This window comes from Epinephelus lanceolatus, chromosome 1 (assembly GCF_041903045.1).
Source record: "Epinephelus lanceolatus isolate andai-2023 chromosome 1, ASM4190304v1, whole genome shotgun sequence".
Classification (NCBI taxonomy): Eukaryota; Metazoa; Chordata; class Actinopteri; order Perciformes; family Serranidae; genus Epinephelus; species Epinephelus lanceolatus.
The window spans coordinates 16,797,116-17,035,068 of record NC_135734.1 but is presented as its reverse complement, the minus strand read 5'-3'; the positions used below and the strand labels follow the sequence as shown (position 1 = coordinate 17,035,068).

At 40.6% G+C, this 237,953-nt stretch overlaps 2 protein-coding genes across 3 annotated transcripts; both read left to right on the top strand.

The window, feature by feature from the left end:
• Positions 1-21,045: 21,045 nt before the first annotated feature.
• Positions 21,046-206,074, top strand: cpne5b (copine Vb). 2 transcript variants are annotated; one of them, XM_033627403.2, is made up of 20 exons: positions 21,046-21,554; positions 64,563-64,603; positions 64,957-65,003; positions 78,986-79,089; positions 81,610-81,649; positions 84,791-84,867; positions 142,063-142,126; positions 159,322-159,425; positions 160,856-160,960; positions 176,379-176,420; positions 176,584-176,659; positions 178,652-178,705; positions 180,427-180,488; positions 184,255-184,301; positions 187,225-187,406; positions 187,680-187,807; positions 189,061-189,163; positions 198,132-198,189; positions 198,833-198,906; positions 201,079-206,074. In XM_033627403.2, exons 1-20 carry the CDS (start codon positions 21,436-21,438, stop codon positions 201,271-201,273), a joined length of 1,722 nt encoding a protein of 573 aa, XP_033483294.1. In that variant the 5' UTR covers positions 21,046-21,435; the 3' UTR covers positions 201,274-206,074. The 2 variants fall into 2 exon arrangements, with proteins under 2 accessions (XP_033483294.1, XP_078022472.1); XM_078166346.1 differs by lacking the exons at positions 21,046-21,554; positions 64,563-64,603; positions 64,957-65,003; positions 78,986-79,089; positions 81,610-81,649 and adding an exon at positions 82,515-82,523.
• Positions 206,075-229,852: 23,778 nt separating this feature from the next.
• LOC144462485 (bcl-2-like protein 15) lies at positions 229,853-235,899 on the top strand. The gene is made up of 4 exons (XM_078166343.1): positions 229,853-230,020; positions 230,422-230,537; positions 232,809-233,030; positions 234,552-235,899. Exons 1-4 carry the CDS (start codon positions 229,885-229,887, stop codon positions 234,570-234,572), a joined length of 495 nt encoding a protein of 164 aa, XP_078022469.1. The 5' UTR covers positions 229,853-229,884; the 3' UTR covers positions 234,573-235,899.
• Positions 235,900-237,953: the final 2,054 nt, after the last annotated feature.

Sequence of the window (237,953 nt, the reverse complement as noted above, 5' to 3'; positions counted from 1 at the left end):
GTAAGCAGTCTGTCCGGTATTAGATTTTGGACCATGGGACAGATACAGTAAGAGAGCTGCCAGTCAAACTGATTGTGTGATTACCGCCTGAAGCAATTCCAGCACAGCCCTGCCCAACCATCTTATGACCACTAGGAAATAAAACCCAAGTAGTCAGCTCAGCTACAGCCTCGTGCCTCAGCCAACAGGCCTTACTGCCTTAAAGAAACAGAATGTGTATGTAGGACATTGATAATCATTCACTTAATATCCCGAATCTGTAACAGACATATTTTGAAGATTGTAGATTGTCCTACAGATTGTGAAATTCTGTTCTAAGCCAGACGACGTCTCAGCTCGCTCTATCAGTACGGCTGAAAAGACTTTCAACTCTGCCTCAGGCTGCTGAGGGGATGGGATCGCATTTAGACACAATCAAGAGGGCACTTTACTGCTTTGCTGCTCGGCGGCGAATCGCTATCACACACCAACACAGGCAGCTGCTCGAGTAATCTTTCTCAAGGCGTGTGTTGTCATCTTTAGGATATGGTAATACAATGTGTGGCAGTGTCTGTGAAATATGTACTCATGGGACATAAATGCAGGGTCAAAGGTCATTTGTGCCTTTTATTGCACAGACTACTCCCTCTTAAATGAGTGTAAATGTGTGTACAGTTTTTTTTACATAACAATGTGCATGTGACCAAGCCATGTAAAATATCTGACTGTAAATAATGTAAGTAAATATTTAATGAAGGATCCAACATTCGCTCAAGAAAATAAATAAGTTAAAAACTGTCCTTTGTGTCACCTGTTGTAAATATTATTTGTAGTTTGGATTGTGAAATAATTATGAGATTACACTTCTGTAATTATCTTACAAGAATTTGTTTTTTAATCAGATTAATTGGGGTTTTTATAATAGTTACCCAGCTCTCTGCAGATTGCAACATTTAGCCTCTGATCTTCTCATCAGCAGAGAAAGAAAAGTGATCCTTTACACTGCAGATTGATGAGGAGCTAATTTATCACTCAGAATAAGCAGGCAAACGTGCCTTCACATGATAAGAAATTAGCTCTTTGCTCAATGAGAGATAGGGTGCAAAATATTGGAAAAGTGAAGTGCAGGTGTATGTCACTGAGGCAACAACAGTTGCAGGCGCAGACCTCTTTGTGTGGGTTAAATCCCAAAAGAAGCAGAGACAGATGACTTTATTGTGTACGATGGATTTGAGTTTATGTCAAAAGAAAGCCCTGGCAATTACCATTCAGATCAGATGCTTGTGATATGAACAAGCCGCAACCTAAATCACTGGAAAAGTAAGCCAACACGAAGCACCAAATACTGCAGTTCCTTGAATGGCCAATTCAGTCAATCCCAATTGACCCACATTTTGTCAAATCCACCCCCTCACTTCTAAAGCTCCACCCTGACCACTCCACCCCTTATATGGTCACCTCTGTCACCAAAAAGCAAGCTGGCGACGGCTGAAATGCCGAACTCGAAGCTTCAAAACGAGAGTCAACAAACCAATGGGTGCCTTTACAGTAGCTAGGTCCATTATTTCACACAGTGTATGGCTAAAAAGCATAGCCCCTGTCACATAAACAGCTAAGCTAACTTCGCATTAGATTTACCTAAGTTCTTAAACTATGTGCCTATTCTCAAACCTGTTAGCTTCATCTCAGTGGTGGCTGCTGGTCTTTCAAACAGGGGAAGCTCACTTTAAGTTTACATCATAAAATTTGTCATATTGTAGTGAGGCAGTAACTTATAAAAGGAACATTTAATTGAAGCCATTTTCAACCACACACATGCCATAGAACCACAGCAAAACACACCTCAAAGATTTTATGGGTTTAAACACCTGAACTGTGTACAAACGGTGAAAATGAGCTATAAGGCTTATGGGAATATGGAACTCCGGACGGCACTCCACTCACAAATATCCCCATGGGACTGAGCTCGAAATGCGACGATGTCGGTGTGTATTTCCAAAGCACTGTCAATCACAAAGGGGTTCAGCCTTTTAGACAATTCCTCCAATCATCATGCAGACACTGAGCGTCCTCTCCCACCTACCGCCCCATTAGGTCCCAGGGAAGCTGAGCCTCCCTGGAAGTGACGATTTTGTCGCATTTATCCAATGACCGTCTCGCTTTGCTGCATGAAAAAAATCTGCTCAGCACTGTCTCATAGGAATGCTTGGAAACTCTGCGTCCACCGTGCTGACACAAGAATGTATGACAGGAAGGTCACGTTTGAAAACTGGTGATAAACAGCTGATGTTTGAACATCATAGTCATGATGTTAAATGCATCCTAGCGCATGTTTAATGCAATGTAAATTATTATTTCAATGTAAATTCAGTAGTACATATTTGACCATTCCCTCTATGAAATTTTAGGGGAAGTTCAGCCTCCCTTGTCGTCGCAGAGCAATCGCCCCTGCTCCATCTACATTTCGCCATGCATTACTTTTCCTGGTGAGGTCTCTACCTCTCCTGCTTCTGGCTACGTCACAAAGCTCTGTTATGTCAATGGTTGCACTTAAAAATGTCAGTGACAACTGAGGACAAAATTGAAATAATCTGAACTTTGAGCACAGTGCTCAGTGGCGATTTTTGAGCAGAGCACCACCAGGTCTCCAGGAACTGTTCCGGGCTTTGAAACCAATTTGACATAGTGGACAAACTGCAGAATTACAACTTCCAAGTTCATCACGTAATACCATGGGGCCCGAAAAGACTTCCCAAAGACTTGCGCTGTGACATGTCTGTAAGTCAATGTATGCATTTTTTTTAACACCACAACCCCCGTGAAATGACTTGTTTCACAATCACAATTTGATCCATTGGGTTCAATATCATTTCTTAAAGAGGCAACAGATAGGATTTGTTTTTGTTTTTTTTTTAGCTTGTCGCCACCTAGTGTCAGTGGTGTTGCTTGCACTGTCGCAAAGACCAAATTGACCGTGGGGATCAGAGATAATCAATAAAATGTAGGCTGTAAAGCCACCAGTATACCTCTATGTATATGTAGAATGAGAAGGTGTGTGGACACTATACTAAATAAATGAGTAAAGAGACTGAGCAACAATTATCAGATTTATCTGAAGGAAAAAACAATTAGTAATGCAAATAATTATACCAGAATGTACAGTACCAGTACAAACAGCTCACAGTAAATTATACCAATATGTACAGTATCAGTACAAACAACAGTAGACACGTAAGGGATAATGTATAGTGAGCCGGTGACCGATGAAAAATAACTCCCAACGGGAATGGAACCCCGACGCACAGCAGAGTTATTTTTCAACAGTCAACGGCTCACTATACATTATCCCGCTTAGAACATGGCTTACTACTGAAACATTCAAATGTTACAACTGGCATCAATATTATTAAATTGCTGGCAGAGTGTGTTGACAGAGGAGAGGCAAACGGGAGCGGAGGAGAGGATTATACTCCACTTCTCCCGGTCGGAGATGCTGGGTGCCCAGTAGCTGCGAAGGCTGCCCTCACATTTATGGCCAGTGACCGACATGATCTCCCTGCTCTCCAGGCCAGCTTAGGAGAGCTGTGTGGACTAACATTAACTGATTTTGATGCTCCTCAGTCTAAGGCCGTTGCAGTGAAAAGTCCGGTGTTCACAGCTGGGCATAACTTAGCTGGGCGATGTCTGTCGATAGCTGCCTCCATGAAAAGAGAACCAAAGGAAGGGAGGGGGGGTATCACTGTCCGAGGGCTGCCATAGAATGGCAACAAGGATGTCAGCCGACCAACACTCGCTACTCGGTCCCTGGTTGCAACCAGTACAGTACAGTCCTCTCTCGTCTAGCTAACATTTAGCCGTGCTACTTACTGATCCATTAGAAATAAAGCTAGCTGGACATCGTTTTTGAAGCCTCTTTCCTTTTTGCTCTTCTTTGCCTCCTCAGACAGAGGAGCTTGTTTTCTTTTGCTAGGCCGTTTTTCACTTGTTTCCAAACTTTGTCCATCTGCCATTGTGCTCGTGACTCAACTATCTCACGCCCAACTAAAAAAAAAACTCCTCGTAAGGACCAGCTCCAGTCCCTGATTGGCTGACCGACCAGTTTGGCAATACATGACGCGTTTCCTGCTGTAAAGCAGATTTTTTCCACAAAATTTCAACACCGGTGGCAGAAGCTTATTGCAAAGATTGTAAAGCCACTAAGTAACCTATGTAAACGCTGATAGTCTGATTTTACTGTGGCCACTACCCTGTGCAACCCACATTATTTTCATAATGATATATTTAGGAAAAATGCTGTCTGTTGCCTCTTTAAGTCTAAAAGAGCTAAATATTTTTTTTAAAGGTTTGTTTTTGGGCTTTTACTGCATTTATTTCACAGCAGCTAGGAAGTATCAGGAAAAGGGGGGAGAAAGAGAGGGAACGACACACAGCAAAGGGCCACGGGTGGAAATCGAATTGGCCGGCTGCCACGGCCTCCACTTTCATGGGGCACATGCTCCACCAGGTGAGCTAAAGGTCACCTCCAGAAGAGCCACATGATAAACCATTTTATCCCAATTTAAGTTAGCAGAGGGCTAAAATGAAAGTTGGCTGGCCGAAGTCTCTAGTGTGCTTGCACTACAGGCCTTGTGATGCTGAAGATTTGGATTATTTTATACCCAGAAAGATGAACTTTTATAGCCTCATGTGCCACTGAGCAACTTTCATAAGAATGATGGAGGCCTCGCCTCCGATGCTATATCCAATTCTCTTTTTACATCCATGAGCACCATGCCAAGGGTAACGCTTTCGCCCAGATGAGCGTCACTACTCTCCCCATAGGAAAACAATGGCACAGCCAGCGCAGAACGGTTTTACCGCTCATAATGTGTGGGCAGCGTAAGGGATGAGATGCAGGCATGGGGAGATGTTTTCATCCAGATGCATTTCTTTCTCCTCCAGGGCTAGAGATACAGACTCAAAAGCCATACATCTTCATTTCCTTTGCAAACTCTGATCATTAACTTGTGTCGGGCTGAGCTTGTCCCAGCCGCGACGGGAGACACAAGCACTGTGATGTACGACGGCCATTAACGCCTCCGAGGAGGCAAAAACCATTTGAAGATGCCAGTCACAAACAAATAAACATCCATACACAAACCCTGTCACGTCCCAGCTGTATGTGCTCCATCTGCTCTCTCTATATAATAAACTCCTGAAATTTCATTTGAATGTCTTCGTCTGTTTCATTACACTACAACGCTCCAGTAAGTCTGTTCTTACTCGCTGAGCCATCAATCTCTGTCCTACTCTATCAATCACCCTGTAACTATGAAAATCAATCTGAAATTCAGCCAAACACCCTGAGAGCATAGTATACATATACTGATCTTGCTTACTAGTCAGTAAAGTAAAATTGATTTAACTACAGTATTTCAACTAAAAATACAATAATTTACTAGGAACACCAATGAAAGTGGGTCAGTTGGTCTGTCCACCACTTCCCACAGTCCACAGACAGAAATATCTCAACAAATTTCGTGCAGACATTCATGATCCCCAGAGGATCAATACATCAATACTTTAGTTTATGACCAAATGCCTGCAAAGCTACAGGCCTCCATCAGCCTTAGCTGTATGTTTTGCTTGCAAGCAAATGCTAACACAAGGAGGAAGTGAACAGTACTGCAACCCCCCCCCAACTCTCTGGAGAGTTTCAGCACCTTCCAGGTTATTGTTTGAGTTTTATGGCCTGCATCTTTATTATTTTGGTTCACCTCCATCACTGTCATTTCCAGACAAAGGCAGCCATTTTCAGTGAAAAAGCTCTGATAAACCTGCTGTAAGCTCCATACCCAGCACCAAACAGCAAAGTTAGTGACTAGCTAAAGAACCAAACATCAAAACAAAGCAATGATAAAAGAAGAGTAAGTTTTGCTCCTGCATTTATCAGGTAGATACAAAGATGACTCCAAGTAAATGCTGATGCTGTTCTGTATCTGCTGGATGTGTAAATAAATAAACCATTGTCTGCTAACATGTTTACCATGTCAACTTTATAAGGTGATAATATACCATTATTCATGTTGTGCTTGCAAGTTGTTCCTGCTGCCGCCATGTGGCCACAAAATCTGTTGATGCTGGTTTACAAATAATATTGCAATTGCTTAGTGAACCTTACTTATGAATATTCTCTTTCAGTTCTCTTTGAATTTAGTAAAAGGAAGTGCAGGTAATCAACCACAGTAGTAAGGTAGATAGCAAAACATTTATTTTTTAGATATTATATTAATATTGTGATATGAGACTAGATATCGTCTTAGATTTTGGTATGATGATATTGTATATGTTGTCTCTGGTTTTTAAAGGCTGCATTACAATAAAGTGATGTAATATTTTGAACTTATTAGTGGCCTATTTAGGCCCACTTAGTCTCACTGTGTAAATATTTTGTGAAAGTATTAGTAGTCAGCCCTACAGTATCTCCAACAGTATCTACAATATCAATATTGAGGTAATTGGTAAAAATGTTCATGATACTTGATTTTCTCCACATCACCCAGCCCTACTTTCTATTATAGTATTAGTATAGTATGTAGTAGCTATTACATCTTCAGTTCTGAAGTGCTCAAGTGAATAAACAGTGCTTAAAAACTTTTCTTTAACAGAGTGGAAAATTAATCACTTCAGCCCAAAATCTCATTTTTGAATGTTGTTTCAGTCATTTCCTTGTATAACTTGCATAATCACAGTGATGTAGTGGTCCTAAAAAGACAATGACAGAAATAATCCAGTAACAAATTCTAGGTTGTAACTTGAAGGGTGTAGAAGTCTTTTCTGTTGATTGGTAAATACAGCTCCTGTCTACGATAATGGGAGTGCAACAAGATAATACAAAGAAACAAAAACAGGCAAATGAATTTAGTAGACCGATAATTAGCAGCATTGTGGAAACAAAGTTGAATGTAGAGGATTGAGATGGACAACAATGGGAAGTAATTCAGCTAAGAGGACTGGCTGGGGAATATGCTCTAAAGAAGGTAATAAATGAGCAGCAGACTGAGATATTTTTAAATAATAGAGGCTGCAGTACGTGGGAACATTCTGCACATATACAGCTTGTATAGGAGATGAAATAAACATTTTCTCATGGACTGGTATATCCTTGAAAGAAGATGTTGAAGCTGCTAACAACAGAAATGCAGCCTTTGTAGCGAATGTGTGACACTATAGGATATCACCTTACTTACCCTACATAAATTCACACTTATAAGAGGAGAAATAAGGGAGAGACACTGTGCAAGCCTGGAAAATGGCTTCAAATCACATGACGTCAAGGAGGAATTTAATGCTGTGGGAGGTCATGAACATCTTCAATAAAAATTCCAACTGTTTCTCAGATCCACACAGCGAGCATCTGCGGGACCACTGAACAAAGCCTCAGACTGTCAACTAAATAGCACGATCTAATCCCATTATACACTCTCTCTTTGAGCCCAGTTTTACACACACACACACACACACACACACACACTCTCCACACTAGCAGGTTTAGGCACATCAGAGGAACACACAGTCATTCATGAACACGAGTGGATAATTAAAAAATCACAATGCTGATTTGTGTTGGTAATAATTGTTTTTGTGGGTGAAATTTGCAGGCAGTACTCATGAATGTGCATGATGTCATTTTAAATTTTCAGTCATTCAGCAATCAATGACAATCAATGTTCAGTTCCATTAAGTTATAATGATGTTTAGCAGAAATGACTCATACTTCCTCACTTAAAGGAATAGTTTCACATTTTGGGAGATGTCTATCTTATGTAGGACATAAACTTTTCGTCTTAATTAGGTTGTTTTGAGAGTGAGTAAGCTGAGCAGAATGAAGTGTTCAGTGCAAGATAGAAAGGGCAATGAAAGTTCAGCTAAATGCAGCATAAACAAAAGGTTTTACCTCAGTTAACCAACTTAATGTCCACTGTAAAACACAATGGAACTGTGCAGTGGCGCCGGCAGGATTTTATTTCAAATGCACAAGAACCACCCACCCACAATGTCTAGTTTCCCACACATGGACATCTGCAGTCTATTTAATAAGTGTGTGAGTAAGCAAGAGAAAGAGAGATTGATTCATGTTTTTTTTGCACTAATATTACCGATACACCACCATGAAACTGATAGGCTACTGCATGCAGTTCTAATATCAGCCAGTGGGTGGGGTTTTGCTTAGTTGTTGTTTCAGCACCATGGTTGGTGACCTTGGCGAGACATCTGCCAAGCTGCAGACCAAAAGACAACAAAAGCGGCTGTTTTTTAGTGACCCATCACTGTGTTTCCAGCGGCTTCTTAGCCACCAAACACAGTTGTCTTTTAACAACCCGGCACTGTGTTTCCATCTGGAATTTTGCCACCAAAACTGGGCATTTTAAGTCAAAACATGATCTTTTCTTAACGATGCAAAGTGTATTTTGTGCCTAAAAATAACCACACGTTACCTACAGCCTTGTTGCAACATAAAGTTTCAACGTATCCTCTACATGATTACACGCTAACATAACGTAACATAACTGTGGTAGCCTTGTGTTGTTGTTTGTTTAGCTTTACTGAGATTATTGCATGATTAAATCAATGCATTTTATTTTAAGAAAAACAAAAAAGATTGATACAAAAACAACATTAGGCTACTGTTTCAAAATCAAAGATCACATTTGTTAATTGGAACCTAGCATGAGCACAGCAATGCTATTTCCTGCATAAAAGATAACATCGTATACATAGAAGATAACATCTTGTACGCAGGAGATAATATATCATATTTGGGAGATAAGCGTACGTTTTGGCTCACTTTCTTTCTTTTTTTTTTTTCACCTCACCAATTAGGGCTTTCCTAAAAATGTATTTATGATGCACACACAAATATAATACAAATAATTACCACTGAAAATACATGATAAAAAATGTAACAACATCCAAATATGTTTTGGATATTATTTTTAAATGCATACATTTGTGGATTTCTATTGCATTGCATTGTTAAATAATACATTTCTTTGTGTGCAGTGACAAAAAAAATTGTTGAGGCATTTATATATAAATCACATACATTTGTGCATCTCTCTGTGAGGATTCATTAATATCAAGCCTTCTTTCATTTTATAGATTTTGAGTTTTTCTGTATTTGTTGCCCTTCTGTTCTTCAGTCCCCTCATTATGGCTGTTATGTCTTATGGGAACGACAAAGTTATCTGTCCATTTTTGTCTAAAATAAACCCTGTTGCTGCATCAGGAATTATAGAATGAGTCACTTCCTCTGCAGAAGAGAACTCAATGTCCCTGGATAAAGTGCTTTCTCACAGATGTGCACAAAAACACTTTTGTTGAAAGAGGTTAAAGAAGTGCTGCATGGTCGAGCAAGGTAGCAACACATTAATTTATTCATGTAAAAAAGATTTTCACACTGAATGCTTATTCCTCATATAAATTATTTTCCCTTTCACAACCTGTTTGAATTGACTGTCTCTCTATCGCCATACAGTGCACGTTCCTTGTTCTCACTTTTTCTTCTTCTTCTTTGATTCTTTTTCCTTCACAGGCTGTTTTGTCTCCCTCCAAGGCAGAAAGTTGTAGGAAACCAGAGCTGTGAGGAGGTATGTAGCCATGCCAGTGTATCCTCCCAGCACCAGACACAGCGGCTGTGCCAACACAAACAGACAGAACACGTTCATCGACGCCCGGTCATCCAGCTCCACCCGATCGTCCTGTGTGGCTTTCATCACTCCGAAAAAATATATCAGTGCCACTGCTGGGTAGAAGGCCAGTTCCACCATGATGCTGAAGACAGGATGCTCCCACACACCAGAAAACCTTTGGATTTAACATGTGCACATGTGTTGGAAAGTAGTTTGTAAACTCCACTGAAGTATTAAGAGAGTATTTTCAGAGACACACTCACCCAGATCAGATTTACACTCGGGCGCTGACAGAAACCACTCTTAAGTGTGAAGGTGGATCAGACAGGAAAACAAACGTGGACCTTTGATCAGTCGTCCTGTCAAAGATTATCCAGCTTCTGCGCTCCTTATCAGGACACTTGGCAGTTGTTACCTTCAAACACAATCTCTTATTTCTAAATAAAGCACCCCTTAACAAAAACAAAACTATTTAAATACTATTAAAACCAATTATACTGTCCTTTCATGTGCATCATGTAGAGGCCATAGACTGCATTCCTCAATGAAACTGCTCTCATAATATGTCTAAGTGACCTTGTGTGAACTGAATAACATGTCATAAATTTATTATGCTGTAAAAACCTGAACTACGCATTTACATAGCCTTTCTCGCAAAGATTGTGGTTATTATTTTGCAACCTTTTTTCTTATATCTTACATGCCAGAAGTATTTCTTAGTTGAGCCAGAAATTCACTGTGCCTGGCCTAAAACTTTGAACAGAGCAAGGTTAGTAGTTTGCCCCTGCTTCCAGTCTTCATGCTAAGCTAAGCTAACTGGCTGTAGTTTCATGTTCACAGACAAGAGCACGGTGTTGCTCTCCTTGTCTAACTGTTGGCAAGAAATCAGATGAGTGTATTTCCCCAAATGTGTAACTACTCCTTTAAAGAGGGATAACGTAACTAAAGCACAACCCTGCATGCACTGGGTAAAAGGTAGCGTGCGCAATGGGCAAGTTTTCAGTCTGTCTTTTCAGCAGTATATTACAAATATAATTGTGTTAACTGTTGTTTTTGGAGACGTACAAACAGGATGTACACTTTAAGTCGAACAAAATATGTGCTAATTAAAATAAACAGTAAATCAGAAATATTTGCACTAATGTACTAATTATATTTTAGCAATACTCACAGTTTAATCTAATACGGATACCACAGTCTCAGAGATGGTTGGCCGTAAGAGGCAAAAATAACTGAGTGGACGTTCTTTGCTGCTCAGTCTGGTATCATTTTCACTCCATTTTCAACATTTAAACTCAGCCACATCAAACACTTATTAGCAAGGAGCTAAACTGTCTCAACAAATGCTTCATTGGTAAAAATAGAGAGCAGAGGCGCCCAGGCAGCATCCCTGGAGGACTAAGCAGTGAACTTTTCCTGCAGCAGAGAAACTACTGCACCATTCAAACTTTTGGATGAGGTGGTACTCATCTGATTGAGGGCAACAGCAAGTGTTAAATCAAGGAGTTCATAATTAGTTTGAGCACCCGTCTATCGACTGCAGACCTGCTTGGTAAAAGTGTGGCTATATTTATTATTATTGTTTTGGAGCTGTAATCCAAAATTCAGCTCTTTGAATCCCCACTGCTGCAGCCTGAGGGAGTGCTGGGCCATTAGCCAGTCAATCAGCCACCTAGGCTGCTGTAGCCTTCCATAAATAGCGTATGCGGGCGCGTGTGTCGTTCCATGGGTCCATCTGTCTGTTTGTTTGTCGATCTCAGAGCAATCATTCATAAAAGGCCTCTCTGTGATGTTTGCCACCTCATGATTCAGGATTAAACCACCAGGCCACAGAGCAGGATTACACTCTGGGAGGGAACATGTGGCCCTTTTGAACCAGGGTTTATCCAAACCCCTGCATTTCTACAGGGAACAAGTGTGGTACCCACTTGCTTCTACAGCATGTAGAGAGGAAGACAAAGCCTCAGCGGTCACATTAAATCCAGCTCAATTATAAATCATCAGTTGGCTGGTGTTCGCTTAAGATGCACCAAATGGGTGTTACTGAAATAATTAACTTCTACATGAGGAAGTCTGCACCGTTATGAGCACACTAACATCACTCAGTCATTTTGAAATATAAATCTTTCAGAACACCATCTACTTTTTCATAGGCTGTTTTGTATTCCAAAAGATTTACTGTATTAGCTGAAGTGAAGTGTTAGATTTGGATATGGTTACTGGTAAAAGTCTTGTATGCACCAGAAGTGATTGGGCTTAATGAAAAGGCTTCCAACACATTCTAATTTCTTTAGCCTTTGCACGTCATAATATTTCAAGCCTGTTTCTTTTCTTTTCAGTTTTTTGTTCTCTTTTCTTCAACCTTGCTTTCTTCAGTCGGCAAATTCTTACATCTCACAGACAGACCTCTGACAACACCAGCTGAATATCTGACATAAGGTTCAAGCATAAAGCAGTCAGAGCTTTTCAAGTCGAGAAAAAGGTAGTTGAATCCTTTGTTTTAAATGCAACAATACAGTTCCTCTAATCTCTATAAACACATATGTTTTAGGGCTGGGTGACATAGAAAAAAACAATTCACAATATTTTTTACAAAATCTTTTGATATAAATATTGTAATGATGTTGCAGAGCTGACTATTGGTGCTTTCACTAAATATTTACACAGTGATATTTTTGATGAATAATCATCAGTAATGTGGATATGACTCAGTGGGTAAAGGCAAATAATAGAACAACAACAACAACAACAGTCTGATAACTTCAGACATCACTTCAGACATCACTTCACTGCAATGCAGCCTTTAAAACCAGGTGAAGGCAATACTTGTGACATTACAATATTCTATCTAGTCCACATGCGGCTCTTTAGCCCCTCTCCAGTTGCTCTCTGTGGCCTTGACAGAAATTATATAGAAATTTAAATTTTCATTTATTATTGTAGGCCTAAAGTGTTTCTTACATTCTTCAACTGTAAAAATGTGTAGCCTATATACCGATTTAAAAAAAACCAACACATTTTCTCAACTAAAATGTGCATCATATGTCTGTGGCCTGGTGCCATTTGCTCTAAAAACATCACTAGTGATGGCTACAGTAGTCTTGAGTCTCCCTAGCTGGGCGAGCTGTGGATTCCAAATCCAAAATGGGAAAGGTCTCAGGGGAAAACAATAATAGAATTAATAAATGGTAAATGGACTGCACATGTATGACACCTTTCTAGTTCTAGCTTTTTACACTACTGAGTCACATTCACCCATTCACACACTAGTGGCCAAGGCTACTACTCAGTAACCATTCACACGCTCTCACACACCGATGGAACAGCCATCAGAAGCAATTTGGGGTTCAGTAACTTGCCCAAGGATACTTCGACATGCAGACTGGTGGAGCCGAGGATCAAACCGCCGATCTTTCGATTGGTGGACAACCTGCTCTGCCTCTGAGCCACAGCCATGTAGTGTGTGGAAAATTTTTTGTTGGCTTTTATCTGCAACGCTGCAACGTTTAAGTACCAAATAACCAAAATTAGCCCACTGCAAAGCAGCCATCTTGTGCTAAAACATATTAAGGAATGCTCATTTAAATCTGTTAGTTAAGCTGATAGGCTGTATTTGACTGAAAAGGCTGTGTTACCTTTATTATGAGGCTCACATTTGTTTTGCAGATCCAGGCAATTTTTTTTGGCCAGAAAATGGCTATTTTGATAGTAAAGGTTGCTGACCCCTCATCTAGTCTCATATCACGATATCAGTATAATACTGATATATTGCCCAACCCTAACATGAATGCAGGACCTGTAGGGAACAGGACAAGAATGCGGTATAGGAAGCGCTCTGGTTTCCGTTGGTAGTCTGAGTGGCATTAACCAATCCTGTCTGAGCGGGCTTGAGTTGCATGCAGGTACAAAGTCCATCTGGAGAGCAAAAGAGGCGGAACACATCAGCTAAAATGTAATCTAAAGAGTAAAGGATTTTATTACCTTTTTTTTAAAAAAAAAAAGTTATCTGCAATCAAATGCAGATTTGTGTTTATAAATCATCATCAGACTAACAGCCAGTGGGTTCCGAGATTGCTAATCTGACTGTAAACAATGGTGCACGTCAGCAGACCTGGATATCCATTGTCCCAATATCTGGGTCCCCAGAGGCTATACTGTCATCAGATCGATAGCCAGTGGTTTCCAAGATTGCAGTTCTTCAGACTGCAGCACTGTTATGGACTAGTGTTAAAGAGGCAACAGGTAGGATTCGTTTTATTTTTTTTTTAGCTTGGCGCCACCTAGCGTCAGTGGTGTTGCATCGCACTGTCGCAACGACCAAATTGACTGTGGGGATCAGAGATAATCAATAATATGACTCTATTAGACTCTCTATTATTAAATAAAATGTAGGCTGTGAAGCCACCAGTATACCTCTATGTATATGTAGAATGAGAAGGTGTGTGGACACTATACTAAATAAATGAGTAAAGAGACTGAGCAACAATTATCAGATTTATCTGAAGGAAAAAACAATTAGTAATGCAAATAATTATACCAGAATGGACAGGACCAGTACAAACAGCTCACAGTAAATTATACCAATATGTACAGTATCAGTATAAACAACAGTAGACACAGTGGAATTATACCAATATGCACATGGAAACAGTCCCGATTCTAGACTAAACGGTACCGTATGGAAACGATGCGGCCGATTGGAGCTCAAATTGAATGGGAAACAAAGTCCAGTATCCACTTAGCTGGGCGATGTCCGTCGATAGCTGCCTCCGTGAGAAGAGAACAGAAGGAAGGGAGGGGGTTCTCTTGAACGCCTGACTGTGGCAGAAGCTTATTACAAAGATTGCAAAGCCACTAAGTAACCTATGTAAATGCTGATAGTCTGATTTTACTGTGGCCACTACCCTGTGCAACCCACATTATTTTCATAATGATATATTTAGGAAAAGATGCTATCTGGTGCCTCTTTAAGTAAAATTTTCTTCCTCCATTGTCAGTGTTCATTATGAGAAAAGCCTTTGCTCTCTGACTGTGAGGTAACGACTCCAAAACCTGAAGTTTACTGTAATATTTTAGATGAAGTCTTTGCAGTGTTGTTAGTGAAACACCTCAGCATGATATCACATCATCTTCATTTGGCCAGTTACACATAAGAATAAAAACTATTTTTCACCAAATAACAAAATAGGCTCCAGGAATGAAAAAGTCTTGTGCTGTGGGAGATTTTTCCTTAAGAAATGAAATACAACACAATTTCCTACACAGCAGAAGGCATACTGTCTATCAAGAGAAAACTGCACTACCATCGACCGCTGACTCCTTTCATTACCTCCTCCAGCAGCCACAATATAAGGTTTGACAAAGACATACTGTAGTTAGCTGGTGTCAAATCTGAAGCAGAAGACTGGGTTTTAAAAGTGTGCGTCAGAGGCTGGCTGAAAATACCAGCACATTCCTTGATTAACCACTATTTGCTGACCACTTCCTGTGTTTAAGAAAAGGCCTTTGTCACCCAACACTTGTTAATTAATGAACACTTCTTTTTGAAATAATGTTAAAACAATTGAGGAATGAGATAAACACAGTAAACAACTGTATTTATTTTCCAGGTTGTGGGGGGGATCACATATTTTATTGTAAGACGGTTCACTTGCTTGACAGGGCATTTGTCTGTTTTTGCATAATTGCTTCCAGAAAGGCGATATTTTTGGACAGCATGACGCAAGTAAGCATAAACACAGTAATTAGTGCTTAGAAACCAGCAGGAAGCCCAGAGAACAGGACGGAGAAGGAGGAAAAGGGACATTTGAATCCCCTATGGTGTTATTAATGTGACCGGCTGTACAAAGCATTGACCACCTCCTGGTTCTTTACAATTGGATGGCAATGGCATTTAAAGGAGATATCCAGTGTTTTGTAAGTCTTGCTATTGATCACCCAACAAGCTGACTCCTTAAGACATTTAAGAATAGGCATGACAGGGTTTTTGTTTCTTAGGAACTGGCAGCAGCAACTCTTCCAACTCCTTTTGGTGCTGTTATTTGTTCTTAGTAATACTGCCACAGATAAATATAGAATAGTCAGCTGGCAGTTTTTGGAGGAAAAATACGCTTGATGTGTTAATTATTTTGGATTGCCAACTGTTGATTGGAGCACAGCTTGTTACAGAGCTGATCTGATTATAGGGGTGCTCAAAACTAATGGTACGTTGACTGTGATATTAATGTTAACTGTTAAATCTTGCTTTGATTGATGACTGTAACAGATTGTGCACAAGTGACATGAAGAATGTGCTGCATGAAAAGTAAGGCTTGACCCAAGTATTTCACTATTTGGATATTTGTTCTTTAGGTAGCTACTGTATTTGGTTTTCAATTTTGGGATTATCTTAATTTAAAAAAAAAAAAGAAAAAAAAAGAAAAAACATTTAAGGAATAACTAGTCCATACCCATTGAGTGCACAGTTGCCCACGTACAGTTTCACATGGTGTGTTTGGGATACAGGTCATAGAAAATTGCAGATTAAATAGTCAACTGAACCCATTAAGAAGAGCAATGTATTCAGACAGAGTTTTTGTGAATTTGATAGTACGATTGCTTTATTGAAAGTACAGTAGTACCATTGCCAATAGTGGGATAGTTAGTGGGTTAAAACTGTACATTAGTAGTTGAGGTAGCACGTTGAAAGGCAGATAGTTAAAGTCATTGGCTTACAGAAGCTCACTTTTAGTAAGTTTTCCAACTTTTGCCAAGAGGGAACTTTAGATATTGGTCCCTAGATTATGTTCACCGAGTTTCATGCAGATCAGTCAAACTTCCTAGGAAGAGATCGATTTTACGTGTTTTTCAAAAAATTCAAAATGGCGGAAAATCTATATAACTGGAAGTTATGGATTCTTGAGGCAAATTTGTTCCTCGTGAGGAGAGGCATCTCTGTGCAAAGTTTCATGTCTCTACGAGATACGGGGCATGAGATATGCCCATTCAAGGATTGCAATTTCAATCGGTTGCTATAGCGCCCCCCTTTGGCCAATTGATGTAATATTGCTTCATTTGCATCCTCCCATGACCCTCTACCACTGTGCCAAATTTCACATGGATTGACCAAGTCAGTGAGGAGAAAAACGTGGAACAGACACACACACAGACACACAGACAGAGTTTTCATCATTATACAGTAAGATAAGATATAATAAGATAAGATCGATAAATATAAATTCATTGTTCCCCATACATTGATTTATTTTTTGGCAGTCCACCGTAATATCAACACTGACTGCCACATATTAATCTTCTTGTTTTTTTTTCTCCTTACTATTCAAATTGGGTAAAATCTTCTTTCATTGTAGAACTGTGTACAGCATATTCGCTGAGCCACTCCTCCCCTTGCTTTGTCAGGCATTGTCTCAGCCCTAAAGCCTATAATTATGGCCATTTATGTAGTTTATAGCTTATTCATCATAAGAAATATGTCACAAAAAGCGCATAGATAGGACTGCGTTCAACCAAACCCCTTCGGATTACAAAAATGCATAAACACATCAAACCTTTTGCTGACAAACAACACCGCTGAAGCTTTAATGTTCGGTTTTGATTACTACCGAAGCTCCTGAGCCCCCCAAAAGTTAATCAGGACACCCCTAATAAAGAGATAGCACAGATCTACAATATTACATAATTTAAAAAAGTGCTTTTATAAATATCCAGGGGGAAAATATGACTGAATTTTAACACCAATCCCTGTAGAGCGCCCTTTGCTTTAAGATCAAAGCAGATGGATGGAAATTTGTTTTTATGAATTCAACTAAATCACAGTTTGTGTGCATATGCAATGCACAAGGTTTCTATTCGAGGCAAATCACTGTTGTGAAGGTCTTGACCTTTGATTGTTTTGTTTTTTTTGCCATCCTCTGGCCTTGCTCTTGCCAGCCCACTCCTTGGAACATGGGCAATAATCACCCACACTAAACAGCGGGCTCTTAAAATACATGAATTATCCTAGCAGAGAAAAGGGTGTGTATGCAGATGTGGGTGCCTCTTTAGCTCCGTTTATGGGTCGTTAACTGACATGTGAGAATATAATTTGTCTTTATTTGTGCATATTGATGTGTGCATCTGAAAGAATGATTGTGTGTGTGTGTACATGTGTGTTACTGATCTTGAGCTGGAGGGCTGTGTGGGCAGAAGCGTCCCATGTCGGTATAAATTGATTTCCAGAATCCAGATGCTAGGTGCTCTATGCAGGAAAGAGCTGTGTGCTTCTGCACCCATTTACGAGAGGAAAAAAAATGTTTATAGCTGTGTGTGTTTGTGTAAGCGGTGCGTTTGAGAATGAGTAAGAGGGTAAGAGAGAGACAGAGAGATAGATGATAAAGGAACGATGACACTGGAAATCTGATGTCTCTGTTTCCATAATTGACCAAAAAGTGAAAATTGTAGTTTCCAAGTTAGTCAAAAGTGATTTGTTTCCTGATGCAACCAGCAACCTGTTTGAAACAGCTGGTTGTTTGGTTATTCATGACAACCAGAGTTTCCGTGCATTTCATATGTGTGTAAGTTCTTTGTTTATGCATGAAAAGAGAGAGAGAGATGCAGCGTGTCAGAACAAGTGTGATAAACAGTGAGGCAGTGGAGACACACACACACACACACACACACACACACACACACACACACACACACACACACATACACACACACACACACAGCCTGCATTTAGAAACTGTAGTCACCCAGAAATGACAAACCCATCACTTTTTTGGCAGGCAGTTGCACCAGTTTAGCATATTCATTACAATGTGGTTTACAGGGCAGGTCTTAGCTGCATACAACAGGCTAATGATGGATGGTGGCCATTAAATCTCTATGTAATTCCCTCCTTGTAATTAATATTGATTTTAAATCAGCCAGCATGAACACATTTTAATTGGTAACTGCATTTTTAAAAATGTCATGCACATGACTCCTTCCACCACTGAAAAATACTAATTTCAGCACAGCAGGAAGGAAAATGGTCACCGATTTGACCCATTTCCAGATTTCACTCCAACTCAGGATTCATTTGGATTCATTGGTTTAATGTGCAGTTATTTCCCAGTGAGTATTAAAGGCTAAAGAAGTTTCTGAATACTTAACCGCTGGTTTTTCACCATTGTTAAGTTGCACAGTTTGTTCTGGGAGCTGTCCGTTGCTATGGTGCTGAAATTTTTTCCCCCTCCAAAGCACATCCTCTAATACAAAGACGTGTCTACTTGAGACCACTTGTAATTGGCTGAGAGCAGTTCAAGTGATCCCTCCCTCTAAGACTGATTTACATGAATACTTTTTGGGCTCAGGAGATAGAAATGATACAATAATCCCCATGAAAAAAACTAAGATTAAAAGAAATAAACCAAAGCAATATATTCCTTTCGCGGTGTTGGGGAAGCTACTTTAAAACGTCTAATTACTTCACACTGTTGAACTACAGCAAAACTAGCCTAGGGAGAAATCTATGTTTGGTTAACTAAAACTATACTGAGGAAAAGTACGGTAAACTATTAATAACTAGTCGTTTCTTAGCATGCATATCAGTAGCATACTGACTCTTTATTAGTCATTATAAAGCAGAATATGTTTGTAAATCTCTTAAGTGGTCCATTAATAAAGAAGATATTTGTGCTGACTTTGTTCTTCTGCCACTGACTGGGACTAAAACCTGTGCATCTCAATAAACCTCCATAAGGTGTAACTCATCACTTTAAAATAGGATCTGTTAATTGCAGTAGTTGAGTGCTATAATGGATTTCCTGAGTATGAAGTGGAGGCAGCCTCAGAATAGGAAAACAGTGTGGGTTAATATCAGTAAGTGTCAAACTATTAGTGAAGTAGTTATGAGCAAACCCTCATTTTAGATTTGGGAACATATCAAAAGACAGAATTTAAAGTTTTCTGGACAACATTAACCCTTGTAGTTTTGTTAATAAAGTACCTATCTATCTATCTATCTATCTACATAAGAATAGACCATATTTATTAAGTGTTATTAAGGGACGGGACTACAGGGCTGGAGCCTATCCCAGCTGACATCGGGCGAGAGGCAGGGTACACCCTGGACAGGTCACCAGACTATCGCAGGGCTGACACATAGAGACAAACAACCATTCACACTCACATTCACACTTACAGACAATTTAGAGTCACCATTAACCTGCATGTCTTTGGACTGTGGGAGGAAGCCGGAGTACCCCGAGAAAACCCACGCTGACATGGAGAGAACATGCAAACTCTACACAGGGGCTCTCCCAACCGGCATTCAAAACAGGAACCCTCTTGCTGTGAGACGACAATGCTAACCACTGCACCACCGTGCCGCCCAGTCACATGCCAGCAAAACAATGCCACTCAGTTGAATTTATTACAAAAAGGGTCCATTGTGCACCAATCATAAATAATACAGAAAAATTAAATAACCCTCTACTACTGGGAAAGTGCAGTCACCTTTAGTTTGGTATACAATGTCCATCAGTCAGACCTGTGTTCAGAAACTAGAGTCCAGGTGGTGGTATAGCACCAAGCAGGATTACTCAGTTCACCAACCACTCAGCAAGAGGGTTCCTGGTTCAAACCCAGGGTTGGGGGGGGGGGGCTTCTGTGTCGAGTTTGCATGTTCTCTCCATGTCTGCTTGGGTTTGCTTGTGGTACTCCAGCTCCCTCCCACAGTCCAAAATCATGCAGATTAGGTTAAATGGTGACTCTAAATTGCCTGTAGGTTTGAATGTGAGTGTGAATGGTTGTCTGTCTCTTTATGTCAGCCCTGTGATAGTCTGGAGACCTGTCCAGGGTGTACCCTACGTAGGCTCCAACCCTCCGTGACCCATAGCAGGATAGGCTGTAATGGAAAATGAATGTATGAAGGATAATTATCATTACTTATCACTAATTGTGTACAAACTGGGTTCAATTATAGAAGAGAAGCAATGGTAAAATGATAAAAAGAAAAAAAAAAACATTATTTGCTTTCATGGCCCTAACTTGTAGTTTCAGTAGCTAACTACACAAAAAATGACAAATAGTATTTCAACTACTTGAACCACTATGAAAATATGAATTTAGCTTAACTACCAACAACCTACTGCAAAATGTAAAACTAATGGTTTATTAGGCTACTGTAGTTTAATGGTTTTGACGTTTTTTACACTACATTCTGCCCACCAAGCCTCACATAAAGTCTTAAATACGAAATATAATAGGTGCGTAATGAAAAGACCATGACACGCTCTCACACACTGTCAGTGAGCAGCACAGAGGCTGTTGCAGGGCGACAGCAGCAGCAGCACCGGGGCATGGGCAGGGTTGCCAGCACTTGAGTGTAATTCCGTGTGGGAGGAGGATGGGTGTGTTTGAGTGTATCTAGCCCTTTTCTCATCACACGCTCTGCTGTGCGCACAGACTGAAGACAAAGCGCAGAGAGGAGTCCACCTCTCCATGTGATGTGCAGCGGCTCGGTGAGGGCGCAACAGTAATCTCAGATACTGTCCCCGCATTTTTTTTTCTCCAAAAGATTTTATTTACGCTGCATGGAGAGTTAACCAAGTGCGCCTCTGCCATTTTTTGCGGGTGTCCACTCACTTAGTGCTCCCTCCACTCCAGTTTCAACATTTGTGAAGTGGCTGCCTCACCCGCTCGGACCGGGGGCCGTCTGGTCTCTGATCTGGTCTCTGGAGTCCCCGGAGACTCGACGCGCTCCGTCAGAGCCAGGCTGTGCGGCTCCAGGATCAGACCCGAGCCACCCCGAGCTCTAGCGATGGAGATGATGGAGGGAGACGTTATGGACAAACTCGAGGACATGTCATCGGTGTACGACTTCGATCCGATCACCGGCAACATCCCCGCCACCAAAGTAGAAATCACCGTCTCCTGCAGGTGAGTTGCGGACGCGGGGAGCGCACGCGACGGACAGGAAAGTTCGGTGCGGTGTGGTGGAAAAGTTATGACAACGCCCCACCCTTCCTGTGGGGTTTAGTGAGAGGATGATCCGTAATACATAGATACAACTTCTCCTATACGCTGGTAAAACGCATAATGAGCTGCAGGTTTTTGGGTGGGGAGACAGCCTGCAGTCTGCATGGGTTAGTTCACTTATCAGGAAAGTTGTTAAGCCAATCTGTCTACCAAGACTATTTAAAGTAAGCGTTTTTAAAAATTATTATTCAGTTGATTTGTTTGCAATTCCGTGAGAAAAAACTTCTCACCTCTCACTGAAGGCGTTTCCGACCTGTGCCATCAAAAGGAGGTCTGGAGATGTGCAGAGCATCACAATAACTCATGCATGCTGATGTTTAAATGGAAAGGAAAAGGAAAGTAGAGGTGTGTGCACCACTGGCTATGCATGGTCCTACTGGAAAGCCAGTTAAGGAGACAAACTATGGTTTTAATGTTGGGTGACACAAGCAGAATGCCCTTATATGCTCCATCAAAAGTCCCAAAATTTTTAAATCTAGGACTCTGTGCACCTGGTTGAGGCTGGTTTGTCTCCATAGTGGTGCTTATAATAAAATGTTGGCATTGTACATTCCTGCAAACCATTGGTATGCTACACTTGTACATTTCAAATGTATCATATCAACATTTCTACAGTGGTTCTCATAGGAGTTAAGTGTCTCATGATGAGGAGGAGGGGACTGTGGATGGCGTGACACCTTAGCGAGATGGCTGCCACATAGCAGACAGCAGCAGACCACTGTTGAAGACAAATTTGGGCATTTTTTGACAAGGGTTTGGGACATTTCCAGCCATGTTTGTGCAATAAAATCAGGGTATTTTAAGCCAAAACATGATGTTTTACTAACCCTAACCAAGTGGTTTTTGTGCTTAAACATAACCACAGCACTGTCATATCATAAAATTGAAAATAGAAACATGAAGAAATATAAAGTTTTAACATATCCACACAAGATGTACAAATGCAACTCATCCATGGTTTGCAGAATTGTACAACGCCAGTGGCTATGCTGGTGACTGGGTTGAAGATCCTGTCAGACAGAAGCCTCCTTCATACTGAAGCTCATGCTGTGCCCATTGTAACCACTGGCAGAGCACTGAAAACGTCTTGCCTTCCTTTTCTGCATTCTTTACAAAGTACTGGATGTTAAAGACTTAAAAGTTTTCTGACATTCACACAGTGCCTGTGTCCCTGACTTCAATCTTTGTCACATTTTATAAATTTTCAGTACAAAGGTATTTTTCTTTCTCAGAAAGTACTTCAGGAGGAAAAAAATAAAAAATAAAAAAAAAATCCCCCTGCGCCAAATGAATCTCCCCACATCGCCTGTTCCATGAGAATAAACAGTCATTCCTCTTCCCATTAGAAAAGGTTTTAAAGTCAAGGCTTTCAACGCCTTTTGCCTCTCAGACACTCCAGTGCTGGCATGTCTTCACATTCTTCACACACGCTTGCACACACACATTCACTCTGAGAGACATCTCTCTGGTCTTTGATGCTGGGTTTTAGGTTGGTGAGCCATCGAAGCAGAGTGAGTTTGAGCTATAACAAGCTGTGTGTGCATTATTGATGGGCTTTCTGACGTTCAGAGAAGCTCACTGCCACATCTCTCTGCTCAGAGTGAAAAAAACCCCAGAAAAAAACAGACCCTGGCAAGAAATGAGTGTTTCATTTGACTGAATGAACAACCGTTTATTTATTTATTTTTTTATATTCTGCTCGTTTGTGTTGTGTAGAAAATGGTGGGCGATAGTGGAGAATCAGTTTAGTTTCAAGCAGAGAGGACGGCTAGCAAAGTGTTGCGTAGGCTACCAGTCAAAGCCCAGCATGGTTTCGGATTTTGTGTTTTTCTGCTTGTAACGATGAGGCGATTGGGATTACATGCCTCAGTGATGCGCAATTAAGCACCATTCAGGTAAATCATGAGTCCTATTCTGATAACTCCCTGCATTTATGCAAATGATTTCTCAGACGTGTGTGTGTGTGTGTGTGTGATTATGTGCTGATGTGTTGGAAAAAGAAGGAGACAGGCAGAGTAGTGGTGCAGATGCCTCCTACCAGAGAGAAGAGGAGTTTGGGAAGAAGAAATCATTAATCGAAAGGGGGAGGGTTGATGCTTTCCCCTGCTGCTTCACTGCCGCTTTGTGTGTGTGTGTGTGTGTGTGTGTGTATGACAGAGAGTGCAAATGAGTGAGAATAAGAGCAAGACAGGCTGAGAGAGTTCATCTCAGAAAACATTTGATGCATGCAAGGTTCAAACTACAGGCGAAATGTATGTAATCGGTTGGAATATACAGCTACACACTCTGTTGCAAACATGTCTGATGTTGGGTGGTGGCCTATTGAGCTTTAAAGACATCTCAAATATGTACAAGGTTGTTCCCGTAGGCTACTGTATGGGGCACTCCTGAAGCAGAAATCAACAGCTAAATCTCTCTGTCACATTCAAACACTTCTAATAACAGGTCAAGGCCTCTCAAATCCTCTAAATCCTTTGTACAGATGTTGTGTGAGTCAGAATCCTATTCAAGAAGAGAGGCTCCCCGTTGGGTCTTCTTCTTCGCTATTCTCCCTTTGTCATCATGTACATGCACTCGCTTAAATCTCCAAACCATGATGATAGCTGTTCCCTCCGGGGTTAATACCCCTTATTACAGGCTACACTCCCTGCTTTTGACAACGGATTATTATCAGGGCCAGTGACAAATGGTGAGGGGGTGGGTGGGTGCTGGATCTGTAAAAAAAAGGGTGGGGTGGAGGGGGGTAAAAGAATGAAGGATTTAATGTTACTATGCATAAGCAATCTGTTCAGTGTTAACGCAGGAAATCATATTTTGTCATGATCAGAGCCTTTATCAAGTGGTTTTAGTTGCCCAACCTCAAAAATGCTTTAAGTCCCTAGGATACGTCTGTCACCATGTTCACATCTCTCACTATGTTTGATGTGTCGTTTTCAGCACGTTTGGTAGGAAAGCTTGGCCTTCAGGAGCTACAGTTGTGTCAGAACTGGAAAACTGCTGAAACAGTTTGACACAAAAAAATAAAAGGGGAAAGAGGAGTATGTGGGGTCTGAATCCAACATGTGTTTTTTTTTCTTAAAGTAGTGTTTACACTCCCACGGGGCTTGTCAGTCAATGGTCTGCTTCCTGGAGAGAAATGAAAAGAGAAGGGTACAATTGGCGTGTGGACAGGAAAGCACAGGTTTAAACCTACAGCCACCGAGCCGAGGCACAGCCTTCATGTTCAGCCCTTTGTTCAATCCCTCCGTTTCACAAGCAAGTCAAAGTCTGCTCTCCCACCCCTGCTCCACTGTCTAGTCAATTCAAACATTATAAAGAAATACTTATGTGTCTAATGTGGCCCACAGCCATTTACCAGTCTCCCCAGTCAGCTGAGTAGAGACCGTCTGGCTTGTGTATTGAAGAGTAGGTCAGTCAATGGAGGAGCACCAGCTGCTGAGAGTGATATTGATAAGCAATGAGCTCGCCTGGCATTACTGTGTGCTGGAGCCTGCACAGCCAATGCAAGAAATCCACATAATCAAGCAACCACATTTCTTACTTTCCTAAAGCCCACTTATATTTCACCAAAACTGTCAGCCCTGTGTCCTGGAGATTGCCTTCATGTGCAGCTAATTTGAAACGGCAAATTTTTGAGGGAAATGCAATGCCAAGCAAATCATGTTTTCTATTAATTTAATGAGGAAATGTTGCTGATTAACAGATCTGGAAAGACACAAAGATGTTGATACCTAATGTATCAGCATTATTTTCACATATTTCAACATATTTTATTTGATTTCTACCATTTGTTTTATTAACATCTGACCAAAATCACAATCTTTCACTAACCATAACCAGAGTGTCTTTGTTGCAAAACCTCACCACAAATAGGAGTCTGGACACAAACGCGGGGTTCTGATGTCACAGTCCTGGACCCTGTATGTCCAACAGGGACCACCTCTTTGCAAATCCATCTTGGTACGTAACCTGCAGTGTTTCAGGAACTCAAGGAAATATCTCTGAATATAATCTAAGCAGCGGACCCGATGAGGATGTTATCAGCCCATTAAATGGCTGTTGTGTGTGGTAATAGGAAACATAGATATGGGTCAGTAGGGTGCCTATTACACCCATTGGTAGGTTCAGAAGGCTGTTATAAGCCCATTCAATGGTCATTAAAAGACTGTAAGGTTTTCACTTTCCCTATCTTAGGTTTAGCCACTTAAGCAATGTAATTGCAAAAAGATCATGGTTGGGCATAAATATTGGTTTCACATGTCACGCAAACCCTGGGCTCCTGGGTGCAAGTCCTATGTTTGAACCATCCATCACCACTTCCCACATGCACAATGGAGAAAGTCTCATTAAAGACCTTTAATTTTCTTCCACTTAAAACTGTGGGTGCTGTAGGCCCCTACTAACCCATATCCACGAAAGTTATCACCGCTGATATCGGCCATTTAATGGCCTGATAACAGCCAAATCAGCTGATCACTACAACGTAATAATGAATGCAATTCAGTAAATGTAATTTCTCGAAGCCTGGGTTGCAACTGCAGACGCAAAGTCCAGCGATCTCTGAACTACCCAGAATGCAGTTTAAGAGCACTTAACTGCCGTTTTGAAGGTATTCTCACTGGTTACATTAACACACTGAAACTGAGACTTGAACCCAGCCTATACCTGTGTCTCTCAGATCTTACCTGATTGAACCCATGTAGTACTGCAGACTTTAAGACCTGAAGACAAAGCTATATATCTCCTGGTTGTATAAGAATGTTACTGAATGCATTTTGGCCTTTGTAGGTATGTGCAAGGTGCTGATGAGAAACAAATAGGGATCAGCAAGGGTGAGGTGTGATTGGCAACAAGCACTGGGTCAAAGTTCACATCGACTACATTCAGAGCAGAGAGAACCAATTAAACCATTAATGGATTGTCCTTTTCTTGCGTGTGACACTTAATCTAAGATCTTTAATAGGGTGAAGATGAATCTTGTAGCTGCTGAATTTAACGCTAATTGGTGGCTTGTGGTAGTGATACAATGTTTCTATACCTGTAGTTAATATATGGCTCCTTAAAAGTGGGGAATTCTCATCTTGTTTCCTGAGTGCAGCGCATTGCATCGCATGCTTTGCTATGATTAAATTCCTCTGCTAAACGTCTGGATGGTCTGCATTTGCATACGCTTTTGTGCTTATGAGGACCCTGGTTTCAACATCTGATAGGTTCCTTTACGGATCTGGGACAGATATGAAAGCATCTCACACAGTGTGGAAAAGCCCTGGGGAGATCTGACGCCACGACTTATCATCACTCTGATTTCCTATGCTCTTTCACATCACATCTCTCTAGGTTTGAGCACTTTTGGTATGAATATGTACCGCACTGCAAGCATCATCGAAGTTAATTAACCATATGAAGAACGTGGTGTATAAAACACGAGCTCAGCTTTGCAAACTGCAATATAATTATCCTGCACATGACCCAACACCATCACAAGTAACATGAACCTCTCTGTCCCTTTCTCTCTCTCACACTCACACGCTGGCAGTAATTTTGTGGCACAACAGACTGGGCACGCTGCCTGTTGCCACACAGCCTAACTGACTTAAGCTGGTTAGAGAAAATTAGTTGTGGAGAGAGAGATGGAGTCAGCGAGAGAGGAAAAATAGTGCGGATGGTGAAGAGCAGATAAACAAAGACAGACTGAGATGAGAAACATATGGAGGTGGGCATGTTTGTCATTGCACAGTAACTGGAGGACAGGGAAGTGAATTCATTAAGAAATGCAAATGAGAGGGAGGCATGTTTGGAGAGGAACCTACAGTCAAAGTGATAAACGTTAAATTTCTGCTTGTGGCAGGTGATTCAGTTTTATTATCACCAAGAGCACACGAGCTGCAGGTGAGTCTCAGTCATTTATGTGATGCAACATTTCTGTGAAATGTGAGCATAAGCAGTAAAGGAGAAGAATGAGGATCTTTCAAAAATATACCCAAGTGTTGGAGGGAGAGCACAAGTTAAATGAAATGACTCTTTCAGCTACGCACACTGGGGCTCATGAAAATTATAGTATGTAAAGGAGCAATAAGCGAAATTCATCATTTCTAGATTGAAGGAATTAAAAAATTGCTATGTGAAGAACCAGAGGTGTAATTTCATCTGGAGTATAGCATGACCTCACACACCCTCTCTCTTTTTCGAAATGAAATGGCAGAGAGCGGAACATCCACCTGAAGATAACCAGAGTTGGAATGTTAGCATGGCAGCCGACTAGTGCTAACGCTAACGTCCCCACGCTTAAGCAGGCTCCCGGAACGGGGAACTGCCCATTGGTTTGACCATATTAAACTCATTGTTCCGAAGTCCGTTCAGAAATCATCATGATGCCCTGTGGTTAAGGTCTGGTTAGGTTTAGGCAGAAAAAACACTTGGTTAGGGTCAGGAAAAGATCATGGTGTGGGTTAAAATGAAAAAGAAAGTGACAAACACATAAGCCGTGAGCCTGCTCCGCCTCAAGCTGGTCGCGGCGCACCATACGCCCGCCGCGAGCCATTCAGCACCGTGGACAGTCAGACTAATGGGATGTCAAACCAATGGGCTGTCGGACCAATGACATGGACTTCCCGGAACGTTAGCATGGCAGCCGACTAGTGCTAACGCTAATGTCCCCACGCTTCTGGCGTGGGGACGTTAGCGTTAGCGTTGGCGGAGAAGCGTAGGGATGTTAGCACTAGTCAGCTGCCATGCTAACATTCCAACTCTTCTCCGTGAGATCGTGAGCCCGGCTCCTGGCTCAGTTGGAGTTGGAGCGTTAGCGTGGCAGCCGAGTAACTTAGTGCTAACGCTAAAAGGAAAGCAGGGAAATAGCTAAACACAGCAGAGACCGAGAGTGAGTGAAAGACATCGCTAACTTCTAAACTAATCCAAACTAAGTTGGCTGTTTAGGTTTTATTTCCTCGCCCCTGTGGCGAGTGAATCTGCCTGCAGTGAAAGCGGGGCTAACCGGTGCTTCCTCCTCATGCTCCACTTCACTCATCTGCTAACACAGCCAGTTAGCCTCCGCTAACCGAGCCCTGGTTTGTTATTCAGGTTAATGTGGGAAGAAGCAGCGGGTATATCGGGCAGCTGAGTGAAGCTGAGTGAAGCTGAGTGAAGCGGAGCCTGCAGAAGAACACCGGGACCGTCTGGATGTGATAGTCCGTGGAGATGCTGTGCAGCGCTCGGCGGCACAGACAAGGCGAATGGGGGGGGGTTGTTGGAGAGCAGAGGTAGAGGGAGGAGTGGCTACATTACACTGAAGGTTCTTTTAAATTATGCAGTACTTTTTAATAATACAAGATACATACAGAATACTAGCAGACGTAAGCTTACATGTCCTTTCACAGCTGCAACATCGTGAACAGGAGGCAGGCTAAGACTCATTAACTCTCCCTTTATGTATGAAAATAGATCTGTTAATTTCATATGTTGTAATGTCACTGCCTGCACACTTTCATGTGTTCTTTATGTTGACATAGATACATCAACTAGCACTATGGGAAAGAATAAAAGTTTCTGACAGCAACAAGAATGGCAGGTCGTAATAATATACCTTTTAACAGATGCAGCGTTGTAGACAGCGGCGGTCTGTGAGGCCATAGAATACATCTCAATATGTGGATAGAGAGTACTGTATTACCATTTTTTTCTGTTCCACCATTTAAAAAAATGTCTTCATCTTGTCCTGAAGTCATGTCTCGCTTGAACTACGCTACACTTCCCCCAAGATTTTCGGTGGTACTGCTACATTTAGCCCATGTCTATGTGCAGTACAAAATGTGCACAAATATGGACAAAATCAACGCAGAGTACAGACAAGAGGCTCTGTCTGTGTATACGTATCTAACTTGGACCATACATGAGCCTCAAGAGAACCCTGCAAAGGGTCTCAGATATTGATGAGAAAGATTAAATTTTACAAGCTCCAATTAAAAAGTCATTCATTAACAGGGCTGCCCCCAATAGTCGACCGAACGTTAGTCAACCAGCCAGAAAGGTCATTGGTCTGCAAGATTTCATTGGTCGCTTAGTCGCAGGAAAAAACACACACACACACACACACACACACACAAAATAGATACTCAATTAGGAGCTGTGCTTTGTCAAAATAAATCAGAACCTAGCTGACTGGACCATGTAGGAATTTAATTTGAAAGGACAGACACATTAACATGAAAGTTAATTTACCATTAACTGTACAATGATGTTTTGCTTACAAGAGACAAAAAACAGTCTGAATGTATAGGATGGGCTCCCATACAGTGGATTTGTGAGTGTTGAACCAGGCTTTTTCTAATGTAACCTGAAGCAAGGGCAGCACAATATCGTTTTTTAAAAAGTGTTGCGCGATAAACATATAGCGAAAGACCATGATATTGATTTGAGTTAGTAGAAAGAGCCTTTCAGGAGAAAACTGCACTTAAAGTGTTACAATTTTTTGTTAATGGTGCCTTTTATGTTCAGTTCAGTGTTCAATTTGTTCAATAAAAGAATGATGGAAAGAATGTTGATTAATTTTTTAAATTCAACAAGCAGTTTGCAGCAGAGAGGTAGAACTGAGCACACTTAAGCTCAGCTCAGACCAAAGATTCACGAGACAAAACTGTTTTAGAACATTGCAGAGAAAACTTGCAGTGGTGTGAACTGGCTGTCTGAGCTCCACTTAAGCTGGCTGATGATGTCACCTGCAGCTCAGCTGGTCAAATCGTCGGCAACACATCACCTGCTTCAACAGCCAGTCGGCTTGTGGTGAAGTCCGCTGGTCAAGTCAAAATGACTTGACCAGAATGCTGATCAATGATCAGAATGCTCTATCCCCGCCAAGCCCTGTGTTTCCGTACTCATGGTGTTCTGGTGTCGGATGGTGGGTCACTGCTGCTGCTTGCTGGTTATTTCTATGATTGTGCCGTATTTATTATGAATACAGTCCATGTGATGCTCATTTTGTTCTTCTTTTACACTGTTTCATCACTACTACAACTGCAGCTGTAACCAGTCTCACTATCGCTATCCTCACTCATGTTTTAAGAAGCTATAAATTATATTCAGCTACAAAATAAGCCTGAAAAACTGGGAATCAGAACAGAGGTACAGAGAGTTGTTGCATAGAGATGATACACCATCTCATCTAGCTGCATAGGTGTGAATCAGCAGGTTTTTAGAACATTGCAAGTGGTTGCATGTTTCAACTCGTCTCGCCACAAATCTTTGGTCTAAACTGGGCGTTAGATATCTGTTTATTCATCTCAAGTAATATTGCAATATTCAATGCTATTGCATATCGCATATTTTCCTCCTATCGTGTAGACCTACTTGAAGCCCCACAAAATGATGTAAGCTAATCATTTGCTACTCTTTGGACTTGGAAGTAATGCTGGGTTACTATTGTAGTAGTAAGCGAGTTAGCTAGCTAATACTAGCAGCTCACTTTGGAACAAACATGCTCTGAAATCTACTCCTAACTCTTTTCCTCTTATATTTTTGCTTTTGGAAAAGAAAAAGGGACAAAGACAAACTTTAAACTCTGATGCTGCTGCCACACCTAATCATGGTTGCTAAGCTAGGATTTGATCAGCACTTCTCAGAGGAGGTTAGACAGTCAACTGGATAATACTGGCTTCCAAAACCTCTGAAATTAATGCACAAGTTATAGAACATTTTACAGCACAACTTCCAAGGCATTAATATTCCATTAATACTTAACTATGCTAGTTAAGCCATCCTCAGCATGGGCAAGTTTATGAGAGCCAGAAAAAGAAAGACCAAAGAATAGAGAAAAGCACCAGAGAGAGTTGTGAAATTCGAATGACTTAAATAAGCAAGACGGAAAAGCAAAAAGCTGATTAATTAAGACGACTATCTGAAAGATAATAATACAGCAACAACCCTGAATTACCCAGAGAGAGACAGAGGCGATGGGCTGTCTGGCCTCAAGCTTTGTGCAATCATGAGGGACATCACACTACCACCTCTACCTACTGGCACCTCACACTCTGCGCACAGACAGACAGACAGACAGACACACACACACACACACACACACACACACACACACAGCATTTTTGTTCAGCAATAGGAACCATCTGCTTATAGGCAGTTTATGCTTTGAATTTTTAGTGGAACAGTCTTCACTTTAAAGGATTTTTTTCTCGTTGAGGCCACACAGATCTTGTTCCTTTTATTCCTCAAGGTTCAGTCTGTATGATCTGCAGTGTTATAAAGCTGGAGCAGCACCAGCAACCATTGCGCTCCAACACCTGCAACACTGATGAGTCTGCCTCTCTGACTCCAACCCTCTCCTACACAGACCTGGCCTCTTGGGGGCCATTACACTAAATCTAGTGACAGCAGCTCACAACTTTCCTATTCCACCTCTTCTGCTTTGCTGGTAGCTCTGTTTTGCAGATTTCCAATAGACAGTCACAATGGTGTGGTCATCAATGAGTGTGTGTGTGTGTGTGTGTGTGTGTGTGTGTGCGTGTGTGTGTGTAAAGGCTGTTTTGTAACAGCAACATGGGAAAAAACCTCACTCTAAATGGGTGGGCTTTGTTATCGCTACGTTTATGGAAAGTTACGCCCACAAATCACAGGCTGGGGGGGGGGGGGGAGTGGCGATAAACTAACTAGCTAGCTACCTGTTGGTTCCCGATGGAATGAGAGTAACGTTACTGCTGGTAAGGAGGGAATCAGTGTGCAAAATTTAGTATCCAATCGGTTTTCAAGACTAACTTCTAATGAAAAGGTGGAGTTTGTTTTCCAGTAATAAAATTGAGCCCCTAAAGTCCTGGAAAGTGATACTTTTTCATCCTGTGCACACAAAATAATAACTTGCATACACAAAAACAAAAAAATGTCACCTTTCAGGACTTTAGGGGCTCTGTAGTAATGCGATCATCAAATCAAATAGGCCATTGCACTGACTAATTTTTTTCTTAACTGTTTTGTAATTTTTTTTTTTTGAGAAAATGGTCATCAAGCAGAATTTCCAATCAATCTGTAAATTTACCAACATAATACACATTTACCGCAATTTTGCAAAATGACTATTTTCCTAAAAAACTGTACAAGATCAGCCAAGACATTAAAACTACTGGTGGGTAAAGTGAAAAACAGTGATCATCTTGTCACAATACAATATTCTGCTTGGAAACCTTTGGTCCTGACATCCATTTGGATGCCACTTGACATGCACCACCTCCCCAAACACCGTTGTAGACCAAGTATACCCCTTCACTCTATGACAGCAGTGGGCTCATCAACAGGATAATGCACCATGCCACATGGCAAAAACTGCTTAGGAATTTCTAGAGAAACCTGACAAAGACCTCAAGACGTCAACCTGGCCTCTAAATTCCCCAATCTGATCAAGTATGGGATGTGCCGGTACCTCAGAGGTATCCCTGATCCAGGGTGGGGCACTCTTGGATCGGACCTGGCTCTGACTTGTTGAGGCATGGCCACAATACCTCTGGGGGTGTCTTGTGATGTCTGGCACCAAGGTGTTGACAACAGATCCTTGGAGTCCTGTGGGTTGCAAGGTGGCGTACTGGCATATCCCATGGATGCTTGATCAGATTGGGATCTGGCTAATTTGAAGGCCAGGTCAACATCTGAAGCTCTTTGTCATGCTCCTTGTACCATTTCTAAACAGTTTTTGTGGTGCAACATGGTACGTTGTCCTGCTAGTGTGGCCACTGCCACTGGGGAGAACCATTGTCATAAGAGGGGGCACTTGGTCTTGGACGGTGTCTGGGTGGGGTGGTGCATATCAAGTGTCATCCACATGAAGGCCAGGACTCAAGGTTTGCCAGCAGAACATTGCATTTTAACAAAATGATCAATGTTACTCACTTCACTTCAGCTAATCAGTGTATATTTAATAGTTCTCTGAGCCAATCTAATTTATAACATTATAACAATACTCTGTTTGTAGTGGTGGGTTCCAAAATGCCATGATCACTGTTCACTATTAATGTTTTTTTAAAGTGTCTGTCACTAACGGTTGCTTGGCTGTGTTTGCACTGTGATGATGGAGGCTTACATAATTTTTTTGCTTTGTTTGTTTTGTTTTGTGTGGCGGGAGGGGTTGGCTATCATGCGTTTTGCATGCCAGTTCATTGTCACTGTATTCCACTGAAGTGCAGACACAGCTTCTGTGATGATGTGATTATCCGTAAGGACGATTTGCATTAGGAAATCAGCTGTTTATTTGTTTTGGTGACAACTCTCTCCCATCCTGCTGTTTGCTCATTGCATTACAAAGGCTGGACTAGCATATTCATTTTTGTTTCAGAGTTGGAATTGTCATAAGTAACTTTTGCAATACTACAAGAGAGGACACAGTAAGCTATGCTTTTCTTCACGACGAGGGAATGGGGGTCAGATGGCCAAGTTTCAAGAGCCATCTTCATACCACTTAAGACCCACAGTGCAGGAATAGATCGATACTCTGTTTGATTTTGGTCCGTACGCATCTTTTTGTTTATTGGACATGTGATACATTGAGGTACATGTGTGGGGTTATAAAATGGCTTGGTTGAATACTCAATTCTGACTGGTCCAAGGTTATAGCCTGAGTGTCAGACTGAAGCTCCCAGAACTTTGATTTTTCCCTAACCAATCAGTAGAGATCAATGACTCACCCAGAATCTGACGTCATTAGTATCCATGCATCGGGGGTGCCGAAAACAAGCGAGCATTGCCCGTTTAAAATGCCTTAAAATGTTCATTGGTCGGTCCATCGCTTGGACAAGATAAATCGCAAATTCATTGCAGTATGCCAGACCAGAGATGCAAGCCTACTCAGTTGAGTGGGCGGGTTCTATGGTCTGGAACCAGGCTACCAAGGTTAGGAACTAATTCTCAGTAAAAAGACACCTCCTCCATCTGTCTGGCCAAACTCAAATGCAATAACAAAAAACCAAAATGAAACAAACAAATAAAAAAACATCTGGGGCCCTATTTAGATGGTCTAAAACGCAAAGCGTCAGGCATGCGGCGCATGGGCGTGTCCCAGTAACTTGCTAGTTAAACAGCGCGTTTTCAGACTGTGCGCCATGGCGGAGAGTCTAAAATGGTTGGACTTACTCTGTGAATTAGTCATGGGTGTGTTTTGGGCGTATCATTCAATAAGCCAATCAGAGTGTCACCTCTCATTCCCTTTAAAAGAGGAGCGATTGGAGCGCACGGTGGAGAGCTAGTTAGATGGCGGACCTACCAACTGGAAAGAGTGAGCGTTTTACAGCTGAGGAGACGGATCTCCTCGTGTGGGAGGTGAAGGCCCGTCAGAACCAGATCTACGGGGACAGCAGACAAGCACCCAAGCTCCCCGAGGTAAAGCGGGTGTGGGATCACTAATACAAGAAAGATCTTACTAAATATCTGTGAAATATTATTCAAACCTGTTTTCATCATATAACAGAGCACAGCTGTCAGGACTGCCACGGAGCTCCCCAAGGTGCTGTCCTGCAGCTAGGACCTGTTCAGCGTTTCCCCCCCCACCCACGTTTGTTAATTGTTTTCACATGTTTCATAGAGCTGTGTTCTGCCTCTTATTTGCATGTGTGTCCTAGATAACGATATGATAATATAATATAATGTAGCCTAGTATATAATGTAGCCCAGTATAAAATGTTAAAATAAATGCAATGTGTGGGCTTTGGTTTTCAATCAAAAAAATGATTGATTGTTCAGATAATTTCACAATTTCATTTGTCATTATTACAAATTATGATGGTCATTATTACTGCGATTAGATCATTCTGATTAATGACTGACCATTAAGACGTGTTTCTGATAAATATTTTAATGTGCACAATAATAACCTTTCACATTGTAATCATATTTTTATTTGTTATCTTTTGCATATGTGTGGTTGCTCCGTGTGTGTCTGAGCAGAGAGCACGCGCATTGTGCACCCGCCTAGAGACGCATATTACTAACTTGTTTAACAGCGAAATACTGCGCCGTTGACTTTAGACCAGGTTTTCATTGGTCACTGGCGCATTTGCTTTTTACGTCATCTAACTAGCAACGCGCCATGACTGCACCTGACCACTCCTGACCACTCCTCATTTTTAGACCAACACACCCAGAGAAGTGCAAGTTCATTTGCTAGTTAGACGATGAGGGCGCAGGGTGTGAAAATGACAACTGCGCCTGCATCTAAATAGCAATGACACTTGCGACATGGATTATGCGCCCTCCGCCGTCCGCTTTAGACCATCTAAATAGGGCCCCTGATCTCTGACCAAGTAAAAAGAAGGCCCACCCATGAAACTCTGTGTCCCCTTGCTGATAATTGTCTGGCGCCAGCATTGTTGGAAGCAGTACATATTAAATATGCATCAGACTTGTTTTATTTTCTGTTTCTGCCTCCACGACAGCATTGATCTACAGACAACATATTGTATGTTGCCATTTCTGTGTGGAAGTGTTTGCATAAAGACATTTGGATGCTTTTACAGCATGAAACACTCTCTTCTCTTGACCTGGCAGAACCAATCAATTATTGTCTACCCCCTTACTTACTTACTAACACTTTGGGTGAGTGCATTGCAGACAGCAAACATAATTTCAGAGGCCCATTTACTATCTTTCACAGTTCAGCGCCGTTTTTTTGCCTCTTTAAATGCCTTTCTTTCAGCGCCCTCTGTACACTGATGGACGGACTGTGACTAATGCTTCCACTAAATCAATAAAGTGGACTGTGGGCATGTTAAAAAGATTGTAAATGTCAAGATCACATATCCACACTTTAAAAGCAATATTTCCCTTTACTTTCTTGTTTTATATGAATAAAAAAAAATGTCCCCATCTTTTCCTTATTATTTTCATCTCATTACCATGATATTATAAAGACGCTGATTTTTATCCGTCACTTCTCACCCAACACCCAATAATTCCCTCAGGCCCTGACAGCAGCACTGTTCAGCTGTCAGCGTCTTAACACAGCCGTGGCTATAATCAGCTCTGTCAGCTCTGCTGCTGAGAATTAACTGTCTCATTGCTGTACCCATCAAATTCTTCCATCCTGCACACTTTTGTATCAAGCTCATATCTTTTGGCTCTTATGCCTGGGTGGCAGACTCTCCCTGAATACAAACGAGCCCTGGTGAGGCGGTCGACAGTGGCAGAACATTAGTGACGTTAAGTCCAAAAGGAAGAGGAGTAACGCTCTCTGCGCGTGTTAATGATGGTTCACTGTCATGCTGGCTTTAGTGGCTGAGTGGCTGAAACAGGGCTTTGATCTGTGCTCTCTAACTGACAGGCTTGCTGGCCGACTGGCATGAGCAGAGGAGTCATGGGAAGACAAAGTCAAATTTATCGGTGAAGGACTGGGGAAATGGAGGGCCACCTAAACACACACACACTCGTTCTCTCTGTGTCCCAAATACTAAAAAAAGACTGTGACCAGTAAACATGTTAGAAGGTTAAAATGAATTTCAGTTTGGGGATGGAGTCTGTGGCCTCTAAGAGCCATGAAATGTAACTTCTGTTGTGAAGCAGACGTCTCAGATTGCCAAGCAAACCACTGACAGTCAAGCACAGTTTTATCTGAAGGACATAGATACAAAGCCATGTTCATTTTCACAACAACAACAATCGACAAGAAAACAAAACATGCATGCTCCCTCAAATTATTCTCCACTCCAGCAAAGATTTTTGGTGTACTAGATTTTCTAAAAAAAAAAAAGTAATCTTCTCACTATGGTCCAGAATTTATTAGATATTTGGCTACCACGTTTCATTTTTTACATCCTGAAAGGCCAACTTTCAAAGTAGATTTCCTGTTTGTGAAAGTGAGCCAGGCATTTTCCATTTCATTTTTGTTATCATTTCAGTGCGACATCAAAACTTTTATCAGCACTCTTTTCAAGCCCGATGCTATCAGTGATGTTACAGCCAGCTTTATTTTGACGGGTTGAAAGCTCCAAAGTTGATAGCTACACCGTCACCACAGGAGTGTACTGATATGTCCATGGTGGCAAAGGTGTTAAAAAAATACTAAAATGCATATGATATAGTATCAAGTTCCTAATCATGATCAGAAGACCAGGATTATAAAATCTGCGTTAGCAGCAATATGTTGGAGTAACCCAGACTGCAAATGTGTTTGCATTTAAAACACATTAAAACCAAGCATTTGCCCATTTGCATACACATTGCTCCTGCTGACAAACTTTGTGTCTCAGTCTTCCCTCAAGTCAGGATCGGGGATTGATGAGTGTTTACGCTTGTTTGATGTGCATGTGGGGAATCCTGGGTCACCAGAGTCATCTGTCTAATTGGTGGAGCTGTTATTAACATCTGACCGGGGTCTGTGACTTGCTTGTTTGGCTCCCTGATTAGCATTTTATCAAAGTTACTCTGGACTGAGGGATCGCTATCTCATGAGTTTTGTGTTTTTTATTGGGTAATTGGATTCATTTAGCTTTTCGGCTGGAGTATCTGACATCCCAACAAAATTAAGATAATTCAGATAATAAGATATAATTCATAGAGCTCACAGCAAATAAATGCAGTCTGTGGAGGAGATGGATGTAGTATTTATAGAACATGACGTGACAACTGTCTATGCTGAAAAGAAAACCAAATTTTGAAGATGGTTAAAGGATGTGGCTGGGGGAATGTCACAGTCTTCTCAGACACAATAAATTGCATATTGTCACATCTTAAGTTAGCAAAATGCTGGCTAACTAGCTACGGTATTGCTACACCAAGAGGAGTCAATCTAATGTCACATTATCAACGTCATTTTGCTTCCTCTGTTTTTGTGGTAACATTAAAGAGATTGGGAAAAGGACAGATAGGTTGATTTCTAACCATAAGTGCTATAGCGTAGGCAACTGGACTTGCTTGCGTTTCTTGAAGACGTTTCACCTCTCATCCAAGAATCTTCTTCAGTTCTAACTGACTGGTGCAGACTCTCAGGCTTTAAACTCTGTGTGGGTGTGAACCCTTACAGAGTCTTTGAGGTCATATGTGAGTTGTTGACCCACCTGGCCATCGTGTGCATCATTAGATGGCGTGAAAGAAGCCATCTACATCAAACTGGAACAACCATCGTCAAACAGAGGAGGTGGCCTATGACACTACTTATCACCCACCTTCAATGCAGTCTTGGGATCCCTCCCCAGAAGACTTCACACCCATTCACACCTGGTCCCATCTAACCCTAACGACACACGTGGTAGCCAGGTGGGTCAACGACCAACATGTGCCCTCAACGACTCTGTAAGGGTTCACACCCACACAGAGTTTAAAGCCTGTGTTTCCACACCAGTCATTTAGAACTGTAGAAGCTTCTTGGATGAGAGGCAAAATGTCTTCAAGAGACGCAAGCAAGTCCAGTTGCCTACGATATAGCACTTATGTTTACCATGACCTGGATGACTGAGAATCTTCACCGACATGTTGGTTTCTAACATATTTTACAGATGACATGAATTATCGTTTGCCAGATCAAGGGTAACATTCCTTTGTTTATATTATCACTGTAAGGCTATGTGCAGCCTTGAAGCAATTAACATAACTTTCTACATTAAAGAGAAACTAACATCAGGTCAGCACCATGCTCTCTTTTCAGTAATTAATGCAGTTCTTTAGAATACTAGACTGATGGGAAAAGGGGACACATACCCAGCAGCACAGGAGTAATGTTGACTGATCTCATGTCTTCTCATCTTTGGTCTCTACTTCTGCCTTTTTCATTGAACCCTGAAGCCTTGATTCATGTCAGTTTCCCTTGTACATAAAAGTTAACATCGTGACTACATCCCTTTCATAGCATACTGTAGTCCTTGCTGTTGGCTTTGTGAAGCTATACTGCCTGACAGGCAGCATAAATAAGTAAGTAAAATTAATTTATATAGTGCTTTTCACAGACATAGATCACAAAGTGCTTTACAAGGGGAATACAACATACAACAACAGTAACTAAGGGGGGCGGGACTTAAGATCAGTCAAACTGACCATTGAGTGATCACCAACAGCCGAAGAGTAATTTGCCATTTCTCTCACTTTTCTCATAAAGGATGAGGAGACACACATAGCATCCACTGGGACCATTATTGTCACTCATGAGACCAGATGCATGCACTGTAGGTAAGGAAGCACAGGGCACAAGCCAATGTGGGGTCAATTGTAACATGGACTTTAAAAGTGGTTACACAGGGTCATTCCTTTTGTGCTTCTGGCCCGTTGACCACAATAACGGCAAACAGTGACCCGCAAAATTCCACAGAGATTGGACGTGTTTCAGCAGACATAAGTAAATTTCTTTGTCATGCTTGTTTTTCGATTACTGAGCTGTCAATGTAAGTCACCGTATCCAACCATGTACAGTATTACCTTAATAACTGTCTCGTTGCCTAAAACATAGCACTGTTTTTGAATAATGTACCCAACGCCCAGCAAGTGTTAGCAAGACTTGATGAAATTTCCACACAGTGGGGTTAGTTGTAACCTGATGTTAGAGCTAAGCCTCCTATAGTGTATTTTCTCCATTTTTGCACTTCACACTTATGTTGAGTTTAAATTAATGTCTTAATTAAATGAGATATACCCTGTATTTTCAATTTGGCAGATATCTAAGTGACACTCAGTTTCACAGTCTTGTCAATATTCATTCATTCAAAACTCATATTTTGACATGTGGATATAGGTTACCCATTCCTTGTACATCTATGGGTCCAACCACTGAATATCACTGACAGATGGATGGATACCTGTGCGGATACCTATCTTTCCCCTGATGTAGATGGAGACCTATTGTATACAGATAGAACTGTATTGAATTAATTGTGTTAAGCAGACTTTCCAGCAGTTACCACTAACCCTTTGCCTGTTACAACTAACCCCACCAACTGTTCTTTAGTAACAGGGATGTGCATGTTGTTTGAATAAGACAAAAAAAAATCATCTCAAACTGTTTTAATGACATTCATCCCAAACTAAAATGTGTTTACCCTGAAAGAATGCATACTCACACATATACTTATTTTGGAAATGCAAGGTTAGAAAAAAAGTCATCAATGTGAAAAACAAGAAATGTCATTAAAGTCTTTAAATCACAGATTTACTGCAATAAATCAGTTAGTATAAGACTGATATGAGTAAAATTGCATATGCAAAAAGAACTTTTCCAGCAGCGGTATCACAGCTCCACTTTTTAAAAAAAATAAATATCTTGTAAGTTTCCAAAGTCATCTCAAAGACACACCGACTAAATATTTCGTTCTTTTTTTGCCTGAAATCTTAAGAAGAAACATAAAAAGTACAAAACTCTGAGCATCAAAACCTTCTGATAAACAAGACAGGTGCACGAACAGTCATTTAGCTGCGTGAATTGCACCCGTTGTGCAGCAGCAGAAGCAGCTGTCCTCGGCATATGTGATGGAGTAATGGGAGCTTAATGGCTCTCCATCAGAGTTATTGAGGGAGGTGAGTCACAGCTGTGGACAGCTACCATCACCTGGCAATTAGAAAGATTGGGCTTTTTTTCATCCTCACCAGGACCACATACACTGCAAGTGGTGCATCCTAATGGAATACAATGAATCAATTTGTTTTGAATGGCATAGGCAGACTCAGGTGATTGGACGCTTCCACTCCTTGGTGGAGCGACTGCAAGAATGCTTATTGGTGTCAAGACTTTCCAGAGTTGTATCAGTCACCCAGGGTATAATGAATTTTATGTGCATTCTGACATTTTCCAATAATAATATGGTGCTTATTTGAACAAATTTTTCCTGACAAGGTGATGGTAATTTGAGTCTGCGGTGCTTAAAATTAGAAACAAAAGCTGGTACGCTTCAGCTAATGAGCTCAGCTCGCTACCAGGTATGTGGCCTCAGGTCTGGATCTGCCAGTTTCTCTCTATTGGCATCTGATATAGAAACATTGCAGTACCATTGCAGTTAACCACCAAAGTGCCTGAGCTCTTTACCAACACGTGTATCATGTGTCCAGTTTAACTTCAACATATAAGATGTTTTATGTTGACAGGATGTTTGGTCCAGCACACTGAGCATTATGTTCAGACTGAAAGCACAAAGTTCATAAAGGGCATCCCTGCAGCAGCTACGGCTTTATTTGTCAAAACACAGTGTGGGTTTCGTTAATTTGAGATGACAGCTAATTTGCAAATCCTTCACACTTTGTACCTGTGGAATCTTGACAGACACACCACAAATAAATCAACATGTATCCAGGTGTGACTAAAAAATAAAATGGTTGAACGATTTCATGCTGTCATCGTTTGTATAGCCAGTTTTATAATCTGTGGGCCAGTCAGCAACTTGTAGTGAGTACGCTTGATTGAGGTTACTCTCAGGAGCAGATGTGAGATTGTTTGCCTATTCTCTGCCTGCGGCACTATTTCAGCTCTGGCTCTGTGCCCCCCAGTGCAGGATGGGATGATTGGGCAAGATGGTCCTGTGTGGTACAGCAGGGCTGGAGATGTATGAAAAGTGTGTGGGTGAGATAACTAGATTTGATTATGGAGCTACCAACGCCCTGAGGGAAAATAGATAACGGATGTGTGTGTGTGTGTCAGCGCATAACTTGTTCTCCTGGCTGCATTCATAAGGATGTGATTGCATTTGTGATGGGTTAGGACAGTTATTGTTGAAGATTTGGATTCAAACTAATGACTGTAAATAAAGCTGTGTGTACAGTTTTCTGTCAGCTCTCAACACAACACTGTCATCAAGGTATTACTGTGATGCAGCATTGTCTAATCTTGATAGTCCTGGCTATTGCTTTTTTCTTTTCTTGCATATAAACAGCCTTATGTTTTTAGCCTCTGGCGTTTAATTGGTGATTTCTGCAGTTTTTAGCCATGGTAACAGCTCCAGGGATGGCACTGCTGGTCCGCCACTTTAGTCCAGACTGAAATATGTTAACAATAATTGGATAGATTGAAATTTGGTACAGACAGATCATGTTCCCCACATAAGGATTTGTAACAGCTACTTGTAATTGTAGTAACTGCCTTTTCACAGTGCCACCATCGGTCAACATCTCAGGCTGTCCAATAAAAAAATACAAAATATGAGTAACTATATTCCATTATAGTCACACTGTAAATCGGTGGTATTCTGAATACACTCACTGTCTTAACAAATAGATGACTTTATTTGCTCTAACACCATGTCCTTACTGAATGCAACACATGCGAGCATCAGCAACAAAATCGATGTCCAAGTTGGGACGAGTGATGCAGGGCTGCTGTTTTGACCTGAACTTTTGAGCGACCTGTTTCTATTTATTCCTGTATATTCTCTGGTCTGTACACTGCGAAATCTTTTGTGAGCTTCGGTTTCTCATCCTTTCTGGTTAGTGTCACGACCTTAAGTTACATTTTGATTGAAGAATATTGAGGCCAACATGGCGTTCAATCATTCTAAAGCCCTTTCATGTGATTCTAAGGCAAGATATGACAGAAAACTCAAACTGATCCACCTTGAATCATGCCCATACAAATTTTACATAATAAAAAATGAGTGCGAGTCTGAGTAAAGTTCTTTAAACTGGCCAAGAATGGGCCTATAAAGACCACTTACATGCAAGGCCAAACACAGGGGCTTGGGCACTATTATATCATTATTATATGCTTTAGCAGTAAGACATTTGTCTGTTATTCTTACCCATTATGAAAGAGGTAGAGCAGACACAAGTGTGATTTGACTTGGGGGACCAGGGTCTATTTTGGTTGACACATTTGTGGGTGTTAACATGAGCTCACTTAATGGCTGCCACTCCAGCCACTCCTTACTTAGCAATTCCTTCACGATTATAACAATGGGGACTTTGATTTTTGCTCTTGTTAGTTGTACAACCAGTCACACAGCAGCTCTTGAGCTTGTTGGCACATTGAAGTCACAAAGAAAACAATCTTTGCTTGCCATTTTTCTGAGCAGTTAACTGTACTCCCGCCAAAGTTGTGCTGCAACAACTGGGACCAGATGCATCAACAATGTGTACAAAGAAAAACCATGGGTTAGACTTTTCCCACACATAACTGGTATTTGTAAAGGAAGAATGTGTGCACCTCACACATTCTTAAGACCAGGGAACAGGCACACACACAGTTTTAACTTAAATAGCAGGGGGTGAACTGATAAGACAAAATTTATTATAAGTTGAGAGATGGTTAACATCGCTTTCAGGTTGTTTGCCAATTTCACTGACTGTGTCATTATTGTTGCAGGCTGCACAGCCTTCTGTCAATCAAAGGCACATTTATTAACTTCATTTTAAATTATTTATGACTGATGAATTTCATCACTTTTTACTTACATTAATCTCCCTGTCAATGATTGTTTTATTTTATCCTGTGAAGCATTTTGTAAAGTCAGTCTCCACATGAGTGTTATGACTGAATCACTGATCGTCCATCTGACATTTAATAATAATGATGATTGAGATTTTACCACTATGATGGTTTGCAGAAACTTGATAAATTAGTGGTATGGTTGCTCCAAATATCCACAGCTGCGCTCAACGACAGCTGCTTTGTTACCATTGGAGTACGATGGGACACAGTAGGTGAAATTGCACTTTCTTTATTGTATTTCTCGTTGACAGATCTAAAGAATGGTGGAGGGGCACAAGTATCAATATGCAAACGGATGTTTAAGAGTGTTCTTACATCCATTTATAGCAAACTGTGGGTGTGGAAATGAGGTTTGCGTCAGTGTACTCAGCACCACAATGACTGAGGTTTATAAAACAGAACCAGGTGTACACACGGCTTTATAAATATGATGAAAAGAATGTAGGCTATATGCATATTTCTGCCTTTGTGCGTATGTACACAGCATTGATCGTGAATGTACACAGAGTTAAATGCAGAAGTTGACTTTGCAAATGCCAGCATGTTAGCATTACTATTGTGTGGTAGTGTGTTGGTGTACGCATTTAGCTCAAAACACTACTGTGGATAGACCCATTTAGGGCCAACATCACGATGACATCAGTTTGTAAGCTGGAGGCAACACCACTCGGCACCACAGGGCTGTAGGCTACATAGGAATTTTAAAATGTCATCTTGTTGTGTTATTGGGTGCTAGCAGGAGTCACGGCCCAAAACCTAAATTTGAACACATACCAGCTGCCACTGCCTGTCAGCAAAAACAAAGACAAGTAGGGTTAAATGCGATAAGACGAAAGGATTGTGCGGAGACGATCATAAAAAATGTCGGGATGTAGGGATGAATAACGTTATGTGTATTAAGGGTTATCATGTCATCCTAATCAGAAATTAAGCAGGTATTATGAAGAATATTGGATTTCTCCGTACCGCTAACTTTTTAGTGCATTAGCTAACATTAGCTTTGATAACAAAACATTCCGACAGCACTACGAATTTACGAATGGTCCAGTTTGTGCCAGAGTTTTTCAAAATGCACCCCTTGTATCATATTCCTCCATTTTTTATAACAAACTAAAAGAACTTGCTAGCTAGTGCTGACTAATGTCTATGGAGAATTGTTTACCTCCAGCTAAGCCCTGCCCACCAAAAAACCTCATACTGTTTACAAACAGTAAAAGGGTCTATAAGCACAGTGTCAAGGAGCTGCTAGCATGACTGTAAACTCTCAGTCTCAATATTATTCCAGACTGCTGCATGTAAATGATTTGATTTTTAACAGTCGTTGTGAGAGCTAGTACCTCATTAGCTAAATGTCTTAGCGGCAGGCAAGAGGGACATCCAACGATGAGATCCTCTCTCTACAGTGACCCACTTCACTGAAACAATCATACATTTCAAACTGACCTACTTTAAAGCAGTTTAGAAACTTTTTCTCTGAGGGTATTATCTGTACAGTACGGGCTCACTTTCATTTCCATGTTGCTTTTCATCTCAAGAATCTCGCTGCATTTCACTTGCAGCATAAATTTAAGGCAGAGAGCTGGAAATTTCTTCACACTCTTTCAATCTAGGAGGGGCACACAGGCTACGACACTGTTTCCTGTTTTATCTGCAAAATACAAGCTTGATTTCTGTTGTGTGACAGCATCAGTCACTTTTACCCGACAACTCTGAAAACAAAAAGCGGTACATCACATTCTGCAGTTCACAGAAAAAATGGGTGACGCAGACTATAAATTATCAATGAACCGCAGTTTGTCAGGGTCCTAACCATGCAGTTTGCAATGCTGGCTTTTATCTGACCTCTGTTGATTCGGGGCTGCGGCACAATCCCCGCTGTTGGGAATTTTGTGATGATCCCGAGCTGGCCTGCCAGGCTGCAAAGCTTGCTGTGTCTGTCTGGCGGGCTGAGTAGGAATCTCCCCAGAGGAAGTCCTGGCCTGAATAATTCAACAGCTGGTGGGAAAAACGATCCTGCTTGGTTCTGCCATCGATCCGACACTAAAGCAATGCCAGCGCTATAGTTTGGACTCAGATAATTGAGGCTATGAAGAGAGCTTTATTTATGAATTGCTGCTGCTTGTTTTGTTGTAGGAAGACAGATTACCGAACATCATTTCAGAGGAGGTCTTCCCAGTTATAAACTTTACATGATGCAAATGTTTATGTCCTTATTAAAGCACGTTCATAATTATTAAATGTTGCTATCAGCAAAATAATAAGGTGGCCAATAAGAAATGACAGGACAGTGATAAGATGAGAGACAGTGATGAAGGGCCAGTGAAAGCTTTAATAACACTGTGCTGCATAATGGCTTACCCAGCACTCCTCTCCCACTCATATAAACAGATTACCCTCCCTCCTCCACCTCCACACTTTTCTCTATTGCTTCCTTTATGTTACCTCTTTTCTCCCATCCCCATCTGTTTCCTCCTTCCTGTTTCATCTCCAGCTAAAACTCCTCTCTCTAAGCTCACCTCTCTCTTTTCTACCTTGTTCTTCCCTCCTCATTTGTCATTAACTCCTCCCTTCCTCTGTCATCCACCGCCACTGTTCACCCGTCCCTTTCATTTTGTCTCACCGGCAATGCTTTTTCATTCACTCAGAGTGTAAGGATAGCCTTCCTCTTACAATCCCTCCTAGCATAAACGCCCTTGAGGAAAACACTCAGCCTCTTTCTGCATTTCTTTAGTGACAAATCTTCATCGCTGGCTTATATTTTCGAAACATCAGGCTTTTAGGGGATAAAAAACATTACTTTTTTAGCTTCACTGACATTCATCTTTTTTAACCAAAATTAATTTGAAAGGGGTTGGAAAGCCTGGAATTTGTTAAATATACAGAAATATAATCTACAATACTGCAGCTTCAACGTTTATGGATATTTCCTGCAGTGCCATTTAGACTTATATTAAAACCATTAGTTAAGTCGTACATAAAGCTGTCTTCTTTTTCCCATATCAGGACACTACTACAGGAAAAGTAGCTGACTGCAATGGCCTTACAGTTATATAAACATTTGTAAGTGCAGTTTTGATGAATGATTATTGTCATTGCCAAGGTGACAAAAAGATTGTGTTTCCTTTGACTGCCTTACATAAAAGCCACTCACCTTGTTTTTTTTTTGCCACTTCTTTAGATGTAAACCAGCAATATGAAATGTTCAATTTGTACTTGCAGCAAATTAATACAGCTCGGATATGGCATTAGAACAACAGTAAACAGTGAGGCTAATATCATTTAGCTAATTACACATAGTAACTCTTAATTACATGCATGTTTCTTATGAATACCTTTTGTGTAGTGCAACAATGTCACTCTGTGGAAATGGCGGACTCCGCCACCAACACTGAAATCTACTGTATAGAGAGGTGATTACAGAAAAATGCAAATACACTGAATGACCATTGCTTAAATAATGCAGATAGTAAATGGTATCAGAAACAGGATTTGATTCGATGGAATGTCAAATGTTACATCTTTAAACCTGTAATAACAGTTTTTTGGGGGGCAAACACCTCTAAAAAGTAGTAGTAGTCGTCTTTTAAATTCTTTAAATTTTACAGTAGTATACTATGAACTTCTTAGACCCAATATCATGACCGCAGGTGGAGGTGATAAAGTAGGTCGTTTTTGGCCACTTGTGACACTACATCTGCAAACATTAGCTTATTCACACATCCGTTACAGAACAACATTATCATCATTTGTTGTGTTTCTGGCCACCAGATGAATGTAAGCTGAACGTTCGCTCTGTGTTGGCTTGGGTTTCGGTCTCCACCAACTCCTGAGGGAAATACGCAGCTCTTTTGCTGTTGAATGCACCACTATGTTCGCCAGATAGTCTCTTATTTTGTCTGTCTGCTGTTAAAAAAAAGTTTTATCTGCATAGGCTCAAACTTGCAGTACTTTTTGCAAAATCTGTTTATCTCCATTTTAGTTGTGCCTTTTGTTATCTATTCAGTTCTGCAGGTGATAAATATACAGTGCTCTTTCCTTATTTTCTACAGAAACACACACATACACACACATACACACACAGACACACACACACGCCTTCCCCCAGTCCCGAGTTGTGCTGCATTGTGGGCAAGCACGAGGTCAAACACAGAGCCTGGGCTGTATGTATAGCTCCATTCTACACCCACAGGCTGTCCTCCATACACCAGGAAAATACACCGTCGATGGGGACCTTTCACCCTCAGTGTACACATGCATATCACAGTCTTTTCTTGGATATAAATTTCCAGGGAATACTGTGTTGTAAACATTATTTAAATACATGCCATAGGGTGATATGTTGGCTGTAGGCACTTCATCAGACTTGGGTTCAGACTCTACACCAGCCATGGCAGTTTCACTAACACTGCATAACAGATGCAATACAGTGTAAATGAATGCATCTGGACTCATTTTACAAGTGAGAAGTAATAGTGAGGAGTCCTCAGATAAGCTCCCAGATTTTTACTTATTAGCATGTGGCAGTCTGATTGTGCTGACTCGATTCCAAGTCAAGAACCTCATCAGCTCAATTGTCACGTCTTGAATCGCCTCTTCAAAAAGAACTACTCATCCCTGGATATTTATCACACTTTTCTCAGCCGACACTTAGAGCAGGAGAGCTGAGGAACCTCCTACAGGTTAGAGGAAAGGAGCTGTCTAATTATGATGATTTGTGTCAGATCTCTGTAAATAAAGTCAGCTATGTCTGTGGGTCTGTCTAACAGGGTTTTGTTTCTTCTCCCTGTGCAAGAGGAACTCCGTTGTACTCAGTCTATTTCTGATCTAACCTCTAAGGACTTCATTTTTCTCCCTTACACTCTCTCTTTCCAACTCCCTCTCACACACATATTCTCTCTTTTTTCTTGTTCTTACATTTGATTTTCTCAAACATTCCTGCTCTCTTGATTTCACAAATTCCCATGTGCACCGAGACATACATACCCAAAACCCTGCCCCCGCTGCCTCCGCGCATCTCAGATCTTTTCATAACCTCATTTACATAAGGGAAGTTGTGTTTCAGGAAGTTAGTTTGAAACCCCTTTAGTATTGCCATTCCCTTTGAAATAGATTATGTAACACCTAATGCAAATCTGGTGACACATTTTAAATATTTCATGTCATGGTGGTAGCTGTTATGATGCTCTGGTGAAAAGTTTACTCTTGTTCTTACAAGCAGATTTAAGTTTAAATTGCATCTAATTGAAAAAGGGCTTTTTTTCATCATCCTGGTAAAAAGTTGAAGCGCTTTTGATCAAACGGTTTCTGAGCTTCTATGTGTCTATTTTCTCTCTACCTCACATATGAAACTTTTTTTTTCAAGCTACATCCCCTGTTCGCCGCTTTGTTGAAAAGGATCAAGAGATTTCACTGTTATATATTATATAATAGAAAAGGATGACTGTATTTTACAGTAATTACCGCAACCTGCAACCCTAAAGACACTCAGACTCTGACATGTCTGTGGGTTGTTGTCTAGGTGAACACATCATCTGATGAAATATTGAGTGAGGCTTACTTGGAAATTTAGGGCAGGACCATTGTTGACTTGGGGCTGGTGTGTAGGAAGACATGAGCTGTGAGGGTTGAACTTGACACAGGGTAATAAAAGAATCGCTTTGATGAGATTTTGTTTCAGCAGATTTGAATACATCCAGTTGAGCTCCTGCTGGCTGGGTGTTGGTGTTTAAAGCTTCAGATAATGCAGCCTTTTCTCAAACTTTTGTCCCACTTTCTGGTGAAGTGTCTTCATTATGCATCTCTGTGTTTATGCGTGTATTGTACATGTATGGTTGTCATGAGGATCAAATTGGTGCATCCTCTATCAGTCCTTTCCTTTCTTTCTTTATTTGGATCCCCACAGGCATCAGCATTAGCCTAATCTTCCTTGGGTCCACACCCATACAGTCATACACACTTATTACAATATCACTGTTAAACACAACAAACAAAACAGCTGATCTTGTTGCAATAACATTAAGTACGGAACAGAAACAAAACTGTCATCCTCTCAAGAAAAATCAAGCCAAACACAAAATTATAATGCAACTACATTTTCTTACAATTCATAACAGACTTTTTGAATATCATACAAATAGATTGTAATTCTTAAAGGAGAAGTCCGGTATTTTGCACTGTGAGCCCCATTTCTGGGTTGTTTATGATGAAATAGAGTGGCTAAGACCAAAATAGTGACGATTGCTCATTTTCGGAGAATTTGTCTTTCCCCTGCCTGGCTTAACACTGCTGCCTATGGCCATGTGTGCACCTGTCCTAAAACCACCCTAAACATTCGTTTTCAAAGCCATGAAACTCACCGAGTGGTCAGTGGTGTTCGTTGATGTTCTGACATAAATATCAAAGCAAACTGTGGTTTCCATCCATGTTTTTGCTATTCATCTCAATTGTGGAACTATTTTTTCAGCTGCCTCACCCCCGTGTGTAAACTTCCGCTTGATCGTCCGTTTGACCCTGAAGTGTTATTCACTCCAGCCCACTTGATGGCGATAATGCTCCTTTATGTGGGTGTCACCAACCGGCAAGAAACTATTGCAATGTAATGGGACACAGAAAAAAAGCAGAAGAAGAAGGCCGGTGTTGTGTTCAAAGGCATCGTACTGCGAAGGTTGTTTACAAGCAAGTAATCCATTGTGCAGTTGTTTAAACTTATTACAAAACTTTTTTGTTCGTTCTCGTTCTTCCTCCAGGAGCGCACACAGCACTGTCGAGCCGACACTTTCACTGAGCTAAAAGACTACAATGACTACAACCTTGTCGTAAACAACCCCCTTTCCATTTTCGGTGGATTAATACCAACGGTCAATGACGCTTCCATAGAAAGTCAGTGTATTACACAAAATGTGTAATAAATCATCACAGAAACCACAGTTTGCTATGATTTTTGTGTCAGAACATCAACGAACACCACTGACCACTGGGTGAGTTTCATGGCTTTGAAAACGAACATTTAGGGTGGTTTTTAGGACAGATTCACACATGGCCATAGGCAGCATTGTTAAGCCAGGCAGGGGAAAGCCAAATTCTCCAAAAATGAGCAGTCATCACTATTTTGGTCTTAGCCACTCCATTTCATTTTAAACAACCCAAAAATGGGGCTCAAAGTGCAAAATACCGGATCTCTCCTTTAATAAACGATAACTTTAAAAACCTCGGCTGTAAATTTATTGGTTTGTTAAATTTTTGCTCAAGTTTCAAGTACCTCAAGATCCCATATACAAGCTGGCATTCAAGTAATGGCCAAGTTTAAAACAATTGCGCCGCTGCCAGTAAGAACAAATAAAGGCCAAGTAGAAAAACACATTGAGGTGAGTGAAATTAGCTGCAGCCCACTAAAACAGCTCACATTGTAAATTCAGTTTAATGTTAATTTCCATGGCAATAATTGCATCAGTACAGTAAGAGTCGTGTCAGGCGCTCCACTTTGCCCTTTTCCCAGAACGATGTTAATTTCACATGAATTAAATTCAACACTTCCTCCAGAATTTTCACATATTAAGTGCTGCAGCCCTCCTTTAGCTTAACATTGATAAGACGTACAGCAAGGTAGAAATGCCTGGGACTGAGTATGCTAGTATATAACCAATTTTTCTGTTAACAAATAGAAACTCTGAGTGGCAGAGTGGTGAGTTTAACATGACCCTGTTGTGCTGATGGAATAAGTGCTGTGGAAATGAACATCACACTGAATTTATGGAGGAAGTTTTGACTTTGCAATAACTGGGGAACAGGTGTGATAGGGAATAAAGGCTGTCCAAAATAAAAGCCATTTTGTCATATACAGATCTGCTGGGGAATTTAACAGAAAGGCTTTTATAGTAATAATGCAGATGAAAGCAAAAAGGTAAAAACACATGATGAACAATGTGAACAAAAATATTAAACTTATGCTTGTTGCAGGCCTACTGATATACAACAGATTTCTAAGGTAGTGAAAGCATCTTTATTTAGACACGATGTGAATTTGGAACCTTGACGACTCTGACATCAAGGTTACTTTCTTTCAGTAGCAAAGCAATGTCTTGTTATGTCTGACCTTTTTCCATTATATGCAGGGATACTCCGAATATTTGGGCCTGACAAATGGCTGCATATCCTGCAGTTCATCCTCCTTTCATATTTTTAGACAGAGCAGAAAGTTGGCTAAGTTCACACTTCATACATCAGCTTCATCTATGACAATGTTTCAGCCCTCCGTCTTATTTATACTACACAAATAACAAAAGACAGTTATCATTTATATATATTTATATGTCCAGAGTGCAATTATGCACCTGAGATTAAGTGTGCTGACGTGAAATTGGTTTAGTCTGAGGTCTAGAGCGCAGGTTTTAAAGTGTACTTGTCAGAAAGTAGAAGCTTTTAATTATTTAATGGCACTAAATGCTTTTAATTATTCATCTGCAGCACAGACTGACCCCCTCATAGTAAATAAGTTAAAATATATTCACTTTTTTGATGCTGCTGTAATTACAATGATGTGTAATTAAGATGTAATTATGTAGGGTTTTTTTTTTATTTTCTTTTGCATTGTTTGCTAATGGACAGAAACAAAGGGGCTCTCATTTTGATGTTTGTTGTTATGAATATGTAAAAGCTTTTCATTGTGAAGATAGATGGGCCTAGCTTGTCTTTGATGAAGACAGACATGCAGTATATGCAGCATGTGTCAGTGACACAATAAAATGCACCAAATGAACCAAAAACAAACAGACAAAAACAGGAGCTTTGACTACACAATTTAAGACAATATCCAAAAACCACATTGTGTTTAATAAGATCCATCTCACAAAGTTACTTTAGAAGCTTACTGTGAACCTACAGGCTTAAATCTGGTTGCTCCCCTTGTTAAGCCTGATTTATGGTAAGGCGCTTGACACTTTTGATTAGTGTCCCTTGACAGAAATTTAATAGTCATGCGTCATTTTCAATTTATGCTTCAGTGAAAGGTTTTAAGTCATTTCAATGTTAACCAGAGACCCCCTGCGTTTTTTTACAGTCAGATTCTATTTCTGTTGCATTTAGTGAAGCATTATCTGCACAGAGAGCTGTTTAAATTACACAGATATCCCACTGTATGGGTCTTTAACCTATTTACCATGTATTCTTTGATTGATCCACTCCCACTCTGTCTGTGAGTGGCAGATTTCCCTTATTCACTATGGGGGGCGGGGAAATAAAATCAACGTATCAATGAACACAAGCACTGTTCATTTCTTCCCATGGAGCTGACATGTAAAATATTTTGGTTCAATCACTGTCCAGTCAGCCTGGTGAAGGCAGTTTGACCGGCCACTGTCCTCTCAGAAGTGGCGATCCTGGACTCTGGGGGGACCTCTGGCAAAGAAGCCCATTGAGGCTAATTTTGCTTACTAACTGGTCGCCACATCCTCACTGTCACTGTCACTCTGTCCTGGTCTCTGACGCTTACACTCTCTCTAAGAGCCCACTTAGGGTTTTTTTGTGGCAGCAGTGTTGCCTTTATGGGAGATTTAAGGGGGTTTTTAGTTGCCACTGGAAAATGTCCAAATAGGAGTGGGGGGCAAGCATTTGCCTGTTTTGACCCTCCCAACAGTGCACCTCTGCCTCTCAGCTCCCCAGGTGCTGCTGCTGACAGATGGCTGTATCTATGGACAGAGTACTGAATTCAGGTTAGAGTTAATGTAGATTGGGTGCCCAGTAGTTTAGAAGATAGAGCGGGCATCCCATGTACAAAGGCATTGTCCTTGCCTCAACAGCCATTGGTTTGATTCCAACCTGCAGCCCCTTGCTGTCCTTTCTAATAAAGGCAAAAGCCAAAAAAAAAAAAACCCCTTAAAAAAAGAGTTAATGTAGATTGAAAACTACAATCTCTTCTCCAGGCACGCGACATGAAAGAAAAATGTTAAGCACACTTTGTTCTGTTGAAAATATATAATTTCTGTCAAGTAACACTCATAAAAAGTGTTGAGTGCCATGCCTTAAATCAGACTTTAGGAAAGACTGAATTTTAAGGAAGCACTTTACCACTGGAAAGATGGCCTTTTAATAAAGCTAGGATGTCTCAGTAGTAAAAAGATGCAAAACTATTGAAACTGGTGCCACAGAACCAAAGAAAACAGAGAAAAATGGCGCTTTTACTCAAGACCAATAAATGCTCCTGCTGTTGGGTCACATATTGCGAACACATCCATATGAAATAATAGCAGCTGCCTGGCATGAAAAGATATATTGTATTACAGTTAAACAGTAAGCTAAAAATTGTTTCTAAAAAACATTTAGCGTGAGAAACACATTCTTGGTTTATATTTGATCAGTGCTGCCTAGTTCTACCTTTCGACCTCCATTTTCACGATGTAGGAATCAGTATGGCGTCCACTTCCTGTTCAGTTAGAACAGAGAGAGAGGGGTGCGGGTCTGTCTTAATGTGCTTCTATACTCTTTGTGTATGCAGTGGTGGCATGGCTGGCAGGCAATACGATAATGCGGAAGTACACACTTTAGTTTGAGCAACAACCTGAAAGCCAGTAAAACTCTGCCAGATGATGTAAATTACATCATCATGATGTAAATTACATCATCTGGGGGAACTGCACCAGGGGGCGAGGAGGGATATCTAGGCACTGGCTAAATGGATGGAAGTTTACCACAGTTCATTAACACATACTACCCACATGTTCTGATACAAAGCTGGTTGAAAGTTGGCAAAGCATACCTTTAAGCACATCACCTAAGTACCATAGGCTGCTCGTTTATCATGTTCTACAGAAAAATCATGTTTAGGTTATTGCGTCCAAAGTCAATCTTCCTCACCAAATAGCTTTTGTCTAAAATAATGACGTGCACCCTCAGCACATGAAGAGGATGTACTGTGATTAATTCACAGTGTAACATCTGCTATATGCCCAGCAAAGTTGTTCACAGAGTGGAAGATTCAGTTAACTCTACATCACACTCCATTAGATTAGACACACTTTATGTACTTCATGTGGGCGTATGCTAGCCACCTTCACACTTGGGACACTCTGACTTTAAAAGATTACTTCTGATAAAAAGATTACATGAGCTTACATCATCACAATGATTTTAGGCCAGTAGTATAGCTACTGCTGGCCTGAATAGGACAGCTAGAGCCATTGAACCACATCGACATTGCCTTAGCTGCAGCATGGGAGCGACTTTGTTTCCAGAAAATCTTTTATCACATCAGTGCAACACTATTAATCATAAGTGAAAGTGGTTGCTTCAATAATGCAGAACAGGCAGAGATAAAACTGTTTTCATCACACATTTACACTTGCAGTGTTTTGAGATTTGCACCTGTGACCTCCGGCACGTAATTGTTAAGATAGGGTGATTCAAACTGGCAGCTGGTCACATCTGAATAAAACTATATATGCAGACTGTATGATGGTTGGAAAATAAAGAGCAGTGGCAGAGGGATGAAAGCTATTTGATGCTATGTTTAACATAAGAGAGACTAGAGAGAGCATTAGAGGGATAATAAACAGTCGACAAATAAACAGGAGAGGGAGATGACAGAGATAGACGATAGAGAGGAGGAAGCTGTGGATGATATATGGGCTGGCTCATTTTGAGGCAGTGTGCAGGAAAACCATGACATACAATTAGGACAGGGAGGATGAAAGGAAGGGAATACTACTGTTATTAGTTAGATGTTTGCAGGCTTCAGCGATAAAGTCTCGCGCACACATGTATAATACAAACAACATTTCTACAATGTTATGACAGAATTAGTCAGTATCTTATGGTTGTATGCCTCTGTGAACCAGTCAAGCTGCAGTTTACATCCCTGTCTAGACTCAGTTGCAGCCATGATAGTTGACAATGCTTTGAATATGGATGTTGCTGAGAGGAGGTGCAAATTCTGGTACAAATTCCGTACAGAAGGTGTATACAGGGGTCCATGTCATTGGTTCAACAGCCCATTAGTCCGACTGTCCGCGGTGCTGAACGGCTCGCGGTGGGCATATGGTGCGCCGCGACCGGCTTGAGGCGGAGCAGGCTCACGGCTTATGTGTTTGTCACTTTCTCTTTCTCTTTTTCATTTTAACCCACACCATGATCTTTTCCTGACCCTAACCAAGTGGTTTTTGTGCCTAAACCTAACCAGACCTTAACCACAGGGCATCATGATGATTTCGGAACGGACCTCGGAACAATGGGTTTAATATGGTTGGAACAATGGGATGTCGAACCAATGGGCTGTCGAACCAATGGGCAGTTCCCATTGGTTCGACAGCCCAACCAATGGGCAGTTCCCGTATACAGTCAGTACAGTTTCAAGGTGGACACCCAAGATTAGTGTCACCAATTCAGTTTCCGACCAAATGTTTCCCCTTCTGTTCCTGAGTTATGCCGTTAAATAATGGCCAGGGAAGTGTTTTTGCAGAACATTGTGATCACAGTGAAGTTGAACTTTGACCTTTTGGATGTAAAATGTCATCACTTCATCATTTTATCCCTTTTTTTTCCCCTTTTTTTCAAATTTTGTCATAGTCAGCGAATGATTTCTTGAGTTACGGCCAGAAACATGTTTTGTTAGGTCACAGTGACCTTGACCTTTAACCCTTGACCACCACTTCCCATCAGTTCATTCTTGAGTCCAAGTTTGTGCCAAATTTGTGGAAATTCCCTAAAGACCTTCTTAAGATATTGTGGTCACGAGAATGAGACAGATGCAAGGTCACACTGACCTTGACCTTTGACCAACAAATTCTAATCAGTTCTTTCTTGAGTTCAAGTGAATGTTTGTGCCATATTTGCAAAAAAAAAAATCCTTGAAAGTGTTCTTGAGATAACATGTTCATGAGAATGTGATGGACGGATGGAAAGACAGACAACACGAAAACATTATGCCTCTGCAACAGCTATTGCCAATGCAGAGGCATAAAAATTAAATTGTTAAAATAACTTTGTTAAAATTTGTATATTGATTAGTCACCCCTTGTATTTGTGAAGAAAACTTTTTTTTCTCGCAGAACAAAGAATCTAAAAACAGAAAATTTTTGATGAATTGAGGTAAAGGGGGACAACGTTTAACAACAGCAAAACTATAGCAAAAACCTTTTGCTTAAACCGCGTACTAATAGCGTGCCTGGGCAAGCGCGACTATTTGAAATCTGGTCAGTAGAATGCACTAGCAGAGTTCAAATGCTTATACTCACACAGGCACGCTATTTGTATGTAGTTTTAGCAAAAATGAATGTGTTTGGGAAGTACCGAGCATACAAGACTTGGATCATACTTCATGAGTTATTTCAGACTTTGTAAAAGGATGTTTTGAAATAGTTTTGCCGTTGTTAAATGTGGACCCCTTTTACTGCAATTCATCAAAAGTTTTCTCTGTTTTTGGATTCTTCGTGCTTGAAAAAAAATCTTTTCTTAAAAATTCAAGGTATCATGGGGTGAAAAATTGATATACAAATGGTCATTTTGGGTGTGAAGTATTCCTTTGACTGTCCTCTATGAATATAGCTGTTGTTGTACTGAGCAAGGCAACTAACCAGTGTCATGATTCACTTTCACAGATGCAAATGTTGACTGGGAATAATGTTAGAATACACTTGAAGTTTTTAGTTTCAGATGAGCAGCGCAAAAAATACATCACTATAATATTCCTTTTGTACTAAAAGAATAGGAAAAGACTTGAAACTAATTCACGACTCCTTAAATTTACTGGGTTAAGAATTTTCCCAAAATATTCAACATTAAAGTATTAGATCAAACATTAATAAGCCCTCCAATGGCACCTTTAAACCTCCTATGGCTACTTGTAATGTCATGATAACTGTAGGTTCCTGAAAGATAATAAGTAAGAGATCTCCTACATTAATTCAGATGTAGCACACATTTACATATCTTTAGATACTCAACAAGTCTCTTTTTTTTGGTAGCATTTACTCAGGAGACAATCCAAGACTTAATTAGCTTCTCCAACACAGACACATACAAGATTTTCAGTTGACTCCTATACAGTAAAAATGTCCCTGACATTTACCTACTGCTGTGATTTTTCTATAGACACAGGGAAAATGTAACGGCACGTGGTGTCATCCTTTAATCACACTGGCTTCTGGTTTCTTCTCATGGGTGGTGACAGGCTATAGGAAACACAATCCAATGCTCTCAGAGCTAACAGCTCTTAAAATAGAAATAGAATAAATGAAAGGTCATGTAGACTCCCACGCTATCTTTATTAGGAGGCATGTATCTTTTTTAGATGAAGTGAGAAAAATAGCAACCTCCTCCACAGCCTTCACGGTTCTCTCCTTCTAAAGACAAAAAAGAGAAAATTAATCTTCCATGGACACTGATTTTTGGAGGAAAAGTCTGTTTTGCTATATTATATAACTGATCGCTGACATGAATGAAACTGATTTTGATCAAATCCGACTGGTTAATTCTTTAAAACTAAAAACCCTCAAAACCAGTGACTTATTGGTCTCATAGTTTTAGAGATCATGATACTGGATGGCAGTTTACAATATTTCTAATGAGTCCCATTGTATTTACTTGAGACTTCACACTCAGACTAAAACAATGGAGCAGAAATAAATAGAGACTGCTGCATTGTTTGCTAATGTACCCTTTGAGGGCTGTTAGGATGGGGTGGTGGATGGAAATGGTCCAAATGTAACTGAATGTGTAATTGGAGTAGGGCTGAATAAATTGAAGCGAACAAAGCATCCAATTATTAGAAACAATATGTTCGTGAAACATTTTGCATACAAGCATGATAAACTGAAAACAGCGAGATGTGATTTTTTTTTTCCCAAACCATCTTTCTTCTACAGGAGTTGTAGCTGTGCAGTATTTCACTGATTAGGATGAGTCAGTGCAGTATGTGCTCCAATTTACTTATTTAATTATCCCGCTTTAGTAGTGCCAGATTTATTCTTCTTTTCAATTTAGATCAAACTGTAATGAAAGGCAGTTTTCCCTGAAACCTTGGACTCTGCAGCTGCAGCGCTTCAATCACAAAACATCAGCAAGTATCGTGTCTGTAACTTTGAACGTGAGATGAAAAACGAGATTTGGTGTTTTTCTTTTTTATCAGTAATTGTCTTCTCAACTCGCTCTTGAAAGCCATAAAAGGGAGGGAAGAAGAAATACAGAAGCAGAGAAAAGATCAAAATAGATTGAGGCCGATGAAAGAACACAGCTGAAGATTTATGACAAGACAGATTGCAGAGAAAAATGAAACAAGAAAGAAACCGAGACAAGAATCAAGTGCCCTCGAGTGTGGGCCTTCGTGTCACTGTAGCGACTGAGCGAGCAAAAGAAAACAAGGAGGGTTATAGTGTTGGGTACACAGTAGCCTCTGGCTGGCATAATGAAAAGGTCAAGCGAGCGTGATGGAGGTGTAATACGGACAATCGAAATGTGGGTGGAGGTTGACAGATTAAGTTGGAGATAGAAAGAGATAGATTTGTAGAAAATGTATGAAAATAATGAAGGGACCAGGAAAGACTGAGAGGTGAGAAGAAGAGGGGAGTGCTTGAAAAAATAAATCTAGAATAAAGTAGAGTGTTTGTTGAACAATGTGATATGAATGAATTGGGTATGTGTGCGTACAATTCTTGTAATACATTCATGGCTGTTTCCTGTGCACTGGCTCTGGTAGGAACAGACTTTATTTGCATTGTCAGTAAGATATGATGATAAGGATACACAATATGGATCTTTTTAAGCTGATACCGATAACTGCCTGCTTCTTATATTGATATTGATAAGAGAACAGAGATTTTCACAGTTTTGTATGTAAAAAAGAAGTTGATAATCTGTATATTATGCACACCTGAGGGTGAGAAAGACAAAGCTGTAGTGAGCAAAGATGGATGATTTCATATTCCATAGCTGTGACCTACCCACATCTAACTGATTGGGTTAGCACAACGAAACCAAGAACAGTGCTTATGTCACTTAAATTAGTGTCAATCAGGCTATGAATGTGTGGCCACCTCATCATACAGGGCAGGTAGGGATACGTCTGCAAAGTAGCAGTGGCCTCTGAGAATATAATGGGGTTCCAAATGTGCTGTTACTTGGCAAAATCCTTGGTCTTCTACCACAGAAAAAGGCTGTTCATCAAATACCATTGTCATTAATTGCTTTAGCCTTTCAGCTTTCTCTATAAACTTCCTCCAGTTTTCGAATGCCTGTTGAATTGGCACTGCAAACCTTTTTTTGTTAACTCTGGCTGCTGCTGCTTCGTATCCCTTCAATAAATCTTCACTGCAATGATGGTTTTTCCGGTGACTTATCAGTTAAGTTGTGTTTCAGCTTGTAGACTTTTTTCCTCCTCTCGTAATCTGTACAAAGCATGTATTGGAAATTGCAATCATGTTGTCTTCCACTCAAGCTATGTAGAACGTCCACACAGCTGATGACATGTTTGGCCCTAGTCAGAGTGCTTTGCTTGTTCTTCACAAACCAACGTTAAAGGTGCATGCTGCCACCTTTAATACTGCAGTGTGTAGATGCTTCCCTCGTTAAGTTAATGAAAGCTATTTGGCTTTGTGTTGTCTACTCTATGAATTAACTATAATTTCATTATCAGAATAACACATAATGATATATATATAGTATATCGTCATGTAGATTCATTCATTTAGATCCAGATTACTGAGTCATTTTCACCCATTTGCAGCCTTAAAACAAGGTTAACATTATTACTACATAAATAAAGTAAGATGAACCTGCCTTCCCTCTGGTTTCCTGGTATTTTATTCAATAATGAATGGTCCAACTGATAACGAAAATAGCTTTTTAACCTTTCTTATAACTATTATGAACTCTAAGTACATTTATATGTAACCCTTGACTTCAAAGAACATCTTCATTTGCCATGTTTTTTTTTTTTTAGCTGTTCATAAAAAGTCAAACTCAAGGTAATATTGTAGTCACTGTATAAAACTGGAGTCATGGGTCATCAAAAATATGTGTAAATGTTATCGCTGCTCTACACAAAGAAGGATTTAATGGGTCATTGTAGGTTGTAAAAGTTCGCACAGAAGTCAGCGTGCACACCTCTCAAATCTTTACGCGTTGTGTGGATGTATAAGGCAGGCAGGCTGACTGGTAAATCCAACTCCTGTTGAGAGAAAAGTTTACATGAATCACGTCTATATTAGTATAGACGTATACAGAATATAGTATAGTAGTAAAGTATTATGCTTTAAATCCATAGAGGTATAAAAGAAATAGTTCTAAGAATTTCTCTGAATGACAGTCACTCATGTTTGCTTCTGTGCAGCCCAGAAAAGCTTGTAAATATGTCAAATGAATGATTGAAAAATGCACTTACAGATGAGGATATTCTTCTAACCATGTAACTATATGGCATAATGATATAAAGATATATGGATAATGTGGTTGGGATGATTTGCCTTGTTGTGTCCATTCACTATTTTCTAGATAGGAGCACATTCACAGAACAGGTGACAGAGACCGGATGCAGGAGTGAGACAGATGGGCGGAGAAGCACACCATTTGAAAGAGATCCTTGACAATGACCTTTTTGGTCTTTCTCCTCGCATTACACAAGCCTGTAATTTTCTGTCTCCAACCTTTGCAGTGAATCAATGCTGCAGGCACTAATCAAGCCTCCGGTTCAGAGGACTCATTAAAAATGTGGTCTGTGTGATCTACCAAATGATGACTCCTGGCATTAGATATTACCAGTTAGTAATAAATACCATTAGTCTGGGAATTAATGATACTAATTACCATTTAGGCTAACTTGCATATTTTTTTTTTTAAACAACTTTGCTTCTAAAATCCAAAACATAAAAATATTCTAATTCACAGTACAAATCTCACACAAAGGTTTGTTATCCTGCAACTTTTTTTTTAAACTTTAATATGAAGAGTGTGAGGTTACACACTGAATGCAATCACAAAGAGGGAGGCGTGGTGGGCGTTTGGAGGGCAGAGATAAAGATGAGCATTCAGTAAACACAACAGACGTGCTGGTAATCAAGCAGCTATTGTATGAGATGCCAAACCCGACAATTTTCTGTCCTGATATGCCTGCTAACTGGCTGAATTTGTAGTCAGTGAATGTATAAATGAGCACGTTTGTGTACACTACAAAGACCATTGTAAATGTACCACAGGCACTTTACAGCTGTGGTTTTGTGTTTTAGTGCTCTTTTATCTCTTAGACATGCAGAACTTTATGTAGGCCATTATCCAGCCACATAGTAAAAATACCTTTAGGTAGCACATACAGATATATTGATCAAAATGAGACCCAAATGGGTATATTGATTTGAACTTGCTTTGAAAGTGCATCAACACTGTAGGGTAATCGTCATAATATTACATTTTAGTTGACCTTTTTTCTTTACCGGACTGTACGAAGGGTTACTTAAACTTAAACTGTACTTAAACACAGGATAATTCTGACAGTTGTGTCACACCCACATGGTGGTTTCACGTATTTTGTCTGATGAGTCCTGTTCCTAGAGACCCATTTTGAATGTTATTACTTGATTAAATGGCAGTTATCAGTAGTTATCAGCCTCACAGATATGGGGAAGGAACTTGATAAATTACTAATTAGAAATTTTCTTAGGCTTTGTAAACAAAATAACAACTTACCACTCAAAGTGAGTTGTTTTTTTTTTTTTGGTGGTGGTGGTGGTGGTGGTGGTGGGGGCGGGGGGGGGGTTATTTAATTTAATTGATTTAAAAAAAAAATTGCCTTTATTAAGGACCTCATTGGTCAAAGAAGGACTTTTGGACCACTAGAAGTAGCTGCCAATAAACACGGCCATTTGATGAAATGATGTCAGCCTTCTGAATCTACCAGCAGGTGTAGTAGGCCCCTTCTAAACCATATCTATGAGGCTGATAACTACTAACAATGTCCACTGAATCAAGTGATAACATTCAAAGTGGGTTTGAAGCTGTTTTAGTGCCTAAACCTAACCAAACTTTAACCATACTGTTGTCACATTACAAATGATTTATATTTCAACAGTGCTTTGTAACAGTTTAGGAGGACACAGACTAATTATGTTGTCCTGTGGATAGAGGCATCAGATCAAGGAACACCTCCATGTGTTGTCTAGAGACACAGGAACAAACAGTCTACTTTGGCTTTTAATTTGAGGAATTTGTTGTATCATTCCAAACATATCTCCGCCCAACTTCAACCACAGCACCAGCCAAAATGATTACAAACACCTGAGAGGGTGTGCAGCGTCTTTAAAATGGAGGTGAAAATATCTTTGAAGTATTTTAACACCCTGTTTGGGAATCAATCATTGCTTGAGAACCCCCCCTAAAAACACAATTCTTAACTTGAACAAATGACCTGAAGCTGACAGCAGAACAGCACTATTAAAGATTCATGTTGAGGGGTGTTGAGGGGTGGAGGGCTATCATTTGTCTTCCTCTTGTGTTTAATTTAAAGTTACACTGCCATCTACTACTGTGTTTTTGTCTATTTCCTTGAGCTATTTGCAAAGTGTTATGGGTACTTTTTGATGCCAAGTGTGGTGGGGAAAAGTCTCTGAAAGGGAGATGGGCGAGGGTTCGATAGTCACTTAACAGAGTAAACTTTTGTTTGTTCTATGTGAATCTACAATCAGAGTAGTAGCAGTGGAGACTGAGAAAGAAACAAGAAATGTGATGTGACAAAACGTCCACAGGGAGTAACCAAAACAGTAAGACAATAGTTTAATAGACTCATTATAACAATAAATAAATATTATATTAAGAGTAATGTATGAAAGGTAAAGTCAAAACCGAGAACATAGAATAGGGATGTCAGTTTTGATTAATTTTGCTTTTAATAACCACTCACCCTTTAACAGTAACTAACCAGTTAGTTTTTGAGGAAGAGAACAAGAGGCCTTTCTTTTTAGTCTGGCGGTCTATTGACTCAATGAGCTTTAGCACTGCATTTTTAAGCGCTAACTTTGAGGTGGTGAAATTGTAATGTTTTGTCATATAAATGTCTTGCCTTTTATTTTATATTGTGTTGGCTTTGCTGACAGACAGCCGGATAGCCGTGTTAATATTGTGGCCACCTGCCGGTTTCCCCCCAGGTAGCCCCAGTGAGTAAGCAGCTTCCTTTTTAGCATGCTTAACTATGTTAGCACTAGCTGTGTTGACACTGCTAACGGTGCTAACAGAGCCAACAGTGATAATATAGTAGTTAACTATGCTAAAGGGGGTGCTAAAATTGAGCCGCTTATTCACAGGGGCAACCTCAGAGGGGACTGGAGCGTGGGAAATGTTTCCACAGCAATGCTTGAGTAGGGACAGTGTTACCGATGGTGATGGCTGAATGAGTGGCGCTGCTAGCTCCCACCAAACCTGGTTGGTGCCCAGTTGACATCCCTCACGTAGAAAAAAATGCAGTTTTACTAAAATGTGATTTTGGATTGACCTCCATAATGACAACATATGGTCAACAGGCTGTTTTTCACAGAGTAACAACTGTGTCTCTTCTCTCTTTCCTTATTTTTCAGAAATCTGCTGGATAAAGACACATTCTCCAAGTCAGATCCATGTGAGTATGTCTTAGAGACTGTGTGTTTGAATGTTTGTGCTCTGCTGTCATCCCTGTGCAGGCACTCCAACCTTTTTTTTTTTTTAAAGCTTTCTATCCTGCTCCAATTTTTTTCCTTCTGGTTTTTGTGAATATGTTGCCCTGTGATTTGGGAAATCTTTGTTTTGCTCGGAGTGCCATGGCTATTTGTTCACTGTACTGGAGCTAAAACCCTCACATTGATTTCCCATTTGGAATCTGCCTGCATTTCTCTGACTATCTTTCTTTCTTTTTCTCTCTCTTTACCCCTCATTTTCTTTTTCTTCAACAACATTTCATCCCTCCCTGTCTCTATCTGGTACTTTTTTTCACAGTGTGCGTGCTCTATACGCAAGGTGTTGAAACCAAACAGTGGAGAGAGGTGAGTGTACACACACACATACACATGAAAAAAAGAAAGGAAATGACTTATGTCCAATTAAGTTCTCGCTGTGCTCACTGTGTGTTTGTCGTAATTGTGTTTGTGTGTCGAGAGAGGTTCTCGTTAAGACATTTCAGTGTTTCTATTTTTCTTGTCACTGTGAGCATGCAGTAGTTGGTTTGAACACTTCATTAAAGCTTTTCAGCCATCAGTTGTCTGAAAATGCCAGGGAAATATTCTCTAATTGGATGCTTCAGCCGACAAAGAAAACCCCTCACAATGTAGTAGTGATCAATATGTTGACACTTTGGGGACTAAACAACATGCTGAGAAGGCTTTAAGCCAGCAAACACTGTGGCTTTATGCAGTCAATGCAGCGTTACTGTTCACCCTCTCTGCTTATCATCTGTCTGTTTGTCCATTCATTATTTAATGATAGCCAATGTGTTAATGAACCTAATATTGAACTGAGACACTAATTAACTCACAGTCACTACTAAAGCTGAAATTTGTACATTTTCTTTACATCACTGCCTTCTCCAGCAGGGAGGGGTATCTGAAGTCATGTTAGAACTACAACTAAACATTTGTTTTTAAGGGTCATGATTTACTTGAACAAGCTTCTGCAAACATTGCCAGATGGGTCACTCTTAAGAATAAAACTGACAGTATTCCACGTTTTTCTCATAGCCCACAAATCTCATGAAAAGACCAAAACCACAAATAACTGATCCATAGAGCTCCATTGTTTTTGGAAAACTATTAAAAACACACCAGTGAGCCACACGTGTTTGACTGGCATTTTCTTTTGTTATGATGAACATACAAAATTATGTTGTTTATTTCAAGTCAATCCCACAAATACCATACGCTGCTGTAAATACTATAGATAGAGCCAATCCGCCCTGCCCAACTCAGAAACATGTGTTAACAAGTGACCCGAAAACCAGCCCGTAAACCTGCAAAACCAGAGCTGAGGGTTTCTGGTAAATCACCATTGCTAATACCAACCTACTTATTGTTGGTGTGTTAATTTAAGTTTAAACATAGAAAGACAGCAAGTACTCCTCCATCTTTTGAGTGGTTACATCTTAATTAAATATGATCTTGGGCGCAAAGCTGATGGGTATTGTGGTTTGTTTACTCACCCCCATGCCGGCATCAGCTACCACCACACAAAGATTCCAATTCTGTGGGAAACACTGGAAAAACAAATCCATGGTTGAAAATAGTCCCCAACAAATGCACAGCTTACTCTTGTTTGAGTAATGTTTGCTACAAACTACAGTAGCCAGCTGTTTTATGAAATTACTTTCCTTTTTAGAAAAATTGAACTATATATTTGAAGGATTTACGTAGAAGAAGGGAAGTATTGAGAGATGGACTGACTCACTGTTTAAGTCTGTTCATGGAGAAAGTTAAGAGAAATATAGAACATCACCAGTGTTAAGTTTTGGAAAGCTGAGCTACAAAGCGACTAAAAAGGCAGAATCAAGGTGAAGAAAGTGACAAAACATTGGACAAGATTAGAGCTGCAATGATTAATTGAAAAGTTGTCAACTATTTCAATTAATCACCAATTTGATAATCGTTGAATCAGTTTGTGCATTTTTTTTTAAAGGAAAAAAAGTCAAAATTCTTTAATTCCAGGTTCTTAAATGTGAATATTTTCTGGTTTCTTTACTCCTCTATGACAGTAAACTGAATATCCTTGGGTTGTGATAAAAATCAAGATATTTGAGGACATCATCTTGGGCTTTGGAAAATACTGATAGAAATTTTTCACTATTTTATACACCAAAGAAATATAAAATGATTAACGATGACTGTGGAAATATGTTTGAGTGCAATGTAAGGGATTCGAGCAGTAAGTGGAATTTCCTGTGTGTGTTTTTTCAGCGTTTTTAAGTGTCATATTCTTTACTGTTTTACTTTTACTTTTTACTATGTAGGTTGTTATTGTTCCTACAAGCTCTTTTTTACTTAAATTTGCACTGAGGAGGCTGCATTCAATTTCTGACATCTGACTTCCTTCTTTGCTCCTGTCATAATAAGTGTTGGGTAAGGGTTACTTTAAAAGTAATCAAAGTACGTTACTGCGTTACTTTTTAAAAAAGTAGCCAGTTACTTTACTGCGTTACTCCCTGAGTAAAGTAACTCAATTACTTTAAAAGTACTTCCAACGTTACTCCCTTAGAAAAGTAACTCAAGCACTTTTAAAGTACTTTTGAGTATTCTACATTTCCTATTGGGCAATGGACCACAGGGCGCTAAGCCTACATTATTTGTCTCCAAAATTAAAATTATGGATCACTTGCCCTTCACTGAGATCCAATTCTCCCATCACAGCCGTCACTTTGACCAGTAGAGACACAGAACGATCTGCTGCCGTAGACAACTGTATGACAACAACACCCCGGCGTTTTTAATATTTCCTCTAGGGATGTTACCACACAGAGTAAAAGGGGGAAATGATGGTGTGAAACAGCAGAGGCACTTTGTCAACCCACTGAGTTACTGTCATTAGTATCAAGCTAGCAAACAATGGTACATCCTCACCGTCGGACATAAAGTAATAACATTAACAAATAGCGGCCGGGCTTTTACTCACCACAACTGCAGAGGCTCCCAGCTTCATTTGAAACAGACTACATTATAGACGGTCCGTTATTTATTAATCCCTCTGTGTGTTTATATATTTACTTTTTATCCGCTCCTGTTGTCTTCATAAAGTTAACATATCGCACCGTCATTTCAAACTCAACACTTGTTTCAAATTAAAAGCCCCTTATAACCTCGGCTGAGAGAATCTCTCCATTTTCTAAATAGGCTTTTATTCTGAAACATTTGTCAGAACTTCCTGTGGAAGATACAGTAGCTTGATATTTTACGTATGGTGCTTCAAATGTAGCTCCTGCCATCTGCTGATGCTTTTAGGTGACTACTACTACTAGATGATGTATTATTTCATGACTCAAATAATAGTTAAAGTAATAAAAATAGGACAAGAATAACCCGATGACATCACACACGCCGTGAAAGACGACCGGGGATAATTGGTGAGTACCAGCTTGTAGCGTGTACCAGGCATAATGCAAGTCCTGAGTCTGAAATATGTCTGTCAGCAAGTCCTCCTCCACCTATGTAGACAACGGCAGCATTTCTCCGACCACGTAGCAAGCCACAAGCTCCGTGGCTTCTTTCAGACTGATAGGTTTAACGTTACCTCCGTTATTAGAACCAAACAACAGCCGTTGCTGTTTCGGAGCTGAAGGACCAGCGTTCTAAAAGTAATGGAAGTAACTGATGTCTTGTTTGAAAATGTACTTAAGTATGTGATTACTCAAACAGCAAACTAACGCGTTAGGTTACTCATTACTGCAAAGTAATCAAAGTACTCTAACGCGTTACAAAGTAACGTGTTATACCCAACTCTGGTCATAATTACCACGGCCACAAGAGGTGGCGACCTAACAATAAACACTCCCATTTAATGGGCTGATAACAGCCTTCTGAACCTACTAGTCTGTTTAGCAGGCCCCATCCTAACCTATAGACCCTCAGATCAATTGACAATGAAAATAATCATTACTTACAGAAAGATACAGACGTAACAGTTGGGATAAAAGTTTAGGACAGAAAAAAATATAAAACCATATAAAATCACACTGGAACACTCTTCCACCTTTATGATTAAATAAGTGTTGGTAAGTTTTGCAAAGCAAGTCTGAAAGTCTCAAGCGATTTGGAGGTTATTAGTGACCTCTCTGGCTTGATAAAAAGCAAAGAGGTGACACAACTACTTTGGTAGGTTTGGACCTTGACTTCAGTGCTTGGTAAACAAACATGGAGTCATATACTTTCAGTGCGTTTGACAGTTGACACATCAGTTTTACTCACTAGCAAAGAATGGATGATAAAAACCTTGGAAATGATCATTGCTTTGTTTATGTTGAATGTTTTTTAAGTTAATATTTCCAAGTTTACACCTAGTTGTGCATAGGACCCTTTGTGCATCTTTGAATAGCTGCAACTCTGAACTACAGTTTTTGTTCTGTGTATTCCTGCAAATTTCACACAATCTTTGATGTCAGCCCCCATATTTGACATCCTCACTCACCCCACGATGCAAATTGTGAATGCATTGAAGTGGCCACAGATACAATGTTTACAGATCTGCTCCCCTCTGAATGTATAAAGGATCATAATTTAATGGAATTCATATTTATTTATACAGCAGGATGACCCTCATGTCCTGCTTGTGTGTTTACCCGGTCAGAGCAGATGGCTGTGTGGGCTTTTATGGGACTCTGTTGTGTGTGTGTGAAAATGCCCATGCATATGTGTATATACTTAAAGCACAGGCATACGAATAAAGGTTCTTCCATCATAAAATCTCTTTCGCACTCCTCACAAAAGACACTTTCTTTTAGCTGACAACTAAGACAGGCTGTTAATCCAATCAAGTACACAAAACATAATTAATATAACGACTGTCTCACTGGGGTTTGTTTTCAAGTCAAATTTTACTTTAGTTTCTGCCATGTGCGCTGACTTTGTTATAAAAATAGAAACATTTAAAGCAGTTGTTCCCCTCACGGAGATAAACCATCACATCCATAATCATGTCATTAAGAGGTGGTGGGCGTTGATGCGGCTCCAGGTAATGTTGCGTGAGCCTGAACGCTCCCAAACCTTTAGATTGAACAAGCGATGCCAAACAGGTGACTCACTGGGGACTTTTAAATAACATTTTCTGACAGGACCCTCTAGCATGCCGGCAGACCTGGGTCACATTTGATGATGATTTCTACCTCCCCCAGTGTTTGTCGTGTGTCATGTTTAATGCAGGTGGTGCTCCCTATGAAGATCTCAATTAGATGAAGAATGTCTCCATCATTTTTGCTGTAACTACACAAGATCACAAAACTAAGTCATCTGTGTGCTTTAAAGTGCTTCACCCTAGATTTGGTGGGAAAAAATTTAAGGGTGATTTTACACTTGGGCTGATCGCAGGGGTTTTTCCTTGTCCAGAGGCTGTTTTCCCTCAGACTTCAATACGTTCGGTGAAGTGTGAAAGCTGTTATGTAACTCAGACACAGTGTAGTAAACTGGCCTCAATCTCAACATGATTGTTCTATGTAACATATGAACTGTGTTATCATGTGTAATACTCCATCTGTGGATCAATTTATTCAATATCAGAAAATGACCCACAGTAATGACTTTGGTATGGATTCAAATATCTAGACCATAGACTGTAAAAATATAGCTACTGTGGCATCACCCATTGGTCCGTGGACTCCCATTTTAAAATTCAATCTGGCCGTTGCCATCTCGACCTTTTGGAGCCAGAAGTGACAATATGTAGGCGAGAGGCTGGCGCTGTGGAGGAGCGAGTGTTGGATCTGAGAAGCTGAGGACAGTGGTCGTCTGTCACTCAAAGCCTGTCGTTAGTTATAGCTAAATTTAAGCCTTGATAAACTGTAAATGGGTGAGCCGCTTGAAAATTCCCCTCACGTCCAGCTGTCATGAACAGGGAAGTTAGCTATAGAGACCAAAACCTTTTTTTTTGTACCAGCCTGTAAACATGTTTATTTCTGCTGTAAAGTTGGGCATTTCAACATGGGGGTTTATGGGGATTGTCTGGCTTCTGGAGCCAGCCTCATGTGGCCCATTAAGGAACTGCGGTTTTTGGCATTTGCATGTTGGCTTCGCTTTTCGGCTCTGGAGGTTGCAGCTTGATCTAGTTTGAAAACACTCTTAGGTCATAGGAGATGTTTATCAGGTGCAAGGTAAGACTGCTCTCTTGACAAAGACAATCTCAGCGGAGCACTGAGGGAACTGTCAGAGATACATTTTGACAAGCAAAGAGATCTCTCCTCAAACACGTTATGTAAACATAACTGTCTTTCTACATTGCTGGCTGTCAAATAAAGACAAAACGTCGAAAAATTATTTTAAAAAGGAAGCACACTACATGACAATTCTCCTCTCCTTAATATAACTGCCTCCAAAGCTTTAGCACCTCATTATTGTTGTGGGGTTTTTTTTTAAGTCAGTGAGACATGGAATCAAGCAAAGCCCTGTAATCCTGGAAGTCAGTTATAACACATGTACATATTAGCGTGATAACTCTACACCCTGAAAATCTTGTTTTGCTGATGTTCAGTGGTGCAACTTCTCACCTTGCTGCAGTGATGATGTACAGCTGCAACAGAGCACACCTCTGAACACACCCAGACTGATGCTGGTGAACTGATTTTTACAAAGGCTTACAGTAGAGGCCACAATATAAATGTTGTGAGCAGTTTTTCAGTTACTACAGATGTTTTTAGTTTGGGGTCTGCCCATTGGTCCGACAGCCCATTATTCCGACAGCCCATTGGTCCGACAACCCATTGTTCCGACCATATTAAACCCATTGTTCTGAAGTCCCGTTGTTCTGAAATTATCATGATGCCCTTTGTTGCGTTTGCTGATCCTCTATGGTACACAAATAAAGTATAGCCTAGTATAATCACATATCGGAACAACGGGACGTCACACTAATGGGATGTCGGACCAATGGGCTGTTGGACCAATGACATAGAGCCTTTAGTTTACTCTTGAAAGAGTAACCACTCCTTAAAATTTGTCTGGGACCCACCCTCTCAGTAAATTTAAAAACATGCAGTAGAGGGGTGAGGTGGCAAACGAAGGTAGGGGGCGTGGCCTCGTGGCTGCACACAGTGTGGCACGAGACATGGTGAAGTGAAGAATTTTGTTCCCATGCAACGTCACCTCAATCTGGCTGAATTGAACTTTCAAATCCAAGCTAACAGGCTAATTTGAGCAGAAAAATCAGTTTTACACATAATGGGTCTCATTCATGAAACATGAGCAGACAAATTTCTGTGTAAACTGTTCACAGAAGGAAATTTGTGTATTTTGGCATTCATCAATATTTTAGTAGCTCAGATCTTTTCATAGTTACCAATAAAATGTGTGTCTTCTTCTGACTGCTTGTAGTGCTTGTATGCATAAGGAATGCACATAAATGTTGCTTGTCATTATTAGAAATTACAATTTTTGTTATGTTCACAATGTGCAGATGCCTTTGAAACATGTAAGTTAAACATGACAAGAGATTAGAAATATAACACATTTAGCTAAATTAGTTGGCATTTAGCAGATTTAAGCGTCAGATTAGGTTTCATAAAAATGAGAATTAGTTGTTTAAAACGACTTGTGTTTTCTACATTTCTTGCTTCCCATTCCCACTGTGAGACCCACGTTACTGACCAAACACTAAGCTATTAGTGATGGCTGTCAGAATGTAGAGCAAATTAACACTGAATATAACACGTACATCACCGTACCTCCTGAGTTTGCTGTTGACTGTTCCAGTGGGGGCACTTTGCTGTCTCCCCTGACAGAGAGATCTCTCCGATGATGCAAGCAATGCACTTGTCTGTGGCAGAGAGCTGTGACTGGTGAGAGCCTCCTCCTATAGCTGTTGTGCTTTTTATTGTGCGTACTTGCGCGTTATTTGCATCAAGTTTCATATGGAACCATTGTCGTTTAACTTTCGGGATGGTTCTTGCAACAGAGGGCATGGAGTTAACTGCACCTGTGACCTACATCCAGGCCTTTGATTTACCTGTCCCTGTCACACCACTAATAACAGAAGAAAATAAAATGTTTTTCTCAGCCTCACTTCAGTTTCAGCATTGGCAAAGTTTTTCTGTCTCTCTTTTCTTCTTTCTTTGCTCCATGGTCGCAGGTCGACAGGATGCACCTATCCATAGTAATTATCATCTCCATATATGGTCGTCACTGGCTATTCATAGGCGAGGATGTACGCTAATTGCTGACTAGCAGGAGCGTGCTGTCAATATAATTTTGATTTGCATTCATGAACATACACACATGCCTACAATCAAATCACAGTCTCCCCCGGGGTTAATGAATCCAGTGTAGGTTTTTAGTACCAAGGCTTTTTGTGTGCAAATCTACTCACAGATCTATTAACATTTCATGAATTAGAGCCGATATGTGTATTGTTGGGAAAATCACATAATATGCCACATAAGGATGCGATTCATGATGTGAATCATATCATAGTGTGATAATGATCATAATCATAGTGAATAGTGATGTCATTTCATAGTTTAGGAAATTCAGAAAACACACCATGGATGCATTTATAGAACCTGATATTGTGTCGTTAAAATAACTGCTCACCAGGTGGATCAATCAAAAAAGTTTTACTGGCCTCCTCTGGCTCTTTGAGGCCCGTAAAGCCTCCACATTAAAGTAGTTTTTTGGCTTCCTGCTGGCTCCCTACACACATGAATGGCACAAAAATAATTCACCGACACTGTTGTTTGAAAATTCTTAGCTTTTATTGGGCCTTAGAGATTAAGTACTGATATTTATGGCTGAACAGCTGTTTTATTTTCTTTTTAATTGCATATGGAGAAAGTCTTTTTGGGCCAGTGGCCGTCACTCACCTGCAGTTCCTCACAGGCCAGGGCTGGTCATGGGAGCTCGAAACAAATCTACTTAATTTGTCCTTGTTTGAAGTCCTAAAAAGTACAACTGTTTGTGCACGTCAGTCCGTGTAGCACCCTGCACACATCAATGCAGCAGCACAGGATTGTTGTAAGGAAAGAAAATACACCGCACTTACACAGTAGGACTTTAGAGACAGAGTGAGAGAGAAGGTGAATGGTGCTAACAGGAGCTTATTAAAGTTGTGACATGACTGACCTTTTCTGTGTTTCCCACTGTCTAATTTGTTTGTGACATCACACATTACTAAACACTTAGTGCTCTATGTGAGTGTGTGAAGCTGCACCACTGTATGCATGTGTCTATTTCAGTGTAGCATCTATATGTACATGTGTCCCATTCTCATATACAGCTATCACAGCTCTAGGTCAAAGCTCTGACAAACTTTGTGATGCATTTCCCCAATGAAGCCACCTTTTATGGGGGAAAATTATGAGGGAGAAATGATTTTCAGCTGGTTGTTTGGCTCTTTCTCCTCCCTCAACAACTGAAGTACCCTAAACTCACCATCATACCTGGGGGGCTGTTCAATATTCTGTATATTTCTCTCTGTCTTGAGGATTTCAAAGCACACCAGTGCTTTTCACTGAAGGCCAAACAGAAAAAAAGCTACGCTACACACAGTCTGCAGTGATTCACACCAGCGTCATTTACCTCTCTAGTCTGTGAGAACACAAGAATCCACCAAGCTCATTATATCAGCACTATGTTACTGTCTGCTGAACATGGTGTGAGGAGAATAAAAATCCATGTTGGCTAAAGAACAACAGGACATTTATACAGCACAAATCCCCAGGTGTGGGTCATGTGTGCTCCAGGGAGGAAGATAATGAAATCAGGTTTGGAAGAAAAAAACAACGACACAAAAATAAGAAAGATTAGATTTATGTCCTGCTATCATTTTCCTTTGCTGAGGCCTTTGTTCTACACCTCTCACTCACAGTGTGTGTGTGTGTGTGTGTGTGTGTGTATGTGTGTGTGACATTTTTCCTGTCTGTGTTTCAGAGACATGTTCGCATTTCAATATCGGACACTGCAGGTCTCTACAGTCGCTGTTGCAAGCCTGAAGAGTTCAATTTGCCATATGTGTGCTAGCTGCTCTGCATCTGTGTGTGTGTGTGTGTGTGTGTGTGTGTGTGTGTACATGTCGAGGGTGCGGGTCAGGGACTTCATGCCAGATTCTCATTAGCTTGCTCCAGCAGCCCAGCAGTATCTAATGAACTCTGCAGCTCAGTATTGTCTCTTCCACTCAGCTGGGAAATCACATTATGAAGCTCATCTTTGCCATCACCCGCCTCTTTACTAACATGCGCTCATCAACACCTCGGGGTCTCTTAGAAAGTATGGGTGGCTCACGGATGTAACATCAGTGTCCTTTTCTCTTCTTCTCACCCTCCCTGGTGTTAAATTTAGATGCTGAGTGAGTGAGTTCAACAGAGAAAAATATAACCTTAAAAACAGAGTTCAAAGAGGCGTTATACATTGTGTAACAATATAGAAGTGTATGGGCTTATAGTGGTTGTGTTGTCCTAATTGCCCACATTGTATTGTGTTTGTTGTTTTCACTGTATTGATTGAAAAGGTGAGGTTAACTCACGCATCCACCTACAGTACCTCCCGTCCATATTATGGAAAACAACATCAGCTCCTACTTGCAAATAGCTTCCTTTGACATTGATTGAAATTGTAGAGTTTGGCAGCCTCCCAATAAAAATGGGGCATGTGTTGGCTCCAACACAGTCGTATGTTTACAAAGGGTGATGGAGCCTTCGTAGTCCTGGCTCCTCCGCTCCGGAACAGCCTTCCACTGAGAATCAGATCAGCTGACTCTGTTGTTACTTTTAAAACTTGACTCAAAATGTGCAAATGTGTATCCATGTATGTGTGTATGAGTTTGTACAGGATGTGTATGAATATGCATATGTCTCGTTATTTATATTTCTTATTACATTGCTTATATTTTTGGAAATCACTTTTGCTTATGATACAAAACATCAGATTTAGCATCCATATTGTACACTGCAGGCAAGAAACATGAAACAGCAATACTCTGATTCCAGCTGAGTGCCTGAGCTGAATTACCCCTCCAGTAGTTGAAACCAAATTAATGAAGGGTCGAGATAAAGATTAATTCATTAAAATTAATCTGATTAAGATAATTATTGAAGAAAAAACAACGAAATCTAATTAGAGAAACAGTGATCGTTGAGTCACTGGAATCAAGAGGTTGTCTTTCTTCCTTTTCTTTGTTAGATAAAAATGAAACTAAATGTCATGTTAAAGAAGCTATATTTAACCTGGAGATTATATTTTTGTAAGCAATCAAAGATTGTTTACCAACCTGGCAAAAAGAGCTACTGCCCCTCTCAAAAGCTCGATGTTCACTGTGTATAAAGGCTGGGTCATACCGTAAAACTTCAATTAGTAGCCCAGGCTATTAATTGGTTAAATCACTGAACTCAACAGGCTTATTGTGTGTCAGACTGAAGCTCCCAGAACCTTCAGTCTGACACTGCCTCCATTGAAGGCGATTTACAAGGGGGAGGGAATTTGATTTTTTCCCTAACCAATCAGTAGAGATCAACGACTCACCCAGGATCTGACGTCATTAGTATCCATGCCTCAGGGGTGCCGAAAACAAGCGTGCATTGCCTGTTTAAAATGTCTCCGTCGTGCATGCCCAGCTGCATCGCTGTTAAATCCAGTTTAGCAGCTTCCTTAATTTGGTCCTCCATTAACGCGAGCAGTGGCGAAATACCTCGATAGCATCGTTAATGTGGTCTGTAGGATCTGTAGCGGTCGCCATTGTTGCTATCCTCACCAGTTACCCACCGGCGTACAGCTTGACTTCAGCGTGGCGCTGATTGGCTAATCGCTAGACCCCCGGCGCTCATTGGTCCGTCCATCGTTTGGACGAGATAAATCACAAATTCATTGAAGTATGCCAGACCAGAGATGCAAGCCTACTCAGTTGAGTGGGCGGGGTCTATGGTCTGGAACCAGGCTACAGGCTTATATCAGGGACAGGCGTCTTTGTGGGACAAGCCTTTAATTCCTTTTAGACAAATTGTTGCTCAGCAAAGACAGGAAATGCAATCAGAGATTCTTTTGATTGGTGGGCAGCTTCAGCAGAAGGGGGTCACCACTTGGTTTTTTTGTCATGCAGGTAAATCTGAATGACTTTTTTCTACAAAAGTTTATAGGCTACATTTATAATGGTATGCACGATCTTAACAGCAAACTAATGTTAGCCCAAGCGGGTAGTCAACAATCCAATTTTATATATCCAAAGAACTTGTATAAAAATGAACTTTTTGGCAGCCAGACCAGGCGTTTAATTGAGACACCTTATTTGTCAAAATGTGTAGCCACACCAGGCTAGTAAAAGGGACTGGGCATTTAGTTGGGACTAGGCTTTTAATTTAAGTTTTACGGTACATTGATATTATGTCGATATCCTGATACGAGAAATCGTCTTTGATTTGGATATCGTGAAAAGTGTCTTTTCCTGGTTTTAAAAGCTGCATTACAGTAACTTGATGTTATTTTCTGTATTGCCGTAGCTGTTCTATTATTTGCCTTCACTCATTTAGTCATTACATCCACATTACTGATGATTGATGTATCAAAAACCTCATTGTGTAAATATTTTGTGAAAGCACCAATAGTCAACTCTACATATTTTCACAATATCAATTGAGGTATTTGTTAAAAAATATCATATTCCGTTTTCTCCATGTCATCCAGCCCTACTGTGTTGGATAGGACAGGGTATTGTATAAAATAATAATGTATTAGAATACCAGTAACAATAGCAGTACAGCACCCTTAAAGTGATACCGATATCAGTAGAGTGCTTTATTTCATACCGTTTGCTACTCCTTCATTTAACACCCATCATGTGATTGGAAGCATTTAGTTGCGTGAAATGCAACCAGACACCACAGGTATTTTCTACAGCCATACTTTCGACCCTTTTGGTTGCATCTCAGCAAGTTGAACCACCATATCCAGAGTGTATGGGTTGTAGCTGCTGTGGTAGTGGGCCAATCACATATTGCATTCAATGAAAAAATGGTTGTGGTGATCGGCTGTGAGCAAAACCATACAGTTTTTTTCTAGATGTGGTAAAGGGATCAAATGCAAGTATTGTGTGTCTGCTTGTTATTGGGTGTTGGTCGATACCTTAAAGGTATTGAGCACCAATTCCCAGTTTTAGTTGTACGTATTTTCAGTAACTGCATATTTCATCAAAGTTAAATATAAACTGACCATCCCATGTTAAAATAAACACCTTATTATTTTGGTATATGGTATGCTCAGATAGTTCATAATCCTAACAGACTGACATACAGAATACCTTGAGGTACTTGTTAATCTCTCTGCGCACTACACTTGATGGAACTCCAAGTGGACAGGGTACATATACGAAACAACAGCGTAGGGTGGGTGTAATAGGGGCCAAAGAACAACCATTTGGCCCGGGGCATTCTAACAACTTAACTCCAGTCATGGCTAAGATGACATTTACAATAAGCCACTCAAAGTCTTGAGTAGTTGCCAGGAATAGAGCAAGCATATTAACGCCTTAAGTAAATGTCCCTCAATAACACCATAAATTGTGGCGTGCTATATAGTCGATCACAATGTAGACTTGCTCCTTTTCATTCACCAACTGCTACCATCTGAAATCTTCACAGTTGGAGTATTTGATTGAATAGGGGAATTTCAGCAGGCTTTAAATGATTTATGTACATACTGTTTCTCATATTTGAAACTCTTCATCAGCTTTTTGTACAGTATATGCATGCATGTGGTGTTGCTGGGTCTTTGCCAGCCATTTCTCTGGCATATTTCCCCGCATTTGGCACTTTGGGAGTGAGAATCCCACTAATTAGAAGGCCTTAATTACTGCCTTTCTCCCCCACTCTCTTCCCACTCTTTTCCCACTCCCCCTGTCTCTCCTCCTCTCCACTTTTGCCCGTTTTTCTTCACACATGCTCAGCTGTTTTTCTTACCCTCTCTTTTTCTCTCACAGTGTGCCTATGTTGTTTCTCTGTGTTTCTCTCTACCCATTTTCCTCACCTATTCTTTATCTCTTTCTCTCTGTGGGGTTCATGAGTGAGTTATCCTGCTGTAATTAATGTGGGAGAGGAGCGAGGATCAAGGAACCAGGAAACACATCGTTCCTCTGCACAGCAGCAGCGTGTGAAAGCACCTCCATTAATCAGGCCTCTGTAAATGTATGTGTATACATATGTGATAAACGAGAGTCTAAGGAAGAGAAGAAAAGGGCGGGGCGGGAAAAAGAAATTGCAAGGCGACAACAGCACTAACTGTATTTGTTTATCAAAGTGTTTTGTTGTCTTGCTTTCCCTTTCATCACTTCTCTCTCCTGACCTCCAGCTGTCTTTCTCCTTCCACAGTTTGGCAGAACGGAGGTGATAGACAACACCCTAAATCCAGACTTTGTTCGAAAGTACATCTTGGACTACTTTTTTGAGGAGAAGCAGAACCTTCGCTTCGACTTGTGAGTGATTTCCTTTGAAGTCGTATCAGCATTGTATCTTCTCTCCTGCCCTCTGTCCTCCTTTGCTGTGATGTATTTTTCTCTTCCTCCGCTCTGTGCCTGTTGAAATCCCTGCAAATACAGTCGTGAGAACTGACTGTTTGGTAAACCCTGCCCCCAAACAGCAATTGCCCAATCATAGATTAGCAACCGTAACTAGGCACTGAAGAACTGTCGAGCTTTGGATTTCTCCACATGCCTGTAATGGTGTGCATGGGGCTCTATTAAGAGCAATATATCAAGAGGTTGGAGGATGAGTTCTCTCTCAAAACCAAAAACACAAGTGCAAAAGTGTATGGAATGGATTATTGTCTGCTCTAAAGTACGCTACAAGCATTAGCATGCCTGGCTAACTAGCTTAATATCTACACCTACAGAAGTAAGTTGTTATTTCCAAAAGGCGAAGGGGCATGTCATCAGCCAAGAATACAGTTTTTTGGGATCACACGATTCGTTGTGGTGCTATATCAGAAGTTAAAGCAACAATTGTGGCTGGTTTCTGCTCTTCACTCTGTTTGGGGGAGTTTCCACTTATGCAACTTGTCGCAAAATTTTTGTTAGAGTTACATTGAACAAACTCACCAGTTATTCTATCTCATGAAATCCTTTTTTATTGCAAAATGAAGCATACAATACAAATATGAAAGCGTAACTCTAACCTCTGTGTTGCCTGTCCAAGCATATTTTTCTATGATACGAATCCAACAAAGGTTATGTTAGATGATCAGCATTTTAATTACAGTCTTTGGTAATAATATTGCACTGTAATACTGAGAGAAACTAGCTCTACCCTGCAAAAGATGAGCAATACTGCCACTTAATTTTATGTCTTCCACATGGATTATTAACAGGTGTTTATGACTCATTGCCTGGGACCTGTATTTTATCCTCTTATAGCACATAGATGTATGTAGCCATCAAGTGCATAGTTGCAGTTACAATTTACATCCATGTCTGTCCAGACTCATGCGAACACATGAGAGTTGACAATATGAATGTTGCTTCACAAACATCTTCAACGAGACGACACAGAAATTCTATACAATCACCACGGCTTTAAGGTGGGCACCTAAGATGTTTTTTTTTTTTTTTTTTTTTTTTTTAAGGTTACAATGACCTTCATCGTTGATCACCTAAAATCTAATCAGGTCATCACTGAGTCCAAGTGGACGTTTGTGCCAAATTTAAAGAAATTTCCTTAAGTCGTTCTTGAGATATGGCTTTCACGAACAAAACATAATCCTTTAGCAAAGGATTTACAGAATTTCATGTTAGAAATCTGCCAAAGTTATTGCTGTGAACTGTATATATACTGTGTGAAAACTGAAAGCTTGACAGGCTTGACAGTAGCCTAATGAAGGAGGGGGAGGGGGCGGTCAAGGAAACAAGACATTTGACCTTGTGATGCATCTTGTGACATATGTGTGATTTTCATGTTCGTTACAACCATTCAGTTTTGTCTTTTTCTCTGTCTCTCATTAAATGTCTTTCTGACACAAGAGTGGTCATTATCCTTGCATATATAGTGTGACAATGGGTAGCTTTAACAGTTAACTGTAAGCTTTTTATAGGATTGACACACAAGGAATGCTTCCTCAGCACTTGCTGTGGTTTTACATGGATACAAAAAATTAACAGAATGAAAGCCCATCTTAGCGCAGCCCATCTATATGTCCTAGCTATACCACCACACAACATAAACATAGATGCATATTGGCAACTCTGCAGTATATCATTTGATTTTTTATTTCAATTAATGCTAATAGAAACTCATAAGCACTGTAGCGAGTGCAACCTGAATAATCTCCACGCAAACAGGATCTATCGTTTCATCTGATGTTTCATTTTGGAACATCACATATGCTCTACTTCCTTCACTTTCATAGCTTTATATTCAGATGCAAATCAGCCCAGGTCCACCACTCATTATTATGGAAGATGCAAAAAGGTCTTGTTGAACCCTTCTCCAATTACTCTGCTCCACATATAGTAACATCTGAAAAGACACTAAGATCCCATCCTCTTTTTATCTTGGCTAAATTTGAATTGTAGTGTGTGATGTGTAATGTGATGATCTTTGTCTTTTTTGATCTCCCATGAGTCCACCCACCTCTTTACATACTGTGGTTTTCAATTTGGTAAATTAAAATGTTATCTTATTTTCTTTCATCCTGTTCTGCTTCTTTCCTCTGTTCTTTTAATTCATACCCTTCCTCAAATACAATCATACTGTACCCTTTCTCCTCCCTGAGACGTTGTGCCCTTAAACCTACAAATAAACAAAAAGAACATCTGAGAAGCCATGATGAGATTAGCGCTGCGAGAGCATTTCTTTTCTGCTCCCAGTGATGACAGATCACCAGGGCTCGCTTTAAATCTTGCCTTTAAGAGCGTATCATTCAAAATGTCTCCACTTAGATAAAAGTCCCCTCTGTAGTTTTTTAAGTAAATTGGCTTTGCTGTTTTTTTTTTTCCTCTCAGGTATGATGTCGACTCTAAGAGCCCAGACCTGTCCAAACATGTGAGTGCACATATTTTAACCTTGAACCACAGATAAATGGAGGCCAGTCTTGAGTAAAATCTGAATTATTGGCTTGAATGACTTGAAAGTCAATATTGTCTGATGGAATATGGTGTTCAAAGTGATCTGCGTTTGGCCAAGCTCTTTTTTATCTGTGGTCTAATTTTTCGTTTTGCTTTAATTGGGTGTTGCCTGCTGCATGGTTCCTTCTTGATGAAATAAAGCAAACCCTTTTTTATTGCCTGATCTTGGAAGTATCCAAATACGCGTTCGTTTTTCTCCTTATTCACTCTTTGTTTTCAGACTTTCACCGAGGTTATCCGTGCAGTAATTGTGTTATAAATATGCTAATTCTCTTTCTATACAGGCTTTTATCCTCTTATTTCTGATTTTGTTCTAATGGTACTGCAGTGATAGGCATTGTGGATTAAACCTACTATTCTGTCATGTAGAAAAACTTAGATTATGCAATGCTTTTAACCATTAGTTTCCATTTCAAGTAATGTATTATTTCATATGATAATTTTAGATTCAGGAGAAAAAGATTAGTGGAAACTATGGTGACAGAAAGCATTGACAAGAGTTCAAAATAATCAGTATTGATGATTATTTGACGTATTTGGATGACCGGGATTTGCATTTTTTCATCACAAGCTTTGGTTCCTCTTGTCTGCTTTGGATTTTAGTTCTGACACAGCATGTTGTCTCTACAATCTCACTTTCACCATCTTGAGCAGTGCTAGGAGTGCTAGGTATTTGGTAGAGTATTGTGTCCTGGTATATGATGTGCTCTGTTGTTGTTGTTGTTGTTGTTGTCATTGCTGTTGATGTTGCTGCTGCTGCTCAACTTTTCTGGAAGCCCGCAGAACTCAACGTAGGTCCCAGCATCTCTCTCACTTCTGACACTGCATGGCTGCTGCCTCACATTAATGATCCTTTTCTCGGGAAGAAGGATGACGTCACTGATCAGAACAAAAAGCTGAGAGCCAACCCATCTGTGCAGCTCTTAACCATCACTGCGGTCACGTAGGGCTCCACAGCGGCCACACTATGAAAATAAATACTCGGTCATTTTGTCTTTCAGAAGCTTTTGCAGCATGTTTTTGTAACATGATGAAGATGGTGAGATATTCCAGGCTCCTCCTTGGAACAGTGACTGGAATCAGTGGGCATCCCAGACCATCAAAATGAAACACACTATAGCCTGGTGTTGAATTATTTAGTGTGCGCCTGTCTGCCAAAGCCAAACTTAAGGAGTCTTTGGTTAGATTGTCCCACATCCTTGCTGTGATCAGCTCAAAAAAAAACTTTGTTGAAACCAAACACACAGCACTGGTCTAATTTAAAGACCTGCTCCCGAACCAGCACTGTGATGTGCAATACCGCACCGTCTACATCCGTCAACACAAGATCTCCTGCCTGACCCAAACCTGCAGATCCTAAAATAACCATGCACTGTTCACATAATTTGGTTAAGCAGCATGTTCAAAGTCATCATTTTGGGACATTTCATACATGTAAAACTAAGATAATTTATTTTAAAATGAAGGTAATTCAGAGAATACAATTTGAATGAATATATTTTAGGTTATTCTTTTAATATTGAGCAGCATATCTCCACAGTTAGCATGCCTGTTAGTAACGCGCCTGATTGAAGAGGCTCTCATATTCCAGCTGGCTCAGAAGACAGAGCCGACACACGTAGTCAACAGTCAGAGGATTAAAATGTCAAAACATTAAATTTAATTATAATTTGAATCTAAATTTAATATATTTGTTATCCAACTCCTGCGGTCCGACCTGCATGCTCCTTGTTTCACTCAGAAACAAGCCTGAAAATAAAATTAAGACAAAATACCATCCGTGAATCACCTTTTTTGCGGGTCATCCGCCAGGTGCCCATGGGTACCCAACCTTATGTAGGACACACAGTATGATTTTTTTGTCTTTTTGAGAGGGTGATACTGAGACTTTGTCTGGTTAAAGACATGATTATAAAACTATGTCACTCTGTCTCTACATCAGTGTCCCACACTGTTGTGACTCATGTTTCTTGTCATAGTTCATGGTGCTGTGAATCCCTCCATCTTCTCCCATTTGTCTGTTATCCTTCACAATTCATTGAACCAGTGGTTCCTAACAGGTGGGTTAGAGTCCACAAGGGGCTTCTGTTCTGGGTGGGTCACAATTAATACTGGTCAACTCCGTCAATTAAACAAAACCCACTTTACTTTGGAATTTTACTTGCATTTTTGAAGTACTACTACCTGCTTCCTTGTGAGTAAAGGCACTACAGCATGCAATTTCACAGTAAAAGTAGCCTATGGATGCTGGCGTTGTGCCTAAATTAGTTGTAACTGCTACTGCAATGCCTTTATTTATTTTAAATGTTTGTTTTTATTACACTCTCTGACTCTCTCTGAGCCTTAAGTCCCAGTTGTAATGAGGTTATTTTAATTTATGAAGTAAAATGTAAGGCTAGCAGAGTTGTTAGCTCTGTCTCCTCACAGCAAAAATCTCCTGGGTTTGAATCCATGCACAGGTGGAATGGATGGATGAAGATATGCTAAATGGGTGTTAAGTTGGTCTTTCATACCTGTGACCAGATGTCTAAAGGCAAATGTAGACCCTCAGGCCAGACCAGTTGGGAACCACTGCATTAAACCATGCTTACCATGCATATATAGCCTCCATGGTTGAGGCAGCATTTGATTTCACCTCAACAAACTTTATATTTGACAACCAAACTGGATATTATGTGTTATTGAGCACAGCAATTACGATAATCGCATCTTTGAGCATAAAATAAATAACATGTGTTCACGTGACATCAATACATTCATTGACTTATGACTTAGGATGTTCTCCAACAAAACCACAGTTTCTTCTGGTTAAACATATGGATGCACGGGCCAGATTTGAATTCTGACCAAATTTGAAGGAGCATGAATGAACAAGCTTCTCTGGCAGAAAAAAAAAATCTTGTATTCTCATTTGCATGGTTTCCAGTGGTAGCAAAATATTTTTTAGATAACAAGTCTGACTATACTCTGATTTCTTGTCTTTCCACTTCACATATGCCAACCTGCTCCCCCCTCCTTCCTCCCTTTCCTCCTTCTTTCTTTCCTTCCTTCCCTCTAGGACTTTTTGGGTCAGATGTTCTGTACTCTTGGGGAGATTGTTGGATCACCAGCCAGTCGACTGGAGAAACCACTGGGGTGAGTAAAAGCTTCAAGCAATTTTCTTGCTGCCTAAATACCCCTGACTCCAAATGTGATGGAGGAACACCATACTGTGCTAAGAGGGGAGTTAAGACAGAAGAAAAATGCTTTGAACCCAAATACAATGACCCTTCTCAAGTTTACGGTTTATAAACTTAGTTTCATTTGTACTGAGAGGAAGTGTGTTAGAGGCACAGAGACAGTGTGCGTAAAATGTCAGCATGACAAGGAGGAGGAGGAATAATAGGAAACACATTGGTGATTTAGCAAGACATTGATCAGACAAAGAAGGAGAGGAAGGGAGGAGGAGACAACACATCCTACAGATGTTTTCCTCAGATAATTATTGTCATTAAAGGAAAGGGTGAAGCGCGGAGCAAAATTACCCAAATTACAGTTCGTCTCTTCGGCTTGTGCTTTTACGCAGGCTGAGAAAAATGTGGTGTTAATGGGAGTATCCTGTTATCCATCTTTATACTTCTATCATCCATCATCATTGTCATCAGTGTGCCCGGCTCTTGTGTAACTCAGGTGAAGTCATTTAAATGTCCCATTCAGTGAGATATGCTGGTTCTCAGATCTGGATACTTTGGAGCACATTAAGAGGAGATATTATTACTTTGAACTGTATAACATCTTATTGCCATGTACTACTCTTGAACGTATGACACTCATCTAAAGTTACAAACCTGTTTACTAAGCTGATTTTGGAGCAAAGAGTACAATCCCTCTGTAACAGATTTACTCGCTGATCTATTCATGATTTGTCAAATTGTATATTAAGTACTTCAAATGTCTAACATACTGTAGTACTGACAGTTCAGAGAGCACGTTCACTCAAATATATATATTTACATTAGCACTGCATATGAGAAAGGACACAGAGAGGCAATATTAGGCTTGGACACAAATTCATTTGTCTGGCTAAAAGAAATGGTTTCTGGGTGACTGCTGCAGGTCACAGAGGCTGGCAGAGGAGCGAGAATGCACCACTTAATGCATCTCTAAAATCTCAACTACACCATCTGCACTCCTGTGTGAAAACATTGTATCTCCAAAACATAATCAACTGCATGAGCTCAGGAAAACAGTCTTGTTTTCACCTTCGTGACAAGGCAGTTTTCGCTATTCCAAAAGGGTTTTTAAATTGTTTATGCGGCTTAGAAGTTGGAGAATTTTCTCAGTACATTAAGAGACATTTAAGTCTTCGCTTTTTCCTGAAAAATTCAAAATTACCCAATTTGAAGATACATAATTTTCTCTGGACAAAATGTTGATTACTGAAAAAAATCTTGCAATCGGAATGGGCCATGTTTTTAATAATGTAAACAAGGACTGAATGATAACTACAGTACCAGCAGTTACAGTGGGGCTGGTATTCACCTTTTGAGTGTGTGTGTGTGTGTGTGTGTGTGTGTGTGTGTGTGTGTGTGTGTGTGTGTGTTCCTGGAGACACCTATTGTAGCAAAACAATCACAGAAGCTGTTTTGTCTTGTCACTGTGATACCTTCAGAACTGTGGAAGATGCAGCCACAAAGCTTTACAAAGGACTGAGTTCAAAGGTGGGTGTGGTCCAAGCAAATGCGCTGGAAGTGGGGTGGCAGGACATAGAGAAGGGGCCAAGGGGCCAAGGCCCCCCCCACATTAGCTTTAAGTCAGGAGTCGCATCTGTAGTAATCACATTGAAAGATGCTCCCCAGTTTATGCATCTACTGATTCTTGCTTATTTTATTAACTCCACTAAGGAGGTGATGTTTGTGGTTTGGTTCGTGTCTTGGCTTGTATTTCTTCTTTTCTCGCAGGATTACGGAACAATAGTCTAGTAGGAAGGGGGGGTCCCCATGGTCACGGTGGATTTCTAAATGAAACCTATATTTTTGGAATCATGAAGGTCTGTAGATAATGAATTTTGATGTTCCCATCGCGAAAAAAGGGTAGTCCTCGGAATTCCGGCGGAATTTCGAATTCCATCAATCGGAATATATGGAAAAAATTAAAAATTAAATGTATCCACAACTTTTGAACCATATATTGTACAGAGACAAATAAACCATCTTTTTGCATAAATTAAGCATGAGAAATCAATTAAAATGGTTATTTTAATGATTTAAAATGTATGTCTATGCATAATTGGCTTTTCTTTGCAAAATTTAGCAGAAAAAATATGAAAAAAGCTATGACCTATAGGAAATCTTCCCAATTTGTCGCTATTTGGTGAGAAACATCAGGTTTTTAATAGCTATAGAAAACTGCCCAGCACTCTAAGCTTTCATTTGATTGGTTACATGTTGCTGTGACTAAAAAAATAAAGTCTGGGAGACTGTTAGAGCTATGTCTACTCCCAAATTTGTGATAGACAGGTCAAAATGAGGGATAACCATAACTCTTGAATCATACATCATACATATATAAATGAACCAATTTTTTAATGTAATTTTTTATTTTACAAATTGATTATGGTGTTCTCTTGATGACTGAAGTAGTTTTTATGTATTTAGTCCAAATAGTATTTCTGTGGGCTGAAATATGTGCCACCAGAAACTGAATTTGAATCATTTATATTTGAAATTGAATCATTTATATTTGAAATTGAATCATTTATATTTGAATTTGAATTTCTAAACTTGAATAATTGCATTGAACAACTGAATATGAATCACATAATTTGAAATTGTATTGTTAATTTGAATCATTGCATTGAAAAACTGAATCTGAACAGTACAATTTGAAATTGAATTTATTTCTATATCTTTACATTCAGTTCTCACAATTCAAATTCAGTTCTCAAAATTCACTTTCAATTTACTGTGACAGATATCCGGGTAATTTAAGGATGAAGGAAGAGCAATCGAGCACAGATACACAGGACTCCTCTTCGGCCAATCTGCACCTATGATTTTGAGCGCGTAGGAAGAAGCGCTCGCCTTGATCCATAGACCACAGACAATAGGCTTGTTCGAGAAGAACTGTGCCTCGCCTGAAAAGTAGACGAGAGCAGGCGGCCGCAGCGGGGGGTGGTGACAAAAAGCTGCGGTGAAATCGGACAGTTTCCCAACAGTTTCCAGCAGCCTTCAGTCCGTACAGGAAGTCACAGACACACATCAAACATCCTGTCTGGAATGATGTCAGTTCATTAAAAAAGTGATCAGACCCATATATCAGTTTGTTTTCAGTCTCCAGTTGTTTTAATTATGATAGATTAATTTATTAAAATGCTTTACAGGTGATCTGTAGTTTATCTCGTCTCATCTCATCTCGTCGTCCTCTGCTTATCGGGGTCCGGGTCGCGGGGGCAGCAGCCTCAGCAAAGAGGCCCAGACAGTCCTCTCCCCAGCCACTTCCGTCAGCTCTTCCGCAGGAACCCCGAGGCGTTCCCAGGCCAGCCGGGTGATGTAGTCCCTCCAGCGTGTCCTGGGGCGGCCCTGAGGTCTCCTCCCGGTTGGACATGCCCGAAACACCTCCCAAGGGAGGCGTCCAGAAGGCATCCTTACCAGATGCCCGGACCACCTCAACTGGCTCCTCTCGATGTGGAGGAGCAGCGGCTCTACTCCGAGTCCCTCCCGGATGTCTGAGCTTTTCACCCTATCCCTAAGGCTGAGCCCAGCCACCCTGCGGAGGAAACTCATTTCGGCCGCTTGTACTCGCGATCTCGTTCTTTCGGTCACTATCAGAGCTTGTGACCATAGGTGAGGGTTGGAACGTAGATCGACTGGGAAATCGAGAGCTTCACTTTTTGGCTAAGCTCCCTTTTCACCACAAAGGACCGGTTAAGCGCCTGCATCACTGCTGACGTTGCCCCAATCCGCCTGTCAATCTCCCGCTCCATCCTACCCTCACTCGTGAACAAGATCCTGAGATACTTAAACTCCTCCACCTGAGGCAGGACCTCCCCCCCGACCTGGAGTGGGCAATCCACCCTTTTCCGGCTGAGGACCATGGCCTCAGACTTGGAGGTGCTGATTCTCATCCCAGCCACTTCACACTCGGCTGTGAACGTCCCAGCAAGAGCCGGAGGTCACTGTTCGATGGAGCTAGGAGGACCACGTCATCTGCAAAAAGCAGGGACGAGATCCTCCCGTCACCGAACATGCTCCTTCGGTACAGGGACTGGATGGCCCTTAGCAAGGGGCCACCAACCCCATACTCCCGGAGTACCCCCCACAGGATGCCCCTGGGGACACGGTCGTAAGCCTTCTCCAAATCCACAAAACACATGTGGACTGGTTGGGCGAACTCCCATGCCCCCTCCAGCACCCTGGCGAGGGTAAAGAGCTGGTCCACGGTTCCGCGTCCAGGACGAAAACCACATTGCTCCTCCTCAATCTGAGGTTCAAGTATCGACCAGACCCTCTTCTCCAGCACCCTGGAGTAGACCTTACCAGGTAGACTGAGGAGTGTGATCCCCCTGTAGTTGGAACACACCCTCTGGTCCCCTTTCTTGAAAATGGGGACCACCACCCCGGTCTGCCACTCCAGAGGCACTGCTCCCGATGTCCACGCAGTGTTGCAGAAGCCTGTCAGCCAGGACAGCCCTACAACATCCAGAGCCTTGAGATATCCAGGGCGAATCTCATCCACCCCCGGGGCTCCGCCACCTCGGAGTTGCTTCACTACCTCAGCGACTTCTGCCCCAGAATTTGGACGACCCGCCCCCGAGACCCCCGTCTCTGTTTTCTCACTGGAATACATGTTGGTGGGATTGAGGAGCTCCTCAAAGTATTCCTTCCACCGCCCGACAATGTCCCCAGTTGACATCAGCAGCTCCCCGCCCCCACTGTAAACAGTGTGAGCAAGTTGCTGCCTTCCCCCCCTGAGGCGCCGGACGGTTTCCCAGAACCTCTTTGGAGCCGATCAATAGTCTACGTCCTCCAATGCCCGAGTTTTTGCCTCCACGACTGCTGCTGCTGCGCTCCGCTTGGCCCGCCGGTACCCATCAGCTGCTTCCGGAGACCCACAGACCAACCATGCCCTGTAGGCCTCCTTCTTCAGCCTGACAGCTCCCCTCACTTCTGGTGTCCACCAGCGGGCTCGGGGATTACCGCCGCGACTGGCCACAGCTCGCAGCCGCTGCTTCGACAATGGCAGAGCGGAACAAGGCCCATTCGAACTCAATGTCCCCCTCTGCCCTCGGGACGCAGTCAAAGCTCTCCCGGAGGTGGGAGTTGAAGATCATCTGGACAGGTTCTTCCGCCAGGCGTTCCCAGCAGACCCTCACTGTTCGTTTGGGCCTGCCAGGTCTGCGCGGCGACCTCCCCTGCCATCTGATCCAACTCACCACCAGGTGGTGATCAGTTGACAGCTTTGCTCCTCTTTTCACCCGAGTGTCCAGAACATATGGCCACAGGTCAAATGATACAACTACAAAGTCAATCATTCACCTGCGATCTAGGCTGTCCTGGTGCCACGTGCACTGATGGACATCCTTATGTTTGAACATGGTGTTAGTTATGGCCAAACTGCGACCCGCACAGAAGTCCAATAACTGAACACCACTCGGGTTCAGGTCGGGCAGGCCATTCCCCCCAATCACACCCCTCCAGGTCCTGCTGTCATTGCCCACGTGAGCGTTGAAGTCCCCCAGCAGAACAATGGAGTCCCCGGTCGGGGCACTGTCCAGCACCCGCCCCAGGGACTCCAAAAAGGGCGGGTACTCTGAACTGTTGTTCGGCGCATAAGCGCAGACAACAGTCAGGACCCGTTCCCCGACCCGAAGGCGCAGGGAAGCAACCCTTTCATCTACCGGGGTGAACCCCAGTGTACAGGCAGAGAGTCTGGGGGCTATCAGAAAGCCCACCCCGGCCCTCCGTCTCTCACCCGGAGCAACTCCAGCAAAGGAGAGAGTCCAACCCCTCTCAAGGACTTGGGTTCCAGAGCCGGAACTATGTGTCGAGGTGAGGCCGACTATATCTAACCGATTCCACAAGCTCCTGCTCCTTCCCTGCCAGAGAGGTGACATTCCATGTCCCAAGAGCCAACTTCTGTAGCCGAGGATCGGACCACCAAGGCCCCCGCCTTGGTCTGCTGCCCAATCCACATAGCACCGATCCCTTCTGGATCCCTCTGCGGGTGGTGGGCCTGCAGGGGGACGAGTCCATGTAGCCGGTTCGGGCTGGGCCTGGCCGGACCCCATGGGCGAAGGCCCGGCCACCAGGCACTCGCCCACGGGCCCCAACCCCAGGCCTTGCTCCAGGGCAAGGTAACCTGGTAACCCTCTGGGCCGGGTACAGGAGTCCATGCTTTTGTCCATCATGAAGGGTCTTTTGAACCGTTCTTCGTCTGACCCTTCGCCCAGAACCAATCTGCCATGGGAAACCCTACCAGGGGCAAAATGCCCCCGACAGCATAGCTCCTAGGGTCATTAGGGCACTCAAACTCCTCCACCACGATAAGGTGACGGTTCTTGGAGGAGCTGTAGTTTATGTTCATGGTTTATCCTCCATTTGATATGAATTCTCCTGTAAATCAGCATCATATCAGTTTGACCTGTCCCCTCAACTACGCAGGCTGAATAAACTGTGTTTGACTACAAGGTTAATATTTTCAGAGGAAAAAAAATACAAGACAACAGCTTTCATTAAGACTCAGTCAGATACGGTCAGAGCTTCACATCTGATGTTATTTTAAGAATCCTCACATCCCACTGACCACAAGTCTCTGTGTTGCTAAATACTTCAATAATTAAACAGTCCAATATTAATATAGTACAGTCGACTCTGTATAGTTCATGATGAATGTATTCAGTCTCTGACAACTAAACTTCACCATCAGTCACACAACATGTTTTCTGTTCACAGAATAAACCTTCAGATCAGACAAATACAGTCTTAATCTCTAAAATTCAACAAAAATGAGTAGTTTATCTAAAACGTCATATTGTTGAGTCGACATCTTAACCAATCAGCTGTTAGATCAGGTGAGAGCCAGGCGGTGCAGTTGGTGGAGAGCAACTGCAGTGCCTGGCTCTAAAAATTGCGGCCGCCTCGTTCTCGTGGTTTTACCGCCGTCCACTTTTGTAATACGTCAGAGCAAGTCGGGATGAAGTCGGACACAAAACTAACCGGCATGCATTGTGCCCCGATTGCCGGTTATGGTTATGGTTAACTGGAGTTATGGTTATCCCTCATTTTGACCTGTCTATCACAAATTTGGGAGTAGACATAGCTCTAACAGTCTCCCAGACTTTATTTTTTTAGTTACAGCAACATGTAACCAATCAAATGAAAGCTTAGAGTGCTGGGCAGTTTTCTATAGCTATTAAAAAGCTGATGTTTCTCACCAAATAGCGACAAATTGGGAAGATTTCCTATAGGTCATAGCTTTTTTCATATTTTTTCTGCTAAATTTTGCAAAGAAAAGCCAATTACGCATCGACATACATTTTAAATCATTAAAATAACCATTTTAATTGATTTCTCATGCTTAATTTATGCAAAAAAGATGGTTTATTTGTCTCTGTACAATATATGGTTCAAAAGTTGTGGATACATTTAATTTTTAATTTTTTCCATATATTCCGATTGACGGAATTCGAAATTCTGCTGGAATTCCAAGGACTACCCTTTTTTGCGATGGGAACATCAAAATTCATTATCTACAGACCTTAACGATTCCAAAAATATAGGTTTCATTTAGAAATCCACCGTGACCATGGGGACCCCCCCTTCCTATTAGACTACAACCTCAGGCTTGATTTTCATGAAACTTGGAGGGGTGTCGCATGGGTCAAGGAAGAACCCATGAATTATTTGAATTCTCGTTAACATTGCGAGAAAGGACACTTGGCCTTGGTGGAGGCCTGCACTCTACATGTGCCTGTCTTATTTATTAGAGTATGATCCAGCAACTTTCCTTTTCTGAGCTTTTTCCCTGTTTGAGGTACATGCTGTTTTGACACCACTGCATAGAATGCATATTAATGCTTCATGATTCAGGCATCACATCTTGTGTTTTGACTCGGTCATCATCAGGGATGTGCAACCAGATGCCTCAGATGTACGCATTAAGAATAATGTATATCATATTGGCAAAGTGCACAGGAGCATACCAAAATTGTCTGCCTCTCCCTTGAGCACACCCCTGATGATGACACAGTTGCAGAACTGTTGCAAAAACATTTTGTGACACTGTGTGTGTGTGTGTATGTGTGTGTGTTTTCCCCACAGTGCACGGACTATTAATGTTGCTGAAGGGGACATTAGCAGTGCAGATATAAAAGCGCCTTGAGCCGCTATATTGAGAGCATAAACCTTAATAATGTTATTATAAGTTTAATATCAAACCGTTTCCCTCTGAGCTGAGACTTTATATGGCATGGTTAGAAAAGGAAATAGAACGGCTGCCAAATTATTCATTTTTAATTTGAGACACTCTGCAGCTGAGAGATAACCCAACTGGTTGCCAAATTTTATTCTTATGGCTGCCTTTAATCTTTCTTTAAAGGCTGCAAAAATAAAGTCCACCAAACTAGCACGACCCTGGGTGTAGCATGCAGACATCAACATCTATTTGTTTCACATGGTATTCATTTATGGCTTTCAATGGTTCTGTATGCAACATTCAGAGCATTTACATGGCAGCTATTTGTTATGTAAAGATATAGTGGAGTAATTTGCGTCCTAAGCAGAGAATTAAGTCATGCTCCCTCTGCATGTGCTGTAATCCAAGCTTCTGTGTGGTCTATTGCTGTAGATGGTCTAGCTGTAGGTGCATGTTAGTCCCTTGCTGTGTCTCAAATCGTGTACTTCTGTACACTTAGTATTTTGAGTGCATAAGTGCGTTCACACTGAGAAGTATGGAAAAATGCAGTGCTTTATGAGTACCCGGATGGTGCACTCAAAACGGTCAAGAAGTTGAGTGTGGAACTATGGACACTTCTCACCCTAAATGGTTGCCATCTTGGCTATGTAGCGGAAGGGGAGGGACCACTTTTCAAACTGGAAATGGCAGCCGAGGACTGTGCGACCGTGAACATCGCTGCATTGTACAAATACATATGTTTTTTGCACTAAGCACTACTATACTGTTGTCGGATATAAGCCAGCAGTATGTTTATTGGGTTAATTTAGCAGTCTGTAATGATTTGATAGCGCGAACGATAACGCAAATGCTAATGCTAGTTTGCTAAGTAGCTAATTTGCGGTCGTTACTTCTGGTGAGTGCACAATGGCCATGTTTTGTTTGAGACAACACGACCCTGACGAAATTCGTGCACTACTCCAATGAGTACATAGTGCACATAGTATACTACAAGGAAGTGTACTAACGGAAGTATGTGATTTGAGACACACCAACTGTGTTTGTATCGCACTGGCTAACTAATCGCCGTGGCTCTACGGCACTGGCGGTTACTGCTAACATCGGGACGCTGTCGTCAAGAAAGTGTATAGCGCCCATCCTCTGGTCCCCCCTTGTTAATGTCAGTAGCTCTGTCAGCTCTGTTGCCATTGTTAGCACTGTTAGCTGCGAGCTGGCTCAGCCACAATGTGCAGGCAGTCTAGGCTCAGACTCTGAGTCATAGATATACTCTGAATGTCATTTACAGCTCCTTTAATGACTGATCATAGAAAGTAATTTGTTTTTTTGACAGTTTCATGCAGTTCCATCCTGTGATTTTAGTGGATATGTAAAACAGCTTCCTCAAATTCAAAACACCATCACATATTAACCTCCGTTGTGATTACATTCAGGGCTTAAGGTTTATGTGAACTTGAATAAAAGCGTTGATCAGCAGCTTTTGAAGTTATACTGGAGAGGCTGTGCAGCAGCTTTGTTTTACCCTCTTTTGGGGAGAGTCACTGAGGTGGAGGAGCAGCGAGAAACACAAGGCAACCCCATGAGCACCACCACCACAAAGTGATGCATTGCCCTGGTAGATGTGCTACCCAGTGGAGTTTGTTTTCACTTTTCTGTGGATATGAAGAGTGATTTATATTTCATCACTTGGAAATGTCAAGACATTTGTCTAAGCTGTGCTGAGTCAACTAGAGAATGTTTTAGAGCATGTGTTTGTTTTTCACATCTGTCTCAACCAGTCATCTGCTTCGCTTTTCACCTGCACATGCAAGACACATGAATGTAAGAAATATTTGTCAAAGAAGTGAGTTAAAGGATCTTTGGTAGCGTTGGACTGTAGAACTATCAGTCTCTCTTGCGGTCTGCCTCCTACCAACATGTATGCATGATATCACAAATACACAACCTTGACTTGAGATAATTGTATTCTCATCTCTTTTCTCTTAGCCTCTTAGCATTTACATGCACGCACACACACAAATTCAGAGCTGTACACATTTTAGTAATTGATTTCATAAATCCTGTTCCTTGGTTAAATGGCACATGAATGCATAAGAGTGCGTTCCACTCTTTTTTCCTGCTCTCTTTTCTCTGGGTAATTGTAATGGCTTTAATCTTCCTGAAATTAGTGCTTGTTTAATTAGGCAGCAGCCGTTGTGATTTTCATTATGCGAAAAAGGCTCCTGAAGGAAAAGGGAGAATGAGAGAGATAGAGAGGAAGAGAAAAAGGTGACATCAATGACTATTTCGAGAGTGGTTGTGTGTTTGAGGCACACAGACATCAAGACAGGGACAGAAACACCTTGTGAAGATGAGGACAGTCCAAACAACCCATAATTGTTAGTCGAGATTGTACACAGAAGCACAACACAAGGTAATAGGAAAACAGAAGCATTTCAGTAGAAGTGAAGAAGATGAAGAAGACAGTAGAAGATATGCAGTCAAAATGTAGCTTTTCTTTTTCAGTTGAACAAATGAACAATAAAACACAAAAACTCAAGAAATGTAATATTCTCACACCTGTCTTCTTTATAAAACTGAAAAAACATTGTATACCTTCTGAATTAAATTCAGATTTCTCTCTTCCACCAAACTAAGACAAATGTTGACTTAAAGGGAAATTTCGGTTTATTTCAGCCTGTCTCCTATCGTCCTAAATTTGTTTCAAGTGACTAGTGACATAAAAATAATAGTTAGCATGTTAGCCGTTAGCCTAGATACAGCCGGGGCGCATAGTAGCGTCAGACCTGTTAAAACGTAAGTGAACGGGCAACCTTCAAGTGCAAAGTTTGTGTAAACGTGTTGTCTTACCTTACCGGTGTGGTGCCATGTTTGTTTACCATTTAGCTCTGCTTTCCAAAGCGCGGCCAAAATATATCTCGCGAGCTCTAGATAAAGCCCAGCTGGATACTAACGTTACTCCAGGTGGAGGTGTCTCGTCCTCGGTCACATCCTGACCTTGAAAATAAGGCTGCAACCGGTCCCATTCCTTGCAACAGAGGCATTCCTCTTCTGTGGGCACTGGGGCACAGCATTCACAGGTACACCACCAATCTCCAGAGCTACGCAGCCTTGTGGCAGCCATTCCTCCTCTGTCGTCCTCTACCTGTTGCGCCTCTCTCTCTCTCTCTCCTCCTCCGTTCTTCAATTTCACGAAGCTCTTCGTCAGTGTATTCTGGCTCAAATAAATAAGGGCGTCCATCAAACTCTGCAAAATCATATTCCTCCTCCACAAAGTCTGGCAAAAGTCTGGCAAAAAGTCAGCCATTATTCTATAAATCTTTCATAAAATAAATGAATGAACTTTTCAGGCTACTGTCCGGTTCTGCTTTCCAGCTGTTGCTGCTTGTTCTCGCGAGATTTCAGGCACGGTATGAGATCGCTGCTTGTGCTTGCGATATTTCGGCCGTGCTTTGGAAAGCAGAGCTAAACGGTAAACAAACATGGCACCACACCAGTAAGGTAAGACAACACGTTTACATGTCATTTTCTATATGTTCTCTGACATTTATCCTAATGATATGAGGTGGTCTTTGTGGAAAAAAAGCTTATTTAGTGGACTAACTTTGCACTTGAAGGTTGCCTGTTCACTTACGTTTTAACAGGTCTGACGCTACTATGCGCCCCGGCTGTATTTAGGCTAACGGCTAACATGCTAACTATTATTTTTATGTCACTAGTCACTTGAAACAAATTTAGGACGATAGGAGACAAGTTGAAATAAACCGAAATTTCCCTTTAATTGCCCGTTAACCAATCGCTAAACACATTTAATTCAAACTCGACAGAAACAAAATAAGACTCACCAAAACTGTCTTAGTTAGTGTTGTTAGTTGCCAAGTTACTGTTACAACAATCACCAATTCTGATTGGTCAAAACCCTTAATTCAACAAGTTGTATGTCAGTATGCTGCTTTTCCAAGTGGTCCCTCTTTGCTGTTGCTGACTGACTGTTTACAGTCCGGTAACGTTATCCCCACCACTGGCAGCTGCCTGTTCCATAAGTAGAGACTGACCTCTGGTGGCACAAGCTGTGCACTACAATACATCCTAAATACAGCATCTCTGTATGAGTTTAATAGAAATTTCTAAGTACCATGATAATGTAATATCCTAATAGTTGGCCAAGCTTTATGGAGCCTATTCATTCCAGTGAAAACTGGTCACCACAGAAGTTTGGTGAAATATTCTCATAACAAACACATATACTGTGTTTGTATTTTGCTGAACTAACTGACACAAAAAAAAAGTTTTGGCATGACTCATTAGGTGTTTTCACATTTGGTATGATTAACTCTTTCGCATTAGTAAAATTGTTCTGCACTGGAGTACACTTGTCATCCTCTATATTATATTATATGACATTATTGTGTGTTGTCCCAAAAGTGTAGAAAGGAGCGCCAGTGGCAAGATCCCCAGCCCATATAACAAAATCAACCCTGACATTCTGCGTGTACAATGTTTTCTATTTTGGAAACAACTAGTCCATACCCGGGGATGTGTTATGTATAGAGGAATAAGAAATCAAAAACAGTATATTAGAGGAGCTGCAAAATCGGAGCACTGTAAATGCACTGTGTAATAATTATTAATGTAAGACAAACAATGCACACTGTATTTAGAAACATGCTTTGTGGCAAAATACGTGGAGCATAGTTTTGGCTGACGGCACGAAGGCATGCGTGTGCGCGGGGCCGTGCGCAGGTACACACATACACACGCAACACGGAGAAAGAATGAAAGAAACAGTGCACAGAGCAATGTTTAGTTCGTAATGTTTGTAGACTAATGTCAGTAAAGTGAAAATACGTAACGGCTGGCTCGCACACACAGACACAGACACAGACGTACGTTAGTTCAGTAAAATAATTACCTTAGTCTTCAGCAAGTGTTGGTGCTTGAAATTGCATGTCCCAGCCATGAACTGTGGTCCCAGCGCAGGTGCTTTCGAGGTGGTCTCTGCGCATGCGCAGCTCACGCTGCTAATGGTGTTTCAAAGTGGTCTCCACGCATGCGCAGCTCGCGCTGCTAATGGTGCTCACTGTATGAATGGGTAGTGGACAAAAACGCGAATATAAACAGTAGAAATGTGGGAAAAATGCAAAAACAGCATCATCATGGCTGTCTGCACATGACCAAGATGAAAGCCTATGTGCAAGTTCAGAGAAGTAGGTCAAAGCAGTGAGGAGGAAAACGGATGAAGACAGACGGAGGGACAGAGGTTTCTCCATTTAATAGTAGGATGTCAACCACGACTCTCTTGCCTGCTTTCCTACCTTATTAGCCATGACTGTGCAGTTCAGAGACCAGCTGCATTGAGAAATACCTGTCCAACTCTAAGCACTGACAGCTACTCACATTGAATGGCAGTGAATGTTCGTGTTTTGGTACAGTTGGTTTCCACCCTTGCTGCAAAACATACCCAAGTGCATATTAACCGTATTCGAGACCACCTTTTCAAGTGGACCTGGGCATGAATCAATGAATCATGGTCAGTCTTCACAAACTAATCAAACAAACCAGACTTTGGAGTCAAGTTTACTCTGGCCTTGCTCCCTGATATGAAAGCCTCCTTAGTCATTTTTGTAATGTGTGAGATACTAAAGACTTTTTCCACACAGTTTTACAGCACTTTATTTAGAAATGGATGCTGAAGAGGCTTACCCCTCAGTGCCAAAATAGTTGCACAGCCCAACAGTCAATGTCAACAATGTCAGCAGATGCCTCCATGTTGATCGATTTTGCAGCTACTTGTTAATTTGCATATTCTGGTATCACAGTCTTTAGAAGGTTGAATTGTATTGTAAGGCACAGGGTGATTAACATTGACAAGTAATGAATGTATCAGACTGTGGTGCTCTCGTCAGTCTTTGTTTACTGCACTGTATTATTTAAAGATTCCTTCTGAGGCCACCGCAGCACACAGGAAACACAGCCGTAAAAACTTTTCCTGCTGTTGTTTGTGTTTGTGTGTATGTTCAGAGCTGTGCATGTGTAACTTCTGTCTTGTTGTAAAGATATGAATAACAGATCTTTCTGCCTTTGTTAGAGTCAGCCAAACCACACGACATGCTTTGTATCAATGAGACAGTCAGCTAACCAGATAATCAAAAACACGTAGAGACTGAAAAGTTAAGGTCAGACAACTCCATCACCCGCCTGCTAACAGAATGCCTGAAATGAAGAGGTAACACTGGGGAACAAGTGAGTCCATACAGATATTTAAATTCAACAAATGTGTCGACACTAATATTACTATCCTGTTAATGTTGTAAAATTATGTAGCATCGGTACTTAAAAGTCCAGCCAGGCGGTCCATCTGTGGCCTGTAAACACTGTCTGAGTGCCGTGAGTAATGACTGTTTCCTTGACAATGTCGACTAGCTTCTCATTTACTCAGCAGGTGTAGTGTAAGACAACGATGATTAACAGGCATTAATTTCACGCAGAGTGTTTATTAGATTGGAAAAACTTGTTGAGCTGACGTTAACTGATATAGCCGACCCTGATCAGTGATAAAATGAATGCATTTGTTTTTATCTCATTTGTAACTTTACAACATAAATGATCCTTTTGTCTCAAACTGAAAGACAACAGCACCTTACACAAAGCTTTGAATATCACACATAGCAAATATTTTTCCATATCAAAGCAGAAAAAGCGCAGGTGTGATTGATATCATTGTAATGATTGTTCTGTTTAGCTGTCCCAGTTTTAGGGCATTGTGTGTGCTGGCTAACTGGAAGGCTTACTGGGTTATTTTAATGGAGCTGAGCCATAGTGTTATTAGTAGCACCTGTGTCAAGTCAAAATGATACAAACACAGTGTCCGGTAATGTTTATATGTTGCACCTTTTTCTAATTGACACTGATCTGTGTTCATGACATGATACAACTCATGACTTCCTCCACTTCCTAAAATGTTAATGAAACGTATTCATAGAGTGTGTGCACGTGTGTGTGTGTGTGTGTGTGTGTGTGTGCGTGTGTGTGTGGGGGGGATAGAAAGAAAAAAACAGAGCTCTTCCGCCAAACAAGACATTTGTTTCATCTGAACATCAAAGGCGCTTCGCTCTTTTATGATTGCTTCAGATTTTACAGTCCTCTCTTGCCACAGGCCTCAAATGCATATTTTATTAAAGAGGTTAAAATTTTCTTGTCATTTATATTTACATACAAAAACTATTTAAACCGGCAGTGCAGTGACAAAGGTGGCTACACAATGCAGTTTTTTCCTTTTTTCTTTAATATTATGGAAAATGTGGAAATAAAAATACACAATTTTCCACAGGTATTTATAGAAACAGAAAGTGCAGTGAATATGTATGTTGGAAGAGATGTTATGTAATATGTTAAATTATTCTGTTTGGTTCTGTTTGTGTATGTGCAGGTGAGATTATTTTTTGCAGCCTACACTTTAATATGCCAATCAAGTTGACAAGTATGAACATCATTTTTAATTCATTGTTTGCGAGCTCAATTAAATTATTGTTATTAATCTGCTTTGAATGTTCTCAGCTCGGTGCCATAATGTTTTTTAACAGCATTGGATGATGATTGAGAAATTACAGCTGATGATGATTTACAGATGCATTTGTATGAATTAATAAAACTACAGTATAGTTGCAATTAATAGCCACAGCTGTAAGTTCTAGTATGCATAACAGCAGGTGGTATGAAGTTGTTTTGACACCTTTCCTAATCCAACACAGTCACTGGGTGAAAATGCATCAGATGGCCTATTACAACATTTGATTAAGGGTGTGTTATGTCTATATGTGGGGGGTGGAAATAAGGCTGGTGCACGTGTGTACAATTTAATAAGGATTGGGATTCATAAAACAGACCCATGCATACACATGGCTTTGGAAAGCTGACACAAAGAGGGTGTAAGCATATTTCTGCCTTTGTGGAGGCGAAAACTTTATGTATACACAGAGTTGAACAAATCTGGCCCCTGACATTTCTGATTGTAATGATGAGGCAAGATCTTGTTAAAATCTTGGCTGGAAGAGTGAAGAGGTTTTTTTTTAATTTCCCCCCTGTGAGTCATAATACTTTAAAAGGTTGTTGGTAAAATGCTGGCCAGTAAACTCTGTGTGTGTGTGTGTGTGTGTGTGGGAAATGAGGAGAAACAAACCAGTTTCCTGTATTTACCGCACACAACACCTTACTATGAGAGGGAAATATGGCCTATTATATTATCATAAGTAGTATGACACCCAACATCCCACCAGCTAATTTAGCATGCTGCTGCTGTTCCGTTCTGGTATGACTTCAGACAAAATGTTTACATAAGTGAGAAATTAATTGTGAAAAGGATCCTTTAGGTTTTGCTTGCAGTGGGAAAAAAAGCATGTCATTTCAGGGAATAGCTTATTTGCCAGTCAATTGCAGGTTTGCTGATAACTGTGGAGAAAGGGTCTGCATACAAACAGTTTGATTACCAGCTAATTTCCCTGCTTCATTTAAATCCATGCTTATTGCTTCACAAGAAATGACAAGTAGCAGCCATGCATTACTATCCACAGATATAAAAATCATTCGGCCATTTACCCATTTTCTTATTTATGATTTATTCAGCGTAAACACATCCTCTCAGCAATAATGCTGCAGGTGTTTGTGTCTTTAGTGGAGAGTTTTAATGGTAATTCACCAAACATCCCTGGCATCCACGGGTCATGGACACAGCAACAGGTACTGCCTTTGCAAAGCTTATAAAAATACATTTTTGTTTAGACTCTGGCAGTGAGGTGTTGATTCAATGCTGTTGACAGAATTTTGTGATCCCCTGACTTGTCATGTAGAGCCAGCAGCAGGTCAGCAGCAGTATTCAGTGAAATATCTCCACATCTATTTGACGGATTGCCAAAAAAAGTTTGTATTCATGGTTACTGTTGGATGGATTATGATGACATTTGACAAAAACATTCATGTCCTGCTTAGAATAAATTGTAAAAACTTTTGATTTCTTAATGATGTGGCGTCATCATCAAAACTGTAATCTGTCCAATATTTTGGTTTGTGATGAAATACCTGAAAAAGTGACATTTCCATCAGCTTCATCTGCACACTACTTTGTGTGTAGTGCTAAATAGGAATTGTTTTCATGCTAACATGCAAAGCTAAGATGGTAAAAATGATAAACAGTATTCCAGCTTGTGTTACCCTTCATAAAAGTTACATCCATGACCCTTCAAGTGGACAAAAATGTCCATTTTCTAGAAACTTTTGTAGTGTCCAACAAAAGGTCACAGTGGGGTGATTTTTTGCAAGGGGGAGTTATTTTGGGTTAAATTTGAAAATCCCAACTTTCAGCATGAAAATCCATTATTTGACTCTGTAATGCATTTTTATCCTATCCATGACCCTTCAAGTGGACAAAAATGTCCACCTGTCATTTAGCCATTTGTTATTGTTGCTGGGATAAAAATGCATTACAGGGTCAAATAATGGATTTTCATGCTGAAAGTTGGGATTTTCAAATTTAACCCAAAATTACCCCCCTTTGACAAAAATCACCCCCCTGTGACCTTTTGTTGGACACTTTCTAGAAAATAGACATTTTTGTCCACTTGAAGGGTATGGATAGGATAAAAATGCATTACAGGGTCAAATAATGGATTTTCATGCTGAAAGTTGAGATTCTGAAATTTCATCCAGAATGATATCCCCATGCAAAAAATCACCCCCCTGTAACCTTTCATTTGTCTCGGAGGGAATTTTTGAATTTTGTAAATGGACAAAAATGTCCAGGGGTAACACAAGGGTTTTAACATGTTACATGCTGATGATTTAGCTCAAAGTAACATGCCCACATGCAGCCTCACAGTTACATCAACATGTTTGTAGACTCTCCAAAATAAAGCATAAGGACGTATGGGAAATGATAGAGTGGAGTGTATGTGGAGAGCATCAAAGTAGGAGAAAATCAAAAGGCAAATGCCATCCTAGGACACAAATAATAATCATAATAATCATAATAATTAACAAGAAGACAATTTTTTGTTTGTTATTTATTAGTGTTATTGCTGATTAGCTAAGTTGTTTATTTGTGTTGATTTCTCATTAGCTTTTGTTCTGCTAAGTAATAAATTCAATGTTAAGATAATAATAATAATAATAATAATAATAATAAGGGGAACGGGAAACTCGCCTAGGGTACCACCACTGTCCTCATCACAGCATTTGGATCAATATGAAATATGGATAATTTTACTTCAAGCAGCCTGGTCCAGCCTGTATGTAACACTTTATATTTTTTATGTCACTCTTTGAGGCTATGGTAAACACTATGGTTTCAACATTCAACAAGAATTTACAGCGTGCTGCCACGACTTGTAAGACTGAACTCCAATTGTGACATATTTCATCTTTTCTCTTCAGTTGCTCAAACCCACTTTGAACCATACATCACAAACAGTATTTATATAAAGCTCCTCATCTGCAAGCATGCCTTAAAGAGCCAAACACAACAATCACAAGTCAGCAACAAAACACCATGATGCAACACAGCACACAAACAGAGAAGATATGGCAAAGACAGAATAAGAAAAGACAGAAGTAAAGGCACAAAGCAACTCACAGCACATGTTGGGAAGGCATAAGAAACCGACATAACCTAACGAGCCCAGCCAAGCTGAACCACAACCCTCAAACCCTCAGCAAAGAGGAGAAACAGCTAGGTAGCTTACATCTTATAAGTGAAAAGCAAATTATGAAACCATGGGCGGAGCAGTTTAAAAAGGGAGAATATTGTGTTTTTTATTGCTTTCATTTATTCAGCGCTGTTTGACACATACTGTTTTTCTGCGAGGCACTCCCTGCACCTGCACAGTTAGCATCCTGGAGTGGACTATAAAACACCACAGTTTTCCACTGAAGCCCACAGAGCAGCTCCACTGCAGCAGATGGGGGTTAAATGGCTCACTCGGGGGCACGCTGATGATAGACAAGCAGCCAGAGGAGAATTGTTGTCATTCACTTCAGTTTTCCTCACAGCATCACTCAAAACATTCAGACTGCATGTTTGCTTTTCCTCTAACCCTCAGGCTGTTACCATCTACAGTCAGCCACTGCAGCGTACTGTGGTTGTCGCTTTGTTTTACATTGTGTTGCACCATATTCCATTAAAATCCTATCACAATACCCACTAATTGTTGGTTATGTTAACCCATGTGACACTACTGCTTGACACTATGGACAGTGTAACCCTTTGTTGGGTACAGATGTGGAGACTATGTCATTAGGAAGTACGTAGGAGAGGGAGATGCAAGGAAGCTGAATTAGTACTAAAAAGAAAGAAATGAAAGACAAGGAAAGTGGAGTCATGATTAACAGCACAGAGAGGACATAAGACAGATGTTGGGAGGGGGCAATGAGGAGATGTGTTTGAGCACTCTTGGCCTTTTACTGTTTCGATATTCCCTGAATGTCAGTGTAGATTACTAGAGCACAGTAGTGAAATGGAAGGAAATTATTTGTGAATGTGAATAGGGGCATGTGTGCAGAGGCGGGATACCCAGCTGGGTATGATGACAAACTGAGCCTGACACCACAGCCTCCATGTCTGCAACAGTTGGCCACAGGCGCTCCAGGATGAAGTGACAGATACTGTAAACTCTACAACTATAACAACTTTTGAGATGGATATTGCTCTATTTATAAAGTGCACTGGAATATTAAGTTGCTCTATAGTCAACTGTAATAGATAGTTCAGTTTTGAACTTTTGAGAGATTAGAGATCATCTGCCCCTAGCTGGCGTCAAAAGCATGCAGGCTGCTTTTGCAAGTTCTGCCTCTGAACTTATGCCACAACCCAGACACAGTGTAGGTGCATGGAGTTTTGTTTGTGGTCCTCAAAGCAAAATGGAAAACTCAGCAGCCGCCTTACTTTCCACAAACAATATCCTGGTTACTCTTAACTCACAGACCTCTCTGGCTTTGATTTATTTCTCCAGGAGAAAGTAGCTCAGATGAAAGCCAACTGCAAATGTCAAACATAATTTGTAAATACCTTGAGCACCACAAACAAAGCTCTGTCACCTTAATTGTTTTGGGCACAAGTTCATCATTGCCTCCATTGGTTGTGGCACAAGTTTAAGAGGGTAGAATATCAAAACCTCAGCACACAAACTTAAGTCCAGATGCTCTGAACTAAAGTTTAGTTGTATATACTGAGAGAACTTGCCTTTATCATGCTTATTGTTGTCCAGATATGACTGTTCACTCCAAGTATTTGAAGTTAAACACTCAGTTGTCAGTTTATGAGGTACACCTAGCTCATTTATACTCCCTATGTGTATGAAATTAGATCCGCTTTTTTCAAACATTGTGATTATCACTGTCCACATACTTCCATGCATCCTTTATGTTGGTATAGATATAGCCACTAAAGGGCACTAAAGGGCAGAGTCAAAAGTTTTCTGACAAAAACAAATGTGACAGTGGAGGGGGTTGTAATAATGTCCCTTTTAACAGAGGTAGCATTGTAGAGGGTGGTGATCTGTGAGGCCATTAAACACATTGCGACATGGCAATGGAAAATTATTTTCATTATATTACCAATTCCTTCCGTTTCACCTTTTTTAATATGTCTTCATGTCCTTCAGTTGTATCTCGCTTCCATCCATGCATCCATCCATGCATCCATCCATCCATCCATGCATGCATGCATCCATCCATCCATCCATCCATCCATCCATCCATCCAGGCTGATCAAATTATTCCAGACGTCCCTCTCCCCAGTGATGCTTTCCAGCTCCTTCTGGGGGACCCCGAGGCGTTCCCAGGACAAATTAAATATATAATCTCTCCAGCGTGTTCTGGGTCTACCCTGGGGCCTTCTACCAGTTGGATGTGCCCAGAACACCTCTTACTGGAGGTGCCCAGGAGGCATCCTGATCAGATATGCCAACCACCCCATCTGACCCTTTTCAACGCGAAGGAGCAGCAGCTCTTCTCCAAGCTCCCTCCGGATTTCTGGGCTCCTTACCCTATCTCTAAGGCTGAGCCCAGCCACCCTCCAGAGAAAACTCATTTTGGCCGCTTGTATCTACGGTATCATTCTTTCGGTCACTACCCAGAGCTCAAGACCATAGGTAAGGGTTTGGATGTAGATGGACCAGTAAATCGAAAGCTTTGCCTTCTGGCTCAGCTCCCTCTTCACCACAACAGTCTGGCGAAGCACCCACATCACTGCAGACACCATGCCAAACCGCCTATTCATCTCAGGCTACATTTTACCCTTACTCGTGAATAAGACCCTGAGATACTTGAGCTCTGTAGCTTGAGGCAGTAACTCCCTCCCAACTCAGAGGGCACAATCCACCATTTTCCAGCAGAGAACCATGGCCTCAGATTTGGAGGTGCTGACTCTCATCTGGACCGGTGCACACTCGGCTGCAAACTGCCCCAGTGCATGTTGGCAGTCATGGTGTAATGAAGCTAACAGAACCATATCATCTGCAAAGAGCAGAGGTGCATTTCTGAGGTCCCACATCCCTTCCTCCCCATGTAGAATCCTATCCATGGTTATTACAAACAGAATCGCGGAGCAAACACCCATCGGAACTGTATCTCACTTAACCTACTCCACACTACCCCCACAATATCTAGTGGTACTGCTCCATTTTGTCTGCATCTCTAAGCTTTCAGAAATGTGTACACATAAATAAATGCACTGTATGGACACAAGGCTCCATCCATGTCCGTATCTAACATTGAGCATAAACAAGCCATCATGCAACAGTCCTGCAGAAATCCTTCAAAAGGTTATCATGTTTAGGCCTTGTTGAAACTGTTTTTAGAGAGGTGTCGATAAAACTTTATGATAATTTGGAGGACGAAGTACGTGGTGCTGCTGAACTGTATTATGTTTCACACAGAGGTGTTACTGTTATTTAGCCTACCATCATAGACATAAATGGGGTTGACAAAAAAAAGTAGAAACCCCTCTCAGTATAACACAGTGCAGTTCAACAGCACTGCAAACTACCTCCTCCAAAATGATTACACAGTATAATCAACACCTCTAAAAAGTTTCAACAACTGAACATTATAAACCTTCATAACGGGAGGACTTATTGCAGAACTGTTGTGTTAAACCGAATTAGTTTTAGCTTACCTAATAAACTGGCAACTGAGTGTGTGTCTGTGTCATAGCACCGGGTGCTAGAATGTTCATTTTCAATTGATGTAATCTAATAAACAGTGCATGCATCCAACCTTCAGTACACAGATCCGTGAGCATGGGTGTGTGCTCAGGGCTGGGAATATCACCATAGCAGGGTAAATGGAAAAACAGCTTTCAATGTGTATGATTATTAAGCTATTTCCAAACTCATATTCTGCAAAAACACAAGGCAAGTGGGTCTAATGTTTCTGTGGGTTTCACAGCAGCTTTCTTTCAAACTCTTTAATCCCACATGCGATCAAAGCATTCTTCCTCACCTTTTGTTTTGAAAGTGAAATAGCATATATCACCCAAAACAAACTGCAAAACAAAAATACAAGCATCTGTCACATTTTAAGTGCTAAATTGTGGGTTGCTCAGATAATTATGAAATGTGCAACATGCTGAGCTCCTGGGAAGTCATACCAGGAGCGGGGGCTGCAAATATGGCCTTAAGCCATGCCTCAGTACCCCAAATGTAGTGTTGCTTGCTGCATGTGTTGGAGATGTGTTTGAGCTCATCGGAGAAGGTGAGAAACAGAGAAACTTCAGTAAGGGATTTCAAATCGCCATAAGCAATGTTTGTGAAAGACAGGTGTAAGGGGAGATGCATCAGAACCTGACCTTTGATATTAAAAAAATGCTTGGGATATATACACTGAATTTGTATTTAAGGAGGACAGTTTTTATTATTCTATTTTACTGTCACGACCCTGATCCCTGATGTATCATTTTACTCCTGAAATGATTTTCATCATAACAGTTGGATCATCTCCTCCCTGCCCTCCTAACTTCTGTCAGACCTAATCTTAACTTAAACCTTGGACTTGAGATCCACTTATAGTGGTCAGAATAATGGATCCTACTGACTTTCTTCCCAGTTTAACACAATTGATATACGTGTTCTTAAAGGGCACATTGCCAGTGTAAGATTCAGTTCAGACCTGCAGTAGAAGCTGTGAGTTTCTGACACTTCCTGTGTTTTTTTCTGCCTGTGGAAGAGATGCCTGTGTCAGCAAAACATCGCTTCATTATTCATACAGATGCAGTAACACACACTGACACCTGCTATGAATCATCCAGCTCAATCATACTCCTCAACTATTAGCTGCTGAGCTAATATGCCTTGCTCAAGAGCAGCTCCGTGATAGCTGTCAGCAAGGGAGGATTTTCATTCCCCTTATCTGTTTTGACTTCTCTAGCAGGTTTGAAAATTTAACTGGATTTAATTGGATTCTCTCTGCAGGCCAGGTATGTATGTCTGACTGTGTCTATTCCTTTATACTCATCTTTTCCCATTTTCTGCCTCTCATATCTGCCCTCTCTATTCTGCCCTCACCTCACCTGTCATAAAACCGCACATCTCTTTCCGTTGGTATGACTACCAGCTATTTCTAACCCTGACTATGAGTGAGCCGTGCTCCGCTGTGCTTCATCATTACCTATCGGATACGCAGATGCACATGAACGCAAGCCCTGAAACAAAATGCCTGCTGTAACAGCTCCAGTTGGCGTCTGCTCTAGGTGACATTTTTGTGTGAAAAGGCTCTCGTGTATTTTTGGCTCCTCTGGAAAAAAAGTGACATTTTGTTCTGTTTGCGTGAATCTAGTTTTCAGCTTTGTGAACACATAGGGTTTTATATTTTTGGCTGCCTGTGTGGTTGGATTATTTTGCTTCTAACAGGTGCAGGCGCAGGTGCAGTTTCAAACAATGGTTTATGCTAGTCATACGCTTTGAGACTCATGTTAGTGACTGGACCTAGTTTACAGGAAGTGATCATGGAGAATTTTACTTCACTTAATCGCTAAATTAAAATGAGTTGCACCACAGAAACAAGTTCGTATATATTAGCTGTTACTAAATTGTACACTAACATGAAACCAGGTGTACGCGTTTGTTGCTAACTCAACTGAACTGCTAACAAAATCTAGCTTACCCATATATGGCCTTTTTATGTTTAAGAAATGTAACATGAAATATGGTCGACATATCTGACCTGACTCAAAATGCTGCTTAATAATAATGCTAATTGGAAGGGTTTTAAATTGCACCTCACAAAGCAACACTACAAATCTTGAAATACTAAGCATTGTGCCAGTATTGTTAGACTAAATGTGCATAAGTTGCATACTCTGAAAGACATTTCTCCATGTATGCTTAAATAACATAAAGTCATGCCTACAGTAACAAAGGTAAACTAAGAGTTAGTTATTTATCAATTTGCCCCTAAGACTATTTGGATTTTATGTTACAGCCATTGACTGCATAAAAATAATAGATGTAGCCACCATGATGTCATCCACTGGTCTGTGGACTCCCGTTTAAAGCTTCAAGTTCTGCATTTTCGCCGTCGCCATCTTGGATTGTTGTAGTCAGAAGTGACCATATTTGGATGAGAGGGTGGAGCTGTAGAGGAGCGAGGGGTGAATCTGACTTATAGGCTGTGGTGACGCCTGGCAGAGAACCTGTCACTCAAAGCAGCCACACCCTTAATTATGTGTAACTATAACCGTTAATAAAATGTACACAGGTGAGTTATGTAAAAATCCACCCCCCATACTGAATACCCGTCGTGAATGGGGAAATCATCTTTAGAGACCACAATCTTTTTTTGTACCAGACTGTAAACATGTTTATTTCTGCTGTAAAGCTGGGCTTTTTTTTTTTTTTTAATATATGTTATTAAATTTTCAAGATAAAACATGAACATATATGACAGAACAGACAAACATACATTTGGCTCACATAGACATATCAAGATTAAAATTTCAAATTTATACAGGCGAGAGATTCAGGAGTCACATCCCACACAAAGAAAACAAACAAATAAGTAAACAAATAATATATATGTATACATATATACACGTGCACATACACACTCACACACAAAGTAAAATAAATTGAGGGCACACTGCCATGCATGATACATCCACATGATCGGAGAGAGGTGCACAGAAATAAAAGCACATCAACGGCAAGGTGTCATTTATGAGGCAGAGCGTTCAGGGCTATGATACAAACCCTCTTGCGAGAATGGTGGAAATATTCAAACCAATATATGACAGGAAGGGTTCCCATGTTTAAGCTGGGCATTTTAACATGGAGAATGACTCGCTTTTGGAGCCAGCCTCAAGTGGCCATTCAAGGAACTGCAGTTTTTGGCACCTCTGTGTTGGCTTCATTTTTCAGCCCAGGAGTTTGCCTCTTGGTTACAGCTTCTGATGATGCAATGACTTCCTGTTTACATAATTGAGTGCCCTTGATTGGACAAGACTACACAGGTTTCCGAGCAACCAATTAACACATTACTGAGGTTTGCAGTAGCCAAGACATTCCTGGGGTTATGTTCCAGTTTCTGTAGTGCAACTTTGTTTAGGTAAATCACTACTTTGAAACAAGCCTTTAGTCACTAGAACTCAGTAACTTCTTTCTCCCCTGATGGAGACAAAATTCAACAATCAGAGATTTATCAAGGGGAATAAAACCTTTATCATTTTTCATAGCTAGCTTGCTACCTAGCTTCATTCATGAAAAGTAGGCTCAGAAACATGCCTGAAAACTGAACACGAACAGGCGGCAAGCTTGGATGATGTCAACACAGCTGTACAGGTTGGTGTAGGTTGCCTTAAGTACAGTAAATAACAACTTTTATTCACTTACTTACTTAACTTCATTTGATTTTGGTGAGAAACTGCGAGCACTTCACACACAGCAGCAACTTCACAGCTTGACAGGAAGTCAAGTGGATCAGACTGGTATGTAATTTGCTACTAAGTGGTTAGGACAAAAAACACCAAGTATACCACCCGTCTTCCAATGAGGAATCAGCTAACATGAACATTATGTCAGGCTTAGTGAATTAAATCAAAGGAAATTCAGTCTGAGTCCATGTCCTCTAGGAAGCTAAAATTCAAATATGCACAAACCAATGAGACAAGACAAGGTTAAAGAGAAATCCAAGCAGGAAACGCACAATGAGCAAATGTAAGCACCAGCATGTGGACAATACAGTCCCACTGGTAAGGAGTCGTCCCCGAAATTGTCTAAAGATACACACATGCACACATCCGTCTGTGTTTTCCTCCTCTGGCACGGGGTGCTAATGGAGGTCTGGAACAGTGGACTGATAAAGCTGTCACACAGCCTCCCTCTCTGCTTCTTTCCTTCTCTAACACGGAGTGATAAATCAAGTCTCTCCAATGGCATCACTTCCACAAGGAGACTCCTGTCTGCTAACACATGCGTACACACAGACTTGCACACAGCACACACACACACACACATCACAGACAAATGCATTAGATCTGTGTGCCTCTGCTCAGGCTATGAGAGTGGCTATTCATAGCTTCTAAACACAATCACCTCACCTATCCCTCTTGGTTTTATTCTGTCATGCATCTTTCATTCTCTCACCCTCTATCTCTTACACACACACGCACACACACTCGTGTCTCCCTCTAATATTAGACTACATTCCACTGGGTCCAGCAGCAGTGCTCTGCTCGCTCTCTGGGGAAAGCCTCCATTGGTGGCCTGGGTCGCTGTCACAAGAGTAATGTGTGTTTGGGGAATAACTGCACTGCAGTGGCAGGTCTCCTCTGAGACAAAGATCATACAGTAAATATGAGCTATAAGACTTATTTCCTTGGGGGGGATTTCGGTGGTCAGAGAAGAGTAATGGCCAAGAGCATAATTACTACTAGAGGGTTCCTTTTCCACATGAGTACCTAACCTCTTCCTGTCCTCGGACTCTATCTGTCTCTCTTTAAGGTCTCAGCTGATGGGAAGCTGGTGGGTGCAGCTGCCTCTCTGTCTTCTGGGAGGTCTACATTGAAAATGGCTGCAGCTGATATTTGATAAAGGAAAAAGGGGGCTACAGATGGCACTTTGAAATCAGGTCAAGAAGTAAGATTTAAGGCAAAGCTAGCAGAAAGTCACTAGGATCTTTTCAGCTTAAGGGTACTACATTAGAGTTGGACAAATACATTGACAATGGGTATTTGGCTGAGACATCGACTGTTGTTATTACTGGGCAAATTTTGTAATTTCATTTTGCTATTTTAATGGCCTGGATCAAGTGGGAGCCACTGCTCCTCAGGCAGCGAGAGACAGTGGGGAAAAGCAGTGTGAAATCAGAATATTTTTAAAATTTACTCGATGAATTAGGATTTTTTTGTTTGTTTTGTTTTTACCAAATGAGAGTTGATGATTCTTGGACCAGAACGACTAGCCAAGATGGTTTTGGTGAGTTTTATTTTCTGTTGGGTTTTTAATAAGGCAATTAAGCTCTTCTTGAACTTGAATTCAGAAAGTGTAGGGCTGTATTTTTCTGGAATTTTTTAACACAATGCCGAACCCTGTATTACATGTGTGTGTATGGGCAATAATAGAATTTGCAGGAGGTTGACAAACCTAAATTATTTATTTCTTAATTATTGATTCATTAGATACTTTTTAATCTTACTTTTGCACCCATATTCTGTATTGAAGCAAAAGGCTCCGACCACCTGATCATTCACTACCCCAGCTCTCATTGATGATTTTAATAACTATGTCAGTCACCATTAGCATAAGGGGATCTAGCAGTTCATTGATGGCTGTGGAAGAAAGATCCTTTCTCAGTGTGACTGCAATCTCTACTTGTTGCTGCTTTGTCTCATAAATTACTTATTGTCCTTTCAGTCTTTGAAGTGCAAACAAAGCTGTGTTTCCATGAGGGAAGGAAGGAATGGAAGGAAGAAAGGGAAAGGAAGAAATATTTTTCCACTACCCCCCTCCAGCTCCTGCTTTGCAACTGACAGGATAGTCTTTGATGCTGTGATGAAAAGTGACGGCTGTAATGCCCAGGGCAGCTCATGTATGAGGGGCTAGGTGAAGTGAAACGGATGGTTCAGGGGTGCTGAGCTCCATGGAAATGTGCTCACCAGAGAGGGGGTTTGCCCCTCAGGAGCATCAGCCGCCTGACCCAGGAACCTCTGTGATAGACTGAAATCAAAAGGAAAAATGTCTGAACAATTCTCTGTGAAGGGTTCATGATCTAACCTATATGGCACTAGGTTATACATCAGATTTTAATCATGTCATGACTGTAAAAACATAATTTCCTCTCACCCTTCATCTCGTAATCAAATGGCCCACCCAAGTCACAGTGATTCTTCAGAAACACATACTGTACCTAAGTGTGGCAGATTTCACATTTAAATTGCTTGGATTTGCTAAAATCACACAGTGCAATTAAATATCATTTGACACATTTTCAAAGGTAAGAGGAGCCGAAAGCAGCATCACATGCTACTCATAAAGCAACCTGATGGTGAGAAGATATAACAGATGCTGTGTTGACAGACTTATGTGTCGCCTTCCTGCATTTCTAGGACACAGTGTTGGCATATTGTTTATTAGGCAATTTTATATTCAGCCTAGCTCATGCAGCATGATCATAACTCAATAATTAGTCTATACGTTACCAAAGAAGAGCCTATATCAACCATATTAAACAAGAAGGAAAGTAGCAGAGGTGCTGCGTGACTGATCCATCTCTCCATTCATTTCGTTATCAGCTCTCACTATCTAAGAGGTGAGTGTAACTGACAGGTCTCATAATGTATCATTTTCCCTTTAAAACACTGACAAAACTAATTGTTTTCTAACTCAGTAGTTCTGTGTCATGACAGACCTTGGAGCAATTGTTTGTTTCATGTTAGAATATTTGAAAAAAAGGAAGGTAATAGAAATGACTCAAATTGAAAAAATAAATGAAGGGAGCCTGATAAGATGGTAAAAAAACAAATTTCCTCTTTTGTGATAAAAAATAGAACATTTGATGTGGAAAGATAACAAGGATAATAAGAGTTTTCTGTCTGGCTGCTCAGATTAATTTGTTTTCTTGCCCTAGAGTTTGATTTGTTCACGTCAAATTTCATTAAAGCAGGTAACCCTAATAACAACTGAGCGCAATATGTGTTGTCTTCTTAATAAACACAAGAGCTCTGTGGTTTGTATTTACTGCAGCATGATGGTAGCATGTAGATGATGATTATCTGCATGCCCCTATGTTCAAAATATAATTTCTGAGATAGCATTGCTAATCTCAAAGAAACGTCATTAAATGTTAATGCACTAATTAAATAGTTAATCACTGGAAAATACATCAAACGACGTATGACAGAATAACAAGATTAGAACTGGTTCAGCAGTGACACACTTACCCCTTTTCCACCAAAGCAGTTCCAGTGCTGGTTCTGGGCCAGTGCTTAATTTGGAACCGGTTTTCCTGTTTCGACCGACAAAAGAACTGGCTCTGGGCCAGAAAAACTGGTTCCAGAGTGGCACCAGTTCTTTGCTGGACTAGAAGAAAGAACCAATACGTCACGGGGAAGGGGGCGGGGTTATTGAGCCACTCAGCCGCTGCAATGATGCTGGAGGCAATGGTGGACGAAAGCGTAACGCTGCCGCAAACGGACCCCGGTAAGTTTGTTTTCGAACATTTTCGCCTTGCACATAGTTGTTTAGTGTTACCAGTTTCTACAGATAACAGCTGTGTCCCAATTTAGGCCCGCGTCCCCTCGGAGGATGCGGTGCTAAATTGGGACACAGCTATTGTTTGTGATGTCTGCTTGGGTTAATGTTAACTGATCAACAGGTTAGCCTTGCTAACATTAGCTAAAGTTAGCAAGTTTCTTAGCCATGGGCTCACCTACCAAACCCCCCCCCCCCCCCCTTCAGTTGGCTAAACATTGTATAATGTGCAGTCGACGAGTCACTGTTTAAAGTGCTGTTTTTCATGTGGTCTACAGAGTTATCTGCCATCGAACAAGACGATGCTAACTACGAGCTAACGTTGCTTCTCCACTGCCGCTCGCCAACACCATCCAGCAGCTGAGGTCAAAGCAACACAGCAAGGACCTGAATGATGCCCTGCTGCAGAAGCTGGAGACTGACACCAGTGTGTTTCTTCATGGGAAATTTTAGTTTTGCACATTCAATGCACACTTGTCACTTTTATCATTAGCTTGTTTTTTGTATTTAAATAAATTCCCTTCTAAAGAGACATGTCTACTTCTGTATGTTTTCACTTAATGATGTACAATTTAATTGTGTAATAAGTTCAATTAAAGCTAGTAAAAACAAGTCAAGAACTCAACAGGTTACCCATTTATGAAGATGCTTTTCATAGATGTCTTCAGTCACTGTGTTTATAAAGAAATGAGAACATGACAGCCATAATCATTTATATGAATTTACTGAACTGAAGGATGAAACAATATTGGTGACATGAAGTAGTCCAGCAAACACAGGTAAAAGTAGTCAGGTAAGCAGCAACAAAATAGCAAAAACAATGGAGAGTAGCAGCCAAAACATGTGCAGCATACACAACCAGAACTAAATATAACAAACATTTGAATGGCAGGTTTTTAGGAGGCACCTCCACCGTCCTTTCAATCTCCCAAAAGCCATTTCCACAACCGACCGTACACTGCTTAATCTTCAGTTATATGTGTGTTGTTCAGGGGTTAATCTGCCAGTGTCCGCAAAGTGCTTCATGAGCCAGCTCTGCATGGGGTAGGACAAAAATGTATAGGTAAATAAGCAAGTTGAGTGGAGAGTGATCAATACTAAAATCAATAGCTAAGCATCCTCTTTTGTCCAGCTGAAACTACAATAAGCCCTCAGTTGTCTAAATAAGTACACAACACATAACGTTACACATTTGCATTGTGAATTAGCTGTGCTCTGCCAGCTAACGTTAGCTTACAACACAGGCTAACATAACAATCTCACGTTCAGTGTTAGTAAGAGACAAACCGTGTTAGGTTATTACCTGTCTTCTGGAACGTAATTGCCGTCCATACAAATCTTGTCGAGCAGCACAAATACGACGTATCTGCCCTATTTGGATGCCGATGAGGCCTCGTAGAGCCAGGAGTAACAGCTGCACAAGTACGTGGTCCGCCATCGTTGATGTTGTTCAACGTAACTGACATATACAGTGACGCAATGACGTGGCACCCTAACCACCTCGAGCCGTGGAAAAGCAAATTGGTTCTCAGCTGGTTTGCAAGTTGAACCAACTGAGAACCAGCACCAGCACTGGCCCCGAACCAGCACTGGAACTGCTTTGGTGGAAAGGGGGTAACTCCTTTCCACCAAAGACCTGTTTGCTCTGATACTTAATATTTATATGATTCTGTGTTTTTAACAAGGCTGTCATATTTCATCATTAAAAGCATTCACTTTCTATCCAGGAGACAGAACATGGGGGATAGTGTGGATGATGTGGTGTAATGATAGAACTGCATTTCTTTATTTGGCCACCTCATGAAAAGTTAGAATGACAATGTATGTTCTACGATCGTGTTCAGGAGTGACAGGGATGAATGCAGTCACTACACACATCATGTAAATTTCATCACCTGCCCAGGTTTCCAAGGGTCCGTACAATCCATCCTGTTGAGGCCCCAAAATTTAGTTTGTTTGAGCCGTACATGCTGTCAGCACATGTCAGACCATGTTTGCTTATGAAGACAATAGGGCTGTTGCAGTGAAGGAATTTCCCCTGCAGTGATTAAGGGTGGCTCAACAGTTTGATATGCTGTATTACCACGATGTAGAACACAGAAGGGTAATGAGGCACAATAAGCGGCACAGTGTTTTTTCAGGTGAGTCACTTTGGTTGCGTCTGGGTGCTATGATACAGCATATCCATGGAAGTAAAAATGTTGGCACTATAAAGAGTGCTCTTGGGTAGGCAGAATGGTCCCACCGGCTGGTGTGGGTACATTATTAATTTTTCCTCTGTTGTTGTTTTGCAATGTGACGGCAGGTCATTGTGGTATTTGTCCTGCCCCGCCCCCTCTACTCTGTGATTGAACAACTGGGTAAAAAGTGACAGCAACGAGTGGCTGCAGCCTTTTACCCAAGGTCTAATATTTTTCAACTCTTGGCCACCACAACAAAAAAAGGGCAAACACACAGCACTTAGCGCAGACTACACATTCAGAACCTCGTCATACTGCTGGCTTTTGCAGCATAGTATTATGGTGTAAGTACAGTCCTTGTGGTATTTGTCCTGCTCTTAAGATAAAACATGAACATCACAGTTGTGGCGGTTGCTTGCAATCCCGTGCTTGGCTTGTCAACAGCACCATAGAGCTGTGATTGGGCTCAAAACAATCAGGCCTGACCCTTCATGAACTTGCACAGTTTCTGACCAAGCCTGACCTGAACCTGACGTACAGCAGTAGTTTTGGGCCTGAGCCTGATAAAAACCCAAATTTCTACTGTAAAAAATGTCTTAGATCATATTTCATATAGTTTTTTTAAATATTAAAACATGTGTTGGAAGCTAAGGACTAGGGGCTGTTTCCAAGCACCACCACTTCTTCTTTTCTTCCTTCTGCTATTATAAGAGTCTGTTGTCTCATGCACGACAGATTTGGCAGAGTGGCAGGCATCCCTCGATTGGTCTAGTGCGCATGGTGGTCCATGGCGATGCAGCATGCAGATTTTATCATATTTCTTTCCAGCAAAGTGATAATATGTTGCCTCAAACACAATGTTGTCATAAAACAGATGTAGACATCATTGTTAATCTTATTCACGTTGAGTTGATGTTGTGGTCTAACATTACCACACAACTTTATCCAAAGGAGACACTTTTCTTGGTTGAGATGTGGTTTAGGAAAGGGTAAAAAATACATCTCGTCGCCCAGCCTCTCAGGATACCTTGTGTCAGAGGTGCATGTACCCCATGCACACCGTTTGACCATTTTTAAACTTCAAATCTCAGAAAAAGCTCATAAAACGGAGCAAAACTGACTTTCTGTAATGCATTTCAATGAACAGCCAGGCAGAGAATGTCCGAGTGTATGGGAATGGCTATATGCACTGTGATTGGCTCATTGCGTTTGAGGGCGGGGCTTAGCCATAGGTCAATTGGGCTTGGGCAGAGAATCAAAGCTCTACAGCAAATTAATGCAATATTGCACTTGTTGCGACAGCCCTAGAAGACGATATGGCCTTCATAACCCAGTATGAGGCAAAAATTAGCTTGAACACAAAGTATCTACTGAATTACAGATTATCCAAACATTATCCAAAATAACTTATCCAAATGAATGCGGCCCTTGTGGTCCAAGTGGCTCTGGAGCAGTTGTCCACTTTGCCCAGTTGATAATCCAGCCCTGACAGACGCCAGTGTAGTAGAAACTCAACAGCTGCATCTACAGCCATTTAGGGCTCCTATCATACTGTAAAGTGACAAAGATCCAACTTTTTTTCCTGGTTGACCCTGCACTGGCACCCCCGCTGTACCAGTATAGTTGTCTCATTGAAGTGAATGATGGTATTTCATTATTGCACACAGCCCTATTGTCAGTCTGAACATGTCCGGATGGTTGTGTTCATCCTGGTTGTGAGCAGGATCCTGAAGCGGGATGGATAACCTCTGCGGACCCATTCACAGCAAATGGCAAACAGGTTTTTCTTGTGCTGCTGCATTGGTGAGAAAAGAGTGTTTGTTGTCAGGAAGAGAGCTCATCCAGTATTGATACCCCTGTGTCTCATATCTCTGAGCAAAACTCAGTTTCCTTCTCTTGCAGGCAGCAATTGATCACGGCTCACTCTCTCTCCGAGTCGAGCCATCTGTTAGGAAAACAATTTTTCTGTCATTGTCGATTCAATTGGAGCGATCAATCAACTTGACGGACGAGGCATCCTGCACTGAATTAACAAATTCAGGAATGCTGTTGAGGATTAACCCTTTTATCAGGTTACAGTGAACTTAAACCTCAGAGTTGGGAATCCACAGAGCACACTGCTCCTGCACTAAGCCCAGCCTGTTTAAACATTTGGAGACAGCTATTTTGGCAAATAGCATTGATTTTCCCCCAAAACGAATTAGAGGACTCAGCAGCATTGATGGCAAACAAAGCATTAGAGAGATTGGCTGCCATTGTTACGATGCTAATTGCCTGAGGTGTCATTTGCTTCCCATCAGAAAGAGGGAAAAAGGCTCTTCTTTTTTCTCTTTCATCTGCTGTGTGAGGCTATAAACAAAGGAGAGGAGAGAAAACACGTGTAATGAAATTTGTCACACCTGTTTGATTTGCCCTGTCTCTGAATATTGACTTCTTTTCAACACTCCTCATCTGGCTTGATTTGAAAAGACATCTCCAGATGTTTGTTTCGACAGCTCCTGCTCTGGCAGATGAAACGGCTTTAGAGGGAAATGCAATATTAACCACAAACTGAAAAATGAGACACATCAATGAAGTATGAATGCCCCTAATTACAGCTTATCGGCCTCTAACTGCCTTTATATTGAACAAGCCTCGCTATAAACCACAGCTCCTTTACCTTGAAAGACAATGCAGCGCTGCCTTTTGATGCAGTGGGTGCTTCATTCGAGGCATGATGGATGCTGGGTCACTCGCTCTTTCTCTCTCGCAGGTAGAAGCAGAACAGAGAAACTGTAGCAGCCATTTCAGTTAATTTCTTTGCTTTCCTGGGTGGCTGCTCACTCTTTCCCTCTTCTATTTGATTAATGGCACCATCTCTCTGGTGGCCGCTGTAATAAAGTCAAATGAGGTCTCGAATGGCTGAGGCTTTGTAGAATCAGCAGTGGGTAATTGAGGAGGTGGATGTCTCAGGTGGGGGTGTGTGTCTGTTCTCTGTCCTTACGGCAGTGAAATAGTGTTTTACTTTTCCCTTCGGCAGAGTTAGTGAAGTCAGTAATTGTGTTAGAGAGGAGCCGCTTCACTGCACATTGTTGTATGTTTGGATGGTTGTGCTCGTGTTCAGTTTTAAAGGTTACAGAGCTGGTGGCGTGGAAGAAACATGCCTCCTCCTTGAATGCATCAAAGTGTTCTCAGTTTGTCTCTTGAATAATACAGCAGCAGAGGAGCGATAATTGAAACGTTGTAATCCACAGTATCTTCTTTAACCAACAGTGATGTTCCTTTGTCAGGGAGACGTGTTTGGCTTCCCACGCTGAAATCTGTCACAGGAATATCCAGAGAAATCCTGCCTGAAGCCTGGTAATCCTTAGTATCTCCTTTCACCAGACAAGAATTTACTCTTTTGTGTGTAGATACTTTGCTTTGTGTAGGACAGTCTGCGATAGCAAATAGGCTAGGAAGTTAATGGGTGGTGTAGCAGAGCACTCCATTCCTACTGGGAAGATGTCTCACCAGTTTCCCCAACCTCTTTGGTCAAGATTGAGTCCATTCTGAACACACACACACACACACACACACACACACACACACACACACAGAGGAAAATGTTGGAATCATAAGTTTCTGCAAACCACAAATACATTATCATGAGTCAACGTTTCTAAAGTGACGTATTATATGAGCTCACTTTGTCATCAGGAGGTGGAGGGGATGGCCTGGCACCTCGGTGACACACCCGCCAAGCTGCAGACCACTGCAGACAACTGTTTGAAACCAACAAACAACAAAACTAGTTGTTTTTTAGTGAGTCATCGCTGCATCTATCAGTGCCTTTGTAGCCACAAAATGTCACTGTGTTTCCACAGTGTTTCATGGATTGTGCCACCAAAAGTGGTTGTTTTTTAAATGATAGATTGCTGCACTTCCTGTCGGATAGTTCCATGAAAAGTGGTTGTTTTGTTTTTTACCAAAACATTGCTGCAATTCTTGCTGGGATAGTGTCACTTTTTTTTTTTAACAAAAACATCCATGTGTTTCCAGCCAACAAAGTTTCAATAGTCCTTTTAGATAGGAATGGTGCAAATTTGCAGGAAAGCCCAATCAGTCTTCTTTCAGCATTGGCAGTATAAAAACAAAATCAGGGAGTGCGGCAAAATGCCGCCTACCTACTTTTGTTTATACAGAACGTGTCTTTTTCGGGGCAATGGGGGCGTGAGCAAGTAACAAAACGTTTAGCTCAGCATGTGACGTAACCAGTGACGTGGGAGGGAAGCCCTAGCCAGTCAGTCCTTCAGCAGTACTCTCATAAGTCGGCCCGTTGTTCACTGTTCCTGTCATCTGACGGTTAATGGCCACTTCGTTTGCGAGGGCAAGGAGGGCGCACAATTCCTTGTCTCCCCAGTTGCTCATCTTTACAGTGTCTGTTTGTGTTTCCCTCTTGCTACTAGCTGCTCGCTAATTCCTGCTATCAGCTGTTTCATGTTTATCCACCGCCAGTGGCTCGCACGTGCAGCATCATCAACAGCTCCTCCCACAAGTCTTCAACAGCCCCTCCCGTTGCGAAAGGCTGCCTTGGTCTGTTTAAACTAAAAGGGCTCCGCCAATATGACTACCCTACAAGGCGGAAAATTGGGCACCTCGGATCAACTCACCAATCCAGCTCTGTGTGTCTAAACGCTCGCAGTTTGCCGGCAAAATGGCCCAACATTCTCGGAAAATCTGGCAGTGTAAAAGGAGCTAATGTATCTACTACATAATAATGTATAACTGTAATTTATCCATGATTTGCAGAAACATACAGTGCCAACATTTATTCTGGCAATAAGGTTGCACACTAGCGCAGAAAAAGCAAATAATAAATGTGCCATGACTGACATTACAACTTGACTGACTGTTTATTGTTCTATTGTGTCAGTATTTGACACATTTGTCACAATGAATACATTCAGAAACTGACATGTAATGAGGTGTCCTTGTCTTATCTTGGTGGATTATTGCGAGTCACTGTCAAGGACACAAAAGTTGTACACATGTTCTGGTCTTGTCCGCTTTCCAGTCCCACTGGGGAATCTGTAGATCATCCATCAAAGGTTATTGGAAAGTCTATTGAATCTAATGCTATGATTGCATCCACCCACAGCACCACTCTCTACCCTCGAGGCAGCCTTTACAGCCTTCGGCACCCTACCAGTCAGACGCTTGGTATTGCCCAAATGGTAATCTCAAAAACCTGCTTCACACTCAGTGGATAAGGGAATCATTAATTGTGTCGAACTGGGAAGAATCAGGTTTATAATGAAAGGCTGAGAAAATTTTGCAAGATGTGGGACCCTGTTGAGAGCTGGACTTCCCAGATCTCCCTGAATGATTGATCAGGTAGTTCGGCAACATTAAATTTTGATGTGAAGGGCAGTAGATGTTTTTATTATCATTACATATATATTTTTTTTTATCTTATTCATAATTAATTTTATGTCTAAAGTCTTGGTCTGCATGGGTTCTGCTTTTGGTTTGTTAGTTAGTTGACGTCACCACATTTTTAATCTAGCAGGGTAGAGCCTTTTGGGAGAAAACTTTTAAATTCCTTTGACAACATTATTGCAATAAACAGATAAAAAAAATCATTATACACTGGACAGAACCTGCTGTGGGCTATTAGGTAAAATTAAATTTCAAGCAAAGGGTCACTGAGGGAGGCAGTGAGGTAAAATTGTGGTAAAACTCTGGTCTTCTGTGTTGTGTTGGTGCTGAACGAGCTACATATGAATGGAAGTTTTGGCAGCTGTCGAGTGTTTTCACTGTCTTAAACATCATCTATTGCCAAACACAATCACTCTCTGGATTTCAGCTTTAGTGTATATTTACAGTGATCCTGTAAGCTAGACAGAAACTGAAGATCTAGCTGTTGCAGTTTGGAAGCAAGTGCCTTAAACAATAACCTAATACAATTTACTCTGAAGTTATTCCACATAATGCCAGCTGGTGACGCTGATCATTTTGCAGCTTAAAACACATGTGTAGAGATCCAAACTATAAACCCCTCTATTCTTTTGGAATAAATACAGGGAGACAGTAATTGCATGTCTAACTGCATGTGTAATTATACTTGCATGTGACATGAGTACCAATAGACAAAGGCACAAATGCCACCAGGAAAAAAACTTTAACTTAATCAACAGAGGAGCTACAACACTGCAATACTGTTTTAATTAATGGATTCCTTGGTAGCAGAAAACACCATAATTAATTAACTATTTAAGGAGCGACTACACGAACTAACATGCAGGGGGCTGAACACAAACTTTTAGAGATATTGCTTGTACAGTACAGATATAGATATTAGACTTTGTCAACATTTCATAAATGTGCTCTCCAGTGACTCCAAGAAAACAGACGTTTGCCGAATTATAGCTAATGAAACATTTTTTATTAAGGGCAGAAGCACTTTAATGCAGTTATCATGCATCCTGTTGATACTTCTCACAAGATGTTTGTCATTCTGTAGGTATTTACTTATACAGTCAGCACTTTGTTACTGACTCTGATCCTTGGATGAATGAATTTAAGGTGCTGACGGTGTGTCACCAAGGTAATCAAAAGGGGATGAGAGAAAAGAAAATGGAATATGGTAAATAAAATATCAGATTTCGTAAAGGACCTCTAATGAAGGAGCCAACCTTATCGCCAGACTAGAAAGTTGAAAACAGACTCTCTGCAAAACCCTGTGTTACATTCAGTGATGGTTTGTTTTACCACCAATGACAATGTTTTAGAAATTTATGCCATGTGCAATATCAGTATCAGCACATGGTAAATACTACAGTGGGAACCACTTTTAGGGATCACATCTGTCCGGGTTAAATTGATCACTATAAGCAGGTGATAACTGTTTTACCCCTTTATTTTTATTTCTTATAAAGTCATGAAATGGACAGCTTTACTATGAACTTAACTGCTTGAAAATATAGTACAGCTCTTTTGTTTTTTTTAATTATGGGGCATTACATAACCAGGCATTATTAATTCATTTGATGAGGACTTCAGCCACAGGTGCTTTCCCTTTCCGCTTTTGATTTCTGTGTCCATAACTAGCAGCCATGACCATTTCTTGTTATATGAATAGACAACACAAGATAACCCGAGAAAGACCAAGTTTTGCTGCTGCATCTTATTTGCTCATTCTTGACAGTCTCTCATAAGATTCATGCGACTTTTTTCATTCAGAGAAAATTACTCTTTTTTTCCTGTCACAGTAAGTAGACTACTTGGCAGCTGTAAGTGAATTATATTCACAACATTTGTGTAGAAATGATTCTGTCCCAAGCTTTTGATCCATGTAAGTGGTTAATCACTGTAACTATGGTCAGCATGATAACCATAATCACTATATGGAGTTTTTGATATATATGGTATTAAGGTTAGGAAGAGGCAGTGGTATCGTTAAGGTACGGCGTGGGTTGATTAAGGTTGCAGAAACTTCAAATTTACACTGAACAAAAATATAAACACAACACTTTTGTTTTTGCTCCCATTCTTCATGAGCTGAACTCAAAGATCTAAAACATTTTCTATATACGCAAAACACCATTTCCCACAAATACTGTTCACAAATCTGTCTAAATCTGTGTTAGTGAGCACTTCTCCTTTGCCGAGATAATCCATCCCACCTCACGGGTGTGGCATATCAAGATGCTGATTAGACAGCATGAACATCAGCAAACCGCTCATCCACACGACGTCACACACGCTGTCTGCCATCTGCCCTGAACAGTGAAAACCGGGATTCATCCGTGAAGAGAACACCTCTCCAACGTGCCAGAAGCCATCGAATGTGAGCATTTGCCCACTCAAGTCGGTTACGATGACAAACTGCAGTCAGGTTGAGACCCCGATGAGGACAACGAGCATGCAGATGAGCTTCCCTGAGACGGTTTCTGATAGTTTGTGCAGAAATTCTTTGGTTATGCAAACCGATTGTTGCAGCAGCTGTCCGGGTGGCTGGTCTCAGACGATCTTGGAGGTGAACATGCTGGATGTGGAGGTCCTGGGCTGGTGTGGTTACACGTGGTCTGCGGTTGTGAGGCCGGTTGGATGTACTGCCAAATTGTTGCCTTTGGAGACGGCTTATGGTAGAGAAATGAACATTCAATTCATGGGTAACAGCTCTGGTGGACATTCCTGCAGTCAGCATGCCAATTGCACGCTCCCTCAAAACTTGCGACATCTGTGGCATTGTGCTGTGTGATAAAACTGAACATGTCAGAGTGGCCTTTTATTGTGGCCAGCCTAAGGCACACCTGTGCAATAATCATGCTGTCTAATCAGCATCTTGATATGCCACACCTGTGAGGCGGGATGGATTATCTCGGCAAAGGAGAAGTGCTCACTAACACAGATTTAGACAGATTTGTGAACAATATTTGTAAGGAAATGATCTTTTGTGTATATAGAAAATGTTTTAGATCTTTGAGTTCAGCTCATGAAAAATGGGAGCAAAAACAAAAGTGTTGCGTTTATATTTTTGTTCAGTGTATGTTCAGTAGAAACACAAACGTTAAATGCAAGTCTTCATCCGGATCTTCATTTTGGAGTAAGGGGTGGATCTGACTGAGAAGCCCAGGACAATATCTACACACCCTCCCGCACTCTTAGATCCTCTTCTGCAATCCAACTCACACCACCATCTGCCCGCTTGTCTACCATGGGTTCTAGAGCTTTCAGCCGTTCTAACCCCTGCCTCTGGAACTCTCTCATCCACGATATTCACAATATTGACTCCCTTTCCACCTTCAAATCCTGTCTGAAAGCATACCTTTTCAAGCCGGAATATTCGGTGTGATTTAATGGAGACACATATGGTGACCTGCACTGATGATTACCTTCTGAGGATTTTATTGTATATTACAGAATTGTTTAATTTTATGATCTATGAATACATTGCTGCTTGTTGTTTTTTTCTTGTAAGGTGTCCTTGAGTGCTCTGAAAGGCGCCTTTTAATAAAATGCATTATTATTTATCATAACTATTGACAGATAGCCTCACTCAAAGAGGCCTGCCCTTAATTATGCGTACCTTACAACCTTACTAAAATGTAAATGGGTGAGTTACATAAAAATTCACCCCTGTATGGTTGTCATGAAGGTGGAAATTAGCTATAGAGACCAACACTGTTTTTGTACCAGGCTGTAAATACATTTATTACTGCTATGGATTTGGGCATTTTAACATGGGGGTCTATGGGGACTGAGTGGCTTCAGGAACCAGCCTCAAGTGGCCATTCAAGGAACTGCAGTTTTTGGCACTTCATGTTTACTTCATTTTTTTGCCCCAGAAGTTGCTGCTTATATGCTACACACCAATCCACCACACCCAAATCATTATTTTCACTTTGCTGCATATAGGGAACACTGGTCCCTGCATAGGCACTGAACATTGGTATACATATGGATGTAGTACCAAGGGATAATGGGTTGGAGTGATCAAAAAATCCCCCCTGCAGTAAGTAAAACAGAGGCTACAGTATGTTACAACTCAGTAGGTGTTTAACCCTGACGCTGTATCTGTGGGCATCTTCAGTGGGCCAGAATTATACTCCTCCTTTGGCTATAGTATATGTTTAAATGTGTATGTGTCATGTTTCCCTGCTCTGCCTCTCTATCTCTTTTACCCTTTATTTTACCCTTAAATGTCTTAAAATGTAGCACTGTTTCTTTACTTTATGACAGTATGAGTTCCAACACTTCACTGAAGCCATGAATCTTAAATGCTTTGTGAAATATTCATAACCAAGATGTCAAGTTTTACAGTTGCATGATTATATCAAATGGAAATATTTTAGATGTCTTGTGTGTCTTTTTATATTTCCCCAAAATGACGGTTACTTTTTTGGTACCTTTGAGTTCTCAACTTGAATTTAAAGTAAAGTTCTTCGTCTAAAAAACTTTTGGCTGAGCAGCATGACTTTTATATCATCCCAAGCACAATGTGAGTGTCCACATGTGGTTTGACTCATTAGATTGGTCAAAGAGAATTGGAGCTGACAGTGCTCGGACCCACATGCGATCCTGAAATGATCAGATGATGAAAGCTGCGTTGAGTCAACCGTATTGTAACCTCATCCAGAATTTGTAGCAAACCTCTAAAACACATGCATCCTGTTTTACGGTCAGCTGTTTTCCATGAGCAACATCCCACTTTTTTTGTGCTCAATGCCACGTTAATATATTTTATGGCTCTATCTATTGCTGTTTAAAGTTATGTTTATCTGTATTGTGTTTTTCGACATTTACAATGTTTGCCAAAAACGTTGCACATATCTGAGTAATAACTTCTTTCCTTTGCCCATTCCAAAAACAATAACCATAAACACCATCTGTGTTCAATGTGTTGTTTTCTTTACAAGGTGAAGCAATTTGCAAAAATTGGTAAGCATAAGAGTCCATAAAATGAGGTTGGTACAAGTAGTTTTTTTTGATATTCTAACAACAGCAGGCAGTGTTCATCATCAGTCAGTGCCTTCTAGAGCTGCAGCCTCATTTTCAGCACCCATTCACCTTTAAGCTTCCTAAAACATACTGATGAGCATTTGGTCCGTTTTAATGGCAACTAATAATCACCATCTCTGATAGGCCCCCTCAAGCACTCCCCCATGGTGCTTTTGTTTTCCTGCCTCCTACTCAGGCCTGTCACAGTGTGTGGTTTGTGGCCGGAAGATTGGTAAAAGCCACCGGGAGGCTAAACGCTCTGCCTTCTTTTATTCTTGATCACCATTTTAGACAAAAGCTGCACAGTGGAATGGATTAGGTGGCTTGTGGGTGGGAGTCTTGCAATGAGACAAACCCAAAAAACACTGGTGCAGCTGCAATCACTGACCAACTTGCAGCATACTGAATTGAATGTTTACACGGTGTAATTTCTTTTCCATTAAAGGCTGTGCTTTTTTAGTTGAGGTTTTGTTACAAAATCATGCATTTATTGTACATTTTAACATATATGACGATCTACAGAGGCAACCAGAGCCTTGCATACAGCACAGAGCGAAGGGGCAGTTTGATGTGCAATACTTAGTCAGCTACCAGCTGTTTCCAGATGATTCTGTAGGATGGTGAGTCTTTTGGGGAATTGGGTGGAAAAGATGCCAGCTTCTGCAATGAAGCTTCAGTTCAGAGAAATCTTCATCTGATACACAGGTCTCCTCAGGAGAGTTCTTGCAACAGATGCTTGTCTATACATGTAAAGTCAGTGGCTGTTGTTCCTGACTTACCCTTATCCAATCTGGAGCTCTGCAGATCCTTACTGGTAAGTAGCCTACAGCAAATAACATGCCCAGGAGTATAAAGAAATCAATTCATCAAATGTACAACACTTTTTATCACTGATTTTAAACCGGACTAATGCTAATTGTGTGATATTGACCTCCCTATTACCCACAGAGTAAGGTTCCCTATTTCATGATTAGTTAGATGTTCTTGACTTTGGGGTCATTGTAGTCCATGGCAACAACATTAAATGGTTGAGTGATCCTGCACCTTTACCTGGCCTTTGTTCTTCAGGCGTAAATGAGCACAAGGCTTCTACAGGAATTGAATCACTGTCTGAATACCCTCACAAGAATTCAGCTGGTGTAAAGTGAACTGCCTGGTCTTGAGCAAGAACTCATTATTGTTAATAATGCGTAATGACTGCCCACAAGGGCAGTGTCATCTGCAAATGTTAATAATTGAACTGCATAGTGGCAAGATGTAAAATCATTTGTGTGACAGGAGTTGAGGTGGTAAACATTTTGTCGTGAGATAAGATGGAGTGGGAGGTATATGTCAGGCACTAACTCGATAAGTTGCTTTCAAACTGTCAGAAAATGCCAATAGATTGAAGCATGATGTACCCTCAGGCTATAGCACAGTTCTGATGTAAGGTGTCGATGTGAAGTTCATAAAATAGTACAGGAGCAAGGAACATTCTGGTGTCCAGAGATGTAATCTAGGCCAAAGCTGTTTGTGTTACAGACAGACTGATTCACCTTGTAGATAAACTGCAGTCCAACAATGGAACTGAGACATATTCATAGGCAGTACACAAGAAATACAGCCTCATTATGTCTGAGCTCAGTGTTGCTGGCCTGAAGTGAAGAAGGTGGCAGATAACCTTTATTTTCCTCCAGAGCAGAAAATAGTGCCCTCATCATCTTTAAAAATGACAAATTTCAGGTGATTTGGGTTTTTGCTCATTTTCTATCATTTTCAGATGCATTCCCTAAAATGGAAACTACAGTATAATGGCTTTACCAAACCATCTTACTGTCTTAAAATAAATCCAAATAGAAATGCCAACAAACAATAACTCGGAATACTTTTGGTGATTAATGGTAACCAATGTAATCCAACAAAAGTGCCACAGATCACAATTATCAGGCAATACATAATAATAATTATAAAATCTCAGCTCCAAAAATTCTGCTTGTTTCTTACATACACAACATGCCCACTTCACTGTGTCCAGTCACTTTATTCAGTGTGCCTAGTACACCTATTGGTACATCTGTCATGTACCGATATGATGGCTGTGGTCACAAACAATGTAAAATAACATACTGTATAGAGATACATTCACAAATACAAATTAGACATTGAATGGCTAATGATATTGAAAATGATACCTTATTCACTGATAAACACTGAATAGGACACAGCCAAAACATCTGTGCTGAATTTAGACTGAAAATTGAATAAAGCAACAGTCTTACTGATTTGGGTGTGTGAAGGATTTTTCTGCTTTTCTGTCTCTTTCTTTGGTTACACGCACCCAACTCCTTCCCTCTCTCTTTTGTCTTTTTTTCACTTACAAGAAAAACATCTGTCAGACAGTATTCTAATATCATTTGCAACTTGTGCACAGCAAGAGCTGTTTTGCCGTGCTGTCCTTTAAAGGTTTGATTCTTTCTTCAACTTTTTCGCCCTTCTCTCTCAGTGCAACCTCTCATTTTTCTTTGTTAATGACGGGTGAATTTCCCAGGCTCTCAGTCGAGGTGTTGCACAGAGTGAATCAATGAGGGGCTATTCTTTACTGTAGATCTCTTTGGTAGAGTGCTCTTCTGGAAAGCCTCCAGCACAATGTCACTCTCAAGAAGTCTGATCATGTACTATGGCCCTTGGCGTTGACACAAGCTTTTGTGCTCTGTGTTTTGTGCTTCAACTTCGACCTTTGTTTGGCTGGGGACAGTACCAGGTGTATTCATTCATATAATAAAGTGAAAATTTAACTGTAACTGTAATCCAGAAGTTTGATAATGTAAAAGGTTCCACGTCAATCATGCTTTTATCGGAAGACAACAATGAAAACTGAGATAAAAAAAGATTTTCACTGAAAGTTTGGACAACTTTTGGATGGACTGCCACATAATTTAGTTCATTCATGTCTCACTCAGGATAAACTGTAGGAACATTGATGATCATCTAACTTTTCTTCTAGCGCCATTGTCAGTTCCCAACAAATCCTCCAACCCATACCACCACATAGGTTGGATGTTCCTTCCCTCTAATATGAAGCATATAGGAGCATTTCCTAAATTAGTGCCCCTAGTGGTGGATGACATAAATAGCTCGTATATGACCATAAACAGTCACAGTTTTAAACATGGAAACTTGTGTGTTGCACTGACATTTAAGCATTGTAACTGTGATAGGGTGACCAAATTTTGATTTCCAAAAAGAGGACACTCAGCCGGCCACGACATAGCCTACTTAAATGATACTTGCAGTTTACTCAAAGATGCCTTATAATTTTAATATATTTAAAATTTATATGTATAGAAAATTCAGTTATATCACAAAATAATATCTCTCAAAGACAGAAATTCAGAGAGGCCCCAATAGGGGACACATATACACACTAGAGTGTGGCGATCTGAGCCCGACGGTACCCGACGGGTCGGGCCGGGTTTGGTCAGAAATGTAGCTATAAATTGTATTCTGGCTCGGGTTGGATTCGGTCAGCTTTCAGTGAAAATACAGTGTAAAAATGATTAAAATCCTATTGTCTGTCCTGTTTATTGCTTGGGCACTGTTATCTACGTGACAACACCTGAACATAACACACACAGACACACATTGGCTGTTTGTTTCTACCTCTCTCCTCTCTGGAAGTCTCGGACCTCCAGCTGTACGCCTCCACCTTGATTAAACGCTGAAAATAAAATAAAAGGGGGAGACAAGTTTTTCCTATTTTATCTTATTTTGTTTTATTTCTCCCTCTCCTCTCGCTAGAAGCATCGGACCTCCCGCCTCCCGCTCCCGTCTCAAACACGGAGGTCTCCCTCTCCGCAGCTGAGCACCCACGGCGCACGCCCGGCCTGTTAAATAGCCTGTAACCACTGTGTGACACAAACTCAGTGCTTTGGTCATTAAATAATGTCGGGCTCGGTTCGGGTTCAGACAGAAATATGCTGCCCGTGCCGCACTCTAACACACACACACACAAACACACGGAAAACCGGACATAATCATCAGTTTATAAAAACCCTGTTTCCTGTGTGGTTTCAAATGTGAGTGAGCTTGATAGAAAAACATTCGAGGACATATCCAACGACATTTCAGGTGAAAAAATATCACAAATAAATAACGTTGCTTTGTGGTGGTCACATACTGACATAGCATAACACAGAATAAATAAAATGGTTAAAACAATTGGGAATTTAATGATATACAGCGACACATTTTGTAAGCTGCAGAGAGAGTACAGAGAGTAGCTTCCAAATTAGCCAGTGGTTACCATCCTTTCAATCCTCCCTCCTTTTCTTGTCCTTCTCATATCCCCCTCGGCAAAATTAATTTAGCCGCTCCTTATTCACAGCAGGTTTATTAGTTTGCTTTAGTCTTTGACTCCCTGAAGATTTCTGTAATTACAGAATCTGTGAACAAAAACTGGGTGTATCTGTGTGGTTTGTGTGTGTATGTGCCAACATGTCAGTGGGTCTTTATGCTTTGAGGGATTTGGTGCAAGTGTAATTTCTGGGTTTACATGTTCCTATGGGCGATAATATGTCTGTGTGTGTGTGTGTGTGTGTGTGTGTGTGTGTGTGTGTGTGTGTGTATACGTGTGTGTGCGTGTGCGCACTCTGTCAATATACAACTCTCCTTTGTTTAATATCGGAGGTTCAAAAGCGCTGGCGTGTGTACCTTGTGGGTCTTTGAAGCCTTGTGTTAATGGATAGGTTATATTATGCATGCACTGCTGCTTTTACTCTTCTAAGACAAAAAAAGAGAAAGAAATTCTTTCTTTCAGGTGCAGTTCAAAGAATAAAACTTCCTGCCAGCCTGACACATTTATTAGATTACTGTTCCAGGTTTTCGGTAATATGAGGGAGCAGTATCTTCGGTGGCACCCTCAGGAGGTCTCCGTAGCTGCGGCAAATTGTAAATCAAGTCTGAGTCTCTCTTTTTGCTGTTGCATATCAATAGCAAGGTGCAAATGAGATCTTATTCCATCATTTTCAGCTTCTTCCAATATTTTCTTAAGCAACGAGATGGGTGGGATTTTTGGCACGCAGGCACAGGCATAAAAGAAATCCAGCAGGAGACAGATTGCAGTTTAACACCAACTGATTTGTTTTCCTTTCTGTGAGTCATCAGAAGAATACTGAATATTATATTTACAAAATATGGCTGTTTACAACCTTGGATGAAGAGAGGGAATAAACTCGAGGATGGCTGGTTACACACAGATCTACAGTATACACCTGTAGAGATATATACTGGAACAATTAGTCAATAGACAAAAAAACACCACTGAAATATTTTGATGATTAATTAGCCTTATTCTTTGTCATTTTTCAAGCAAAAATAGCAAACATTACTTAATTCCAGACTACTTTCAACACTACTTTGTCTTATGTGATTAGAGCTGCAACCATTACTCAATTAGTTGTCAACTATTAAATTAATCACCAACTAATCTGATAATCAATTAATCTGTTTGAGTAATATTTTGAGGAAAAAAAGGAAAAATTATTTGATTCCAGCTTCTTAAATGTGAATATTTTCTGTTTTTTTTACTCCTCTATGACAGTAAACTGAGTATCTTTGGGATGTGGGTGAAACAAGACATTTGAGGAAGTCACCTTAGGCTTTGGGAAACATTGATTGACATTTTTCACCATTTGCTGACATTTTATTGACGAAACAAGACATTTCTGTTGATAAAGAAAATAACTGACTGATTAATCAACAATTAAAATAATTGTTAGCTGCAGCTTTAACTGGATATCTTTGAGTTTTGAACTAGAGATGTTCTGGTACAAATTTTTCTTTCCCAATATCAATTCTGATACCTGCACTTAAGCATCAGCCAATACAGAGTATTCAATACCATTGCCTCAAGAACAGCAGTATAGTTCTGACCCTGTATAGATGTGAAATGATTGCTATCATTGTTGTGTAGCATTGCTCAGGTGAAACCCTTTGTAAAACATGAACAAATACATACACTGAAGGAATGCCGTAGAACGTTATTGTCTAATTTGACTTTCATAAAAACCACGATTAATGATGATTACTATCGGGATGTTCTAGTAAAAGAAATTGCCACGGCCGGCACTGTTTACTGGAAATCAATTCTTCTACCCTGCTCAAAAACAATAGTTGCCAGTTCATTTTAGAGTGATGAAAAAGAATTGATATCCAGGAAAACTGCTGTTTTATCTGTGTGTGCATCTACTTTTAAGTTTATTAATAAATAACCTGGTATCAGATTGCCGCATAGATTTGTGTATGAATTGATGCCAGCTGCAGCATTTTAGGCAGTATCAGGGGTATTTCTGACACTGGTATCGGTATCAGAACAACTCTATTTGGAACTATTGGTTGGGGGAAAAAGAGACGTAACCTTGGGCTTCAGATTAATTTTGATGGTCATATTTCACCATTTTCTTACAATTTATACACATACTCACCTTTTACCTTTAGCATCCATTCACTTTACCCAATTGTTCTTCACATACAAGTTGAAAATTTTTTTTTCAACCAACTAATGACCAAAAAACATGGGGTTATTTGTGAAAGCCAGTCCCTGTGGCTGCTCACTGTGTTGTTTATCGGATAGCTATAGCCGCTTTGCTCTGCAGCCACAGCTTGTCAACACAGCGCAGATTCACTTGTGTAAAGCAAACTCTTTTTGTCTGTTGGTTTTTTCAGTGGCCTTAAGATAACAGGCTATTTCTGAGAAGAACCAAGAGGGAATCGATTCAGCTACGGGAGGTGAAGGAAGGAATCAGTGGACAGGGATGTAGATGTGGAGGCTTTTGTCTTTTGAAAGCTGTATTTTTGAGTCAGTGGCTGATGGGGTGCCTTGTGTCTATAGTATGTGTGTACGTGCAAGATTGTAGGTGAGAAAAGAAAACACTCATGCAACCAGGATGGTTCCTCCACCTGAAGATCAATGAAAGTCTTTTACTGTATGGATCAAAGGTCTCCATCTACCTCTTAAAAACACACAACTTGGCACAAAGAGCAGGAAGCACTTATACACACAGCTGGAGAACACTTTCACCAGTCTCTTGACCTCAGCATGTTGAGTGCAAAGCCGAGTCCATCAAGTCAAGTCCATCAATCTTTTCAGTAAGTTGTCAAGAAATTGCAGCTGAAAATACCAGCACTTACTTAGAGTGTACAGTACATCTTACCTGTAGTTAATGCAACTTTGTTGCTGAATTGTCAACAGCATACAGCGTCTACCTGGCAAATTAAAATCTTGGGTGTCCTTCATTAACAGTGTGTCCTATGCTATACATTTTTGCACTACTATGTTTGCCAAACACATTTAGGAGAAACAAGTAGCTGCCTTGGTTATATTTACTTCGCTGGCAACAATTTTCTTCAAAGATGTTGCAGTCAAGTAGGGGTGACCCCGAATAGTCGATGATTCGGTGATTCGATTCGGAGAAGTCTGATTCGACGGCCAGTCTCGCCGTTGAATTGTTGCAAAATGTGGTTATGAAACAAGACCATACCATTCTGACTATATGGGGGTGCTCACTGCTGCTGAACACCTTGATTTGACATAGAATGTATTTGTTTTCTAGTAATTCATGATATATAGCCTATTTTGATACAGACATCAGCCTAATTTCTGTTAATAAAAAATTGAAAATGACGCGTGCATTTAATCAGTAGGCATACTCATTACTAAGCATGAATAAATCACCCAGTTGCTTGATCCAAATAAGCTGAGGTGAGTGAGTGCGCTGCAGGACCATCAGAGCAGCATCGAGGCCTACGGTGATTTACGGTGGCAGAGCGCATAAACAAAAAAAAGGAGGTATGTGCTCTCAAATCAAACTTTTTTGAAAGATTATTCGTTTACCTGAAGTGTCTTGAAACAAATTTCACCACTGACTGTTTTCTTGATAGACTCTGATTTTTTATTTGGCTACTTTTTGTCCGACGTGGCCAAACAATTGAGAGCGGTGACGCACGGTCCGTGTGGATGAACTTGTATGAACCTGAGTTGATTAATGAAGTAACTTGATGTCAGAAAGAAGGAAAACTGTTTCTAAACCTTTTGATGATGTTTTTGGATGTTTATTTGTGAATGAAATGGCAAGTTCTGACGAGTCAGAAACGACTCCTGTTAAAGACATGGATGAGGCTGCAGCACCTTGATGAAGTGAAAGGAATAAAGATAAAATGATAACCCTTTTACTTTTATTATTATCTTATTATGCCAACTGAAGAATTACATGTGTTTATTTGGGTGTTTTAGCTCTTTTCTCTGGAGCGGAAACTGACGCAAATGAGCTCATTAATCAACGAGGGGGAAAACAACATGATTGGACAATTAGTCGGCTAAAGGAAAAATCTGTCAAATCAGATTTGACTATGAAAATTCTTAGTCGGGGACACCCCTACAGTCAAGGCTTTTAGGTGGATGACACATCAGAAAGACCAACCAGAGTCACTGCACTCTATTGAGCAGCTGGGTGAGCAATACTGGGGCATAACTAAGCTGATTATGTTCACAGGTTTTGTGATATGCTCACATCCACACCAAGTGACCAGTGGGACTCTGGGATTGATGGGAAGAGGACGTTATATGGTAACAGATCTGTAAGGGAAAGTACATTGTCTGCGTCTTTGGATAACTTGAATAAAATATTTTAAGTATGGTAGAAATGATCAGGAATGATGGGGATACCAGGCTGGAAAATTTGTATTAGCATCTTATTGGCTTGTAATGATTCATGTATACGTACCAAACTGTTACAGTACAGGGGTTGCTGTTTGGGACATGCAGCCACAAACAGGATACACAATATGTAGAGTGATGCAAGCAATGCAGAACCAAAGTTCACGAGCACAAGTTCTGCCTGTAAGCTGTATGCCAATAGCAACATATGCAACAGGCTAATTGAGTGAGTCAGTTACACTATGGCAAACGCTGATAAAACACCGAAACAGATGACCCGTCTGTGGGTTCCCGCTCAGCTACAACAGCAGGGGTGAAAGAATTGAGTAAGAGACAAGAGCAGCAGTACCAAAGTTGCCAGTGGATAAAATGCTACCTCAATCCCCAGAGGGATGATTGTGTATGTCTTTGACACTTGTAGTATGGTCTGTTCCAAATAAATGAAAACGAACTCACACTGAACCGTGACTCCTGCTGCTACCTGGCCGTTTGCATTGCCTGCTGTGTATTTGGACATTTTAACAGTGTATTTTGGTATGTGTTTGTCTGTACCTGCTGTGGTTTGAGAGAAACCAAAGATTTCCACAGAGGTGGACAAGAAAGTAAGCTTTGCAGACTATTCCCAAGTGTGAATATTTTTTTGAGAAACTACTCCATCTTGTGCTTTTGGTCTGAAACCAGTGTTTGATCATTTAGAGTGCACTTCAGAGTCTCCAGTTCACCTAACTTTGTCAGGATGTGCGCAATTAGTCAACTAGTCAATTAAATGTTTCCTACTCTTGTTAGTCAGGACCAGATAATTGGTTAAATTTACCATTATAAAGATACCTGGAGGAAAATGAGAGGAGCTTGGATTGACATGCCTGACCAACCAGCAGCTCTGATTGTCAATGGCTTTTCCTTCCTTGTCATTAGTTTAATTCTCTGTGTCTTCTCTGTGTGTCAATTTGCGTGCACACTCATGTATAAGAGAATAACCATGTGTGTATGTGTGGATGTGTGTGTCAGTGAGTTTTTGAATAGAAATGAGTCGGGACAACCCGGCTGTGATTATCATCAGCACTTGGCCTGTGGTCTCGTGCCTACGACCAAATCACAGCCGTGCTGATGATTCCGTACCACAGCACTTCCTCTTGTGTGAAATTGCTCAAATGTTTTTAATGCATGGTGCAAAGTGTTACACAGTTCGGGAACATTTAAAATATGATTTGGATATTGACAAATGTGATTAATGACTTTCAAATGGCTCTAATAATATTTTTTCAGTTAATGTCTATCCTTTTAGATTCAATCATGCTCAATTTTGTTTTCTTACTCTTAGACAAGTCAACTAGTTTTATTTCAAACATTTACTTAAAACAAGAAATTAATACTTAGGAACATCCCTACTGCTTTGGACTGTGAAAGGAAGCCCGTGCAGGCCACCCATGACAACAGTGCCGCTCTACATAGAGCACTTTCAAACTAATAAGGCACATTCCTCTTACTGTGACACATCGCTGATGAATGAGGCAATTAACACACATGCAGAAAGACCACATTAAACTTCACAGTCCTCTGGTGGGGCAGTTAATGGTCTTGGAGATCTGACACACTGATGTCAGGCAGATAAATGAAAGGTGATACATTTTGTGGAGAAACATGAGCAATGTTTTGTTAATGTTGTTTAATGGCTCCCATAGGCCTCAAGTGGGAGCACTTTCTACACAGATCTCATGGTGACTAAAAAGGTGGGATGGATTTAGTCTGGAAACAATTTATAACCCCTAAAGCTATTCAAACAACACGGTTGATACAAAAGGCTTTGCAGTACACACACACACATAAGACAATAGACTACAATGACAAGCTCGTAACGCACACACACACACAGATTAACGACCAACCAACCGAAGACAACAGATGCAGTTCCAGTCAAACAGAATCAGGCGCAGTTAAAGTTAAAGCTCGTGGGCACTGACACATTTAGACCCAGACCCACTGTAGCGACAGACAGGTCTTCGGTCAGACAATCTCAAGTCTGTGACAGCGTGGTATGACGACAGGAGTTCACTAATGTAAGTAGGGCGAGAACATGCTCTGCAGACAAAAAACACACTTTTCAACTCAGTCCTATAACTAAGAGGAAGCCAGTGAGGGAGGGACAGAGTTGGAGTAATATGGTCTCTTTCTTGATAATGTTAAAAGCCTTGGCACAGCATTGTGAACAAGCTGGAGACAGAACTAAAAGGTCTGAGTGATACAAAGTATAAAAAATTGCATTAATGAAGGTTGGATGAATATGAAAGTGTTGATGACTTTCCACAAGTCACACACACACGAATGGTCCTGATTGAAGCTGGATGTATGAAAAAAACAAAACAAAACTGTTTATCAAACTTCAACCCAGAATCTAAAATGAGTCCCAGATTTGTCCTTCATAAAGAGACAAGGTTTGGACTAAGAACAGCCATGGTCATAAAGTCTTTTAAGACAATGGCATTTCTTGGCAAAATAAATTCATAAAGGTAAACTATGCTGAGATTGTTGGTTACCGTTTGTAAACAGTATCACCAGTGACAGTTTAGTTTAGTTTATTTAGTTTATAAAAAGGACAGCGTGCACGTACATTAGTTGTTTACAAAACAAAAAGATGTTTGCACCATGAGAAGTGAAAGCCAACCCTAGATTGCTCTTGTTTTGGAACAAACTTTATCTGTTTGGCGATTTGCCCCACGATATTTGCATTTTTTGATGCTGTGTCTGCAATTTTCATAGCTTCGTTTTGGAAGCTTGCTGCTTACTGTCTTGCATCTATCTGCTACTTTTTTATAAAGCTCCAACTTCACGAGCTTTGCCCAGAAACGTTCTAACCCTGGCAAAATAATACCTCTTTTACAAAAATAGCACCTATATGCAGTTTACTCTATGCGGGAAACCCACTAAAAATAGGCATGATAGACTCTTTTCTCATTGCCAGTAGATGGGTAGCCTAGGCCTTTCTGTTGTTTTTTTTCCCCTCTGCTGTCTCTCATTTGGCATCATGACTGCATTGGAAAACAGGTTAGTAAGCAGTAGAAAGCAGCATGGATGCCAGTGAAAATGTTACAGAGGTTACTTCTCTCTTTTTTACCTGGTGCTGACTAATTTTGAACAATGGTCGAGCGATGCTTGGACAGAGGAGGACAGTTTTTTGTGGTAGCGTGTCATTGCATTGTACTGGAAAAGGCGCAAGGATTAGCACATCCACCCTGATGTCTACTGCTAATCAGAGGTGGAGCTGATAAAACCCTGTGACTACTGCGGAGTCATTCATCTCGGGAATGAATGCAGAGTGTAACATTGTCTTTTAAATACAGGAGCCAGTTGTCAGTGGGTGTTAGTGGGTTTATGTCCAGTGGGAAAGGGGCTTAAGAGGAAAATAGGAAAATATTGCAGGCAGCAATGTGTCTGCAGTAAAATACACTGCCACATGCTTGTAGTGGGTTATGAGTGCTGACTGAGAGGGATTTACTTTGTATGAGTCCATACATATTTTTTAGGATAATCCTAGTATACCTTCAATGGAAATGCTGCAAACATTGTGGATTTGCTTGTGGGGACATAGCAAATCCACATGCATTTTTCACATGGAGTGAATTCAGGCCGTTGACTGACAGCAGGCCGCCTCTACAGTGCTGGTCTTTGAGGAAACGAGAGCCAGAGAATCCAAAATGGAGGAAGCTATCATACTGTAGCTTAATCTATCAGCTGTACTACACCATCCACTTCAATTTCACAACTCTTCTGCTGAAATATAGAGTGCTCCACAAAGAGGAATGTTTTCTGACAGATATGAGAGTCAGTGGTGCAGATAAATACATGTATCTTTTGAATTGATTGTGTGAACTTTTTGTCCTGCTTTTGACCAACCTAACGAGCTTGCCAGCTTGACAGTTAGCAGTTGGCAGTTTAGAGAGTTGGATAGCTTTTTTCTCCTTTATTGAATGACATGGTGAACTTACTATCCTAAAATAAAATGCTATGAGGCAGTAGTAAACAACCCATTGCAGCAAAGATATAAGAAGCTAGGAGAGCAGTTTTAACTGTTTAACACAGTTGGCTGGCATCCAGCTTTTTGGTGTGACTGGGTGTTATGGACTGATTTTCTTTCAGTCATGTAGAAAGTATGGTGGCAGTTATGTTAGATGGTTATGGCTTTAACTCTAGGTAGATTTAGATGTCAAACAGTGAAAAGAAATTTTGGATCAGGTACAGGTAGCTTTGTCACCGAAGAAGTGATTTCTTTCCATTTTCCTTTTTTTTTCAAGCACAGTTTCCATTTATAACATCTTATGCCCTAATATATAAATTCCATTTCATAGGCATTACAGTTCAATTCCACCTGTCACCTTGAGCGGACTTAAGGGCTGAGGAGATTTAGCCTTATTTGATAGGCTGCCAGCACTTCCAAACACAGGCCCACACACACACTACATACAGACATTACGCCAAACATATTTTTTGTTGTACTCCACACAATATGACAGTATTAAGTAAAAAAATCTGGCCTCAAAGAAATTGGCCTTTCCCCTTCTGTGCTCTGTGTGAGTCCTGTGTGATAAGCGTGACAGGGGCTGAGCTTTTGATGGCCTCTCTGATTCTCAAATCTTTTCATCTCTGTTCTTTTGAAAATTTGTTATCTAAATGATTTTTATTAAAATTGATTACAACAGATGTGAATAACTCTAATCTGCATGAGATGATAAACTGTGAAAGGGATGTCAAGGTTTCTGACACTGTTATTTTGCCCTTAAGTCAAGTCAAGTCATGGCAAAGTCCTCACCCTCCTCAGTATAAAAGGCAAATACAAAGAGCTTAAAGTAACACATAACAGCAGGTTATTTAAGATGTACAGTAGTAGAGAGTGCCTTTGTTTGTTTGATTTCCAAGTTTTCAAGCCTTTTTGGATCTTGCAGGAAATGCATGATCACCAAAAATGTGGAGTCCAGTCAGAAATTAGAACAGTGGCTTTGTACAAATAGGAAAATGTTCTGAATCATGCTAGAAGCTGCTGTAACAGGCTTATAAACTGAGTTATGAGGTTGGATCACTTTTCTCAGCTAAGGTTAAAGGCTTTGCTTCCTGTGTTCCTAACAAGCCAAGAGATGATGGATTGATTTGTCACCACAACTTAATGTAAAAGTTCTTATAATAATGAAGACAAGAGCAGAGGTAATTAGAGCACTGATGGCTTTCTTTATGTGAGACACTGAGTAATATACGCTGAGATCTCAGAGGAAACTGAAATAGGTTCACCAGTGCATACAAAACTCATCACTACAGCTCCTCACTTATGAATATGAATTGATCATATAACATATTTGTCATCTTAAAGGATTGGTAAACCTTCCTCAAAAGGCTCACTGCCTGTATTAATCATAATGAAAAAAACATGTATGGTACTGGACGTTTTCCCTGCTATTTAAAACTGCTGACAAATTACAATAAAACTAGGGATAGATCTGTTCGAACAAGGTAGTCAGAATTATAGGATAGAACTTGCACAACATATTACATTGAGGTGCTAATCAGCTTTCATAGAAAAAAAAAGTTACAGTATGTAACAACCTGTTAGAACTAAGATCCTCTGAGGTATCTCAGGCTGAGCATCCTTTTAATTTAAGATATTTTAATATAATATATGAGACTTTCCTTAAATGTCAAGAAATGTCAGGATGAGCGACATCAAACAGACTTTTTGTTGTTGAGTATAATCAAAGGGACAAATTCACAGTTGGAAAACAGTGGAGTGGCCTTTAACGATCACTTGAGAGCCAAGAGTGGACAAATAGAAGATGTGTTTCCTTTAATTTCTGTTAAGCTCTTATTGTTTTCTCTCTTTACTCCACAGAGGGATCCAAGGGAAGAAATGTGGCACTATCATCCTGTCCGCAGAGGAGCTGAGCAATTGTCGAGTGAGTAAGCCATAATAATCTCCCCTGCCAAACACACATTAGCAGGCAAACATCTGTCAGTGAAGCCTGGTTAAACAGACTTTGCAAACAAAGTAGATTGGGCAGGATGGAGGCTTAAAGGGGCAAATAGGTGCAGGCGCATGGCCACGGACAAAGGGAACTTCTGTTGACTTTGTTTCACTCACTTTGGGAACTTTTTTTTTGTTTTTTAATCACATAGATTCTTGTGTTAATAAAGGTAATGTTACAACAATTCACATATTGTGCTTTTGGTGCTCAAAAATAGCTTGTTACGTCTCCTGGGAGTTGAAAGGTCAACATGTCAAAATAGCCAAATCTCTGAGGTATATCACATTCTCTACCCCGACTGTGTCAAGTGTCAAGCACAATAGGCTGAACACTGGCTGACCCGGTCTTTACCACAGAGAATATAATGACAGTTGCATTGAAAATGGCCATAAGTGACGAATTACGCTATCATCACCTAAGCTAAGGAGAACCAACGCTAGATTTGCACTATCCACTGACATCTCCGGTCCTCTCTTGGGCCTCCATGGACTCCACAGCCAGACATAGTGGGTCCTCCTCCTTGTATAATCCTTCTGTGGCAAAGTGCCCCGGTGGGAGTCATTGCTATCCATGCTGGCTAAAAATGGCTGATGTGATAGTGACGGTCAATCTGTCTGTGTCCCTTGGTGTCACATACTACAGTATGTTGCCAAGCCTCTGCACAACAGTTTGCCCCCAGCTTCTTCCCACATCACATTAACAAAAAGCATTCTGGCTTGGAGGAGCCAGGCAGAAATCGAGGGTGCACAAACCTTTTAAAAGGATTAAAAAAAACATGTATTATATATTTATTCATTCTTCAACATGAGGTATCAGATAAAACAGTAATTGGTATCTGTGCTGAAACTCAGGTATCACAGCAGCAAGTATCTGTTTACATAACTACCCACAGGGCCCATCACACCCAGACACACACACATACACACCTCTCAGAATATAACAGACAGGACAGCTGTTCACACTCTGCGGAGTGTCCTCCTGTCTAATGAAATGTCCCAGGAACATGATGGGGTGAGTGCTGACTGTCCCCCTCAACCAACACTGTGGTGTAAAGCTTTGGATGCTTCACTGGGCTCCCAGCACGCAGATTACAAGAGGATATTGAAAAGCGAGAAAGTGCACCAGAGCATAGGGCACAAAGAGACTTCTCACATTGAGAGGGAGTAAAGGAGAAAGGGAAAAATGCAACAATGAAAATGAAAAAGCAAACTAGCAGTGATAATATGTAGAGAAAAAAAGGTTTGTGTGTTTGTGTGTGTAAGAAGGAGAGAGAGAAATAGTCAGACAGTTAGACACAGATACAAAGACAGTGAAGTGAATCAATAGAGAATTATTTCACGCCCGGCGTGTACCAGGTCTCAGCTATAAGAACAGCCTGGCTGATGATAGTGTGAGACCGAGCATCAGTTAATTAAAACTCAGCACTGCCTGACCCTGTCCCTTGTAGCTTGTGACACACACACACACACCTACACACACACACACCTACACACCTACACACGTATACACACACACACACACACACACACACACACACACACAGATGAGCATTCACATTCACACAGATACACACACAAACATGAACCCTTACTTTCTCTTTCACAAACTTGCTCACAACATGTCAGGATATTTTACATACAAACACACCTCTGTTAACACTGAAAACCTGGTACAAGCTGTACAGCATACACACATCATTTAGCAGCTCACAAGCCAGAAATTTTCCCTCAGAAGTTGGTGGAGACAAAAACAGAGCTAAAGAGAGGATGAAAAATGCACTTATTTGCTATTCGACCCCAGATGAATGCTAACATTAATTGCTGGATGTGTAAATAAGAGACTACTTGCTAAAAAGCCATATTATGTCAGGAGGTAACATGTCAATATTGTGTTTACAGCTTGTGTCCACTGTCCCAAAGAGGCCTAAACTTAAGCAGCTTAAAAGTCTAGTATGTAGGATGTAGTGGCATCTAGCAGTGAAGCTGCACAACTGAAACTTCACTGCTAGATGCCACTACATCTAGAGTGTTATGTTTGTCTGTTCTGGGCTACTGCAGAACAACATAGCAGAATCTATGGAAGAGGACCCACTCTGTATGTAGATATTACACTTTAAAGGGACAGTTTCTGCCATTAGCATTTGGGGCGTCGGTGGCTTAGTGGTAGAGCAGGCGGCCCATGTACAAGGCCCGGGTTTGACTCCAGCCTGTGGCCCTTTGCTACATTTTTTTTTTTTTTGTTGGTTGGATGAGATACTAATATAGTCATTGTACATATAACATACAGTAGATGGCGGTCGGCACACTCCCTGTTTGTAGAAACAGATGGGACCAGCACCCCAGAAGCTCAGCTATGCATTGCTGTGGGTTAGGGTTAACGGAAAAACGTATTTTAGCCACTTAAAAAAAACAGTCTACTGAAAAAAATCAGTATCAGTCTTAGTGGATGCTATAGTTATAATATTTTCACGACTTTACGTTGCCGTCAGACAGCCTTTTCCATTGGTGCAACATTTTCTCTACTGTATATTTTCCATATTCCTATGCAAAAATGCCCAACTGTGCGGTGCACTGTATCACATCACAGATCAGCTGTTCAGGTCAGTCTCTCAGCGGTTTATGGATGAGACAACAAATACAAGAAAATACCTAGAATGACCACCCTGCAGTTGTATGCCTCCGCACACCAGTCAAGTTTCTCTTACAGTTCACATCCATGTCTGTGAGAACATGGATGCTTCACACACATTTTTCCCCCAGCAGCACATTAGTAGCCTGAGTGTCAGACTGAAGCTCCCAGAACCTTCAGTCTGACACTGCCTCCATTGAAGGCGATTTACAAGGGGGAGGGAATTTGATTTTTTCCCTAACCAATCAGTAGAGATCAACGACTCACCCAGAATCTGACATCATTAGTATCCATGCCTCGGGGGTGCCCGGTGCCAAAAACAAGCGAGCATCGCCCGTTTAAAATGTCTCTGTCGTCGTGCATGCCCAGCTGCATCGCCGTTAAATCCAGTTTAGCAGCTTCCTTAATTTGGTCCTCCATTAACGCGAGTAGTGGCGAAATACCTCAATAGCATCATTAATGTGGTCTGTAGGATCTGTAGCGGTCGCCATTGTTGCCATCCTCACCAGTTACCCACCGGCGTACAGTTTGACATCAGCGTGGCGCTGATTGGCTAATCGCTAGACCCGCCCCTACCCCCGGCGTTCATTGGTCCGTCCATCGTTTGGACGAGATAAATCGCAAATTCATTGCAGTATGCCAGACCAGAGATGCAAGCCTACTCAGTTGAGTGGGCGGGGTCTATGGTCTGGAACCAGGCTAGCACATTAGATCTATACAATAACTTTGGATTGAGTGTCACCAATTCAGTATCTGATCAAATGTCTTCCATCTGTTCCTGAGATATGACATTAAGTAACGGCCAGAAAAGGCCGAACATTATGATGTCAGAGCGATGTTAACCTTTTGGATATAAAATCATCACTTCATTATTATATCTTTTTAGACATTTGTGTGAAATTTTGTCATAATTAGTGTAAGAATTCTTCAGTTATGGCCAAAAACATGTTTTGTGAGGTCACATTGACCTTGGCCTTTGACCTTCGACCGCCAAATTCTAATCAGTTTATTCAATTTGATAAGAAATTCCTTTCAGGCGTTCTGGAGATATCAAGTTCACAAGAATGGGATGGACGTACAGTCGATTCCGAAAACATAATGCCACCAGCTACCGGTATCACTGGCATGGAGGCATTAAAAGAATGGAGTGACTATGGCAACGACAATGTAATGCCATTTGTCATGGTGACAAAGGGATACCTTAAAAAAACCAGAGTATAGAGAAGAGAACACTTGCAGAGGGAGACTTAACAGGGCAAGAGAGAGAAAGGGGAAACTTCTGTGGAAACTGGAGGCCCAGAAATAGCAGACGCTAACTGTGAACTGTAAATGCATGCTCATGAACCCAGAAAGCAACTGCTGCTATGAGTGGGACTTGGTTACTACACAACCTCAGGGTCTTTCTGAATCAGAGAATGCCAGCGCTTCACACTTTACTGGTTGTTTGGCAAGTCGTTTAATATATTTGTTGGTATTCAGAGTCATTTTACCTGATGGTTGGGTACAGCAGTGCACTTCAGCAAGCATCTCTCTCGCTTATTTGGCGGTGGTTTAACATAATCCTCTTAAGAGAGCTGTCTCAGTCTTGCAGGTGGAGTGTTGGTGTCTATATTCAGTGTAACGAGCCACAACTGCTTTCATTTGTTTGTTTCAACAGCCTGGAAAAACACAAGCACGCACAACCTTATAAATCTTTAGAAAAGTGAAATTTCGTTTAAATCAGAACAGCTGGCCTTCAGTGTAAAACAGTGCACGGCACAGTTGGGTGTTTTTGCGTACAGTAGGAATATGGAAGTTGTATGGTTGAGAAAATGTAGTGCTAAAGGAAAGGGCTGTCCAATGGCAAGGTAAAGTGGTGAAAATATTGTACTATAAATATAGCATTCACTTAGACTTATATTAGCTTTTAAGGTAGGTCTACGTTTTGCTGGTAACTCTAATCCACAGCAATGCATGGCTGAGCTTCTGGTGTGCGAACAGGGAACACGTCAACCACTGTCTACTGTACATGATACACTGACTATAGATAAGTATTTCATACAGTTCACAAACTAGAATCATCCCTTGAAGGTAACGAAAACACAACAATTATTATTTTTAGGGAAATATTGAACAAATGAAAACATAGTAATTATATTCTACCCTATTCCCCTAAATCCTGCAATAACAGAAACATACTCTGTATTTTCTTTTGTTTCCACACCTCGCTGAAGCTATATGACTCTCACATTGAGAAAAATATTCAAATGTGAGAGTCCTTGTACATAATTTTGCTCTTTTTTTTGGAAACACTAAAATCTTGACTAGAATTTGAGGTATAGTTCTCTGTGGGTTATGCAAACGTCTGTGCGCACAACATGAATTTGACAGTAATGACTGACTCGTCGGTGGGTCTGACTGGGTTGAAGAGGTTAACACGCATTTAGCATTCATGAACCGACATTATTCATCAGTTTCTATTTGTGATGTGGTCTCTAGGGAAGTGTGCTAACATACCCTGCAGTAGGAAAAAATAATACATTTGTACAGGCTCGTTATTAAACCTTCAGTCAAAACTAATACTGGACAACCCCAGTGTTTGCTCTTTGGAGAAACTCTGCCTAATGTTGACCTCCTTTGTGATGCAGCAAGTGTGCAGTTGGTGTTTCTCTGCTCTCTAGAAAAAAAAAATTGGTTTGAATGGATTTTTTGCAGTCCCCACATGGTAATCGAGATTCCACATGGCAGCGCTAAAAATAAATATTTCTGTGTACATGCACCTTTTAAGATTACATGCACCATTTTTTTTCCTACACCAAAATTATGTTTTACTGCACCATTTGGTGTGATCCACCTGTGAGTTGGCAGCCCCACTGATGTATCCTCATACAACAGTTTGTATAATATCTTAATTAAATGCACAAACAACAGTTTGTATGATATCTAACACATTGTGCTTCAAGAATGATGTTGTCATGTTATGTATTTACCATAATGTTAGATACCTAACGTAAAGTTACACAGGTTAGGTTTAGGAGAAGACACATGGTGATGACATACTAGGGGTGCAAATCAACAGTTTCATCACAATGCAATATTATATCGATTCTTTGGGGAACAATACAAAATTTGCCGATATTACAAAGTCTGCCATGATACGATTTTGATTCGATGCGATTCAGGGGCCCGTGATCAATATGAAATGGTATTATCTGCCCATTTAACACAGTCTGTTACAGAAGAAGCTGCCACCCTTTTCTTTTTTGCTTTTGGCCATGAAAGATAAAAACAACACATAAATAATGCAGATAATTGTAACCGCTTCAGTGCAGTGAAGTTTAATTTAAACTGACTCCACTAACAAACATAAAACAGCACATGGAATAAGTTAACCTTCAGGGCTTTCTGACAGAAAGACTGTTCTGGAAGAAATCTTTTCATTCTAACCCAAACCATCATCTTTTTCATGTAACTTCAGGGCTGTCTGGCTCAAAGCCCTGAAAGCAAACTTCTCCCAACAGCCAAAACATGGATTAAAAAACATTGTTTAACAAAGGTATCAAATTCAGGTTCACAGACAAAACAATTGTTTTTTGCTAATCACCCATTATTAACTTAAGCATGTTCACATTGCTAAATTAGCCTAGCGGCTAGCAGACTTTTTCTTCTACTTTAGCTTAACAGATTACATGGAACATGATTATTTTTCTTTCTCACCGGTGGTTTAAGTCACTGCATCTCCTGACAGAACAGTAAGGTTGAATTTCAGCCTGCATGCACATTTTATCAGTCAAACATTGTTGAAACAAAGCAGCTAATGTTACTGTAGCAACATTAAAACATTAGAATAACTCAAAAAGTTCGCTTGGTTTCACACAGGACATGTACACCAATCTCCATGTTGAAAGTCCTGTGATTGCTTGACCCATCCACCATCTGAACCTGCCTCTTTACACTGACTTTCCCTCTTTATACTACTTCCTTATTTACTCTCGTCAGCACATTAGTAACATAATCGCAGCCTTCAAAAATTACTTGGGTTATACATGAGTGTTGGTGCCATACTTTCCATCAGTATAAATACAAACAGTGCACTAGAACTGCCTGGCCCCGCACAACATATATTCAATATATATATATATATATATATATGTATCAAGTAGAATGCATTAGTGCGTGCACAGCTCAAATTTTACATATACTACCGTGCATGTGCAGGTGGTATTGTGACCTCTGGAAACCTTGGGTTGCTGTGAACTGAATACAAACTGGATATGAATATTTCAGCAAGTGTTCCATGTTGCATGACCCTGCACTCTCTACGTGACACACTTACTGTATTTTAATTATTTCTCAGTGCAATGCCAAAGGTTACAACAGATTCACCAACCAAATGCAGGGTGGAAGAAAACATTTCTGATAATTTTGAATGAACTGATTCCCACAACAACAATGACAACAACAGCTTTGATACATCTGAACCATATGGGCAGAATGCCACGAGAGCTCGAGGAACAGAAATGGTAATTAGGATGTTCTCTTCATTTTTTCAAGTTTATGAGGCGTGCAGTAAAGTAATCAATGTAAGTTTATTGAAACATTTCTCCAACTCCACGTGCTGGTTATTAAAAGTTTTGGCAGCCATCTAAACACTTTGACTATCAAAATATTGAGTTACATAAATTTGATTAACTCCCACTTGGAAACACTATCAACACACAAAGCAACCGGTTTCTGGGGGTGGTTACAGCACTGTGTAAATACAACATTTTTGGGGGGGGCTTCACTGTTGAGCAGCCTTTCAAATTAAAGCCCTGCGACAGTAAACCCTGATCCTGCAGGTTTTTTGACAACTACAACAGAAGATACAAACTTACAGTTAAGCCTGATGATAACAGCATCTCAATTTCATAAATGAAATTCTCTGAAAATACTGACTGCCTGCTCCTGCCCACAGTATAATAATTACACTGCATTACTGAATCCTATAGGACCAACGGGGTCTCAGTCGAGCTGCAGCTCTAGCAAAGCAATCTAAGTCTGGTCCATGAGGGATTTTTTCTGCTAACATATTTGCAACAGGGTCTGAGCAGAGCAGTGTGGGAGCAGAGCATTGCAATTTTGCCTGGAGCGTATCTCTGTGTTCCCCCTCGCTCCGAGATAAAGCTCCATCACACGTACAAGAGGATTTTTCCTTTCACTTTATTTGCACAAATTTAACTGCCGGACTGTTTTGGAGTCCATATCTTCTGGCCACCAACAGCCAGTGGAGATGTTCCACCACTGAGTGTCTGACTCTGTGTGTAAAAGAAACTCCTTTTAATTTTTTCCTCTTCTGTCTTCAAGGCCGTCTACTTTTTTGACTTTTGATCGCATATTTGATCAAACACTCTCATTTGCTTCACACGACAGATCCACGTCTGCTCGCCTCACTTCCTGCGCTTCCATTCACTGCCTTCTTTGATGCCTCTAAATTTCACTTCCCATTGTGCAATAAATCTGAAAGGCAGCATTCACAGGGTTTGCTATAGAGCAAACTGGAACAGGTTCTGTTTTAAGGTGAGTGGAGAAACAAGTGGGATGAAGAAAATATCAGACGTAGAAAACAGAAAACCTGGAGCAGCTGGGAGTGGAGCGATTAGAGGATGCGGGTGGGAAGTGGGTAGCAGGAATTGCTGATGCTCCATTCCACTCACGTACGCTGTTTGGCAATCCTTATTAAATGCTACAAGACAACATAAATCACAGATTTCGTATCCTGTGGCTTTAAATCAAGCAAGGAAAAGGGGAAGCTCACCCAGGCAAGGAATTATCTATCTGTGGAGCCACACATGTAACAGAATGCATAATCACTGAGGACCATGTACTGTATGCTACACATTGTAAATCTGAGTGTGTACTCGTGTGTTAACTGAACACACGGGGAGCCACCATACAAACAGCAGGGAGTCATTTGCCATTGCTTATCATGTTAAGTCCAGCTCCCCCCTCTTCTTTACTTTGTCCTTTAATTGAGTTACCGCCTCCCTTTTTGCCTTTGCCGTACATCTTTTTTCCCCACATTTAACCCCAAGAGACAAAAGCACAGTGGCTCATGCTAATTTATGCCTATCTAATTCCATTGTAAGTGCACTGGTTTGGTACTTATGCTACGCTTTTATTACCTGCTCCCCATTTCTTCTGTCTTAATTAGTGCATCTATAACTCTTTCTGCAGTAACACACACACACACACACACACACACACTCTCCTGGCTGTCACAAACACTCCTTCATTACTCCCCTGAGGGTGTGAATGTGTCTCTACCTAGCCTGGCCCCCCTCTTTAAATATTGATACTCTGATTCTCTCCATATTAGCAAATGGCTGTTGATCACAGACCTTTGCAGGAGTGTGTGTTCGTGCAACAGAACCTTAATGAGGCAGGAGCAGATGAATATTTAATATCTCCAACACATTCCATCACCATAAATGCTTTTATGTGCCCATTAGCCCCGCAGAGATTTCCTGGTGTGTCCTCCCTCTCGCTGACTCAGTGCAGCAACGTTGCCAAATTCTGCTGCTTCAAATACCAAAACCTGCGTTTACTTTGTGGGCAAAGACAAGCAAGTTCATTTAGTTCCTGTAGAGCAAACCCAGTGATCCCTTGTGTTTACAGTTAATAACTCTTTGTTATGTTGAAGTGATATGAATGATAGTATCGGTGGATCGGTTGCTTTAATCCATTTTGGCCCAGTTGGGTGTAAGAAGCAGCACTAATTGAGCTTTTAAAATATTGTCACTTATCAAAATGATATATTGTTATGAGAGTATGATGCGGATTTACGGTTGACTTTAATTGTTAAACACAGATGGAAACGGCAATTAATTTAGTAATGGGTTTTGTTCAGGAAATTGCAGTTTAATTTATCATCTTATCATGTTATTATACCCAATTAAATGGTTTTTATTCTCCTCCTGAAAATTAAACACATCCTGAAAACCTTTTTTCCAATTAGAATAAATATGCTGTGCTTAAAGTATAAACAGACAACTTTTCAACTTCCTCCTTCTAAAAGTTTCCAAGTGGTATAATTGTTGCCATCACAGAGACAACCAGGTCACTTTCTGTTTTCCTCAGAGTGCAGTAACTACCAACAACACAGGGCACACTGCATTTTGTTTCCCACGGTTACTCTGATTGTCCACTGTCCACCATTTCCACTACTGGAGATTGTAACTGCGAAGAACTTACGTTGATACTCTTCTGTAACTGGGGATAGATACTAATGACTATTGAGGATAACAAAGGCGCTATCGTCTTCCTTTTTTAGTTGCACAATTGTTGACACACTTTCTTTGTATCATAAATAGAACCTTCATTTTCTTGGGAGATCGATCTTGGTGAGTGACAGAGCTGCATAGTGAAAATGAGGCTGCAGGGTACCAATCTAAATGCAGATGGTTTCATTATTCTATAACCATTATATTGTGCAATCAACATTTACTTCATAATAACTTAAAGCCCAAAACTTCTGTCTTCTACTTCCACTTTAACAGTGACATGGTCTATGTGGCCACACAAGTTAAACTCCATTTCACTCAGGGAACGCTAGATAAACAAAAACAGTGAGGTTGCAGAATCTAAAACGCTCCTTCAGGGACACTCGGCTGATGCAAAAACTTGCCATAATGTTACCACTGAGCTTGCCTTTGATCTGTTGTAGTGGGTAAATCCCTGAGAGCCCTTGCTGCACACTTGCTAAGTGATTTAACATTTATCAGCATCCATTAATTTGAATTAGCGGCTCCGTTTACTGTTACGGTTGTGACATAACTGACAAACTGGCATACAGTTACTAATGAACTTGGTCCTTAAACTGCATGGATGCACTCTCTATTGTAGGATTCATCACTGTTCTCACTGTCCATCTTTATATCATACCTTTACATTATGCACATGTGCATGTGTGTGCCTGATAGTGAGCTTGAATATACTGTATGCATATACAGGCATGCACATAGTGTGCAGGCAGGCTGCAGTGGGACATCAGACAGGAAAAATAATAAATTTTTAATATGTGGCTTAACTAAAGGGCTGCAATCTTACTTTACTGCACTGAATCTGGCACACTCAGCCTTGGGAGTGATGTAAATCTCAGTCCTTGGATAGTTGAGCCATGCAGAAAACTGCTGGGCTGTTTGTTTAACACTTTTATTAGATGCAAGGACAAACATTCTTCACAATATGCATCTTATTTAAAATCTATGTGTGCTGCAATCCAAGGACTGGATTTTAAACTTGATTACTGCTTTCATGTGTACAGAGACTACAATGTCACAGTGAGTACTTGTTGAAGTTGGGTACTTGTTGAAAATAGAAAACACACAAACACGCTGCAGGGACAGAAAACAGAGAGTGACGTAAATGAAATCTGTTGCTACAGCAGATATTTCTACTGTCACATATTCAGATGACATAAGCATTCAACTGCCTGTGTGTCAATCATGGCTGCTAGCATTCCCCAGGAGGATTAAAGGAGTGTTTTAAAGAGAATGAAACAGAGTGAGACTTCTGTGTAGGAGGGATGTGTCAAATGGCAGACATGTGGAGTGTGTGTGTGTCCTCGGGGTGAGAGCAGGAATACAGATAAAGTTCCTCTCGTGGAGTGGATGTGATCATGAGTGTGTCAGAGGGAAGTGTGTGTGCAGCACCGTGCCTGGCTGTGTGTGATAAAGACACAGAGAGGACGCTGTGGCAAGATGCATACAGGAATTAAAATGGGCATTGGCATATGTGCAGAGAAACACTCCTGCTCTCACTCTCGCACAGTCTGTCACACTTGCAACCTCGCACACATTCTTTTGCTGATTTGCCTCTCAGCACGCAGCCAGAACACAAGGTGCAAGCTGCAACATTAAAAAGCTATTAAGCTATCATTAGTGGCACCATGGCTGCCCAGTGTAAGGCCTCCAGCCCTGACAGCAGCAACAATCTACTGTTATAGCGTCTGAACATACTGTAATGAACCCACTGTGTTTCAGAGATTAGCCACAGCCAATACGCCACAGATAAGTCAAGGTCCCTTCCCTGCACTGCCACCACAAAAGGAGAGCCCAGAGCAGGGAGGGGTAATAGTGAACAAGCAGTACACACCTCAACAGCAGCAAAGTGATTTATATTTGGGGTTGGTATAAGCGCTACATTTCATGATAAACAACTGGTGGAGAAAATGCACATTCAGGCTTATTTGTGTGTGTGTGTGTGTGTGTGTTAGAGAGAGAGAGAGGGTGGGGGATGTAAAAATTGGTGTGCAGTGAGAATTAATCTCCCAGGATCTGCTGCTGGTCTTTGATTTATTCAAGGTAAATAAAATGTTTTTATGTTGTTTTGTTAGTTAGCCTTGGTTCACCCTCAGACACTGTTAATTCTTCATAAATACCACTGTGCATGAAGAATGTGAACTGATTGATTGTTGCCAAGCCAGTGATGATGGTACAATCCAAATCTAGTCATTAATTGTAAAAACGTGACGGCCGTTTAATACGGTAATCATTTTGTTTGGGAGTCCAGGTGATGATATTAAAGGACACACTCTGATTAAATCTGGTCGCATAAAGGGCAATTTCTGAACAGCAGAGAAGCAAAATGCTGTTTCCAAAGGAAAACACACAGTAATGAGGAGCTGCTGTGGAGCGGATAGCTTTGTTTTAGTCTAATTAATGTTACTTGAGTCAGCATCAGTTGGGGCTGAAGACTACAAGTTTGGAAATGAAAAAATGGGGTGTGTGGAGTTAAAAATAAGAGAGCTTATTAGACCTCTGCAGCCTGCCCGGGGCTACATTAGCACCACACAACACATCCACATTTCTGACGAAACTGGTGCTGGTTGACATGTATTGTGGGTAATGTAGGCATCTGGCTTTGATGAGGAAGAAGAATGGGTGGGGAGGAAAGAGGATTTCTCTGGTTCAGCATCATAAGTCCCCCAGAGTTATTGGCGTGTAATACTTCATTGTTGGAGCACGATATTTGCTGTATGATCCGTAACCATTAGTTAAAAATGTATTCAAAAGGAAAATGTACCGTAAATCAACTTTTTTTTACCACTAATAAATAAGTATGGCAAAAAGAAAAATTTTCAAGGCTAAGTCATACAGATATATCTAAAATATAATTTTAGTGGATGATATAATGGAGATTAATCATGATAAATAACAGAAAGCATGTGATTAATATCATCTGCAACCTTAATTTAGAGGCAGGCTAATCACTAGGTTTTTAACAATATGATGGATTCATCTTAAAATTCTTTGCTTAGTAACTTCTGAAGCAAAAACTTCAGCTATAATTTATATCTAACTAAATTATATTTTATATAAATGAAACCCTAAAGTTCTGGATATTGTTCTACAGTAAACTGAGGAGAATATGAAGTGAATCATTGTGTTATTTGGCTAAAACAAAAAGTAAAGCAGCCCTCAAAACATATTTGAAAAACACAAAAAAGCCCAAAGCAGAAACTGTGCTTTGTGTTTGATGTTTGATGTGAGGCTGAAGTATTCTTGAAGTATGTGATGATTTCCAGATGCTGTGACAGGTATCAGAAGAGGTTAGCTTGATGACCATTACTCATGCTAGAATAAGAGCTGGTAAGCAGCTGGCACTAATGTTAGCAGGACCGCAGGTGGGTGGATACAAAACTATGTTAAGGGATTACAGTGCCTACATACTGGAACACACACACCATTAGGCTGTGTTTATAGATAAAGCTAGAGTGTATGGCAGGCTGATTGCCAGTAGTTCACAGAGTGGAGGCCAGTGACATTCACACAACACAGACTTAAGAAATGGAGTCACAAGTCTACACCCACATCCTCATACAAATAAGTGAAAAGTATTTTTCCAAAAATATTAACATAGTATAATGTGATTAAGTAAAAAGTTCTCCAAGTCTCTATCTGTACGGGATGCACACTGTCTGTAATTGTATGGGGTGTCTGAGCAAGTACCGGACATTGAGTATGATTGTTACAACCACAAACACACAAACGAATTGCACAGCAATTGCCCCCAGCCATTAGGTGATGATACATGGTGGCTGTGATGCGACATGTTGACATTAAAAAGATTAAAATAATGGCAGTGAACATTCATTAGCTGTTCTATTTAATCATGTTTGAACTTTGAATACTCCACATCAGCTTGTGCTAAATTAAAATCATAGTTACCCCACTGGGCGGCTGTGGCTCAGAGGTGAAGCGGGTCGTCCACCAATGGGGAGATCCCCGGCTGCTCCAGTCTGCATGTTGAAGTATCCTTGAGCAAGATACTGAACCCCAAATTGTTCCCGATGATGCCTCCTACCTTGTATGGTAGCCTCGGCCACCAGTGTATGAATGTGTGTGTGAACGGGTGAATGTGACTCGTAGTGTAAAAAGCGCTTTGAGTGGTCGGATGACTAAAAAGGCGCTATACAAATGCAGGTCCATTTACCATTTGCAGGTCCATCACTTCATTCACATTGGTATAGAAGGACAATTGAAATACTTCTCAACCTGAACCTTTATTGAGCTGTACTTGTTACCACTGGTGAAAGTACAACTAAAGTTGAGAACATTAGAAATATCTGCAGGTAAAACAATGGGATTCTGAGATGTCATCTGCGCAGACAGATTTAGGTGACAACACGGCCTCCAGCCCCACCATCAGGTTTCACAGTAAATGCTTTGCTCTGTTAGTAGTAAAGGTTAAGGGTGGGAATCACCAGAGGCTCCACAATACAATATTATTGCATTTTAAATGTGTTGCAACATGATAAGTATTGTGATAAAATATAATGCAATATATTAGGATCCATTACGTTTTTTCAACTGTTAATTATGACCCCAAAGGAAAACTTTGTCAAGATTTGTATTATATAATAAGATATGTTTTCAGTCTGTTCATCTCACTTCAGTCACTTCAAAATGTGTGTAATGGACTGAAAAAGCTATTGATTTTATTATTCAAGTAGGCTACCTATAGTTTAATTTGTATTTGTAATATTTTTTTTTTTTTTTGTTTGTTTGTTTGTTTGTTTGTTTTGGGGTTGTTTTGTTTTTATTTGTTTTTTGAGTATGTGTGCGTGTGTGTAAAGAGGGTGGGCTAAATAAGCTTCAGCTTCAGCCTACACCTATTCGGTCAATATGTACAGTACAGGCCAAAAGTTTGGACACACCTTCTCATTCAATGCGTTTTCTTTATTTTCATGACTATTTACATTGTAGATTCTCACTGAAGGCATCAAAACTATGAATGAACACATGTGGAGTTATGTACTTAACAAAAAAAGGGGAAATAACTGAAAACATGTTTTATATTCTAGTTTCTTCAAAATAGCCACCCTTTGCTCTGATTACTGCTTTGCACACTCTTGGCATTCTCTCAATGAGCTTCAAGAGGTAGTCACCTGAAATGGTTTCCACTTCACAGGTGTGCCTTATCAGGGTTAATTAGTGGAATTTCTTGCTTTATCAATGGGGTTGGGACCATCAGTTGTGTTGTGCAGAAGTCAGGTTAATACACAGCCGACAGCCCTATTGGACAACTGTTAAAATTCATATTATGGTAAGAACCAATCAGCTAACTAAAGAAAAACGAGTGGCCATCATTACTTTAAGAAATGAAGGTCAGTCAGTCCGGAAAATTGCAAAAACTTTAAATGTGTCCCCAAGTGGAGTCGCAAAAACCATCAAGCGCTACAACGAAACTGGCACACATGAGGACCGACCCAGGAAAGGAAGACCAAGAGTCACCTCTGCTTCTGAAGATAAGTTCATCCGAGTCACCAGCCTCAGAAATGGCAAGTTAACAGCAGCTCAGATCAGAGACCAGATGAATGCCACACAGAGTTCTAGCAGCAGACCCATCTCTAGAACAACTGTTAAGAGGAGACTGCGCCAATCAGGCCTTCATGGTCAAATAGCTGCTAGGAAACCACTGCTAAGGAGAGGCAACAAGCAGAAGAGATTTGTTTGGGGCAAGAAACACAAGGAATGGACATTAGACCAGTGGAAATCTGTGCTTTGGTCTGATGAGTCCAAATTTGAGATCTTTGGTTCCAACCGCCGTGTCTATGTGAGACGCAGAAAAGGTGAACGGATGGATTCCACATGCCTGGTTCCCACTGTGAAGCATGGAGGAGGAGGTGTGATGGTGTGGGGGTGTTTTGCTGGTGACACTGTTGGGGATTTATTCAAAATTGAAGGCACACTGAACCAGCATGGCTACCACAGCATCCTGCAGCGACATGCCATCCCATCCGGTTTGCGTTTAGTTGGACGATCATTTATTTTTCAACAGGACAATGACCCCAAACACACCTCCAGGCTGTGTAAGGGCTATTTGACCAAGAAGGAGAGTGATGGAGTGCTGCGGCAGATGACCTGGCCTCCACAGTCACCGGACCTGAACCCAATCGAGATGGTTTGGGGTGAGCTGGACCGCAGAGTGAAGGCAAAGGGGCCAACAAGTGCTAAACACCTCTGGGAACTCCTTCAAGACTGTTGGAAAACCATTTCAGGTGACTACCTCTTGAAGCTCATGGAGAGAATGCCAAGAGTGTGCAAAGCAGTAATCAGAGCAAAGGGTGGCTATTTTGAAGAAACTAGAATATAAAACATGTTTTCAGTTATTTCCCCTTTTTTTGTTAAGTACATAACTCCACATGTGTTCATTCATAGTTTTGATGCCTTCAGTGAGAATCTACAATGTAAATAGTCATGAAAATAAAGAAAACGCATTGAATGAGAAGGTGTGTCCAAACTTTTGGCCTGTACTGTACATATTACTGTGAACGAACTATGCATATTTTGAGATGTAAGACCGAAATAAATTCATTCATTCATTCATTCATTAATAATTTATGTAATGAAAAAAATCAATACTTAGCACATCGTGATGATATGATTTTGCCACACAAAAATATCACGATACTATGCTGTTTCGCCCAACCCTAGTAAAAATATTTTAAAAAGCAACATTTTCTGATTTTAATCTAACTGCTGGTTTTCTGTCACAATAATCACAGCCTCACAGATCTGCTACTGTGGCTATTACTGCAGTCTGTAGGAGTGGATCAGTGTGCACACATGCTTACCTAGAGCTAACCTATTTGCCCTAATGTACTTGTCGCTCTAATGTAAATCTAATAAAAAAGTCATGAAAAAGCTTCTCTATATCTCATTGGAAAAATAAGATCTTCACAGTAGGCCAAGAAATATAAATTAGGGTAAACACGCATGTATACACACATACTGTAGGTACAAACAGACTAATGTATTTGTGCGGCATTCATGATCTTATTGTGTGATGCACAGACAGCTGACTCCATCTCCTGTCCCATTGTAAGCTGTCAAGATAAAAGAGAAGACGTACAGGAAGGAAAGCATAGGCCACATAAATAATACCTGCCATTCTTTAATCATGAAGAACTTATGCCCTTCCCCCCGGCATCCTATCTCATACTTCTCTCCCCACATCTCTATGCATACCTGCAGGACAGCGCCACTATGCAGTTCTGTGCCAACAAGCTGGACAAGAAGGACTTCTTTGGCAAGTCGGACCCTTTCATGGTCTTCTACAGGAGTAACGAGGATGGAACGTAAGTGCTTGATGTGATTTTGTTTTGTCATTCCTAGTGTTTGGAAATAGGTTGGTGCAAGTACTGGTGCTGCCAGTGGACGAGGAAGCTCCCCTGAGACAAACATATTGCACTGAGATGCAGTCCTGGCACAGTGAAGTAACTGCTCTCAAAAACCACACTTAAAACAACAGATGCTGAATTTTGTGTTACAAGCTCTCCAAAGTCCACGGTAAGGAAACAGTCAGATATAGCTTTTCTTATAGCAGGATAAATTAACTCATATGCGAGTCTGGAAAATCTGCTTTGAAAAATTAGTTTTGAAGTACAATATCATAAAGGTTACAGTAACATAATAAAGAATTCAGATGGAAACCATCTGGGGAAGAGAAAGAGGCATAAACAGAGGGAACATTAGAGGAGATACAGCAGAGAAGGATGAGAATATATGTGAAGAGAAGAGCTGCAGTGGTTACTGAAGCATGCACAAGTTAAGAGGCTGCATACAGAGGCAAGTATCCTGTTCACAACATAACCACAATTCCTATGACAATACCTTACATAAATGACTCCAGGAGGACAAATAGGAACGAGAGGCAATTAATGTAGAAAAACATAAAAGCAAAGGAAAAAAACACAATCTACATTTTCCATCAATAGTGAAGCCGCTGTCACTTTCTGAGGCAATTCATGTAGGGGTGAACAGCACTCCCCTATCTCCTCATGCCTTCCCAGAGTGCTGTTCATCCTCCCAAGGGGCTGTGCAGTTGTGGCAGCGTCAGCCCAATCTAGCCGAAGATGCTTTAGCAAGTGCTTCATTAGCTGTCTTCCAGCTTTTCTCAGGGGTTTTTTTTTTTTTTTTTTGGATACATAACAGGGTGGGAAATGGATCCCCGCAGATGTGCTAGAAGTATCAGTTGTTGGTGCCAGAGGGGGGTACAAATTAGAGGCCTGTGCAGCAAAAGGACTAACAGGGTTTTAAAAGGCTTGAGGCACTTAGTGAAGCACAAGTAATCCAAGGCTTTGGGTTAAGAAAAAAAAGTGTGATACGCCTTGTTGCTTTTCGAGAGGATATTTGAGGGGTATGTGATAGGAATTTATGTGGCTCTGCTCTGCGAAGCATTGCAGATATCAGAGAAGGCCATTTGCATATCATTGTCACACTCTTGGTCAAGGGAAATGGTTTAATAGCCAGACTGAAATATCAATTTATTCTCTGTGGTCTCAAACACAATATAGCTGGGAGTCAGGCCAAGTGGTAAACAAAGCTGGGTACAGCTCTATTTAAAGCATCTCTCGTGCCACTGTAGGATTTCACAGTCTTTCCTGTTACCTCCGTCTCTTCCGTTACATGCCCCTCCCCTTATTTGCATATTTATCTCTTTCCCTGGTGTTTGTAATCAACAAATAATATTTCTGTCTCTGCTTCTGTCCTCCTTCTCTTCCCCTAGGTTTACTATCTGCCATAAAACAGAGGTGGTGAAGAACACATTAAATCCAGTGTGGCAGCCTTTCACTATCCCAGTACGAGCGCTCTGCAACGGAGACTACGACAGGTACAGTGCAGTCTCCCCCTCTTCTTGACACCGTCTGATCCCCATGGCTGCTGTTTATCCTCTCACTGCTACTCTTGGCACCCCCTCTATCTCTGCCTTATTCCACACACAAACACAGAAACACTTGCACACACACTTTGAATAGTCGACAATATTGACCTGACTGACATCGTCTTCCTTCATTGATTTCTGTTGGCTCAATCTATTGAGTGCCTTCATGGCTCTAATCAAAATCTCTCTGACTGACAAATTGCTTACTGATGGTGGACATTACATGCTTAGTGTTGATGAGTTAAACCAGCAGAAATCAATACCAGTTCAACATGGTGTAGTGTTAAGCCTCCTGTTCTTTCTATTGTCACATAATTTCTGCTGCTGTGTGCCTCTGTATATTGATCTTTGCTAGAGTAGCATGGAACAGGCACAATGAGCCTTTCTAATCTCCAGTGACCTTCCTGCTGTGTTACTGTTATCAGTGCTATTCTCCTGAGATATAATCTGAGTGATATACACCCATCAGCCACAACATCAAAACCACTAGCAGGTGAAGTAAGTAACATTGATCTCGTTACAATGCAATGTTCTACTGGGAAACCTTGGGTCCTGACATTCATGTGGATGCCACTTGACACACACCACCCACCTAAACACCGTTAAAGACCGAGAACACCCCCTCATGTCAATGGTATTCTATGATGGCAGTGGACCACCCAGCAGGACAGTGCGCAGTGCCACACCACAAAAACTGGTCAACAGTGGCCTGAGGTACTTGACAAAGAGCTCGAGGCATCGATTTGATTGAGCATCCATGGAACATACAGGTCAAAGCCAAGGCCAAGCCACGGTGGGGCCTCTGACCCATCAAGGCATGGACACAGGAACTCTGGGGATGGCCTGTGTTGTCTGGCACCAGAGCATTGGCAGCGGATCCTTTGAGTCCTGTAGCTTGCGAGGTGAGGTACAAGCATGTCCCATCAGAATGATCAGATTGTTTACTAAACCCTTGCCCAAAACAGGGGTTTACTAAAGCATTTGCAAACCCCAAAACACCATAGCAAAAGTTCAAGGAATGAATGTGCTAAGGTAACCTGCAAATATCAACATGTCTGGTTAACCAGCTGGCAAACCAAGCGCTACTTCCAAGGCCATGGAGTATTCGGTTACATTATTCTGTGGGGTTACAGGTTACAGGGTATGTTGAAAAATAAGTCTTGTTCATGGCAAGCACACCTACTGCGTCCTCTGTCCGGTCCTGGGTGCTACTAATGAGTGTAAGTGAAAGATCTGATCTTGCTGCCTAGACTGCTAACATTCATGCTTAAAGTGACCCATATCTGACATCGGTGTGAATGGATCTCTGCCCTGAAATGCATCAAATGCAATGAATAATGTCACTCACGTTCGATAGAACAAAAAATGTCACATTCATGAAACAGGCATTTGGGGGCAAAATGAATGACAGCGATAAAAGTGTTCATCTCCCGAATGATCACCATGGTAGGAAGGTCTGACAATGTCATTCTGCATAATAATTAGCCATGTGCTTCGTTTGGGAGAGTGTGCAGTGTGTTTTTGGAGAAATGGCTCTTCAGAGCAATATGGACATCTGTTGCTGGGATAACTGGCTATCTTATAAATAGGCTTTCAGTCCACTGGCTTTATTAGCACTGCTGGTAGTTGTGCAGAGAAAGAGGTGTGTGCAGCCGGGAGAGGAGTCAGGAGTGGTAGGCCCACAATGTGGACGGTTTCACGGTGGAAAAATTCCTCCAAAACTTTCGGATGTCCAGGGTTAGATTAATATCTCTGTTGGCGCCTCATAACAACATTGTCTCAGCATGTAGGCAAGCTGCCCCGTCAGAAAACGTCTGGCAGTCGGGCTCTATCAGCTGGCGATTGGGGCAGCCTAATGCCATGGCAGCCTTCTGTAGTAAGGGCTCCATCATTGCATGATGAGCAATCTGCTGCTGTGCAATAAAGTATAATGTGGAAAAACCATGGATGTATGGGAAAACATGTGAATTCCAATATCACCGTTCTCACTGCAGTCGTATAACCAGTGAATGGATATGTATCAGATTTAGGACCACATGTGAAAGTGGCCCACATTTGATTGGTACGAAAAATGGGATTTCTATGTCCGCAATACTCTGAAATCTTGTAATGTGAACATAGCCTGTAGCTTTAGCATTATATCAGGTATGTAGCCATCAAGTACATCTTTAAAAAACATTCACAACATTGTCCTTTTCAAATGAGTCAGTTGGACACATTAAAAAGTCAGCTGGAGACAGACCGCCTTATGATCCGACTTACTGGCAGTTGATACTATCTGCATGTGATAGTTCTTATTTCAAGCACGTTATCATTGTAAACTGCAAAAACCGAAAGCTTGCCATTAACAGTCAGTTGAATGTTATCCACACAGAATAAATGATATTAGGAAAGTTGATATGAAGGAATAAGATAAGAATACTCTAAGTATAATTTGATCTATTCATCATTGCTGTGCTTTTACACTTCAGCCCTAGAAAACAGTGGATCACAATACCGACTAAATATCTAAAATAATGATGGGTTGCTCTTCCCAGTTGGCACATAATTAATGTTGACATGTTGTGTCAGAGGGGATATAAATTCATTTTTCTCCCAGCTTATCTGCCTGCTTCTAATTTAAAAGGCAGTGCCGGGAAGAAAACAAGCTAAATCATGAAGGAGCTGTGAGGGAAGATGAAAAAGGAGTGACAGATTACTTTTGTGGGGGGAGAAATATTTCATGTGGCATACTGTATCTTTTTTCTGCCTCTCTGTCTATTCTCGTCTCTCCCTCACAAAAGGTGTCTGTCCTGTCTTCTTTGTATGCAGTCAAACTCTAATTACTTAGAATGCTGAGAACCCCATGTGTGCTCAGAAAACTGAGATAAATCCCAAACAGACAGACGGGAACAAAGCTACCGAGGGGGGTTGCCTCAGGAAGTATTTGATACTTGGGAAATATCAGGTGAATTTGTGCGAGGCAGCCAATCACACATGAGCTTGAGAAGGGGTCACTACCCTGTCAGAGCCAATCATACACAAGGGACTGAGCTGGCCATCAAAAGTTCTTCGTTCCTATGCCATGAAACATGCACACGCACATGCCCACACCTAGAGTATAATAAAATGTGACAAGCCACAAGCTGAAACAGCCTGAAATTCTGCAAGTCTTGAAATATCACCAAGACAGTGCTATAAACAGGTTATATCCCTAAGCGTGGGTGAGGAATAAACTTTGTGTTTTTTTGTGTCCATATTTCTAAGACTGGGGGTGGGAGGGTTATTTTTCAACCACCGTGATGTTACCTTATCATTCAAGCTGTATTCATGCAAGAGACATGGCTCTTGAGGCTGTCATTTCTTTTGATCTGTTTAATTACTGTTTACATCTATCAACTGAGAGAAAGCTTCCAGTGAATTGACAGCTGCTAATGTGGTGCCCATTTCCTACAAAATAAATAAATAAATAAAAATAATAATAATCAATGAAATCATTTCAGACCAATTTCTATTACATGTATCAAAACTCTATGTTTAAACAATTAGTGATCACATCCATTCAGTTGTTAATAATTAGTTTGTAAATCAAAAGAAATGCTCAGCCACAGTTGCCTTGAATAGAGCCTGGCAGTCCTGGTTGAATGTCCTACACCTCTATGAACGAGACATTTAACACAGACTGACCAATATTGCTGTTTCCTTTTGGCCCACTGCAGGATCCACAGAGTTCTCATCAAAGGCTTAAAGGGACAGTCCATCCAAAAATCAAAAACACATATTTTCCTCTTACCTGTAGTGCTATTTATGGGGATGCACCCATTGTGAAATTCTGGGCCAATACCAATATTCAAAATGGCCGATAGTGATACTTTTTGCCGTTTTATTATGTTTTTGTTGTTATTTATTCCCCCCTTTGTGCCAGGAAGACAAAGAAGTCCTTATTATAAAACAAGTTGAAGTGTTTTAAAGTGTTTCAGTCCTTCATTACACTACCTTTGACGAAGCACAAAGTCAATCCTTCACATTTATGAAACAACCTTAACATAACCTTCTTTCACATGGAATTTCTTTTGAATATAAAAAACCCCAAACACTTCAACAGTCTTTTTTCTATATAGATCTTCCTTCCCTCTCAATATCTATTTTATACTGCTGTGACAACATCAACAAATTTCTCCATAAAACAACTGTATTTATTGTAAGTTTCTCACTGAAAGCCACATTTTACAAGATTACATTTTAACACATCACGAGGACATTAAAATTTACCTTCACCCAATACTCAATTTTACTGAATAGAGCTTGAACACATCATAACGTAACTCAACGCAACCTCCGTCAGCTGTTAGTTCTGGCCACTGGCTGCTAACAGCTTACAATAACTAGCTTTCTTTCTGCCAATATCAACACAGATTTGTTGTTCACAATGTAGCGTCATCTGCGAAACAAGGGGGTGCCTCCCCTGACGCATTGATAGCAAGTTTCTACATCCTTTTGTCCCGATGGTGTCCCAGGCTGATTGCTTATTATCCCAAACAGATTTTCTACTGCCCCCAGGACAACAGAACTCCATTAGTCTTGAGCCCTGTTTTTTAGCCTGCACAAAATTGATGTGACACAACAGAAAATCATCGGCCTCTACCATCAGTGAATGTTATCTTATTTGCTGATAGGCCCATGGCAGTCAACAAGGCAGATGTCAGCTGATACAGACGTGTGGCCGATTAATCAGTGAATCCCTAGTTATTTATCAGTCTTGATTGTTTTGGTGTGAGTTACTGAGTGCTGGAGATATCAGCTGTAGAGATGTCTGCTTTCTCTCCAATATAATGGAACTAGATGGCACTCAGCTTGTGGTGCCCAAAGCACCAAAAAAAAATACATTAGAAACACAAAACAGCAATGTCTCTTTCTAGAGATCATGACCCGGTTACTCAAGATTATCCACAGACCTTGTTGTGAGCAGTTTCATATAAGAACGTTATTCTTCTCCCTAACTAAACCTGGCAACGTATCATTGTGCAAAAGTAAGCGTACATTTATTCATAAACGAGAGGTTTGCACTCATGACAGCATGAGGTGTTAATTAATGCACGCTTCTTTCTGCACAGTGATACAGTTTATATTTACATTAAACCATGAACAGAGAATCCGTACGTCATAGATGGACAAAAAAACAATCACTGCCTGTTAACTTCTGACAAAAACAAATCAAAATTCAGCAAAGTCATTCTGGGAGTCTGAAGAACGTCCATTTGAGGGCCCTTGTGGACTCAAGCAAATAAATTGCGGAGAATCCTCAACACTCACAGGGGAAGCGGGGGAGTCTGGACATTTGGATTGAGTCAAAAACTCACACAGCCTCTGGATTTAATCAACATAAATTAAGCTTCCTCAAGGAGTTGGAGGCATCAGAATAAGTATCTGACGTCGCTTATTCTCCAATTGCGTGCTGTTAAACCATTGAAGAAGAAATTTCAAGCGTTTCCATTCAGTTTTTGCATATTGAAAATTCTCATTTAAGCAAGTGGATAGAAGTGGTAACATGAAGGAGGTGTGTTGTCTTCCTTTCTTTATATGAGCTTCTGGAAACACTGTAACTGAGTCTGAGCGCTCAGCGTTTGATCAAAAAGGACCTGCTAAATTATAAATAGTAAGAGTTACACAAGATGCAGATTACTTGTATCAGAGGCATTGTTTGTTGCTGTTGTATCTGGGTGGAGAGGCATTGACTGTAGCTTGTTATCTGCGTTTCCTGTCTCTCAGTCCACATGTTGGAGACGGCATGAAAGCACCTCGAACTGTTGAGAGTGGTAGCCACTCAAGTATGTCAGTGGATGACCTACTGCTGATTTACTTTGCTCTAATTAGATCAGTGCCGTAGTTTGGACTTGTTCCTCTCATTAGATGCACCAAGGGGCAAAAAGGAGAAGTCGGCTTGAGTTCAACAAAGGGCGTCTTCAATAGGGGCACTCTGCTCTACAAACTGACATGTCTAAAGGAACAAAGGGAGGACGATGCAGTGTCTCTGCTACAGGAGACAATGCACCCTTCAACTGCATGACTTTTTCTCTCGAGCCTGACAAATAAGCAGCAGTAATATATATATATATATATATATATATATATATATATATATATATATATATATATATATATATATACACACACACACACACACATATATATATATATATATATACACACCTGACTGTACTGTAGTGCTGCACTCTATGATTCCCCCTACTGGAACAAAGTGCCTTTTACTCTGATAGGTTTTTAAATGTGATCCATTTTTGATTTTATCATTTTTATTATGTGGGAGACGATGCACTTCAGACTGTATCTATGGAACTCTTTTAAAGGAACTCTCAAACTCTCAAGTTAGAGATGGAAAAATAAACTTTGTATTTCAGCTCCATGGTCTCTTTCAGTGACAGTCTCTTGTATCCTAAAACAATGAAAGTCCCTGTGGGATGTGGATGGAACTGACTTTAAAGATCTCACTGACAGCTGCACTTCATTTGGGCTGACTGTCTGCCCTCTCTGCTCACAGGTTTTTTTGAGGCCAGTGTGGTGTTGCATTTTTAGTTTTTTTGTGCCTGCTGTAAAGCGCGACTACAAAAACAAAGACGTGCAGCCAAGTCAAAGTCGTCACTCACTTACAAAAAGTTAGACTTTATGATACATTTGGAAAAACTTTCAGTTTCAGTTTGGATACTGACATGCTGTCTAGATTTAAGGGTGACAAAAGTGCATGTATTATTAGGGTTGGGTATCATTTGTTTTTTTTCCAATGCTAAAATGATACTATTAAAGTGGCACCAGTGCCTAAACCAAATAAAAAATAAAGCACAAACAATTGCCAATGAAATTTTTTGTTGTTGTTGTTTTTAATGCAAAGGCCAATCACTTAAAATTGAATATATGATGTCTAACTCTTAACACAAATATAGATAAATACAAAACACTATCAATAGATTTACCTAATAAATAAAACCCAACCCAATGACAATAATCTAACGCTATGTGATAGTTACAGTATTAACAACTTAGCTTTGAGTTGGAACCAGTAATTATTTCCCTAACTCAGGAGAGACTAAGCAGCACAACATTTCTCAAGTATCTATGTAGGAGTGGCTGAGATTGTCACTACAATGAGTTTACATGCACAAAATCGTCTGGTTTTTGCCCTTATTCTGAAAAAGACAATATACCTACTAAACTGTTCACATGGCTACTGAAAATCAAATCCAACTAACATCCCTGTGTACATACAGCCGTGCATAGTCTGATAACAATCCCTAAAAATGTCGTTTATTATGTCAAAACATGGAAAAGTACAACAGCAATTGTCATTTTGCTTCTTTGCATCAAAATAGGATTTTGTCACAGTTTCCTAACGATGGCAGACTTGTTGGACCATTCGAGTTCAGCCGCTCTCTGTCCTTCCTTCAGACAACCTTCTCGAAAAAGTCTGTGTTATGATATTCACGCGTATTCGAAAACCATCTGATATCCAAGTCTTGCATAATGATTAAAATAGTGTGTTTCTTCTTTCAACCAGAAATATGGGTTTTTCTGAATGCATTTCTTCACCAGCATTGCAAACAGTTGGCGAGATGATTTGTGTACAACATATCCATGGCAACGCACAGAGCTAGGGTTGGGTCGGTATGAGAAAAAAAAAAAAAAACCAACGGTCCGGTTTTTGTAAAAAAACAAAAAAAAACAAACAAAAAACGCATCAATTCGGTAATACTGGATTTTCGCCACTTGGGGTCGCAATTGACTCATTTAAAATAAAAAAACAACCTTAGGACAACAGAGTGACAGTAACAAGTTGTTGCGTTTATTCCTTACAAATAAATTTTGCAGCTTACTCAATCAGTGCAAACAAGGGTTGCCTCCTCCTTCTGGCTCAAAGCCAAAGTGTTGCCATAGTGGCGCATTCTTTGATTTCTTTGAGACTAAATTGTCCACCATTATCGACTCCCCCTCACTATTAAACAAACTCCAGGCTACAGTAGAGGCCTTGGCGCATGCGCACTCGCACCCCCTAGCTATTAAAACCTGAATAATATTGGCATATCCCACATACCTACATTCTCAATATTTAAATGGAATATGCTGTTTACATGACCCGTATGAAATTCTGAATATTGTAATGTTCGTAATAATAGGGCAGTATTGATGTGCATGTAACAGTAGCCACTGGGAATAGGTGGTCCTCCTTAACAGTCCATCTTAAAAAGTGAGCTAGGTCAGGTTCCAATGGGAGGCTAACATCGCTCACTAACTTCAGGGTTAATTCCCTTCTCTTTAACCAGCAGGTGCCAAGCAAGACAGAAGAGCTTGGTGTAGGTCTTTAGGAGTTGTAGCATTTATTTACAGACAAAGAGCTTGATTGTCCACACACTGCACTGCTGTGTTTAACGTCATAATCTCTGCGCGAGTCGCTTCAACCTCACTGTCTCCGTCACTGACACACACACACGCTCACTCGCACTCTCTCTCGTTACTCACACAATCTGGCATCAAAATGAGTCGCCGAAATCGGCATTATGATTCGGCCCAGAGGGCACCAGTCGTAGGAACTGGTTGGAAATAACAGTACAATTTAAATGGAGTAGGGTAACTAACTTAGATGTCCCTAGTCATTTAGGGTATTCAAGTTTTAACCTATTTTTCCTAGTAACTGCTCCCTTATATGTATGCAAGAGAAAGTAAATCTGAATAAGGTCACAAGGTCTGTTGTTGAGTATACATGCAGCATTATACAAGCTTTGCGAAAGATATTACATTCAGTGAGCTTGAGGAGACTGTGGCTGTGGAAAGGAGGGTCAGTGGGAGCGTATGGCTGTATAACTTTCTTTTGTAGAATCTGTGATTTCACAAGATAAGTAGAAAAGGTACTGCACAATATAACATCACAGTAATTTATAAGAGGCTCAGATAAAAACTTGTATGAGGTTAAAAGTGCTTTAAGTGGAAGGAAAAGCCTCAACTTGGAAAATAAGCCAACTTTTTATTGCAGGTTATGATATAGGTATGGTGTTGCTCTGACTGCTTTATAATCAAAACAAAAACTTTTGTTTCTAAATTTCACATTTCTAAAACACAATAGCCGGTGTACAGAAGTTCTATGAGATCAATTGATCCAATACATTGGTACCGGAGGCATACCTGATGTTATTAAGCAGATCAGGTACTGCCCAGATGTGACCAATTCAAATTAAATACAGTTGTTTAACATTGATTGATTGATTGACTTTATTTATTTAAGTGTCGTGCACCAAGTGGTGCCCAGCCCATATGGGCTTACAAGACACTAAACAGAACAACAGCCTGGATGGCCACATGACAGATCAATAACAAAAAGTCCACAAAAGGAAAAGCAAACATTTCAGAACAGCCAAATTCCTTAACAGAAACATATTATTATGTTAGGTACAACGTTCTCTGTCTTAAGTGCCAAGCATTTTCTATAAATCTTGCCAAGGCAAAGGTCTCCTCATCAAAAAGCCAACGCAACATCTCACCTTCGGACAACCAAAATAAATCAGGATTTTTCCACTGAATTTTTTCAAACAGATGGTTTCGTAAATCACAGTATAAAGGGCAATGAAACAGAAAATGATATTCATCTTCAACAACCTCAAGATCACAAAGAACACATATACGTTGCTCCTCCGGGATACATTTATATCTGCTCACCTCAATAGCCAGAGGAAGGGTACCAGTTCTTAACTGGGCACAAAGGGACCTAAATTGTTCCTAAATATATAATTTAAATCAGAAAAGTCTTTTGCCCAAGGATGATTATGGGTTCTATCCCAGTTAAAAATCTTTATGTACTATAAAAAGACAATGTTACAAACCATGAAGAACAATACAATTCCTATTAAGAATAATGGCGTATGCACATGCTCTCTAATAAATAAGGAAAGTGTAATTACAGCCTCATGTTACCTTGCATATGAAATGACACCCAACTGGTTTACATTGGAAGGTGCAGTAGGATATAGAATTTAGATTGGAAAATGAATAGAAAGCACTGGTATTGGCTCAGTGCCCAGAATCGGCCAGTATAATTTGTTTTTGTACTGGTATTACATCAGGAAAAATGGCACCAGTGCATCCCCAATAACCCCACTATTACAAAGAACAGGATTTGTGATATTGTCAAATATAAAAATTTGAAATCTTCTGCTGCCAAGACAACATCTATAACAATGCGCAGCCACGCTGAATAAAGGCTGAAAGCGACTGGACTGTGCACAACTGTTGCTGCATAAAATCTGTTATCTGTAAAGTGTTGCTTGTTATTGCTAGGAAACAACATCCAAAAATCCCACATCTGAATCATAGCCAAAGGCTATCTGTCGACCATATTTTAGTCAGATCCATTGGTAACCTTTCAGAATATCTTACAAACACACAGACATGGATAAAAACACCTTCAAACTGTTTTGGCTGGCGACTGGGTGGCGCAGTGATTAGGCAGACTGTCCTTCAACTGGCAGGATCCCGTTGAGTCTCTGGTGACAGCGAGCAAAATCCATCTCTCCATATGTATACATACATACAATCTGCTTTGGAAGACTACATTTTGGAAAAAGACGAGGAGAGTAACTAGGAAAAGCGATGGGGGTGGAGAACAGGAGGAGAAATGAAGTAGAGGGGAATAACTGATCACAGGCAGCAAAGGTAAGTATATTTGCATTGGTACAGGAGAAAAAAAACAGAAATCCAATATTTCAAAGACCCTGTTCCAGATGAGTATGTCAAGGGGAAGAGGATGTGGGAGCGTGAAGAGAGAGGAGGGAAATTGAAGGTGCTTCCAAGTTGTAGAAATTTAAATTTATTCCCTCCATTTCTCTACTGTATATACACATCCTTCATACCCCCTTGTATACTGAGCTTTTTTCTGTATAGGTGGCACCTAAGATATATATTTTTATGCTGATAATTCATTAAAAACATCAAAAGAATCAACTCTCTCATTAATGTGCCAGCCCAGGTGACTCAAGCGAAGTCTATTTCCATCCCTGGCAAAAGATCACAGACGGATCTGTGTAATTGGAGCTGAAGAATTGTTCAGTGTCAAATGCAGTCTCCGTTTTTTTCCCTTCAATTATTTGCTCCTCCATTACGGAAGATGAGTCATGTTCATTAAAGATGCCTTAGAATAGTAGCTGAGGATATCTGCGGCAGATTAGTTTTGGAGTGTATATTGTTCTGAGAGTGTGAAGGGGCCACTCAAGAATCTGAGCACTGGAGTGCTTTGATGCAGCTCTCTGTTAGGATTTGGAATAGAAATAATGGAAAATGCTTTGAGCTGGTATGATGACAGCTTCCTGTTACTTTGCGTAACATGGCGTGCACTAAAACCACTTGCACTTAGCACTGCGCATGGATTGGTCAAGGGAAGGGATGTCTTACTTTATCTGTTTCTGCTGTATCTCTCTGCATCTCACTTGCCTCTTCCCTGTTAGAAGAGAAGAGAAGCATCATGTTTCCACTACCTGGGTGAACATTTTCTCTCTCACAGCCTTGAAGATAACCTCAAAAGAACAAACTGTCACCACAGAACGACAGGGGCCAGGTGGCAGAGAGGAAGTTGGGCTTATTTCAGGCATCTTTCAATTCCTCAGTGACAGGAAAAAGAGTCTCTGATGTGCTGCTTGCTTCTATTCTCTTTGGATCTGGGCTGGTGTCAGTACTTGTGTAAGACGAAATGGGGAGGAGAGGGGAGACACGGGGGTGAGATCAATGTGACTCAGGTGCCAAAAAAATATGTTTTTTTTCTCTGTAACGCTCTGCAGGGACATTGTTTCTGCTGCATTTGTGTAAAATGGCATCAGAGTGTCTTTTTTGTCATGTTCTTTTGAATGTTGGAAGTTAACATGTGCTGCAGTTTGGAAGTTACGGATTTTTTGGAGGGAGTGTTTTATACAAGTTGACTTTTTTTCTTGCAACGTGCAGCCAGCTGCTCAGCCTCGTTCTAAAGCTGGCAAGCATCCCAGTTTTAGAACAAAGTGACATCCGTTTTAATTGATTTTAGGGTTTCCTTGGCGCCATTTCAACACAATTACTTGAATGAAATGATATCAAAGTACTCAGTATAATGTTTAAAAATAGATACGTTTTTTGAGAGACCTAAAATTACTTAAGATCCACTGAATCACTCAGTCATCAACACACCAGAACAATTAACAAACTCAAACTAAATACATAAATAAACACCATCAATGTTTCTCTCTCCTTGTCGCGCTCAATAATGATGATGAGCCTTATTTATTTAGCACTGAAAACTCCAAGGCTCAAAGGACTGACATGAAACAGGAGTGCACACCTGTGGCCACTGTCTCCTGTCCTTGTTAATTGCAAAGCCTTAATGAGGCTAATGAAGGTATTGCTGAGCAGAGTGGTGATCTTTCCCCAGTGTGATGTGATGTGATGTATTCCCTAAATGCTCGGTTTCATGTTGGTATCATGGTTGAAAAAACGTCCCATAAGTACGGCTGCGTATCGTGTCAAAAACTACGACACCAGTACCAATACAGTACCCTTATTGTGATACAGATAGAGAAGGCTACTTCATTTGAAAGAATCCTTCTGCATGTTATGCTTTTATTTCTATCAGATGCCACAGGCTTGTAGCACAACCACACTTTAGAACAGGAGTGTTAGACATATGGCCCAGGGGCCACAACCGGCCCACTAGATACTAGAAACTTAATGTAAAATACTGCTTCAGAGGCTTTTCCACCCTGACCAGAATACAGATTAATACTTACTGTGGTCATATCTTAGTATATAATGACGAAAACTCTGTGTGTGTGTGTGTGTGTGTGTGTGTGTGTGTGTGTGTCTCTGTTCCACGTTTTTCTCCTCACTGTCTTGGTAAATCCATGTGAAATTTGGCACAGTGGTAGAGGATCATGGAAGGATGCGAATGAAGCAATATTACATTAATTGGCCAAAGGGGGGCGCTATAACAACCAACTGAAATTGCAAACTTTGAATGGGCATATCTCATACCCCGTATGTCGTAGAGACATGAAACAAATTTGCCTAAGAACCCATAACTTCTGGTTATACAGATTTTCCACCATTTTGAATTTTTTGAAAAACACTTAAAATCGATCTCTTCCTAGGAAGTTTGACCGATCTGCATGAAACTCGGTGAACATAATCTAGGGACCAATATCTAAAGTTCCCTCTTGGCAAAAGTTGGAAAACTTACTAAAACTGAGCTTCTATAAGGCAATGTATATTGCGGAGGGCGTGGCTCATCACATAAAGGTGTATAACATCTCAAGGGTTTCACCGATCACCACGCAACTTTGTAGGCATATGACCACACATAATCTGAGGGGACCCCTCCATTATTGACCCCATCAAACAAAATGGGGGCGCTAGTGAGCTAATTTCTTATCTAGGCCTAACCGCCATATCGATTTTTACTAAACTTGGTAGATATATAGAACAGGACGCCTCAAGGTGACTGGAGAAATTTAACTCTAATTGGCAACTGGGTGGCGCTATAACAACAGAAAAATGCTTAGAAATGGCTAAAATGTGACCGATCGCTGTGGCTCCCCCTGTGGCTGAATGTTTTTTTGTTTTCTAATTTTTGGTATGACTAAGTCATGGTATGGTATGCTGTACATAATCACGGAAACTGTCAGTGTGTCATTCTGTCAGTCAGTCATTCGGTCTGTCCCACATTTTTCTACTCACTGACGTGGTCAATCTACTGTACTTTCAATAAAGCAATCATTCTATCAAATTCAGAAAAACTCTGTCTGAATACATTGCTCTTCTTAATGGGTTCAGTTGACTATTTAATCTGCAATTTCCTATGACCTGTATCCCAAACACACACCATGTGAAACTGTACATGGGCAACTGTGCACTCAATGGGTATGGACTAGTTTAAAGATATTGAACATTGTGAAACATATTGTCAACAAGCAGCTGCAGTACAAAAGAATCTGTATCAGACCTCTATCTTAAAATAAAATTAGTGGAGCCCTGCTGCACAAAACTTCAGATTGTAAATGGTCTGTAAGGCAGGGGATGATTTAACCTGCTTCTTCAACAGCTTCTGCTTTAGTGGAAATTATGAAAAAGATGCACATGTAATGAAAGTGAGTAGCAGACTGACTGAATGTGGAAAAACTGAGACATACTGTTGAATTTGCACATATTTTTTGATGATACTGCAGGCTGTTCATCTGTTTTGTAAATGGATGAACATTTTCAGAATGTATGTCTTTAAACTAAAAAAAGCAATTATTATGCAATGGGTTCACTGGTCTGGCCCACCTGAGATCAAATTGCAGGTATTGTTAACTGGACTACCTAGTAGTGAGTTATTTCGGTCTATTTATTAAAGGTATCAAGTACCAAGTACCTTTCAATAGTGTGTAGGATTTGGGGGGATATACTGTCAGAAATGGAATATAATATAAACATGTTTTCTTTAGTCTAATAATCACCTTAAATAAGAATCGTTGTTACCTTGTTACCTTAGAATGAGACATTTATATTTACATGGGGAGCAGGTCCTCATCCGCAGAGTCCACCATGTTGCACCGCTATGTTTCTACAGTAGCCCAGAATGAGCAAACCAAATGCTAGCTCTAGAGAGGGCTGTTTGCATTTTTGCAATAGCCACCATAGTTAGCAGCTCCTACTTGACAAGCCTAACTGTGTTGGAAAAACACTGATTTGTAATGTGAAACTTTTTTTTATTCAGTGTTTTTTACCAATTTGAATCACCTGGTCTTGTTTTGCAGAAGACGAGACCTTTGCGGATAACGGTTTTGTTTGTAGCGCATCAACAAATGTCCTGGAGCATTTCAAAGGGGCTATGTTTTTACATCTGCATCTCTTTATCGTGCAAGCAAGCACATGGGCAACTCTACATCCTGCTGTAGTTTTCACACTATTCCGCTAACTGACAGATGGTGGCAGGAACGCGGCAACAAACGTAGCAATGTGCCAAGAAAGGAGGTGAAGACTACTAACAAGTAAAAACGGATGTAAACGACGTACAACAGAAAATGTTTTTTTTAAAAACCTGCTTTGCAAATGTTTTATGAGGAAGGAGATGCACTAACAATATTTGTTAGACCTCAAGGATATCCACAGCGTGGTTTGGTGAGAAACACTGAATGTAAACATGGTTTGATGCCAAAATAAGAGAACTTCTCTCTTCTGTGCCGAGCACAGAATAACAAGACAGCTTGGCAGCAGTAAACAATCCTTCAACTTGCACAGCAGACATCAGTTTCCACACTGACTAGTCTTGTGCGCAAGATCCTAAAACTCTAACCTGATTGTGTGCACGTCTGTTTTTGTTTTTCTCAAGAACGATCAAAGTGGAGGTGTACGATTGGGATAGAGATGGCAGGTGAGTGTGAATGCAATCTTCAATTATAAAATATCAGCAGCCAAGTTTAAGGTGACAGTTTTCAGAACTATTCACCCGAGGAACCAATCATTCCCTGTCCTGTTATTACCTGACATTTTTTTCTTACTCGCTGGTGTTTCTCTCCTTTCATCCCTTTTCCCAGCCATGACTTCATCGGGGATTTTACGACCAGCTACCGAGAGCTAGCTCGAGGGCAGAGTCAGTTCAATGTGTACGAGGTGAGTAATTCCAGTGTTTTCACAGTTCAACAACGTGTCTGTTGGCTCCTGAGATCTGGAATCCCTCTACGCTGGGCGTCTTAGATCCCATTTCTGACACGAGTGACATTTCTATCTCTGACATCACTGTTGCACTGTTTTCCATTACTCTAGCACATTCCTTTCCATCTTCTGCTCCTGCGGCAAGCCGATGCATTTATTCAAGAGCTACAAAAAAAACATGTCGAAAAAGTTATCCCATATATTCCTAATTCATTTCTTAAAGGGCATGTGTATGGCACAGTATTTGTGCATGTCTCCCCAGCCTTCCCCGAGCAGTTATATATCCAATTAAATATTTCTTCTGCCAAAGTTCTTCATTTGTTATTATTAGATTTATTTCGCCACTATAATCACCTGAATGCTGACACACATAGAAACGGAGCTATTAGCAGCAGCGTGAAACAGGATTAATAGGAAAACAATCCAGGGATTTAGAATTATGATAGCTATTTCTCAGCACTTCTCATGGGATAGCTTAATGTGTCCCTTTATAGCACACAATACAGCTCTGTATGCAAATTACAAATCCGACTCATTTTGCAGAATCCAAGGGCGATGCAGGGCCTGAAAATGACATGTGTGTGTCCTGTGTTTTGAAATCACTACTTGTTTCATCCAGAGCAGATTATATTATGTTAATTTATGTGGACATGTTTTTGTTGTAAGATTATAAGTATTAAGGCCACCATAAAACATTAACCCTTGTACAAAGAAATTGATTAATTAAAAAAAACTTTTGAAAGTCACTATCTGACCATAAAGGAGGACATGTCAGTACCTTCTGGCTTCTGTGGTTTGGTGGCCTCCAACTAAAGGACAAATACCTGTCTTTTGGATGTCAGCTCCATTATAAGCTACTCCTGATTCCCCTCCACCTCCCAGTGAGACTGAAAGGCCCTTTAGTTTTTGCATCAGCAGATTGTTCGGTGTGTCAGACAAATTGCCATCCCTCCATGTTAAATTAGGGGCTGTCACTTTCATGCCTCGCAGCCATAGAGGATCGAGGTAATGAGCTGAGACGTCTTTGGTCTCCGGATTGACATTTCTCTCTTGCTCTGGAGCCGGCAGAATACCGGTACAGTAAATGTTAAGTCTCGCTGCTAAAGCCTGTCGCATCCATCAGTTTCTTTGTAGTTTCAGATTTGTTTGAATTTCCAAACTTTCCCTGTATAATAGTGTCACTGAAGTGTATAAGATACTCAAGATAAGTGTTTTTAATTGATCTTACATAAGCTACACTCTCTACTTATACACATCAGGTTGCTTCATGCACACACATCCTTTCTCACCGTCCCTAATTTCCTCTCTTCACTTGGATGGACAAACTGCACAAATCTCATACTGCCCACATACACGCCTTCATTACATTTGTTGTAAAACTACAGGGTGTGAATGTGTGTAAAAGAAGGTGAGATAATGGAAATTCTATTTTAATGTGTGTAAAAATACATAGTTGCAAGCCAAATCCAGCAAAGAAGAAATTATATGTGAGTTTTATAATTATACGGTAGTAATGCAATATTTCGGTTGGATGGATTAAAGGTTGACTGATTTTTCGAAGTCTGAATAAAATGTTTACAGCTGAAGAGCCTAGCTTAAGAAAACAGATTTTTCTCACAGATTTTTTTTTTAAGACAGAATTTTTAAATTGTTTTCACACATGTCTGTTTTATTATTAGGTTGATTATGGGTAATGTAAGATTCCGTAACCAAATTTGGCTGTTTAAAGCAACAATTTAAATACCATATTTTTGCATTTTTTATAAAAAAAAAATATGTGGGCCTAGGTTTGTTATGTACATGTCTGTGATTATAATCTCCTTTATATGAAATAATGTTTCAAATATTGTCAATATTTTTACTTTAGAGCCATTATATTGATTCAAAGCAAGTTCTTTTTGACTAAATTATGGGCAATATATTTTTACTTGTACATTTTGTTTTTTTTAGGTGATTAATACCAAGAAGAAAATGAAGAAAAAGAAATATGTCAACTCTGGGACAGTGAGTATGACACCAGCAACAAACCAGGACTGGCACTGTGCCTCTTTTTTTTCTGCTTCACACACCTACTTCTCCTCTGTTAAATAATTCCCTCTTTAAGTATCACACAAGTGTTGGCTCCTTGGAAGACAATGCCAATCTGTGCTGTTGTGGAAAAAAAAATAGATTTCCTCATTAATTCTTGTATCACACACCAATTAATTAAGACATCTGGTAAAAAGAGAGAGAGAGAGAGAGAGAGAGAGAGAGAGAGAGAGAGCGCACCACTCCGCCCTTCCACACGCAAACATGGAAAGCCTAAGGCGGAGAGAGCATACCTCCTGGCCCTTTCATGTGCCTATATGGAAAGCCTAAGGCAGGGAGAGCAGCAGCAAAGACCCCTAGGAATAGACCATAGCCAGCATCAATGACAAACAGAAATGACATTGATAAGTCAGACACAACATGAAAAGGAGGAGCTGGGGTGGAGGCATGTTGCAAAGCGGCTTACAGAGGACGCAGCAACAGTAGGCAGGCCAGAGCAGTTTAAATAGGGCCCTGAATGAGATTCGCCAATTGATTGCATAGAAAGGAATCATGTGATCTATCAGCTGACTCCCTTTCATCAATCAGCTGATCCATCAGTTGATTGGCTGTTTGAGATCAGCTGATGTAGCTGGGATGTGAGCTGAGCTTGACATTGTGTCCTGCTCAATCTGTGTGTATTAGGGATGTTAACTGTCAACTGTTTTGACTGGTTACACATATCGGTCGGGGGATTAATTTTGCTACTCTTCAGTTTACTGCACTGCACATCACCCAGATCTGTTGGGAGATGGACAGCTGGCTAGCTGCGTTAACATGCGCAAACATAGCCAAGTGCCCATCCTCTGGTCTCTACTGGTCAGCCATCACTAGCCTTGGCCGCTAGCCTTAGCCTTAGCTAACTTAGCTCTCACCTAAACCAGTGCAGAGCAGCCAAGGCTAGCTCACCAGTGGAGACCAGTGAATGGGCAGTGGCTGCTATGTTTCTGTATGTGTATGTGGCTAGCAGGCTGTCTGTCAGCAAAGCCAACAGAAAATTTAAAGAAAGGCGAGACATTTCCATCGCAATACATTCAAATTTTACCACCTTTAAATGGATAGCGCTTTGAAATGCAGCACTAAAGCTCAAAATTAATGGAACCAAAAGGAAAGGCCTCTTGTATTTCACATCATTTTGCTTGTAATGTTAAATGGGTTTCAGGCCAACGTAAGCGAAATTAACCAAAACTGACATCCTCTAGTGTGTTTATGTGCATTGCCTGTACGCAAACACTGTGTCCATTATATACCATAGTGTATGGTGCTGTAGGTGGTTATGCAAGATGTACTTTGGGTAGTACTTGCAGTAGCCTACATAAGCAGGACAAAATGAAATATGAAGGCACTGAGTTTGAAGGACAGGATCTGAGAGATCAGAGTGGGCGACACCAACAACCAATTGAGACACCAATTTTCACACAACTTACCCAGCAGTGTGGGCATGTGCATGTAATGCATACAAATGGATCTCATCCTCTCTTCAAACTTGTCCTTTGGCAATGTAAATGAATCAGTTGTGAGAAACCAGCCGGCTCACATCTTTGACTGAAGTGTCAAGTGCTGAGCCACAACAAGATGTGGAGGTTTTTCTGTACTTAGGAGGAAAAGATCATTACCGTCATGTTTAATTAAATGTTTCTCCTTGTCTTTAATTCCAGGTGACCCTGCTCTCGTTCTCAGTGGAGTCAGAGTTCACATTCTTAGATTACATCAAAGGAGGGTGAGTGGGAAAGACTGTCTACATACTTAAAAAAAGCCCATGAAACTTCTTTACGTCCTTGTATGACTGCAACTCCTGTCGAAACAAACATGGTTAAACACAACACAGTGACATACTGAGTGATTTAATGTATTAGCCAATGGAAAATCAGTTAAAGAGAGAAATCGTTTTTGATTTGACAAAAAGAGGGCTAGTACTAATTAAAACAACTTTTAAATGTTATGTTCACATAACGTCACCATTTAAGGTTCATTTTTCCATCTAGGAAGTTGAGGTGTTCATTCCATGGGGCACTGAAGATCGCATCTATTTCCTAAAGCCTGCATTCATTGTTTGTTTGGTTTTTTTTTGGCCACTTGGGGGCAGCGTAACATGTTGTCAACATAACACTGATATATTTATACCTTAAAACCTAGGCCTTAAACAGGGGGTCCACGTACCCACAAGGGTGCTCAGAGTTAATGTGGGAGAGGGGGCAAATAAATGTTTGATAATTCAATTTTTAATTTACTTTTAATTTTTTTTCCTCAGAAATAAAACATATCTGAAATTACGCAATAACATGAATCCAACATATTACAGCAAAGATAAATTGGTCTATCCATCAAAAAAAGGCAAGGTGAACTAGTAAGCTAACATTAACGTACTGTTGAAACTTAATGGCCAATTAGCTGTATTATTATTCCAAGTGTATGGACACTCTTGTGAGACACAGTGAATTGTAATGTAACTTTTCGTGCAAGAGACTGACACACCGTCCACCTCAGTAACCACTGGCGAAAGTGCAGAGGGTGAGGCTAATGCACCGAGCCAAAGTGCTGCCAGCTCAGCAGCTAGGCAAACATGAGCTATTTAAGACATGAAAATATTCAGAGAATTATCTCAAGTGCAACTGTATACCGTATGTAGTTGGGGGTCTTTGCTCCATCTTTCTTTAAGCAAAAGGGTCATTGGCCTGAAAAGCATTAAAGGCTCCTGCTTTAAAAAGTTGTTATGGCTAACATGTTCAAAAGACACTGAGCATATTAGTATTGGAGTCATGTCTGTCCACTTGGCAAATTTAAGTCCAGCTTTCCCTCTCCTTTTGGCTCAGTTTTGCTCTCTACCAACTCCCAGGAAATATATCTGGTTCTTTGGCTGTTAAATGTTCACCAGGTAGTTACTGAGTTGGCTGCGTGCCATTTGGTGTGAAGCAGGTAGCACACACTGGCTTTATCACAGCTTTTACTGGACAAAAAAAAAAGCTTTTGCTGGGATGTTCGCTAACGTAAGAGGTGAGGCTGAAATAAAAGTATTATTACAGGCCGTAAAACCTAAACAATGAGCTGAGCATGCTAAAACGCAAAGTTCAGTGATAATTATCCATGGGTCTGTCATTACATAGCGTGTCCCTTTTCACATTAGTCACATCGTCATTTGAGCAATTTTTAAAATGAAAATTTTATTTTATGTGAAAAGACAAATCTGACCACATATTATTAGCAATAATAGCTAAAGCAGCAGTACTGAAATAAGAATGAAGTTTTTTTGTTTTTTTTTTAAAGATCTTGTAAAGGAGTAATGACACATGAAAATTATTATAGAGAGTCATCTTGATGATAAATTACTTATAATGAGAAGTATAATATATCTGTAGAGTCTTCATTAAAATTGTAATAAAATGCATATATTTCAATGCCCTTATCTTTCATATAGTGGCACCTAAACTACCTAACTTTGTTAATCAGATTAATAAATTCACAGTAGGTCCTGTCTGTTGTATTCAAGTGCCAAATATATTTTAAATAAGCTAGCCAAGGCCAAACCGATTTCACAGTGGGTACCAGCCCTTCGACCTCAATTTAGCTTTAGAGCTGGAGGTTGACATGTGAATATCAAGTATGTCTCAGGTGAAGTGTGCCTTTCAGGCAGGTTGGGGCTGCGCTTTGATCTCTACTGTCCCATCACAGCGGGTAGGCTGTCACGGTCTTTATGGGCTGTGGCAGAGCTGACAAGTGTGACAGATTCCACTGACAGTTCCTGGCTTTGGCTGATCTATGATACAATAAACTTAAGGTTTAGTGGCCTCACTTCAAAAATATCACCCCCATCAGTCTGCCCCCTAACATTACTCTGGTACTTACTGAATGACACGTTAGAGAGTTGGTTCTTGCAAATGTGGACCTCTTTAGAAAGAGGATGAAAGTTAGGAAAGTGTGTCACTTAAACTGTCCCAGCTCTTGAAAAATGGAGAAGCAGCACTTGTAAAAATCTTTCTACATCAGTTGTTGAAGCATTTTTCTGTAATATTTGGTGTTACACCTTTCATCACAATGTGGAGTGAACCCAGGCAGCTTTTATGTCTTATTTGACAACCACTCTAATCATAAAGGACAAGAATAATTTGGCTATTTAAATAAAGTGTAGACTGAGGTGAAATTAAATGTCGTCAGACTATTGATTTTGCCCCTCTTTTCAAGTGAGTAGCGCTGGGACATCTCAGTACCAAGGAATGAGAGCACATAATATGCTTGGACTATAATGATAGAGGTCATATCTCTTGGCTGATTATGGTTCAGTGCACTCATATCAGGTTAATAATTTGAACAACATTAGCGTTTACCATCGTAGAATCTGAATTAGGATGAGGTAGTGTTGTAAGAGAGAAAAACTAGAAGAAGAAAAGCTGTGTGTGATAGTTGGTGTAAAGACATGTTGGTAAAAAAAAAAAAAAATACAGCGAAGTTGATATTTTGCCCACAGGGAAAAAGTAAAATAACTGTAGCTGCATTGTAGTTGTGTTAGAAAGGAGAGGGAATAAGGAACAAAATGAGATGGTAGGAAAGACAGAACAGACAAGACTGCAGTGTCATTTGAAGTGTCAAGGAGGCTCATTTTACAAGGGTTCAGCAGAGTGACAAGAGTCTGCAAAAGATGTCTGGGCTAAATGTCAGTATTTTAAAAAAAAAAAAAAAAAAAGCTCAAAGGCCCACACACACTCAAACACACACACACATACATAGAATGGACGGGAAATCCACACCTAAAACCTGTATTTTCAACTGGGAAGAAGAACCACAGTCGAAGGTGCAGATGTACACTATGCATACCTGCCATCCGATGCATAGCAACACATTCACGACTTGATACAATCAAGTTTAATTAATGCTAAGGTTGGCGAGGTCAGGCTGTGGCATATTCTCTGTCCCCACCCCAAACTGAAAGGTTAATGTGAATCTTTAACGCATTCACTTTATTATCATTCTTTCGCCTCACTCCCTGGTGGCTCTCGTAGATAATGAGAGGCTGTCATTCTGGCCCCCAGAGGCCTCGTCTCATTGTCGTAAATTAGCAAGAAGAGACGAGTGCCTCATCAGCAGGGAAAATTGGATTATGATTTGCTCTTAAGTGCTCCATCAATTGCTTGTTACCCAGCTAAGCGTCTCAAGGGCTCCTCCGCACCTCCTGCTACGCCTTCTCACCGAGGTGAGAGTCAGACAGATATGTGTCTTAATGCAGAGGAAAACTAAAAAAACTAACGGCAATGTTGATCCCTTTGTAGCAGTATCATCATAAAAAATAATTGCCATGTTTTGTGTAGGATGTTCCTTCGTTTTAGATATCTTTTCTCTTATCAGACAATGTGTGTGTATGTGTGTGTGTATGTGTCTGTGTGTGACTGGGTGCGAGAGCACTGGAATTTAATGTGGCCTGGCTTGTTGTTATTGCTGCCGAGTCTCTGTCGTTGATATTTTCCCCCATGTCCTCCTCTCCATCCTCCTTCCAGGACGCAGATCAATTTCACTGTGGCCATCGATTTCACAGCATCTAATGGTGAGTGATACTAACGGCAAAGTGTGTGTGTGGAGGGGCGAGCAAGAATAGATAGCAGTGCTCTTTGACTGTGGCATGTCCGATTTCAGAATCAATCAAACAGACAGACAAGCAGACGGTGTGGGTGCCCATACTGTACACACATTGTCACTGTAAGTGATAGCCTTTCCTGGATATCTTGTCCTCCTAAATGCTCTGTCAATACACGCTAAATAAAGGCTACAGCAGGTATTTTGGCGAAAAATAAAATTAAGCAAATGGGGTAAAAACCCTCAGCGTGACATGAAAAGACTACACTTAAGTCTAATTACACTACTTATGCCATTAATAATGCCTGAACACAACGCTCCAAAAGATGTATCCGCAAGGAAGAGCTCTTCAGTGTGAATCACAGTTATTAGAGGAAAATTTTAATTTACCATTTCGTAATTGATTGTTGCTAAACCCATCCCCGGAACAGCAATAATAACAGCTTAGCAACCGTAACTATGCATAGCAGGTCCGTCAAGCTTTGGATTATTCCACAGGTCTGTGATAAGAGGAAAACGTAGGTACTTAAAAAATGAACACAACACTTTTGTTTTTGCTCTCATTTGTCACAGGTTTAAAGAAAAGGATCTTTTAGACTTTTTTTATGCACACAAAAGACTTATTTCTCTTAAATTTGGTCACAAATTTGGAAAAATCTGTCATTGAGCACTTCTTTTTCCATCGACCTGACAGGTGTGGCATGCATATTAAGATGCTCATTAAACAGCATCATTACGACACAGGTGAGCCTTGGGATGGTCCCAATAAATAACTGATTAACTGAAAATAGCCAAATGTTCATTTCACGAATGTAAGCCATTTCTAATGTCGTGTCTGTCAATTTGGCAGTACACCCAACCAGTCAACCAAGTGTAGCCACACCAGCTCAGGATCTCCATATCTAGCTTCATCTAGTCAGAGACCAGTGACCTGAACAGTTGATGCAATAGTTGTTTTGCACAACTAAACAATTTCTGTACAAACCATCAGAAACTGTCTCAGAGAAGCTCATCTGCATGCTCGTCATCCTCACCAGGGCCTTGACCTGACAGTAGTTCGTCATCATAGCCAACCTGAGTGGGCACCTGCTCACCTATAATGTTGTCTGGCACTTTGGAGAAGTGTTCTCTTCTCAGATTAACTTTGGTTTACACAGTACCGGGCAGATGGCAGATGCTGTGCCTGGAATTGTGAGGGCGAACAGTTTGCTATTGTCAGTGCTGTGAACAGAGTGCCACAGGTTGGCAGTGGGTCTATGCTATGGGCTGACAAAAGCTACGAAAAATGAACACAGGTGGATTTTATTGATGGCAGTTTGAGTGCACAGAAAGTGACCTAATCCTGAGACCCGCCGCCATGACTTCATGTTGCAGCATGATAATGCACAGCCACATGTTGCAAAGATCTGTACACAATTCTCGGAAGCTGAAAACATCCCAGTTGTTGCATGGCCTGCGTACTAACCAGACATGTCACACATTGAGCATGTTTAGGATGCTCTGGTACGACAGCATGTTCCAATTCCTGTCAATATCCAGAAACTTCACACAGCCATTGAAGAAGAAAGTTGAGCCAACATTCCACTTTATGTGAAGGGGATGTGTCGCATTGTGTGAGGCCATTGGTGTCACACCAGATACTGACTGATTCTTTGGACATTTCTGTAGTCCCAGTCATGTCAAATCCCAATAAATGTCTGTTTACAAGATAAACCTGCACATTTAAGAGTGGCCTTTTATTGACCATCCCAAGGCACACCTGTATAGTAATGATGCGATCAAATCAGCATCTTGATATGCCACACCTGTCAGGTGAATAGATTATCTTGGGAAAGGAAAAGTGCTTGCTAACACCGATTTCAACAAATCTGCAACAAAAATTTTGGAGGAATACATCTACTAAGTTCATTAAAAAAGTCTTAGATCTTTAACTTTAACTTGTAAAAAATGGGAGCCAAAAGAAAAGTGTTGCATTTAATTTTTGTTATTGTAAACAGGGTTTCTCAGAGTGCTGCTGCTGCCAGTGTTTCATACTGTATGTTATATATTACAAAGCAGGACAGAAGTTTGCACAAATGTAGGCGTAAGATTGTCACAAGTAGCAGATATTAATTTACATAACTACATATTCACAGCTTCTGGTGCGGACAGGGAGTTGAAACACAAAATGAAAGAGTTGGAGCACTGCATTGTTGCTGAAACGCCTAAGGTCAACAAACTATCAGTGCTGTGGAGGAAAAGAAATCTTGACAGGCTTAGCAACAGTAACTAAGGGGGGTGGGGCTTGGCAAGCACTCCAAACTGTTGATTTCCAGCCATAATGTTGGTCAAGGTGACATATAATTTCTTGTTACACTCTGGACTCACTTGTGTTGCATCTTGTGAGCCCTCAGCAGGATTTCTGCTATCAGACAGCAGGTGCAACTCATCAGAAGCTGAGCACCTGAGCACATGTCACCTACAACCTCACTGAGTGCAATATTTTCTAAAATACAACTCAGAATGTCCCAGCTGGTTGTTAACACTAAATGACTTCATGGTGTGTTATTTCAGAGTGGATATTCGAGAAGGTCACAGTTATTGACAAGCTTTTTTTTAAAACGCTCCATTAATTAATGGAAGTATTCCATTCTCACGGTGGCTTTCCTCCCACTGTTTGTTAATGGACTGGCCTTGATTGTGTCACAAACTTCTGAATTTAAACTTTTGATTCATCATCTCTGAGGGCGGAATATGTCTGACAGGGTTGATGTTAATTGTGATCCATGGCTGCAGCAAACAAAATTGTTTTTTATGTCATGTCATTGCACAAAAACAGCACCTTGCATTTTAGAAGTGACATCTTTGTCCCTCATTACCCACAATGACCTCGAGTTTGATTGATTGGGCGACAGGTAACCCCTCCCAGTCCACCTCGCTGCACTACATGAACCCCTACCAGCTCAACGCCTACGCCATGGCCCTGAAGGCTGTCGGGGAGATCATTCAGGACTACGACAGTGACAAGATGTTCCCCGCTTTGGGCTTTGGAGCCAAACTGCCCCCTGATGGACGGGTGTCACATGAGTTTCCACTGGTGAAGTCTCCTTATTTCACCTCTGATTAAGCAGTTCAATAGATTTTTATCAAGGCTATTTCATGCTTTTTATCACCAACTTCCTACATCATACCACTGAATCGTCTTTCTAACTTACTGTGTTCATTCTAATTTATGGAATGAGTGCATGACCCGGTAACAGGAAACAACTAAATCACATCTAATGTGCATTGAAAAAAAAAAAAATTTCTGTTTGATAAATGCATTCATCAAGTCCTTGAAATTGATTTTCACCCTTTCTCTCCTTTTAAGAATGGAAACATGGAAAATCCATACTGCAATGGTATTGAGGGCATCTTAGAGGCATACCACCAGAGCCTGAAGACAGTGCAGCTGTACGGGCCGACAAATTTCGCTCCTGTGGTGAACCATGTTGCCAGGTGAGAGAGCAATGCATCTGGTGAATTGCTTTTGCTCCTATTAAAGTGGCAAAGCAACAATGACAAGACTGCACAAGTCTATCACTCCCTTCCATTTGTCACGTTTACTATTATACCAACAGCAAGAGTCCTGCAAAGTCTATTTTCACCCGTGCTTTCATGAATATGAATTGGTCTAAAGCAGGACCAAGCAATTTCAAAATGCAAGTTTGGATTTTATATGGTGATGGTTTGGACTTTGTCATTTTTGTTCCATTTTCACATTTTTACATTATTCATTTTTCTATTCAAATACCAAAAACACAGTTATAAGCAGAGAGCAGGAGACATTGTTTAATACTTTTCCAACAGACCTGCTGAAAATTGATCTGTTTATGATCAACAATTCAGAAATATTTAGTCTTTTGTGCCACAGCGTTCACAAACAGATTATCAAGATTATGATTTTCTATAAGAATCCAATTATCAAAATAACATCACCATTTTCGACTGCTGGCCTTAGTTGACTTTGATTTCCTGCGTCTGTCCTGCCAGACTCCACAAACAGGATGCAACATGCTTGAAAATGAATTTAGATTAGCTGACAGCTATCACAGTGGCGGCTTCAGCTGATGGAACAAATGGACCTGTGGCCATTAACATATACTGGCATATCACATATCATAACACTATGCAAACTGTGACATGATCTGAGTGGATTCTTGTGTCCCCAACACCCACCTCCACCTCTCGCTGTCATCGCTACCCTCACTATCTCATTCGTTGAGCCATATCCAAACAATTCTCCATCTGATAACGCCAGCGCTCTGCTGTAATTAAAAATGTCATTCTGATAAAAAATGGAGTCTCGCTTTTAACACTGCAGCAGGGAGCCATACTGTAGCTGCAAGAATGCACAGCCAGTAAGGGTATTTAGTGTTTCAATAGGTGAACTCAAGTAGGGAGATATTTTACACAAAGGTGTTAATCTGTGAATCAAACACAGTGAGCCGGCTTTGTTTCAAACCTGATTGTTTGGGCTGATTAACCTATTTGTGAGGCATTTTAATGAGTGTTAACTGAAGTACAGAAAAAACAAAGAACATTTTTATTGAATTTGCCTGTGGTGAGAGCGCATGATAAGACATGTATTGTCATGGATTTATTTTCTACATCAGTGTTTCGATTAGTCTGTCAATAAATCCCAAGGCAGATTTGTTCTTGTATTAAAGAGATTATACAGCTTATTTCTGTGTGTGTGTGTGTGTGTGTAGGTATGCAGCTGCGGTGCAGGACGGCTCTCAGTACTTCGTGCTCCTCATCATCACAGATGGCGTCATCTCTGACATGGCCCAGACCAAAGAAGCCATTGTGAATGTAAGAACGGGAAAGGGGGGAGACACAGTGCTTTACTGCACTATATGGGTTAAGACTAGATATGCAAAGTTTCATCTGGTATGAACTTAAAGGAAGTACGTTTGAAGTGAAAGATGAATTGACATTTTGAGATAAATGCTCATTTGATACCACTCTCAAATCTGTAAAATAAATATGAAACTACAGACCGTTGGCTTAGCTTAGCATAAACACTGACACAGGAAAAAACAGCTAGCTCACCTCTGTCCAAAGGTAACACCTCTGCTGGTTGCCTGGCAACCAAACAGGTTGTCATACCAGGTTGTCAAATATTGAAATATTTGGTGTCTCTATGAGACGCACCCTTTAATGTTGGTGAAGCTGCCTCCTGGGTTTTCAGACAGTCACATTTAGATTAAGGCAACACAACTACTTGGTTAAGTTAGAAAACAGCGTATTTTGGGTTAACATAAATATGTAATTTTTTTTTCAGGTAATTGATTAATTAAAAGTGAATTAAAAGTCAAGAAATGGTAAAAAATGCCAACTGCACTTTACTACAGTTAGGTGACATATTAATTAGGTTAGTTTTGTTAGATGATCAGTCCACCACCAAAAGACAATCATTTTACAATGATATACACATAAACACACACCATGTGAAACTGTACATAGGCAACTGTGCACTCAATGGGTATGGACTAGTTATTATTAATCAATTCATTTTTCAGTTAGAGTATGTGGATGCTGCATAGTTGTTAAGCTTTCTCTCTCGCAGACAAAAACATGAATCCCAGATGTTCATTGTAGTTGTCATTCTGATTCAAACAAAGCAGGAGGCACGTGACAGTAGCAGTTGTTCTGCAATCTGTAAAGCAAAAGGAAGTGGCATAATGGCTTCACATAACTGACATTTTCTTCTGTTACTTCAAGATAAGTACATAAACTAATGATTTACCTGACAGCCATACCAAAGTAGCTCAACACATGATTGTGTTCTTGCTGTGAATAAGTCCTTTGTCCTTAAGGTACAAATGTGTTCCCTTTCTTACAAAAAAGTAGTCAACATATTTATAAGACACCACACTTGAAATGATGTACCTGCCTCTGTCAATAAAAAACACATCATTGTGCTTTATTCCTCTGAGCTTTCCCCAAAACCTGCCCTAAATCTTTTTTTCCTCCCAGCTTTAAATAGTAGTTGGCTGGCTTCCTTTCCTCTTCCTCGGCCTCTTCCTCTTTTCTCCACCGCCTCCTCCTCCTCCTCCTCAGCCCGCCGCAGGCACAGAACACCCAGCAGACTGGATTTAAAGGGAATTTGCGACTGTTAGTCAAAACATTAGAACAGCCACACCTTCCTTTTAAGATCTTGCCTGCTGCTCTATCTCACTGCCTCCACTCTGACTGATGCTTCCACCGCTTTCCCTTTAACTCTCCACGGATCCTGGGCGAGGGAGGACACGCTGCTGAGGTTATACTTATTCATGCTGGAAGGTATTTTCAAGAAAGAGTGAGAGGAAGTGAGAGGTGCCCTGAATGTCCACTCCTCCTCTCTGTATGTTGAGTGGTAACATCTGGAGTGGATATGCATCTGTGCATGCAGGTGTTTCTCTGTGATTTGGTTGATGTTTGCTCATGTGTCCGCCATGTTTTCAGTAATATAGACCCATGTGGTGGAACAAAAGGGGGTTTATCAGTCACAACAGAAGCTGCCACAGTACAGAAACACACCTGTCAATCACTCAGCATCCCCCTCCTCTGCTCACGGCTCGGCTCCCTCTGCTGCCTCATTCTCTTCCTCTCTCTGTAGCCCTCGCTCACAAATACAAAGACTTGTGTTGTCTCTCTCCATCTTTTACCCTCTCGGAGATCTAAATCTCTTCATCTTCTTCTGTCACCACATTCAGTCTGTGACAGAATCCTCTGCTGCCTTTGATTTCTTTCTTTTCACATCTCCTTGTTATCTGTCAGTGCTGTGCGCTTCATCTCTTTATCAGTGCCAGGGCCCACCAAAAGTACTTCACTTCACAACCATTTCACCCCCGTTCATTTGATGCCGAACTTTTTTTGTGTAAGAGGTAACAGGACACCAGGTGATGTGAAACCGAGAAAATTAAAACATTTCTATATAAACAGAACAGCAGCAAGTACTGTACAGACCTCCAAGGCCATTCTTAATGCCGCATTTGCATTTTTTTCACAGAACCAAATGATCGCGGCATCACTGCGCTCCAGTGTGTCATGTTAGACAAAATACCAGCATTGTGGAATCAAAAGAGGCGTTGCGGGTGTGATGTTTAACACAACAGCGTCAGCCTCTAGTGTGACATATAACACATGCAACATCGAGGCTAAGGAGTCTCCGGACTTTCCTAATTTGCAAACATTTTTGGCCACTATTCTTCCTCTTTGAGTTAGCTGCTAACTGCTATCAGCTACATTTTTAAATTACAGTTGATTGTGTGCATAACACATCATCAAAACATCACACCCTTGCTGCCCATGACTCTATCAGAATAACATCTTGAAATTCCCACCTTGAAGAGGCAGTGTAAAAGCGACTCATGACTCAAGACAGGCTCCACAGCCCTTTGCTCTGTATAAACTATTCAGTGTGCAGGATCCAAGGTCCAGTGGTAACAGTTCGTAGGTATGCCATGATCCTGTCATGATTCTACATTTTCAATTTCCTCAAAGTAATAAACTTGGGCATATAATACAATAATTTCCCATTTGCCAAGCCCTGCCCACTTAGTTATTGTTGCTATACCTGTCAAGCTTTCCATTCTTGCACAATACACATGTAGTTTACATTTACATGGTGGCAGATTTAGCACTGAATTTCTTTTGTTATTTTTGAAACAGTCACTGATTTCAGACAGCGGTAGACAAAAGCAGCTTCTCATTTACAACTGCCAACCTGAATTGAAATGACAACTGTCTGCAGATTTAATCAATTGTCAGCAGCTGGCTAATTAAGCTAACATTAGCTCTATAAGTTAGCTGCAAAATCCTTCTTCGACTGAGTCTTAAATGTTTCTAGTCACATTTTGCTTCTGTTTTTGGAGACAGACAAAATTTTATAACTATGAGCACCAGTGTGACTTGCAGATATACCCCCTATTTTATATTCTCATCATTGTATATCATTTCAAATAGGAATAAGCGAGTATACCATTATCTCCATCTGTGACTGTGTTTACCCAACTAAATTATCTGTATCTAAACTTGGAATGGGCGGGGCTTAGACTATGAACAGGTGGGATTTAAATGTGAAGTGGGTGGAGTCTAATCGTAACTTGTAGTTTTTAACCTGAAATTGATATGGGTTGACCAGAAGTTGTTATATTTATTGTTCATTAGAAAACTATTCGCAAAACAGATTCATAATTAAGCTTCAGGTCATTTTTGATGAAAAGAGTAAGACATTGAACATAGTTACCCAGACGAGAATTTTCCTTCATCACGAGTACAGATATTGACACATTTTACTCATATCATATTTGGACACTTCCACATTTAGGCACCTTGAAATGCTGCATCTAAATAGTATAAACATGGGTAAGTCGAGGTGTGTTCCCAGCAACACCAGCAAACATCAGAGCTAAGTAGCTTTGGGTTTGTAACTTTTTCCTTTAAATAAAACAGAACATTGTAATTTCTGTAAATTTTCTATTTACTACCAAAGCACGTATCAGTGATACAGTTCAGATTCAGATTTTTTATTGTCATTATACAAATCTACAATGAAATTCAGGTGCGCTCAGGGACGGGACTCGTATATAAAAGTAAATAATAAATAGTAATAAAATAGTAATAAAAATGAACAAATATATGCCTCCATTCCCCTCATATGCTACACATTTGTAGATATACTCCATACACTCATTGCCAATGTTTGCAGTTAAAATGGGATAAAAAAAAAAGTGCTCATGCATATTATTGCACATAAAATAAGTTATTGCACTGAAGAAAAAGAACTGTAATGTGTTTTAGTGAGTTTGCTTCAGTTCAAAGTTCAGTATGGTAATGGCTTTGGGGTAGACACTGGATCTTGTGGTGTGTGTTTTGATGGACCTGTCATGTTTTATGGAAGGCAACAGTTCAAACAGGTGATGAGAAGGATGGAAGGGGTCTTTCAGGGTTTTATGTAGTTTCTGCAAGAGGTGAAGATGTCATCCAGGGCAGGTAGCTGTTGTTTGATGTTCTGTGCAGTTTTTATGATTCTCTGCAGAGGCTTTTTATCTGCTGCAGAGTAGCTACCACACCACACAAGGATGCCATACGTGGGGAAACTCTCAATGGAGCAGTGGTAGAATGACACCAGAAGCTGTTGTGACAGGTTTACCTTCCTGAGCGTCCTCAGGAAGTGTAGCTGCTTTTGTGCCTTCTTGACTAGCGCCCTGGTGTTTGTTGTCCATGAGAGGTCCTCTGAAATGTGTATGCCAAGGAATTTAAAAGTAAACCACCAGTAAACTAACAAAAGAGCACTAATGCATAGAGCACTGAGCCACTGCATGTACATGCGCTACCATCTTCCTCATCATTCCTAGTTAAGATGGAAAAAATGATTGTGTTGCATTGCATGTAGATTTAAGTAGTGCTCCTAAATTTTATGTTGGTGCTCCTAAAATTCTCAGTAGGGCCGCAGTAGCCACAGTGCTACTGGTGGAAAAAGTTAGTCTGGAGCAGCAGTGCTGTAAAAGGAAATTTTACAGCATTGCTTGATAGCTACATGATACTGTGCAAAGTTACTGAAGCTAAAGTTGCATTAATTACAGAGGAGCTGCGTTTAAAACAGTGGCCACATCTTTTCACATACTACATTACTGTCTTTCACAGACATTTGCCAAAATGAACAAGGTTAGGCTTCCCTAATGCAGGGCCCTCTGGACATGTGTGTGCCGAAATACAGTACCTTAATTGTCAATTTCTGTTTAATGAAGGTTGTTAACTCCACCAAAATGTTTTTTCTTCTATTTCATCCCGTTAATTAGCAGCATATCTAAGATCGTCTGCTCTATAAACAACAATTGAAAGAACTGTGCTGCCTTGGCAGAGGTATGTGCTCTCCAATGCATGAATGTAATTAAACTTATTCAAGATTAAAGTTATTGAAGTACAGTTATTAAAGCAGCACAAGTAAAGAAACCCACAATTTTAGATTATCATGGGCAAATTCAATGTGCGCCTGAATAGTGAAGTGTGTGATAGCATTAACAAGTGTTCTGAAACATTAAAAGCTCTTATTTTCATTAAATCCTTCACAGTGTTCCCACACATTTTTTAAACATCAAAATTAGGGACTTTTCAATGACTTCCCAGGCCCATTTCCATTAAACTGAAGGCCCCAACATGGCATAGTTTGAGACTTGCAACAAGGTTAATTACTGTTAAAACACTGGAAATTTTTGTATGAGGACTAGCAGGCTTTATAAAAGCTCACATACAACAATTAAAAACAGCAAGAGGCTTTAGTGTGTGAACACTTGTGCTGTGTTACAGTGATGATGGACTATGTGATCTCTTTAACACGCAGCAAAGTAATGTTGTGCATGTTGAGCGATAGAGATGGAGGATTTCTATTATTGCACAAAATATGCAAATTCAAGCACTTTAATGACCCGTGCCTATTCATGTGATCAAAAACTTTGAAATCCATTAACATTTTCTCAAATTCAGAAACTTTCACAGACCTGTAGGAGCCCTGCCTTTATGTTCTTTCCAACAAAGACTGTCAACATGTGAAGGACAGAGGACTGTTCATGACAGTAGCTGATTATTTCTGACATTCTATTCTACAACTGGTTGTGCTACTCTCCATGCTACTTCCTATCTGCATTCAGCTGGTTTTTAAGTGTCCTCAATCTGCTGCCTTAAGCTTTTCTCTGAGCTGAGCTCTGAGACAGCCAATGAGAGATGGTCCAGTGACTCAGGTGACCCCTGTGCTGGCAGGACAGTCACCTCTCCAACCCTATGTCCATAAACCTGTCCGTGCGTGCATGTGTGTGGCTGCATATGTGAGAGCACACACCCATCAAAGCGTGCACATGCATGACATTTGGGCTTAAGCAGCACATGAAGTAGTGAGCTGTCGGGGTAATGAGTGTTGATTGACGCTTTGTTTTGTTGTCTCATTAGACTGGTTCTCCACTGCCAGTCACAGTGACAGGAGAATGGCAAAAGTGGGGCACGGTGGATTGCCAGGTTATTTTTGGTGGCGTTTGATGTGTGTGTATGTATCCGCGAGTGTGAGTGTTTGTGTGTGCATGTGAGTGGGCGGACAGGCACTGACAGGAGTTGTGTTGAACACTGATAATCGCGCTGATGTGCTTCGACTAAGGTGGTGTCGACAGAAACTGCTCTCACCCCCGTGGCAAAAGAGGTTGCCTGATTGCCACGGCGCATTTGTCTCGTGCCAGAGATAAAACCACACTTGTTAGAGCTGCTTTGTGAAAATATGTGGCCGTGGAAAAAAAAACTCATAATAGCAGCTTTTGTGTTGAGCATTTATGTTGCCATCTAACTGGAAATTACAGCAGACGATAACATGACCTGTCATAGCTGTGACTCAAGCACTTGTTACTTTAGTTGCATTTAATACAAGTCAGTTGATCTAAGCTTTAAATTTTTGTTTTGGGTCACTCAAGCTTGTTTAGCCTTTTTTTTTTAAAGTATATTGATTCATGATATTAATAAAAACAAATATGTAACTTACTGTGCTTAGACGTCAATCTTACTATAAAATGACGAAAACTCTGTGGGTGTGTCTGTTTGTGTGTCTGTTCCACGTTTTTGTCCTCACTGACTTGGTCAATCCATGTGAAATTTGGCACAGTGGTAGAGGGTCATGGGAGGATGCGAATGAAGCAATATTACATCAATTGGCCAAAGGGGGGCGCTATAACAACCAATTGAAATTTTTGAATGGGCATATCTCATGCCCCGTATGTCGTAGAGACATGAAACTTAGCACAGAGATGCCTCTCCTCATGAGGAACAAATTTGCCTCAAGAACCCATAACCTCCGGTTAGCTATATAGATTTTCCACCATTTTGAATTTTTTGAAAAACACTTAAAATTGATCTCTTCTTAGGAAGTTTGACCCATCTGCATGAAACTCGGTGAACATAATCTAGGGACCAATATCTAAAGTTCCCTCTTGGCAAAAGTTGGAAAACTTATTAAAACTGAGCTTCTATAAGGCAATGAATATTGCGGAGGGCGTGGCTCATCACATAAAGGTGTATAACATCTCGAAGGTTTCACCAATCACCACACAACTTTGTAGGCATATGACCACACATAATCTGAGGGGACCCCTCCATTATTGACCCGATCAGACAAAATGGGGGCGCTAGAGAGCTAATTTCTTATCTAGGCCTAACCGCCATATCGATTTTTACTAAACTTGGTAGATATGTAGAACAGGACGCCTCAAGGTGACTGGAGGAATTTAACTCTAATTGGCAACTGGGTGGCGCTATAACAACAGAAAAATGCTTAAAAATGGCTAAAATGCGACCGATCGCTGTGGTTCCCCCTGTGGCTGAATGTTTTTTTGTTTTCTAATTTTTGGTATGACTAAGTCATGGTATGGTATGCTGTACATAATCACGGAAACAGTCAGTCATTCTGTCTGTCCCACGTTTTTCTACTCACTGACGTGGTCAATCTATGTGAAACTGCACATAGGCATTGAGGATTGGCATAGGTAGAAGGTGACAAAGCTACCAATGGGTTTGGACTAGTTAACTAGTTGGACTGTTATACATGAAGTCAGACAAAGACCACCCCTTTGGTCCAATGTGTCTCCACTTCTTCCCACTGTACAAACATTAAGCCAAAGAGTCTGCGCAGTAGCAATCTCTGTGGTACTTATTTCCCACCCATACATTCATCCAACCAAGCAGCACCACCAATTGGCACACATAGCTGTCAGTCATGACATCAAACCTTTTTATAGAATCAAATAACTAATAAAACCAAACTTGAGCTCCTAAACTTTCATCAGTGTGATAACTACCTAAAATGACAGAAACTGTTTTTGGGAAAAATTTATTTGACGTGTTTTTCAATCTTTAATTTTCGCCCATGTCCTATCTGCCAACATAGAGGAGGCAGGTGTTCATAGCCTAACAGCAGAGTTACCTGACTTGAGGTGTGGCTTGGGAGTGGCTGGGCGGGTAACTGAGGATGGTCGCTGTACTGATATAAGCAGGCGCCTCCTCCCTCTCCTTCCTCTCCCAGCTCACAAATGCCACCATGACACACCTGCCATATAAGACCTTATCATGGAGTCTATCTGCCAACGCTGTTTTTTCCTTCCTGTGAACAAATGCCTCCTTTTCGCCTTAACCAGCTTTTTAAGAGTGTGTAATGTCAAAATTCATCTCTTTTTGCAGGTCAGCATTTTGTCGATCTAAGCTGGGAAATCTGGGGATAAATTTGACTCTTTTTTTTTAAGCTGTGAAAACAGCTTTAGTACCGATACTGCTGACCTGCTGGCCCCATCTCTCAGGGGACGCCATTAGTGTTGTCAATTTAATCTCCACTCCCCGGCCTGATAACCAGCATTCAGTGGGTAAATACAGTGTGTGTCACCCCAAGATAAGAGCCGGGGAGCATTCGTACGACAGCAAATTGGATTCAGGCACATTGAACATCTGGGATAAGAAAAGCAGAGACAAAAACAAGTTTCTGTTGAAGCATCTCCCTGTTAGGCTGTCTTTCTCCGACTCCAACTCATGCTCTATTTCTCTCCGGAGGCCCTGTCTTTACTTAAAGGTCATATAGCTAGTTAAAGGGTGATACAGAACATTAGTGTGGTTGTAACCAACGTGGGTGAGCATGTAACGGCCAGGATGTCTGATATACCGTAATGAGCGCTTCAGGTCAGCAGTGATGCGAACAAGCTTCTCTCCTCTCTTTGAATAAAAGAAGTGTGAACATATTTGTTAAGATATGTCCTTTTTGATTTCTCTGCAGGGTGCCAAGCTTCCCATGTCCATCATCATAGTTGGAGTTGGTCAGGCTGAGTTTGACGGTACAGTGACTTTTATTTAACTGCTGCATGAACAAAATTATTAGGTAATCTGGTAATTTTGTGATGGCAGGCACACACAAGATGTCACAAGACATCTTGTAGAACAGCAGTGTTACATTCTGTCATTTTTTGTACCATCTACATAAATCAACTCAGTTAAAACATGGGTCAATAATTGACATTTTAATTTATACAACTCACAGTCTATTATTGTTACAGCCAGCGCTAACCTCTCTGGCACCAATTCAGAGAAACACCCGAGAGAAAATCTCTGTACAAACTAATTTGTGTCAGTGGAGAAGGGAAGGCGTGGGTGGATGCAGGCACAACTGTAGAAGAATTGGCTGAGGTTAATTACTGGGTTTGCAGTGTTTAGTACAGATGATTTTAAATTGCACAGAGACTATAATAAAAGACTTATTAGTTGATTAGACATGCAATAAAGACATATTACAGCTGTGTAGCTCTACACCCTCTCTTCTTTACTAATGTTAAAGCAAAAAGATTCTGTATTAATATCTCAACCTGTACATCAGTAGTGCATATAAACCTTGTCCCTGACCTACAGGCAACCGTCTCTGCTATGCTCCCACACTGTGTGTTCGTATGCATCCATGCATGTGTGTGAACTTGTGTCTTACAGCTATGGTGGAGCTGGATGGCGATGACATCAGGATCTCGTCCCGAGGGAAACTGGCAGAGAGAGACATCGTTCAGGTGACTGCCCTTTACAGTGTGAAAGAGACCTTGACCGTATTCACTGCAGATCAAGACCAGGAACTGACAACCGAGTTCACTGAATTCCAGAAATGACTCTAAAATTTCGACTGCAACCGTGTCCAGATAACAGAATATACTGTCTATAAGCATTTATCCAGCATGTAGTTTTTGGCCACCAGATACAGATCACTGTTTATAGGCAACAGCGTTGTCATGGATGAGTTGAACACAAACCAACTCGCCAGCAGTTTGCAAGGCAGGGGTAGAGACACATTCCCAAAGGAAATGCCCATATTTCTGGTCAGAGGAAGAAACTCATCTACTGAAAGACTTGGATAACAACAGATTTTAGGATATGTGCAAATATTGCAACCTGACCTTTTCAAGAAGATGGTTAGAGGAGAGAAAGAACGAGGCTGAGTTTGCATATTTTCACATGATAAACAACATGTAGTGTATGCACAGCTGCATGCAAACGGGAATTCAGTAGATCGCTGACACTGGGCGAGAGGTAGGGCACACCCTGGACAGGTCACCAGACTATCGCAGAGCTGACACATAGAGACAGACAACCATTCACACTCACATTCACACCTACGGGCAATTTAGAGTCACCAATTAACCTGCATGTCTTTGGACTGTGGGAGGAAGCCGGAGTACCTGGAGAAAACCCCGCGCTGACGCCCCCACCCTGGGTTTGAACCAGAAACCCTCTTGCTGTGAGGTGACAATGCTAACCATTGCACTGCTGTGCTGCCGCAAACAGGAATATTAGTGGAATATTTTTTTTCATTAGCCATGTAAACAGCTTACTCAGAATGTTATCTTTTTAGGACTAAGTGCAAAAACCAGAATATTTTGTGTATGTAGTCAGTGTTCCCATTTTTTTTTTCAACCATTACATCAGGATTTTAAATATTAAAAAAAATGCTCAGTACATAATTTTAACAACTCAGTCACAAATATCCTCACAGGCAGAAAACAAGTCCTAGGACTTCAATATTACTAGTAAAATAAGATACACATACACAGCGATAGGGGGTATATTCCAAATTCTGACAAATATTTGAGTCATATTCTTATTAGAAAACCTTAACCTTTCTAAATACAGTAAATTCATCAGCTCTCTTATCCACATATCATAAGTTGGGCACAGTCTGACTTCCACATAAGTAGAATAAGTTTCCTTGCCACAACCACACACCAAATGAAACGGCCAAGTTTCATACTTGTCTGCCAAAGGTCGAACACTCGTGGCACCTAAGACAGCAACTGGGGGTTAGGTTCCCAGTTTTTCTCAAAGGCATCAGACAAACATTCAAATATTCTCTTCCAGCAAGTGAAGTGTTTCCAGTGATTTACAGTACGTTCTGTGTCATATTTTTACATTTGCATTTTACATTCATGCTGTTGCCTCAGTTGTGCTGGTACATTAAATGCCTGTTTCTGACAAAACACCATCTGTTGGCAGTGGCAACTGTAACAGATTAGGACATCTGTGTGCTTTCTGTGAATTCCCATGGAGACCAGTACACTAATAAGTTTGATATTATCTGTCACTGTAGGAAACCGCATGTGTCTCATTCACAGGGCCACTGAGGTGTAATTTCTCTGTTTCTGTAGTGTCAAAACCAAAAAGTTATGTGACTGAATAGTTGGTAAAGGACAATGTTTAGAGTTTTATAGCGGAGATGTCAGGTGTAGGTGGCTCAGTACTTCTGCAAAATTATTTCTTGAGGGAAACCTTGATGTGCTGTGACAAATAATACAAAAGACATAAAAATTCTGAGTTATTTTATCAAAGCCAAAGTAGAAAATCATATCTTTTCACTTGGGCTCATTTTATTTCCTCTCACTCCTGAGGGGAGCCAGAGCAAAGGATTAGTGACAAATCAGCATCCTAAAGCTTGCAGGATCTGGCAAATGTTGACTAAAGCAGGGGCTTAAACATGAGCCCTCTAGATTTCTCCATTCAGTACCACCGTGCTCCCAAAACCTACTTGTGTACATTTTCAAAAGTATTTAGAGCTTTTCATGAATCACTACAACAGTAGTCCAAATTCTCTAGATGGAATTTACTTGACAGAGGAAATCGTATGTTCTCAGGTCATCTCAGTTACTATTGTGTGTAAGCATACTGATATTCAACTTTCTTGTCTTCCTCCCCAGTTTGTTCCCTTCAGAGATTACATGGACCGGACAGGCAACCACGTGTTAAGCATGGCTCGGCTCGCTAAAGACGTGCTAGCAGAGATCCCAGACCAGTTCATCTCTTACATGAAGAGCCGGGGGATCAAACCCAATCCGGCGCCACCTCCCTACACACCACCCGGACACACACACCACCACCACACACAGATCTGAAGCCCTCCTCTTGGCTTTTCACTGAAGACTGACAGCATGCAGCAGCCACACAGAGTCCAGTGGGAACTCTGCCTCCTGTTTTTTGGTGCAAACAGGAGCTGACGCACCAGGAAATGGGTGTTGAATTTTGTGCCGTATCCTCCCAGTGACTATCGGAGCAGCATTTTTTTCTTGGTTTGTTTTTCTGTGATATGTTCATTTGGATGATTTCTCTTAAAGAGAGGCTCAAACTTTCCAGGACTCGTTGGTGAACGCCTTTTAAATCAACACTGAGGCAGTGACTGTTTCACATCTAATTTGACAGCAGGTTGGTTCAAAGAGGTCATGTTGTGGTTAAAACTTGTGCCTGTCTGTGGTTGTTTCTCTAAGTGTATCGGGACATGTGAACTTTGACCTAAGCCTTGCTCGTCAGTCATTGGTGGCCTAATGCAGTGATATTTTTTAGGCACATTTTACCTTCTGGAAGTAGTTTTTATATTTGGGGATTGTCTCCATATCTTCTAATGCATTGGTTATGATGGAGAAAAAACTACAGGTGTGTAGTTTACAATTTATTACGTTACAAACATTATTCAGGCTTTTCGTACCATGAGGTTTCACCTCCTCTCTTCTTTGTTAGGTAAATGTTTATAAGAGCATGTTGTATGAGAAGTTAAATCTCCATATCCCAGTATATTTATTCTCCAGTGTTATTCAGAGTGGCATGGACATTTGATAGATCTGTTTTGAAGTGGTCACCAATTATTTTCATACGGCATATAAAAAGCACAACCTGTCTCTGTACCAAGGACAAGATTATGACGATGCTATCAGGTTAATCACATTTAATCATTTTGATAGCTGCCATTCAATTTATTTTATTTATTCATGCAACTCAAAAATCTTTGTACTGCAGCTGCAATTTAACATACAATGCTGAAAATGTGTCTCAGGCTGGTTTATGGTTCTCATTCAATAAGGATGAATTGCCATCACAACGGACAATGTTGCACAAGAGGAACGTTAACAAATTAATCATGAGTTTCTTTTAAAATGTAGTGTTTTTGTAACACACAGTAAATACAACATATTACTTTGCTCTAGTCTGACTAATACCACTTTTAGGTAATATACACCACTAAAGCACAATATCCAAGGACAATAAGGGTCTTATGGCTTTCACCAGTTCTTGCAGAGAGGCACTGTGTCAAAATTAGGGGTGTCAAACGTTAACTGTTTAAGTAAGCTGCCAAGAATATTTTGACCGGTTACACGTTGATCAGTTTAGTAGTAGTACTGTCACTGTGCTGTACTGAATTAATAACAAAGCTGATGAGGTATTCACACTACGCTGGTTACCTAGCCTTGGCTCCCCTGCTGTGCACCACTTGAGTCGTATGGGCGATAGCTCACAACGGCACTCATTTGGCGATTACTGCTGGTAACGCCATCCTGACCAATGATGGCAGGACAGTGTCACTGCAAAAACATTGCATGCCCACCCTCCAGACTCTCTCCAAGGTCGCCCCCATGAGTAACTGTTTTAATATTGAACTGCAAATCCCCTTTAGCACGTTAGCAGTATCAGTATGGCTACTGGTGCTAACATACAGTAGTTAACAATGGTAAGGGGTTTTACGGCTCAAAATTATGCTGTCTACTCACGGGGGTGACATGGGGAGAGACACCAGAGGGTGGTCACCATGTTTCTGCAGCGATGCTATCGGCTCGTGTTGCACGGTGCAGAGTGGCCAAGGCCAAAGTTAGCTAACCAGTGGAGACTAGAGTGTGGGCAGTGGGCACTATGTTTCCACATGTTAGCTGGATGTCTGTCAGCAAAGCCAACAGAAATAAAACCATTACAACACAAACATTTCACCAACTCCAAATGGATAGCACTTTGAAATGCAGTGCTAAAGCTAACTGAGTCAACAGAGGGTCAAACTAAAAGGAAAATGGCTCTATTTTGTCATGAAAATTAACCACTAAGCTACAGGTGAAAAGGTTTGGGGCTTTTAAAAGCAAAATTAAACGTAACTGACATCCCTAGTCAAAATCTTTTTCTCGTAGCTCACCCATTTCAGTTGATGCATAAATTGATGTGTACACATTACAAATCAATAAGGGACATACAGCAAACATCAGGGAAACATAACACCCACCCACTGATGGGTTTATGTTGCAGAATAATTTGGGGCAACCAAAGGAGACACGATGATTCATTGGGGCCAAATCTCAGTTTTACCCCAGGGCCCAACCACCAGTTAATCCAGCCCTGATATGATCCAAAATATGCCACGCCTGCAACCCAGAGACTTTGTAAGCCCCGAGAGGCCACGCATCAGCAGCCACATAACCTCCAGCGTCAAAGACTTCTCACTTAAAGTCGGTGCAATCACAGCCTCCATGGAGATTTACATTTTATACAGCCTGATCCTTGCAGCAGTGTATTACAAGTCTCTGGTGGGATCCTCAAGTGGTCTCCGGAGCTTTAGGATTTATGTTCATTACATTCAGTACGTAAGTAATTCTCTCATGTGTAAACACATTAACAATCTGTCTGTACCACAGGGTAAAGAGGGATCCTTTTGTTCTAATCTTAGTTCGGCTTTCTATAGCCTCCTACCATCTGTGACATCGGTCTAGTGTGAAGAAACAAAAACAAACAGGAATCTACGTAGAAAATCCAATTTTACAGCATCAGTAACAAAGCTTGTCATTTGAGATGTGTCCTTGCACAATGATGCAACAATAAGCCCTGACGGTCCTATGATGTGTTGCCTTACAAACATGCAGAGATCATACTGTAGAAATGAGATTTAAGGAAAATGATCCATGTAGAGGCGTTTTGATCATTAAGGGTACATAAGTAGGATCATAACAACCACAAAGAGTTTTTGATTAAAGTACAGAAAGCAGTGTAAGACTCAAATCTTCTCTCTCATCACGCCTGCCATCTGACAAATTACATAGTATTCTCTGCTCAAGTTGCGGTAACAATTTTTCTGTCCAGTTTGTCTTGTTTCTCATGTTTATATTGACATGGTACACTATTTTCTTGATTAAATGATCAATTCTTTGGCCAATAAAACTTAAGAAAATAGCGAAAGTGATGTCTTCGAAAGGTATAGGAACAAAAATCCCAAACTATTTTGTTTATTTTTATGTTTGATGAAGAAAAGCATCTAATCCTCACCTTCAAGACACATGAAACAGTGACATTTTTGCTTATTATTAAGTTGCAAATTAATTTTCTGTTGATCGACAAATTGATCAATCAACCAATTATTGCAGCTCTGGTACACTGGCCATATCATCAGCTTTTCTACTTAAGGAACAGGACACCCTAATAAAAAAAATAAATCAGGCAGTAGACAGACTAAAAATTGAAGGCAGTCGTACATGCTACATTAAAAAGAAGGTACTTCTACATGATGGAGAGTCTTCATTTACTTAGTTTATTGACTTTTTTAACTATTGGATGGATTGCCTTGAAATCTGGGCTCAGACGTATTCCTCAGAGGATGTATCCCAATCCCAATCTCCCAAAGGTAAGATGGTGAACATGATTAACATTAAAACATCAGCATGTTAGCATCATTATTGTGAGCATGTTGATGTTAGCATTTAGCCCAAAGCAATGCTTTGACTCAGTGCAGCCCCAGAGAGCTGTCAACATGGCTGTATCTAATTTTTGTCCTTTGTTTTTTGGCATTACGTGGACATAAACTGCTTCTAAATCTTACTTCTACTTTTTCCATCTTTGCGAATCTTTCGCCACAGCCATTGCTCTTCTCTAAGCACTATTGCTCCAATTTCACTTGGTTTTATTTACTTCCATAACCTTCATGCACCCCTCATTGGTGTAGAGAGTAAACAAAACAGTGCTACAATGAGTATAATAGCCTGTAAAAGGTGCCCTTTCTTTATGAACCGACAAAGTGCGGCAGAGGCAGAATTAATCTGAGCTGAAAAGGGTCTATTCAAATGTCTAATGTAGCAAACTAAAGGCCTTAATAATGTGAAAGGCAGTCACTGCATCTCATGTAGTCCTGTGCTGAAAAGCAGCTCAGGTGGATAAGTATGGCTCTGGCTAGGTGGAGAGAAAATTATTTGGCAAACAGCTATTTGCTTGTAAATCGCTGTGGTGTGAGAGAGGAAACAGTTAACAGTGAAAAGATAAGAGTGGACTTCTAACAGAATGTAAAGTGTACGAACAGCTGGTTTGACCCCAACAGCACTTTATCCTTGCGAGGAGTGCTCATTGTATATGTTTGATATATTTTTAGGAATATTACTGTATTGAAGATATTTATTTATTTTTGGAGTTTGTATGAAAAGCCATCGCTCCTGTCGTCTATGTCATTATGGTGACCTTCTAATGCCCTGATTTATTAGTATGATGAATCGACTGCATGTTTTCTTGTGGTGCGTCGAAGAATGCCGCCATCTGTAAAATAGGAACTAGCCCAACCAGATTACATGCATGTCAGTGCCAAACATGGCAGTAAAGCTCTGTGGACTGTTCTTCTCTCTCGTGCCTGGTTCTACAAACATTTTTTGTCTCACCAGTGGTTAAAAACTGTAGCTGAATTAGCATGTTACAGTTAACACTTTTTTTTAATATTCTTTTTTTTTTTGTTTATTCCCATAACTTCTCTTTGTTGTTTATATCTCTTGAGTTTTCTGATTTGCATGACTCTCTACTTTCTTCAAATGGGTTTTTATTGTACATGATTATTGTCATATGGTGGGTTGTGAAATGCTTTGTATTGGATTGCCTTAACTGGAAATTAAAAAAATAACTACTTTTATAAAAGTTCTTGGAGCATTATACTTTAATTTCACTGATCAGTGTTCTAATTTAGTGTGTTCATAAATGCAGCAACGATGAGGTTAATTTTAAAAATAGAGTCAGGCTGTTGATTGCTGATTTGCTGAGAGAGGCTGAGTGCCATGTGCTCATTATTCAGCAACATTCACGTTATTCATCACTTTCAACACATTTATATTCCTGAAATATAAGTTGCAGGTTATAGAAATCTGTACATATGTGTGTTCTCTTGGTTCCATCATTTACTTTCATCCTTAATGGAAGTAAATTTCCTCAAAACCCAACCCCTTTTGTCAATGATTTCAGCGTCAGATACAGATGCAAAAGGCACCTTTCCCAGGATGGGCCGGGCGGTATCAGTTCATAATACCGCCAGACGCAGTCAGTTTGAAATGCCACTGGTAACAAAGTAATATGAGGAGCTAGGAAGTCCCTATAGGGTGAGCAGGAGAGGAGGTGGATGTAATTGGGGTTGCAGAAATGTATAATGTGACCATTTTTTTCTGGCGACTGGGCTGACATCAGAAGAGCTGATACAGGATGCTGCATTATGTAGGAGTCAATGTAATTTAGAGGATTATTGTACCCTTACTGGTTGACAAAAAACTTGGTCTTGAATGCTTTCATCAGAGCTGGAAATTGAGTCAAATGTCTCTTCTTGAAACAATCAAAATTTGTCTGGACAGACAAAGGTAACATACCAACATTAACTTCAGCTTTAATGAGCATGAAATTAGGGTTTAGATGCTAAATCACCATGTAGGAATGTAGCCACCAAATGCTTTTTGTAATGTTTGTAACGCTTTTTATCTACGTTTTTGGCACTTTTCCATTTAGGTGTAAGACATTTTGGATATAACACATTAGAGAAAATAGACTTTATTGTGATTGTGCTGCAGTGCAAAACAACGACAATATGAGGTATCCCCTGAGTATAAGGTACAACACAATAAAAACACAATACAGAACACAAGACACACAGGCACGTAAATTAAATACAGTAGCACCTAAAATAGCATGTTAGACAGTAAAATGATGTATGATGTATAGAAAAATATCAAGAACTGAATGAAGCCTTAAAAAAAGTCATATAATCTTTGAATCCACACAAAGGACGGGAGTTTATATCTCTATGAATAACTAACAATTTAATAATAACAATGCTCTTGATTCTAGCATCTCCATCAAAATAAAGCGTAGATAATGAGGAAACAGACACACAGATGTGATTGGTGTCCAAAGTCTGAAAAGGTCATTACAATCAGTAAAAGATGCTCAACATTCAGAATGATGACAGAGTTATAACAGTCATCAATCTAAGACATTTCACCCTTTTTTGAGAAATGGAACAAATTATATCCTGCCAAAAAAAAAACTGTAGCACATCAATACACTAATGCCATTTTTGGGGTGAAACAGTATTTCCAAGGAATTTAGATGTACTTGGATCTGTTTTAAGTTTTTAAACATTTGTGTAAAAATGCACTGCTATAATCATTTAAAATATATTTTTTATGAAAATATTGGCCCTTTAAAAATGTGTCCTAGATTTTTGTCAGCTCTGTCAGATTTCTACAAAAACATCATATAATCAGGCATTAAGTGGACTAGCTATATCCTAAAGGCAAACATGTCCAAAGTTTGGCCTGTGGGCCAATCGTGGCCAATTTTAAACGGCCCTAGGGTTGACTTTCAAAATATACGAAATATGACCCACCACTAGGGATGTCCCGATCCAGCTTTTTCACTTCCGATCCGATACCAATATTACAGCCTTGAGTTTTGGCCGATACCGATACCAATCCGATCCAAGCGCGTATTATACATATTCACTTATTTTGTTGTCAGTCATGTTAGAAAAGGTTTGATCAAGCAAAGAACAACTACTTAATCGGGTTAGTTAGAATGATCCACAACAGTTGGTATGAGAAACTGACCTGTTTATTGTTAACAGGGTTAAATAAACAAACTTTAAACTTGAACATTAACATTAAATAAAAAATATAGCTGGTTTGCTTTGGCTGCTTTGGCCCCTTAATAAATAGAAAATAGATCAACACAAGAAATCTTTAAAATGTCTAACAATGAAATTAAAATAGCAGCAAGACTCCACACACTTGTGCTTTGCTCCCCTAATAAATAAAAAAAAAGATTAACACCACAAGACACTGTTGGCATTTAACAAACAATGCAGCCTTTCCTTTTCAGTTATTTTAGTAGTGTTTTTGTAGTCTATCCTGGCTCCAGTTTCACTAATTGTGCCCAAAACAGTGCCATCAGTGCTCTTTACTTAAACAGTAAGAGTGTAAACCAAATAAAAATATCACTCTCAAAAAACAGCAGAAAACAAATAGTCAGTTAACTAAATTGACCGCTACTCTTCCTACCCTCTGTGTATCTGCCGTCTGCATGCTGGCCTGGTGGATTGATAGTAAGAGCTGGAGCGGATCGCTGGAATGGACTGCTTGAATTGCGGAGCACTGGGCTGGCCAGAAAACCTGAAGCAGATTCAGGGAAAACTGGATTGGAGTTCATGATCAGCATTTTTCCATGCAGTCTGATCCGATGCCGATGCCCGTTTTTTGCTAATATCGGCGGCCAATACATCCCTACCCGCCACACAATAATGGTTAATCATGCAAGATCGCTTTGCAGTTTTTCTGTTCACCTCACAATGGCAGGACAATCATACAGTTTGTAGACATGCATCAAGTGGGAACTACGCTGGCAGAACGAATGTGTTTTGTAATTAGATGGTAAACAAGAAAACGGAACACCTGACATTTCCTGTAAGGTAGCAGACACGGCCACAGTAAGAAGTGTGAAGTTGACAGCGAGGCCCCTGCTTTTAGGCGTGGTTTAAAGTTGAATACATTTTCATAGAAAAATGAAACTTTAATAACCAGTACTAGTCCATACCCATTGGTAGCTTTGTCACCTTCTACCTACGCCAATCCTCAATGCCTATGTGCAGTTTCACATAGATTGACCACGTCAGTGAGTAGAAAAACGTGGGACAGACAGAATGACACACTGACAATTTCCATGATTATGTACAACATACCATACCATGACTTAGTCATACCAAAAATTAGAAAACAAAAAAACATTCGGCCACAGGGGGAGCCACAGCGATCGGTTGCATTTTAGCCATTTTTAAGCATTTTTCTGTTGTCATAGCGCCACCCAGTTGCCAATTAGAGTTAAATTCCTCCAGTCACCTTGAGGCGTCCTGTTCTACATATCTACCAAGTTTAGTAAAAATCGATATGGTGGTTAGGCCTAGATAAGAAATTAGCTCTCTAGCGCCCCCATTTTGTTTGATGGGGTCAATAATGGCAAAATCTATATAACCGGAAGTTATGGGTTCTTGAGGCAAATTTGTTCCTTGTGAGGAGAGGCATCTCTGTGTAAAGTTTCATGTCTCTACGACATGCGGGGCATGAGATATGCCCATTCAAAGTTTGCAATTTCAATCGGTTGCTATAGCGCCCCCCTTTGGCCAATTGATGTAATATTGCTTCATTCGCATCCTCCCATGACCCTCTACCACTGTGCCAAATTTCACATGGATTGACCAAGTCAGTGAGGAGAAAAACGTGGAACAGACACACACACAGGCACACAGACAGAGTTTTCGTCATTATATAGTAAGATGATGCAAGAAGCAGCTGGCCCCCATTCAAAAAAATTTGGACACCCCTGTCCTAAGGACTCCTGTCTCACTTCCAGGTGAGACAGGAGATACAGGTTAACATTCTACGATTTGATAAAGAATGGGAGGAAACTTTCTTTTCCAGCTCACACAAGTGTTGTCCCTCTTCAATTATTCAGTTTGCATTATGTTCTATGTACATATCTTGTCTCAGCAGTCTGTGGTGAGGTGGAACGGATGACAGCTGTCACAGAACTGAATCAAACCCAAAACTGAATGTTACAAAAAAATACATTGACTTGAGCTGACAGTAGCCTCTCAGCAGCGCAGTACTGCTGCTCTGAACATAGCAGGTGATGTCAGCTCCACTGACAAAATACATACAGTCATTTTAAAAAAAAAGTTTTCCCATTATACATCCATTCATTTGCTTTCTAAAGAGCATGGTATTTAAGTGGGCTTTCCTGGCCACATTTCAAGTGAAATTTACTGTTTGAGAGAGAAACACTTGAACACACTCCAGAGATTTCTGTAGTATATATAGTTTCTGGGTCAAGAGGAAATAACAAGGTAGGGAAAAAGAGTAATTTCCAAAGTTTTGGGTGGACTTTTTTGTATTTGACAAGTTACTGTGCCTCATTATGCCCAGGCTGAGAGAATAATTCAGACAGGCTCAAACTAATGAGCATTAAAGGTTATCCAAATAATGGTTGTATAAAGGAAGGTATGCTCCACTGTCATTTGCCTCAAATGTCTTTTTGTTGTGTAAGGGCCCTTTGCTGCATTGCTCCTACAGTAAAATGCACACAGCTCAAGTCCATGCGCTTGCTTGCACAATAAATTTTGTGTGCGTAGTTCTCAAACAGCCACCTATGTCTTAAAAAGTAAAGCATAGTCAAACTTTCAGGAACAGAAAATAAAACTGGTATATAACTACTTTACATTACCTAAACATGCTTCTTGGAGACATAATGCCTCTTAATCACATGTCGAGCACAAAGTCTAACTCTACTGCATCTGCAAAACATTCACTGCACTTAAATTTATTATTCCTGCAGTGTCTGTGTACTGTTATGGTTTGCTACTAAAACCATTACAGGGATAGACTTTGGTCACAGACAGGAGCACTTCAAGGAATAGCTCTACAAGGTCACCAATTAAGATATTATATCTTGTTCATTTAATCCATTTAAAATATTGTGGTTTTATGCACTGGAAATTTTTTTGTGGACAGGCACAGTCACTTCCTGGAGTCTCCACTGGTTGATGACTAGACTTCAAGGAAACTATTGAAGAAGGAAAGATCATGTGTCAGTGTCAGTGTTAGAATATTGCATTGGAGCCAGAGATTGGTGTCAGTTCTACTGGACTCAATGGGGCAGGTAGAGCAAATCACACTATAACCCCTCATAAATTTGTCCTTTCACCTTTGACAGAAAAACCGTTCCACTTAATTAAAAAACACATATTAAGTGGTGTTGACTGACATTTTTAGCTAAATGTGTGAGTTCGTTTTCCTTATTGTTGGTCTCTTAACAGAGCAGCTGCATCTCAAGCCCCTGTTGGATCCAAGACAGCTAACACTGCTGTTAGCAGGTAGGTAGTATTGTCACGTTGTTATGACTTGTGTGTGTAACATAGGCTATCATTAAATGGCTAACATTAGTATGAATGTAAATCACTGAGGCAAATTGCAAGAAATTATAGCTTATAGTCAAGTCCTAGTTTGGTGGATATTTACCAAGTTGACAGATAATATCATTATGTCCAGCAAGAATAAAAGTCAGAGCTAATTAAACATTTATTTGGTTAAAATTGCAGTCTGGTCAGATATAACAGCTCGGACCTGCCTCATTTGGTCATGTATCACAATGTACCTTTTTTTTGGTCCCAAAGGGGACTCAACACGCAGCTGCTGGATAGAGCCATGATCTGTTTGGAGACCAATAACAAGGAAAACAAACATGACCATTCGATAAAAAATGTCAGTCAACATCATATAATGTGTGTTTTTTCAATCTGTGGCACCAAATTCTGGCTCCACTGCAAAATTCGAATGCTGTTACTGATGTCATGCTTTCCTTCTTTTATGGTCTTCTTGCTAGACTTCAGGAAGTCACTGCTTGTTTTAGCATTTTTGTTTCAGTCTTTGTGCTAAGGCAGGCTAATCAGCTGCCAATGTGTTGCCTTATACTTAACAGACAGATATGAGAGGGGTATTGATATTCTCATCCAACCCTCAGCAAGAGGAAACAGCTTGATTCCCAAAATGTCAAATCAAAGGCAAATGATTTAAACATCTGTCCACTTCTGGGACATGAACACTGTTGTTTTTGCAACATCAGACATTCTTGCATTGCTACATTTTCTGTCAAACTGATTTATCATTTTTTGAGAATTGCATTATTTCACTCAAACTTACTCTATTAGATCAATAATTTAAGGTCATTATGTTCATAGTATTGAAGCAGGACCTTCGGTATTTGGATCATTTGGCTCTTGAAATAAGGTGTACCAAATTAAGTCTACAGCTATTTACTGGTCAATATAGAGTTCCAGGTTGGATTTGGATCGCAGCCATAGACAACCTGAACCTAAAAACCAAGAAGATAAAGAATTCACATTAACCAGGAATCTCGTATCCCAAATTATCATAAAGGCACCTCCTAATGTCCAATTCCCCAACAAGATGTTTCCTGAATGGCCTCTACTGTAGCCATTGGAGTGTTGCACAGAATTTAGCACCACAAGGGCTTATTTTGGTCACCCTTTTACTTCACCCAGTTTTGCTCCTTGCTCTTATTGTGTTGTCTAATGCATAGAGGGCATCAAACAACACTTGTGCTTTGACACAGGACGGAAAGTTGGCTTTTAACCTTTCTGTAGCAGCTCTATGGTTATATTCAGGAGTTGCTGTTGGTTCTACATAAATGAGACACTGATGGCAGAAGCAGCTGGGATGTTGACAATTATCTGACCACTGCCAAAAAAAGCATTTATACAACTTGGCAGTCACCAGAGTCATCAAATGAGTGGCTAATATCACAGATGTTCAGCTGAATTAAGCCCTGAGGAGCTTAACTGAGCCCTAAACGCCTCTCAGCAGCCAAAACCTCACTGTGAATGTGAGCTCACTCAGAAATGTCGCCCTACAAATGTCCAGACCAATAAGTAAATGAGTGAACTCATCACTTCTATAATCATCAATCAGCTGTGCAACATCTTTCTAAGTCCCAGGCAGATGTCAAACTCTCCGTCTTTTCTAAAATACCCAAAAGTATTAAAGCTAGCCGTCTTATTGATTACCTGTCCAATAACAGTGTGTTAAATGCTTTCTGTCAGGCTTTACAGATTCTAACTGCAGTAAAACACACTCATGGTGGTCAATTATGTCCTGCGTGCTATTTCCCAACTTAAATGCTTTTACTACTTGATCTCAGCACAGCATGTGTCAGCCATAACATTCCTCTACCATCATGACAACTGATGTTGGTGTTTATTCAAAATATTAGACTGAGAGTATATTGGGCCCTTGCAAACACACGTACAAGTTTACAACACTGATGTGATTAAAAACAATTGTTAGTCACTGGTTAACATTAATAAAACCACAGTAAACACAGTGAGTGAGGCAACAGTCTGATTAAGCTGCTTACATGATTACAGAAAGTGACAAATCCCTGTGATAATCCTGTTTCATGAGTGAGGCTTTTATTATCCACAGAGTTTTTGCTAAAAGCAACTTGTTTGATGTCCCAGTCTGTCCCCCTTGAGTTTGTCTTTATGCCTTTTTTCCACATCTGCCCTCTAGATGTCCTCTGTGACATTTACCCATAGGTGGTTTAGAATAGTGGTTCTCAAACAAAGGTCCTTAAGGGAGTTTCAGGGGTCTCCAGAAAAATGTAGTTTCTTTTCAGTTCACTACTGATGTGCGCCCAGTGTGAGCAAGGGCTCATTTATACGTCCTTTCTGTAGAAAAATACATGTGTTCATTTCATATGTTGTAACCTTCACTGCCATAGACTATATAAAAGATGGATGACTCCATTTACCCACACTGTACAGAAGTGAAGCTAAAATATTACAGATACAGCTGCTGCCATCTTGCTCTGCTGACATATCAAGTTTCCCAACCATATACCCATCCAACCAATTGTAAGCAGCACCACTGAATGCAAGCTAACCGATTGGCTCACACAGTTGTCAATCAGGTTGTAAAATCCCCACTGTAAAGCAAAAACAAGTAATTAAATCCAAACTTATCAAGAATAATGAACACTTGAACATAAAGCAGTGTGATAAAAACTACCTCAAATGATAGAAACCATCTTTGGGAAAAATTTATTTTACATGTACTTTGAGTTTTTAGTTTGATGTGGCTTTGACTCGGGCTTTGATCTATACTGCAGCCAGCCACCAGGAGGCAATCGAGATGTTTCAGCTTCACATTTGGGGAGTTGTCATGTCGCCCATCCTTATATACAGTCTATGTTCACACGTTCACTTTATGTTAGCATGGAAACAACAACCAGATGGCACTAATGGGGAAAGTCAATAGTTTCTGACAACAACACACATGACGATGGCAGAGGAGATTGTAACAATGTACCTTTTAAGTGAGGCAGCATTGGAGACAGCAGTGGTTCATGAGACAGACCTTCACATCAAAATATGGGGATGGAGAATTTTTTCACTATATTACCAGTTTGTTCCACAGTGCCATTTTAGAAAATGTCTTCATTGTGTCCTATGGTTGTGTCTAGCTTGAACTACACTACACTGGCCCCACAATTTCTAGTGGTACTCCTCCATTTCATCCGTATCCATAAGCTTTGAGAAAACATGCACCACAAATTAGGGATAGACCGATATGGATTTTTTAGGGCTGATGCCGATACCGATTTTTTTCCATCACCCTTAGCCGATGACCAATTATGGACTGCCGATTTTCTTGAGCCGATATTTGGGGCCGATACTGCTTTTGCTCCCTCAATTTACATAAAAAAAATGCCACAATGATAACAAATATTACAGGTCTCAAGTTTAAAATAAGAAACATTTATTGAACAGTAAAAAATACTAAAACAAGATGGAAAGTTGAGGTAGAACATGTAGAATATTATTATTATTATTATTATTATTATTATTATTATTATACATTCAAATAAAAAAAAGAGTTCAGTGCTCTTAAATCTTCCAGTAATGTCTATAAAATAAACAAATATTTAAGCTGAAGCATAAATAAAACAACAACTACTGTACACAGTAGGATTCGCTGCATGTGCGCTGCAGGGTCTTCCGGCAACACAGAGCTGCCCATGGATGCCTGTCTGTAAATCATGCCAGGGAAAAATAAATCCGCGAACCCAAGCGCGGATCGGCCGATGCCGATACAAGTAAAAAACTCAAATATCGGCCCGATATATCGGCCGGCTGATGTATCGGTCTATCCTTACCACAAATATGACATGATCACACAGTATTGACAGAGGGCTCCGCCCATGTCCGTATACATATGTAACGCTTATCAAAAATGAGCCTTAAAAGTCATAACAGTGAGTATTCTGATCATATGTGTCACCTCCTCCACAGTTATCTTCTCAACTGTAGTCAACAACTCTAGAATTCTTGTCTTAATTATATCTATCAACCAAAATCATTTAAGATGAAGGGTCCTGAAGTGAAATCTTATGAAATGAGTCTTTGCCCTAATGTGTATCAATTTAGGGGTCCTTGACACAAAAAAGATTGAGAGCCACTGATTTAGAAAATAGATGAATAGACATCACTCCCAGTCATTTGTCAGATTGTCTATGATGTTGTCAATCTGTTCTTAATATCATAATGTCCTATCACATTTTATATCAGCTGCGTCCTCTGAGCCCAAGCTCTTTACAGCAGTGTAATGATCCCTCCCTGCCTCTCTTATACCATCTAAAAAGTTGAACTTGACACATGCAAATCATGCTCCAAATGAGGATAAGTGGGAAGCAGCAGTCCTGAGGGAGTTCAATGATGCATATAGTGTAGATTAATTAATTATAGCATTCAATGTGACCACATGACTTCACAGTGTCCTCCTGCCCTCCTCACTGTGGCTGCTGCAAACTTACAAGTCTAGCCCCTATGGCTACAGCCTCTGGGTAGTGAAAGGAGCTGCAGATAGAATCATTCGAGGTCAGGCTCCTCTGCAGAGGATCCGGCTTCACTCTGAGCAATACAAAGTGAGGGGTTCAGAGTACCATGCAGCTGCTCCTCTCACAATAAGAGAAGTCAGCTGAGGTGATTCACACACCTGGGAAGGTTGTGCTACCTTTGATGGGGAGTCTAGCGTGACCTACATTGAGAGAACCTCGGGGTAGAACCACATGCAAGTCGGTGCTGGAGTCGTAGTATTTGGAAGTTTTTGGATATTACACATGACAATTGGCTAAAACAAAGCAAAAGATGTTTTGTGTTTATGTGTTCAACTTTCCACAGCAACAGATTAGCTGGTAGCCGTATTGACTGGTGACCTTTGTCTGAATGCCTCTCTGTCCACTCATGGTTGCGGAAGACACAAAAGAAGGTTTCCTTAACTTTGACCTCAATATGTGGAATACAGAAACTTAGCTCATGACAAGGAAGCTTTACAACCCACATTTGAATATCAAGTAAAACAAAACGTTTTGGCTGAAATTGGTATGATTCATGATATTTCCCTTATTTCAGCTGGATGACACATACGGCCAACGAATAAGGAAAAATGTTTTGATTTGCCATTTGAAAAGGGCACTCTCACCCAGGCAAAAAGGGCAGTAGCTTTCGTCCCCCAAACCCCCGACACACACCCCAATTCAGACCACTAACTCTAGGACTGAATATCATGAACAAACATAATACATGTGAGGTGACACGGAGAGGTCACAGTGTCTGTAGATATTCAGCTGGACCACTGAAGCTGAAAAAGTTAGTCTTTCTCAAAAGATAGAAGAGAAGAGAAATAAGCTTGTATATGAACATCTCTATGTCAGAATAACATAGAAACACTATAATGTTTAAAATGTAACACACTGTGTGATTTTAGAGTTAATATCAGGGTATGTTCAATTGACCAGCAGCACCACTGTGAATTTAAGTTTCAAAGAATAAGCCATACAATACCCTAATTGGTCAATAGGCCACAGTTCGCTAGCTTTCCATCTAATTATCTGGAGGTCTATCCTGTTGGGTATTTAAAGAGGAGAGGAAGTGCGAACTGTGATGAGAAAAGGATAATTAGAAAGAGCAACAGCAAACAAGTTCTGGGAGACAACTCTATAATCCTTGAGAATTAATTAATCTACTTGAAAGTCCAAGTCTGTTTCCTCCAGAAAATCAACAAACCAAAATAAACAATTAAGAGATGAGCCTCGATCTTTACCATGAAGGATGAGTTATCATAAAGATGTGACCTCGCTGTCAATCAAAGTTCAATGTGGGCTCAATAATTCATGAGCTGCACCCCCAATACTGCACTGGACTTCCAAACCAAAAATTCTACCATACATGTAAACAACACTAATTTATAAAATAAATATTTATGCAGTAAATATTTCAGGATATGAACTCTATCAGAGAATATCCACAAAAGTGGGACCAGAATTGGTTCAAAAAATGCTAACAACATAGTTCCTTATCCTCAAAATACCAATCTGAAGCACCAACAATAGCAATATGGCAATATAAAAATTTGTGCTTAGAAGATAAGGATGTAAAATTGACAGTCAGCTAACTCCATTCATTACTGCTAGTTCAGTTCAGCCAGCATACACTGAATACGTATAGACAGCTGATATTTGGCATCTTGGCCCTTACCTAATCTCCCCCAAAACGGAAACCACAAGCTCAGCATAGCAGAGATCGGGGAGTGACAAAAATAAACTACATGAGATTCAGATCTCAACACCAGCCACTAAGAATCTACCAAGTGTGGGCCAGACACCAACTATCGTGTGGCTGATCCCAACAAAGCACCTCCGCCAGCCAAGGGGGAAACACCAACTCATGAACTGGGATGGATAAATGTTAACCAGATCATCCATCTGTTGGGCAGCAGCAGGCAAAGAACATGGCAAATATGCAGCAGACAATTATTAACTTACAGTACATACAGAGTGTATGCAAAACACAGAAATGTAGTGATTAAATTTCATGCATGGTTTGAAGCACACAATCTCAAGTTATGTTTTATGGAGTGTGATGAGCAGAGCACCATCAGTACTTGGATATAAGCTCAAAGAGACAGTTCATCCAAAATCAACATATTTTTCCTCATGTAATTTATCGATCGAGGTTGTTTTGGTGTGAGTTGCAGAGTGTTGAAGATATCAGCCAAAGAGGGGTCTGCCTCCTCTCCAATGCAATGGAACTAGAGGTCACTGCTTGCTCACCTGAGCTAGGTAATGTTACAGCTCAGTTGAGGAGGACACCATTATTGTTTACATCTTGAACTGTCACCAGCACGAGCCTCTCGTCCATGAGTAGATGCACACTTCCTTCTGCGCAGTGATACGGATGGCGGGAGTTCCCACATGAAACTGCTCACAACAAGGTCTGTGGATTATCTTGAGTAACTGGGTCATGATTTCTGGAAAAAGACATTGCTGTTGAGTTTTTCACATGTATTTCTTTTTTTTGGCATTTTGAGCACAACAAGCTGAGTGCTGTATAATTCCATTATATTTGAGAAAAGGCAGACATCTCTACAGCCGGTATCTCCAAGACTTGGCAACTCACACCAAAACAATCCAGACTAATAAACAGCACTACAGGTAAGAATGTATTTTTGTTTTTAAGGTGAATTGTCCCTTTAAGCTTGGCAATGAGTGCAGGTGAGTGTAGCAGTAGTGTAAGCAACTGATACAGTGACCCACTGTTTTTGGGTTGGCATGTTTCTGTAACAGCAAGGTGTTGAGAAAATGCCCTATGTGTCATAATAAGCCGTGTTGAGTTCCCCATAAAGCCAATATTACAAGGAAACAAGCTGTGTGCATTGCTGAGGGTGTGCACAGTGATAATTATATGAACAATGAGACAATAGTTTACATCCCAAGAGCCAATATTAACCTCTACCTGTGACCTGAGTATGCAGCTTGGGCAACAGCCTGAGGGGAAATCAATTCAGCCCAAAACTCACAATAGCCACACATTAATATTTATATCTCAACATTTGGTTAATGAACAGCAGGGAAGCACCACAATGAGGCATCATAATAAATGTGTCAAACAACAAATAAGCTCATGCAGTACAACAACCACAGCAATACAAAGTAGTAGCAGCAGTGTGAGCAAAACTTTGCAGGCAGCAGACGCCAAGACATCACATGGAGATCTCAGAGAAACAGCCAACAGCCCCCAGCACACAAACCTCTCAAAGACCACCAGAACAGAGCCAGTACATCCTCTCATAGCATGCATATTAGCATAAACAGCGAGCTCTTACTCTGCTGATGTGAGGCAGTGGTCCCGGGAATCTGAGCAGGCAGAGGGTGGATCCTCTGGGAAGAGCTGCCACAGTCCAAAGTGCCCACGGGTCTCTTAATACATCCACGGCCCACAGCACAAACTCCAGAGGAGTTCGTAACCTGCCAAAGTGTGGTCAAACAGTCCAACACCAACAAAGGAGAAGCTGGGAGCAGCACAACCGCCATTATTCCGTCTCAAACCTTCACAAAACACTTAAACAGGTAGCAGGTTAGCTTGCTAGCTAATGGTTTGCAATAAAGGTTAGCCAGCAAATGAGCAGTGCAGCAGCAGCAGCAGCACATGACCTGACATACAGAGTGACAGCTTGAATAGTAAAAGTACACTGTTACAAGGATAAGTCCTAATTTTAAATGTACTTTAAGACCCAAAAGTAAAAGTACTCATAATATGGCCCATTTGGATTATAATTATTGCTTTAATGTGTTCATCACTTTAATGTTGTACCTGGTAAAGGTGGAGTTCATTTTAATTACCTAGCCTGGCTGCTGCTGGTGGCTTGTGAATGAATGTGTGGATTTATAATGTCTCCTCTTATTATATTTCGTAGCAAGACATACAGTAATGAATGTATTAATTGCTGATTATATATTATTTGTCTAAATCTGCAAAGTAATGAGTAAGTAAAGCTGTTCAATAGTGGCATAAAAAGTACAGTATTTGCCTCTGAATTGTAGTGGAGCAGAAATATAAAGTAGCATAAAATGAAAATACTTACAAGTGCCTTAAATTTGCATTTAAGTAAATACTAATACTAAATAAGAGTAACTACTGCAATTTTCCACAGCTCAGCATTATTTCAATACATGTGCAGTAGATCAGTGGTTCCCAACCTTTTTCTTGGGGGACCCATATTTTTACCACTGTAGACTTTGGTGCAGATGTTAGCCAGGAAGTAGGCAGGCCAATGGCCCTTTCCCTTCTTCCTACCCCCCACTTCAGATGCACTTGCTCAGACCCAATCCATCTTCCAGCACAGCCCCTTCATTTTTAGATTTTTTATTTTTTGCTTTTGTTAGATAGGACTGTGATGGGGGAAGAGAAAGGGGATCAGAGACCTGCAGGCTGGAATCGATCCACGGCGGCTGCGGTAAGGACACTGCCTTCATATGTGGGATACCTGCTCTGCTCAATGAGCCACTGGGCACTTCAAACTCAGCCTTCATTTTGATCTCAACTGCACAGCTGTAAAGTTTTGCGACCACATCTTGCGCCGTTGTGACAGTATTGCGTTAACAAAAATCTGTCCACAGTCAAACAAACAAACAAACAGACATAAAAACGTATAAAGCAAAGCACTGAAAACCTTCCTGCAGTAGTTCCTGCTACAAATGGTGTCACCGGGACCACAATTTGCCATGATGACACACACACACACACACACACACAAACTTAAGATACCAGTTTTTGCAACATTGTCACGGCTTGTAATTATGTATTCTCTAAAAGGAGTAAATGAGAAATTTAGGGGGAAAATATGAGTCAAAAAGGACATTCTTTAAAACAGGCCCCTGTGCTTCTGTTAAAACATAAAAGATCACCAGTGCAAAGGTGCAATAAAGTGGAATAATGCAGAGTGACATGCTGGGAACACTTACTGGTGCCAGCACTGGAGGAAAAACAACAACAACACCTGCGACTATTGATCAGGTATTTCATTACATGGAGCCAGAGGAGAGGATCCCAGCTAAGCCGAGAGGAACTGAATGCCTCTCTTTACAAGCTTCTCCTTTTCTCTCCTTACTGATTCAAAAGCCACAGAATTGACTCCCTTTGGCCCGGCAATCACTTGTAAGCAGAAAACATACCGATGCTCCTGGCAGCAGCACTTCCACCATCCACTGTCAAACACATCCACAGCAAGCTCTCTCTCTTTCTGTCTGTGAGTTCATTGAGTTATTGTAAATCAGTGCAAACACAGCCTCTGTATTATTCTGCCTTATACAGGTAAAAGACCTTAACTTACCAAAGTGTAGAGCGTTATCATGCGATGCATTTGACTGCCTGTCTATACTATTAGTGGGGCAGCATAGCTGTAAAATTGTTCATTTTTGTGATAAAAGCACCAAATCTGGCAGATGTGTTGACAAATATATTTAGAACAAATCTGGATATTGGGGCATCAGAAACTCGCCCCCTGGTGGCCAGAGCAGGCAATTGAATCCTACCTGTCCCATTAATTGGATCCACTCCAAAATGTAATGGCTTCTAAGTTGGACCATGCTACATGCCTCCACCAAGTTTTGTGAAAATTGGTTGGACAGTTTTCATGTAATCCTCATCCAAAAAATGAATGGAAGTGAATGGGAGGCCACGTGTGGGCGGACCATGGGCACGCCCTCTGAGTTGGATCAACACCAAAATTTAATGTATTCTAAGTTGGCATGTGTTACATCCCTCCACCGAATTTTGTGAAAATCTTAGAAGCCATTACATTTTGGAGTGGATCCAATTAATGGGACGGGTCCATGGGCAGGTAGGATTCAATTGCCTGCTCTGCCCACCAGGGGGCGAGTTTCTGATGCCCCAATATCCAGATTTGTTCTAAATATATTTGTCAACGCATCTGCCAAATTTGATGCTTTTATCACAAAATTGAACAATTCTAGAAAAATATTGAGCAATGCCGCCCCACTATATGGACTTTAACACTGAGTGAGCTGGCCAGTCCTTGTTTTTATATGTAAGTGACAGAGAGTTATTTTAACCAAGATGACATTAAGGTCTTTTGCTTTTGCATGGCAGTATTGGTGTCAGGGATAATCTTCTTTGTTTCATCAGTCTCCTCTTATTCCAGTTTTTTCCCCTTCTGACCACCAGTCACCCTCCATGAGCTCACTTTTCCTGCTCAGCTGCTCCATCAGCCAGTCCAACCCAGTGTATATATAATCAATTAACTAAACTCCATAACTGCCTTAAAGACATAAAAAATTAGATGAGCACCAATTTCCTGATGTTAAATTCAGACAAAACTGAAGTTATTGTTCTTGGCCCCAAACAACTCAGAGACTCTTTATCTGATGACATAGTTTCTCTAGATGGCATTGCTCTGGCCTCTACCACTACCGTAAGAAACCTCGGAGTAATATTTGATCAAGATTTGTCTTTTAATTCTCATTTAAAGCAAACCTCACGGACTGCATTTTTTCATCTGCATAATATTGCGAAAATTAGGCCTATCCTGACCCGAAAAGATGCAGAAAAATTGGTCCACGCTTTTGTTACCTCTAGGCTGGATTACTGTAACTCTCTATTATCAGGTAGCTCTAGTAAGTCCTTAAAAACTCTCCAGCTAATTCAGAATGCAGCAGCACGTGTACTAACAGGAAATAAGAAACGAGATCATATTTCTCCTGTTTTAGCTTCTCTGCACTGGCTCCCTGTAAAATCCAGAATTGAATTTAAAATCCTACTGTTAACTTATAAAGCTCTAAATGGTCAGGCTCCGTCATATCTTAGAGAGCTCATAGTGCCATATTATCCCACCAGAACACTGCGCTCTGAGAACGCAGGGTTACTCGTGGTCCCTAAAGTCTCCAAAAGCAGATCAGGAGCCAGAGCCTTCAGCTATCAGGCTCCTCTCCTGTGGAATCATCTTCCTGTTACGGTCTGGGAGGCAGACACCGTCTCCACATTTAAGACTAGACTTAAGACTTTCCTCTTTGATAAAGCTTATAGTTAGGGCTGGCTCAGGCTTGCCCTGTACCAGCCCCTAGTTAGGCTGACTTAGGCCTAGTCTGCCGGAGGACCCCCTATAATACACCGGGGTCCCTCTCTCTCCCTCTCTCTCTCTCTCTCTCTCTCTCTCTCTCTCTCTCTCTCTCATCCTATTACTGCATCTTGCTAACTCGGCCATTCTGGATGTCACTAACTCGGCTTCTTCTCCGGAGCCTTTGTGTTCCACTGTCTCTCAGATTAACTCATATCGCAGCGGTGCCTGGACAGCGTGACGTGTGTGGTTGTGCTGCTGCCGTGGTCCTGCCAGATGCCTCCTGCTGCTGCTGCCATCATTAGTCATTAGTCATACTTCTACTGTTATTATACACATGTATACTGTCAGATATTAATACATACTTTCAACATATTGTACCACAGTAGCCAGAACTATAACTATAATATTATTACTTTCATTAATGTTGTAAGCTACTGTCATTACCTGCATCTCTCTCTCTCTCTCTCTCTCTCTCTCTCTCTCTCTCTCTCTCTCTCTCTCTCTCTCTGTCTCATTGTGTCATATGGATTACTGTTAATTTATTATGCTGATCTGTTCTGTACGACATCTATTGCACGTCTGTCCGTCCTGGAAGAGGGATCCCTCCTCAGTTGCTCTTCCTGAGGTTTCTACCGTTTTTTTTCCCCGTTAAAGGGGTTTTTTTTGGGGGAGTTTTTCCTTATCCGCTGTGAGGGTCTTAAGGACAGAGGGATGTCGTATGCTGTAAAGCCCTGTGAGGCAAATTGTGATTTGTGATATTGGGCTTTATAAATAAAATTGATTGATTGATTGATTGATTGATTGATATACCTTAGAGAGTGTTGATCCTTTGTGATAGTGTCTGTGTTGTACTGCTCTGTTTTAGGTTGCCTAAAATTACAGCAGTAACTATGACATCAGAGGAAAGGATCCAGCAGAGAGAGACTCTTTTCTCTGCACTTCATGTTCTTAATGTATTGTGCCTTCACAGTTGTATCTCTTGGGTGCTGTATCCAAGTCCTTTCATTTTCTTTTACTTGTTTTCTTTGCATTAATGAGACAATGGGTCTAATTTTGTTTTCTGTTTAATGAGGGCTTAGAAGACTATTAAAGTCAAATTCTGACTTCAGTTTTAAATGTAAAACAAATGTTTTGCTTAAACAATCTTCGCCTATGCTTCATAACTGATGTTTTCCTCACACCAGCTTATTTATTCTTGTTAAAGTTTTCTGAAGATTTGCAAATTCAAAAGATGTTGCAAATAAACAAAGCAAATAACTAAAGCCCCTGTGATCTCCGTATGTATAATGTATATGATACACAATCCTACATTTGCATGATAACCATTCACATCTAATCAGTTCTGCTGGATAGCACGTCTTCCTGTATCTGAGGACGAAGTGTGGGCTTATTTGGGAATCTTGTTATGGAGAAGTACATGAGCTTTGATTATGCTTAATTCATCTGCGAACAATTTTCTATGTGTATGGCGTCACACTGACTTTAGTGTGTCAGACAGCACAGAAGTGACTGTGACATCCCTGCTGATTATATTGGTGCATGGTTTTATTTTTTCCAGAAGAGATGGATTTGCATGACTGAACAACTCAATTTTCATCTCATTCCCTGAGTCCTATGTGTGTCTGTAACATGCTCGTTCATTGTATTCATCTACTGTCAGTCCTCACAAACAAGGCAGGTGCCAGTGCAAAAACACAGATGTACTTTTGCCAAGGTGATAATGTGCTGTTAAGAAACAAAAGAGAACAGTCATAAGCAATTAAACACTGTAACTGGTCTGTAAGATAACCTTCCAACCTGGCCTTACTTTGATTCAGGGTGGAGTCTTTGGTGCTGATGGTGGTAAAAACTGTGTTTGGATGTTGGCATCAGTGTCACAGAATAGATAGCAGAGGTGGAACCAAGTCATTGTTTTGTAAGTCACAAGTAAAGCGGGATTTATAGTTGTGCAGCAGACCCTACGCTATTGTGAGCATTTATACTTGTGTGGTGGTGTGTCTGTGTCACTGTGTAGTTACACCTCCAAAACACTAGTCAGCAGCGGAGTTTTCTGTGAGGTAAGGTTTAGTTGATTCAGAAATACACATTAAAACACATATTAAGCGTGGCTTAATAGAAACAATTTCAAACACACAAATTGGCTTCACTGTGACTCGCAGCATTCACAGACAAAACACTTGTCTTTTTCTGGACACATTTTCCCCCACAAATACAACATGCTAATGTTATTAGGACAAGCCTATGGTATTTTACATTGTATAACTTAGCCTAGCAGCTAGCGATCTTTTCCTCTGCTCATATAAAACCAGAGACAACAGCAGCATTAAACAAAGCTAACAGTACATGATTTTGCTCCATTACAGCTCACGTGTCTTATACTAAACACGCTTTCCAAGCAAATACAACATGCTAAGGTTATTAGCACAGGCCTATGGCATTTTACATTGTATAAATTAGCCTAGTAGCAATCTTTTCCTCTTCTCATATAAAATCAGGGATAACTGCAACATTTAACAAAAGTAACAGTACATAATTTCGCTCCATTACAACTCACAAGTGTCTTATACTAAACATGTTTTCCAAACAAATATAACATGCTAATGTTATTAGCACAAGCCTATGGCATTTTACATTGTATAAATTAGCCTAGCAATGAGCGGAGATTTCCTTTGCTCATATGATGCCAGAATAAATGTGGAGGCTTTATCATTTTCACAATTTATTGTTTCTTATCTGTGAAATAAAAGTAAATAAAAGATTCATTTCCACTAAGGGAAATGGTTTTCAGCTTACAAAAACAGACAGGAGGTCTGCATCGCTGCGGCACGTAGTAACGTCTTTGGGGAGGTGCACGTCAGCGTAGGGCGTAGGTTACAGCGTGGGCTCCATGTCGATGCAGAGCCTATGCTGTAGCTACAGCGTCAATTCAACGCAGAAGTATAAATTGAAAAAAGTGTCAAGTCTTTGCTGTGAAGTCCAGACTCAAGTCCCAGTTCCTAAACTTTGAGTTTTGAACCCTCAACAAGTCATAATGCACTGTTCATCATATTTGATGCCAAACAACAGCTACACAAAAGTTGTGCTTTTTGAAAGATGTATTTGTTGAAACAAGCTTGTTAAAACAAATGCGACTGAACTTTGTCATACAAGTAGTGCTGACATTGCACTTTCATATAGCACTATTAACCTGTAGCGTCTTCAAATGTCGAACAAAGTTGGAAATTGTTGCGTCTCCATCTGCAATTACGACCCATGTTTTGCACACTGCAGTTTGTTTATTAATGATATAGTTTTTGCTCACAAATAAAATGATCTTTGGTAACATTTTTTCCAACTGATGCTCAGTTATGAGACAGTTTTTCATGGTTCTCTTCTGCAGCTTGATATCGGATGTAGTCAGATTGGTTCAAACACAGTGGACCTTGGGAATTACATGTTGACTTGATGGGAATGAATAGCGTTAACATTAGCTGTTTCATGAAATGACGTGGCAAGCTTTTAGATGACATACTCTTCTTTATGTTTGGGCTTTTGGTAAGGTATCAAGTATTTTCAAATGAAAAGCCTCACATCTAAGTGAAGTCATTAGTCACTGGTGTTAAAATCCAAGTGAAGTTGCGAGTATTTTTTGATTGTGTCAGATGGAGTCTGCCGTCACTATATTTGTGACTCAGATTTGACTTGAGTCCTCACCTCCGTTGGACAGTGTGAAAAAATATGAACTGAATGGAGCCTCGAGAGCCTGTGTTGACTTGTGACACATTTCACAATCTGTGTTATTGTTAATCTTAGTTTTAGCATTATAAGTGTTGCCAGATATGCAGAAAGAGACCATTTTAATTCCCTGATAATGTCAGCACTGAATAATTTAATGTTTTCTCTTTGGCCTGCACTGATGGTCACTGCACATAGGCAGAAACACATGCATGAGCATAGTTGGTTCAGATGACTGTGGATTTGAGATGTACAAACACCTCACATATATGTGTTCACCTTGGGCTCTTGCATGTATGCATGAACACCAGTGCACAACAGTTTTAATTGGGCATGTAAATAATGTATATGCTGCAGAAAAAATACACTGTTTGGTGAACAATGTATGTGTGTGTGTGTGTGTGTGTGTGTGTGTAAGTGAACCAGGGTGGGGCAGCTCTCATCAAAGAAACATCATCAGTATGTGAATGGCGCCATCTTCTGGAGGTAAAACACACTAACACCTAGTGTGTAAGAGTGTGTGTTTGATCATCCCTCATGTGATCAGCAGTCAATGTGGGTCACACTGTTGTCCACATTTATCTAAAGTAAGCAAATACAGTTTACTTCCATCTTTGTCCTGGCTTTCAGCAAAGTATTCATGTCTCCAGTGCTTTGTGCTGTCTCCGTATTTCCCCTGATGTGAGCAACAAAAATTACATTAGCAGTTGGTAGTACTACTTGATTGAGTTTATTGCATCCCAGTGGCGATCACCCTGACTGTGATCTACGCTGTTCACATCTGTCTTTGACAGTTTCTGTTTTCGCATCTTAACGCTCAATTAACCAACAACATGAATTCACACAACACACAGAGCTGTTTTTTAAGATACATGTGCAGGATGACAAAAATATTGTGTTTTTTCATCAGTGTAATGGTCACCAGTCCGCAGGCCTCAGACTAAAGCTCCCTCTTAAAGTTAATTATATCCACCTGGTAGCAGTCCCTGTACCCCTGGTGTAAATCAGTCTCAAATTAGATAATTAGATTCCTCGTGTTTTAAGCATTTCTGTCTGGAGATACCAGCAAATCATACATTTTTCTTGTTTCATTATTATTATTTTGATGTGTTTGAGTTTAATAAGCCAACACTTATCGGAGCTCTGTTACGAAGGTTTCTGTGATCTCCACCTCACTGTGATTTCATTCAGCTTTGTATTTCTAAACCCTGCAAGACAGGCTTCATGAGTGACCCCCTGCTTTGTTTTAGTTTTTTTTTTTTCGACCTAGTGGGTCTTCTTGTCCAACAGATGCTTCATCTTATGTTTCAATACTGTCTGAATATCATGTCTTTCCACATCACTTTTAATACAGTTTTGAGAAGCTGACCTACTTTCTCAGTTTAAACATGAACCGCCAGTGCCTATCACATGTCACAGTCGTTACATAAACTAGGGTGGCGGTAAACCAACGTCGGGCAAGGCAGGTGCATCTCGACTATAAAGTGATGCAACTTTAGCGCAAGTTCCATTTTTATTTGCCATGATGTTGGGAAATCTCTCTGAGATTTGTGCCTCTGCTGCAAAATACAGTGGAAGTGAATGGAGTTTCCACAGACAGTTTTTACATGAAAATTGGACACAGCTAATTCTGTGTACTTTTCTTTCACATCAGCTGTATCGGGAACTGATTTTGGAAAATATGTTGCTGTTGAATTGTTTTATCATTATTATCATTACTTTAACACTGAGAGCACCTCAAATTAAATTCCATTCACCTCATTTGTAGCTATTAAAGGTGAAGGCGAAAATTTAGGACAGGCTATCTCAAAACCTGGACAAATAAATCCACAACTGTTTGCATAGATACATATATACCACAAATATAGGAAAAGAGCCAACGTTCCGACAACTATATATAAGCTATATAAAGTGTTGTTTGCATCTCCTGTCTGACAGAGCTCAGTTTCAAGCTCTGCTAAACACACTATAAGTCACATAGAGTGTTTCTCAAAGTCAAGGAAGGATCCTTAAATGGCTGAATTTCAAGGAGGCTAAACGTCATCAAATCCCACCTGAGGACTGTCTCAATGTCAAGGATCCTTCAAATTTTAACGAGGACCGAGTCCTTAAATCAGAGAATTTTCAAGGATGCATGTGTGTATCCTAAGCAGGTATAAAATACCCACAATTCTTTGCGCACAATTTGCTGGAAGTGAAGGCTGGGCCCCTTCAACAAAACCTCGTAATTTACACTTTCCAATGTCTCAACTGCTGAATAATGAAATATATAAAATACCATGATCAGATAAAACATTCATTCATTCGTAGCTGCTTATCCTCTTGAGGATCATGAGGGGGCTGCAGCCTGTCCCAGCTGACATTGGGCGAGAGGCAGGGTACACCCTGGACAGGTCGCCATACTATCACAGGGCTGACACATAGAGACAGACAACCATTCACACTCACATTCACACCTACAGACAATTTAGAGTCACTAATTAACCTGCATGTCTTTGGACTGTGGGAGGAAGCTGGAGTACCTGGGGTACTGACACGGGGAGACATGCAAACTCCGCACAGAAGGGTTTCCTCCCGGACTGATCCCCCTTGCTGTGAGGCGACAGTGCTAACCACTGCATCACCGTGCCGCCCTAGATACAACATACAAGTGTTTAAATAAATCATTTACAGCAGTGACAGAGCACTAAGTGCTACAAAAGTTTAATTAGCCTACCTGTTTGTTTTTTCTAAGTATAATCCAGAAGCATATTCTTCCTAAAAGTCATGCAACTTTGAAAATACTGCTTATGTTCAAATTGTACAACGACATTAGAGTGCCAAAATGATCACAGTATCCTGACACCCCAATCAATGACACTTGTTAGCCTGTTCCAATGTGTGTTCACTGTATACTAGGAAGGACTCTCACTTTGCCCCTGTGGGATCCCATCCTACCAAGGAAGGACCTTTCACGCTGAGAAACACCAATAGACTATTGATATCATCAGCTGAACAATAAGATCATTGACCAAATGCTCCTCATCATTCAGCTCCAGGATAAAAGCTGCCCTGTAACATAAAAGTATACCACTGGTTGAGAGATAAGTATGTGGACGAACGCGCTTAACTAGCCTACAGGTGAGCTATGACTCAGGCTTGTACACCGGAAGTGCGAGAGTTACCCACCCTCCGCTTGCGGCTGCGCGCGGTGTCCGGCATTAGTGAGCAGCAATGGCTCCGACAGCAGAGTTGGTCGAGTGGCAGACGACTGAAATAATCAAATATCTGCTTGAAGACGAGGAAGAGCATGAAAATCGTTGCCTCTTAGATGCTGGACTGGAGGTTGACAGCCCAGGAGGGGACGACGGTGAGTTAGTTTGTTGTATCTGTCCGTGAATGGTGTGCTGTGTGTGTGTGTGTCTGAGAGAATCGACTGTAACGTTACTCAACAAACGTGTCGGTGTGTTTACTGTAAACGTTAGCTACAGTATCGAGAAGCCAGCATTCGTTTTTAGCTAACGTTACATAACGAAACGTCAATGTGGTGATATATCATAGACTTTAATTATATTTAAGGTTCAAGACAATGTAGCGTTAACACACATACGCAGGGTCCGTTATTTTTGCTCGTAAACACCTCAGTGTCATTTCCACGTCACTCTGACCTCTCGGTTGTGTATGTAGGTAGGTGTACAGTAAATATAGGTCTGCTGTCACATGCTGTTATAGCTTTACATGTTTTTTGTGCTGTTTCGTTTTTGTTTGCAGATAGTTTTGATCCAGTTCTGATCGCTGATAAACTGAGGGCTGTGGCTGATGCCCTGGATGACGACATGAGGTTTAAAGCTGCTCTGAATGACCTGAAGAAAGCAGCAGCACAAGAGGTACACCATACACACTGCAAGGGCAAAGGGTGAATTAAGGTTGATTGGAACATAAGGTCAGATGGGACAGAGTGACTGTACAGGGTTTATTTTCTCCCCTGATGAGTGAAAATATATTTATTTTGCTGAACCCTTGCTGTGAAATCTGAATCAAATTTGCATGTCCTCATTGGTGTGACACATAGTGGCAGGCCAGGTATCACACAGGACGTTGACCCTGCAGTCTATGGCTGAATCCAGATGTCCACCCTGTGGACTTGCAGACTGAGCCCTCAACTTCAGTTGTTTGTAGTGTTACTCATTGCCGTGGAAACATTCAGCTATTGCTGCTGTCATATTCACACATATGTCATATAAGCTGATGAACAGTGAATGTATAGCCTTTTTTGTGACTAAACAAAAATGTATTAAGACCTTCTTTTGTTGCTTTTCAGGCATTTTTTTTTGCCTTTCTCACTGCCTGATAGGCTGCAATGATAAAATGCAACATCTCCCTGTATCATGATGTGGCTGAATATTATTTCTGGCCCTTATAATTCAAGTAGCATTTTAATAGGCCTAACTATCAATAACTAACCCACAACGTCACGTCTGTGTTGCAATGAAATGTGGGTTATTAAATCAGTGAAGTCTGCTGAATTCTGCACCCCAAGCGGACTCTCTGGAAGTCTGCAGGAAGTCTGCAGGAAGTTCGCTTGAGGCCCCTTGTGGAGTGGATGAATTGTAGCTTTGGACTAAGCACTCCCAGACTTTCTGGGAACGCGTCCGCGAAGTCTGTGAGTCTGCAAGTGTGGTGAGGTCCGGACTTTTCGATTCAGCCTATGAGTTGAGGAAAATGACATTGTCAGGGACCATACGTTTGTCATGGCTAATATAGTACAGAACTGTAACAATATGTCGATCTTGATTGATTTATCAATTCACTGCATCAACCATCCAATATTATCGATGCAAAGTAAAAACATTGATACATATTGTCATCTCTTTATGATAAGCCTTTATTTTAGAATTCCCATGGCATGTTTGTGTCATCATTGTTGTCCAAGCGTACCTCCTTCCTGCGCCAGGGAGAGACAGTGTCAACTAGTCAAGAAAAAGATGATAAGGGCATTAACTGATATCGTCTCATGTCGATCACAGACCCCTGAATTGAATCGAAATTAAATTGTGTCTTGGAAGACTTTATGATATCAGCAAAGACTGTATTGCTGTCAAAAGAATTTGTTTAATAACCTATCATGATGAAACCTGTGATTTACACCCATATTAAGATATTTCACAAACCTTTGTTGGAACATAAATATATGTCTGCAATAAAAGCTCATACATGTCGGAAATTCAAAAACTGTCCCAATCAGGATTAATTTACCCCACTTTATATTTATTTCTGTTTCTAATCTTACTCTCTATACTTTTAACTGTCTGTTTATCTGTTCTTAATTCTGTCATTGTGCTAATGCAACACCTGAATTTCCTCCCCGGCGACAGATAAAAGCGTTTGTTATGGTAATTTATTTTATATTAACGTCCTGGAAGAGGGATCACTCCTCAGCTGCTCTTCCTGAGGTTTCAACCATTTTTTCCCCCGTTAAAGGGATTCTTTTGGGGAGTTTTTCCTTATCTGCTGTGAGGGTCCAAAGGATTGATTGATTAATCCATCACTAGCACTCACAGGATCAGAGGCTATGTGTATTCTTTGATACTTATGGGCAGAGGAAGCACTGCTACTTTTTGTGGAGTAATGCTGAAACAAATGTTGATTATTCATTATTTAGTTGTGCAAATATTTTCTTATCCACGAAGATATTGGTATAGATTTTGGTTTTGTGTGTCTATGTCTTGAAATGTCAACAGGTTTCATTTGGTTGAATTTCTTCTGTGTAAACGTTCAGTGCAAACTCAGGCAGACTCTCAGGTTACAGTGTGCGGTGACTCACTTGACTCGAACGCCTGGAGCTCAAAACAGCAGAAATTCAGAATCGGAAACACTTCATTGATCCCAGCGGGGGAATTGTGGAATTAAATTTTAAAATGAAATAAATTAATTTTTAAAATCTGTAATATGTGTTTTGTATATCAAAAATAACTGTAAATAGTAAAGCAAACAAACAAAGCATTTGAATATAGATCCAACAGTAGGTGTGTTTTTCTGTTTCCAAACTTGACTTGGGAACTAGATGTAGTTAAGACCCATGTTTATGTCTACAGTGATGTCTTCATCTTGAATGTCCTGCTCTAAAATATCTTGGCCTCTGTCTTATCTCTCCCCAGGCCTTGGACAAAGCGTTTAGCGATGGCGTGGATGCTGTGTGCCAGAGTCAGGTCTCCAAGCAGGCTGAAATTGCTTCAGAGGTGCAGCTAATCAGGGCCTCGGTGGCCTTTGGACTGTATGTCAAGAAATCCTGTCCAGAGTTAAAAGGTCAAGTGCAGAAGGCCATGACTTCATTCCTTAACAGGCACGTGGCTTCATGGGTGACTAAGCAAGGTGGATGGGTAAGAAGTTTTTATATATATATATATTTTTTTAAAATTAAGATCACTTGCACACATCAGGACGGCTGGAAAACTACAATACAAAAGGTCAAGGAGACACACTGCGCAACCACTGACTTTTATTTGCAATATAACCGCACTATAAAGTGCAACATAAGCACCTCTTCTTACTGAGATATTTACTGGAGATGTATTTTACTTGCTACGTGTCAAGCAAGTTGAGTTTCATTTTCTTTTCATCACTCCATTTTACAAGAAATGATTAATCAGTCAAAGTGCTTCCTCTTTCATTTTTGTTAACCACCACACCTGACTGGACATCGAACAACTGAAGCAATACCAGCTGCTTACCCAGCAGGCTTTATACAACTTCCTTGGTGCCAGTTTAATTCTTGTGAAATGAATGTGCGCTGAACTTGTTTAACCTGCAGACGTAACGCAAATTTGACTCAACCGTTCAGCCTTATCTTTACAGAAACCAGCAGACAAGCGTAGTAGGGTTTTAATACTCTAAGTCAGCTCCATAAATAAAATGATTGTCACCATGACCACCATGCGAGAGTTGTAAATTCCTGTCTTATAGTGTTATAAATCGAATCAAACTTTATTGCAGACTCCAACGTCCAAATAGACATACAATCACATACAGTACATAAAACAAAAATACAGTAAAAAGGCGTTATATCACATAATATTAAAAAAGTACTTGTGCATATTCAGTAAAACCACTGCGGACTGTGTGTTGCAGTCTGACAAGACTTACTCGTGTTCAAACTGGAATTCCTGGATTGTACATTTTTGTAACACCAGTGCATGAAACAGCATGCCCCCATAAGTGGTGCAGTGTAACAAAAGTACTGTTTTGACATACTTCTCAGAGGGAAATATACTTTTTACTTAACTACATTTATTTGACATTTATAGGTACTTTTTATATAGTTATGATGATGCTGTATTGTACTACTAATCTACCCAGTAGTATATAAAGTATCTAGAAGTGGATCCACAACATCAGCATGCTCGTACACACATAATATTAATAGTGGTATAACACTGTAAATAGGAGCCATAATGCATAATGAGTCCTTTTATTTTTGATATTTCAAGTACATTTAGCTGATAATATTTGTATACTGTTACTTAAACAATATTTTAAGTCAGGACTTTTCCATGTTATTGAGTATTTTAAGACTGCTGTATTTCTACTTTTACACCACTGGCCCCCATCAACGAGGTTTTTTTTTCTTAATGTGTATTTTTAGTCATTTTAAAAGATGAAATTGACCTACTTGAATACACAGTAAATCCAGCAATTAGTATTGCAGTACAAAACTTAAGTGTGTTGAGTATTCTGCGCAATGTAATTTTTATTAACACATTAAGGAACAGATTTAGACCAAAGCCACATCTGCACATGTGCACCCTTATGTTATAGTTCTGTTTAAGGACGCATGTCTAGTTTCGTTCTGAGTGACTGGTCAATTTTTGACTGTAATTTTGTGTTTGTGTGGTTTCTCTCAGGACAAAGTGCCAGACGTTTGAGACGGAGTCTTGCCAAGCCAGCCTCTCTTTAACAAAGCACACCCGCCTGAACAACAATATTTCACCAGATCACTTTGTGGAGCCACTGTATCAGTCTGTAATCTGTCTGTTTGGTGGTTTGTTTTCACGCAGACAGGCATCTGATCACACACTAAACCTCTTCATTAGAATTTTCCTCAAGAGTTCCTGTTTTCGACAATCTGGTGATAACCCCATGATCCAGTCATGCAAGTGCACGTTACACGTTAATGCAATCATGTGTGTTAAGATAGCTGATGGGAGCTGATGCAATGGAATGCAGCTGCTAGTGAGAGAAATAGTTTCACTTCCCACTAACTTGTACTACGTGCTTTGGTTTGTAAATAATGTGAATTAATTGTCATCACAATTATTATAGCAAAAACAATTTTAAAAAGTCACTTTCATTCCAATTAATGTCATTTTTATTCATCAGAAAACACCTAATTTCACAATATACTAATGGTTTATTCTCCACTACATCACTCCTTGTGCTTCTTATTATGAAAAAAAAACCCTCTTGATTGTTTCAGAAGAGTTTTCTGAGTGATCAGTGGTCTCAGTCCCAATTTTGTGTATTTATTTCCATTTGTTTGGGTTCATGTTCGGGGCTCCTGCATGTCTCACTAAATTAATTTAATATAAATATGATTTAATTAATTTTGCTGATGCATCTCTTTTTTCTTGCCTGCCAGAAAAGCTTTAAATAATTTTAATTTGTGCAATGATAAGTTATAACAGTGAAACTGTTAAACCCACCATGTTCACACTTTAGCATTCATTCCATTTATGTCCAAACTGTGTACTCAGTCAGGGAATGCCATTTTCGGAGCTCAGCCAAGCTGTGATTTCAAGTACTTGAATGGGGTTTTCTATCACTTATTTTTCCAAGAAATATACGGGTACTCTGATGTCTGTCTTTAAAAAAAAAAAAAAGTGTGTTGCATGTCGTAATCATATGTGGTCATTTGGGATATACTTCTCCAACATTTTAGACAATGCATGCAATGTTTACATGGAAGGAAAAAAATGAGATATTGAAACCATAATGTACACATGTAGTGGCACCATTTTATACATGTCTGTTTTACAGTTTGATGGGACATATTTGGTGTATGTGGAAACTGTGATATCTTCACTACAAGCTAAAGAGCTGTTGGACATGTGCAGGGTTGAAACAACACAAAGGCCAGCATTTGAATGTTTCATGAGCAACTTTTTTTATTTGCAGGTTGTAAACTTGATTAAAAGGGCACCTTTACTTTTTTTGTAATTTTTTATATGATTTCAATAAATACATTTAAAATGATTATTCATATGGGTATTATTTCATTCTGGATATGACTTTGAGATATCCTAATGCATTTTACACATTTCAAACAATTATATTTATTATTATAAACAAATTGAAATGCTAACAAGTCAAATTTTCTTTTAAAATTGCCAAAATTACACCACTTATCATAGCCTGAAATTGTAAAAGAAACTGATCTCTACCCTTTACAGGCTTTGGCACTTTATCAGCCAAATGCTTGGTATTGCCTATGTGGAAATTTTCAATACCTCCTCCACACACAAGGAATGGGAGAGGGAGGATCGCCCTCTAGTGTTACGGCAGAGCTTGAGAAAAGAAGAAACAATAATACTCACATTTAAATCCATATAAAAACCGTCGAAAGTGTTTAAGATTTGTTTGTTTGTGTTTTATTTTTGTCTCTGTAAAGATGCAGTTACTGTATAATGCATGAGATCACAGGAAAAGCATACGGTGGTAGAAAAATATGTAGGTGACAAGTTAAATGACATGGGGACAAAGTTCTCTCTGAGACCGACTAAGCATGTCTTTATCAAATAATTACAGAAATAAAATTAGGTAAGGAAGTGTCTGCAATAGTTTCTTCTATGCCTGGTAGTACACAGACCTGAACTATATCTGCATGTATATGTATGAATCTCGATGTCTTTTCTTTCTTGCTTTATGTTTTGAACTCTCCACAGTCCCGTTGTGCCTCATAATGTTGTTTCACTACTGCACAGTAACCAGCAGAGTGCAGCACTGACCAGTGTGAAAGCCGCCACCCATATTTTAAGACTAATCATATGAACATCACGAACATGGAGAGTGTGATTGTGAACGAGGAACCAAACAAGCCTGGATCAAATTTTATATAGTGTTTGCAAGTTTCTCTTCCTTTTACAGAATGGATGCCTAAAGGAATGGATGTATTTTAAAAAATCCTTTATGTTTCTCTCTCTTGTTGTGATCACAGCGCCTGCAGCCTTCTGGCTGCAGTTGACATTGGGATGTTAAGTCACCTGACTTCAGGTTTTCACCTCTGTGAGGCAGCTGGAATGTGGAGGGTGCTCGTAAATATGAGAAATTCTTGCTGACAGTCTTGACACAACACACACCTAACACCTTCTTCACAGAGCAATTAATTGGAAGTAACATGCGTTTGCTTGTCATGTATTTATTTGATTTGAAGTAATATATAGCCATTGCATTGTTGGCCTGAAGCAGATATTCACCACCACTCCCAAAGTCAAGCTGTTAGCACAGTCACACCTCCCTCTCTCTGTTGCTGTTTGGCATTCTGCACCAACTCCATGCTAACTCTGTGAGACATGTCGGGGGAGTTCTGGCCAGGCAATCCATTCTCTCTATTTATAGGGTGGATAGTTCAGACACTGCCATAAAGTCTGTGTTTCGATTTAAAAGTAGCATAACCAGGGGGTTTCATTTAGAATAAGCACAAACACACCTCATTTATATACTGTAACAACTACATAAACACTAGCATCACTTTTGTGTCGTTATTGCTCTAAACGGTCTGGGTTGCTTTTCAACATTGGGTAGGACATATGAAACAGAGGGTTTGGGGGTCCTCAGCCAGAACATTTTGACTCGACAAAGCAGGAAAAGCCTAAGTGGAACCAATAACTTTCAATGGCTCTGTTTCAGTAAGTAACAGTGCAGCAAAGTCAAAATGACTGCTGTGGAAAAAAGGTCTGTTCAAGTGATATTTTCCCTGGATACAATTTTGATGAAAACAAACAAAAATGAAGTGAAAATGAAATCATATGTAAAAGTATTTAATAATGGACACTGACCTATGTGTTTTTATCATACAGTCCGTCGCACCTCAATCAGCCACAACATTAAAAGCAACAGATAAAGTGAATGATGTTGATCATCTTACAATGCAATCTAAGTAAACCCCCTCATGACACTGCAATCCCGGATGGCCACCCAAGCAGCGGGACAATGTGCTCTGCCACACCACAAAATCTGCTCAGCATTGGCACCGACAAATGTGACAAAGAGTTCAAGGTGTCGATGTGGCCTCTGAATTCCCCAGATCC

Coding starts and splice junctions, on each gene's coding strand:
- cpne5b (XM_033627403.2), top strand. CDS start 21,436: ATGGAGATGATGGAGGGAGACGTTATGGACAAACTCGAGGACATGTCA. Junction 187,808..189,060: donor GTGGTGAACCATGTTGCCAG/GTGAGAGAGCAA, acceptor GTGTGTGTGTAG/GTATGCAGCTGCGGTGCAGG. Junction 198,907..201,078: donor CAGAGAGAGACATCGTTCAG/GTGACTGCCCTT, acceptor CTTCCTCCCCAG/TTTGTTCCCTTCAGAGATTA.
- LOC144462485 (XM_078166343.1), top strand. CDS start 229,885: ATGGCTCCGACAGCAGAGTTGGTCGAGTGGCAGACGACTGAAATAATC. Junction 230,021..230,421: donor CAGCCCAGGAGGGGACGACG/GTGAGTTAGTTT, acceptor TTTTGTTTGCAG/ATAGTTTTGATCCAGTTCTG. Junction 230,538..232,808: donor AGAAAGCAGCAGCACAAGAG/GTACACCATACA, acceptor ATCTCTCCCCAG/GCCTTGGACAAAGCGTTTAG.